Here is a 288,358-nt window from a genome sequence, read left to right as displayed (position 1 = left end):
AGAGACCTGGTTCCCATTAACTTCAATGTAGTTACTTGTTTGCCCAGTGCCCTAGTAGATGGCCAATTTCTTGACCCACACGGAGCTGCCACCCTGCTCAGTTGGCCTCCTCACATGGGCACGGACCGGCTCTGCCAGGCCCCTGCCATGCAGGGCTGTGCCTCATGGCTTCTGACGGAATTACGAAGGAAGGGAGAAAGGAAGGGAGGGGAGTCGGGGGAGACATTCTGTTTGAAACAGGAACCCTCCCCGATTTAATATTCCTCTCTGTGTGCTGAAGCAAATTTAGAAAAGCACAAGAGGAGGAAGAAAGGGTGTGAACTGCCCCTACTCCAGGGGCTTACCAATCAAATAGTCAGGGAGAACTTCCTTCTGAATGCTGCACGTGAAAACCCAGCGTGCTCGTCACCTACTGCTCCCTGTGCACATGCCTGGCTTTCGAACACGTGCATCCTCACATAGCCAGGCATTGGGTCTCCACAGGAGAGAAGATGAACAGTTTCCAGAGTCCCACATCCCACGTATTCACACAAACAGACATTTTTTTTTTGATTGATGGATTTTAGAGAGAGAGGAAGGGAGAGAGAGAGAGAGAGAGAGAGAGAAAGGGAGAGAGAAACATCGATTTGTTGTTCCACTTATCCCTGCATTCATTGGTTGAATCTTTTTAAATTTTTTTAGTCTTGTATGTACTCCGGCTGGAGATCGAACCTGCCACCTTAGTATCAGGACAACACTCTAACCAGCTGAGCTACCCAGCCAGGGCTCAAACAATCACTTTTCAAAAATTGTATCAAATGGTCATATCTGAGGTCTAGTCTGTGACCTCCCCTTTCCTGAGCTGGTGCCAACCCTGGAATATAGCTGATTAAAGAACATCTTTATTTAAAAATAGGTATAAAGTCTGATGAAGCAATTAAGCTGTTCTCCCAGGGGAAATTCAAGTGCATGTTCCCTTCCTTCCTTCCTTCCTTCTTTGCTCCCCACTGTTAGGGTCACTGAAGGAGGAATGCACGAGGCCAAAAGGGGTAAAGAATTATGAATTCTGGCCAGCACCTAGGGAGGGGGAGTTAGAGATTTTAAAGACTCTAGGTGGGTGTTTTTTTCTGGGTGGAGAATTCTCTGGCCAGGTCCTGAGGGGAAATATAATGGTCTTAGCAAGTGGAATGTGGTCTTAGCCAGTGCTAAGCAAAAGGGAATGTCTGTTGTGAAGTGATCTAAAGGTCAGTTACCAGGGGAGGGGGTGTCAATTCAATTATTTGATCAGATCTAACACACCCATCTCTCTCTCTCTCTCTCTCTCTCTCTCTCTCTCTCTCTCTCTCTCTTTCTTTCTTCCGAGGGCCAGAGGCCCACAGGATGGGAAATTGTGATACACACACACACACTTTTATTTTTGAGTAGTATGATAATATATTTTACTTCTCTGCATTTTATATTAAGAACATAAGACTGAAGAACATAAAATAATACTTAAACATACAAACGACCGACTTCAGTTCTGCAGTTGGGCTGGCTTTGTATTTGGTTGGTTAAAATACATGAGAGAGAGAGGAAATGGGTTTGCAGAAAAGTGATAAGGAGGTGAGAGAGCTATCGGGGATGTCATCTGGAAAACACAGTCACATTCAGAAAGGACAATACGCAAACAGCACCGCGTGGTGGGGGGCTGGAAGGAGCTCAGCAGGAAGCGCTTTGTGCTCCAGCGGGGCTCTGGCCCTCCTGGGTCCTGGGAGCTACAGGAAGTGAAAGCTGACCTTGGAATCCTTTCAACTGGTGCAAGAATTTCACTGTCACCTCTGCAAAGAAAAACGGGTTTTCTGCTTTTATGACTGTGTGTGCAACTTTTGAAACCTAATGTTAAAACCATGGAGAACCAGAGAATTCTAGAGGCTTGGCGAGCATGTGAGGAGCGAAGTGTGTTCCAGACATCCTCTTCCATTAGTTAACAAGCGGGTCAGTGGCGCAGTATGGCAGCTCCCTTTGATCTGCAAAAGGGGCTTGACTCACCTTTGTTCTTGCAGAGATCAGGGCTGCCGTATGTCACAGGACTGACAACGCAGTGTCTGCGGCCCTTTCCCCTTGTCCAATTAAATCCATGTTTTGATTGCATTTTGTCCTAGTAGGATGGGATGCAGTGCAAAGGATAATGAAACAGTCTGGTGAAAATGACAGAAAGGAATACATTGATTTTTTGCCCTCAGTGCAGTAGGGAAAAATCACTCCTCCCTCCCAGCCTCTCCCAGCAACCAGAGCCCCTGAGACCAACCTACTCCTTACCTCCCAGGGAAATAGCTCACCCCCACTCAATTTGCTTTGGAAATGGAAAAGAATTCTATCTGAAAAAGGGGGAGGATGGCAAATAAAATATTTTTAAAAGAGAGCTAGAATTTGAAAAATCGGACCGAGGCCGAAAACCAGGACTACAGGCTTTATTAGAGGAGAAGGACCTGTCGGGCTGTCTCGCAAGGGGAGGACAGCAGCACGTGCAGAGGTGGGCACTCCTTTTGAGGGGCGGAATGGGAAGGAATGGGGGCTTAGTGTACTCGGCGCACGCTGATTGGTGGCTTAATGTATGGTCCATATCGGAACAAGGGCTTAGGGCATTTGGCAGGTGTGGATTGGTGGTTCAATGTATAGTCCATATAAGGTGCCTGGTTAGGTACTCAGGTATTTCCAGGGTGCAGGTTACGTCATACTCCGCCCACCAGTTGGGGGAAGGGAGGATCTATCAGAATTCAGCTCGCAAAAACCCCTGTTACCAACTACAAAATGAAACTCGGCTTGGGAATGATCACTGACAGTATTCTTCATCGCATCAGTGGAGTGAGGTTTATAATCCTGGCACTTCAGAAAGGAAGGGAGCTTTATTCATTCATTTATTTAATGACCGTTTGCTGAAGACCTACAAGGAGCAAAGCATTATGCTAAGTATTACCCCACCACCAAGTCCTCACTTCTGCATAGCTTACTATTATCACCGTTTCACGGCTACATCCCCTCCCCCACCAAATCTGGCCCAGGCAGCTGCAAGAACCTAACTGGCCTCTCAGTTTCTACCTTTTCTTTCACCTCCCTTCCTGCACCTCATGGTACATTCTCCACACCATAGCCAAAGAGATATTTCATAGCAAAGAAATTATATTTAAAATGTGTTAAAATAAGATTACATGAGTCCCCTGCTTAAAACCCTCCGATGGCTTTACAGTGGCCTTTAGAAACTGGACTTTTTTTTTTAATGGCCTACAGGGTCCTCCATAATCTGATTCCTATCTGTTTCTACGACAATTGTGTGTCACTCTTTCCCCTTCAGGATACTCTAGCTCCACTGGCACTTTTAATTTTGTTCCTTAATAGGCTGTGCTTGTCCCCTGCTCGGGCCCTTTGCACTTGCTAAGTCCTTGTTTTTGGAATGCCCTTTTGCCAGGCTTGTAGATGGCTGGCTCCTTTTTATCATGCAGGTCTCAAATCAAATGTCACCTTCGCAGATAGGCTTCCCCAGGCTCACCAGGTAACTTCCACTCCATCACCCTTTTTCTATTTTCTAAACACATAGCACTTGCCATTATCTGAAGGTATTTGATTTGTTTGATTGTTGCTATTAGAAGCTCTCAGTGTGATGCTGAAACGGGACAACCAATGGGTCCAGGCTGCCTGTCACTGCCTGAGCCAATTAAACAAGACTGGGTTGAACCATGTATGAGCCTTTATTCCAATAATGCCGGCAGGATGGGAGAGCAGCAGGTCATCCACAAAAATCTGCTCAGCACCCTCCTACCCCCACCCCCCAACACACACTCAGGGCGTTTGCCTTAGGCAACCAATCCATGTGTCTCTCTCACATACGTGTTTCTCTGTGTCTCTCCCCCTCTCTTCCACTCTCTATAAAAAAAAAATCAATGGAAAAATATCCTCGAGTGAGGATTAACAACAACAAAGGAGCTGACATTTCTTATGGTTGTGCACAGGTTTATTTCCAGGGCATCCTGCTGAAAGCCAACCTGAACGATGAGAATACTTGCTAAGGGCTCTGCTGAAGCGCCAGCTCCTGGCCTCACAGAGGAGCAGAAGGCCAGTCTCCTCAGGGCCTGTCTTTATTCTTTACAAGAAGGAAGCTTAGGCCTTAGGCAGGCAGGCAGGACCCCTGGGGAATCTTCACACGCTGCAGCTAGGACACAGATCCCAAGTGAGGGAAGGCTCCTCAGGGAACTTCGGTGAAGCCTAGCAGAAGCTCCCAATCCCTGACTCTTGGGCCTACGATGTACCATAACCACGGCTTCTCTCCAAAAGAAGTCTCCATGGAAAATGGAAATACTGGTACTCAAACAGGGCTGAACTATTTTTTAAAAAATATGTTTTTATAGATTTTAGAGAGATATGAAAAGAGAGGGAGAGAAACATGGATCAACTGCCTTCTGCAAACCCCCTACCAGTTAGTGATCAAGCCCGCCATCCAGGCATGTTTGCTGACCGGGAATTGAATCCAGGACCCTTTGATGTGCGGGACTACGCTCCAACCAACTGAGCCACACCAGCCAGGACAACAAAACATTTTTATTTGCCTTATCTCATCCAATTCTCATGAGGGACCACTATGCTAGCAGGTAATATTCTTTTCATTTCCCCCCAGATCTCATAGCTACAGGTGCTTGAATTCAAACTTTTTAACTCCCAGAGTAAAGCTCTTCCCTGAAAGTTTCAGGGAATAAGAAAGGAAACACCAAAAAGAGGAGGCCTGGCAGAGGAGTTAATGAGCACAGGGCTCAGTCCCACTGGCGCATTTCCGAGCTGTCCCCAGAGAAGCATAGAGGCTGGGTATGTATACACTGACGTCTTTCAGGCACTGCTTGAGAGCTGAGTGCATTAACACTCTGGCAATCACAGTTGGCCCCAAGGGTGGGCTAAATATGCACCTCGGGCCAGAGAAAGCCAGCAGGCACAGGGTTGCAGGTATTGGCAGGAAAAAGCCATCAGAGTGAGGAGAGAGAGGTCTATGCCAAGGGGATAGGCACAGGGTGCCAATGCACTTGGTTGCACTCCGATCTACTTATATCCCGCATGAAGTCCATTTTGGCACTGACTCGTCAAGGTGGTAGCCAGTGGCAATAACTAACAAGTTACTAGTAGAACCAGCCTCAATCCTGTTACTGACTACGCTTCCCCTACTTAGCATCTCCCTCTTCTACCACTCATTCTGGATCCTCCTCACCCTCGGCCAACCTTTTTTCTGGTCTCGGTTGCTCACCTCCATCTTTGAGGAATGTCAGACCTGCACCCTCGCGGTTACTGAGCCCTCACGTGAGAACCAAGTGGTCCAATCCAGTGGATCCTCCAGTAGGGAGCCACGCTGGAGTTTTGAGTCACTTGGTATCACTGTCAACTCAGAGATCTAAAAACAATATGGGTAGTCCCTTTCCCCCAGTGTTCAGTTATTCCAGGAAATGCCATAAATCCTTTTGTGGCAGATTAAGAGAGTCACTATTGTATATACTTATTGCAGCATTTTAGGGTCATTCCTCACTAGTCAGCATCTTCATCAACTGATGGGCTCTGGATGTGGGAACAGGCTCGGGTCTGGAAACAGGGTGAGGGACTGTGATTTTCCATCACAGTGGCTGGCCTCAGCTTCCTACTCACTTGTATTAGTTGTATATTGCTGCATAACAAATTACCACAACCTTAGGAGCTTAAAACAAAATGTGTTTTATTATCTTACATTTTTCATGGGTCAAAAGTTCAGGCATATCTTAGCTGGATCTTCCACTTGAGGTTTCACAAGGTTGTGATCAAGGTGTCAGATGGACTATGTTTCTTTCTGGAACTCCTATCTGGATGGAGCTCCTTTCTGGAGCTTGGAGTACTCTTCCAAGTTGACAAGGTTATTGGTCAAATTCAGTTCCTTGCAGTTGTAGGACAAAGGGACACGATCTTCTCTCTTGTGGGCAGTTTACTTTTAGCACTTTGCTTCTTCAAGGCCAGCAGGGGGATCTTTCAGTTCAATTGACTAAGATGGAGAGGTTTTATTTGTTTTGTTGTTTTTTTTAAAAATATATTTTATTGATTTTTTTACAGAGAGGAAGGGAGACGGATAGAGAGTTAGAAATATTGATGAGAGAGAAACATCGATCAGCTGCCTCCTGCACACTCCCCACTGGGTATGTGCCCACAACCAAGGTATATGCCCTTGACCGGAATTGAACCTGGGACCCTTGAGTCTGCAGGCCGACGCTCTATCCACTGAGCCAAACCGGTTAGGGCTGTTTTGTTGTTTTTTAAATATGTTTTTATTGATTTTTTTTTATTTTTAGTGAAAACAGTTGTATTACAGAAAAACTTCCTGCTGCAGGGAGGGGACCCAAGCCCTGTTTTTATTGATTTTTATTTATTTATTTTTAAATATATTTTTATTGATTTCTTCTAAGAAGGGGGGGGAGAGAGAGAGAGAGAAACATCAATGATGAGAAGGAATTATTGATCAGCTGCCTCCTGTGCACCTCTCACTGGGGATCGAGCCCACAACCCAGGCATGTGCCCTTGACTGGAATTGAACCTGGGACCCTTCAGTCTGCAGGCCAACATTCTATCCACTGAGTGAAACTGTCTAAGGCTGTTTTTACTGATTTTTAAAGAGAGAGAAAGGGAGAAGTATAGAGAGATAGAAACATCAATGAAAGAGAAACACATCAATTGGCTGCCTCTTGCATACTTCCCACTTTGGATCAACTAGGGCATGTGCCCTGGCTAGGAATCAAACAGGCAACCTCTTGGTTCCTGGGTTGATGCTCAACCGCTGAGCCACACTGGCTAGGCAAGATGGAGTTTTTTTTTAAATGACATAACCTAATTAAGGAAGTGACTATCCTGTCACCTTTGCCATAATCTACAGGCAAGAATCAAGGCATGGGTTTTCAAGGAGAGAGAATTACATAGGAGTGTGACTCATGGAGGAAGGGGGCTCACTCTAGAGTGTGTCTTTGTGTCTGTCACATTCATGCTTGATCTTGTTTTGAGTATATAATTTAAGCAAATTATTCTGTCTACCTGTCTATCTTGTTCATAAGAGCACCATGGTCTATAGCCATTGCCCCTTGAATCGGGATGACCTCGTGACTTGCTTTGACCAATAAGAATGGAAAAAGTGATATTGTGCCAGCTTCAAAGTCTAGGCCTTGAGACTCCTTGCAGCTTCTGCCTTTGGCCTCTTGATGTGCTGATATCTCCACGGGGAAGGAAGCTGGTCTAGCCCAGTAAATGAAAGAAGGCCAATGTGGAAGAATACCAAAGTGTCCCAAGCCAGCAGTCAAGGTCAACTGCAAGACTTGTAAGTCATGCCAGCTTGGAGCGTTCAGTCCAGCTACCTCTGCAGTGAATACAGCTATGTGAGTGAGCGCAGAAGAGGAGCCACCCAGCCTACCCACAGAATCATGAGAAATAACACATCACTGTTGTCTTAAGCCACTGGTTTGGGGGTAGTTTGTTACACAGCAATAAGTAGCTGAAATATGTATTTCTACACCAACTCCAGTCAATCACTGTTCGACGGTCGTTCCTGCGGGCAGTAAGACCCTGGCTTTTTTTGGTCTGCCCTGCGCATGAGTCAAGCCGGCTCCAGTGATCAGGGAAAATGCTCAGGCAGAGAGTCCCAGATGCCTGCAGGAAGGAGCTGTCAGCATATACAAGAACACTGAGCGCTGAGCGGATGTGTCGGAAACCGGCCACATTTGCTACAACCTCAGAACCTCTTTTTCTCCAACTTGTAAACATACCATATGTGGAATGGGGGTGGGAGGTGGATAAGAGGAGGTTTCATTGCGGAACCAAGGACATTGGAGTGGATGGTGCCTCTGGGAGGCACCACCACCTGGGAAAAATTTGCAGAACATAGAGTTGGACTCTCAAAGACTGAGGTTGGAGGGTCTACCTCATTATTTTCATCTTCTCTGACTGTATAGAAGCTGGAATCCTCACAGCCTGCTGTCAGACTGCGTGCATAGAATCTTACATTGTTTTCTGCCTCCTAGCAGGTGAGCTCAATTACTCTTCCTGCTGGATTTCTCTTTAGTCTCCTATCAAATCTATTGTCATTCTCACCTCTCAGCATCTACCCGTCTTCCAGCCACTGCCCCTGAGGTCCTCACCAACTCCAGATCCTGTCCTGTTCAAATTTAGTTCATTTAGCGTTTCTGCTATATCCCACATCAGTTATCAGTGTTTTTCCCATATCAGGCCTTTTCAACCTTAAGAAGTCTGAAAAAAAGGATTTGTGAAAAAAGATTTCATTGGATCTTGGCAAGGTAGCTCAGTTGGATAGAGTGCTGTCCCCATACACCAAGGTTGTGTGTTTGATCCCAGGTCAGGGCACATACAAGAATCAACCAATGAATGCATAAATAAGTGGAACAACAAATCAATATTTCTCTCAAGTCAATAAGTAAAAATAAAATAAAAGGGATGGAATCATAAAAAAGAATCTCATTGGTCAGATGAAATTACAGGAAATCTCCATCCCAGCATTGTAGGGAGATTATATTTAAAGTTGCAATAGATGTGATATCCTAGGCTGAAGAGTTGTTCCCAGGTAACAAATGTTGGTAATTAACATTTCAAAATAGGGAAATCTTTCTTTTGTCTGAACACTCAAACGGATAAAGTGAAGCAAATTTTGTGTGTACACCGAGATGAGCTGTGTTCCTGTATTTAGAATATAAGGAAGTGGTTCTACAAGGGACTGACCAAAGAAATTTACTTCCAGTTTATTAAGACCACAAGAGCGCCCTAGCAGGTTTGGCTCAGTGGATAGAGCATTGGCCTGCGGACTGAAGGAAGGAGCTGTCAGCATATACAGGAACACTGAAGGGTCCCGGGTTCGATTCTGGTCAAGGGTACATGCCCAGGTTGTGGGCTCGATCCCTAGTAGGGGGCGTGCAGTAGGCAGTCAATCAATGATTCTCTCTCATCATTGATGTTTCTCTCTCTCTCTCTCTCCCTCTTCCTTCCTCTCTGAGATAAATTAAAAAAAAAATTTTTTTTTTAAAAAAGGCCACAAGAGTAAATATCACAGCATTTTGTATTACGCATGCAAAAACATCCAGGTTTAAAATATCCAGATGCAAAAGAAAAACTAAGTTTAGAAGAAAACCTTAGTCTTAAACCAAAGATCAGAATATATGGTGTATTATTTACTTCTTCTATGAATGACAAATGGTGGCAACAATAAATGAGTTTTTTTTCCTACTTCTTACGATAGTTATTTAATTTTGTCTACCATGTATCAAAAACTGCCATTCATTTTATCTAATCCTCAGAACAACATCCACTAAGCCAACTACTTCTAGTTTAAATTCATGACCACACATTTCAAGAGGAGTCTCTCAACGCTGCCAAGCAACCTACTGCACTTCCTTAGTATGTCCTCTCCCCATTTTCCAAAACAATTATTTCACACATCCTCTGCTCTCCTCAAATCTCCCACATCCTCCCCCACTTCCTCAGTCCTGCCCACCCCTTCCTAGATCCCTCTCCACCCCACTCCATTCTAGATCTTCTTTATATTTCACAAACATACCAAACTCTTTCCTCAACTTCAGGGCCGCTGCGATTCTCCTTCCCTCTAATTGGAATGCTCCACACCTGATCTTCTCCAGGCTAGTTCTTTCTGTCTTCTGTTTCAGCTCAAATTCCCAGAGAGGCTTTCCTTGTAATCTAAAGATGCTCCCAACTCAGTCACTCTCTTGCACAACTACTTGTTTTATTGTCTTTCGAGCATTTATCAATGTCTAATATTGTCTATTTATTTCTCTCCTGTCTCCACTTGAATAAAGCTCCGTGACAGCATGACCTTACCTACTTTACCTATCTGGTTTACTTCTGTATTCTCAACACCCAAATCTGAGCCTTGGGTGTTGAGAATAGGTTAACAAGGCGGTATGAGGGCACAATGGCTGTTAAGGATTGTATCGCCCTCTAGTCCTAACAAGCCTGTCCCATCATAGGCTCAAAATGAATTTTCATTGAGTACATAGTCTCAATTTTTGGCAGATGAGGAAACTAAAGATTAGACCATCTAAATAAATTGCTTCCCTTTATCCAAGTAGTAAGTAACAAAGTTGAGACTTGAACCTAAATCCTTTTACATCCCGGCTGTGCCCCCCATCTATGTAAAATATCTCTTGCCAGGATGAACATTTGACTATGTGTTTGGCTTCTGAGGACTATTGTGAATGTGGACAGCATTGAAGACAACTTCAGAATGAATAGTCAAATTCCTCAGGCAGAAAACCAAGGAGATGCTGAGGACATCTGGCTGGACAAAGCCAGTGGTAACTAAGGAGCAGCATAGCCTCGCTGTTCCCAGCTTGCTCCTGGCTGGCCTCCAATCCCTCCGCCTTCCTTCCTGCTTCCTACATCTCTGAGTCTCTGACCACCTGCAGTCCAAGCCAGTTTAAATCGGCTCTGGTTTTCCCTTCATGGCCATGAAGTGAGCTAGTTCATGCCTGACAATAGCATCCAGATTCATGCTTTAGAGAACCCGGAACAGGATAGTTTCGAAGGGGTCTATCAATTCTAAATCCGTGTTTATACATCAGCTTTAATCCTCAGGAAGTTGCCTTTTTATTTCTCTGCAGAAAATGAGAACCTTGGTTGACATTTCATTGATTCTCATAAGGAAAAGGAGAGAAAAGGGGGGTCTCTTTGGCTGTTGCCTTAAATAGATTTAGGAAAATCTTCACAAATAGGCAAGAGCCTTAAGAGATGCTGAATTTAAGAGATCATTTGTTGGATTTTCTTCAGAAACCAAGATCTAAACAGGTTATAATATTATCATTTATTGAATGTTTACTGTATACCTGTCATTATTCTAAGCTCTTTATTTGTATTTATTTGATCTTTATAAGAAAGTGATGAAATAGATACTATCAATATCACACCCATTTTTCCACATGAGAAAACTGAGGCCAAGAAAGATTTTTTAAAAATTTGTCTGAAGTCACATGCTTATGTGGTGACACCAGGATTTCATCTTCACCACCTGTTCTGTGTTTGCTTGTTGGTCTGTTTTTGCTATGAATTCCTTTGACAGTTTGTTGAAGCCTATTGACCCCTTCTCAGAATCTCTTTCAAAGTGTAAATAAAATACCTAAGATTACAAAGACATTTATATTGACATACAGTGATCAGCTTATTAGAAAAACAAATCTGTGATATAGCAATATATGTGCTTCATTTAAAAAATATGTTTTTTGCCCTAGCTGGTTTGGCTCAGTAGATAGAGCGTTGGCCTGTGGACTCAAGGGTCCCAGGTTTGATTCTGATCGATGTTTCTCTCTCATCGATGTTTCTGGCTCTCTATCCCTCTCCCTTCCTCTCTGTAAAAAAATCAATAAAAATGTGTTTTAAAAAATATGTTTTTATTGATTTTTAGAGAGAGAGGAAGGGAGAGAAAGATGGAAGCATCTCTGAGAGAGAAACATCAATTGGCTGTCTCCTGCTCACCCCCTACTGGGGATCAAGCCTGTAACCGGGCATGTGCCCTGACTGGGAGTCAAACCAGTGACCTCTTGGTTCATAGATTGATGCTCAACCACTGAGCCACACTGGCCAGGTGTGCTTCATTTTCAATGCATTACATGACAAGATCTAGTAGCAGGTCTAAAATATTGAAATTGTGATAACTGTAATACAATATAAAGATATCTGTGATTTCTGTAAGTGACAAAGTCATAGGTAACAAATCAGTTTAAAAGTAGTGAAAATAAAAACATAATTTTGTCTAAGCTAATGTCCAAGTACATTCCCCGGGACTCCAGGTTGGGAACCCTGATGTAAAACCTGAGGACATAATACTCCCTGCAGTGCTGCAAAGCCCTCCTAACTGGTCTCCCTCCTTCTAATGTCACTTATGCTCCCTGCCCCACCACTCTCTTCACTGGCTGTCATCATAAACCATAATCTAGAAGCTCCTCCTTGGAGCCTTGCTGGACACTCTCTCCAGCCCTAATCCCCATAGGGTTTATTACCTTTCCTCTATGCCACTTTAGGATCTTGCATACATGTTTATGGTTACATAGTATTTAATTTGTTTATAGGTTTTTCTTACTTTAATATGAGCTATTGGGGCCCTGGCCAGGTAGCTCAGTTGGTTCGAGTGTCACCCTGACACGTTAAGGTTGTGGGTTCCATACCTGGTCAGGGCACATACAAGAAGCAACCAATGAATGCATGAATAAGTGGAACAACAAATCGATGTCTCTCTCCTTTCTAAAAAATAAATAAATAAGGAGCTAATTTGGAGTAGGGACTGTGTCTTGCTTATTCATTCATTCATTTATCTATTTATTCGTTCAACAAAAATGTACTGAGCACTTTCTCTTACAAGGTGCTATCCTGGGCACTGCATGTGTAATAATGAACATGACAGATATAGTCCCTGTCCTCATTGCTTTGTAGTCTTGCATTCCTTTCTGGCCCTCAGTATTTGGTTCATGTCTGAAAGCTAAAAACTAATTTATTTAATTAAACTAATTTATTTAAATAAATTAAGTTAATGGCAATGAATTCTTATTACCACATGCATTATTTACCTAGTCTAGGCCCAAACTAAAACATAACACAGAAATATAAAGAGTACTTGAATATCTTTTTAACATATGGACAGAAGTACCTTAAAAAATTTTTTTTCTTTCTCCAATCAAAAGATATAGAGTAGCTGAATAGATTAAAAAAACAAAACAAAACATATGCTACCTATAAGAGACTCACTTCAGCTTTAAGGGCACACATAGACTGAAAGTGAAGGGATGGAAAAAGATATGCCATGCAAATGGAAACCAATAGAAAGCAGGTATCGCTATACTTATATCACACAAAATAGACTTTAAGCCAAAGACTGCAACAAGAGACAAAGTCATTCTATAATAATAAAGGGATTGATTCATTGAGAATATAACATTTGTAAATATGTATGCACTCAATATAGGAGCACCTAAATATAAGAAGCAAATATAATAGCTGTAAAGGGAGAAATAGACATCAACACATAGTAGGGGGCTTCAATATCCTACTTTCAGCAATGGATAGATCACCCAGGCAGAAACTCAATAAAGAAACATTGGACTTAAATGACACGGTAGACCAGATGGACTTAACAGACATTTACAGAACATTGCATCCAACAGCATCAGAACACACATCTGTCTCAAGCACACATAGAGCATCCTCCAGGATATATCGTATGTTGGGCCACAAAACAAGTTTTAATAAATTTAAGAATTTTGCAATACTATCAAGCATCTTTTTTAGTCACAATGATATGAAAGTAGAAATTGATTATAAGAAGAAAACTGGACAATTTACAAATATGCAGAGATTAAACAACATGCTCTGAACAACCAATGTGTTAAAGAAATCAATGAGAAATCAAAATATATCTTGAGTCAGATGAGAATGGAAATATAACATACCAAGACTTGTGGGATAAAGCAAGCAGTTCTAAGAGAGAAACTTATAGCGATAAAATCCTACCTTAAGAAAAAAAAAACGCTCTCAAATAGACAACCCAACTTTATACCACAAGGAACTAGAAAAGGAAGAATAAACTGAGTTCACAGTTGGTAGAAGGAAGAAAATAACAAAGATCAGAGTGGATGCTTTAAAATATATATATTTTTCATTGATTTTTAGAGAGAGGAAAGGAGAGGGAGAGACAGAGAGTGAAACATACGTAGAAATTGAACTGGCAACCCTTCGGTGCATGGGACAATGCCCAACCAACTGAACCGCACTTTTTAAAAGTACAATTCAGTGGCATTACATACATTCATACTGGAACTTTCTCATTATTCCAAACTGAAACCCTGTACCTATTAAATAATAACTCCCCATCCTCCCCTACTCCAGCCTCTGATAGAACTTGTTAATTTTTTATATAAGTATGTTTAATCAGGATTCTTAAATAAGTTCTTTTATTAGTTAATTATATTTTAACTTAGATTTCACTGATACTCATGAAGTAGATATTGTTTTTAAGTGTTTATTACCTAATGAATTTCCTCTTTTGTGAACTGTCCATATTTGTCCATCTTACTTCTGGGGTATAGTGTGATGTTTTAGCAGGGGTACTATAGTGTGTTTTTCCTCATGGGATAAAAACACTTTAATCAAATTAATTTTAGTTAGCTTCCATGCAGCAGCACAGAAAACCTAGGAAGAAAAGGAGGATTATATTCTTCCCTTCTTTTTTAAAAAAGTATTAGTTAGCTATCACTAATAATCATAATTAATAGTTCTTATTAAAAAAGAAACAAAATCTTCTTTACATAATCCCCAACCACCAGTCCCACTACTCTCAGATAATTACTTTTAGTAAGTTCTTGTGTATCTTTCCAGAAATATAAAAGTATGGTATAATAAAAATAAAATAAAAAACAAAAAACTATCTATATATATATAAAAGCCTAAGTGACGGTTACGACTGAACAACCGGAACAACAGGTCAACCAGATGCTATGATGCGCACTGACTACCAGGGGGCAGATGCTCAACACAGGAGCTGCCCCCTGGAGGTCAGTGCACTCCCACAGCCAATCTCCCATGGCCAGCCAACCTCCCCCAGTCCCTCCCTGTGGCAGGCAAACCTCCCCCAGTCCCTCCCCCCATCCGGCAGGCCCTGTCCAGCAGGCCCAGTCTGGCTAGCCCCGATTGGGACTGGGTGAGACATCCAGCCTGGCCCCGATTGGGACTGGGTGAGACGGCCCCAATAGGCCTTGATCACCAGCCAGGCCTAGGGACCCTACCCATGTACGAATTTCGTGCACCGGGCCTCTGGTAGTATAATAAATACATAAACCAGTAACAGTCATTTAATATCAAGTATTACCTACTGTACATTATTGTATGTGGTATACTTTTAAAAAATACATTTTTATTGATTTCAGAGAGGAAGGGAGAGGGAGAGAGCAAGAGAAACATCAATGATGAGAGAGAATCATTGATTGGCTGCCTCCTGCATGCTTCCCACTGGGGATTGAGCTCACAACCTGGGCACGTGCCCAGACCAGGAATCAAACCTCGACCTCCTGGTTCATAGGTCAATGTTCAACCACTGAGCCATACTTGCTAGGCTGTGTTATCCTATACAATAAAAGGCTAATATGCAAATCAACTGAGTGAGGGATGACTGGTTGCTATGACATGCACTGACCACCAGGGGGCAGGCGCTTAATGCAGGAGCTGCCCCTGGTGGTCAGTGCGCTCCCACAGGGGGAGTGCCACTCACGCAGAAGCCAGGATCACGGCTGGCGAGTGCAGCAGCAGTGGCGGGAGCCTCTCCCGCCTCTGCGGCAGCACTAAGGATGTCCAACTCAGACACCCCCGAGGGCTCCCAGATTGTGAGAGGGTGCAGGCCAGGCTGAGGGACTCCCCCCACCACCAAAGTGCACAAATTTCGTGCATCGGGCTTCTAGTATGTTCATAAGACTGGCAGTTCAGTAGGTTTGCTTACACCAGCATCACCACAAACACTGAGTAATGCATTGTGCATTATTGTATAGGATAACACTACAAAAGCTACCATGTCACTAGGTAATAATCTTTCAGGTCTGCTATAATCTTAGGGGACCACTATCATATATGTGTTCAGGCATTGACTGAAATATCCGTGTATGGGGCATGCCTGTAAAGACAGTGGGAGTAACTGGCCTAGCAGGATCTGAAAACAAGATGAGGGAGACTGCCTAGTGAACAGGGCTGCATGACAAGCCTGTCAACAGCTGGGGATGGAGAGGTGTTTCTTGAACTGACTATAGACCTAGGCTTTACAGAGAGAGGGTACATACCTTCATGTTATGGATAGTGCTCTGAGTCACTAAAGGAGTTTGTGAAAATATATCTTCATCAATGGCTGTTGATCAAATGACTTAAAGAGAAATATGAGTATCTCGACACCCTCTCAAACTCCCTATGGAGACTTTTCTTTAGTTAACAGACCCCTTTTGGAAATTGGAAGAAAAGTTTTGAATCCTCTTCTCAAAAAATGAACAATTAACACATACTGCTCTCACCTGTCTTACCTCCCAAGAAGCAGCCCAATACTCAGGTCTATTTTAGAACACGGTAACGTTAGTAAACTGGAAGCTGCTTCTGGAAGCAGGTGGATTTAGGAGATCAGTAGGCGTCATTACACATTCTTTTTACTTTGCAAAGAATAAAGATGTGGATAACTCGACCAAAGATGCCGCATTCCTGATCTTTTAGGAGGCTGTTATGGACAACTACAAATAATGGTTTCTGACCTCAGACACAGCTGAATCATTCAGCAAATATTTACTGGGCACCCAATATACACAGGCACCGTGCTGGAGCCGAGCTCCCCAAGTTTGACAGGCATTCAGGGGAGATGGAAAGGGCTCTGGGTTGGCAATCTGATATTTGTTTTCTCTACTTCCTAGACTTGTGAGCTCGGTAAATCACTCAATTTCAAATTGCTTCATGCATTAAAGTGGAGAACTGTTCCAAGTCCCCAAAAAGGTAACTTTTGTAAAGATACACGTGGACTTATGAAAAAAAACTTAAGTACGAGGTTTACTGAAGGTGAGAGTTGGCAGGGTCGCCCCTTGAGGGAAGAGACTGCCTACTCCAAGTCTCTGTCTACAGCCAAGGCGGCGCCCCGCACAGGGTCGCAGTTCGTTTCAATGAGCCTTCCGGGGCGGATCAACTTCCGCTTCCGCAGGGGTGGGCGTGAGAGCCTGACGCCACGCGCAGGCTGGCGACGGCCTGTCCTCACGCGCATGCTCCGGGACAGAGTGGGCGTGGCGAGGCGCGGCCACCGCCGGCTCGCTCTCCCGGCCACCGCGCGCGGTGGGCGGGGGCGCGCGCGCGCGCGCGCGCTCGCGCTGCCGGCTGCGTACAGTAGTGACGGCCGCGCGGGAGCGGTCACATGACCGTAGCGGCTGCCTGTACAGTAAGGACCCAATATGGCAGCGGCGGTAGCAGTGGCAACGGCAGCAAGACCGGCCGCCCCTTAGACCCCCCCCCTCCGCGCACCACCCCCGCTGCTTCCTCTGCTCGGGTGCTCCTCCGGCCTGACTTCCCCTTTCTCCCACCTTTCCCGGCACCGCGGGAAAAGCAGCGCAGGGCAGAGCAGGCAGGGAGGGCGGCCGGAGCCCGGACACGGGAGCCTCCCAGTCAGTTCAAGACCCGACATGAGGGAAAAGGGCCGTAGGAAGAAGGGCAGGACCTGGGCGGAGGCCGCCAAGACGGTAAGGGGGAGGGAGCGAAGGGGAAGGCCGGGAGGATTTGGTCCCCTCGCCGACCTCCGGAGGCAGGGGAAGGGAGGTCATTGGCCCAGCGACCCGGCGGAGGGGGCACAAAACCGCGCCGGGAGGCGGCGGCGGTGCGTGTCGGGCTGTGATCCCTGTGGGCATGGAGGCGCCCCGCGGAAGAGGGTCGCCGCGGCGCGGTGCTGCGCCCCGCGACTGCGACGAGTCCTCGGCGTGTTGGGAAGCTTGCCCCTCGGGGTCACGTCGCTCTCGGCCCCGATCCGTGGTCGCCCCCGCCCCGCCCCGGCGCGGGGGAGTCTGTTGTGCTTGCACAGCAGCCGGTTCCCCTCCCCGGTGCGGCTGAGGATCCCCCATTGGATGCGGACGGGAGGAGGCTCGTGCGTGCACCCAGCTCGGGGAGAAGCGGGGAGCACAGAGCTGGGTCGAGTTCCCCCGCCAGAGCGGACACGGCGCCGCACCTCGGGCTCCCTGCTCCTCGGGGCGCCCAGGTCCAACGTGGGGTCACGGGGCACCCGTTTTTGTTTGCTGCGGGAGCTGAAAGTGCAGGAGGTGTTTAGACACCAAGTAACAGGTGGGACTTGTAGAATTTTTTTTTTTTTTCTGTTTCCGTAGAGACCTACTCTGAACAAGGCAGCAATGCATGGCGGGACGTGTAGTTTGCCCGGCCTTGACTTTTCCGTAGTTAAAGTGATGGTGGTGGCCTCACCAAGTTTGTACTTAGGGGGTAAAACCACCCCACCCCCCTTTCTAAATTTGCTATAACGAGATTTAGAGGTAAGTTTTTAAAAAAATAGGACTGTTTAGGATTAGTGAGAACTTTTATGTTTTGTGAAAAAAATTTGAAGTGTGTGTATACGGGTGGAAGTGAGGATGCAGCAGGAAAGTAACAGGACCTGAAACAGCCTGTTAGCGCTGGGAAGTGAGAAGGTGTGGGGGCATTATTTCTAATGGTGGATCCTGTCGGTAATACTTGAACAACGTGGGGAACCCTTCTCAGTGAACCTTTATTATGTGATTGGTTTCTTTTTGAATGAGATGTTTCGGGATAGAAAAGTAATAAATGTTCACTCTGGGAAATTTGTGAAGATTATAGAAACCTATAAAGAAGAAAATAAAAAAAATCACCTATTTCACCCCTCGGCTATATCTGTTAACATTTTGGTATATATTAGGGGGTTGATGAGTCTGACACTGTTTCAGCTGGACATGTGAAAAAGTAAATAAAAGCCCATTTTATTTATTGAGTGTTTTTACATACAGTTTGCCTTCATAATTGTGACTGCTGGTAGTTACCCTCTAAAAGATTTAAAACATTCTATAGAAATGATTTTCTTGGTGGTCTGGAAATTGCCCCTTCGCAGAAGACTGTTATACTTTTTTGTACTTGATGAATACCTCAAGACCTCTTCCTTTTATTAAAACGAGGATGGTAAATTTTAATTGTAAACTTTAACTATTAGTTAAGCAGACCCTCACCCTAGTTATGTTAATTAATTTAGTCTCTAGAATCTTAGTATTTTTTGAAGTACTATTTCTTTGGATGAAATAGTCTAATCATTGGGAGATTTGTGAGAAATAGGAAAAATTTGTTTACATCTGTTTATATTTACCTGTAATGAATTAGTATGTTTATTTATAACTAGAGGCCTGGTGCACAAAATTCGTGCACTTGGAGGGGGTCCCTCAGTCCGGGAGACTTTGGGGGGATGTCCGACTGCCGGTTTAGGCCCGCTCCCTGCGGTGAGCGGGCCTAAGCTGGCAGTTGGACAGCCTTAGCGCTGCCGCGGAGGTGGGAGAGGCTCCTGTCACCGCTGCTGCGCTCACCAGCTGTGAGCCCGGCCCAGGGCTTCTGGCTGAGTGGTGCTCCCTCTGTGGGAGCGCACTGATCACCAGGGGGCAGCTCCTGTGTTGAGCGCCTGCCCCCTGGTGGTCAGTGTGCATCATAGCAATCAGTCGTTCCTCCGTTTGGTCAATTTGCATATTAGCTTTTTATTATATAGGATAAACATTTCATGCTCTAGCTAGCTGTGTGAAAAATAGTATTTTAAAGATGGAAAGACTAGTTTTTGTTTCTTAAAATGTTTTTATTGATTTTGGAGAGAGAGGAAAGGAGAGGGAGAGAGAGAGAGAGAAACATCAATGAGTGATCATCTGCTTCGAGTACACCCCCCACTGGGGATCCAGCCCACAACTGGGTCATGTGCTCTGACCGGAATCCAACCACAGGACAACTCCCAGTCCACTGAGCCACATGGACTGGGCAAGACTAGTAATTAATAGAGTTCTAAGTGAGTTCTTGAAGGGATCAGCGTATTAGTGGTTTGGTGTCTTTATTTTATTCTGGTAAATGTATAAGGCTTCAGTCTAAGTAAAAATGAATTTTAGAAAGAGAATAGCACTAAGACTTTTTTTCTAGTAGCCAAAATCTAGAAAATAACATACCCTTTTTGGTTTGTTTTATCATCTATAAAGTGAGGAATTAAAGTAAACCTCAGTGCTCAAAAGGTTTCTGCTTGTATGAAGTTTAGAAGTAAATGTAAAAGGAATAAACAAAAGTAGATCTTTAATATTTTAGACTGTAGAATGAGATCAGAGAATTGGTGATTTAACAAATGGAAGTAACTTTGACCTAAATTAAGAAATAGTGCTCTGGCAGAGTAGCTCAGTTGGTTAGAGCATCCTCCTGATATGCCAAGGTTTTGGGTTCATTCTTGTTAGAGAACACACAAGAAGCAACCAACGAATGGATAAATAAGTGGAACAATAAATGGGTGTTTCTCTCTCCCTCCTCCTTCCCTCCTTTTCTCTCTAAGATCACTAAAAAAAAAAGGGTGCATCTGTAATAATAAAAACATAATATGCTAATTAGGCTGGACGTTCTACCAGTGACCTTCCAGATGAAGCCAGGGCTGTGAGGGAAGCCTGGGTCCTGGGTGCCAAACGGAAGCCAGTGCCAGCAGCCAGGCGAAGGAAGGCCTACTCTTGCACGAATTTCGTGCACCGGGCCTCTAGTATATTTATAAGATCAGGAAAACTAGGAGAAGTAAATTTTTTTTTAAAATCCTCATTTGAAGACATGCCTAGAGAAAGAGAAACATCCATGTAAGAGAGAAACATCAATTGATTGCCTTCTGTACATTCCCTGACCAGGGATGGACCCCCCCCCACCCCAACCCCCTGCCACACCCTGTATGTGCCCTGACCAGGAATCAAACCAGGCAACCTTTTGGTGCAAAGGATGATGCTTAACCAACTGAGTTACTCTGGCCAGGCAGGAAAGTCAGTTTTAAACTTATTTTATATCATTACAGTCAAATATTCTAGGAACAGAGTTTCAGCAAGGATGTAATAAAATTATTTATGAATACAGGCAGTATCTGCTTCTTATCTTATTGTGTTCTTGGTACCTATATTGTAGAGCTGTCCTGTTTTAGGGAGCGCTATTAAAATAGGGTTGTATTCCTAATCAATAATGAAGCAACAGATAAAATTATTCAATCATTTATGTACGTACATGATACGGGTGTGTATGTGGGTATATGAGAGCTACATGGGTTGATGTAAGGTTGCTATGAACAATCTAAAGAAAATAGCCCGGCTGGTGTAGCTCAGTGGTTGAGCATCGACTTATGAACCACACCAGGAGGTCATGGTTTGATTTCCGGTCAGGGCACATGCCCAGGTTGTGGGCTCCATTCCCAGTGTGGGGCATGCAGGAGGCATCCAATCGATGATTCTGCCTCATCATTGATGTTTCTGTCTCTATCTCTCCTCCCTTCCTCTTTGAAATCAATAAAAAAATAAAGTAATAAGTTTCATAACTATTTTTTTTTAAATATATTTTTATTGATGTCAGAGAGGAAGGGAGAGGGAAAGAGAGATAGAAACATCAATGATGAGAGGGAATCATTGATTGGCTGCCTCCTGCATGACCCCCACTGGGATCGAGCCCGCAACCTGGGCATATGCCCTGACCAGGAATCGAACCCGCAACCTCTTGGTTCCTGGGTCGACGCTCAACCGCTGAGCTACACCTGGCTGGGCCATAACTATTATATAATAGTAAAATCATGCCATTTTGCCAAAAGGCCGAGTAAGTGTATAGATAGGTTCCAGTAACTAAGGACACTAGATAGAGGGAGTCTCCCTGCTGATCTTATTTCTATTTGTATTATAAAAATACAGTATTATAAAATGCATTATTCAGGTGAGAGATCTGTAGAATAGTGTTTGCTGCAATTTAAATAGAAAAATTTATAGTAAGGCAGATATTGAGAACCATTGCACTTGACTCTAATGTTCATTTATGCTTATTTAAAAAAATGACACGGTATCATCTAAATATTTGATGACATTCCTGAGGAATTTAGCTGTTTTTGCAAAGCAGAGCTTTCAAAATAGTATAATATTGTTAAACTTGTTTCTTTTTTTTTTTTTTTTTACTTTTCTCTTGTCACCCACCACAACTAGGAAAGCATTAAAAGAGAAAACAACCTAAGAGGACAGATTTGTTGTGATTATAGGTGGAAGGGACAGAGACACAGACCTTAGACATGTACACTAGAGGTATCTTTGGGTATCTTTTGGGAGTAAAGTAGTCCAAGTATGATAAGTGAAGTATGGGTGTTAGAGTTGAGTAGCACAGCAGTCTGTAGTGTAGATCTGTAGCACATGGTTTGTAGACTGAAGAAAAAGTGGTGTGTTTTTTTTTTTGGATGGCATTTATATAGACTTCATTTACATGTTAATATTATTTTGAATGTACATAGATTTTTTTCTTTATTTTTTTAAATTGCTTTCAGAGAGAAAGGAAGAGGGAGAGAGAGAGAGAGAAACATCAGTGATGAGAGAGGATCATTGGTCGGCTGCCTCCTGCACACCACCTACTGGGGATCAAGCCCAAAACCCCAGCATGTGCCCTTGACTAGAATTGAACCTGGGACTCTTCAGTCCACAGGCCAACACTCTATCCACTGAGCCAAACCAGTTAGGGCCATAGATTTTTATTTTTGTCATTTACCTAAAGTTACTTAATGTTGGGGAATAAGATGGAAGATAAGAAATTTCTGTTGAAGGAGTAAGACTTTTATGTAGGAAGTATAGAAAATGGAAAATAAAATTGATTTTAGAGAGAGGAAGGGGGAGAGAGAGAGAGAAACATCCATCGGTTGCCTTCCACATGGGGATTACAATCTGGGTGTGTGCCCTTGACCGGAATTGAACCTGGGACCTTTCAGTCTGCAGGCTGACTCTATCCACTGAGTCAAACCAGCTAAGTCTAAAAAAATGTTTTTTAAAAAATTAAAAAAGATTGAGAAACTGCTCTTATCCATGATTTTTACTTTTTATTAAAAATATACATATTTATTAATTTCAGAGAAGAGGAGAGAGGGAGAGAAAGATAGAAACATAAATGATGAGAGAGAATCATTGATCTGCTGCCTTCTGCACACCCCCTACTGCGGATTGAGTCGTAACCTGGGCATGTGTCCTAACCGGGGATAGAACTGTGACCTCCTGGTTCCTAGGTCGACGCTCAACCACTGAGCCACACTGGCCGGGCTGATCCATGATTTTTAAAACAACTGCATGTTTTATTTCAACTCTATTGAGGTATAATTGACATAAAATTATAAGATATTTCAACATTTATGAACTTGCTACCTGCAAGCCTGTCTGTGCTAGATGATTTGATGTAACACTTTCTTGAGTGATCTTACATCTTGCCATAAAAATGAAGTAAAGTTTCCTTGTGTTTTGCTTCTTGAATTTTGTATTATTATTTTTAGTTCATCCCTCCTTCTGTCCTGTTTTTGTATTCCACAATGCTCCTAACTCATTGAAGAAAAAAATCAAAATCTTATTTTGAACACAAGTTAAACCTCTTTGTGAAAGATGCTGCTGCTGCATCTCCTAGACTTCTGACAGAAGCTGAGAAAATAAGGTCAGATTTGCAGAAGTCCTTGCTGTTTCATCATCCACAGAATCTATCCACCCTTAAAAGGCTGTGCAATTTTGCTGTCGGTGAAAGGGCATTATGTTTTCATTACAAACACTGTCTGGAAAGAGGCCAGTATGTGGAAGATACAATTATAGGGAATTGACCAGTAGGGTTTTCTAAAACTTGCTATTTGTGTCCTTTTTACAGAATAAACTCTGAAACCCCTTTGGTTCTGTATTTTTTCTTTCCATGTCTCATAGAGGCCATCCTCATAGTTTTTAGTATTGTGAAATTTAGTACTTTTAGTGCAGTTTGATTTATCATGTTTTTAGTGTGTGTGTTTTTAATCCTCACCTGAGGATATAGGATATTTTTTTTATTGATTTGTAGAGAGAGAGAAATATCAATCTATTTACCATGAGTAACTTTTAAAACCGAAAACCCAGGTATGTGCTCTGACCGAGAATCAAACCTGCAACCTTTTGGTGTATAGAATGATGCTCCAACCAACTGAGCCACCTGGCCAGGGCTGTTTTTAGTGTTTTAATTTTTTTTCTTTACATTATTATTATTTTGTTAATCTTTACCCAAGGATATTTTTCCATTGATATTTAGGGAGAATGGAAGAGAGAGGGAAAGACAGAGAGAAACATCGATGTGAGAGAAACACATTGATTTACTTGCCTCCTGCACGAGCCTCAACCGAGGTCTGGGCTGGGGAGGAGCCTGCAACCACCAAGGTACGTGCCCTTGACTGGAATCGAACCCAGGACCCTTTGGTCCGCAAATCAGTGCTCTTATCTACTCAGCCAAACTGGTTAGGGCTATTTTTTGAATGTACTAAGTTTTTGAATTTTTTTATTTTTGTAAAGGAAAAAATTATTTAGAAAGTTTAGAATTAGCCCTAACTGGTTTGGCTCAGTGGATAGAGCGTTAGCCTGTGGACTGAAAGGTCCCAGGTTCGATTCCAGTCAAGGGCATGTACCTTGGTTGCAGGCACATCCCCAGTAGGAGGTGTGCAGGAGGCAGCTGACCGATGTTTCTAACTCTCTATCCTTCTCCCTTTCTCTCTGTAAAAAATCAATAAAATATATTTTAAAAAAAAGAAAGTTTAGAATTAAAAATACAAAGATGAACATAGGTGCAGTTTTTGAGCTCTTTAAATATGACTTAAATACAATAGTATTACTTGCTTTAAACATTGAGTTTCTATTAAAGTTATGTAAACTCATTATTATTATTTTTAAAAATATATTTTTATTGATTTCAGAGAGAAAGGGAGAAGGAGAAAGAGATAGAAACATCAATGATGAAAATCATTGATTGGCTGTTTCCCAAGCACCCCGTACTGGGAATTGAACCTGCAACCTGGGTATGTGCCCTGGCCAGGAATTGAACTGGTGATCTTTCGGAGCAGAGGGCACACTCAACCAATTTAGCCGCACTGGCCAGGGCTTAATCTTTTTTAATTGGAGGTAAAAGAAGACATTGTTCTCACTTTCAAGAGAATACATTTGAGTAAAGTTAGTCAACTATATTAAGTGTTGTTTGCCAGGAAACAGGTTGAGTATCTCTGTCTTGTTTGTGAAAGAAAATTATTTCAAGTCCCATCTGGGTATTTGCCTCCAAAGACCCTTTATTTTACTTTTGGTCTTGCTTGACAAAACTAAAACTGGTTAAATGGTGAATACACATGTACTCGGTCCTGGGCTTCAGGGGACACTGTAAACCTTATTAATTATAGTGTCTTCTGAGTAATTTGATCCATCTTTTAGTAAAAATTATGTTGTAAAAGACTTTTCATTGGAAAATTCTTTTGTTTATTGACATTTAGCAGTTGATACTACATTTAGAATGGACTTTCATTGGAGTTCACAGCTGGGGATGGCCTAAATCATTCTGAATCTTTAACCCACTGGTATCTGAATTATTTAATAGCTGGTTTAGCCATATTCAGTTTCAAAGTGCTTAATGTTGTTAGTGACTTATTTCTAAATAATAATGTAAAATTTAAATATATTGCTGTTGATTTATAGTGGTTAATTTTCTATATGATTTGAGTGATTCTGACAAATTTTGTAAGCTTATGCAGATGGTACCATGAAATATATTAATATCTAGGAAATATTTTCTTTTGTGTGTGCGCGCGCACATGCATATAGATGTAAAATAAATGGAATACAAGAAAAAATATAATGGAAAGAAGTTTTATAAATATTAATTACCCATGAAAGGCAAAATGGGGAATAAAAAACTATTTTTCATAGCAACTTGGGAATAACCTTAACAATCTGGATTTGATGTTGGTTCTGCCATTATTATGCCATCTTGGAAGATTCTTTAAACCAGTGCACAGACATTAATGTGTATTAGAATCATCTGGAGAGCTTGCTATCATGTAGATTTTTATTCAATAGTTCTGCAGTGTAGCCAGAAAGTATGCATTTCTTTTTTTTTTTTTTTTAATGTTTTTTAAATTGAGCTTTAGAGAGAGAAGAAGGGAGAGGGATAGAGAGAGAGAAACGATGAGAAACATTAATCAGCTACCTCTAGCACGCTCCCTACTGGGGATCCAGCCTGCAAACTGAGCCATGCCTTCTTGTTTCAGTTCTCTTGGTTCATGGGTTGACGCTCAACCATTGAGCCATACCGGCCAGGCCAGAAGTTCTGCATTTCTAACAAGTTCCCAGGTAATGCTGGTGCTTTGGTCTAAGGACCATTTTTGGAGTTGTAGAGATTTATACTGAGTTTTCTGTTTCCCCAACTTTAAAATAGAGATAATAGTAGAACTTAGCATTTGGAATGTTAGATGAGAATGTATGAAAAGTTCTTTTTATAATGACTAGTATGTTGTGAACATGGTTAATATTGTTGAAAAATTAATAAATATGGATTGTTTGATATTTCTGAATGAGAAAACTATATACTGTAAAGATGTTATTTCTTAGCAAAGAGTCACAGAGGTTTGAGACTACTAATGAAAAGCCTTTTAACCTCAGGGATACCATTTGCTGCTTGTTTCTGAAGGTCAGTGTGTAACCACACGGGCTTAAACTAGCTGTAAACAAGTTTGGGAACCCATCTATTTCCTGCTTTAGGAGATTCTGCACCAAACCCCACTCTCTTGACTTATATTTAGAGAACTGCCTCTGAGAACACCTTGTGGCAAGGAATGGCAGGCAGCCTCTAAGAGCCGAGTGACTGCTGGCCAAGAGCCAGCAAAACAGAAAGGAACTGAAACCTGCCAACAAATAAGCTTGGTAGTGAGCGTGGAAAAGAACCCCAAACCTCAGATGATTTCACAGTCTAAGCTGACAGTTTAATTTCAGCCTAGTGAGACCCTACACAGAAAACCCAGTTAACCCATGTCCAGAATCCTTCCACACAGAAACTGAGATAAATTTGAGTTGTTTTCACCTAAGTTTTGTAATAAAACATAATCATAAATTTGTGTTGGGGCTATATAATAGCAAAATAGTAATAATCCTGAAATTTGGTGGTGGTGGTGGGGCGGGGGGGGGGCTCTTTCAGGGTTGGTCTTGGAGGTTTGACCTGGGTAGTCAAGGATGATGGATAAAACATTTAGAGGTGAGTATGGGTAAAGGCATTCCAGGCAGAGGGAAGACTGAAAAATGTTTGATGCATAGCTAATTTACCTTGGAGTATTGTGAAGCGTAGTGAAAAATAAGACCAGGAAAGGTAGGTTTGGGCCCAAATGTGGAGAGTCATAGAAGTCGGGCTGATAAGTATTTTTATTCTAGGAGTCATAGAGAGTTTGTATGCAGGTGATAACATCTGTGTTTCAATCTAATTGGGCCATTTGTGGGATTTATTGTAGAGGACTGAAGAGTAGTTGTAGAGAGCTTTTGAGGGTTAGAGTAGGACTCTTTGAATTAAAAGGATGGGCCCTGGCTGGTTCTAGGTTAGGATTGGTGTGTTATTTTTTGCTCTACTGATGTTGAATTTAAAATAAATTTAGTTATAGTAATATGTAACATAGGTTTCCTGTTTCACAAAAATTTCATGAATTATTTAAATTATAGAAATTAAATTAATTTGGAAAAGTAGAGAAAAAACTCACTATCATCTGACATAGTATAGCTTAACATTTTGGGACTTCTAGTCTTTGATACAGTTTTCTATGTAGTTGTAATCAATCTCTTTCTGTTTCTAATCTGCTTTTTTATGTATTAAGTATCTTATGTGTCATTTTCTGAATCATTGATACAATCGTTTGCTTTTAATTTTTAGACTACTAATATGGTAGATGACATTAGTTTCCAAATTTTGAATTGGCCTTATGCTCCTGGGGGAGGGGGGAGTGGCATTTCACTTGGTTGTGGTATAATATACTTTTTATATATTGCTGTATTTGCTAATATTTTGTTGAGGACATTCACAGTTATGTTCATGAGGGATATTAATCTGTAGTTTTCTTGGACTATGTCTGGGTTTTGGTATTAGGATAATGCTGCCTCATTTAAAAAGCTGGGAATTCTTCCTCCCAATGTTATTTCCTGAAAGAGATTATAGTTGATCCTCATTATTTGAGGGTTCAGCATTTGTGAATTCACCTACTTGCTAAAATTGACTCTTAACCCCAAATCAATGCGCATGACACTTTCTGTGGTCATTCATGGACATGTGCAGAGTGGCAAAAAATTTGAGTCACCTGATGCCAATATTTCCAGCTGAGGTCCCTGCTAAGGTCGAGCAAGGTGATGCGCTGCCTTCTTGTTTCAGTTCTCATAGTGAAAACATGTTGTGTGTGTGTGTGTGTGTATGTGTTTTAAATGTTTTTATTGATTTTTTTAGAGAAAGAGGAAGGGAGAGAAATACCCTGTATATTATGTTAGTGGCAAGTGCTATGGGGAAAAATAAAGCAGGATAGCTAGGAAATGCTGGGCTGGGTGTTTGCAATTTTTAAAATATATATATATTTTTATTGACTTCAGAGAGGAAGGGAGAGGGAGAAAGAGAGAGAGAAACTTCAATGATGAGAGAGAATCATTGATCGGCTGCCTCCTGCAGGCCCCACACTGGGTTTGAGCCTGCAACCAGGCTTATGCTCTGACCGGGAATTGAACCATGGCGGGCCTAAGCCACCATTCCGACATCCCCTGAGAGCTCCTGGACTGTGAGAGGGCGCAGGCCAGGCTGAGGGACACCCCCCCCCCCACCCCCCATGCATGAATTTCGTGCACTGGGCCTGTAGTAGTCATATAATTTTTATATTGGCACTAGAGGCCCAGTGCATGAAATTTGTGCATGGGTAGAGCCCCTAGGCCTGGCCAGCAATCAGGACTGATCTGTGAGGCGACCAGTGGGGTGATCAGGGGGCGCCCACTGGCACCCACCTTGGCCGGCCTGGCACCGCCCACTCGCTGGCCCTGCCCCCTGCCGCCAGTGCCCGTTGCCTCCCTCTGTGGGCGACCGGCGGGGTGATCAGGGGGGCCCCCGCTGGCACATGCCACGGCTGGCCTGGGGCCTGCGGGCTGGGATCAGTTCCTGCATTGAGCGTCTGTCCCCTGGTGGCAGTGTGTGTCATAGTGACCGGTTGTTCTGCCGGTCGTTCTGCCCTTTGGTTGATTTGCATATTAGGCTTTTATTAAATAGGATTGTTAGGTCAAAGATATATCCATCTAAGCCAAGTTGTGCTTCAAAAAGGGTTGTATCATTTTATAGCAGTGAATAACAGTATTTACTCCCCACATCCTAGACTTTTAGTCATTTTCACCTTTGTCAATTCAGTGGGTGAAAAAAAGCTAGTTTGATTTTAATTCTATATTTGTGATTATATGACTGTTGTTGAATATCTTTTTAGATGTTTACTGACCACTTGTATTTCTGTTTCTCTTTATATCCTTTGTTAGTTCTTTATTTTGTATTGTTGGTGTTTTTCTCATTGATTTATAACAACTTACTGTGTGTGTGATATGTTTTCCTAGTTTTTTTTTTAGCTTTTGTTCATGGGCGTGCATGTGCATACATGTAGTACCAAGTTTTTCATTTGGAAAAATTTTTTTATATATATATTTTATTGATTTTTCACAGAGAGGAAGGGAGAGGGATAGAGTGTTAGAAACATCGATGAGAGAGAAACATCGATCAGCTGCCTCCTGCACACTCCCTACTGGGGATATGCCCACAACCAAGGTACACGCCCTTGACCAGAATCAAACCTGGGACCCTTGAGTCCGCAGGCTGATGCTCTATCCACTGAGCCAAACTGGTTAGGGCTTGGAAAAATATTTTTTATTAGTGGCCCGGTGCATGAAATTTGTGCACATTAAAAGGGAATTAATTAGAGGAAATATTTTAATATTGCTATTTGCCCTTTCTCTATAATAGAAGTGTCAGAGATGAAAGAAAATTAGTAAAATGTATATGAAAATCTCCCTCCTTTCAGAGTCTGGGGCGCACCACTCGATCCAGAGTCAAGTCCCTGACCACCCTTGCGAGGCTCAAAATCGCATGAGACCCAGACCCAGCCGGCCCCACCCCGTCAAGCCCCACAGGGCACCGGGATGGGGGGTGCGGCCTTAAGGCCCCCAGCCCGGCCTCAGGTCCCCTGGCCCTGGCGCCGGGGTTGGGGGCGTGGCTTCAGGATCCCGTCAACCATTGCTGGGCGGGGACGCAGCCTCAGGTCCCCTGTCAAGCCCCGCCATGGCGGGGGCACGGCTTCAGGTCCCCCGGACCAGCCTCGGGTCCCCCAGCGCCAGACCAGGGGGTGTGGCATCCCGGTCTCAGGTCCCCCGGCCCCCAGGTGAGAGCAGGGCATGACAACCATTTGCATATTAGCTGTTATATAGGATTGATTTCAGATAGGAAGAGAGAGGGAAAGAGAGATAGAAACAATGATGAGAGAGAATCGTTGATCCGCTGCATCCTGCACATCCTACCACGCCAGCCTGCAACCCAGGCACTTTCCCTGACTGGGAACCAAACCGTGACCTCATGGTTCATAGGTCGATGCTTAACCATTGAGCCATGCCAGGTGGGCTGATTAAAGATATCTTTAATGACAACATAATGTATCACTGTTTTCAATTTAGAAATAATTTATTGAGTTCTTCCTGTCTTTCAGGCATTGTCTAATTGGATTACCATAAAGATAAAGAAACTTGTGGTTTCTGCTTTGCTATTGAATTAGAGATCTCTTTGGGAGGGGGAGTTAAATTGATTTATTATCTTAATATTGGGAATTTTGATTATTTATTTTTAATTTTTAAAAATATATTTTATTGATTTTTTACATAGAGGAAGGGAGAGAGATAGAGAGTTAGAAACATCGATGAGAGAGAAACATCGATCAGCTGCCTCCTGCACACCCCCTACTGGGAATGTGCTCACAGCCACGGTACATGCCCTTGACCTGAATCAAACCTGGGAGCTTTCAGTCTGCAGGCCGACGCTCTATCCACCGAGCCAAACCGGCTAGGGCTGATTGTTTATTTTTATAACTGTTACAAATAATAACTGCAGTGAACACCTTTGTGCCTAGATCTTGTATGTATTTCTGTTATTTGGCTTTTATAGATTTCTGGAAGAAAAGTTATTGGGTAAGAGGATGTCAATCTTTGAAAGGCCCTTAAAGTTACATGTTACCAAATTGTTTTCCGAAAAGTGTATTACTTTACTGTCCTAGCTGTGTAATGTGTGTGCGCCTGTCTTACTGAACCCTTGAAGGATTGAATATTTCCACTTTTGAAAATTTTTGCTATTTTATTAGGTGACAGATAGACTTTCAGGTATGGAGTGGAGAAGTTAAGTCAGATACAGAGAATGGCATGAGCAAAGATAGGATGTTGGCAGTGTGTGTTGAAGGATATTGACACTCCCTTACAGTTTATTCCTTACACAGCTAGCGTTCCATATTAAGCCCACTCTTGTTACCATGCCTGGCTACGTGTCATATAGTTCTCAGCTTAAATGTTGGGTAGTCATTGAGGTATGACTGCTCAGAATTATCTCTTTTCTCATTTACTATAAACCTTATCACCCTGTTTTATTTTGTTTATTGCACTTAAACCACTATTTAAAAATATTTTTTTGCTTACATATTTATTGTCTGTTTCTACCATTAGAATTGCTAACTTTCTATCTTTTCAGAAAGTTCTTCCATTTCCTTTGTGGATTTTTTTTTTAGAAGTTTTTATTTTATTTATTTGTTGTTTGACTAAACATCTGGTTCCCCACCGGCTTAGGAGAATTAAATCTATCTTATTCACTGTTATATTTCAGCATATGGCACAGTGCTGACCATAATATTTGCTCAATAAATATTTGTTGCATGTTGACAAAAAGCACTATGTGTGTATCGCTCCTGTTGTCATTGAGAATTTCTGGTTGACACTGGTCCTTTGTGGATTTGACAAAGTTAGTTAGTTGGTATATAAGAGTTTTATTATTTTGTAGTTAATGTTATTTGAAATATTGCATAATTTTAATAGGAAGAATTAAAGGTTCTTTACCTTTGTTTCTGTAGTTCTTTGTCTTTTTTAGTATTTCTTCTCATATTATAGTTGTCTGTCTCTCCCTTCCCCATCTTCTCTCTACCCTAGTTGTGAATAACAGGACTTGTTTCTTATTCATCTTTGTATCCCCAATTTTTGATATGTAAGGAGTACTTAGTAAATGCCCATTAAAGTAAGAGTTAATTTTAGGAGTAGTGTGGATGTGTAACTGATGGAGAGGGAGTATATGTAGCATAAGGCTTAGGAGCAAAGAATTTTGTTCTTCATCACGTATTAGCCGATGTGACCGTGGTCAAGTGACTTATTTTCTCTGTGCCTCAGTTTTCGTATCTAAAAAGATGTCATAATAGTACCTACCTCATAGGTTTGTTGTAAAGATTAAATGAGCTAATATATGTAAAGCACTTAGGATAGTACCTGACACTTAAATGCTAGAAAAACATTAAGTGTTGTTATTAATTCTTCAGAATTTTGAGAAAATTAGGTTTTGAGAACTTTTTTGTTGCTTAAACTAGGGAGTGCACATAACATCTGGACTTCTTGGATAATCAGATAAAAACAATCTAAGCTGGGAATGAACTATATCAGAATGACTTGATTAGAGCTGTTCAGAATTGAGGTAAGACTACCCCTGGACTTACGAAGCCAGCCTATGTAATCTCTGGTTTTCCTAAGCTGCCTCTCTGTATAGATTTGTATTTAAATATTCTCAGCCACTTCTTATATTCAAGTTTCTACCCCTGAATCTACAAACTTATTTGCAATTGCACTTACCTTTCATCTTTCTTGTTTAAAAAATACGTAGAGAGAAGCAATTTTACTATTGTCTAAAGCCTGTGTTCCTGATTCCTCAGTCAGCCATCACAGGTTTTAGACCTCCCACAGATAGGCACTGGCGATACTAGAAGAATAAGACAGATGGTTCCAGCCCTCCTGAGCTTATGTACCAGTGGGCAGGACAGATGATTTAAAGTGCAATTATAATAAATACAGTGTGGTAAGTACCACGGGGGCTTTATAGAGTGCTGCTGTAGGAGCATAAATACTTTTGAAACATGGGAGGATGAAATGCCCAAGGGCAGTAGAAATTGAGACAAGAGAATCCTGAGGAAAATCAACATTAAAAGATTGTGGAGAATGAAAAGTTGCTGGTAAGGAGGTAGAAGGGAAACAAGGAGAGTCTGGTGTCACAGAAGCTGAACAGAGAAGTGCATCTCAGGACAGAGGTAGTGATCAAGAGATACTGCTAAGCAGCCAGGTAAGGTCCTTTTCCTTCTTTCCTTTTCTAATATTTGGCTCTATAAGTTATTTCTTCTGTCTAAATTCCATGTATTCCTTGTTATTTTCAGTTCAGTTCCTGAACTCACACCGTGAGTGTTTGTATAGTGAGTTTGGTAGGTGTGGGATACTGCATCCTCTGAATTAATTTTGTTTCTGAGTGTCAAATTAGCACAAGTTCGGGTAATTAAGGGATTTGTCTCATTTGTGTCTGCATCTATTTGCCTCTCGTGTTGGGATGGGGAAAGTTGAGGTAGCTAAGGATACTTCGGTCTCCTTTTATCCTTGTCCAGTGAAACTAGTTCAAATCCATTTAACAAAATTCCTCGAATTCAGATTTCCTTCACTTTTCTAGGAGTTGTTTTAACGCCCTGTTGCCAACTTTGGACTTCCCATGCAGTGCTAAACCCCCTCAAATTTGATTTCTTCCTTCCTGATGAAATGGAATCTAAACTTGTAAAGCTAGTTAAAAGGCTTCTTATTGCTACGTAAGTCCAGTGAATTTTGAAGTTGTTATTTCAACTTCTAGGCAGTTTTTGACATTGTTGACCACTTCATCCTTCTTAGAATGTGTTTGTCTTTTGTGAGGCACCATATTCTTTGGTTTTCTTCGTTTCTCTGGCCATTCCTTAGTTTATTTCCTAGTTTTCCTCCTCTGACTCGTAAACATCGGTATATTGGCTCTGTAGCCTAGGCTCTAATCAGTGATTTTGCATATTTCCTGGGTGACCTCATTCATTACTGTGGCATTGATTGACCTAATTAAAGGTTTTGGACAGCAAGTAAGCCATAAAACACTGAAGTAAATCTATAAAGATTCATATTTTTTTATCTGTACATTTTATTTTTTAATATATTTTTACTGATTTCAGAGAGGAAGAGAGAGATAAAAACATCAATCATGATAGAGAATCACTGATTGGCTGCTTCCTGCACACCCCACACTGGGGGCTGAGCACACAACCTGGACATGTGCCCTGACCTGAATCGAACCGTGACCTCCTGGTTCATAGGTCGAGGCTCAATCACTGAGCCATGCCAGCTGGGCTGTGCAGTTATTCAGATTATCAAAGTAGTTTCTAAAAATTGTGTTATGTGGTTCCATAAACAGTTCCAATGGAATATTTTGTTTGATAAACACTGCCCTCCTGTGGTTAAATTAAGCTAAATGTTTTTATAAACTAGTATTTGCATTTATATTAAACCTGTGGTAAAAAAAAATATTGCAATACACTGATAATATTGTAATAGTAATGTAATGGAATACTGTATTTTTGCTCAGAAATGTATGTAGCCATGTTGTTTTCTCTTCAATTTTTCCTCTTTGGTTTCTCTAGTGTGTGTCTACATTTTTCTCATTCTGTCTTTACACATTTTCCTATTACAAATAAGTAAATTAAAAGAGTCAAATGAAAATGAAAAATATTAAGCTATTGAAGGGAGGGAAGGTATACTTAAATGTAGACATGTTAAAACAAAAAGAGCCCTGGCTGGTGTGGCTCAGTTGTTTGCGTGTTGTCCTGTGCACCAGGAGGTTGCCTGTTTGATTCCTAGTCACGGGCACATGCCTGGGTTGCTGGGTCCATCCCTGGTAGGGGGTGTGCAGGATGTAGCCGCCCGATGTTGCGCTCTCACGTAGATATTTCTCTCTCTTTGTAAAAATCACTATTATTATTTTTTAATTAAAAAATGTTTTTATTGATTTCAGAGAAGAAGGGAGAGGAAGAGCGAGATAGAAACATCAGTGATGAGAGAGAATCATTGATCAGCTGCCTCCTTCATGCCCCACACTGGTGATTGAGCCCGCAACCCGGGCAAGTACTCTGACCAGGAATTGAACTGTGACCTCCTGGTTCATGCATCGATGCTTAACCACTGAGCCACGCCAGCTGGGAAATCAATTATTCTTTAAAGAAAAAAGACCAATCAGTTATAATACATGAAATCAATAGAAATCTCCGTGGAAAAACAACAGAAATGAAAATATGAAAAATAAACTGGAAAAGTATTTGCAGTAAATGTGACAGTATAAGTTTTAACAAATTTAGTATGAAAATAGAACTCTTATTGACAAAGGAGGCAAAAGCATACAATAAAGTAGAACAGTCTCTTCAATAAATGGTGTTGGAAAAATTGGACAGATACATACTGTTTGGGTCTGTTCTGCATTTGCGCCTCCTAGTGGCTAATTTGAGAACCAGATAAGTAGTATGTTGAGGGTTGGAGCCCCATATGCATAGTTTGGGGTGACCTCAGGAGTTTTTATAGAACTTTATGATATCTCTTTCTTCAGCTCCTTTTCCTTCCTTTTCTTTCTTTCTTTCTTTCTTTCTTTCTTTCTTTCTTTCTTTCTTTCTTTCTTTCTTTCTTTCTTTCTTTCTTTCTTTTTCTTTTTCTTTTTCTTTTTCTTTTTCTTTTCTTTTTTCTTTTTTTTTTTTTTTGGAACTTTCTGGCTTCTAGAGACCCTTCTCCCTTGTCCTGTCACTGGATAACTGGATTTGTCATTTCTGTTTTGCTACACACTTCCACAATCACATCTGCCTTCCATGCCAAGCAGCAAGATGGTAGAGAACGAATATAAGCCATGAGGATTCCCTTCACACTCATGGGACCTTTCTTGGAGGTTTAGGTCCCTATCCATTGCTATTATCATCACTGCCACAACTGCTGCCTTTAGATTGCCTGGGGACAGGGGCCAAGAGAAAGGGAAAACAAAACAAAATCCCAGAGGGTCCTCCCTCTGCTCTTCAGACCAAAAAGGAAAAGTCCTCTCTTGAAATCATTTCTGCCTGCACTTAGAGTGTAGTTTTGAGTTTGGACTGCCATTGAGTCCAGGCTAAGTAGTCCCATGTACTTCTAGTTGTGGTTTCCTCCCTCAAGCCAACTGCTACCATTTCAGAGTCCTAAGATAGCTGCTCCATGTATTCTGTTTAGGTTTTTAGTTGTATATATTCAGTGGGAGAGACAGGATAAACTGTGCTTATTCTCTAACAGAACACAGATACCATTTTAATTTCATTATAACTGTATTAATTTGTTTTGGTTATGCATTTTTGAGCATCCATGCTGTATTATTAGGCTTTGCTGGAAATGGATAATCTTTAAGGTGCTTATAGTAGGTACACAGGCCTGTGATGTAGGGGTAGAGACAGAAAGTAAACATTATTTCATATTATGCACTAATAATTAATAATTGAGTTATTAATCATACCCTTTTTATCTATTTCTGCTTCAGGTTTGACTTGTTTGTGACTAAAGGAGAGAAGATCCTATTTATATTTCATTAACTTTCCAATTTTCTTATCCCAAATATAAGAGATGAAAAATCTCTGGATATGTATGTGCTGGATGAAATTAATACATACTTTTAATAAGAATAAGGAATATAGTTAAATATACAATTATAATAAGAATAAGAACTTACAATAAGAAAAATAATTTATTATTATATACTTGTTTCTCAGGTCTTAGAAAAATACCCCAATACACCCATGAGTCATAAAGAAATTCTTCAAGTTATCCAGAGAGAAGGACTAAAAGAAATCAGGTGAGTTATTTAAATATTATTAGTACAGTCCAAATTAATATTATAATTATAGTCCATGATTAGAGTATTTTATAGTATATAGCAGTGTATTTCAATCCTGAAGATTATTTAGTGATAACTGCATTGTTAATTTTTTATTTATTCAGTTGTCAGATCTTTGGCATTTTCAATCATAGCATAGTTATAAAACCAAAAGTAAGTTTTAATAAATTCTTAGAAGGTAACTATCTCTACACCCATGCACTTTAATTCTTATGCGGCCTAGAGCCATCTTTAAGCCTTCATCTATCAATTCAGGCTTTTGATTTAGTAAGTTTGGTCATTAGCAGATAAAAAGTACTCTAGTGCCAGGAGAGTGCTAGAGGTAGGCAGTCTAGGAAGAAATAACTTTGGCCACAAAGAATACAATGAAAAAGATACATATAAGGAGTATATATTTCAGATATTAGTCTTATTATATTCAAATAAAGCAGCCTGGGATAAATTAATATAGGATTGAAGGTAAACATACTTTAATTTAATTTCTAAGAGCCTCAATTATATTACAACTAGAGGCCTGGTGCACAAAATTTGTGCACAGGTAGAGTCCCTCTACCTGGCTGGCGATCGGGGCCGATCAGGGCCATCTTGCCCAGTCCCGATTGGGGCCAATCGGGGCCAGTGGCTGGGGAGGGACCGTGGGAAGGTTCCAGGGCATGTCCAGCCCCATCTCACCCAGTCCTGATCGGCCGGACCCCAGCAGCAAGCTAACCTACCGGTTGGAGCATCTGCCCCCTGGTGGTCAGTGCACATCATAGCGACCGGTTGGTCCACTGCTTGGTCAGACACTTAGCATATTAGGCTTTCATATATATAGATTGTAACTCACAATGCGGAATGCTCAGCACGCACTTTCCCTCCAGCCCCTGGTCTTGGAGACCTCATGTCCTTCCTAGGCTCTGCTCACCCTCTTCAGTTGCCACACGAAGTAAATTGCATTGCATCGTGTGTGTGGAAACCCTTTGCAGGCTCCATGGGTGTGTCTTTACTTCGCTGCAGTTCTGATTACCCCAACATAAGGAGAGACACCCTCATTATCAGGTAACACCATCGCGGTAAGACCCCTGCTCAGCCTACTGCAGCGGTTTTAAATAGGCCATCGATCGCCCTAGATGGGTTGGTTCAGTGGATAGAGCCCCGGCCTGCGGACTGAAGGGTCCTGGGTTCGATTCTGGTCAAGGGCACATTCCTGGGTTGTGGGCTCAATCCCCAGTAGGGGACATGTGGGAGGCAGCAAATCAATTCTTTCTCATCATTGATGTTTCTATCTCTCGCTCTCTCTGCCTTCCTCTCTGAAATCAATAAAAATATATTAACAAAAATAAAAATAAATAGGCCATGAATTAAACGTCACTGCTCTCCATCCATCCAGTCCCCTCACACCCTCTTTTGTCTTTGCTGCCCCCCCCCCCCCCCCCCCCCACACACACACACACTGCTGGGGGTCTGTAAAATGGGGTCAGGATTTCTACTTCAACCAAGGGCGATGTTTCTGCACGGCCCTCCTTCCCCACCCATCTCTGTCCCCAGTCCTGTGGGGTCTCTCCCTCCCTCCCTTCCATCTAACTTGGTGGGCCCTGCCTTGCCCCCTCCTCCTACGACCTTTTGTCTGAAGCCTCCCCCTTTCTCCTCTGGGGGTGGAGCTCCCCAAAGGCTCTGCGGGGGTGGGGTGAGGCTGTGCAGGGCAGGGCTGTGTGAGGCGGGGCGGGGTTGTGCAGGGCGAGCCCAGGTGGGGCCTTGGAGGAGAGCTGGGGTGACGGGTCATGGGGGGTTAAGGGGGGACAGGGAGGGACGTGGAGCCTGTCCCCTGGGAGAGGCATCGGGCTCCTCGGCTGCCCCCACCCAGCAGCTTTTCTAGGCCCCTGCGCAGCTGTCACCCTCTGTCCCTTACTGCCTCCTGCTTCCTTTCAAATTTTGGACTTGGTTTCTCCAACTCAGCCCCGCCCCCCACACTGCTGCGTCCCTGGGATTCCCAGGCCAAGGCGTGCCTGGCCTGTCCCCTGTAATGGTGCTACCCACTCTCCTGGAGTAGTTAGTGAAACTTAATAAATAAAAAGAAGCATCTCAGAAGATTATAAGTTGTTCACTGAGAACACCACAGGCTGCTAATGACCATGCCAGCCTCCCGCGCCACTGGGACCCTCCTGGCTCCTGCCCCCTCCCTCCTCGCCCGAGGCTTGGGCCAAACCCTGGGAGCTTCCTGACAGCTCTCACCTCACTTACCAGGCCAGCAAATTAGCGCCTGCAGCAAACTAACCTGTCAGTTGGAGCGTCTGCCCCCTGGTGGTCAGTGTACGTCATAGCGACTGGTCCAGCAGTCAAACTCCCAGCGGAACTCTGGTCAAGGGGACAATTTGCATACTAGACTTTTATTATATACTAGAAGCCCAGTGCGCGAAATCGCGCGGCCCTGCCCACCGGCACGCATCACCATGCTGGCAGCCCCACACACCCGCGTGCACCCCACCCATGCCCTCGCAGCCCTGCCCACCCACACAGGCCTTGCTGCCAGCCTTGCTGCGATCAGAGCCTGTGGGCTATGCCGTGTGAGCCGTGAGCCCCACCCCACCACCACAAGCAACTCACGGGCGAGGCGGGAAGGGACCAAGAGGTGCTCCATGCACCTCCTGGTGACCAGTCATTGGGCGTTATGGCGTTATGGCCACGGGCTTTGTTATAATATAGATAGGGTAGGATATAATAGTCACTGTCCATAATTAAGACCCCTTGTCATAAAAAAAATGTTAAAGTTATGTATAATTGTATAATTATAAATGTATAATTTGTAGATTAAGGCAGAAATCTGGGAGTCTACATTAGAGATATTTTCATTGAGATAGAAGAGCTCGTACTTTAAAACTGCTACTAGTTGTTCTTAATGGGAGGCCGTATTATTTAACACCCTTAGAGAACGTGTTCAGAATTTTGGGGAGCTATTTTTTGGGGGGGAGGGGAACTGTTTTTTGATTGCCACAATGACTAGAAAGTAACAGGGATGCTAAATGTCTTCCATTGAAAAATTGTTCACCTCAAATGCCAGTAGTATTCCTATTGAGAAATAGTGAGTTATGCTGATACACTTGTAAATAAACAACAAAATATTGTAGATTTTCATTCTCATTTTCTTTTCTTTACCATGAAATTCAATTTGAGATCTTTTTATTGCCTTTCTTTGCTAATGAAGTTAAAAACTTTTGACTTGTGGCCAAATGTCAGTAGGTTGGGAATAAATTAAGTTTGCTTTATTAATATAAAACAATGAAGTATAAATTAGTATAACTTGCTTTATATAATGTATGCCCCTGAAAAATTGTGTGAACATTTGTAAATTAAAACATTAAAATGTATTTGAAATGTGTTAGCTCTTAAACGTACTTTTTGTAAATTATTTTAAAATGTATCAATGATATAATTTCAAGTTGTTATTTGAATTAGTCATATTAGATTAGAGTTAAAGCACCATACCCATTTAATCACAGATCAGTTTGTATAAGGCTATAGGAGAAGAGGATAGGTGATTACTGTGATTAAGGAATGAATTAAGTTAAGGTATTCCAATATCCGTTTATAACACTATTGGGTCTGATAGAATGGGATGAGCTAGGGATTTCATTTCTTTTCATAAAATTAGACTTGATACACACTGGGGAAATCGGTCAGGAAATCTGGTGTGTAGAGATCAGACTTCACCAGTCCTTTAGGTCAGAATGCCAATTGCAGGTTCATCCAGCTCTAACATAGTAAGGCTCTGTGACTTTAAACTTGTCATTATCATTTCTAGGGAGTAGGCAAGAATAGTAAATAAGTAAAGAAAGTAAATAAAAAAAAGAACAGAAGGAAGAACTTACATGTTGGTGCAGTTACGTGACCGCAACACAGTTCTTTTTAAGTCATCAGTGACTTATATTTTGCCAACTCCATGGGACTTTTAGTTCTCACCTCTCTTGTGGGCATTATTTATCACAGCTGACTACTGCTTCCTTCTTGAAACTGTTTTGTTGCCTGAAGTGACCACAAACATTCCTGCTTTCCTTCCTCTCTAAGTTTTTCTTCTCTCTTTTTCTCATTACCTTCTCTCCAACTTAACATGTACTTTCGTCCATTCTCATAGCTTTAAATGCCAGTTTTGGCTTGTCAGTTCCCAAATATGTAGGCAATTTGCTGCCCACTGCAGCCTTGATACCTGCTGATGCTTTAGCAAGGAATGTGCTTTCCCTCACTTAACTCTTATTTATTTTTCAGGTGTCAGTTTGAATGTCTTTTTCAGAAAACTTTGACTTTCTGGTCTAGATTACATTTTCCTTTTTTAGTTTATTATAGTGTTCTGTGTTGTTTGTTCATGGCACTTAAGGTTTAAAATTACATATTTTTGTGATATTATGTAGCTTCTCTATAGTTGAAGCTAGCTCCATTAGGGCAGTGGCACTGTTTGCTCTTCCTGCCCCGCCCTGCCTCTCCCCTCCCCCATAGTCTTTGGCATATAACTGATATTGAAAACCTATTTATTAATGAATGTATGAAATATAAGTTGGAAGATCACATTCAAATGTAGTTATAACTTATTCTCTTGTTGCTGTGATATGTCAAATGGTAATCTTATAATCTTTAAAGTTTTTAGACAGGTTATAGAATGAAATGGATACTGTGCTTATTGAAGATGTGCTATTTTTTTACAGTTTTATTTTTATTTCCCAGTCCTCAATACATGGATTTCAACACTTTTTCCCTTTGTAGTTTTTTTTTTTTTTTTAATATATTGTATTGATTTTTTACAGAGAGGAAGGGAGAGGGATAGAGTTAGAATCATCGATGAGAGAGAAACATCAATCAGCTGCCTCCTGCACACCTTCTACTGGGGATGTGCCCGCAACCAAGGTACATGCCCTTGACTGGAATCAAACCTGGGACCTTTCAGTCCGCAGGCCGACGCTCCATCCACTGAGCCAGACCAGTCAGGGCTCCCTTTGTAGTTTTTTGTCTGCTTTCCCATTTTGAAGAATCTTGCTTAATTTGTTTCGGATGTTGATGAGTAAATAGTTCCTGGTGTGTTACAGAATTTAAAAATCCTTTTTCTTTTGTGATAAGATACTTTGACTTATGTTACAGCCTAAGTTTATAAGTCAGGTACTGAAAACAGTTTTTTAAATATAAAGGTTTACTTTTGGAAAATTCCAGAATAAAAAGTGTGCATTGGCCAGTATAAATTATAAATAGTCCTTCCAACATTCCAGTATGTATCTAATAGTTAAGAACTCAAGAGACTATTTGTGTGCAATTTGGATATTCTGGATTGTTATCAGAAAAGAGCAACTAAATATAGACATTAAGCATACATAATATTGATTAAACATATACATAGAATAGTACATAGATCAAAGTGCTTATGTATACTTTGGGACTGTTCCTGCTCACCATTTACTGGTCTCAACAGCTCATTACTACTTCTCCTCTTAGACTGTTATACAGCAGGTTTCTTCCCTCCATCAGCTGTGGCTGCCATTAATGTTTATAAATGTGTTTTTACAGCATTAAGTGTGTAGGACTGCAGGCCTTCCTTCTAAAGTAGCCATTGCTTTTAATGCTTCTCCCACTGGAGTCTTAACTTGCTTTGCTCATCCTATTAGCTATATAATCTTGACCCTTATTATTAACAGCTAACAGAGAGAGTTTTGAGGAAAGAAGCGAAAGAAGAATATTCATTTCCCGAGATCCTATTCTCCTATTAGTGTTTCTTATCTTTCATGAGTAGAAGAGGAAAATGAAATTAGGAAGATTCTAGTGTTCATGAATTCATCATCTGCAGATTGAGTATTTTCTGAATTAGACCATTCATGAATGGTCCCCGGGTTCATGACACATAATAATTAGTAATTTTGGTGAGTCATGAATTTGAATATTTTACACCATAAGATTGGTGAGGAACAGTAAGTTATGTAGTTAATGACTGTAGCCAACTGCCTAGCTTTTATTTTATTTTAATTTTTTTGTTAATCCTCACCCAAAGAAAATTTTTTTCTCATTGATCTTTAGAGAGAGTGGGAGGGAAAGAGGAAAGAAGGGGCAGAGAAAGAGAGAGAGTGAGAGAAAAACATCAATTGGCTGCCTCCTGCATGCGACCCTACAAGGACTGGAGATCAACCTGCAACCCAGGTACATGCCCTTGACTGGGAATCGAACTGTGGCGCTCTAACCACTGAGACCACTGGCTAGGGCTAACGGCTTAGCTTTTAAATTAGGTGATCATCATTTGTTACCTCTGAAAGAAGTTGAGAACTATTTAAAAGCATTGGTTCTTTATGGAAAAAGACCTGGAAAGGAAGAAATAAGTGCTGTTTATATAGTAATACTGACAGATTTGGAAATAAGCAGATGACTTGGCCATCCAGTCCTTGTAAATGAAGTTTAGTTACAGTACAGTGTGATGCCCCTGATTAACACTATCCCCCAAGTGGGTAATCTCTGTTGCATTCTTCTTCCTCTTCTCCTTCCGCAACCCCTTTTTCAAACCACATAATTTAGTCATGGAATTTTATAGCTGGAAAGATAATTGGGATGTTATGGTTACATCTCACTTTATTATTGAAGAACTAAGGCCCATGGAGATTGAGACCTGGCTAGGGTGGTACAGCTAGGTCAGTGAAACTAGAAACGGAGGCTTACTGCTTCTGGTTTTGCTCTTTTCAGTATATCATACTGCCTCTATATCCATAGTTCTCTCTACCATTGTGATTAGCATATATGCTCTATTATTTTTCAAATCAATTCTGTATTATGTGCTGACATATAACAGTATTAGGTTAGTTGCTTTCTAATTGTAAATTACTTTCTGGAATAATTTGAAATTTAAACTATAGCCATTTTACTAACAACTTAGCTTCTGAAACAGGCAGTACATTTAAGAACTTACCCTAACAGCTTTTATTTTTATTATTTTTTAAAATATATTTTTATTGATATCAGGGAGGAAGGGAGAGGGAGAGAGAGACAGAAACATCAGTGATGAGAGAGAATCACTGATCGGCTGCCTCCTGCATGCCCCACACTGGGAATCGAGCCCACAACCTGGGCATGTGCCCTGACCAGGAATCGAACTATGACCTCCTGTTTCATAGGTCTTCACTCAACCACTGAGCCATGCGGCTGGACACCTTAACAGCTTTTAAATAGATCTTTATATTGTCATGCAGAGCTCAAAATTGTTAACTAACAAGGAATTCTTCTTAGGTGTTTCAGTCTTATATCCCAAACAAGTTGGAATTGTAAAGAACTCTGGGAACCATCTAGCAAAGATCATACTCAATAAACATTTGCCAGATTGAAATTTACTTTTTTGGAGGAGTCCGCATTGCACATTGTATTACTATTAATACATTTACTTGTGAACAAAATAATCTCTCTCACATATATTTAAGTATGTGTTAGCCCAACTTACACCAGTAACTAATCCCATCACTTAACTTTCCCCCACCTCTTCTTATGTAAAATTACAGCAAAGACAATAAAGTCAGCGTTCTCAAATGATCTGCTTTGGGGGAAATTATTATTCCCCCAAAGCAGATAATTTGACTATTTGCCAAGCTAAGTTGCCTTGAGGTGATTTCATTAGAAAGAGCTCAGTTTAAGAATGAAGAACATTATGAAATTGGTACCATATTTATATAAGTTTGGCTTAGATACCTTTGAGTTTAGTCTGCATTTTCTTTATCTGCTAGTTGCAATCTGCTTTCAAGCCCACAAACCTTGTAAGGATGTCAAAAGGACTAATAAGCAACATCAAAAAAACCAAAATGCTTGGATATTGGCAGAAAATATTCCTATTCATTGTTCTTGAGCTTCACAATGAGTTCCATTATGGATCAAAGGGAAGCTACTAAACCTTAGGGTCCATAGCTGATGGCTTTAGGATGGCTCCTTAGAAATTGAAATGCATGGGAAGAATATTAAAGAAGGGGGACTGTTCATTGTACCCACATTTATGTGTAAATTATTGTAATAGTTTTATTCTGCCACACAAATAAAGTACTGCAACTGTTATCTGAAGTGGTGTAGGTTGTATAGCTGAATTTAATTGTATATTGTTAGATACAGTGATATTTTGGCCTAAGGTAAATTCTGAAGGAGAAATTAATGTTTTATGTAGCAAAGCTGGGGAGGGTGCTAATTTGAAAAATTATGGACAATGCTGGGAGGGGAAGGGAGAGTTTATATTTTGGCTTTATTGTTGCTTTATAAAGAGAAATTAAAAGCTCTTTTTTTCCCTCCTTTCATTTTCTTGGGGTGCATTCCAACTCCAGAAGGTAAGAAGTATTATTTTATTCTAAAGAATTATTATACAACTATAAAGCACTCTTTTACAAGTTTAATTGAACTTACCTTTGGATGCATGATTTTTACTTTATAAATTGATATAATTAGTCTAGAAATTTAGAGTGATGTTACTATATAAATGTTTTATTATATGTACATTTTTGTTCTTGCAGTTTACAAGCATTATTTGTCATAATTTTAGCAACTCAATTTATATTTAATTTTATTAAAATCATTTGATTTACTAGCATTGGAATACCTAGTATCCTGCAGATTAATGAAAATACTTATGATATTGGAAATGTGTTAGATAACATTTGCTTTTGTTCAGCACTTATATAATGTTATGCCACTTCCTTATGGTCTCTGTGGTTTCAGATGAGAAATTTGCCGTCATTTGAATTAGTGTTTCCCTGTAGGCAATGTGTTTTTTTCTTTCTACTTTTAAAATTTAAAAAAATTTTTACTTAGTGTTTAGAAATGTAATTATGATGTGTCTTGGTGTGTGGACTTTATTGAGTTTATCCTATTTAGATTCCCTGAGTTTCTTGAATATGTAGGTTTCTTTATCACTAAATAAAAGAAGTTTTCAGCCATTAATTCTTTAAATCTTTTTTCTCCTTTCCTTCTCAGACTCTGATGATATAAACTTTGAATCATCTATTATTATCCAACAACTCCTTGAGTTTCTGTTCAATTTTTTTCAGTGTTACTTTCTCTCAGTTGTTCACACTGGCAAATTTTATGCATCTGTCCTCAAGGTCATTGATTCTATTTTGTTATCTCCATTCTACTATTGAGCCCATCTAGCCAGTTTTGTGTGGGTTTTTTTTCATCTAGCAAGTTTTTACATTTCTTATACTTTTCAGTTCCATAATTCTATTTGTTTATAGCTTCTATTTCTTTGCTTATATTTGCTGTTTTTTAATTTGTTTCAAGAGAATGTATAAGTGTTTGTGGAAACATTTTTATGACAGCTGTTTAAAAATTCTTGTCTTATAATCTCAACATCTGTCTCACTGTTGGCATCAGTTGATTGTCTTTTCTCATTTAGGCTGTGATTTTTCCTGGTTCTTAGTATGATGGGTGGCCATTATTTTTATTAATCTTGGATATTTTAGCTATTGTGTTATGAGATGTTGGGTCCTATTAAGTATAAATCTTTTATTTAGGCAGGCATTCACACTGCTCAGGTTTACCTTGTCAGTCCTGGACTCTTGAGGTAGACTGTGGTCTTGTTTTATCTGGTGACACAGAGGCTCCCAATGATCTTTGCAGTTGCTTTCTGAGGGGGGCGGAGTTGGCTGCCTTATGCCTCTAGATGTGGGAAAAAGGGAGTCTCCAGCCTATGGGAACAGAGAGGCTTCCTGAGTCAGGTGCTTGTGACAGGACCCCTGCTGGGTTGCTTAGCATTTTGGGGGCTGGTAGTCCCAGGTCCACAAGGACAAAGAGGCTTCCCGGGCTGGGCTGCTTCTTGTGGTCAGATCCCACTTGCTGGTGTTACCTTGCTTCTCCTATTTTAGTCTTTATTTTTGCTGCTTGAGGTAAGATAATTCCCTCAGTCAAAGCCATTTAATTATATAAGCTTTACTGTAACTCTTAAGTTACTTCTATGAGTTGGAAAATGCTAGAAATTGGTAAAATTAAAGGATCAATTGACTCCTTAAAAGCTCTGAATATTGATGTAAGTGGCTATGTCAAGACTGACAGCTATTATTCAGACACAGAACATAATTGGAATAAATAGCTTTGCTGTTAGATGTATAAACTATTGCTAAATGAACAAGAAATACCAAATAGGGCAACGATATAAGATCTCAACAAAGTCTTAATTTTTAATGTATTTAAATCTATTAAATTTTATTCTATCTCCAGCTCTTTGTTTCAGAACTATGTACATAGCTTATATTGACACATATTTTATTTTTGTTTTCCACACCAATACTTCTTTTAGCCCAAATAGTATGTCCTCATATACAACCGTCTATACCTCTTTAGTTCAGAGACATGTGGTTTTTAGGAACTTGACCCATCCAGTTAAGAAATGTTAGCATCTTGATCAGTTGGAATACAGGCAGTTAATATTTCTTTATATGCAGTAGTTACAAGGTGACCTTTTAGGAGCATTATATTTCTCTTAAAGTCTATTTTTTCTTTTTATGTCTTATTCTTATAAGATTGTAATGCAGGATGCTCTTAGTGAACTAATCATGGAAATGGTTATGGACTGAGGTAGGATTCAGGTACTTTATGCACATGATCTATTTAACCTAAAGAAACCATCTGAAGTCTTTATTTCATAGATAAAGACGTTGAAGCAGTGAGGAATTGCATAACCAGTTAGAGATAAAACTTGAACCCTCATCTGTCTGACTCAGAAACTTAAGTGGTGCTTCTGTTGCCTCACTTTTGAGTAGGATCAGGACATTGGGTAAGGTTCTTGAACTGCTTTGTATTTCACTTCAGGTGAAAAGTTATGGTGTTCTCTAAACTCTCTAAAACTAGAGTTTGTGATTATCTAAAAATTGAACCTTATTGTTCCATATATTTACTTTAAAATGAAACATAATCACTGGACTCTTTTTTTTTTTCCAAACAGTTTTGCTCACATCTTACTGGTAGTAGGCAACCTATGCTTTTTAAAAAATAACAGTGGAAAAAAAGACAATAATGGGAGAATGAGTGAAGATTTACAGTGAAGTATTAAGAGGACAGAGAGAATATACAAGCAATTTTCCAAAGAACTTTTTTTCGGTTTCTTTTTATGACTTCCCTCTCCAGGCTATTTCTAGATTGCTCTCTTATTTGTTGTGTTTCACTGGTCTATTAATACAGACCTCTCATTGTGGGGTCCCAATTGGGCTTTTCCAAAAATGCCTGTTGAAAATTTCCCTTCATACCCTTTTCTCTCTCTCCAATGGTTTCACTATCATTTGTTTCATGGTATGTTTATGGACGAAAACAGTTTGAAGAAACTAATTCTTTAAAGTATGGGTGAGTCAGATGCTACTTTTTGAATTTAAAATCTATATTTGTTATTTCTTTTTAAAAAGTAGATTAGTTGTTAACCAAATGGACTTCTTAGAAGAATTGCAGGTGGTAAGATCAATGAAAAGCTAGGAAAAGGTTTTAATGAAAGAGTTTATAATAATACAAAGATTTTTAGTGAATCAAAAACCTATTAAGTCTATTTATTAATTTAGTGATCCTTAAACTCACTATTTTCCAACATAAGGGTGTGTTGAGTTCAGTTTTGTTCTGTGTGCTGTCAGGTAAGCGTGCCATAAAAATCAGTTCTAGCTTTTAAAGCTCTCTGTGTTGAATTTTTAGTTTGTGTGTGGATAATGATAACGGCTGGGTGTGTATAGGTATATGTGCAAGAGTATCATGTGAATGAAAGAGACTTAAAAGTTTATTATTTTTTTACATTTAAAGTTGACCTGAAAGAATGCATTCAAGTATCTGCAAGGGGAACTAGATGACTCCACTTTTCTTTTATTCTTGAAAGTCTGAGTCTTTAACCCTATTGAAATTCAAGGTATTAAGCTTTGAAGGATATAGAGTGTATAGCAGTTCAGTCAGAGATAGGGAAGCTAATGAAGGTCTAGTTTTGACAAAGCTATTATATTGGAGGGAGTACAGAAAAAATGAACAAGAGATTGGGATTAAAGTAGAGATTAGGCAAAGTAATCTATTGCAGGAGAAAATATCTCTAGGATTAAACAAGTTAGAGTCTTAGACCAATGAAGTTCTTTATCAAAGGCTTAAAATGGGGGTTATAAATATTAGAAGACACTGGTGAATTATGAGGGTGGACTATAAAAGTTCATTATATTAATATCTTTAGATTGGTTGCAGGAAGGAATGCCAGTGATGAGAGACCCAAATTTTGAAAAGTAGTAGACTTCAGGGTTTTATGAAGAGTCTTAAAGTGTTTGAAGGGGGCTGTCAGATGGATCTTCTATTTCTTTTTTAAAGTCCGATCCGGTAGTTTTCTAAGTACAGGTCTTTTACCTCCTTGGTTAAGTTTATTCCTAGGTATCTTTTTGTTGTTGTAATGGTAAATGGGATTTTTGTTTGTTTGTTTGTTTTTAGTTTCTATTTCAGAGAGTTCATTATTAGTGTATAAAAATGCCATCAATTTCTGGATGTTAATTTTGCACCCTGCTACTTTTCTGAGTTCATTTATTAAATCTAGAAGTTTTTTGGTGGAGTCTTTTGGGTTTTCTATGTATAGTACCATGTTATCTGCAAATAATGACAGTTTTATTTCCTCCTTTCCAATTTGGATGTCTTTTAGTTTTTTCTTCTTATACTGCACACAAGAATAAACTCAAAATGGATTAAAGACTTAAATGTTAGGCTCAAAATCCTAAAAATCCTAAAAGAAAACATAGTAAAATCTGGGACATTTCTCGTAGCAATATTTTTTCTGATATATTTCTTGAGGCAAGGGAAACAAAAGAAAAAACACATGGACCCTCGCCGGTTTGGTTCAGTGGATAGAGCATCAGCCTGTGGACTTAAGGGCCTCGGGTTCGATTTTTGTCAAGGGGCACGTGCCGTGGTTGCAGGCTCCTTCCCAGCCCTGGTCGGGGCTCATGCAGGAGGCAACCAATTGATGTGTTTCTCTCACATCAATATTTCTCTGTTTTTCCCTCTCTCTCCCACTCTCTAAAAAATCAATGGAAAAATATCTTGGGGTGAGGATTAAAAAAAGAAAAAATAAACAAATGGGACTATATCAAACTAAAGAGTTTTTAGCACAGCAAAGGAAACCATTAACAAAATGAAAAGACAACCCACTGAATGGGGGAACATATTCATCAATGATACATCTGAGAAGGGGTTAATATACAAAATTTATAAAGAACTTATAAAACTCAACACCAAAAACAACAATAAACAACTCAATTAAAAAATGGGCAAAAGACCTGATTAGATAGTTCTCCAAAGAGGACATACTGATGGTCAATAGACATATGAAAAGATGCTCAACGTCAATAATCATCAGAGAAATGCAAATTAAAACCACAATCAGCTATCACCTCACACCTGTCAGAATGGATATCAATAAGTCAACATACAAGAAGTGTTGGTGAGGATGTGGAGAAAAGGGAATCCTTGTGCACTGTTGGTGGGAATGCAGATTGGTGCAGCCGCTGTGGAAAACAGTATGGAGTTACCTTAAAAAATTAAAAATGGGCCCGGCCAGGTGTGGCTCAGTGGTTGAGCGGCAACCTATGAACCACAGGAGGTGACAGTTCAATTCCCGGTGAGAACACATGCCCAGATTGCCAGCTCCATCCCCAGGGTGTGTGTGGGGGGGTGGGGGAGGTGCAGGAGGTAGCCAATCAATTGTTCTCTCTCATCATTGATATTTCTATCTCTCCCTCCTCCTTCTCTGAAGTCAATACAAATATAAATAAATAAATAAATAAATAAATAAATAAATAAATAAATAAAGGAACTGCCTTAAGACCCAGCAATGCCACTTGGGGGAATTTATCCAAAGAAACCCCAAACACTTAATTTGAAAGAATTTATGTACTCCTTTTTTCATTGAAGTGTTATTTGCAATAGCCAAGATTTGGAAACAGCCCAAGTATCCATTAATAGATAAGTGGATGACAAAGCTGGGTACATTTACACAATGGAATACTACTCTGTTGAAAAAAGAAAAAAAAATTTACCCTTTTGACAGCATGGATGGACCCGGAGAACATTATGCTAAGTGAAATAAGCCAGTCAGAGAAAGACAAGTACCATATGATTTCACTCATATGTAGAATTTAATTAACACACTGAACTACCAAGCAAAATAGAAACAGACTCATAGAGAGCAAGCAGACAACTCTGGTGGTGGTGGAGGGACAGCAAAATAGAAAGAAAAAGAGAACTCATGGACATGGACACAAGTGGTGATTGCAAAGTGCGGGGGTATAGGTGGAGATGGAAGGGAGCATAGAGGGGATAAATGGTGATGGAAAAATAAAATAAATAAAAATAAATTTCAGAAAGAAAAAGAAATAAACATTTCTCAGACATACCTATAAAAAAAAGAAGAGAAATATTCCAAAGCCTACTTTTAAGTGATCTCATAATAGGTCCAAATACAAGAGATCAGCACAATATATACATATATGGAATCATGTTGTACAGCTGAAACTATTTGTCAATTATATTGGGAAAAAAATACAGGAGACCATGGAAATGTGTTTGTCTCACAACTCAGATTTAGTCTGGTGCAGCAGTTGGCAAGGAGATTAATATTTTTCATTTGAATCTGTGTGTGTTCTTCTCCCCTCTATTTTACTTTTGGACAGTTATGGTAGAGTTTGTGCTAAATGAAATAGTGTCTTTTAGAAAGAATTCAGCTTTAGTGAGTTATAATTGACAAAACTTTAAGTGAAATAGAATCTTTACACATTATTTGTGATACTTTCATGAGATAAGTTTTTCTTGGCTTAAATGTTAGATACTAATGAGGATTAAGAAACGTAAGGAATTATTTTTTGTTTAGATAATATGAGAATGAGCCTCTACATCCATTTTCTCTGTTCTAGCCTCTCAGTAGATTGATGGACTTTTTATAGTTTTATAAAATGTGTTTATGTTAAATGAGTGTTGATCAGGTAATTTTATCTTAAGTCTGTGTTACATTGGATATTCAGAGATAGACACTAACTAATCATTGTGTTTTTTTTGCAGTGGGACTTCCCCTCTTGCATGCCTGAATGCAATGTTGCACACAAACTCCCGAGGTGAAGAGGGCATCTTCTATAAGGTTCCAGGCAGAATGGGAGTATATACTTTGAAGGTAAATATTTTTGAAGTCATTTAAAAAGTAAATCATGAAGTGACTACATATAAATATTTGCATCATAGAGGACAGAATTCTGTTTTTGAAGAGGTAATATTTTTGGCCCTGTATTCAAAATATTTTCTTTTTAGTAATCTGTAACTATCTAGGTAAATCAGAGAAGAGAAATCAATTTATTTTTTATTGTTTATGATAATATTATCTTGGAAGGATGAAATGAAAATGTCTTTCAGAAACTTTTTCAAGGGCCTCACATTTGAATAATGAGTGATACAGCCTTGATGCTTTGTAGTACCTTCTCATTTAATTCTCCATTACAATTTAGAGTTATGGTTATTATTATAATGGAGAAAGCCAAAGTTCAAAAGATGGGATTTTCTTGTGGGCCAAATACCATCAGAATCAGAACCCAGATCTGACTGAATTTCCAAGCCCATGTTCTTTTTACCATAGCGGGCTTAGTAATTTTTAATTCTTACACTTGAGAAGGGACCTTGACCTATTGGTGTCCTTTTCTGAATGAGCTTGAGTAAAACAGAATAGTTTGAGTAAAACAGAATTTATTAGTTTAGATAACTGAAAATTCTAGGGAAACTCAACCTTGATTCAGGAGCTCAAATGATATCAGGGATTGGTAACAATAGATAACAGGGATGTTATCAGGTCTCTCCACTTTATTTTGGCTTCGCTCTTAGCAGGCACTTTGCTCTTTTGTACATGACTCCACTCTGCAGGCTGTAAGTCTGGAGAGAAAAGAGTCTTAGGAACTAAAGCAGGAGACTTCAGTTAGTTTTGATTTGGCTTAATTATTTAATTAGTTTGGCTTGGCTCATGTGTGTATACCTCTTACCTCTTAAACTTTATGCTATAATCATAGTATTCTCAGTGGTTGTACATCGCCCATTAACATAAAAAGATCTAATTTATCTATAATACCTCCTTTTTATGCATTTTGTTAACTTCCTGGGATTATAGGGCTATAGCACCATATGGAGTTGTTTGCATTTCTTTTAGGTTTTAGCGTTCTAGACTTTCCGTATTGTCAATAACGTACTCCATGCTGGACATTGTAGAGGCAATCAAGAAGGATAAATGGGATCCCTGAGCTCTTGATGTTCACATAGTTATTGAAATAATTGTACATTGACAACATTTAACTGTGACATAAAGTATACTGTACTATAAAGTATTGTGATGATATAGAGAAAGATTAATTTTGAATAAAGGAATCTAGAAAGTTTTTGTGTGTTGGTTTGTTTAGTTTTTTAAACTTGTAAGATTTGAGTTGAACTTTGGCAGATAAGTAATGTAAAGAGGGCCTTCCAGGACAAGGGAATAGCTTAAGCAAAGGCACAGCTAGAAGGATTCAGAATGGATTTGAAAGTAGAGTAAATTGGAGTGGTTAGGCCATAATCTGTGTGTGGACTAGTGATAGGAGTCAGGGGTCGGGTAAAAGGTAATGATCAGACTTTGGAGGCTCTTGAAAACCTGAGGGAGGTGGGGAAGAGGTGAGTATGTGTGTTAAGAAGATGGCAGTTTTTTTCAGGACAATAGCATGATCAAATCCATATTTAGGAAGATAATTAGATAGGGTATGTTTAAGGGTAAAGCAGGAAAATGTGTAAAAAATATGTTATTGTTGTTTGAAAGAAATAATTGGCCTGAAATACAAGAGTAGTAAAAGAGATGGAGGCAAAGAAGTTAGTTATATTTGTATTCGAAATACTTGCTGAACCTGTAGGTCAAAAAGTATGGCTGACAACTGTAAAATTTGTCCTGCATTTTGAAGGAAAGAATAGAAAAATATGGGGTGTGTATTCTAACGAAGTGTACAACCTGAGAAATGGCACTTGGATATAAACATAAGTGGAAAAGAGCAGTTCTTTACTAGATCAGAGTTTTCGAGTGTCAGTTGTAGGTAGGTGGGTTACATGTCAGAATTATTTTTATCTGATTAGAAAAATAATATGGGAAAATAAAAAATATATTGAGAGGAAAAAGAACCATCTGTATGTAATTTTATAACTTAGAAATAACATTAGTTATTTATATGTGTATATTTTTATGTACCACATAAATTCATAAAAGCTGATATTTACCGAGCTCTTATCATATGCCAGGCACAATTTTTCATTTATTAACTCATTTAATTTCAGAGTGATCTTTTTTTTTTTAAAGATTATTTTTTTAAAATATATTTTATTGATTTTTTACAGAGAGGAAGGGAGAGAGATAGAGAGTTAGAAACATCGATGAGAGAGAGACATCGATCAGCTGCCTCCTGCACATCTCCCACTGGGGATGTGCCTGCAACCCAGGCACATGCCCTTGACCGGAATCGAACCTGGGACCTTTCAGTCCGCAGGCCGATGCTCTATCCACTGAGCCAAACCGGGTTTTGGCTCAGAGTGATCTTTTAAGGAAGGTACTGTTATTCCTATCTTATAGACAGGGAAACTGAAGCATGAGAGGTTAAGATTTTGATGTAGGGATACACAGTTAGGAGAAGATAAAGCCAGAATTCAAACCCAGAAAGTCTTAAGTTCCTAGTTGTTGATCTTACAACTGTCCTCTTTTATCTCTCACATACTGTGCTGACACAGGTATCCTTTCTGACTAACATTCCACAATCCAGTGTAGAAACCAAAGATTCATGTGATTTTAAAAAAAATAAAGATTTCTTTTGTATTTGATTCTTGATGGTTACTAACCAATATTTGGGAAAAAATTGGATTCAAATAATGGACTATCTTTTGCTACCCAGACTCTTGATTGAATTCACAGTACATAATGGTACTAATATATACACAAATATACATATATGTATATATATATGTAATATATATATGTATTATATATTACATGGATGATGCATGCACACATGCTTTATGAAATTTTTATTATATAGGGTTTTTTTAATCCTCAACTTATATTTATCTGATATATATATATATATATACACACACACACACATACATACATACATACACACACACACATACACGAAGTTCTTGTCTAATTTAAGTCTCTGTGTTGTGCCTACATATGATTGGCATGTAAAATTTTTACCTTTGGATATAGATTGAAACATTTAGCTACTTTGATCCAAAAAAGAGATGACTGGGATTCAGAAAATTTTATTGGTTCTGCTGTTGAATCCTTTAATACAAAAAAATTAATCCACCCAGTTGAGTTGCAACAATGGGTATCAAAGACTTAATGTAACTTCTGTTTGCTGAATTGGTAATGATTAATCCTAATTGGATGCTTACATTTTCAGAAAGATGTGCCGGATGGGGTGAAAGAGCTATCGGAAGGTTCAGAAGAAAGCAGTGATGGTCAGTCAGATTCCCAGAGTTCTGAGAACAGCAGCAGCAGCAGTGATGGCAGCAACAAGGAGGGGAAAAAGAACAGGTGGAAAAGGAAAGGTAAATGCACCTGATGCATTAAAAAGTACTGTCGGATAAATGCCTTGTTAGTAGTTCCTCTTTTTTCAGAACCTCAATCTGTTAGTCTCCTTCCCTTACCCTTTAGATCAGTACTGTCCAATAGAATTTCCTTCTGTCATGGAAGTGTTCTGTATCTATACTGTCCAACGCAACAAAATAGCCACTAGCTACATGTGTCTATTGAGCACTTGAAATATGGCAAGTGTGACCAAGGAACTGAATTTTAAATTTTATTTTAACTTAAATTTCAATAGCCACTTATGGCTAGTGGCTACCACATTGGACACTACGGCTCTAGCTTTTACCTGGGTTTATTTTCAGCTCTTGGCCATCTATAGCCTGTTTTCGGATACTCTGATTTTATTTACCCCATTAATCTTCTCTTCTAAAATTTGAACACTTATTACTCTAACAACTCTCTCCTTACTAAGAAAAGAATGCTTTTCCTTTCTATTAGCAAAGACTAAATTTAGTGTGCTAGCCTTTGCTCTCATCCCCTGCTTGATGTCTGCTTCATAGTTTACCCAAAAACTTTCTTTAAGGAACAGTGTCTTGTGCTACAGCTTCCCTGACATGAATTTTCCATTTAAGGGTACATATTATTACCTATTCTTGCTAATTATCTGTAGCTTCTTGTCAGAGTCTTGAAGAGGGCAAATTGTTTTTGTACCAAAATATTAATAAATTTAGCTATACATGGTAAGGCAGTTTTTAAACAAACCATGGTGATTCCTTTTTAAGTACTGATACAAGGCTTTTTTTACTCTGGACTGATTTTACATAGCAAAATAGACATCTAATAGTTTTCCTCTTAGGTTTAAGTTTTAGGTGAGCTGTCTTTGGATCTAGAAACTAAGAGTTTGTTTTTTGAAATACTTGACTCATTAATTTTAAGTTCCTTTAGAAGTATTGATGTAGAACTGTATCAGAAAAAGTCTTATTTATCCTCATCTAGTTAATGTGTATGCTAGTCCTGGAGAGAATTGAGATAATTGGTGGAATCATGTGAGTTCTCTGGTATGGTTACGACACATGCAATTGGGGAAAATTTGGAATTGTGAGGATTTTAGCTTTTAAGATCACAACCACTTGAACCACAACCCAGACCTCAAATTTTGGGAATGAGTGGAATAAAGGCGAGACAAAGCCAGGACCTGTTACTAATATTCTGATACATATTTTTAAAGCAACCCCTGTCAATAGTGAAAGGAGGTATCGTCCAGGCCTATATTCCTTATGCACTAAGGACCTTTTTTGGAAGGGTAGAGCTGAATGTATTAAAAGTTCTGTCCCTCCTCTGTGCCTCCCCAGTTTCAACTTTTTAAGTTTAGAAATTGTTGATATAAGATTAGGAAACAAGCAAAGTCATCAGGCTAGAGCAGTGGTTGGCAAACTCATTAGTCAACAGAGCCAAATATCAACAGTACAACGATTGAAATTTCTTTTGAGAGCCAAATTTTTTAAACTTAAACTATATAGGTAGGTACATTCAACTTTAAATTCAACTTTTAAATTCATGGTTTTCGTCTTCCGTTTTTCTTTGCTTCTTCTTTGTAGCCATCTCAAACAGGGCACCTAAAAAATGTTTCATTTTATAATAATAAAGCCACCAACACAAAAGAATTACAATTCTTAAATTGATGACAAAAATACCTGTAGGATTTGCAGCTGGTTGGAAAAATACAGGTAACTTTATGCTTCGAGTAGGTACTTTTGTCACCCGTGCGCGATTTGTGGACCCGACTAGCACTAACCACTGCACAATGAGACTGCTGACTGACTGGCTCACTCAACTCTGCATGAATTGCACATGCCTCCCTGGCTGCGTATCCCCCAGCCCGCCTGCACCGAGTCTCCCGTTGCCCGACCGACCGACACCCCCCACTTCTTCTAACGCCATTTCTTCAAAATAGACTCGCCCAGGCCGAAAACCGACTTCTGCGCATGGGCCACGAAGTTTCAGTCTCACTGTACGTGCGCGCATGTGGTATTTTTGTGGAAGAGCCACATTCAAGGGGCCAAAGAGCCGCATGTGGCTCTCGAGCTGTGGTTTGCCAGTCACTGGGCTAGAGAAACAGTTAGCAAGATTCATAATGTCTAGATGTGGTTGGAAACAGGGAAAGCAGTATTAAAGAAGTCCAGGCTTCCCTGACTGATTTGGCTCAGTGGATAGAGCATCGGCCTGCAGACTGAAGGGTCCCAGGTTCGATTCCGGTCAAGGGCATGTACCTTGGTTGCAGGCACATCCCCAGTGGGAGGTGTGCAGGAGGCAGCTAATCGATGTTTCTCTCTCATCGATGTTTCTAACTCTCTATCCCTCTCCCTCCCTCTGTGAAAAATCAATAAAATATATTTTAAAAAAAAAGGTCAGACTAATAAACTGGAAACAAAATCATGGTCTTGGAAGTCTTGACTTTTCATTAGCCACATATGCTACAGTAGCTGTTTTAAGTAGTGGCTGTACAATGTTGTTAAAAGTTGTCTCTAAGAATTTAAGGTAAATGTATTATGATACAGGAAGATCTAAGAAATAACAAAAGAACCCCATTGTCAGTAGCTTATGAGGTAGATTAAAATAGCATAACCTTGCCCAATACTCAGCATCTATAATAATAAGTGTAATATGCTAATTAGACTGGGCGTCCTTCTGGACGACCTTCCGGACGAAGGCTGGGCTGTGAGGGAAGCCCGGGTCCCAGGTGCCAGAGGGAAGCCGATGCCGGTAGCCAGGGGAAGGAAGGCCTACTCTTGCACAAATTTCGTGCATTGGGCCTCCAGTAATAATAGAAGATACTAACAGCAAGGTAATAGCAAAATAAAAATTGTGGTTCAGATAAATTGTTTTGAACTGCCTTTGATTCATTCCTTTTCTAGAACTTACCACAATATTGAATATTCATCCTTGGTTTATACTACAATGAAATGTTCCATCAAGATCTTTTCTGATTGTAGGTAGTGTGTTAAAATGAGAGTAGAATGGGCCGTATGTGGTGTTTGGAAGGTGGAGATGAGAGTTAGACATGATGTCATATAGAATTCATGTTTACTCTAGCAGCTCTGATATTCTTAAGAAATGGATAAATGCTGGGCTACAAATAGTGAAGAATGATTTAATCTTTCATTAATGGGTCACACATGGTATAGATATGAACATTTTAGGTATATGTTATATATATATGAATGTTCTTGTAGTCCAGTGAAATTAAAGTGGAAAATCTGTAGTTAGCAGTGATAGGAGCCGCATGCAGCAGAGCAGCTCTAAATCAGTTGCAGTTATTAATGAAGGTAAAGCAAAATAATTGTGCCTATTCCTTTTTCTTATTTAGGGCTTTTCCTCTCAATCTGACATCACTTTATTTCAAATTCATTGTAAGACAGGAAGAACATTGAGATAGTATCAAAACCCACTTCCTTTTATGTTCAAAAATAAAGAGCTCTGACAGCAAAACTGATACTTCTAGTTGAAAATTGATAGAAACTCTCTTGATATAGTTGTACCTTTCAGCCAAATAGGAATAGAGAACAGAACTTTGAAATTCAGCCCAGTATTAGAACTAGTTTATTAATTTCCATGTAAAGTGGAAGAACTTAGAAGCTTGTAGTATTTAGTTCTTAATTTTCAGACAGGAAACAATGTTCAGAGAAGAATTTTATGAAATTCCAAGCCAAGGTAAGGTCGAATGACTCCAGAAAAATGATTAAAATCAACTTTTTCTGTTGCTTTTTTGGTAGGATCATAGCTAAGTAAGTCTATGTCTTTTCCCCAAAATAAAATATAAATACTGCAGCATGAAGCAACTGCAGAAATATTTTTTACCTTCTAAAAGAAACAAGTTTTTCAGATTTTAGTCTGCTTTTAAAGTGTCTTAAGAAAAACATTAAATGTGAAATGTATCTTTTCACCTACAAGAAATTACTAGTTCTTTCCAGGAGCATGACCTAATGTTAATTTTACTGCTTGTCCAGAACTATTTTAAATCAGGAATTTGCTATATATTGTGTTTTTAGTTGAAATACCATAGTCCTCCCTGTCCTCTAACATTTATATATATATGTTAAGTTGCTGAATGGGGATGATTATGTATAGAAATATCTCCTTTAAAAAGGATACTAGGGAGAAAAACTCCTTTGGGCAAAGTTAACTTATGTGGGGAGAGACCTTTGGGAGAGATGTTCTCTTTCTCTTTTGGAGTGGTTGGTGGCTGAGTTGGGAGGTTTTAGCTCTGTCATGTATTAAAGATGGCTACACTATTAGGACTTGGATAATTAGGGTACCCAGAAGCAAGGGAAGGTATTCAGGTATGGCCTCTCCATGTTTGATTATGGGACTGTTTGAATATCACGAGGAGCTAGTCTGCCCAGTTTGGAGTAGACTACACTTGCTGTGGGAAGAAGGGGCTTAGAGCGGTAACGGTCTTCTCCTGGAAATGAAATTCCCCTAAAAAAGACTGTCCTGTAAATAAGAACTTTCCCTCTAGAGAAGGATTTAACCTTTTTGAAGATTAAAACAATTTTGGAAACTTCACTTGCTATAATTGTTTTAACCATTAATCCTTCATCTATATAAAGCTAAGTTTTAATTTTTATATTACTGCTTCATTATTTCTGATACCATCTAATATTTCAGAGGGGCCCATTGAATGTTTTTAGAAGAAAATAAAATGTCAGTGATTATTTACTAAAGCTTTAAATTCAAATGTATTTAGTATGAATAGTCCATATCCTGTTCATGTTACTCAATATAATAACCATCCATTGAAATGGGAAATTCTCAGTGCTATAATATATCTGAAAAGCAGTATCTTCTGCACATATATTCAGTGAGTAGTACATAAATATTCAACAACCTGAAACTACTTTAGTAAATTATGCAAAACTGGCTTTAATGAGCACCAAGTTTTAAATGTTTTTCTGAAACCACTTTAGTTTTCTCCACTAGGTTGCTCTTTGATTTTTTGGGTAACATTTTTTGTTTTGTTTTTAAATCAAATAAGTAATGGCTGATCTTTTGACTAGAATTTGTTGATCTGTTGTTGTGTCTATGTGTTTATATGAAACATTGTTGTTTCTAACCAGATTCTAAATATGTTTTTAAATGAGTGCTTTTAATATGTTGAGCAGTTCACATTGGAGAACCAGTACATTGGAATATAATCTTGAGAAGTATTGTTTAGGTCATTCTTTATTTGCAAAGCTAAAGAAACATCTCTATTTAAACTATTTGCTACATTTAATCTTTTTCCATTATGTACCATTTCCCAGGTATTTGGGAGAACAATTCGAATAAGGTGTGGGTTCCACCCATATCTAGAGGTATAGAAATAAGCAGATAATTAGCAAATACTTAATAAGTAGCAAGTGTTTATGTTTATCATATTAGGACAGAATTAGAAAAGAGAGTAGCTTTACCATGGTTAGTATTATATGAGACATAGAAAGATTTAATATATTCTTCCCTTGAGAGTATAACTTCTCTTGAAGACTAGACATAGGGAAAGAAAATATATGTAAAGGCAAGAAGGTGGAAGTGTGTGTACAGTGTTTTCAAGAAACCATAGGAATAAAAGTTTGGCTGGAAGAGGGGATTTGTGGGGAAAAAAGAAGAGGAAAGAAGTTGGGATCAGACTGTTAATCTTTATTGCTAGTCTCCATTATTTATAGTTTGTAGGTGTACATAAAGTAATTTCTTAGGAAAATTAAGATATATAGTATGGATCCGAGAATGGCAACACTGCTGACTCAAATTTTCATAGCCACATACTAAGAGGAACAAGATTTTTGTTTATAATGCCTGCCCAGCATGGCTCGGTGGTTGAGCGTCGACCTATGCACCAGGAGGTCATGGTTCTATTGCTGGTCAGGGCACATGCCTGGGTTGCGGGCTTGATTCCTAGTTTGCGGCATGCAGGAGGCAGCCGATCAATGATTCTCTCTCATCGTTGATGTTTCTATCTCTCTCTCCCTCTCTCTTTCTCTCTGAAATCAATAAAAGTGTATTTTTTTTAAAAAGGTATTTGTTTATAGGCCTTTTTCTGTTGGTTTTATCCTCTTGTCTTTTCTGTTTGCTTTATCCACTTGTCCAGTTACTATCTGAGTTAATATACTAGCTTTGATTTATTTTTCTACCTAATAGAGTTTATATTAGTTCAGTTTATTTCTAACCATTGGTATATAGGGCAAAAGAATTCTTTTCCATTCTATTCTCTCATACCTCATTTTATTGCGCTTCACTTATTGCGCTTCACAGATGCTGCGTTTATGTTTTGTTAACCTACATTGCTTCCATTAGAGAAATCCTCAAGTGCCCTCTCAACCTAGTAGCCCTAAAACTGCTGACTTAAGAGATGTGGAAATATCAGTATTAAAGCTGTAGTAGAGTTTTTGAGGTGGAATGGCCTTATTGCCTTTATTTTAAAGATAGGGAAAACTGGGACCTATTCCATCAATCCAGGTTTCTTCCACTATATCATGTTGTTAGATTTACCTTAGGAACATACATACCGTCCAACAGGCTCTAGAATCTTTTCTAAGTTTATCTAATTTGGTGACTAATGGTTTATATTCTGCTTCCTGTTTCTTCAATCAATTCTTTTGAAAAATTAAAGAATGAAAAGGTATGAATACTAACACCCACCCCTTCCCCATCCTATCATCCTTCACTAGAGCTTTCTGAGGAAATAAACTGAAAAGGGAGGCTGTTTGCTGTAGAACTCCAAAAAGAAGATCCTTCCCAAAAGTGTTTGGTCACAGTTCTTAATACAGGTAGCAGAATATGATTGGGGAAGGCATGGTGCTTGATATCAACTCTGATAACAAATTTATCATTGTCATTTTCCTCCTTAGTATCATCTAGACTGTCACAGCCATCCTCTCCCCAGTCAGGTTGCCCATCACCCACAATACCAGCAGGTAAAGTCATATCTCCATCACAGAAGCACAGCAAGAAGGCACTAAAGCAGGTAATTATGCTAGTCTCTGTTTATCAGAAGTATAATCTCCTACATTAAAAATGCATGACTCTGGCAGCCATTAAAAATTTCTTGAAAGAATATTATGTTCTTTTAAGGAGAAGTTTCATGCAGTTTCCCAATTAGGATTTAATAATGTATGTATCTCTGTGTCATTGGTTTGTGGTATATACTCTTTTTATCACATTTTATGTGTTCCTAATTTGCTAACAGGTTTTTCTTTGTGTATGTGTTCATTTTGAAAATTATGAATAGTTGTTGAATTTTTCAGGTTTTCTTCAGTATTTATCGAGATAATCAGGTAGCCTTTTTCTTTAAATCTAGTAACATACAAAATTCCACAACTAGACTTATTTTTTATTGATTTCAGAGAGGAAGGGAGGAGAGAGAGATAGAAACATCAATGATGAGAATCATTGATCAGCTGTCTCATGCACGCCCCCCTACTGGGGCTCAAGCCCACAACCCTGTCATGTGCTCTTACTGGGAATCCAACTGTGACCTCCTGGTTCATAGGTCGATGTTCAACAACTGAGCAACACCAGCCAAGCTAGGTTTTTTTAATGCTAATCCATACTTAGCTCTCTAAAATAAACTGTATGTTTGTTATATATTTTTAAATATGTTATGGAATTTTCTTTTTTAATATATTAGCTTGGGGAAAATAGATTTTAGCTTGGATTTTGTTGGGAGTTTTTTTTTCTTTATGCTATCCAGAAACAATTTTGGAATCAAGATTCTTCTAGCATCCTAAACTAAATTGTGTAGTCCCCCCAGAATGTATACACACTTGAACAGCTGATAGCTCCATTGATGTTTCTTTCTTTTCAGATTTAACTTATTGGAATTAATAATTATTCAAAGTGTGTATACATTTTTTGGAACACCCTGTATTTTTCTAGGTTTCTGGGGAAATTTTGAGTAATTTATCTTTTTATTGAAAATTCTGTAAATCTCACTTTTTAAAATTGTTTTCCTAGCATTTCAGTTTTAATTTATTTTCTTTTACTAGTCTCTTGGTTTTCTGCTTGTGGAGCTAAATTTGGAAATTTATTTTTCTTAGAAAGTGATCCATTTCACCTGATTTTTTTCAAGTATTGGTATAAAGTTGTACATAGTATTCTTATATGTCTCTTTTTTGTTCTTCAGTGTTGTTCATTTATAATGTACTAGAGACCTGGGGCATGACATTCGTGCACTGCGGGGGTGGGGCGGGGGCGGGGAGGATTGTCCCTCAACCTGGCCTGCGCTGCCTCACAGTCCAGAACCTCTTGGGGGATGTCTGCCAAGGTGTCCTTAGCGCTGCCTTGGAGGCAGGAGAGGCTCCCAAAACCACTGCTGCACTCGCCAGCCGTGAGCCTGGCTTCTGGCTGAGCGACGCTCCCCCTGTGGGAGCACACTGACCACTAGGGGAAGCTCCTGCATTGAGCATCTGCCCCCGATGGTCAGTGCATGTCTTAGTGACCGGTCATACCACTGTTTGGTCGATTTGCATTTTAGGGTTTTATTATATAGGATTTTTTTTCACCCCCTCAATGCTGCTAGCCAATGGTTTGTCTATTTTATTGGGCTTTTCTAAGAACTAGCTTTTGATTTTTTGAAATGCAAATGGTCAGTAAGTAGAAAGTCACTAGTAGTTAAGAAAACATAAAAATAGTGGACTACTTTAATTCTCAGATCAGTATAAAAATCTTAATTATATCAAGCATTGGCAAGTGTGTGGGAAAATGGCTACTGTAGTTTGTCAGTAGAATATAAATTATTGTAGTTACTTAGGAGACAGATTTTGTAACATTTATTAAAACTTAATTTTTTATTTATTTTATTTTTAAAATATGTTTTTATTGATTTTAGAGAGTAAGGGAGAGGAAGAGAAAGAGAGAGAATCATGGATGAGACAGAGAAACATTGATCAGCTGCCTCCTGCATACCCCTACCAGGGATCATGCCCACAACCTGGGAATGTGCCCTGATCTGGATTTGAACTGGCAATCCCTCGGTGCATAGGAAGATGCTTAACCAACTGAGCCACACCAGCCAGGGTGTATTTATTAAAATTTTAAGTATATACCCCATAACTAAACAGTGGAACATTTTAGAACTAATATTAAGAAAAATACGTACACACACACATATATATATATACACATAAACACACAGAATAATATTTGCATTAAAGTTGCATGCTCTTTTCCACTTAATAAGTCATTTACTTTTTCTTATTACTGAAACAATTGTCTTGTTTCTCACAGTCAGTTTTCTCTTTCTAGGCTCTGAAGCAGCAGCAGCAGCGGAAGCAGCAGCAGCAATGCCGGCCAAGTATGGCCCTCTCCTCTAGTCAGCATCTCTCTCTGAAGGCTGTCAAAGCTGCCAGTGACTCTGTGACTGCCAAATCTGGTAGGTAGATGGGAGTGTCTTTTCAGTGGAAGTTTCTTTATTTTTATTATTTTATTTTATTTCTTAATTGAATTTATTGGGTTGACATTGGTTAATAAAATTATATGGGTTTCAGGGGAACAGTTCTATAATACATCATCTGTATATTGTATTTTGTGTTCACAACCACAAGTAAAGTCTCCTTCCACACCGTTTATCCTCCCCATTACCCTCTCTTGCGTCTCCCTATCCCCTTCCCCTCTGATAATCACTGTACTATTGCCTGTCTCTGAGGGGGGTTTTGTTTGTCTGTTCTGTTGTTTTTGCTTAATCTTTTCATCAATGGATGTTTCTTTTTCTGATCGTTTCATGTTGGTTTTCCAATTTGTATACTGTAGCATTTATTTTTAAATTATTATGTTTATTTACATAATTCTTGTACGGCCAAATCATTGACTTACTAGTAATCTTTCCAAGGTAAACAGAAAATTTATGCAAATATTCATGCAGTTATTAAAAAATACATAAGTGGGATTTGTATGTTAGAGTGAGATCTATGAGTAATGTAACTTCCAAGATGTCTTAGTAATATTTGGAAGCTGCTAATCAGTAACCTTAGAAAGCTGATATTTCCAAAAGATGCTCAAACTGAACTCTTCACAAATTACCTCCTTTAAAAAGAAAAGGTTTTGCCCAGCTGGTGTGGCTCAGTAGTTTAGCGTCAACCTATGAACCAGAAGGTCACGGGTTCAATTCCCGGTCAGGGCACATGACTGGGCTGCGGGCTCGATCCCCAGTGTGGAACTTGCAGGAGGCAGCCGATCAGTGATTCTCTCTGGTCATTGATGTTTCTATTTCTCTCTACCTTCCTCTCTGAAATCAATAAAAATATATTTAATAAAAAAAAATCAAAAGAAACTAAAAATATATGCAGCCTTTGAATTTCCATTGGACAGACCTGAAGGCCTTTAGATTTGTTGTTGTTATCGCTTACTTTGTTTTTAATCTAAACTGGTCTGGATATAGATTTTGTGTTTTTTTATGCAATTCATTTTGATGCCAGTTAATTATATGTGCCTGCCAGATTTAAACTGTGTCTTGCAGAACTTTGCATTTATGTTAAGAAGGAAATTTACCACCAAAAGCCAATAATGTGCTGAGAGGAAATAAGGGATTTTACCTTTTTTAAAAATATATTTTTTTATTGATTTTTTAAAGAGAGGGAGAAGGATAGAGAGATGGAAACATCAATGAGAGAAGAACATCATCGATCAGCTGCCTCCTGCATGTTCCCCTCTGGGGATCGAGCCCGCAACCCTTGCATGTGCCCTGACCCGGAATCGAACCAGCAACCTCTTGGTTCCTGGGTTGACGCTTAACTGCTAAACCACACCAACAGGACAGGATTTTACTTTTTTTCTAGGCTTAATTCTCAGACTCAGAACATATTTGCAAGGTCACCTTACCTCATATATAACTACTTTTAGTTAGTATTGAATGGTTTGTTTGATTAATTGATTTCTATCTATAACCTTAATGTCACCAGTCTTTTGTATATTTTTCCCTAGCAGTATGGGAAGGAAAGCAATCAGATGGACAGTCAAGCAGCTCCCAGAACTCAAACTCTAGCTTTTCTTCTTCAGTTAAAGTGGAAAACCCTTTGTTAGGCTTGGGAAAGAAGTCATTCCAAAGGTCTGACAGACTCCACACAAGTAAGTTAATTGACAAAGACTTCATGTTTTTATCAACTTATTTTATCAGCCCAGTGTCTGAAATTCATCAGCTACCTGGCTTAATTTTACTTCCTGTTCACCTATGAGGTCTTGACCATTTTCATGTCCCTCCTGTCCTTACCAAACTTTATTCAGAATAAGATCTGTTATCAGGCTATTTTTGTGGTTTATTTCTTTTTCTGATCATAAGTTGCTTTGTCTGGCATTATTTACATTTTATTTCTAACCGTACAGAAAAGGCTTATAATTAAACATGGCAAACTGAACGTTTTTTTCCTGCTCCCTCTTAATCCCACAAAAATGAGAATATGGAAATACAAAAGGGTGAAGAAAACAAGGAGATAGCCGATGGGTAGGCAATGTCAACAACTTTGAAAGATGAAAACTGGATGGGTATTTCATAGAGCTGAGTAGCAGATGCCAATAATAAGCAAGCCAGCTAAGGCTGTAGAATACCAGAAAGGTTCCAGAATTGGAGATATAAAGGATCAGGATAGAGAGGGTGAGGCATAGATTTGAAAAGAAGAACCTTCTTTAAGGCCCTGGCTGGGTAGCTTAGTTGGTTAAGAGCATCATCCCAGTACGCCAAGGTTGTGCGTTTGATCTCCGGTCATATAAAGCAACCAATAAATGCATAAATAAGTGAAATAACAAGTCAATGTTTTTTTCTCTCTTTCTTCCTCTCTTTCTAAAAATCAATTAAAAATAAAAAGTTAGTAAGAATCAGTTTGCCGAAACCGGTTTGGCTCAGTGGATAGAGCGTCGGCCTGCGGACTGAAAGGTCCCGGGTTCGATTCCGGTCAAGGGCATGTACCTGGGTTGCGGGCACATCCCCAGTAGGAGATGTGCAGGAGGCAGCTGATCGATGTTTCTCTCTCATCGATGTTTCTAACTCTCTATCTCTCTCCCTTCCTCTCTGTAAAAAATCAATAAAATATATTAAAAAAAAAAAAAAAGAATCAGTTTGATGCCTCACCCCCTAGTAGGAGATAGATTTATTTTGAAGTGAAATTAAGTCATATAGATTTCCAATTCAGAGATACTACACATAGCAGAGGGCAGACAATGAGGCAATGTACTGGAGTTCGGGAAATTAAATAAAATACAAATACTGAATAGTGATCCTCTTGTTTGGCTTCCAGAATGCTAGTAGTGAGGCATATTTCTACTACCACTAGTTCCTTACTAACTATGCTCCAGCAGGAGATTGGTGGATTGGTAACTAAAGAAATGGAATAACCTCAGAAAAAAATCTGCAAGCACATTTATAGACTCGCTACTAAACAGAAATCATCTTGGTGTTCTCCCGTCTACAAAACCCAACCAAAATTTTCAGTCAGCCTTTTTAAGTGCCTGTCTTTTAATTATGCCTACTAAGGATCACCTTTGAAGAAAATCCCATTGTGAGGACAGAATATGAAATATAGACTCAGAAGAAACAGGCGATTGAAGAAGAAAAAAATTTAAAACAATAACCTTTTAGAAAATATTTTTTTACTCATTTCTGAGAGAAAGGGAGAGCGAGAGAGAGATAGAAACATCAATGATGAGAGAGAATTATTGATTGGCTGCCTTCTGCACAACCCACATAGAGGATCGAGCCCCCAACCGGTGCATTTGCCCTAACTGGGAACCCAACTGTGACCTCCTGGTTTATAGGTTAATGTTCAACCACTGAGCCATGCTGGCTGGGCCAAATAACTTTTATTTAAAAAAATTTTTAATTGGATTTATTGGGGTGACACATTGGTTAATAAAATTATATAGGTTTCAGGTATACAATTCTATATTTTAAAACTGCAGTATCTATAGAAAGAACTTAAAGATGATATTGTACCCATGAAAGAATAAAATACTATATTAAATATCAAAAAATAGAGTTCTAGGATATTAAATAATGTGGTAGCAGAAATAAAAAACTATGATAGAAATACAAAACGTTAAAGGTGAAGAAATTTCTCAGAGCATAGGTAGGTCTAAGGCGAGTTTCATATGAGGAGGTAAGAAAATTAGAATGCTAATCTGTGCTGTCCAGTATCTTAAATAATAGGACTATCAGAAATAAAAAATAAATTGAAAGAAAGGTAAATAATCCTATCTAATAAAACCCTAATATGCGAATCGATTGAACACTGGAATGACTGGTCGCTATGAACTGACCACCAGGGGGCAGACACTCAATGCAGGAGCTGCCCCCTGGTGGTCAGTGCGCTCCCACAGGGGAGCGCCACTCAGCCAGAAGCCGGGCTCACGGCTGGCAAGTGCAACTGGCAAGTGCAGCAGCGGTGGTGGCAGAAGCCTCTGTGACAGCACTAAGGAGCAATGACCCGAGGGGTAGGGAGCAGCAAGTAGGCGGGCGGTAAGGAGCGAGGGGTTCTGGACTGTGAGAGGGATGCCCGCCTGCCGGCTTAGGCCTGCTTCCCACAGGGAGCGGGCCTAAGCCAGCAGGCGGACATCCCCTGAGGGATCCCAGACTGCAAGAGGGCACAGGCTGGGCTGAGAAATCTCCCAACCCCCAGTGCACAAATTTCATGTACCAGGCCTCTAGTAAGAGATAAAATACAAGAAAATTCGATAGACTTGAAAGCCACAGATTTCAGACCGGAAGTACATAATTGGTGTCAAGAAATATGAATAAAAGGAAACCTATTCCAAGTCACATTCTTTTGAAATTTCAAAACATCCAGGACATGAGATGATTTGCAAAAAATCTACAGAGAGAAAAAAATAATTCATTTATAAAAATTCAAGAATTGGCCCTGACTGGTTTGGCTCAGTGGATAGAGCGTCTGCCTGCAGACTGAAGGGTCCCGGGTTCGATTCCGGTCAAGGGCATGTTCCTGGGTTGCGGGCACATCCCCAGTAGGGGGCGTGCAGAAGGCAGCTGATCAATGTTTCTCTCTCATCGATGTTTCTAGCTCTCTATCCCTCTCCCTTCCTCTCTGTAGAAAGAATCAATAAAATATATTTTTAAAAAATTCAATAATTGGAATGGCAGACATCTCTGAAGCAACATAAAAGCTAAAAGATTGTATAGAAATGCTGACAAAATTATAAAGAAAAGCTATTCCACACTCATTTATATATTCCAGACCTTTCCAAACTATTACGTTTGAGAATAGAATTTCAGACAACTTTTTTTTTTCCAGACAACTTCTTTATAAAAATATGATTTGATTCCAGGTATGGTAATGAATTGGTGTATTTTTCTTAGAGATAGTATCTGCCATAAACTGAATATGCCCTTTGATCATTAATTCCATTGCCAGAGATTAAAAATACTCATTTATTACACAAATACTTGCAGAAGGTATACTAATATGCCAAGCACAGGTTTAGGGCCCTAGAGACGTGACAATGAATAGAACAAAATTTCTTCCTTTGGGGGCCTATCTTCAATTAAAGTCACAATTGTAGTGCCTGGTGCGTAGGAGGCCCTATATAAGTGTTTACTGTTGCTGTTATTTATCATTATTTTTGTTATTACTACTAATATTATCTTAAATTTACTGAGATGTGCCCTGACCGTTGTGGCTCAGTTGGTTGGAGCATTGACTCATATACTGAAAGGTTGTGGATTCCCTTCTGAGTCAGGGCATATACCTAGGTTTTGGGTTCATATATGGAAGGCAGCCAATTGATATTCTGTCTCATATTCGTATTTCTCTCTTTTTCTCCTCCCATCCCCCTCTAAAATTAATAAGCATATCCTTGGGTGAGGATTAAAGAAAAATTATTCAGACTGTTTTTGGAATAAATACTATAAGTATAGAATTCTGTGTTTATTGGATTAAGCCTGTCAATCTGAAAAATAGCTCAGCTTCCCCCCTTCCCCTATCCTGTCTTTTTGGGGCTCCTTTTAGTATGCTTGATTTATTAATAATTGAGAGAGATGTGTTGAAATCTTACTGGTGGCTTTGTCCAGTTCTCCCTGTTGTTCTATCATTTTTTATGTCACATATTTTAAAATATATTAGATATTTTCATGTTTAAAATCCTCCTGATGGATTGAACCCTTTATCATTATCACTGTTTATTTACTTTATCAGTCGCTGATTAGGTTTTTTACTTAATGTATCATAAAGGGTACACCAGCTTTCCTTTGATTAGTTTTTTTCCCTGATATATCTTTACTTTGTTCATTTCTGTGTGTCTTTGTGTTTTAGGTATGTCTCTTTGCAGAGCATATAGCTAGCTGAATTTTTAAAATTTGTAAATCAATATGACAATCTCATTTATTCAGTGAGATTTATCCATTTACACTTATTGTAATTGCTAATCTATTTGGACTAGTTTCTGAAGTCTTGTTTATTTGTTGATTTTTGTCTTCTGTTTTTCTTTTTCAAAAAATATTTTTATTGATTTCAGAGAGGAAGGGAGAGGGGGAGAGATAGAAATATCAATGATGAGAATGATTGATCGGCTGCCTCCTGCACGCCCCCTACTGGGGATTGAGCCTGCAATCCAGGCACATACCCTTGACCAGAATCAAACCTGGGACCCTTTAGTCTTCAGGCTGACGCTCTATCCACTGAGCCAAACCAGCTCGGGCTTGTAATGAGAACATTTAAGATCTACTCTTTTTTTTTTTTTTTTTTAATATATTTTATTGATTTTTTACAGGGAGGAAGGGAGAGAGAGATAGTTAGAAACATCGATGAGAGAGAAACATCGATCAGCTGCCTCCTGCACATCTCCCACTGGGGATGTGCCCGCAACCCAAGTACATGCCCCTGACCGGAATCGAACCCGGGACCCCTCAGTCCGCAGGCCGACGCTCCATCCACTGAGCCAAACCGGCTTCGGCTAAGATCTACTCTTAAAAGTAATCATCTTGATTTTTCTCCAAAACAGAAGTGCTTTATAACAATTTAGCACTGATATTTTATATCTGGACTTAAATAATATTGTCTGATATTTCTCTTCTTAATCTCGCAAATCAGACACTAGACTACTATTTTTTTATGCAACAATGTTGATGTACATTTATCTAAATGTTTACCTGTTTTCATTGTATTCCAGCTCATCTCTCTGTAATAACCATCCTTCCTATAATTTCATCAGTTTTGATAAATGTACTGTCAATTCTTTAAATATTGCTTTTTTCTCTTAATTTTCTCCTTGTCTTCAATCAAGCATTTATTAGATCTCATTCGATCATTCATTCATTCTATCATGTTTCTGCTAAAGCTCTCAAAATATTTCATCTTTCTTATATTCTGGGTAAATTGTTTGGCTGTATATAGGTTATAACCCCCCCCCCCCCACCCCCTAAACAGTGTCTAAACTGCTCTTTAATATAGTCATAGTATCTGATTTCAACAGTTTTTATTCTAATCTGTGGAAGTCCTGTTTATTTTTTCAAATCTTTGCGTTCACTACTAATTATCCTCATCTTTACAATGACATCTTTTAGATGTTAAATTGTTTTATACATAGCTATCCTGTATTCTATACACTGAGTGGCCAGATTATTATGACCACCTGTCGTTTGTAGGCAAATTAGCTATAATTTCATGCTGAAGTTGCTAGAGGGCCAGACCATTATAAATATGGAAGCAGGTTGTTTACCAAGACAGTAGAAGTGATTTTTTTTAAGATATGGGTAAACAACTCGATTTAACAGCCTTTGAACGTGGAATATACACTATATAGATTTGAATTTTTCTATTTTTTAAATCAAATTTTGTATATGTGTTATTTATTATAAACTTCCTCAATTCTATTTGGGAAATAACCAATTCTCAAACATACATAAAATATACTTTTAGTATAGCAAAAGGTTCAATTTTATAGACCTTGTTCTATTTTTGCAGACAAGATAAATTATATTTTTTTATCCTTTATGAATGAACAAAACTTGCTTTGTTAGTCTTAGAAGCACTATTTCTAAGAACCTAAGTGTTACCTTCTTCATAGTGTGACATTTAAAATACTTACAATTATAGATGTGTTTGTTTGTTTGTTTGTTTGTTTGTTTACAGAACATGCTGTAGTTTAGATAGAAACAGGAATTTGAAGGAGGCCCAAATGATTCTTTTTCATATTTTTGTAGGGCAAATGAAAAGGACGAAATGTGCTGAGATTGATGTTGAGACACCAGACTCCATTCTGGTTAATACAAATCTTCGAGCACTGATCAACAAACACACTTTTTCAGTCCTTCCTGGAGATTGCCAACAGCGACTGCTTTTGCTTCTTCCAGAGGTGGATCGACAGGTGCGTGATTTCAAGCAGAAGCAATTTTATAACCATTCTAAAGCTTCCTTCACTCATCCCCTTTTGAAATCCTGAAATCTTTTAAAATAGCTTTTTATTTATACCTATAAAGAAGTGTTATCAAAGGTACTAAACAAAAAAATAAGAATATTTTTAGCCACTATGAGGGCATATTGGCACCTCTGCACCTCAGTGGGTATTTGAGCAATTTTGGAAGGCAATTTTAATTTATAATCTTGACATTTTGACAAGAGTTTGTTTGTTTGTTTTTTTCTTTACAAGCTCACTCCCCAGGATGTCCAAGTAGTTACTTAAATTTTCTTCAAAAAATTGTTTTTTACTTCAAACTAACATTTAGGTTTTTAATTCATCTAGAATTATTTTTGTATTGCCCCGAAATTGGGATTCAACTTTATTTCCTACTGAATAGATAACCAGTTGTTCCAAAACTACATACTTGTATAACCGTCTTTTTCTTACAGTTTGAAATACCATTTGTGTTATATGTTCTATATATTTACATGTGGTATGTATTTTACAGGTACAATTGAAAAGGCAATTTCCCCCCTTCTCAATTTTGTTATTTTTTTTTCCATATGAATATTAAGGTCATTTTATTAATAAGAAAATCTTTATTGGGATTCTAATAGGAATGTAGATAGTAACTTTGAGGAGAATGGCAGTTTTAGTAAGTTTTTCCATCCAGGTTTTTTCAGATATTGTGTTTTATGCCCTTAAATGAGATTTTGTGCTTTTAAACCAGGACAGGAAATAAGAAATCTGTAATATAAAGAAGAATCTTAAGACCTTTAGCAAGACATCATGACATCACAAATCAAGTCAATAGACAGATGGGGTGAAATATTTTTGACATGACAATTTTACTATGAATAGTAAAGGATTCTCACAAGTTGATAATAAAAATAAGCAGCTGCATAGAAAAATGAGCAAATTATAGGAATTGGCATATTATGAGATGGCAAATAAAAATATTCAATGAAAGTACAAAAAGATGCACAACACTCTAGTAGACAGGATATAGGAAATTTTTACCATTTCAAACCCATTAGGTTGACAAAAATTAAATAGCATCTTCACATCTATTATTTACAGGTTAAAAGGTATGCTCATATTTTTAGTAGAAATATGAATTGTTTTAGCCTTTTTAGAAAATAATATGTAGTAACACATAAATATTTCTTTGCTCTCAGAACCTCTCCCACAGAAATAAAAGCACTATTATATTCATCTTTACCAGAATGCATATTGCAGCTTTGTTGATTATGGGAAAACATGGGAAACAAAGTATATGTATATGCATAGGAAATTGGTAAATGAATTGAGGTACATTATAAATGAAATAATATGCAGGTATTACAAAGTTTCTAAAACTGTATCCGTGGACTTGTAAAGACTTCCACAATGTATTCTTGAACCAAGTGAGATTCAGAGCAGTGTATATAACTTTGTCACAGTTTTATAAAAAAAATAATAAACCTCTCAGAAGAAAAACTTTTATGTTTTTATTTGTTTGCAGATGTTTTTTCTTTTTAGTATAATTACTCAATGGGGAATGGAATGAAAGGAGAGGAAGAAGGGAAAAGAGGTAAAAAGGAAAGAAGTTTTTTAGAAAACAAGATTACTTTATAACAGGTGTGTCCATAATAAGCAGCATAGTATGATATAGTCATGTTTCTATAAAAGTGAATGTACATACATTCTTTTCTAAAAAGAAAAAGCCATATTCCACCTGAAACGTTTGGCTTTCTTTGTAAGCTTTCCTTGGCTTACTCTTTGACCCAGGTTGGTCCAGATGGTCTGATGAAGCTAAATGGTTCCGCCCTTAACAATGAGTTCTTCACTTCAGCAGCCCAAGGCTGGAAGGAAAGACTCTCAGAAGGTAAGTGCTCCACCTTGTCTCCTAGCATGTGTATGCACTTCGAGCCACTATGAGGGCATATTGGCACCTCTGCACCTCAGTGGGTATTTGAGCAATTTTGGAAGGCAAAGGACAGGGTATTTCCGTAGGGTTAAACTAGCTATCTTGTGTGAAATACACTGCTAGACTTGTATCAAGAACCTACGTATCCAGGTTTGGCTCCACATGGAGTTCAACAATATGTTTCTTTTAAGGGTTTAAAGTCACATGGGAAACTAAAGAGTACATATGTTTAGTCCCTATTCCCAAACATTCTGATTCAGTAATTCTAGGTGAATTCCTAGGAATTAAAATTCTAATAAGCTCCCTAAAAGTAGAGTATAGAATTTGAGTTATTTTGTGATGGTATGAATTATGGTTTGGTAAGCAGTGAGATAACTTCTTTATTACTGCCCAAACTCAATAACACTAACAGTGAAAAGAATCAGTAAGAACTTCTTAAAAAACAGCTTTATTGAAAAATGTTTACATACTATAAAACTTACCATTAGAAGTGTACAGTTTAGTGGCAGTCAGAGCGTTTTAATAAATATAGATTATGACTTAGAATTGCTGACTGTGGTCACTGGTTTACCATGTATGCCTTGCTTTTAATTCTGATCTAACAAAGTTACTGAGAGTAAATTATAAAGTATAAAAGAGCGATTGATTTATTGCATTTGGACAGCACACAGTATCAGTCATATTAGCGGTTCTTAACCTTGGCTGCTTATTATCTCTCTCTCTCTCTCTCAAATCACTAAAAACATTTTTAAAAAGTTGGTTGGTTGGAAAGCTAATTAAACTTTCAACTTGCTCAAATAGAATTACAAAAAGGCAAAATTGTGTTTTTCACAGAGATACAGTCCACTGGAATCAACAACACTGGACAGCTGTTAGAATATTTAGAGTCCTGAGATAATAAGAACCCCCGGCATCCTTTAGGACAGTCCTCTCTTGTCCTTTCTTCCCGATCAGATCAGTGGATGTGTGGAATGACACCACCACCAGCAGTTGTAGCCTTAATGAGAGAGTCCAATTCTTCATCTCCATGAATAGCAAGCTGCAAATGATGAGGGGCAATACACTATTAAGTCTTTTGATGCGTTTCTTGCCAATCCAAGTACCTCTGCATTGAGGTACTCCAGAATGGCTGTGTTGTACACAGCAGCAGTTGCACCCACACGTCCATGGTCATCCTAGATTTCAGGTATCGATGAATACAGCTCATTGGAAACTGCAAGACGGCTGTCTGCAAGCTGAAAACCACCTTTGTCTTGGCCTTTCTGGAGTCTTTCCCAGTATTACTGCTAGCTATTTCAAATTCTGCTGAACTCAAACAAGCAAAGCACAGAAAGGACTAGTAAGACACCCAGTGAGATTCTACTGCCTACTCCTTCGCACCTCAATTCACCTCATTTGCCCATTTTTAAAATGGGATTTTTTTGGTGTTGATTTGTATACTAGTAAGTTCTTTATGAATGTTGGATATTAACACTTTTTTTTTTTTAATATATTTTATTGATTTTTTACAGAGAGGAAGGGAGAGAGACAGAGAGCTAGAAACATCGATGAGAGAGAAACACCGACCAGCTGCCCACGTACATGCCCTTGACCGGAATCGAACCTGGGACCCCTCAGTCCGCAGGCCGACGCTCTATCCACTGAGCCAAACCGGTTTCGGCTGGATATTAACACTTTATCAGTGGGTTGTCTTTTTTATTTTGTTGATAGTTCCACTTTCCCCCGAGGCCTGAGCCCAGGGTGATGATTACAAATGAGATTTTGTGCATTGGCCCTTTAAGAGCACACCTGTGTCTCTAGCAGACACTATCTCTCTCCCTGGTGGACAGAATACCCACTGATTTTCACAGCCAGATGTTATGTGGGCACCTCTTCCTGGCTCTGGTTCTTTGGGCCAGTGAGCCTGGCTTGGGGTTGAGACCTCATACTTCTCAGGGGGAACCTTTGCAGCTGAGATAGCCCTCCGGAATCTCAGCTGTTGCCAATGGGAATGGGGCCAGTTTTTTGTGTTTTTTTTTCAAGTCTCCACTCCCTAACTCCCCCCCCGCCACCCCCCCCCCCGCCCGCACACACACCAATCTCGATGTGGCTTCTGTGTATCCTTGATTATGAGACTTCTCTTCAGCTAGTCTATGGTTATTTAGGTTGATTGCTCTTTATTTTAGTTGCAATTCCAGTTTGGTCCTGGAAGAGGTGACTGTAGCTTCCACCTTCTCTGCTGCCATCTTGGATTTCCCTCTTTTTAAGTTTTCCCCAAGTGATTCTACTATCCGGCCATTACTAAAAACCACTGATTATATTAAAACAAGGGTGAAAAGCTTTAAAATAAATACATTTATTCAGGAGAGCATTAAAAATGCTATTCATTGCGTACTTTTTGTCAGATCATTGACAATTAGAATTGACCAGCTAATTAATATCTATATTGTTCACTGCAATTGTTGATTTTTCCTGACCTGTTTTTCTTTTTAGAACAAATTCTGTGTTGAAGGGATCCCTTGCTGATTAATTTGGTACTTAATCTTTCGTAAAGATTTCCATGAGCAGAGACCCCCCCTTTTTTTCTGAAAGAATTGAAATCAGACAAGCACTTTAAAACATACCTATTACCAAATCCTTTTTTTAAAGAATAATTTGGAGAAGGATCTATGACATCCTATCCCCTATTTTTTAAAGTAGGTGTTATTAACAGTGATAATTATCAGTGTTACTTTTTTTTCCATATGAGCCATCACTGCACCTATCTATATCCTATATAATAAAGAGCCAATATGCAAATGGTCATTGCACCCTCGCGCCAGGGCCGGGGGACCTGAGGCCGTGTTCCCTGCCTCGGCACTGGGGCTGGGGGACCTGAGGCTGCGCCTGGCGCCGGGCGAGGGACCTGAGGCTGCACCCCCCACCCTGCGGGGCTTGATGGAGATGGGGTTGGCTGGGAAGCCATTACAAATTCAAGGTTCATGATAAAAGAAATCTGTAGGGAAATATATGTTTGGAACAAGAGGAAGGTACTACAAATAGCAATATTAAAATATTTCCTCTAATTAATTCCCTTTTAATGTGCACAAATTTCGTGCACTGGGCCACTAGTATATATATAAAAGGCTAATATGCAAAATGTCCCCTTGGGAATTCAACTAGGAGACCGGGAGTTCGATCGCTTCTATGACATGTGCTGACCACCAGGGGACGGCACGGAACAAAGGAAGGCCCCGACTGACAGCCAGGGAAGGAAGGCCTTGATTGCCAGCCAGGCCCAGGGACCCTATCCATGCACAAATTTTGTGCACTGGGCCTCTAGTAGATTATATTTTTTGAACAGCAGAAACTGAATCCTGTACACATGTGAACAGAGTTCAGTACAGTCAGTACTTTTACTCCTTTTTCTGCTATGTATAGTAGACTCAACAAAAGAGCACAATGTCTGGGTTGGATTCTGACAGCCAAGTTCCTTTCCTACTCCTTTGCTCAGGACTGTGATTTTCAGTATTCTCTAAAACTTTTTCTTTCCCTCTTCTTTCTCCCAAGAGGTTTTAAAGTCTGCCATTTCCACCTCTTATTTCCTAGTGCAGTGATGGCGAACCTTTTGAGCTTGGCGTGTCAGCATTTTGAAAAACCCTAACTTAACTCTGGTGCCATGTCACATATAGAAATTTTTTGATATTTGCAACCATAGTAAAACAAAGATTTATATTTTTGATATTTATTTTATATATTTAAATGCCATTTAACAAAGAAAAATCAACCAAAAAAATGAATTCACTTGTCACCTCCGACACACGTGTGTCATAGGTTCGCCATCACTGTCCTAGTGTCTTGGGTATCTGTGTGTATGTGTGTGTGTGTGTGTGTTTGTGTGTGTGTGTAAAGGCTAAGTGACCTACCATACGTATGTCCGACTGACCGACTGGCCAGTACATATGATGCACACTGGCAATTTAAAAATAAACGTTGACTCCTCCATGCATGATACTTATAAAGCTCTTGCTGGCACCAGTTGCACACATGTGTTCTGATTTGTCATTATTGATCGTGAATTTGGTTGACACTTCTATTATAGAGAAAGGGCGAATAGCAACATTAAAATATTTTTTCTAATTTCCTTTCACTGTGCACAAATACATGCACCGCACCACTAGTTAGAGTATAAAAGGGAGAAGCCTTTCTGAGCCACGAGTTTGAAGATGGCCTACCAAGCACATTGACTGTTTTCTACTGATGCAGTGGGAAGGATTGAGGTGGTTGTTAGTTGGTACAAGTAAATGGCATATGCAGAGCTGGTCTTTGGCATCTTGCATGCCTTGTTTCTAGGGCAATAAACTGGTACATTTAGAAAACTGACAACTCCAAAGTACATTTTTACTGGAATCTCAAATGCCTCTGTTCGTTACGAAGTTAGAGATAAAAAGCCTAACGCACATGTTGCCTTGAAAAAACAGAACTTTAAAATAATAAAATGCTCAGTGGCATTATTTACTGAAAGCTCATGAGTATTTTTCTAGTGGGAAGCAATTACAAATTCAAGGTTCATGATAAAAGAAATCTGTAGGGAAATATATGTTTGGAACAAGAAGAAGGTACTACAAGGAAAGTCCAGAGAAGTGGCCCAGTTGGCCTCAGCTGCGTACTGAAACTACATGGAGTGGTGTACATGTATTTTTATTGCTCTTAATGGCACTCTAACAGTGAGGAATTTGGGCAAATTTTTGTTGCTTTCACAGGACTGTATTCTGACTCCTTCATGAGTCTTTCATGATTTACAAATAGTTAAAAGTGGCAAACAGTATATCTATTGAATATCTTCTTCTTTTTTTACATTTATAGGTGAGTTTACACCTGAGATGCAGGTGAGAATTCGACAAGAAATTGAGAAGGAGAAAAAAGTAGAGCCATGGAAGGAGCAATTCTTTGAAAGCTACTATGGTCAGAGGTAATATCAAAATAGATTCTGTCATGTGGTGCTTCATCTTATTACCTTCCCAGAAAATCTAGTCCTTAATTTCCTTCTATATTTTCACAATTCTTTACTGAGAAAATTTTTTCTCTTTACAGTTCTCAAGGACACAGAGTTGGTTATCATGGGATGGTTTCTTTAAAAAAAAAAAAAAAAGATTTTAATGATCTTGAATTAAAGTCTTTCTTTAAGTAGATTGGCTTTTCTTCCAGTATCTTTATAAAATATAAAAATACTGAAGTTCTATATATTTCATACAGTAATTTTAATTCCACAATATGAATCACTAAGGAATTCTAGGGATCCTGTAACAAGGTCTATTATATCCAATGTTTAATTAAACGGCCTCTCCTCTGTAGAAAGCACTCTGAAACAAGATATAAATCCTGTTCTCAAGAAGCTGTAGTCTAAATCAGTTTTTTTCTAACAAAAAATTCGAATGAAGTCTTAATGGAGGACATTGAAATAGGAGACAGTGGAGCTGTGTTGTTTGAAATAGGATTGAACACCCAGTCTTATTTGTTTGTTAGTCTCCCTTTCTTTTGCATAACTAATGGAAAAGAACTATTGGCTCTCTTCCCTTTCTCTAAGTGATGTTCATTGACATCTTCATGGTCATTTAGGAAATGATTCCTGTTGGGATTAAGAGTCTCATATACTGATTTTTCTATATTCTTGGTATGAGTTTTGAGTTCTATAGAAATGACGGTATGTATACATTTAGACCATTATTACAGATACCAGGTATTCCAAAATATTGTTCATTCTCTCCTCAGGGAGATAGAGCATTACAGCAGTTCTTGGATCCTTCGGTATTTAGCTCTTTTTGCCAACTTTTATAGAAGGGCTGTTTTTTATTACAGTCCAATTTTGTAATTAACCATTTCATCTCAGAAGTGCAGTACTGATTATTTGAAGTCACCAAAGAGGGTTGCCTTGTTTTTGCCTGTTAAGGATTATTCTAGAATATATAGGCCAGAAACTGAACCTATAGGCTGGGAATGGAATCCAGGTCTCCCAAATGGGAGGCAAGAATTCTACCACTCGCCAAAACCGGTTTGGCTCAGTGGATGGAGCGTCGGCCTGCGGACTGAAGGGTCCCAGGTTCGATTCCGGTCAAGGGCATGTACCTTGGTTGCAGGCACATCCCCAGTTGGGGATGTGCAGGAGGCAGCTGATCGATGTTTCTCTCTCATCAATGTTTCTAACTCTCTATCTCTCTCCCTTCCTCTCTGTAAAAAATCAATAAAATATATTAAAAAAAAAAAAAAAAAAGAATTCTACCACTGAACCACCAATGCTTCCCATTAAACAATATTCTCAAACATTAGAAGGAGTCCCTATGACCCCTACAGAGTAGCCTAGTTCTTAGCCAGGCCGCACTACAGTAGTCCCAATTGTCCTTCACTCCCAGGATAACTCAGAGGCACTGGATTACAGAGCTATATCAAGTAAATTAAATAGGCTTTCCGAAAACTCAAGAGTTGTAATTCTCATCCTCTGGAGAACATTGACAGCCAACTCTCCTATTATCTCCTCAGGGTCTCTTAGGTTTTAGGGACTAGTCTTTCTACAGATACTGCAGAGCACAGTTGATCCAATCTAAACCCACAATCTCAGGGTGTGTCGATCTTGGCCTTCTTTCACTTCCCTCGAGGATAGTCGGTGATGCATGTCTCTAGACAGTGTGGCCCCTTTATAACAGGAAGTAATAATAATAATGAACATTATTGAACTTCTATTATGGGCTAGGTACTAATCTTAAGTATTTTACATGCATTAACTTAGTTAATGATTATAGCAATGCTATCAAATGATTAACCTCAGTGCACAGTTGAAGAAACTGAGGTACAGAAGTCTAGTCACTTACTTAATATAACATGGCTAGTCCGTATCAGAGCTAAGATTTGAATCCAGGCACTCTGGCTCCAGAACCTTCAATAATAATAATAATAATAATGCTGATGATGATGATGATGATGATGAAGATATTATAAGAAGGATACATAATGCATCAGGTTCTTCTAGGCATTGCCATATACCATTATCTCATAATGTTTTCAATAACATGGGCCATTTCTCAACTAGAATATTTCTTTCTTCCACCTTTTAGTTCTGGCCTGAGCCTAGAGGATTCAAAGAAATTGACAGCTTCACCCAGCGATCCCAAAGTAAAGAGACCCTCCGCTGAGCAACCAAAATCCATGCTTCCTTCAGAGGCTTCACCTGTCAGTATAATCCCTGTAATTCCTCAGGTAGAATCTAAAGAAGAAGTAGTGCATATGCCATCACCAGTCAGAAAAGAAGAGCACAAAAACCAAGATAAGGTGCAGCCAAACCCTGAGTCCACACAGCCCCTTCTTTCCTCTCCCAGCGATACAAATGAGCTTAGCAGCATTCTTCCCATCAAGTGCCCAAAGGATGAAGATGTCTCGGGGCAGAAGCCAGTTGCCTCTGCTGAACAGGAATCTGAGAAAGAGAATCATCTCTCTACAGCGTCTAATTATAATAAAAATGAAAGCCAAGAAGCTTTAGTTAAGTCTCCAAGCAAACCCAAGAGTCCTGGAGTAGAGAAACCAATAATGAAGCCCGTAATAGAAGCAGGTCCACAGGAGGCCACTATGAAAGAGCCTTCATCAACTCTGGTCGATCACAGCCCAGAAAGCCTCAAGAGGAAATCTCTCACCCAAGAAGAGGCCCCTACAAGCTGGGAGAAAAGGCCGCGTGTCACTGAGAATCGCCAGCACCAGCAGCCATTTCAAGTCTCTCCACAGCCCTTTCTTAATAGAGGGGACAGGATCCAAGTGCGAAAAGTACCACCTCTCAAGGTAAGAGAATTTACCGAACTGAAAGAGAGAGGTGGCCTGAACACTAAGTTTTTGGTCATGCCTACCAAATTTGAAGTAATTAGTGGTATTTTTTAATGCTGAAGCAATTATATATATTCATATAAGACAACTGTGGTCATATATATAAAATTGTCAATAAACAGCTATTTAGACTACATTCCTACAGATCTTTATTGTTTGACTAAGTAAGGTACTTGGATATCTGATGGCTAGTTTTGTATCTTCAGACAGTTATGGAAATTATTGTCTCATGTAGCAAAATCCTATATAATAAAAGCCTAATATGCTAAGTGTCCGGTTGACTGGTCGGCCATTCAACCAATCAAAGCATGATATGCTAAGGCTGCTCAACCGCTCATTATGACGTGAACTGACCAGCAGGGGCAGACAGTCGACCGGTCGATCAGTCGCTATGATGTGCACTGACCACCAGGGGACAGATGCTCTGACCGGTAGGTTAGCTTGCTGCTGGGGTCTAGCCAATCGGGACTGAGTGAGACTGGCCGGACAGGTCCTGTAGCCCTCCCACGGTCCCTCCCCGGCTGGCCAACCTCCTGTGTCTCCCTGGCCCTGATCGTGCACTGGCCAGTGGGGTCCCTTGGCCTGGCCTGTGCCCTCTCGTAATCCAGGACCCCTCAGGGGACATCAGAGAGCCGGTTTCGGCCCGATCCCACAGGCCAGGCCGAGGGACCCCACTGGTGCACGAATTCGTGCACCAGGCCTCTAGTAAGAAGTATAGTGATAAACATGAGGCCATTGTTGTGATCCAAAGATCATATATTTGTACCAAAAACCATAATATTTAAGTGTACCCTGGCCTTTTTCTTACTACTATAACTGATGTGATGTGTAGTTCTAGAGCTGCCTTTAGTCCATCCTTTTTTTTTTTTTAATATATTTTTATTGATTTCAGAGAGGAAGGGAGAGAGAGATGGAAACATCAATGATGAGAGAGTATCATTGATCGGCCGCCTCCTGCACATCCTCCCCTACTCGGAATTGAGCCCACAACCTAGGCATGTGCTGATTGGGAATTGAACTGTGACCTCCTGGTTCATATGTTGACTCTCAACCACTGAACCACTCTGGCTGGGCTAGTCCATCCTTTTAAAGGAAATGTGTGGCTACCATGAGTCACCACTGGTTACTTGAAGGACATTGCTAAGATGGCATAGTCTTGCTAAGCTCTACTGTTAGGATATGTCATTAATTTCTATTTTAACCTTATATTTCTATTTGTCAAATCTTTCAAATTCCTATAGCGGTGTCTCTCTCAGTATATAAAGACTGCATCTAATCAGCAGTGTACTTTTGAAAAGCCAAATACATTTTTACTTTTGATTTAAAGGTTTATTACTTCTTGGGTTTGTGCTTAATATCAGTTTGCAGTCCTTTCACTTATTTAATTAATACATAATATTTATTAATATGTTTTTATTAATAGTATTTATTAAAACCATTGTGTCTACTGTGAGCCCAGGCACTGGGTATTCATTCACTGTAGGATATAAGTAGAAAAATAAGCCATATAGAAATACTGCTTCCCTCTCCCTCCTTTTATTTAACTTAGGTGAATCAAAGTTAGTTCTGTCAGGAAATATCGTATGGAAACATTCATTTACTAGTACTTGACCCATTTCACGTACCACATGACTTCTGTTTCTCATTTTGCCTCTTATTACTAAAAGTATGATGTTCCTCATTACTTTTTATTTTTACCATTTATGGTTTCATTACTTAGGAATCTTTCCTTATTTTTGACAATTTTCTACCACTAACATTCTGTCATGCTTTGCCTGATATTCTGATTTATGCGATAATTATTTTTACTATTCTTATAAAGATAGTAGAAACTTTTTAAAAAAAATATATCTTTATTGATTTTAGAGAAGAAGGGAGAGGGAAAGAGATAGAAACATCAGTGATGGCCAAAACCGGTTTGGCTCAGTGGATAGAGCGTCGGCCTGCAGACTCAGGGGTCCCAGGTTCGATTCCGGTCAAGGGCATGTACCTGGGTTGCGGGCTCATCCCCGGTGGGAGATGTGCAGGAGGCAGCTGATCGATGTTTCTAACTCATCGATGTTTCTAACTCTCTATCTCTCTCCCTTCCTCTCTGTAAAAAATCAATAAAATATATTAAAAAAAAAAAAAAAAAAGAAACGTCAGTGATGAGAGAGAATCATTGATTGGCTGCCTGCTGCATGCCCCCTACTGGGGATTGAGCCCGCAACCCCGGCATGTGCCCTTGACCAGAATCAAACCTGGGACCCTTCAGTCCGCAGGCTGACGCTCTATCCACTGAGCCAAACCAGCTAGGGCTAGAAACCTTTTTTTAATGAATGTTAATCAGAACTAATCTTCAGACCTGAGAGCTGAGTTATGTTTAGATTTTACTTTATATCAATGACACATGGTGAGATCTATCCTTTCTATTTCCTAATCTGTAAAGAGGCTGAATTACATCATAGTTTACTAATCCAAAGAGGCTCAATGCTGAAAACTTAAATCCATTGTCACCAAGCTAATACTATTTAACTTTTTTCCTTCTACTTTCTTCTCCTTCTTTATCCCCCCAAAAAGAATTTGTACCAGAAGTTGCTTTAGTAACTATAATTTTACCTTAGACTCTATTTCAAATCCTGCTTTCTTAGACAAAGCTTAAAGTCATAACAAAATACCTTTTAAACAAAATTTAAATAGAAAAACAAAATTTGAATTTTATTGCAAATGTTATAAATGTATATAAAAATTGTGTTGCTGTCTGCATGATTTGGTCTCTCATCAGAAACTTCCCATCTTTGTCACAGGTGTTGTAGTGTTCATCCTATTCTAAAAATATGTTATTAACGTTTTGTTATTCTTATAAATGAAAACTAAGCTCTGTTGTCCCATTTCCCCCTCCCCTGCTTCTTTCAGATCCCGGTCTCCAGAATCTCCCCCATGCTGTTTCCTACATCGCAGGTCTCTCCCAGGGCTCGTTTTCCAGTCTCCATCACTAGTCCTAACAGAACAGGAGCCAGAACTCTTGCCGACATCAAAGCAAAAGCCCAGCTGGTCAAAGCACAGAGGGCAGCAGCCGCCGCTGCCGCCGCAGCTGCTGCAGCCGCCTCAGTTGGAGGGACCATTCCAGGACCTGGCCCAGGGGGTGGACAAGGCCCAGGAGAGGGTGGTGAAAGGAAAACCGCTAGAGGAGGGAATCCAGACTCAGACAGAGTCAGAGAAACTGGAAAGGGCCCCACACTGGAACTGGCAGGAACTGGAAGCAGGGGAGGTTCGAGAGAGCTTTTACCCTGTGGTTCAGAGACTCAGCCCCAATCTGAGACCAAGACCCCAGGCCAGCCACAGCCTCTTAGTGTCTCTGGAGCACAACTACAGCAAACCTCCTCAGTGCCTCCAACATCTGCCATCAGTGGAGCATGCACAAGTGTCCCATCACTAGCTCACACTGACCCACCCACACCGACTTTAGGGAAATTGAATATTGAGAAACTGAATGCCACCAGGGCAGCAGCCACAGTGGCCTCTCTTAGCCACCCACAAGGGCCCAGTCATTGCAGGCAGGAGAAGTTACCTTCTGCTCCAGCGGGTCCTGCTCTAATCTCAGACGCCACACCTGTTCATTTTGCAGCTGATGGCACAGTTGAGCCCAAAGCAGGTTGTAGTAAGAATACACCAAACACTTCAGCCTCAGCAGAGACAACTGCCAGGGCTTCAGTGGATATGACTTCCTCCCCTTTAACATCTTTATTAATAGCAGCCACTTTAGAAAAGCTTTCCATACCCCAGGTTAGTGGAACTGTAGCACCTTCCGGACCAGTTCCATCCTCAAGCACTTTGCCAGCAATTTCTAGCCTTAAAACTCCAGGAACTTCTTCAAATATGAATGGACCCATCTCACGGCCAAGCTCAAGTATCCCTGCTAATAATCCTCTGGTCACTCAGCTGCTCCAGGGCAAAGATGTTCCCATGGAGCAAATTCTGCCTAAACCACTCACCAAAGTTGAAATGAAAACTGTTCCTCTGACTGCAAAAGAGGAAATAGGGATGGGAGCACCCACAGGCGCCAACAAAACAGAACATAGCACCAGAGAGGAAATTCATGAGAGGCCTTCTCATCCAGCTACACAGCAACTGGGTCAAACCTTGCAAAGTAAGCATCTCTCCCAGGTTCCCAGGCCCCTTCAGCTCTTTTCAGGTAAGGATCTGAGGGACTCCAGCATTGACACACACCAAGAAGGACTAAGTAAAGCAACCCAAGATCAGATCCTTCAGACTCTCATCCAGAGGGTTCATATCCAGAGGCATAATGTTCTCTCGTTTGTGCAGCCCTCCCAGTTCAACCTCACTCACTCAGGTTTCCAGGTAGAAGACATCTCCACAAGCCAGCGGTTCATGCTGGGCTTCGCTGGCAGAAGGACTTCGAAGCCTGCAATGACAGGTCACTACTTACTTAACATTTCCACCTATGGCCGGGGTTCAGAGAGCTTTAGGAGGACCCATTCTGTAAACCCTGAAGATCGTTTTTGTCTAAGTAGTCCCACTGAAGCCTTGAAAATGGGATATACAGACTGTAAAAATGAAACGGGAGATAATAGCAGTGACAAAGAAGATACTGATGAGGAAAGTACTGCTGATGAAGAAGAATCGGCCATGGTGAAGGAGGAGCCCCAGGCTTCCCAGAGTTCTGGCAAGTGTGAAGCAAGTTCAGGACCCCACAGTAGAGAAGCCCTATCCACTGATTGTTTAGCTAAAAAGAATGTGAAGGTAGAGACACCAGTGCAAACCGCTTTAAATAAGGAGAATTATCTGTTCACTAGAGGCCAAACATTTGATGAAAAGACCCTAGCCAGAGATCTTATTCAGGCAGCGCAGCAGCAGATGGCTCATGCAGTGAGAGGGAAGGCAATGCATAGCAGCCCTGAGGTTTTCAGTGCCACTGCTCTTCCTCCACCTGCAGACAGTCCCACCCATCAGCCTCTCCTCCTTCCACCACTGCAAACCCCAAAGCTGTATGGGAGCCCCACACAGATTGGGCCCAGCTACAGAGGCATGATCAATGTCTCCACCTCGTCTGACATGGACCATAACTCTGCTGTCCCGGGGATGCCTGACTGTGGCCAGGTATCTAGCAATGTAGGTGATGTCATGTCCTTTTCAGTGACTGTCACTACCATCCCTGCTAGCCAAGCCATGAATCCCAGCAGCCATGGCCAGACCATTCCTGTTCAGGCATTTCCTGAAGACAACAGCATAGAGGACACGCCTTCGAAATGTTACTGCCGATTGAAAGCCATGATCATGTGCAAGGGGTGTGGAGCCTTCTGCCATGATGACTGCATTGGCCCCTCCAAACTGTGTGTCTCCTGCCTTGTTGTTCGGTAACAAGACTAGAAAGAACACACTGTAAAGGAGGCAGAAGGGAAGGGTTGGCAGGCTGTATTTTTGCGTCCTTTTGGAATCACAGAAATAAACAAGTAGATTTCAGTTGTCAAGAGACAAATGTTACTTAATCAGGTATACAGAGTACAGATCTTCCATTTTAGAGGAAGAGCACCTTTATAGTAAGTCTAAGTCAACAAGACCTTGTGAATTTGTGACAAGTTTGCACTTACAAAATCATGTAAATATGTCACATTTTGTTTTAACATTACTTTTCCAAGTGTTTAGGTAATAATGTATTACTTTTAATTCAAATTTATGGTCTACTTCATGTGACTCTAAGTTTAATGCCATGCATGGTGAAAGGAAGCTTGTCTGCCTTCTGTCCTTTCCTAAGAGGCTGGGAAGAGGAAGGAGTGATCAAAATGGTCTGGAGAAATGATGTTTCATGCTGATTATGTCTTAACCATCTGCCTATAGGTTTTATGTGGATTACTCAGCCTTTCCAGAATATGGTTCAGGGTTTACTAAGTCCCTTTACTTTAGATGGAATCTTAAGTTCAAATTTTTGATAAGGTATTCATTTCACAGCTAGTGCTTCAGACTCTGAAAGCTCTTGACTTGGTTCTTGGCTTCCATAAGCCAATACTATTGCCAAGCACACTGTGTGCAATTTGTGGGTCCCTGCTGTTCCCTAATCCCATTCCCCTGCCCTGAGATAGTGAAGGTGGTCCAGGAAGAGTGTGCCTCTCTGGCCCCTGGTGTTACCATAGCCTGGGCAGGGCAACAGTTCCAGCAATAGCCCAAGTACTTAGTCATGGGAGCTTGCAACAGGTTTGAAATACTAGTATAAAATGAACAGGAAGGTGTTAGTGCTGGGCTAATTTGAATTATGTGTTTTGTTGGGCAAGGGGGGTAAAGGTGTAGAAACAACAAGGATATTTGGGAAAGATTTTTAGCATTAGAAACAAGGTAGCCTCTTTCTTTCCTTCCAGCACATTACCTAATGTCCCGTAGTCAGTGTTGCTGCAGGTAGAACAGCTCGTGAGTGCCACGTTTGCCCATTCTGATGAACCTGTTTTGACCTCCCAGGCATCTGAGGAGTATGGAGTAATATGTTACTTTGAAGACATGTATGCACTCACACATATAATAAAAGTCAGACACTTTTCCTGTTTTAGAAAATATGTCCCCTGTTTTTGGATTTCTGCTGTCTATGCACTAGAAGTTTTTAATGAGAAGGGGCTTCAGTAAATGGCTAGGGGAACATCTAGAAAGGAGAGAAATTACCTCTAAAGCTTTGTTGTTTGTTTTTCTTTTTTGTGTGTCCTTGTTGTGTTTTTAAGCCTGTATTTAGCAACTAAAGAATTTTCAAGTACATATATTTAGGTCATGGTTAAAGAACATTAAAATAAGCCGACCATTTACCAGAATTTGATATTTTAAAATGGGGTATTGTTGACGTGCATCATTTGCATATTGATTTCAAGTTTTCTAATTCCAAGTGTGTAAAGTAAAAATACTATAACTAGTACAGTTGTAGTTGTACTTAATATTCAGGATGTGGTATTTATAACATGCAGAACAGTGTATACTTGTTAATTAAGTCACATTCCAGATTAGGAGAAAGTAGCAGTAATAATCTTTGCTTTGCTTCCATACTACCCATTCTTCCCCTCCCTCCATGTTATACACTCTTAATATTTCCAAACTCCCTAAGAGACTCATTACTTCACTTTTTTGCTTCTGTTTTTTGTGTGGTCCAAGGCAAATAGAGGACTAATATCTATGTTCTTGTTGCAGCCAAGACAATATGTCATTCTAACTTCCCTTTTTCTTCCAGCACACATATAGCTACGAGAAATGAAAGCTGCAAGGATCCAGGGATAAGGTTTAAGTTCTCCAGCTAAGAACCAGCAACAAACAGAAACCGTGGTTCTGTTCCCAAACTCTCAGTACCCTGGGAAATTCAGGGGGAACTTGAAAAGACCTAAAGCTGGTTAGAACTTCCATTGCCCAGCTTCTGCACTCCCCACTTGAGTGGCAGACTGAAGGTTGGTCTGCGTGCTGGAAGTTGCTGAGAGTTTAGAACTGACCAATTAGTTACCAATTGGGGTTGATTAATGTGGCTTTTCTTCTTCGAAACTTTCCTGAAATAGAAAATATCTGCTCTGTGGTTCCTTTAAGCTGAGGATGGATAGACTAACCAGGAAAGGAGGAAAGGATCAGGGATTTTCAAGTTCATTTAGAGAACAAACCATATCGTGCCTCTTCATCTTGACCCACGCTCTTGCAGATGGTCCTAAAATTTACTGTTCACAAGATTTTCTTCAGAAGTAATACAATACCCAACTAATAAAATACCTGCACTTATTTACTGCCCCTAAAACAGAAATTGTCAACTAGGTACACTGCCTCAATATTGACCAAAAGAGAGAATAGGTTTCCTTAGATTGGTAGTAAACTGAATACAACCCATATATCAGTTTGTTTGAAAACAGTGGTTTCAAGTTGAAAGCCATGAACTGAATAGAGGAGAAAATTATGATCTTGAAAACAAGGCAGAAGGAACAAGAAAATCATTGAATTATTGAAGTGTGGCATGGCACTCCAGTACCTTTAAAGCAATTTTTATTTTAGGTTTTCAGAATTACTTTACCATTCAATTCAACTTAGTAAGTGCTAAGCTTATTTGTCTGATATTAAGTTGCACTGTTTTGAGTGACTAGTCAGGCATTATGCCTGATGCTTATTATGCCTCCAGGGTGTGCTTCCAATACCTCCCACTGCAGGTCACCTTGGGGAGCAAGCACTAACAGTATGTCATCTCAGTCTCGATTATGAATATTGAGTCATCTAGTAAAGAGGCTCCCGGAGTCTTAAAGAATTTTGACTAAAATTCTCTATCCTATTAAATAGAGAATAAAGCCAAATAACCTGGCGTTGTTTGCTCTGCTTTTATTCCTTAACTCCTGTGCTCAAGATACTAAAGCTATCTGTGGTATCCCATGTAACATTTTAAAGAATCAGACCTGACAAATGTGTATTTTTACTTGGGGTAGGAGAAAGCATACTTGCATGGGCTGGGAAGGCACACAGATGGAGTTGTTTTAGGAAGTTATCTCATTTAAATAAGCCAAAGGAAGACCTCATTGCCTTCCAGGTGAAGGAGTAAATCATACATATTAATGACCTGATAGTCATCATCCTAATTGCTTATTATTGCCATTCTCTGCCTTAGAGTCCTTTAAAAAACTCTTGGGTGAAATGATTTGTTGTAATTAGGGGGTCTTCTCTTGTCATTACACTGCTATTTATTTCTAGAACTCACTGTCAGTGAGCAGTGCGAGGATTGTTCTCTGTAACCTAGAAGTTCGATTTCACGACAAGGAGGGAGTCTCCCCATTGCATTACAGCAATGTGCTGAGTAAAAACTTGGCCAAGAGTATTTTTTCAGCTCAATTTATAGACAAGTCCAAAGAGACTGAGAAACATGATGATGGGCAGAGATCTTTCCTACCATGTTTCAGTAACTACATACCTATTGAAAGAAAACAATAGGTAAAAACATTTCCTAAAGTTGAAGAGCCGCATAGATTATTGGTTACTTTATTTTTATTAATGCTTTACATTTGATACAACTATTAAAGATCAATTTTAAAAATAGCTTTCCAGTAATATATTTTAAGTAATATATATTTTAATATCTATGTAAAAAATAACAGTGGAAGACTGAATTTCTCGTATATGGGATGTGTAATGTAGGACCTCACTGTTAAGGCACAATTTCGAAGGAACTTATTCTAAAGACATTCAGATTATTTCCAAAAAAAATGCAATAAGGGGGTTGGAATTTATTTTTTATTTGAAAGGAAAATTGACTTATTTACCACAAGCTATTTTTTTTTCCTTTTGGCTATAAGGTTTGTATAGACTGGTTTGGTAAAAGCTAAACTTTTGTGTCTTTTTGCCTTTTTAAAGGAATTGTTAACATTGGAATTGAGGGTATGTACAGAAAAGTTGGTGTCAGCACCATTTAAAAAGTCATATTTTTTCACAAATATAGAAAAATCATTTTACATAAGAACTTTAAGTATTTGCAATAAATATATGTATATAGATTGTGTGTATTCGTATATCCTTATTTTTCATTTTATTAACTAAAAGATAATTAAAGGGAAAATAAAGACTGGAGTCTTTGGTGAATCTCGAGTTCTGACATGTATCTGAGTGATGTGGGCAAGGGCCCTCAGTTGCCTTATATTACTATTGGGAGAGTTCAGAACTATAGTAAAAACGTTAAATTCTCTCAATCTGTCCGTCTATTTTCACCCTCAAACTGTTCTGTCTCCTGACCACCTCATGCCAGTAGGAAAGTAAAACAAAAACAATAAGACCCTAGTGCATTCTTTTAAAAAAAAAAATGCTCATTGTTTGCTTCTAAAACAAATGGTAAGAAAATATCTCCGGGGAAAATAGGTTTTCCTTTCTCCACACTGGTTAATAATTCATTAACAAACATTCACTGCCAACACCTTCCAGGCCTAGGGGTGTGTGAAGAAATAATCTCATGAAGATAATAGGACACTTACTGTTTCCCATTTTTTTCTCTGAGGAATGAGTTTCATAGCCAGTTTTATATCCCTGTTGATCTGGAGAGGTAGAAGAGCTAGGTGAACGCAGATTTTGACCTCCGTAGTGTCAGGAAGGGCATTTGTGAAAATGACTGAGCCCACATGTTAGAAGACATTAATTGCCTGTAGTCCCATACTTCAAGATAATCTGGAATCCTGATGTGCAAGTGTGGTTATAAATACTTAGTTTTAGGATATGCTTGAGGAAACCAAGTGATAACTAGATAGTCTTTGGAAGTAAAGGTATGTGGTATGTAGCCCATTCTTTTTAAATGAATAATATATAGATTTATTTGATAACATGAAAGAAAATAAGGTCAGAATTTCAAGAATGTATCTTAATGACCCATGAAATTGACTTTATTGTGTAGTTCACCCCAAATTTGCTCAACTGTGGTTATTTTCACTGATAATAGCATATTTTGGAAATTAATAAGGATACATAGAATGCTTTTTAAAAGACAGCCTTTCTATTTTTTCAAAAATTGAAATTTCATATATTGGGGTTGACTGATGATAGTTTAACTGTCAAAAAAAAAAACAACTCTAAATCTTTACTGAAAATACACCATTTCTAAAGAAAATTTCTTAAGTCTCAGGGAACATCTGCATCTCCATAATTCCCACATATGATAGGAAAGAAGATGAGATATTTAAATGTGTGTGAACCAGTCCATGATGACCATTTACAAAGACATCTCCCCCACCTCATTTCTAGTACATATTTATCATTATTTAAAAGGGCCTCCTACCTCACTGGAAGTAAAACTTGCATTCAGGTAATGACATAGGAGCCTAAAGGTACATTTGGTCTGTGGTTGAGTGAGAAAGAGCAATATGCCAGGACACAGCTTCAACTTGAATCCTCAACTTTATTGACATCGCAGTCTTAGAAACCTGTGTTCATTGCTTTTGACACTACTTGACTACAAATGGTCAGAAATCAGATTTTGCATACTGTTTCCAGCTATTTGTGTACAAATGTTAGTTGCTAACTCAGATATTTATTGAACCCCTACATGTACTAAGCACTGCAGAAGTTCTGGTTACGCACAGGTAAACAAAAGCAGCAAACAAAATTGTGAAAGATCTTGCTAATGTAGTAACCATACAGCATATGTCTAGTGCAGGGCTCACGGAGTAATATATGCTATGTATTTCCCAAGACATGGAAGTTTAATTGTAAATGAATTATGAAATAGAAGAATTTGAGACACTGGGCAAAACAGTGGCAAACCATGAAGAAAAGGCATCGACCTAGATGAGACAATGTGGAATTCAGGAGCCATGTTAATTTACCTGTTTTTGTTTTTGAGAACTTCCATTGGAAGATTTAGAGTTGATAGAAATTTTAAGAAATCTCTTAGTAATATCTAAATTGATGAAATAATCGGGCCAAAAGCAATTCCTTTCAATTAATTTCTGTCAGTATATCAGTAAAGATGCTTTAGCTTGTGTTTAATGAAACCTTCTGAATAACAAGTGGGTAAATAACCCAAAAGAAGCTAACGGGAATAAAAAAAAAAATCATACCTTGATCTTCATCTGGTAGCCTGATGAGAAAGCAGTGTATCTCTGAAGACATGTTGCACCCCCTTTTTTTTCCTCAATAGATATAGTGTTCTTTTTTATTCTAATATTGTAGAATTGGCTTCCCCCCCTTCTATAAGTTACAAAACTTGAATTAAAAGAGGCTTCAGCAGGACCCTAGCCCTTTTTAGTGGCCAAAATCCTAATTCTTTAAGGTTTTCTGGTAGGAGGCTTCAAAAGGATGCCATTGTGTCTTAGTGCTTATTGGATTTTCCTTACCTTTTGTCTTTAACCTGTGTTACTGGATGGGCAACTTGAATCCTGTATGCCAAAAACATCCATATTTACCTTTAGTCAAAGAAGTATTCGGTGTATTCCACGATGTAAGGTATGTAGTCTCATCTCTGTCCAGGAAGTGGAGGGTGGATATCCTGTATTTTCCTAGTACTTGGTGACCTTAAACTGAAGATTGGGCTTCTTTCATAGAGACTAGAAAACTAAGGAATCTCTATACCTCCATGTAGCTTTCAGTTTCAACCTAAAAAGGGAGTCTCCTAGAAAGATTTCCTTTTAACAGGAAGGACAGACACTGAAGAGAGCCAAAGAGGATCAGCTGTGGAGAGGGGCTGTGAGTAGATAGTGGGCTCTCCCGTAGAGTAACTTTAAACTCAAGTTTTTTTGGTTCTTCAAACTCAAAAGGAGTTTTAGGATATTTAAAAAACATCTGATTTTCACCTTGACTGCAAGCCTTGAGGATGCCTAGGAAAGAAGAAAGGTAAACCCAAGATTGGATTTAAGTAAACTTTAAATTATTGTTGTTTTAAAGTTTTGGGTTCTGATAAGATAATGAATTGCCATGAGTGGAACATGGAATTTGGAGGCATTTTGTGGATTTTCAATTGAATTGTGGTGGCAGCTTTAAGCCTCTGATCACGATTTAGGGTTGTGCACCTGTGTCTGTTAACTGATCCAGACATTGGCTCATAAGTAGTATTAAACCAACTTCTGTCAACACTTAATTTTATTAATTTTAATCATGAGCCCTCTATTTAAAATTCAGATCCGCCAAATGAGAAAACAATGCATTAAATGTTATCAACATATATGAAGATACTTTAGAACTATTATTTCCACCCAGCCTATGCTCTTCCTAGGGAAATTGTGGTTCATAAAATTTTATGTTTCTTGGATCAGTTTTCTTCTTTTTTCAAAAAGCAGAGTCTAATGTTTTCAGAGACCTAGAGCTTAGGAATGATGAAGTTGGACTTTGACCCCGAGTCATCAATTTTTTTCACTTTAGGTTTTTAGGCAGTGGCAATTTGAAGACTTTAGTAGTGACCTTAGCTAAACCTTCATGTAATCACTATACCTGCTTTAAATTAATGGAATTCTTCCTGAGTCTCAAATTTGGTTTCCCTTTTGTTGCATAAGGAGATGGATTCTGAGCTGGGAAGAACCTGGTCATTTGATCTCTGTAATAAACTGTTGGAAGGGCAACTTTGTTCTTAGAGATTTCACAAAATGGAGTCCATGAAAGATCTAGAGTACATGACAAATGACTCTAGAACTTCACACCTTTTTTCTTAGCCGTAAGTGCTATGATCTATTCTTTAAAAACCCATCTTAATTCTGTTATTCACTATATCACACCTGAAGACTTTCACCAGCACCAAGAGAAGTTAGAATGGAAGAAATGACCTTAAGTTAGTCTTGTTCACTTTAAAATCTTGGTGCACAGAGGCCTTAGCACTTTGACACATAAAACTGCCTTTTAGCTCCTCACTGTCATCTTTATTCCTCTCATTTTTAGACTTCCTTTCATTGGTTGTATAAACTACCTTCTTCAGAATTGAATGTATAATATTTCTGCACATGGATGAACTGTATTTTATCTTAATGACTCATTTATGTTGAATAAAGGCATACAGTTTTACTCTAGATTGTGCCTTTTCTTTTCCAAAGAAACCAGACATCATGCTGAATGACTTACCTGCTTGTTGCACCTTCCCTGTGCCCGGTGGCACAATTGTCCCTGTGTTCTGGCTAAATTTGGATGCCACAGAAAGTGCTTGTCTCTTCAGGCAACACTTGAGGATTAAAAGAACACAAGCCAGAAAAAGTGTGTGTGTATTTAAAAAATAAAAAGCAAGTCTCTACTGCAAAGCTACAGAAATCAAAACAGTGTGGTGATAGCATAAATACAGATACACAGACCAATGGAATAGAATAGAGAGCCCAGAAATAAACCCTCACATATATGGTCAAATGATTTTTGACAAGGGTGCCAAGACTGGTCAATGAAGACAGCACAGTCTTTTTTTTTTTTTTAATATATTTTATTGATTTTTTACAGAGAGGAAGGGAGAGAGATAGAGAGTTAGAAACATCAATGAGAGAGAAACATCGATCAGCTGCCTCCTGCACATCTGTGGATGTGCCCGCAACCCAGGTACATGCCCTTGACCGGAATCGAACCTAGGACCTTTCAGTCCACAGGCTGACGCTCTATCCACTGAGCCAAACCGGTTTCGGCAACAGCACAGTCTTTTCAATAAATGTTGTTGATATTCACATGCAAGAGAATGAAATTGGACTCTTTATGCTACACCATATACAAAAATTAACATTAAAAACTCAGAACAAAATGGAAAGGGCTTCATAATTCAATTTGACAATGATTTCTTGGATATGATGCCAAAAGCATAGGCACAGAAGAAAAAATAAATTGGATTTCATTAAAAATTGAAAACTTGTGTATCGAAGGACATTATCAACAGTGAAAAGGCAATCTACACCTACAAAATGGGAGAAAATGTTTGCAAATCATATTTTTTCTAAATGTAAATTCTTGTGGTTTTTTAATATTTTATTGATTTTTTTACAGAGTGGAAGGGAGAGGGATAGAGAGTTAGAAACATCGATGAGAGAGAAACATCGATCAGCTGCCTCCTGCACACTCCCCACTGGGGATGTGCCCGCAACCAAGGTACATGCCCTGACCGGAATCGAACCTGGGACCCTTGAGTCTGCAGGCCAACGCTCTATCCACTGAGCCAAACCAGTTAGGGCATACAAATCATATTTCTAATAATATTTAGAATGTATAAGGAATTCCCATGATTCCACAGCAAAAGAAAAACCAACTAAAAATGAATAAAGAACTTGAATAGACATTTCTCACAAGAAGCTACATAGATGGCCAATAAGCATAGGGAAAGATGCTCAACATCCCTAATCACTAGAAAAATGCAAATCAAAACCACAATGAGATACAACTTCACACCCAGTAGGATAGATGTTATCAAAAAACAAGTAAATGGAAGTGTTGGCGAAGATGTAGAGAAATCGGAAAACCTGTGCATTGCTGATGGAAATGTACATATTTGTATATCTTTGTACCAATACCGCTTTATCTTAATTACTGTGGCTTTATAAAAGTTGTAGTCCTCCAATTTTGTTCTTTATTTTCAAGGTTGAGTAGGCTATTTTAGATCCTTTGACTTCCACATGAATTATAGAATCAGTGGTCAGCCTCTTTAAAAAACAGGACTTTGGGATTATTTAAAGTATAGATCAATTTGGAGAAAAGAGATCTTATATTTGCCATTGATGCATCTTTTCAGTTATTTACATATTCTTTAATTTCTCTCAACATTGTCTTGTAGGTTTCAGTGAACAGATCTTTCACATCTTTTGTCAGATTTAACTTTTTAAAAAATGATACTGTGACAATTTAAATTTTTTTTAATTCAACTTCTGAATGTTAACTGATGGGCAGAAACATCCAATTTATATATTTTTTAATTTTTATTGATTTTCGAGGGAGAGAAATATCCACTTATTTATGCATTCTTTGGTTGGTTTTTGAATGCGCCCTGACTGGGGATCAAGCCCACAACCTTGATGTGTCAGATGATGCTTAACCAACTGAACTACCTGGCCAGGGCTCAATTTATATGTTTATACTGATGTTGCTAAACTCACTAGTTTTAGTGCCTGTGAGGTAGAGATTATCATGCTTGTTTAGCATAAAAAGCTGAGGCTCAGAGGGAATAAAGGGTCCTCGGTCGCCTAGCTAGTTAATGGTAGAGTGAGGGGTGGAACCCCATTTCCTGAATCCTGGACACAAGCTGCACCACTGCCTCCCTTCTGAGAAGGGGGGAGCATGCTCTGGCCCGGCTGTGGCTGGCCTGCTTGATTCTGTTCCCTTCTGGCACTTCCCATCTACCAGGGAGGAATCCCCGCCTTCTGCAGGGGCAAGAAAGCTCTGCAATTAGACTAAGTATAGTCTGGGAGAGGCTGCATCTCACTTGGACTAATTATCCTGTCACCCCATCAGAAGAACAAAGAGTGAAGAATTTCCAGGCCCCATCATTTCCATTCCTCTCACTGGCCTGGGCTTCCAGCAGTCTGCCTGACCTGCGGGCCTGGAGGCAAATGCTCACAGAGCAGACACGCCGCTGACCTGACCCGCTGACCGAGGAATGTCTGGGCTGCCAGAGCCCCAGTGAAGAGGATGTTGCTTCAGCCTCCAGCACAATGGCCCTATTTAGAGCTGGAGGGAGAGTGGCCTGGTGAGAGACCCCTCAGTCCTGGAAATGCCCAGATGAGACAGAAAACAAGGAAAGGTCCTCAGTGGACACTGCAGCCGACAGCTGCGTAATGTATGGATAACCCGTTCTCGAAAAGCCCTCCTGTTCTCCCATCTAACAAATACGAACCAAGCACATGCCCTGTGCCAGGCCTGTGGGAGTTTATTCAACATCACACTATAAGGCAACCAGCAGAAACTCTCACCGAATTTCTAAGGAGTTCAAAACCAAAGTTAGAGGGGGGTGGGGGCTGGAAGGAGGACCGAGGTGGGTGCGGGGGGGGGGGGGGGGGGGGGGGGGAATCTGCAATATTGTCAGCAATAAAATAAAATAAACACCAAAGTTGGAGAAATTCAAGAGAAGGAAAGGTACTTTGGGGGTAAAGGGAGAGAGGGGAAGAAAAAGAGAGGGAGAAGGAAAGGAAGAAGAGGGAGAGAGAAGAGAGAAGAGAGAAGAGAGGAGAGAGGGATTGGATTGGGCCAGGGATCAAACCTGCAACCCAGGTACGTGCCCTTGACCAGGAATCAAACCCATGACCCTTCAGATGCTCTACCACTGAGCCACACTGGCCAGGTTTTATTATTGAAGGCTATTATGTCAGGGGCAAGTTTAAACAATGAGATATCGTCTCAGGAAGCTTTTATGAAAATCTTGTTTACATTCGGGAAGTAATGTAACTATAAAACACTTGGCATCTGCCAGTAACAGATCTTTTTAAAGCATAAAGAACGATGCTTAAGCGAACACAAAATTCTGTTAACCACAAGTATCACAAGTGATTCTGATTAATTTGTTACTTTCTGTTGAGGATGACTTTTATGAGCGAGGCATAACATCTGCAGGTGGGCTCAGACAAAGCATCTGTAACAGCACGTTTAACACCTGCAGCAAGTTCCAAGTAAAACACTGAATCGGCAAAGAGTGGTTTGCACATTTCAGATCAGATGTTTGCACATTTTAAAACCAAGTCTCATTTCTAAGAAAAGGTATGTAGCTTGTTCAGCCAATGGGATGTGAAATACGGAGTTCAAGGGATTCACATCATAGCCCGAGTCATCATCCAACCCATATGAGTGGGAACGTGATTCATACATCCTGTGCCTGGAACCAATGGATAGTCTATGTACTGATCATTCAGTATGACAAGGTGAATGGGAATGGAAAATAGTCTTGAACTTCACCCACACACACATCCTAGCCTTGCCCCATAGGGGTATGCTGTTTCCACACAGGATTCTGCCTCAGGGCCCAGCGATGAGACAGGAGCTGCCCAGGAGCTGGAGGAGAGAGAAGTAGGCCAGTGTGCAGTGCTCTGGGAAGGGGTATAGGAGACAAAGAGGTAAGCTGAGGCTGGAAACCTGGACTCTTGAAGTGGAGAAAGTTAAAACTGGCCATTTATTCTTTCTGTGCTTACTACACAGACGCCGCCCGCCCGCCGTGCCCTCCCCACCCCCCCCTTTCCTCTCTTTCTTCCTTCCTCCATTTCCTTCTCGCTTCCTTTTATTTTGCCTCACCCTCCCTCATCCTCGGGTTTCTCCAGAATGTTATTGCTTTGCTGCACATAGAGGAGAAAACCATCAGATCAAAGCCAGCCACTGTGAATATCTGGGCTGCCCTAAAGACCAATTGGACTAATTATGCCCAGACAACTTTTAAAACATTTTAAACAGGAAGAAAGACCACCAAATGAACCGAAAGCTTGGTAGGGTTTCCAAAGGGTAAAAAAAGACAAGGTCCTTTGCAGGAGCTTCTGTTTGAAAACTTATTTCTGTAAGAGAACCAGTCAAATGTAACACTCACCAAGTGCAGTTACAGCGCTCAGCTCTCTGACTACAGATGCCCAGGTCCATTCTCTGCCCCGACAGCCTCGCCAGCGCCCCCTGCGACACAGGCGAGTGGCATGGAGCATAGAGCTCAGAAGGGCCGCTCTTCTAAGACTCATAAGGGTGGAGTGTGTTTCTCTCCCTTTGCTGCCGGAAATAACTGGTTGTGAACTACACAGGCCCCCTCTAGACTATAGTTTCTGGCCTTGGCGTATTCAAATTTTGGGCCAGGTGAGTCTGTGCCGTGGCGCTGTCCTGTGCGTTGTAGGCTGTGTAGCAGCATCCCTGTCCTTCACCCGCCAGATCCCAGCCGCACGCTCCCAGCCCCCAGGTTATGAAAACAAAAAAGTCTCCAGACATTGCCAAATGTGCCCTGGGCAGCAAAACTGACCCCTTTTGAGGACCATTTCTTTAGAAAAGAGGATAAAATATTCTGTTTCAAAGTGTACATATAAGATCTTAAATGTCTTAAAGTGTTTAGGGAAACATGATATTTTAGAAAAGAATATAATGATAGCTTCTAAGGTGCTGCTCCAAGCTGTTATTCCTACTAACCTGTAAGCTTCATAAGGGCAGAAGCAACATGCATCTAATTTACTGTCATAGTCCTAGGACCCAGCACAATGCTCGGGACATAGTAGGTACTTAATGAACATTTGTGGAGTGAATACCTCATTTAATGAGCAAATACTACATGACAAGCACTAGAACATCTATACTAATAAAAAGGTAATATGCTAATTAGACTGGATAGACCGGACATCTTCCCGACAAAGCCACGATAGCAGGGCCGAGGCAGAGGCAGTTAGGGGCAATCAGGCCAGCAGGGGAGAGTGGTTAGGGGTGATCAGGCTGGCAGGGGAGAGCGGTTAGGGGCATCAGACAGGCAGGCAGAGGCAGTTAGGGGTGATCAGGCAGGCAGGCAGGCAGGCAGAGGTGGTTAGAAGTGGTCAGACAGGCAGGCAGAGGCAGTTAGGGGCGGTCAGGCAGGCAGGCAGGTGAGTGGTTAGGAGCCAGCGGTCCGGATTGGGAGAGGGTTCAGGCCAGGCTGAGGGACCCCCCACCCCCGTGCACAAGTTTCATGCATCGAGCCTCTAGTAGTCATATATTAACCCAAATCCTCACGACATAGACTTTGAAGTAAAACTCCTTTTAAAAAAAAAAGAAGCAAATTCAGGTATCCCTTTTTTGTTGTTTGCCTCTTACTTCCCGTCGTTCCCTGTTCCCCCAGCCGCTGCTCTCAAAGGAGATGAACTGAAGTTCTTACCGAGCGGAGGGGGGAGAAGGCCACAGCTGCCCTGGGAACATGGGAGGCAGAGTGAGTCCTTGTGTCCTCAGAATTCTCCAGCCGAATTTCTCCGGATCCAAAAGACACAACGGGTGTCAGGGAACTAGGAGATGCCCGGAATGACGGCTGCTGTCCTGGGAGCCTTGTCCAGCCACAGAGCCAGGGCGCATGCTTGTTCCGGTAAACATTTAAACCAGGTTAAACAATGCCCAGGTGGCAGCAAACAGCAGCTGAGACTGGAAAGGATTCGACTCCCAGAACCAGAACCCTGGGGGCCCAAGTCATTTCATTAACTCCTCAAACCTGCGCCCTAGCTTTTCACAGGACTGACCTCTTTTTGCCCCACCCCTCACCGTGCGGAGGGGTTTTACCGAATCATCTCGATGGTACAGGTGAGGATACTGAGACCCTAAGAGGTTGCCTGCTTGCTTTGTGGGTAACTGGAGATTTGAACCGTGCAAGGTTGGGCTGGCTCCATGCTGGGCCGGACAGTACAGACAGGCACACCTACTCCTCCGGTGAGAGCTGGCGATGCCCTTCCCGAGTCCCATGCATTCCAGTTTCCTGAATGGCTCGGGGTGGGGGTTCTATTTTCTATTGTGAAGGCTGGGGAGGGGCAGACGAACGGGGCCTGGTTTGGAGCCAACAGCCTCCGAGCCGTGCCAGGCTGGAGTGCAGCAGGCATGCCAGGGTGAGGAGCAGGCAGGACTGGGCTGGCCGGGAAGAACAGGCCGAGGCAAACATGCAGCACTGATCGCGGAGCTGAACAGGGTGAGGCAGAGCCCAGGCCTGGAACTTGCTCAGCGCTCCTGCGGACCCGGCCTGGCAGATCTCCGCCTGCTAAGGAGGCCCGAGCAGGAGGCCTGGCATCAGAGAAGCCCGGAGGCTTGGCAGCCTGCCATGCTGGGGAGCATGCGTGGTCAGTTACCTGTGTGCGCGAATGTTTGTGGGGAAGAGAGCTAGCTGGTACAGGGCTACATCCTTTCTTGTTCTTGAAAAAACGTTACGCTTTGGGCAGTTGTGTGGTCACCAGTGTGGGTGTCGATGTGCGTCAGTGGGTGGCGACCAACAGCACAGACCAGAAGTCCAGCGGTTAGAGGAGCTGAACACAGGACCGTTTCTAGCAGAGGTAGTTGCCGCTTTAATTCAGGGAGAAGCCACAGGCACAGGGACTCCACCTTCCTCACCTGGGATCCCACTGCGGGGAGGGAGCCAGCTCTGCTTTGGGAGACGGAAACTGAACGATAGGATGTAGAACAGAAACACAGGCCAATGAGCAGATGGTGCCAGCTCCCTCCACCACCCACCCCCAGCCCCCGCCCCAGACATGATCGAGGGGTTGGGTTCTTCCTGGACAGGGAGAGGTCAGGGTGGCAGACAGGGCAATGGCGTGGGGTGAAGTTCACCTCCCCTCCCCATAGGGAGAGCTGCAGCCTCACACCCAGGAGACACTCAGCCTGACAGGTCATCCCTCTTTGTGCTCAATAACCTTCGCACCAACTGCTCTCTCGATTCTGCAGGGATGTGATAGAGGAACAGTTGTACTCCACATCCGGCCCCCACATCCTTTGGGCACCATCTTCAAAATATATCCATAACCCAGCCCTTTCTCTCCACTTCCACAGTCACCGCTCTGGCCAAGACACCATCGCCTCCACCTGCAAAGCCTCTCACTGGTGTTCCTACATGCGCACTTGTCCATCCTCAGCATTTCAGCTTTGACCTTGGCCTTCCTCCTGAGCACACCGAGCCCGGTACAGTCCCGACTTGAGGGTGAGATGTAACAATGTGGAAACCTCCTAACAAGGGTAAGAAACCCATTGGCAAGAGTTTCCCTCAATTGCCCATCCCTGAACTAGTCATTGGCGAGAGGAACGGGGTTCCTGGACTGGCCTCAACGAAGGAGGCTCATCTCTGAGATGGAGATAGGCTATCTCCTCCGACAAGTAGGCCCTGCAGTACTGGGGCTCTGGTTGTTGAGGAAGGAAGAGGGGGCAGATGTTGGGTAAACCCCCAACAGACTCTGCCATGATATCGCAGGTCAGAGAGTCAGTAAGAAGCCAGTCACTTCCCTGAGCTGCTTCGTGTGGGTGGTCCTGGGCCCACAGACCTCGGCCATACACAGAGGAGCAGAGGTCTCCTCCTAATCAAAGCAGGAATGTGGATGTGGCAGGTGAGGCGGGTGTCTTTCTGTGTGTTAGGAGAACCCTACCTTTCTTGGTGTTTCCTTATTTCATGTGAATGGAAGAAGATATTTCCTTATTGTATTCGTATCCTAGGGCTACTCTTACAAATCACCACAGACTGGATAGCTTCACAGAAATTTATCCTTGTGCAGTTCTAGAGGCAAGACGTCTGAAATCAAGGGTTAGCAGGCCGTGTTCTCCCAAGGCTCCAGGGGAAAGGTGTCCCATGCCTTTCTCTTCGATTCTGGTGTCACTAACCAGCCTTGGCATCCCTTGGCTCACAGGTGCATCACTCCAGTCTCAGCCTCTGTTGTCACATGGCCTTCTCCCTGTGTACCTCTGTTTTCTCTTCCTCTAAGGACGTAGCCGCATTGAATTACTACTCCCACATGGCCTCATCTTGATGAATTACATCTGCAACTATCCTATTCCCAAGAAGGTCACATTCTTGGGTCTGGGAGTTAGGACTTCAACATATCTTTTTGGGGGGACACTATTTAACCCATAACACTTATATCTGCAGTATTAATTGTTCTTCACTTCTTCCTTTCCAATCTGGGTGCCCTTTCTTTCATTTTCTTTCTTTTTTAAACATTTTTAAAAAACATTTTTATTGATTTTAGAGAGAAGGGAGAGGGAGAGAAGGATAGAAGCATCAATGATGAGAGACAATCATTGATCGGCTGCCTCCTGCACACCCCATACTGTAGATTGAGCCCACAACCCGGGCATGTGCCCTGACTGGGAATCGAACCATGACCTCCTGGTTCATAGGCCAATGCTCAACCACTGAGCCACTGCAGCTGGACTCTTTCATTTTCTTGTCTAATTTTCTGGCTAGAACCTCCAGGTATTTGCCCTCTATGCACTGCACTAGATGCATCCCATACGTTTTGGTATATTGTGCTACATTTTCTTTAGAAACTATTGGATGTTAAAGCTTGAATTTGTTATGCAGATATTAGTAACTGAAATTTTGAAGATACACATGTACAAAATAGGTTCCTCATCTTTAAATGAATGAAGGTAATTTACTGAATAATAAACCTGTAGCCATGAAATTAAGAATTATAGTGTTGATAGAGAGAGTGAAAAGACATTCCTCTCTTTTCTTTCTTTTTTTTAAAAAAAATATATTTTATTGATTTTTTTACAGAGAGGAAGGAAGAGAGATAGAGAGTCAGAAACATCGATGAGAGAGAAACATCGATCAGCCGCCTCCTGCACATCTCCTACTGGGGATGTGCCCACAACCCAGGTACATGCCCTTGACCGGAATCGAACCTGGGACCCTTCAGTCCGCAGGCCGACGCTCTATCCACTGAGCCAAACCGGTTTCGGCCATTCCTCTCTTTTCTGTTCATGCCTCGGTTCTGTCTTACCACGGTGCTAACAGAGCCAAAGCCTGATCCCCACCTCCCTTTACCTAAGAGAAGGGGCCTCAACTGACCTTATAATCTCGAGACTCCGTGTGAAATTCGCACTTTTTATTTTAGTGCATCACTGTTTCAGGTTTCCTCTGTGAGCCAGCAACTTTTGTTTAGTTAATTGCTTCCGTTTTTACAGAACCGTTTTTGAGACCCAGGGCTCGAATTAACCCAGTGGTGGAGCGCTTATATTCTTAGGATTCGCAGGGACGGGCAGAGCTAAGGGCTGAAGGGAATCCGCACAATGAGACTGTCCCTCCTATTGTTCCTCTCCGGCACACCTTCTCCCACCTCCTCCCCGCAGGGCCCACCAGCACTGTGGCCCCAGGGCTCCTGCAGGCCACAAGCATTGTTCCTCTGGGTACTCCACGTTGGCCTCCTCTTCCCAACAGAGTTCTCCAGATTTCTCCTAACATCTCAGGTGCTGGCATCCTCTCCTAATGCCCTCTCTCCCCCAAGGAACGATGCTGTGATCACTGAGTTCATCGTAGGAAAACTGGACATTCAGATGAATGTTTCCTTTCATAACCCCTCCCCTTGTACATGCAATCTCCCCCCCTATACCCCCCCCCCCCCCCCCCGCCCCTGCAAAACAGCCAGGCCCTGGCATTTCCAGCCTGGGTATTGATAGATGTTCTCACAGCTCCCCTCAGCTCACGGGCTGTGAAAGGAAGGCAACACTTTCAAGCTTACCTCTCCCTCCACGTACAGGCAGAGGCTGGAAATGGAGCAGAGCATTGACTCACAGTGTAGCTCAACCAGAAACAGTGCAAATAACAGCCGATTCCAAGTGCTTCTCATCACTTAGCCCAGCGTTCCTTGTCCCATCTGTCACAGAGCATCGCCCAGCCGGCTGCCCACGCAGCTGTCAGGGCCTGCTCGGCTTCGCTGGCCTCTGCACCAGGCCATTAGCAAGCTGCTTAAACAGGTAGCTTGGCTCCCGGCTCCCGTGCTGAGAACAGGCTGTGCTCACAGCCGCCAGCCCATCTCCTGCAACTTCACTGGGGAGGTTTTTGACCTTTCAAGGTTAGCGACTATTCAGTAGTTCCTGAAGGTCTCAGTCCTGACTGTGGCTTATCATCTTGTAATTCAGAGAGGAAAAGGGGCAGTAGAAAGCCAGCCGGTGTGGCTCAACCTATAAACCAGGAGGTCACAGTTCAATTCTCAGTCAGGGCACATGCCTGGGTTGTGGGCTTGACCCCCAGTGGGGAGCGTGCAGGAGGCAGCTAGTCGATAATTGTCTCTCATCATGGATGTTTCTGTCTCTCCGTCTCTGAAATCACTAAAAATAAATAAAAAGTCAATAACCAAAGAAAGGGGCTTTAATAACGGTAACACTACAACACATTCTAAAAAGTCTTAAAGAAACAAAAGATGGTCACCACTCTCGCAATTTCATCTGCATATTGTTTTGTTTTTCATATTTGTATAGCTCTATTGATGTCTACAGTTTCTACACGTAATAATACATATTATATAATATTCTTGTATAAGAATTTCCTAAGTTCCTGTGCAACCTTTATGATAATTTTATGGACTGCCTAATGCCTTGCTTGTTGCATATTTAGGTTTTTGCAGGAGAAGTCACTCAGGTGCCAGAGAATGCAGTACTTCCCAGGGGGGTGGGAGGGGTGCCACAGCGCGGGGTTCTGGTGCCCACGGCACGTGAGGGCAATGGGTACCTGAGGGTGGGTTGTAATAGGATGCCAAACACAAATCACACACCTGCTTGACCTGGCACTAACCCTGGCTCTATGTACAACTCGTGCTTTCCCTTGAAAAACCAGCAAACAAAACCCCAAAAACCTGATGTCAAGAAAACAAATGTTGAGGCAAGTGTCGTCCTTTCGTACTATATGGATCGAATGGTGGCCGATGAGGGTCCCAAAGCCAGAGCCCCTGCTCAGCTCAGGTTAAAGCTTCTGTTGGGCCCCAGGACCAGCAAGGCTGCAGCTGGCGTTTCTGCTCCAGGTTATGGGGTGGGTAGTGTATGGACTTCCTGCTACCCTGGCCCTTCGTCCCAAAGCTACAGCCACCCGGCCCCGCCCAAGCACCTGGGTCATCCTGCTGCTGGGCAAGCGAGAGTGCACAGCCTGAGGGATAGGAGCCGCCTGGGACCCGAGTACCGGAAGGATGGACTCTTAGTCCTCATCCCCCGAGTAGTAAGTCTGGGCCGGGGCCTAAGAATTACAGGCTATGTTTAATGATGCCTTGTAATTATTCTGCTAGATAGAATTTAATCATGCATAATAGTACACACTAGACTCTAGTTACAGTGATATATGGCCGATGACTCAGATATGTATTTGTAAATTAGAGCTGTCCTCTATTCATCAACCAATAAAGTATGAACCTGTAATTTGTTGTATGTACCTGCAATGGGCTTCTTTCACCACTAGGAGGCAAAGGAGCGATGTTTCTGCCCTTTTTTTTTTTTTTTTTTTTTCCTGGTAGCTTAAAACTACCTGGGAGGTGCCAGACAGCAGAGGGGTCCCAGGCACCCGAAGTTCTAAAGAGGGGAGGAGGGCAGCCACTGAGATGGGAGGAGAAGAAAGCCGACATTCACTGATAGTCTATTCTGTGCTAGGTTCTGTGTTAAGCACTTACATCTACAAATCTCATTAATCCTTGTAGCTACCCAATTTACAGATGGGGAAACTGCGAATCAAGGAGATAGAATGACCTGCCCAAGATAACAGAGCTAAGACTAGTGGGGCACAGGTATTAATAGAGGCTCTCTCGACTGCAAAGCCTGAGCTGTGAACCCAAACTTGGTTTTATTTTTACCAGTGACCAGCTCTAGTCTTATCATCTTGCCCAAACCACAGCTGTTTGTGTACCTCATGCTTCACAGAGCCCCTTGTGTGCTTTTGACATAGCCAAGTGTCTGTCTAGAGCCAGGCCTTGAGTCCTAAAAGGCTAGGGCTCTGAGAATGTGTCTGAGCAGCTACGATGCCATCAGCCCTGCCCAGGCGGGGGCGCTGGTACCCAGCTCTCCAACGTCCAGCACCACCCATTTTGGGCAAAGTTGTATTGATCTGTTTTTATTCAGTTATGTAGATCATGGACAATTCCACTTTGGGGGAAATGAAGAAAATAATTGAAAACAGGGATTTCGTAGGCTTTTTTATACACCAAATGTTCAGAGTAACATTATTCACAATAGCCACAAGGTGGAAGCAACCCCAGTGTTCATTCACTGATGAATAGGTCAACAACATGTGTTCACATGTAATGGAATATTATGCAGCCTTCAAAAGGAAAGGAATCCTGACACATCTGACAACGTGGATGAACTTGGAAGAGATGGTGCTAAGTGAAATAAGCCAGTCACAAAAAGACAAACGTTGTGTGGTTTCCCTTACATGAGATACCTGGAATAGTAAAATTCATAGAGATCGAAAGCAGAACAGTGGCTACCAGGGGTGGGGTGGAGTGGAGGGAGAAATGGAGAACTGGTTTCATGGGGACAGAGTTTCGCTGGGGAAGAGGGGAGAGTTCTGGAGACGGGCGGTGGTGATGATGGCACATCGATATGAATGTATTTAATGCTACGGAACTGTTCGCTTAAAAACGGTCAAAATGGCACATTTTGTCATGTATAAATTACCACCATTTAAAAATTTTTAAAAATATTTCACTGAAAATAATCCAAGGTTGTCCGTGTCCTGTCCTTAAAGCAGCGTCGTCTCCCGCCGAGAGTAGCTGACGGAGCACAGCCCTGGGCACAGGCCCGGCTGTCTGTTGGCACATAGGGGAGCTCAGAACAGGCTGGCTCTCCTCCCATGTCCTTGAAAGCTCCTGAAATCCCTCACATCCCAGCCTCCCGTTAGACTGTGTCAGCCCCACCTGGGTAATCGCTGCTGCCGGAGGCTGAGCAGAGCGTGCCAGCTGGCTGCCCTCCTGCCTCACGCTCCCAGCTCCACAGGGACCTCTGTGTTGCTTGGAAATCCCAGGGTTTCCAGCTCCAGTTGAAGCTGTAGCTCATTTCTCACTGTGACTCTTCAGGTTCTTTCTGCTGCCTCTGAGCTTTAGGTCTTCAGCATCGCCATCAGGCCCACAGTAAAGACCTCCCTTCCAACTTCGTTACATTCTTATCCATCTTGTCTCCACCCATCCTTTTCTAAGGTTGATGAGAGAGAGAGAGAGACAGAGAGAGAGAGAGAGAGAGAGAGAGAGAGAGAGAGAAAAGTGAGTGAGAGAGAAACATCCATGTGTTGTTCCACTTGGTCATGCATTCATTGGTTGATTCTTTTTTTATGTATTTTATATTGTATTTTCATTTATTGCTTCATTGATTGATTAATTATGTTTATTGCTGTGGTCTCCGTTTCTTTCAATTGGCCTTTTTGTTTCTTTATGCATCTTTCATTAGTTGATTCTTGTATGTGCCCTGACTGGGGACCAAACCCAAAACCTTGGTGTATCTGGATGATGCTCTAACCAACTAAGCGACCCTCCAGGCCCCCCCCGCCGCCCCCCCCGGCCCTTTTGTGCTGCTTGGATCAGATGCTCCGGGGCCAGGAGGGCTCTCAGTGGCCCTCGGTGTTCCCTCTTTCAGCTCAGCACCAATGACTGCACATACTGGGATTCTGAATAAGGTTTGCCTGGAGGAAGGTTTCTGTTAAAAACAGTATTTTTTAAACAGCATTTCCTCGAAGGATCAAGTATCCCTCTTCTGAGAGAGCTGAGGGCAGTGGCCCCATTGTCCTCTCATCCACCATCTTCTTACCGGCAAGTGTGCTCCCGGTGCACCCTCTAAAACACCTCCTCTCGCCCCCCCCCCCCCCCCCCCCCCCCCCCCCCCGGTTTCACTCAGTGGATAGAGTGTCGGCCTGTGGACTGAAGGGTCCTGAGTTCGATTCCGGTCAAAGGCACATGCCCGGGTTTCGGGTTTGATCCCCAGCAGGGGGCGTGCAGGAGGCAGCTGATCAATGATTCTCTCTCATCATTGATGTTTCTCTCTCTCTCTCTCCCTCTCCCTCCCTCTCTGAAATCAATAAAAATATATATTTAAAAATAAATAATTAAAACAAAACACCTCCCCGGGACCCTGCTAACCCATTCAGGTGGCCGTCCCCTCTCTCCTCACCACCACCCTCAATGACAGTGCTGCCCGAGCGTGTCCCACTTGGTGGCTGGGCTCTCAGCGCCTTACAGTCGGGCTCCTGCCCCACCTACCCTCTGAGTTTGAAGCCCTCCCCCCAGCCCCCTGCAGCCTCACAGGGACACTCTTCCTCCACGCCTTCAGGACCCCGCTGCCCCCTCCGGTGTGCCATGCTCTCCGTCATTCGCTCCTCCTCCGTCACCTAAACACGGTGCTCTGAGTTTCTGCCTCAGTCCTCTTCCCGGACGCCAGCCCCGCCGGCGGCAGGGTTTAGCGGTGAGCTCTCCAGTCTAACCCTGCCGGCCTGTGAGGCGCACTCCTCGTGGTCAGCTGCTGGTTGGACGTGGCCATTTGTATTTAACTCGCTGCATCCTGAGCTGGTGTCCCCCACATGCAGACTCACTTTCACCCTGAGAGCTCGGTTTTGAAAATGAAGTGTATTTTAAAGCACTGCCTTTATAATTATAAGGCGTGTGTACATTTTTGGGGACATCTTATATATTGCCCTTTTCACTAATTATGGAGCCATAAACACTTTCCTATGACTCTACAGCTTTCACAGTAATCCTTTTCATGTCTATATAATATTGCCAGGTAACAATTTATTGATCCTTTTTTTTTTTAGACATTTAGATTGTTTCTGACTTTTTTTTTTTTTTTTTTTACATTAAATGTGATGCATTATCGTTGCTATCTTAAGTTTAATTATTTCCATGGGATACATTTTCAAGAATGGAATTACAAGTCCAGGGCCAAGCATTTTAATGGCTCCTGATTCTTACTCCCATATTGCTTTCCAAAAGGGCGGTACCAATTTACAGATCATAGTACTTCCGTGCTACCACAGTCCGATTCAACACATACTCGTCTGCTTATTACGTGGGAGGCACTTTCCTATTTGCTTAGCTTTCAAATCTCTTCCCAGAGCCTTACCAGTGATGGCGAACCTCTGACACGCGAACTCGTTTTTTTGGTTGATTTTTCTTTGTTAAATGGCATTTAAATATATACAATAAATATCAAAAATATAAGTCTTTGTTTTACTATGGTCGCAAATATCAAAAATTTTCTATATGTGACACGGCACCAGAGTTAAGTTAGGGTTTTTCAAAATGCTGGCACGCCGAGCTCAAAAGGTTCGCCGTCACTGCCTTAGACTGTCAGAGTCGGAGGACATCTGCTCATTTCAGAAACGAAGACACGCGACCCAGAGAAATTCTGTCCCGCGCTCACGCTGCACATCTGAAAACGGAAGCCCGTAGGAGTAACCCTGAGCTCCCGGACCTCCAGGCCTCGGGGTTGTCTGCCAGGCCCCGCTGGCGCAGCGGGGCTGTTTGCATGTTTCCTGTGAAGGCCCAGCTGAGCCATGACACTGCACGTCTGTCTCCTGGCACCACGATCCCGAGAGGCTCGTCCACGGGATATTGTTGGGCAGCAGAGGTGGGAAAGCTTAAGCCCCCGTGGCTAAGCCAAGACCTCTGTTGAGTAATGAAAGGCTTACTGGTGCCGTTTTCTAAAAGGGGCTCCTGTCCTCCTCCTGGGAGGAGGTCCTGCGGACAGTAGCGTGTTCAGCGTGAAGTGGCTCATGAGGCCCAGTCCTCCCCCTCCCCCAGGCCTTTGCTTGCACTCCCACCCTCTCTTGCAATCCATGAGGACCCCTCCCTGGCCCTCCATGGGCTCACCCTCTCTGGTCTTCAAGTATTCGCTCCTCCATGAAGGCTTTTTCCATCTCCCTGTGGATCATTTATCTATTAACTCACCCTGAAAATGTTTACTTAGACTAACAATGATTCGTAGTTTCCCATCATAGACCCTGTGGCTTGGCTGAGTGGTTCCTCTTGCTGGTTTGGCCTGAAAACATTCATTCCGTGTAGGGTGTGCGGGGCTGGTATGTTTCAGAGCCGTGGGGCAATGGCCTAAGGTTCTTAGAAGCTCCCTTTCCTGACGGAGAGGGTCTACTGGGCACCAGTTTAAACCTTCTGCGGTCTTAACGGAGAGTCACAGGCATGGACGTAATCTGGTCTTTCTTCTGAAGCCATGTCTTCCGCTGAGACTCTTTTGTGGGTTAGAGAGACCGGGAACGTGAAACATTGTATTTTGGGGCCCAGCACATCGCTGACCTTCCATGTCCTGCTAAATTCTGCCGGCACACTGAACAGCTAGCTACTCCTGCCCGTGCCTTCTGGTTGGAACTCTGAAAAAAGACAATGACACTTTCACCATGCTGCCGGAATCTTCCTAAGCCAGGTTCTCGAGTTCATTAGGTGTGTTTTCTACCTTCCGACTGACTGCAGCTGCCAGTTCGGCAGCACAACTTTCACTCCTGTAATCGTGTCGCTGCTGTACGATACAGGCGGGCGGCTACCGCCCCCCCCCCCCCCCCCCCCCGCCCCGGAAACATCCAGGCTGCACTCAGCCTCCACATCCAGCCCCATTCGCCGCACAGTGCAAAGCCAAGACCACACGGTTTGTATGTTTGTCATGGTATTACCCCCTAGGTACCAATTTCCGTACACGATCTATTGTTGCATAACAACTCACCCCAAGATTTTGAGTCTTAAAACAATATTATTTTCTCCATTCTGCAGGTCAGCTGGGAGGCCCCGCTGATGGTATCGCCATGGCCCACGCATGGCTGCACGTACACTCTGAGGCTGCTGCAGGCTGAGCTCTGAAGTGCTGAGCCGAGGACTCGGTGTGCTGAGGCCCGGAGCAGAAGAGGCAAACCCCAAGACAGGGAAGCCAGTAAGTGCTGAGGAGCAAAAACAGATGGACCAGCTCGGCTTTGGTGACAGGAAAGCACGTTCCTGGCCTCACCCATCCTTCTCTCCGGTCCTAGAGAGGAGCCCAGAAGTGGGTCCAGACAGGAAGGGGGATGCATAGCTCTCTTCTCTTTCATTCCTCGCACAATGACGGGGACCCGAGAGACTTCTGTTTCCGATGTCCAAGCCTGGTAACATTCTGGAATGAAGAGCAGCTCCCTCCCCACCCCGCACCCCTGCAGGAGCGGCCTGGACAGTGTTTGAGTGCCTGTGGGCACTAGTGAGCAGGCAGAACTGTCCTTCTTCCACCCCAGCCGGTTCGCCCGTGCCCTTTGCACTCCCCTGCAGCCAGCTCTCCGAATCATTAACTTTAACTTGGGTCACACATTAGATCAATCGGGGGCGCTTTAAAAAAATTCCGTTCATCTTAGCTGGTAGCTATTTTTTCAGCGCAGCCTGATTGAGAATAGTTGAAGTTACTAATCTTGAGCCAGTGCAGCAAGTTTAATCAACAGAGAATCTGCTGATCTTTTGAGGTGTCTGAAAATACCACCTAAGGTGATCAGCCTTTGGTAAACTACCAGCACGTAGGAGATACCCTTCCTTGGATGCTGCGGCCTCTGGGTTGCCTATTGGGGTCATTCTGGAGGATCTTTGGGGATGCCATCCTGAGCTTCTCACAGTATGGAAATAGGGCAGCCCCTCTGGCGCTCTCAGTGTAGCTACCTAGCCAGTGAAGTCTCCGACATGGCACTCAGGACAGTGTTGTGGAAGGACACGACTGCTGTCCGTGATGTAAATCTTAGAAAGTCTCATCCATGCGCCGTGTCACAGCCTCTCCACAAACTGTTACAGGGACTCAGAATGCGCCTTTCCCAGCTCCGCCTCTCTTCCTGGCCACCCTGTCCCCATCCAGAGCCTCCCTGCTTGCCTTCTGTGCGTCTTCCTTCCGTGTTCGGACAAGACTGAGAACCAGTGAGCCAGCCTCTGGGGGCAACGCTTTCCACACTGCTACCCACTGTGCACAGAGCAGTTCCCGTGGATTTCTCCAGATCCGCCCCTTTCAGCCGCCAACAGCTACCCCTCACTGCTGGTATCACAAGGTTTGGTGACCACGTCTGTGTTGCGACGACGCACACCTCTGGCACGTCACGTCTAAGCTCTCATCTTTCTCTGAAGGCCACAGTCTGTTTTTTTTTTTTTTGCTTGTCAGTCTATAAAGAACACTCTTCCTGCCTGTCATGCTAATTACTCTCCATTGGACCCTTTCCAGTCCTATCGTGTCATCTGTAAGCGCCAGAGAACAGAGTGACACACATTCTGGTGTCAATTTACCATCATTCGATACAAGGATGAAGTCGTGGTATTTAGTTTCCAGTATTCTTACCTGCCTGTTATTAGGGTTTTGGGGTAGGGGGTTGGGGGCCAGTGCAGTCAATTCCTGACTTCAAGGAATGGGTTTTCAGCTTTGTTAAATTATTTCCCTTGAGCAGTTACGACCTTCCTGCTTCTCAGCTGACACCGGCTGGCAGATGTCGGCCCTCCCACGCAGCCCTGTGCATCCTCTCCAGCTTTGTTCCCGACACTGGCAGCCACTACCTGGCCAAACGGGGTGTCACACACGACCTTGGGGACGCACTGTGCTCCTCTTCCCCGGACCATTCTTAACCGTGGGAATTAGGACCTGGATGTTCACACTGCAGAGTGAAAATGGGGCAGGTTCTAGCATAGATTTTTTAAAGTATTTTTTCCTGTTCTTGAAAAAGTGCATGTTCATTTAAGACATTTTGAAAATGTAAACAAATGCAAGGAAAATTAAAACCGTTCTTAATCCTACCACCCAGAGATAACCCCAGAATAAATTCCTGGTTCATATTCTTCCAGTCTTTTATTCAGGGAGAAACACACACACACACACACACACACACACACACACATCACACACACACACACACACACCCTCTTTCACTTTATTTTTTTATATTATGATATTTGATATCTAACCACTTTGCTGTACACCTGAAACTAATATAATATTGAATGTTGACTGTAACTGAAAACTAAAAAAATATGGTATTTGATACAAAAGATATGTAACAAGAAATAAAACACTACGAGTAACTGGCAATAATCATCACCTAAGTGCTCTCCCCGCCTGCCACTTCCTTGCACAGGGTAACTATGTTCTCAAAGTTTGGGTTTATTATTCCCTTGCTTTATAAAAGTAATTTTACAAACTGTTTGGGTTTACTTGATTTTAAGCATTATAAAAATGATTTCATTCTATAATCATATGTCTCTTGCTTTTTTCACTCAAAAAATACATTGGTTCACTTTATCCATGTTGTGTTACATAGAGGTGGTTCTTTCATTTTCGCTGCTGTTTGATATTTCCATTGTAGAGACAGACACGATTTATTCACTCCTTCTCTGGCTGGGCATTTGACTGCTGTTAGGACTTGGCCATTATAATCAGTGCCTGTCCAGGCCTCTTGGTGCATCTGCTGAGGGCCTTTGGGGGTGAAACCACTGGATAATGAAATTTCAACTTACTGAGCCAGTGCCAAAGTGATGGCTCCAGTTTACATTCCCAGCATCAGGGCATAAGAGTCCCAAGTGATCAGCCTTCTCTCCAACATTTGACATTATCAGATTTTAAAACTTTTGCCTTCCTAAGAAGATATATACTATTGTAGTATTAACTTGCATTTTCCTGGATACATTTACTAATGAAATTGAGGATTTTTTTCATACATTTACTTGTCATATGTGTTTGCTTTTTAAAAAATAATATATATTTTTATTGGTTTCAGAGAGGAAGAGAGAGGTAGAGAGAGATAGAAACATCAAGGATGAGAGAGAATCATTGATAGGCTGTTTCCTGGAGCCCACAACCCAGGCATGTGCCCTGACTGGGAATCGAACCGTGACCTCCTGGTTTGTAGGTTGACACTCAACCATTGAGCCACGCCAGCCGGGCTGTGTTTGCTCTTTTAAAAAATGTATCTCTATCCTTTTGCCCCCTTTTCTTTTTTTTTAAATAGTTTTAACTGCATACATGTTTTTTTTAAAAAATATTTTATTGATTTTTTACAGAGAGGAAGAGAGAGGGATAGAGAGTTAGAAACATCGATGAGAGACAAACATTGATCAGCTGCCTCCTGCACACCCCCTACTGGGGATGTGCCCGCAACCAAGGTACATGCCCTTGACCGGAATCGAACCTGGGACCCTTCAGTCCGCATGGCGACGCTCTATCCACCGAGCCAAACCGGTTAGGGCTGCCCCCTTTTCTATTGGACTTGTCTCTCACACATATTTTTAAGCAAAATTCAAATCATGCTACATATACATTCTACATTTTTCCATGACATAACACATTCTTTCACACTGTGATTTTAATACCTGTGGCATCTTCTATCTCATGGATATCTCATAATTTAATTAAAGCCCTGTACCTTTTTAAAAATTTTAGTTTTTAGAAGTAACTCTGGTAGACTACCCTAATGCATACATTTAATTATGCATCACTTAATGTCTTCACAAAATAAACTGCAAGAATTTGGATTTGTGGTCAAAGGATATTAACCTTTTTTAAACAGTTTGGTATGTGTTTCCAAATTACCTTCCAGAAGGGCTGTATTATTTACATTTCTTCAGAAGACTCTTTAACACTGACTATTACAGTTCAAATATTTTGCTAATTTAATTTGTAGATACTAGAAATAAATATAATCAACATTTTAAACTATGCTTATTAGCCGTTGTGTTTCTTTTTTTACTGGTATTGATTCTTTCCCCCCTAGTTTATTGTTTGCATTAGACTGAAGGTATATCAAGGACTGTATTCAAAATTACTTGGTTTACTTCTTTTTCCTTCATTGTGGTTGTCATTTGTTTGACATACAATTGGGCTTGTTTCTGTTTGCATTTAGTTACGGGTTTTTAATTTTTCCCTATGCATGTTGATTTAATTTTATTTTTTGAATGTATATAACATTAACATGTTTCCAAAAGCCAAAACTACACCAAAAGATATTATATATTCAGAATTGTCCCTTCCTCCCCTAAACTTTCTGCCCTGTTCCTTCACCCAATTCCTTAAGGCAACAGTTTTATTGTTTTCTGGTGATTCCTTTTACTAAAATAAGCAGAAGGTAACATGCTATATGTTTGCTTTTGTACTTTGCTTAATAATATGCCCTGGAAGGTACTATATATCAGTTCATAAAGACATTATTTCCTTTTCTTTTTAAAAGTTTTTTTCAGTTACAGTTTATATTCAATATTATTTTGTATTAGTTGCAGGTGCACAGCATAGCGGTTAGATATTCATATACGTTACCAGTGTTCCCTCCGATATTTTCAGTACCCACCTGGCATCATGCATAGCCATTACAATATTATTGACTCTTTTTCCTATGCAGTACTTTGCATCCCTGTGACTATTTTGCAATTACCAGTGTGTATCTCTCAATCCATAAAGATAATCTTTATTCCTTTTTATTGCCTTCGAGTAGTCAAATGTGTGTAAGGATCATAGTTTATTCAACTAGTCTTCTATGTTTGGGCATTTAGGTAGTTTCCAACATTCTGCAAATACAAATCATGGTACAATGCAGGAGCTTTCATATGTCAGAGTACAGATTATTTTTGGAGGTACTTTTTGGGTAAATGCCTAGAAGTTGGCGTGTTAGGTTGAGAGGTAAATGTACAAATCGTTTCATTAGATATTGCCAAATGTTCCTCCACAGGGGCTGCATATTTTTCATTCCATTTAGTAATATTTGTTCCCCCATAATGTCACCAACACAGAGAGGCTGTGCGTGGCTGTCCAGTTTGCCTCAACACCATTTATTAAAAAGTCCTTCTTTGCCCTAACCGGTTTGGCTCAATGGAGAGAGCATAGGCCTGTGGACTGAAGAGTCCCAGGTTCAATTCCGGTCAAGGGCACATCCCCAGTAGGGGGTGTGCAGGAGGCAGCTGATCGATGTTTCTCTCTCATAGATGTTTCTAACTCTATCCCTCTCCCTTCCTCTCTGTAAAAAATCAATAAAATATTTTTAAAAAAGTCCTTCTTTGCCTCAGCCATTTGACTGCTTAGCAGATAGTGGATTTGCACATGTGATTGGATTGATATCTGTACCTTCTATTTGGTTCCATTGGTCTGCCTGTTCCTGTGCCAGAAACACGGTGTTTTTAATCAGGAGGCTCTGTAGTATGTTTTAGTATTTTCTAGGGCCAGTCACCTCTCACACTTCTTCCTTTTCAGTGTTTTACTAGCTATTTTTGAGTGTTTATTTTTTTCCATATGAATTTGGTGTCAATTTATCTAGCTATGGAAGAAAATTTTGTTTATATTTTTTTGGGGGAATCATATTAAATTTATAAATTACCATAAGGAGAACTGTCATGTTTACAATGTTAAGGTATTTTAATCAAAAGCAATGTCTTGTTCAAGTATCCTTTTGTGTCTTTCAGGATTGCCTTATAGTTTTCCTCTTTCAAAGAACCACATTGATTGAGACACAATTCACATACCTCTTAATTCATCTATTTAAAGTGTACAATTCGGTGGTTTTCAGTATATCAGAGTTGTATAATCATCACCACAATCAACTTTAGAACAATTTCATCAACTCAAAAAGTAACCTCATACCTATTAGTAGTCTTTTTTTAATCTCTCCAACCCCTCCAACCACAAGTCTACTTTTTGTCTCTATAAATATTTGCCTATTCTGGACATTTCATGTACTGTATTGAATACTATAATATGTGGTTTTCTTTGATTGGCTTCTTCCACTTGGCATAATGTTTTCAAATTTCATCCATGTTATAGCATGGGCTCCATTTTTTTTATTGCTGAGTAATATTCTATTGTATGAATGGATTTACCACACCTTGTTTATCCATTCATCAGTTGATGGGGTTTTGGATTGTTTTCATCTTTCGGCTATTATGAAGCAGACACTATGAACATTTGTGCATAGGTTTTTGTGTGGGCATATATTTTCAAGTCTCTTGGGTATACATCTCGAAATAGAATTACTGAGTCATATGATATCTTCGTGTTTAACATTTTGAGGAACTGCAGCTGTTTTCTGGAGCAGCTGCACCATTTTACATTTCTACCAGCAGTGTATCAATACTCTAATGTCTCCACATTCTCACCAACACATTGTAGTTTTCATTATAGCCATCCTCTTGGGGGTGGAGTGGTATCTCATTGAGTGTTTAATTAGGTAGTTTCCTAATTACTATCTTCCGTTTTTGACTCACATTCTACTAATAGCTGATCATGTTGAGCATCTTTACATGTGCTCATTGGCCATCTATATATCTCCTTTGAAGAAATGTCTCCTCAAATCATTTCCCCATTTTCAATTGGGTTATTTGTTTTATAATTGTAGTGTTGTTTATATATTCTGGATATAAGTTTCTTATCACATACACTATTTGAAAATATTTACTCCCATTCTGTAGGCTGCCTTTGTACTTTTTAAATGGTGTCCTTTGACGGACAAAAGTTTTTCATTTTGATAAAGTACAATTTGTCTATTTTTTCTTCTGTCATTTGTGCTTGCGATGTTTTATCTAAGAAGGCTTTGCAAAAAAAAAAAAAAAAAAGACTTTGCCAAACCCAAGGTAATGAAGATTTACATGTATTTTTTTTCCCTAAGACTTTTATTGTTGTAGCTTTCACATTTAAGTAGTTGAAGTCCTAACCAGTATTGCAGAATGTGACTGTATTTGAAGATAGGGTCTTTAAAGGCATAATTAAATTGAAAGGCGGCCATTAGGGTGGGCCCCGCTCCCATATAACTGGTGTCTTTATAAGAAGAGGGGATTAGCACACAGATTCTCACAGCACAAAGGAAGACCAGGGGAAGACACAGGGAGAAGGTCCCAGCAGAAGCCAACACTGTCAACAGCTTGATCTTGTCAACAGCTTCCAAGTCTGTGAGGAAAAAATTTCTGTTCTTCAGGCCGGTCTGTGGTACTTTGTTATGGTAGTTCTAGCGCACGAATACATAAACCCCATGTGGTCATAGTATGTGTTTCTTAAATCATATGGACTTTGTGCTTTTTTGAGAGAAATAATTTCCTCTAGTATAGAAGAGGCAAACTGCAATTCATAGGCGAAATCTAGTCTACTGCCTATTTTGGTAAGGTCAGTTTATCTGAGACATGGCCACACCTACTTATTTGCAATGTATCTATGGCTGCTTTTGTGCTACAATGACAGAGTTGAATAGTTAGGCCTGCAAAGCAAAATATTTACTATCTTCGTGCTTTAGAAAGAATTTGCTAACCCCTGCTGTAGTACTTATGATGGGCTTATGTGCATAGTTCTTTGAATTCTTGCATTTTAAAAAGTGTTTCCTCTAGCCTATGATGTTTGAAAGACAGCAGGATGGATGATGGGTATAAAATCCTTACCTTGCATCTTCTTTCCTCGAGTCTTCAGAAAAGGCTGCATCATTCCTGCCTTGGTTTGCTCCTGAGAAGTCTGATGCCAAATATTTTGGTTAACAGACTCCATCACAAACTACCTATCCTAAACAGGAATGACTTGAACTAGGAACCATTTTAGTTATAACTTCACAATCTTTGGGGTCAGTGATCTGGGTGGGGTTCGGCTGGGTGGTTTTCTGTTCCACATGGCTTCCAGAATCCTGGAGACAGGACCGGTCAGAGGGGTTAGCAGATGAGTCATGTTGTGAAGGCAAAGGGTGTTTCAAAAAGAGTGGTGTGCTCTGTGTTGTCAAATACCATGGAAAACTCTAGAAATAAAGGACTCAAAAGTGGCCGGTGGCATCCAGGATCAAACAGCCATTCATGACTGAGAGAAGTGCAGTGATGTGGTGGGGACAAAAGCTACAGATGAGTTGGCAGAGATAAACGACTTTAAGGTGTTTGTAAAAGAATCTACAGCACAATCTGGAATGATAGAGGGGTTTCTTCCTTTTTCTTTAGGACAAGAAAAGCCTGAACATGAATAGATGGTGAAAGAATAGAATAGGACAAGTAGGTAGGAGGAGTTGATGATTTTGGAAAGGAGGGGGGTGGGAATGATTGAAATATGTTTGAAATAAGTTTTCCGAGCACATGAGAGGCGATGAGATGCAGAACAGATATGGGGAGATGCTAACATGAGTGTACGTAAAGTGGTCGGTTCCCAGAATGGTTCATAACAGCCTGGCCCACATATTGACATTACTTCGGGTTCAATCACTAGGGCGAACATTTAAATATTTAAAGTCATATTTACATATTTATTTTACATCAAATAGACATCTTTTCTCCAAAGGACCCTTTCGATGCCTCCTCCAACGGGTGCTCCAAGGTGGTAAATGAATACACAAGACGTCTCTTACCTGCATTCTGAATATCTTAACAAATTCAGAACACAGTCAAGGCCCAGCATACAAGCGGAAAAGCCTTCCTAGCATGAATATGGTCGAGAAGTTCCTGTGTGAAAGGTGACACCTTTCTCTGAGCGATGTTTACTCTCACTTACAGTTGGTTGCCAGCATTTCCTTCGCTGTAGGAGTTTTAAAATAGGAAGAGGACGAGGAGGAAGAGGATGTTCTGAAGGCAGGCAGGCAGCAGGAGGTGACAGGATCTGCCTTATCACAAGGTGCCAAAAAGCAGGGAAAAACCAGGCGCAAAGCACACTGGCTTTGGGTCTCTCCGCTTAGGGATGTAACATCCTCACATACAACAGCCCTCGAAGGACACTGCTTTTTTTCAGCCTTAAATAACGTTGAGGAAAAAAGATTCTTTGAGTCATGAAAAAAATTAGCTGTTCCTAATGTGTAATAATCTATGTTTCACATGGTTTGGAAAGGAGTCTATAAAAATGGATACGATTACAAGAAAAAAGTGGATGCTGAGGTGGTAAACCGTGGTCCCCCTCTCTTCCTCTGCCCACGCTGTTTTCCCAGCCTTTAATGCCCTCGACCTTGTCTCCTACGCCTCCTCCTTTTTCTCCCGTCAGGGCTGAGCACAAATGCCTCCTCTTCCAGGAACCCGTCCCCTCGGTCCAAGCGGAAGCCATCTCCTCCTCCCCGGCCCGCGCTCGGCTTTGCACGGGTCAGCACACGGCGTTGTGGAGCGGCTGCTCTTCCACCGAGTTATGCGCTCCTCGGGGCCAGGGACCGTGACCGCGAAGGTGGACCCACTCAGCACGGGGTGCCCAGTCGGTGCTCCGGAAACGCCTGCAGAGCTGAATTAGTTTGGCAAAATAATTCCGGGGAGGATAGCGTGCCCGAGGCGCGGATGAATGATTCACGGGTGGTGCTTCGCATTCTTTACCTGGGAGTCACGTCGGGCGGAGCTCCAGCCGGCCGGGCAAATCCGTGCAGAGTTGAAACGCACCGCAGCGGCCGCGATCGGGGTGCGGGGGACGCCCGCGGGGTGCCGAGTTTCACCAGCGGGCAGGGAACCCGGGGGCGGGCTGGGGGGCGGGCCGGCCGGGCCGCAGGGGGCGGGGCCCTGCCGCTGGCCCTCCCCTCCCCGGGCGGAAGCCACGCCCCCATCGCGCGCTCGCGGCGGCGGCGGCGCGTGCCCGCCTGCAGCCCGGAGACCTCGCGCCCTCGCGCCCTCGCGCCCTCGCACGGGGGGCGGGCTCGCTGCGCGTGCCGGGCGGGGAAGCGGCGCGAGCCGGGAGTTGAGAACGCTCGTCGCGGGGGCGGCTCCAGGGCCTGAGCGGGCGCCGCTGCCGCCTGAGCCGCGGACGCCGGGCCGGAGGTTGGCGGGGGAGGCTGCGGCCGCGGAGACCGTCTGGACTCCCCTTGCTCCAGCCGGAAAGTGAGTAAGCTGGGGGTCCGCGGCGGCAGCTGCTGCGGGAGAGGTGCGGGGTGCTGGAGCCTCGCGCCCGCGAGGAACGGGAGGAGCCCGCGTAGCGCCCCGACCTCGGGAGCCCGCGGGGGTGCAGGGCCGGGAGCGGCGGGGAGGCGCTCGGGGAGCCGGGGCCGCTGCACTGCGCGCTGCGAGCGGAGACGGCTCCGCGCTCACGGCCCTGGAGGGGCGCGCGGAGGGGATGGAGTGCAGCCCCGGCCGGCGCCGCCGGGCTCCGAACCCCGGGCCCGGGAGGGGATCTCCCGAGTTCCGAGCGCGCCGTGGCCGTCGGTGCGGTGCCGGGTGCGGGCGCCGGGCTGATGCTGCTGGAGCCCTGTTCCCTGGGAGCGGGCTCTGCGTTCGGTGCTCAAGGGGGCATAGGAGGCAGGTCCTGGCAGAGGGCAGGTGAGGCAGACAGGCCCTGGCAGAGGGAATGGAATTTATTTCAGATCGCCCCAAAACACTGTTTCCCGAGGCACCTCACAGCGAACCCGTGCACCGTGTCACCCGTGGAAGGAAAGTGCTGGAGGGGAGGATGCCGCTGACGAATGCTCGCCGTTCGGTTCCTGTGCCAGGCCTCGGAGGAGGGAGACCTCCGGCATGCTTCGCAGGCGTTTATTGATTAGCCAGCCTCCGTGGGTAGGGGACCGTGGTCGGCACTGGGGCCACAAAATAGTGTCAAACACAACCGTCATTTACTGTTTAGGAGCTAACCATTTGTTTGTGAAGCTACGAACGCAAAATACAAAGCAGCATTGAATGTTGTCGCACACCTGACTCACCTTAGGTCTCGTGTCCACCCCCCACTCCTCCCAGGATGGGGAAATTGGAGCCATACGTGGCGTGGTTTGGGGATAAAGCAGGAGGGTCCAGGGAGCTCGTGGGAGCAGCTTAGGAGAGTTTTGAAGGCTCTTGTAACATTTAAAGGGAGAGAAAAATAAAACATTTGAAAGGAGAAAAGAAGTTTCCTTTCTTCCCAACTGTTATTAAGGGCTCCGTGATCACTGCTAGCTAACTTCTCAGCGACAGACGAAAACAGCAGTCCTGCAAGAAATGTTTATTGCGTGAATGAATGAACCCAGCATGGTTTTGCTGTACATTGCACAGAGCAGCGTTCATCACTCTGCTGGTGGGGGTGGCTGATGGACTTCCCTTGCTCCTAAAGCTCCCCCCCCCCCCATTTTTTCTTCCATGTGAGGTAACCGGGGTTCACAGGTCTGAGCGTTTAAAACAATGGCTGCGGTGATGGAGTTGCCTTTTCTGGTGGCCGTGCTGCCAGATGCTTTCACATCTTCATTGCAGGTCAGCTGTTAGAACTTACTCCTGGGGCCATTGCTTCCACTCTTCTCTTTTCTGCCACCTGAAGAGTACTTCTGTCCAGAGGACACTTTTTGTTTTTTACTCTTGTCCTGGTTCTTGGGCTGTCGGTCTGTAGTAAGCCCCTGTATGGGCTGGAAGCCTGCCTGTGCGCAGGCTGCCTTGCTTAGATTTCTAGACTCTCCCGCTCCGGTCTGCTGTTTCAGTTCCCTGGGTTGCAGTGCCTGTTCGGTTACTTTGTCTGCCAAATCAAAACTTGACCTTTTATGAGTTCTATGAGGATTTTTATCACACGTAAGTGGAGTCACCTTTGAAGGGGGTTATATAGTCAAAGCAGAACCGACAAGGTTCTCGAGGGTCCACCGAGTGTGAGAGACAAATTTCTACTTAGAAAACTAGACTTCTAACCGGTAGAATGGCAAGTTACCCTCTATATTATACCCTTTCTAGAAGTCTCTCAGGGCCTTTGTTTCCTCGTGTAAAAAATAAGGGTCATATTAATCCAAATTTGGCGTTGTGTGGTCAACCTTGAAGAGCTGATTTCGCTTTAGTTTCACTGCTGTGTACTTCAGAGCGCATCTAGCAGGCGTCTACCAGTTCTGTTTTGGGTCCTGTAATTTTGGGAGCTTTGTTCCAGGTTCTCCCAGTGATAATTGTGTTTTATTTATGTATTTAATTTGTATTTATTTTGACATCAACTTTATTGATGTGTAGTTTACATATAATAAAATGCATAGATACCTGTGTATAGTGGGTGAGTTTTAAAAATGTGCATACTTTGTCCAGTCACTATCCCAATCAGGATATAGAAACTTACCTCACTCCAGAAGACATGCTCATTGATTTTAGATAAGAGGGGTAGGAGGAGAGAGAGAGGGAAACACCAGTGTGAGAGAGAAACATGGATTGGTTGCCTGCTGCACGAGCTCCGATCAGGGATGGAACCCAAAACCCAGGTACGTGCCCTGACCGGGAATCAAAACAGAAACCCAGCCGACTGAGCCACCTGGCTGAGGCTCACTTCACCCCCTGTTTAATTTATTTCTAGTTACACAAGCTTCAGGGCTGCGGTGCCTACTTGAGCAGGACATATACGGCCCAGGTTTCGGAGACGCCGTTCCTGGCAGAGTCCCTGCCAATGGCAGCTCCTGGGGTTGGATGGTGCTCAGTCAGTGTGGCTGGGGCTGCAGCTGTGCAAATGGCTCCTGAGGGCGCACTCTGATAAAATGCCAGCAGTACAGACAGAATAAAAGCCTCCTTGGCCCACTCCCTTCTCCACCAAAGCTGTAATCAGTTTGTTGTGACCCTTCCTGACCTGTCTCTATGCATTTCCATCTATATACTGGTATAGGTAATGCAGACAGAAGCAGGCTTCCTCCATACTCCCCACATGCATGACACGACACTGTACACTGTTCTGCAGCTTGTTTTCTAACAGAACATCAGAGATCTTTCCGTGTTGAAACATAGGGATCTACCTGGCCCTTCCTGACCACTACGCGCTCTCTTACGAAGTGTGTGTGGTACTGTAGTTTCAGACAGGGCTGCAGTGAATGAAAAGGAGGCTTGCTGGGTCAAGAGGGTGCACATTTAAAATTTTAATTGGTGGAGATTTGACTATGCTGCTACCTGTGGATCTGGTTCATTTATTTTTAACTGCCGAGTCGTGTTCAGTGGTAGACTGAACTGACCGTTTATGGAACCTTCACTCGCCAGGGACAGTGCGGTTACTTTGGATACTAATTTTTTTTTTTTAATGGGTATATGTGTTGTGAATGCATCCTGCCAGTCTGAGGCTTGCCTTTTCCCCTTTGTTCACAGTGTCTTTAGTTGTATGCATGCTTTATTTTATTTTTTAAAATATATTTTATTGATTTTTTACAGAGAGGAAGGGAGAGGAATAGAGAGTTAGAAACATCGATGAGAGAGAAACATTGATCAGCTGCCTCCTGCACACTCCCCACTGGGGATGTGCCCGCAACCAAGGTACGTGCCCTTGACCGGAATTGAACCTGGGACCCTTGAGTCCACAGGCCGATGCTCTATCCATTGAGCCAAACCAGTTAGGGCTGTATGCACGTTTTAAATTTTCGTGTTACATTTATGAAAGAAATTCCCTTAAATTTGTGTGTGTGTGATCTTGTTAAGTAAATTTTCTTTATCCCAGGGTCTGAATTATATATTTTTGTATGTCCTAAAATTAAAAAAATAAGTTTTGCCTAGCTAGTTGGTTGGAACGTCATCCCATACTCCAAAAGGTCGCAAGTTTGATTCCCCGTCCGGGCACTTACCTGGGTTTTGCGTTTGTTCCCTGGTCAGAGCACATATGGGAGGCAAACAACAGGTGTTTCTCTCTCTCTTTCACTCTCCCTTCCTCTCCCTCTGAAATGGATTTAAAAAACCATATCCTCAGGTGAGGATTAAAAAAAAAAAGTTTTGCTTTTAGTGTGAAATTTCTAGATGGTATAATAAAGAGATATAATTTATTTTTTAATTGTGATAATCAGTTTTTCAGCACTTTTTCTCATAATGTTTTATTGTGGCAGAATATACATAAAATTTACCATTATACCATTTTTAAGTGGACAGTTCCGTGGCATTAAAATTTTCATATTTTCCAACATGAAACTCTACCCATTAAACACTAACTCCCAGTTCTCTCCTCCCTTCAGCCTCAGCGACCACCATGGTACCCTCTATGAATTTGACCACTGTGGTGCCGCATACAAGTGGAATCATACTGTATTTGTCTTTTTGTGTTTGGCTTATTTCACTTAGCATAACATCTTCAGGGTTGTGTGTGTGTCAGACTTTCTTCCTTTTTGAAAACTGAATACTATTTCATTGTTTGTATATGTCACATTTGTCCATTCGTTCATCCAGCAGGACAATTTAGTTGTTTCCAGCTTTTGGCTGTTGTGAATCATGCTGTTGTGAAAATGGGTGTGTAGATACATGTTCAAGTCCCTTTCAGTTATTTTGTGTATAGATCCAGAAGTGAAACTGTCCATGCCAATTTAAAAAACTGTATACATACCTGCATGTGACCTAAATGGGTGGATGATACAGGGTTCTTATATACCCCCCCTTCCCCATGCGGTTTCCCCTGTTATCAATATCTTGCTTTAGCGCGGTACATTTGCTACAACTGATGAATCAATATTGGTTGTTATTATTGTTATTATTATTAACTTTAGTTCATAGTTTATGTTAGGCTCCACTCTTTTTTTTTTAAGTTTTTTTTCCCTTTATTGATTAAGATATTACAGATGTGTCCTTATCCCCCCAATGTCCTCTCATCCCCCCAATCCTGCCCTCGCCCTCAACCCCTGTTGTCCACATCCATCGCTTATGCGTATATGCATGCATACAAGTCTTTTGGTTGATCTCTCCCCCTCACCCCCACCCTCCCCTACCTTCCCTCTGAGTTTTGAGCATCTGATCGATGCTTCTCTGTCTCTTGTTAGGCTTCACTCTTAGCGTCACATAGTTCTTTAGGCTTTCACAACTGTATGTCATGCACCATTAGTATCATTACATGACATTTCATGTGTGTCATACAGAATCATGTCACTGTCCTACAAATCCTCTGTGTTCCACCTCCTCAGTTCTTCCCTCCCTCCTCCTGAAGTGATCCCGGCAACCACTGATCATTTTACTGTGTCTGTAGCTTTGCCTTTTCCAGAATCTCATATGTTTGGGATGATACAGTTTGTAGCCTTTCAGACTGTTGTCTTTCACCAAGTAGCATGATGCCTTTGAGGTTCCTCGATGTCTTTTGCTGGCTTGACAGCTCATTTGTTTTTATTGCTGAATAATATTCCATTGTATGAAAGTACCACGGTTTGTCTATCCACTTTTGAAGGATATTTTGGTTACTTCCAGTTTTTGATAATTATGAATAAAGGTCCTGTTAATATTTATGTGCAGGTTTTTGTGTGGACATAAGTTTTCAGCTTTTTTGAATAAATACCTAGGAGCATGATTGTTGGGTCATATTGTTAGAGAATGTTTAGCTTTGTAAGAAACTGCTTGTCTTTGAAAGTGGCTGTACAGTTTTGCATTTTTAATAATTTAAAAAATGTATATTCTAGCACCTTAAATGTACTTAAAAATAAGCATTTGTCACACTGTTCTGTAAAATTAACTTCATCTGGAATGAATTCTTATTCCAGTTGTTGCTTTTGTTGGCTCTCTTTCTTAGCATTATATTTCTTTGTGTATTTTGCACTGTTGATTTACAAATTCATTTGAGTGTTAGTGCTTTTAATTTTGTTCTTATTTCTGTGCTCACCCTTCTCGGTGTGGTGATATTTTAGGTGCTTTTCTTGATCTGCTGGAACCTAATAAAAATTAGATATGGTAATGGTGGGCCAGGGCTCCTGCTCTTTGAGGTGATTGGGGCTCTTTTAGATCCACTCACAGAGTAAGTGAATGTTTTGGTTCAGTTCCTGGTCACGAGTCTGCGTTTTTATCTTCCCACATTTTTAAGCCCAGAGCATTGCATAAACTAGTTCTAGGCAGAGACTGGCAGCCGTGTTTTTTAGCTTCCTTTCAGCTCCAGCCTCATCCTTGGCTTTAAACCGCGAGTCTGGCTCAGAGGTCCCCGGTCTCTCCAGGTCTTCTGCTCGGTGAGTCTCTGTTGCCCTGCAGGAAGTATACACCTGCCTCTGGACTCGGTGTCCAGCAAGCCTGTAGCTTCAGCTTCGCTCCCCATTTTGTGTCTATTCTGTTTCTGATCCAAATGAAGGTTTTTCTTGTTGAACCTTCCTAAGTCATTTAAAAATACTTTGTCTATTACTGTGTATTTGAAGGAGAAGGGATGCACCTAAGTGTCTACTTACTAAACTGCTTTGATTAGGAGACTTCACTGGCCAGCCTTCTTTCTGAACTTCACACCACTGTTTTTGTTTTCGGTGTTACTGCAATACCTAGACCCTTCAGTACAGAAGTTGAATAGCCGTGATGATAACGGCACTTTTATCTTTTTCCTGAATGGGAATGCTTCCAGTGTTTCGCTGTTAGATAGCAGACGTACTGAAGGTTTCTGGCAGATGTCTTTGTCAACTTGAGGAAGTTTTCTTCTGTTCTTGATTTGTATTTTTATTGGGTGTCGAATTTTTTCAAGGGCTTTTGGGGGGGCATTTGTTGAAATTATTATTTTCTCTTTAATATGTTAACGGTAGGAGAGACCTTTCTGAGTTACTGATAACCCAGAGAAATATATATTGTATGGGAATCGAACCAGCAACCTTTTGGTGCATGGGATGTTGCTTAACTAACTGAGCCACAGCAGCCAGGGCTGATTTATAATTTTTACTACATTAAAAAAAATGCTCTTTACTTTAAAAATATATATATTTTAATTGATTTCAGAGAGAAAGGGAGGGAGGGAGGGAGATAGAAACATCAGTGATGAGAAAGAATCATCGATTGGCTGCCTCCTGAAAGCCTCACACTGGGGATTATCCGCAACCCAGTATGTGCCCTGACCTGGATGGAACTGTGACCTCCTGGTTCATAGTTCAACGCTCAACCACTGAGCCACGCTTAGATGGCTTCAGATATCTTCTTCCAGTTTGTGGCTCGTCTTTTAAAACATTAAAAAATATGATATTTTGATATATTAAAGTTTTAAGTTTGTGGCTTTAATTTATTGTTTATAAAATTTCCCTACAGACTATGAACAAAGAAAAATAACCCTAGTGTTTTCATATAGAAAGGTGATATAATGAACAAGGAGTTAGGGGTCCTAGGCTTCTATATTCATTTCTTTATTGTGAAGTTCAGTTATACGCTGGGACAAGATTTTTATTTGTATGTGCAAAATGTGGGATCTGGGTTAGGTTATTTCTAAGCCCTCCCATTCAGGTTCTCTGTTGCTTTGCTTGTGGTTTCTGTAGCTCATAATCATTGCTACCAATGTGTTAACTCAAAGTTATGAGAACTCAGAAAAGAAATTGCTGTTTATATTCAGGATTTAGATGTGAAGGCTCCACATTGCTTTTGTGGTGAAAAAGAAATACAAATAATTTGATTTAGGTCGGAACACATTTCATGGGCTTTTAAAAAAATTAGGCTCTGATTTTGTGCCAGGCTTTGTGCTAAAAGCTTTACATAATTTATTTAATTGTTACTTCAGCCCTCAGAGGTTCTCTTTGCTATTCAGAGCTCTGTGCACTCGTGGAGTGCAATATGTATTTGAATTTTTTTACGGGAACCTAGAAAGTTTTTCAGATTTGTAAAATGGAAAATCTCTGTGGTCTTAAAAACATTTACATTTTTTTTAAATCTGAAAGAGAAGAGAAAAGAAGAAGTACTAGAGGAAGGACAGTGGAGAATTTTCCTGAAATAAGCACGGAAGTTCTGCAGGGACGTATGCCTAGTTGCAGCTAAGCACTCAGTAATGACAACCTCGGTCATCTCTGATTTCTTGATCACATTAGGGCATCCAGAGAAAACCTGACAGGAGTTTGCAGGGACACAGTGAACCTGCACAAGAAGTTTTGATACCTGGATGCTTTGAAGTAACTGAGGGCTGTAAGGGTTAAGACATAAACCAAAAGATTCAAGGGAAATGAAGGGTGTTTGACACTTAGGTGCAGTACAGAGACATTCTGGAGACCTTTCTAGAGCCTGTCTCTTTCCTTTAGTTGTTGCCATGGGAGTTACTCACCTGCTGCCTGCAGACTCAGTCTAGCTCTGGGACACACTGCTTCCTAGATAGGACGAACAAGGCTCCAGACCCTGTGTAACTATGAATTAAGTTCTGATCCAACGCCACTATTTGGGGCCCTGTATTTTTTCCTTTCCCGGGAATCCTAGTGTTTGTCCTGAAGGGGGCGATGTGGCACAGCGGAAAGAGAGTGGACTTCTGAGTCCAATCTGTTGCCTAAATCCACAAATTATTAGCTTTGTAACCTAGGCCACATTAACTAACCACGTAGGCTCTAAATTTACTTTTCTGATTCTACCATCCATATTCCTCATTTTCTCCTCAAGCCAGGCACAGTCCTGTCTGTTCGTTCCCCGCCCCCCCCCCCCCCCCCCCCTCATTTATGATCAGTGGTTTTCAAAGTGGGAGGCATGCAAAAACGATCCTCTAGGTAGGCTATAGCAAGAAAATATGGGCAATTACCTTTTACTAATATTTAATTCATAGGTTGATACTTTACTCCCATCTGTATGTCTGATGCTACACAGCAGGTCTGGTAAGCGAGGTAAGCCGAGAGGAAGGGAGCAGGGACCCCGCAGCCTGGAGGGGTGCTATGTGAGCCTCCATATTTGCTTGCTTACATTCTGTGCAGACATATTGCAGTTCACCTCTGCTTGGTTTAGTGGTCTTTCAGATTCTATTATCTGATGGGAATGAAATGAACCTTGCTCAATAGACAAAGTGCTTAAAAAGATTCCTACAAAGACACTGCAGATGAAGTTTCAGATTCAGTTGAGGATTGAAGTAATAATGCCGGGACACATGAACTGCAAGATAACGCAGAGCTGACACTTCTATATCTGTTATGGGTTTGTCAGTCAATTGCAAAGTACAAGAACAATAATGATCTAAGGAGATTGAAGGGGAATCAGTAAAAACACCTTAAAGTTGTTAGAAATACTATTTGTTATAAGGATTTATTTATATACTAGGGGCCCAGTGCACGAATTCGTGCACCTTGAAAGGAACTGTGGGCGGCGAGGCTGTGGTGGGCACAGGGGCGGGTCTCGGCCCATCCTCCATGCCCCCACCTGCCCCTCCCACCGCGGCCCAGGTCCCCGGTCTATCGGCAGCTCCGCTCCTGCTGCCGCTGCTCCCATGCGTTGATGGCGCCAGCCCCCACTCACACCCACTGACAGCATAGAGCGATTGGGGCAGGTGTCAGCAGCGGGAGCGAGCGGCAGCTGCTGCCCCAATCACCCCTCAGGAGCAGGAGGAGGTGGAGAAGCCCTCAGGGGCGATCGGGGCCAGCAGCTGCTGCTCACACCTGCTGATGGTGCCAAGCGATTGAGACTGGCGCTGGGCGCCAGCAGAGGGTGCGAGCGGCGGCTCTGGCACCGGCTACGGGTGCGAGCGGGTCTGGCGCTGGCAGCAGGTGTGAGTGCTGGGCAGGACCGTGGAGTACGGGAGCAAGGAATTGTCAGTAACCACCAGAAGCTCACCCCGATGACAGTGACTGATGCCCCGCCGTGGTCTGGCGCCCCTGCTCACCTGTTCCACCATCCTGACGCAACTGATGCCCACCATGTTCCGCGCTCTGCTGCCTATTCCCAACACCTGCCATGTTCTGCGCGCGCCCCCTAGTTGTCAGCGCACGTCATAGCGACCGGATGTTTGGTTGTTCCACCATTTGGTCTATTTGCACATTAGGGTTTTATATATGTAGATACCATTGATTATATTGTGCCCAAGGTATTTACGAATGATATTATGAGGCAACTCCTAGCAGTTGAGATATTTTAAAACTAAGCATTCAGAATATGAAGGCAAAGTTATTGAGCTTTTTCAGTGATGGTTAGTCATGCGCTAATTAGTATCTTAAATTTTTAACTTAATTATACATTTTTAGAAATTTTGTGAAGATCTTACTTCAGGAGTAAATACCAAAAAGCTACAAACCTTTGTTGTTCTTGTTTTGGTAGTAGTGGCTGAAATAAATACAGACAAATGAATAATTTTAGTTTGGTGAAATGCATGCCTTGTTAGCAAATATTGTTGGGAATACTCATAGAGGACATTAGTGAAGATTTGAAGTAATATTATACCCAACTATGGAGTTTGTGAGAGTTTCTGTTCATTTGTGTAAAAGTACAGAGCTTATGGTATTTGATATACTCCATTTTATTAATAAAATATGTGAAGACCTGCCTCCCCAAACCACAGAAGAAAAGGTTTACCAGAGAATATATTCAAAGTAAAGGACTTACTTTGAATATATAAAAGAATAATACGGTGTCCCCAGAACCAGCCTATAAAACATAGCTAATAGGGTTGCTGTCCCTCTGCAGCCACTTTAGTCTGCTCCCATCTCCAGAGGTGTCACTTTCTGAGTTGGGTGGCGCAGACTGCGTGTGCACTTGGAAAGCATTTGTGTTTGTCATTATTGGGTGACATAAACATCAGTTAGGTCTCGTAGGCTGAGGGTGTCATTCAGTCTTTCCACGTCCTTCTTGACTTCCTACTTGCGTTGATCATGGAGGAGTGTTGAAGTCTCCAAGTGTAAGTGTGGATTTGTCTAGTATGTGTTTGTACTGTCTTTAAAAAAAATTAAAACTTTATTTTTAGAACAGTTTTAGACTTACAGAAAAATGGAAAATAATAGCATCCCATATCCTGTTCTGTTATTAACCTCAGACATTAGCACTTTTGTTACAATTAGTGAACCTCTGATGGTACATTATTACTAAAATCCACACTTGATTCAGATTTCCTTAGTGTTCACCTAGTGGCCTTTTTCTGTTCCACAGTCCCACCCAGGATAGCACATTACATGTAGTTGTCATGTCTCCTTAGGTGTCTCTTGGCTTCGTCAGTTTCTCAGACTTTTCTGGTCAACTTTTTGATGAATTTGAGGAGTACTAGTAAGGTATTTGTAGATTATCCCTCAATTGATATTTGCCTGATGTTTTTCTCAGGATTAAACTGGGTTTATCGGTTTTGGGGAGGAAGACAACAGAGGTTAAAATGCCGTTTCATCACATCGTGTCAAGGATGTGTACCGTCAGCATGACTTACCTGCTGATGTTGAACTTGCGCTGGCTGAGGTAGTGCTGACCAGGTTTCTCCACCATCCAGTTATTTCGCGCCCCCCCCCCCCCCCCCCCCCCCGCTGTGTCTTTGTAAGGAAGTCCCTGTGCGCAGCCCACACATAAGGAGTGGGAGTTGTGCTTCACTTTCTTCAGGGCTGAGTATCGACATAAATTACTTGGAATTCTTCACAGGGTATTTGCTCTCCATTTATTAATATATTCACTCATTCATGTCAGTACTGACGGGTGGGTATGCGATGCTGACTTATTTATTTTGTTGCTGAAGTTGTTCCAACTTTGGCTACTGGGAGCTTTCAGTTGGCTTCTGTGTCCCTTTTATGTACTCGTGTCATATGGTTTAGTTTTCTCCCCAAACTTCTTTACTTCCTGTATTACAAGATGTTCCAAGCTCATCGTGTATGTTTCCTGCCTCACTCATTTTGTTGGAGAAAGGTATTATAAACCAAGGTATTATAAACCAACATCTGGGCTAGGTATGTTCATCACATATAGTTCAGGTATTACAAACCAACATTTGGGCATTAGGTATATACTCATTACGGCTAGGGATGTTGTTGTTTCTACATCTCAGTTGACAGAGCAAGGGCATATGTGTATATACTAACCCATGCATATACACATATCTATAATTACTTCTGTATGTAACTATCTGTATCTGTATTAAGAGAAACATGATCTTATACTGATGTCTGCAACTGTAACCCACTACCACATGGATCATTCTAGCTTCTCATCTTGCTTCTCTGTAACCTCACACTCTTCCAAATGCCATCTCTTTGTGTAATTGTTGTATTAGAATTAGTACCGAGTGACTGATGGGAAACTAGAGTATAGTACGTAGGTATGTTTTGTTTTGCTTTTAGTCTTACACCATTCATTTCCAAAGTCACTTCCATCCCCCCCCCCCCCCCCCCCTTCAGTGAGGCTGTTTCAGACATTTGTAACATAGATTGTTTTGTCACAGTCTGCATTTCGTCCTTGGATCCGCTGATGTCCTAAAGGATTTAATAAAAATCTGCACACATTAAGTTCACTCTGTGTTGTAAATTTCTGTTGGTTTGACAAATGCACAGGGTCATGTATCCACCATTAAAATGAAGTTTCACCACCCTAAAAGTCTGCGCTTCATCTATCACCCTTCTTCCCTTCCCCCTAAATCTCTGTTGATTACGGATCCTTTTGCCATTTCTATAGCTTTGTTTTTTCACACACCCATCACATCACATAGTCACCTGTGTGTGTGTATGTGTGTATATTGAGAATGTTTAAGATTTATTCTCTTAGCAAATTTCAGGTATACAGTATGGTATTATCTACTATAGTCACCAAGCTGTACATTCAATTCCCATCTTATAACTAAAAGTTTGTATCCTTTGACCAACATCTCTCCATTTTCCCCACCCCTTAGCTCCTGGCTACCACCATTCTACTCTGCTTCCAGAATGAGTTTGACTTTTTTCTTTTTTGTGTATAATTAGATTCCACTTATGAGGGGGATCATAATATTTGTCTTTCTCTGGAATATTTCACTTTGTGCTCTGCTTTTCTTTTTATTGTGTGGAATGAAGCTTCTGAGTAGGGTGATTAGGATCCATTGGAGATCGAACCTGTTTGAATAAATACACCTCGTGGATTTCTGTGTGTCCACAGGATGAACGACAGGAAGAAGGGGGCGCAGAGTCCTGAGACCATGGCGTCAGAGGATTTCATTTGTTCATTCGCGCGGACAAAGATTTTGGCAGTTGAAATGGGAAAAAAGGGTGGATATGAGAGTGATTATGAGGAAGGAAATGCAGGGTTTGAAGTCAGAGCTGGTATGTGAAGGGAATGATAGGAGGTTTGGTTATCTCTAGATTGTGAGGCCAAGAAAAGGCCCATGCCAGGAGCCCCAGTGGCAGGAAGTGGAGAGTGTACTTACTGTGGAGGTCTCTCTGCAAGATTGGCTTCCAGAGCTAGTTGGTCTGCTGGCTACGATCAGATCCCCGGGTGTGCGGGTTGGAGGAGGTCCCAGCTTTCATAAACAGCTGCATGGGCTGCTTTCCTGTGCTTCTGCTGGGTTAGCGCCCTGGTACTGTCGGGCTACTCTGGACTCCCTTTCCTGTCCTCTGGCCAGAAACTCCCCCTCCTGCAGTGGCACCGCAGCAGCAGAGGAGAGAGAATAAACCCATGGGCCCCCCTTGGAGCTGCAGCTGACCCACAGAGGATTCCTTTTCTCCACATTTTGTAATTCTGCCGTTTCCCAGGCCAGCGCCTCCACTGCGGGGTTGCCTGCTGGCTGGGGTGGGAGAAAATGAAGAAAAAGGAAAGAGAGAGAAGACGACCTGGGAAATGTCTCTCGCTCTCTCTGGGCTTCGGTTCTCCTTTTCTGTGAGCCAGCACCGGAGGGCTCTGAGGATCTCTCAGTGTATATATCACAGTCCTAGGTTGGGGGTTGGTACTGGGTTGAGGTCAAGCCAGGCGATGCGAGAGGGAAAAAATGGCAGACGCGCCATCTGTTCCGTAGAACTGTGAATTCTGTCTTCTTCCCTGGCCCACCTGCTGCTGTTTACTTTTCACAGAGCTCAGATAACTCCAGCACACACTCCGCAGGCTTAGTATTCAGTGGGAGAGTAAGGTTGGTGTATGCTCACTCCATTTTACTTGGATCCAGAACTTCCGGGCTTGGGCTTTCTACGTGTCTGTCAGTCACCAGGTGCCCCTGTAGGGGGTGAATTAGTTCCCAGGCATTGCTTCAGGAGTGTTCAGCTGAAGGTCATTCTCCAGAGAGGAGCGCGGGTGGGAGAAGCTGGCAGCCAGGTAGGGGCATCCTGGCAGGGCCCGGACAGCGTCTGCCACATGGTGGTACTGTCCCCTTACTTGCATTTTGACTTACATGTCTTGACCATCTTTTCATAAATTGCACTTACTACCGCGTTCTTTTTAGTACCTGTGGACTGTACTCTCAGAGTATGGCTGCACCATAAGGCATTGAAGCCGTTTGACACTGTTTTATCCCCCCTTTCTTTCCTTCTGCGTCCGCTCTGCTTCCGTTTCCTCCTTACCCTTTCCTCTCCTTCCCTCTCCTCTCCTTTTTAAACAGATAAACAGACATATTTACTGGGCCAAAGGTAGCATACATTTAAAATTTTGGTAGAAATTGCCATCCAGAATACTTGGGTCAGTAAGTATATATTCACTACTAAGAGTGTCTGTCTCCCAGGAAACATATTTAGAGATTTTAAAACACTTTTAAGTACAAACATCAAACATATTCAACTTTCTAAAAACTGCCAGGCAATACAGTGACAAAATAAAATTTTTGGGAAAAAACCCATGCCTTGTGAATGCATTTTCATTTTTAATTTATTTCTAATCTTCAGTCATATACATATATGATGGTTAAATTGATACTGCAATATGGATATAATATTTTAATTTTGTTGGCATGATGTAGCTAGACATGTTGCTTATATTTCATAATTATTTTATAATTATGGTTAGCCTTAAGCGAAAGCTCTGAATTTTGAGGATTTTTCTATAGTATGAACAATTTTGCAAACTTTTAAGAAAATCGTTGCATGAATATGATTTCCTAAAGCAATTGAAACTTAGAAGCATTGTTTCTGAAACATTGGTATCAAATCCTTGTGGTTGGGCAGATCTTGATTATCTTTCGTACATCTGAGTCACATTTCACTTGGGAGTTAGATTCTGAAATCAGCGAGTGCCTGAAGTAGGTAAAAATTCCTTTTGAAATTTCCTCAGGAACAAACCGTGGTGGGGGCCAACGTAGACAAGGAGTTCGAGGTCTAGCACAGCTAGTTTTTTCGTCATGTTGGAACTGGCTACTTTTTTCTTTAGTTGAATTGTGGTTTTAGAAAAAAGGAAAGGGGTGCTTACTCAGTCAGGCCAGAGGGAGCCGAGACCGCAGGAAGCTGTAGATTCACTTTCTTTCCCACACTCTCTTGGAACAGGTGATCCTGGTGTGGGGTTGCCCATCGTTTAAATAATTCTCTCTCTCTCATGTAGTTGAATTTGTGTTAGTCAAATGTAAATATACTAAAATTCACTGTATGTTTTTAAAACTTGGGTAGTTTAAATAACCATAACATAATTAAAATAACCTGATTTATAAAACAGATTTCTTATTGGCTCATCAGTGTGATGACCTTTTCATTTGTTATCTCGGATTGTTCCGATGCATGTTTTCAGGAATTGTTTGATTCAGGTTTGTAATAACTGTGTGTGGGTCATGAGGATACCATCATTTTGTCAGTTCAGATCATTAAAATTCTAAAATGTTTACTTTGTGCTTTATAAATTTCAAAAGCCCAAAGATTTTCTTAAAATATATGAAATAAATGTCTAGCATGGTGTCATTAATTACAAATGATGTAATTAATCCTCTAGATTTATAAACCACCTGTGTCGTCGTCGTTGTAGTAATAGTGATAATGATGATAGTTGTAATCATAAGAACAGCCGCTCCCATTAGTCCTGAGCTTGCCTTCGGCCAGGCACTGTAAACGAATGACTGCTTATGATCCTGTCACAAGAAGCTCCACAAAGGTGAGGGGACTTGGCCTCTTTCGTTCACTGCAGTGTTTCTGGTTCATCTAGATGTGTCTCCCATCTAAGAGCTGCTTATATTTGTCAAAGGACTGGTTTGTGAAGTCTGTATAATTTTTATGCTGTTTCAGCAACGAGGAATAAACCTTAGCGTGATGAAGGCACTTCCTCAAGGATAGACGTGCGGTAATGGAATGGCAGCGCAAGCCCATGTTGGGATGGTCATTGTCATTTTGACGGAGGGGACGTGTTAGCCCAGTTGCAGCCAGACGTGTAGTGGTGCAACATTAATTACTGTTGCTTTAGGTGGGTTGACATGCTTTTTCTTGAAGGACCAGAGAGCAACTATTTCAGACTTTGCAGGCCAGGTGCTCCCTGTTGCAGCTGCTCGACTCTGCCATTGTAGCATGAAAACATCTATAGATGATCCATACATGAATAGGCATGGCTGTGTCCCAGTAAAGCTTTATTTGCAGAAACAGGCGGCACGTCGGATCTGGCCGAGGGTAGGATAGTTTCTCTGGTTGGTCTCCCCTGCTTTCGGTGGTCTCTTGCTGCCAATGCTGCAGGAGCCCCACATGCAGATGTGTGTGCCCGAAACGGCCTAGCAGTGCTTGTAGTTTGGTGGCCATCGAGATGATCCAGAATATGTTCGTATTAACTTTTTCAAAATGAATCTGGAAGTAATGACAGAATTTTAAAAATTGCCATAAAGAATTTAGGGATCTCAGGGACTTCTTAGACCCTATTTTGAGAAAAAGGGGTGTAAGGAAATAGCAAAAATGGAAAAAGGATATAATAAATGAGATATATTATAAAGGGCATTATGATATTTTCTGTGTTAGTCTGTGTGCATTATTTAGTGAGAGACCAAGATTGGAGAGGAGGGAGCAGGTTTTTGGAAAAAAAAAAAATATATATATATATATATATATATATATATATATATTTTTTTTTTTTTTTCTTTGAAATTGCAGACTACTGGTACCAACTCCTGTTTTTTCTCTAGGACCTAGATTTTATTAGTTGTTTTTTTTTCTGTTTCTGGTTGCTTTTTCTTTAATTTTCTTTCTATTTAAAACTAGAGGCCTGTTGCACAAAAAGATTCGTGCAATAGGCCTTTCCTTTCCCTGGCTGCCGGCACTGGTTTTCCTCCAGCACCCGGGACCCAGGCCTTCGCTCCGGCCGGAACCACCTTTAAGCCTTCGCTGCTCCAGCCGGAGCCGCCTTCACTCTTCACTCCGCCATTTCGCACCTATGTATGCAAATTAACCGCCATCTTTGTTGGTGGTTAATTTGTATATCTCGCTGATTAGACAATGGGAGGCGTAATGAAGGTACGGTCAATTACCATGTTTGCCTATTATTAGATAGGATTCTTTCCTTTTGGGGGCAAATTATTAAGAAACCATCATGTGTGTTGCAGCCTATTTGGTAACATTTCAGTGGTCTGGAAAAGAACCAGTCTTAATTATCAAAATATTAATTGCAGGATATTAAGGAATATTTTTTCATTTTAAATTTTCTTTAGGATATATTTACAACTAAACTTTTCAGTCACTTTGCTTTAATGGCTATGAGATTTGTTTGGTCATCATTTATTTAATTTGTGATTAACATATTTGAGAATAATTTACAAAAGTGTCATCTGCTTAGGGAAATTATTTGGCTTATGCTATTTGTCTACATATTTTTCTTCATAGAATAAGGCAGAGTTCAGCTAAAATTGTCACAAATTTTGCATCAGTAGGGCCCATGCAATGGGCTGTTTGTGTGCTAGCTTTTTAGGCCTAGACATTTGAAAATATCCTCTAAGAAACACAGTTCTGTAAGAAGTTTAATGAAAGGGTTGAGGTTCTACTCTACCACTTCTGAGTTGTGTGCCCTTGAGCAAGTTACTGTTCTTTTCTAGGCATCTGTTTTCTGATCAATAAAATGGGGATAATGTAATAGTTATAATACCACCACATAGGGTTGAAGGGAGTATTAAATGAGATAATTCATGGAGAGAGTTTTAATAGTCACTGGCATAGCCTGTCAGTGTAAACTACTGTTATCAGGTGATAAAAAGTTGCATTTAAGAGTTGAGTGTGGGGATGAATTTTTCTCTTTTTTTTTGTTAAACATAAAAATATATTTTATTTATATATTTTGTGTATAAGCTCACTGTTTTTATGTTCCCTATTGTAGCCTTTCATTATAATTATTTTCTAGATTATATTTAGTAACATGTTCATGAAAAACAGTAGGGATATGGGAAACTGTATTTCAACTAATAGAGGACTGTGCAGAGAAAATAAAATTAGAAATAAGATATAGCCCAAATTTTTCAGCACAGGAGGCATGTATGAGCTCAGTTAAGTATTGACTTTTAATATTTTAGAAATTATCAAATAGAGAAATAAGGATTTACCTCTTTTGGTATCAGGTTCCAGTTCATTTTCACTGATACTCTCTTAGTATGTGCATTTACCACTTGATGTCCCGCAGCTCTCTCTTCACAATAGAATGATAAGCACTTGGTTGAATTGTCAAACTATACGGTGCTTTATGGTCTCCTTCTTTGTCCCTAGGATGATTGAGGAAAGTGGGAATAAGCGGAAGACGATGGCGGAGAAGAGGCAGCTGTTCATAGAAATGCGTGAGTCCTGAGTGCTTCTGGCGTCTTGTTTATACGCGTGGGAGTGCTTTTCCCCCTTTCTGTTCCGATCAAGTCACAACTTTAATCAGAAGTTTTAAGTTACAGGCTTTAGAAAGGGAAGAATGAGAGTTAAAGAATCATGGAGTTGGAGGACCCCAAGACAGACCTTATTATTTTAATTGAACTGATTTGAACTGCTTTCTGAAGCCAGGCCATAAAGAATGAGGCAGAGGTGTTACCTAGCATGTCTGTACGATCAGGGCATGCCCGTCCATTTAGACCTCTGGCTGTAACTCCGTGGTTACCGTGAGCTTGCAGGTGCTGATGCATAATTAATACGTCATATAAATTACCTTGCACTACATACCAATTCGGAGGTAGAGAAGACTAAGTGTCAGGCCAACACTTAGAGCAAGAGGAAAAATTAATAGCATGAATGTGTACTTTGGTATATTACTTTACTATACAATATTAAATCTTCTGTTAAAAATTACATATTGCCCTAACTGGTTTGGCTCAGTGGGTAGAGCGTCGGCCTGCGGACTGAAGGGTCCACGGTTTGATTCCGGTCAAGGGCATGTACCTTGGTTGCGGGCACATCCCCAGCACGGGGTGTACAGGAGGCAGCTGATTGATGTTCCTCTCTCATCGATGTTTCTAACCCTCTATCCCTCTCCCTTCCTGTCTGTGAAAAATCAATAAAACGTATTTTTTTAAAATTACATTATTATGTAAGACTGAACAAAGAAGCAAGATGGCTGGGAGGAGTAGGGCAGTCCACAGTATTGGAAGGGTGGTTTGCTTTGTGACTTCTTGTCTCGGTGACCTTGACTGAGTGACCTTGACTAATGCACACATACTTGCAGGACTTCAAATTCTTCTGCCGGAAATAGGGTTCCTGGTCTGGGCCAGTGACTGTGAAACCTTTCAAAAGCATTTGACTATTATAAAACGGTACTGCTCAGCTGACGCTGGAGAGGGAGGCAGGAGCCCAGCCTGGGATGGCCCCTGAGGTCCCTTCACAGAGGGAAAGCCAGTTTGGGTTCCCAGGGCCAGCATCCCGAGAGCGTGAGAGCAGGGGCAAGCTGACCACCTTTTGTCACCCATCGTCAGAAGTCATGCAGTCACGTCTGCCGCAGTCCTCACTCACGCGGGCACGGTAACCTGCTCAGATGCAAGTAGCGGGGAAGAATCTTTAGTTCTAGGTCAGGAGGGACAGTGCACTGGAAATTCTGTGATGCCACAGACCTGGACGGGGAACTCGGAGATTAGCTGGTCCAGTTCCCTCATTTTACAGCGGAGGACACGGAGCCTGAGAAGAGGGATGTGATGTGGCGACGGTCATGTTCTGTGGTTGGCAGTCAGGCCGGGGCTGGAATTTACATCTCTGACTCTACACTGGGGTCTTTCCCACTAGGCCACCTTATCCCCACTTCCTAATATACATAGTCCATTCACGCACATGAGTGTTCCTCTCCTCAGAGCTTTCTTAGCCTAGCAGGAGTGGGCACACAGGAAGTGTACCCTAACCCTTCCTCCTGCCTTTGTGCTCTGTCAGAAGACTCAGTTGGCAAGTTATATGCAGTCTGTGCCAACACAATGGAATGGAGTCTCTTCCCAGCATTTAGAAATTAACCAGTAAATCCACCTGAACATGTTTTATTTACCCTTTTTTCAGGTGCTCAGAATTTTGATGTCATACGACTATCAACTTACAGAACAGCTTGCAAATTACGATTTGTACAAAAACGATGCAACCGTAAGTCATTTCTATAATAGCTGTATAGAATTCTCAATAATATAAAAGATTTTAATATCTTTTAGTCATATTGTAATTTTAATGGAATTATTTTGTCGTAAGTATGAGAATATAAACTTTGTAATGGAAAGAAGTTGGCACTTTACTCTGTGTCTCCCTTAAAATATTTAATAAACTCAACATGTAACTAGTTTTGAGGCTGGCATATTATTTATGTTCTTCAAAGGGGGAATGTGTTTCTCCATGTCACTTTTTAATGAAAAATTTTATGCAGAATTAATACAATATATCAGCTTCTGGAGGAAAAGAAAAACATTAATATTTTGATGAAGGTATCCTATATAATAAAAGCATAATATGCAAGTTGACTGAACGGCCAAACAGCAGAACAGCCATCCGGACTACCATCTGGACGACCACCGGGACCACGCTATGACACCCACTGGTGCCAGGCCAGCCAAGGCGGGTGCGATGCGATTGGTCGGTGGCCCGGCCATTGCCCCATGATCGCCCCGCAGAGGGAGGCCCAGGCCACAGGCCAGTGGGGTGATCCATCGGGGGGCTCCACAATCTCCCCAAAGAGGGAGGCCAAGGCTACTGACTGGCAGGCTGTGGCAGGTGGGCGGGGCCTCCCTGTGTGAGGGAAGCCCCGGTCCTGGGTGCCTGCCAGTGGCCAGAGTGAAAGCCGGGTCCCAGGTGCCTGCCGGCGGCTGGAGGGAAGCTGGTGCGGGCAGCTGGGGGAAGGAAGGCCTACTCTTGCACAAATTTCATGCATCGGGTCTCTAGTACAGTATATAATAACAATTAAACTTAATATAACAACAATCAGCCTTTTCCATAAGCAGTTGCTACCACAATTGCTACTTATAAAATAAGTAAAAAAAATAAATGTGTACATATACACATAACATGCATAAAAATCTTTCTTCTCTTAATTTCCATGAAGATGAATTGACTTATGACAGAATTATTGTCCTTTTCTCATATATGTGTGTGTGTATTGATGAAAAACTGTTTTGTATAATGGAAAGATGATTAGCCATAGAATGGAGAAGCACCTCAGCTTTAACCCTTTGCGGTCCAATTTTATTTTTGGAATTCAAACAGTCTGGTCCAAATTAATTGACGGGATTGAATGTTGAATCGGTTTGCGGTGTCTCAGCCTCAACGTTGGACCTGCTCCTAGCGCCTGGTCTGTCGAGTCACCCTCCACGTTGGACCGAAAAGAGTTAATCTTGGTTTTGCCATCTCTATATATAATCTTATCTAATAAAGAGGGAATATGCAAATTGACCATCACTCCACGATAAAGATGGAAGCGCCCATAGCCAATAAGGAAGGAATATGCAAATTGATGCGACAAAGATGGCAGCAGCCAGGCCAGGACACTTGCATTGTTGCTATGGTGACGACGCAGGCATTCCACCCCACCCCGCCCGCGGAAGGCCTCTGTGCAGGAGAAGGGTCTTCAGCTGAGCTGAGAGAAGAACATGAAGAGGGAAAATGGAGATACAAGAAAATTGTCTTTTGTAAGGAAAAGCTTCTCATAACAAAACTAGAAGATTGAGGCAGCGGAGAGCCTCTGGGGCAGCAGGCGCAGAGTGGCCAGGCCCCACAGAGAGCAGAGAACCACGAGGAGTAGGCCTAAGCCGTCAGGGCTCCCGGATTGGAGAGGGCTCCCCTGAGGGCTCCCAGATTGGACAGGGTGCAGGTCGGGCTGAGGGGACCCCCCCACCCCCGTGCATGAATCTTCGTGCACCGGGCCTCTAGTCTCTCTATATAAAAGGCTAATATGCTAAGTGTCCCTCCACCTTTCCGACTGGTCGCTATGACGTGCACTGACCACCCGGGGGCAGACACTCAACGCAGGAGCTGCCGAGCTGCAGTGACTTGGCAGTGGCGGTTCTTGGGTGATGCACCCTGAAACCAGAGAGGAGGGAGCCCGATTCCTTTCAGGCGCCACGTGATTCCACCTTCGGCTGTGGGTTATGTTGTTGCTGGGGCACTGTCAGCCCCGAGTCTGGTTTACTGTACACTTGCATTTGTGTTTCACACCCTGTACGACAGCAACTTTGCAGAGTGCCCTCTCGCACTCCGGGACCCCTCGGGGGATGTCGGAGAGCTGATTCCGGCCTGATCCCCGCAGGCCAGGCCGAAGGACCCCACCTGCCAGAGGGACCCCACTCACTCCACAGACACTGGGGATGGACTGTGGGAGGTTGGCTCCAGGGTACGTCCAGCCCATCTCGCCCGGTCCCGCCCTGCTGGCCACCTTCTAATTAATTTCCTTTTGATGTGCACGAATCCGTGCACCGGTCACTAGTTTATTATAAACACGTGCCTTGGGCAAACCAGTTTTACAGCTAAATATTTCTACCCTACTATATGTCTTACTCAAAGATCCTAGCTAAAAATGCTCTCTGAAGAGTTTACTGTTCCATCCTAGACTGAAGTCATAGGTATCCCAAAGCAATGTTTTTCAAATTGTGGATTGTGACCCATTAATGGCTTATGAAATCATTTTGGTGACTCTGGACAGAATTTAAAGCATGTAATAGAGAAAAAAAGAAAAACCAGGAACCAGCTTATATTATAAATCTAAAAAGTATTTTGTGGAACTTTTATAAATTTATATGTCTAGAGGGTGTGTGTGTGTTGTGATTTAAATATAATTTTGTGGGTTGTGGTAAAAAAAAAAAAAAAAACTTTGAAAACCACTGTTCTAAAGAACCTACCACTTTTATAATTCTTCCTGTAATTACTCTTGGGAAATGGTAGTCTTAAAGCGAAGTGTTGAGAGTCATAACCAGGCGCTAGTGGCCTTAGTAATGTAAAGTAAAAGATGCATTGTTCTAGAAGTTTTATTTTGTAATATTTGATTATTTAACCTACATAAAAAAATTTCAGTTTTTTCCACATGTATGTTCTGTTGTCCCTATACTATCTACATGGGGGAAATCATCCGTTTTCTCCCTTGCTCAGCATCTTTTCCTCATCTTCTTTGGAGAAAGGTTTATAGCAGTGTCTGTATGTGAGAGCTGCTTCTGGACTCTGTGTTCCATTGGTCTATTTGTCTAGTTGTAACTATTACAACTTTATAATAGGTCTTGATATCAGGTAGAGCAGGTATTCCTCCTTTGTTCTGTTTTTCTTTTTAAGATTGGCCTTTTTACATTTTATTTTCATACATATTTTAAACTCTGCTTGTCAATTTCTGCTAAGGACAAAGAAAATAAAAATGTTTGCTGGGATTTTTTTCTTCTTCCTTTTTTAAAAGTATAATTAACATACAGTACAATTCATCCTTTTAATGTATAGCCCTGTGGGGTTTTGTTGAGATTGCATTGAATCTATAGATCAAGTTGGGGGAGTTGACATATTTCCAATATTGAGATTTCCTCTTGTGAACATAGTATATTCCTCCATTTATTTAGGTGTTTATTTCTGCCAATTATATTTATAGATTTTTTTTTGTAGAGATGTTGCACATTCTTCATTGGATTTATCTCTAAGTCTTTGATAACTTATGATACTTCTAAAATTTCATTGTCTGTTATTGATACATAGAAATACAGTGACTTTTATATCTTGATCTATGTCTAGCAATTGTTCTGAACTCAAATATTAAATTTAATAATTTATCCATAGAATCTTTTTTATTTTCTATGTGTCTAATTTAGTCATTTCTGAATAATCACAGTTATATTTCTTTATTTCCAATATTTATACCAATAATTACTGCATCTTTACATTCTTAGGACCTGAAGTACAATAGAAATGATGATAGTGGGCATTTCTTTCTTTTTTTAATTTCAATTTTTAAAATTGATTTTAGAGAGAGAAAGGGAGAGGGAGAGACAAAAAAAGAGAAACTTTAATGTGAGAGAGAAACATTGATTGGTTGCCTCCCGCATGTGCCCTGACCGGGAATCAAACCTGCCACCTTCTGATATATGGGGCGATGCTTCAACCAACTGAACCACACCAACCAGGGCAATAGTGGGTGTTTCTTATCTCCTTCCCAACATCAGAGTAATATGTATGATGCAGTGTTTTGTAGTTACCCTTAATAAGATGAAGGAAGTTCCCTAGTGTGTTGCTTCCTTTCTAAAGATAAGGTTAATGTAAAAAGTTGTCTTTTTGATAATGATTTCTAACTTAGTTTTATTTTGGTCAGAGAACATGATTTATATCCTTTGAAGATTGTTGAAATTAGTTTTATAACTCAGATAAGGTCAATTTCTATACATGTCTTTTGTGTTTTCTAGAAAATAAAGCATGTTTTTTAATCATCGGGACAATACTTTCTACAATGTTCATTACTACTACTTCGTTGTTGTAAAGTTTAATTTTCTATCTGTACTTACTTTTTGTCTGTTTGGTCTCTCATGAAGAGGGGTGTGTTAATATTTCCCTCAAAGCTTGTTGAATTTTTCTCTTTGACGTTCAGTTAAATTTTGCGTTCTATATTTTTGAGGCTACTGTGGAGGAGTCAATACTTCACGGCTACTCTCTCAGGATCTCTGGTTGGGCCTGAGAATTAAATTGACACAAGACAGATTAGCAGGAGAAAAACATACACATTTTTACACGTGCACGGGAGCCCCATGGGAAAATGAAGACCCAAAGAAGTGATGAGGTCTACGTGCTTTATACACTAGGTTGCACAAAGAGTAGCAGTTGTGGAAAAGTAACTAAAATGTGTATATGGGGAGACAAAGGGAAGATAAGAGTTATGTTAACAAGTCTGTACGGATTAATTTTGGCCTCAATCCACTGTCTCTGTGATTATAGTGTTTTTTCCCCCTTGGAATAAGAAAGGCATCTTTCACCTGGGAGTTTTATTTCGGGCTGTCAGGGAGAAAAGGTGGGGCTCAAAGTGCCCTTTTGGGCACTGCCTTTTTTCAGGTACCTTTAGCTCAAAAGGATGCTTATGCCAAAGTGGCATTTGGGGGTGGCATATTCTGCCACCCGTCACTGACCTATTATGTGTAAAGTTTATATGTCTTTCTGATTAATTAAAACTTTATGTTGCTGATAGTTTATTTTCTTTGTGTTTCAGTCCATCTTGTTGATATCTGGAACATGATCGAAGCCTTCCGAGACAATGGCCTTAATACACTGGACCATGGCACTGAGATCAGTGTGTCCCGCCTCGAGACTGTCATCTCGTCCATCTACTACCAGCTGAACAAGCGCCTGCCTTCTACTCACCAGATCAGCGTGGAGCAGTCCATCAGCCTCCTCCTCAACTTCATGATTGCTGCCTACGACAGGCTAGTACCTTACATGCTTGCTTAATTTTAAGTAAGAGTGTTTGTTCCTTAATCGTTCTTCTTCCATACTTTCTTGCTAAGGGTTATCAACTTAAAATCACAGTTCGGAGGGGAATTATTCAGTGTAAGTCCTTTCTAAAGACTAATGCTCTGACCTGCTTCATAAGTGTACAAATGCTAGTAACAGGGAAAATCCTTGAGAGCAGAGACTCTACTTTGTATTTCTTTGATTTCTCAAGTGCAGCACTGGATTCTTATTAAATATTTATAAAGTTGAAATGAAAATTAGCAGGTAAAAAAATTACCAGGCATTCTGATGATGATAAAATTGAATAACATTTTTTGTTGATCTTACTTGATTAAGCTCTTTGATATTTGCCAAATGGATTCTTGATTTGTAGTTGATTATTGCATAATCCATTCACTGGAAGTTTTGTAAATTAGGATTAATTGGAAAAATAAGAGTTTTTGAAAATCAAAGAGAAATGCTCTTATTACTTTTAGCTACATGTGATAATTGGGAATAATGTTTCTAAAATAGAACTCTGTTTTCATGAGAGGAGTACTAATTTATAGTTGGCAGCACCCACAGTTGTTTGCTAAAGATGTAAAAACAGCTTGTTTTCTTAAGTAAAAAAATCATCTTGTTTTTCAAAAGTGTTAATTTGAATAACAAGCTCTCTTATTAGATAGTGCAAAGCTATAAACATCACCCAGATTAGGTGAGTTTAAATATAAGATCAACCAAAGGACTTATATGCAAGCATATAGGCCTAACCAATGGACACAGACAACAGGGGGGTGAGGGCATGAGTGGGGGGGATGGGGGGTAATGTGGGGATAAGGACACATATGTAATAACCTAATCAATAAAGAAATTAAAAAATATATTAAAAATATAGGCAGAATTTGAGACTTGACAACTGAAACGAGCAGCTCCCATGCAGAGGGCACAGGTGAGGGTTGCAGAGGCCTCTGAGGTCCTTACCTGCATGTTCAAACACAGGTGTTTATTCAGGGTGACTCACTGTCTGCTGAGCTTGGCCCAGAGGTAATCATTGTGTTTTCTCAGTTTTGGATAATAAGAACTCTTTTTAGAAGTCATGTGCTTGGTTTATTGTCAGTCTGTAAAATGATAGGTCTATGGAAATGAATCATGCAGAGATGTCTGAGGAAGAAAATCATTCTCTTTATTGAGGGAGAGCGCTCCTTGGAGCGATTCTGTTTGGGCAGGGTTAAAATAACAAGCTCCCTCTCTCCTGTCATCCTCGACAGATATTACCTGTGTACCTTTTCATTTCAGTGTCTTTACGTGGGGGTTAATCTTCACTGCTCACTGTGTCACATCTTAAATATTGACCTACTAATCAACTCGGAGCTATCACAGGTCCAATTTTAAGTGAGTCATGTTTTTTGATGAAATCAGATTTTTCCCAAATCTTGTTGAAGAGAATTGATTCTAGTATGAACCTGCACTTTACCTTGGAGTCACTGAAAACATGGACTCGGGTGAGGTTATATGTGCCATGGCCAGGGGCAGCTAACTCTTAGTTTCAAATGTAACTTGGCCAGTGTCTATAGATCAAATTCGGATAGATGGTGGGAAGGATCAAGAATGAGTTTTTTCAAGAAAAAAGAATCCGTTAGGTAAAGGGTATAATCATAGGTTATTAGGCTGCTAAGTGAGTAATGTCCATTCTATAATATGCCAACTGGGAATATTCAGAATTTAAAATGTACTGGTTTATTTTTGCTTTTAAAAAATATTTTTTTTAGCATTCAGCATGAAAAGGGGGAGAAAGACACACATACACGCACACACACACACACACACACACAGAGAGAGGAGAGAGAGAGAGACAGACAGACATTGATTTGTTGTTCCACTTATTTATGCATTCATTGGTTGATTCTTGTACGTATCCTGACGCGGAATTGAACCCACACCTTGGTGTATCAGGACAACACTCTAAACAACTGAACTACCCGGCCACGGCCTCTTGAGTGTCTTTTAACCTATACATTTCCCCTTCATTATTTTTCCCTTAAACCATTACCTTTGTCCAGTAATGGTAACCTTTATTTTCCCAGGATTCATTTTTTTTTAAAAAAAACAGCTGTTATTGAGAAATAGAAAACAACTACAGAAAAATACCGAAAACGAAGTGTAGTTTAAAATGAATTGTTATAAAGCAAATGTAAGTACCACAGTGGCCAAGAACTAGAACGTTGTCATCACCCCAGAAGCTCCTCTTTCTTCTCCCCAATGTAATCAGGATCCTGACTTTTATGGAAATCTCTTCTAAGGTTAATTTTTAGTTTCCTCTGTGGAATTTCCTGGATAGTCCTGCATCGTGAAATCTGTGTCTGCAGAAAATGTTTGAGCACGTTTACCTTAAAAAGTGTCATTGTCTGTGTAGCAAGGCTTGACTCTGTTTGTGAGCACTCCTTCGTTCTCACTCTGCCGACCGCCCGCCAGGCATGCCTCCTCTCCCTTCAGGGATGTTTTCTCTTGTTGCTTCATCTCTCTGGACCACTTCCTGTCAGGAAAGAAACTGCATCCCTCTGAGTGCTTAGTCATAATCAGTAGAAACCCTCTCTGGCTAATTCATTAAAAGGATGTGGGTCTGATTCAAGACTCTCTGAGCGTGTTGGGAAAGTGTCGGCTTGAAGATCATGCCGCCAAGAACAAAGCTCAAAGTCACGCAAAAATGGTCTCACAAGCACTCCTGCCGCCAATCGGGGCACAGATATTGTTGCTTGAGCTCCAAACACCACTGATGCTGGGCTGCGCGTGCTGCCGCACGAGTCCCCGGCTCTGCTGCCTCACCCCGGGTGGGGCCGCTCCAGCAGCTGCCATTCCTCCAGGTGGACTGTTTGGAATGCCAACTTCTAAAAGATCATAGTTTTCTATTTGGAGTCCAGAGTGGTGCATCTTATTGGTGGAGCTTGTGTCATGTGCCCATGTCTGCGTTTCGAAGAAAGATGGGAAAACAGATATCTGAGTTTTTTCCTTTTTCAGTATTTTGTTAGTGGGAAGAGTACTTGTCACATAAGGTAGGGTCTGCTTAAATGTAGACTCAACATTTGGAGGGGTGGTGACCAAAAGGAAATGTCCACTGTAAAAGTCCTCTATCATTTTAGGAATCCGTGCATTTTAACATAATTGATGCTCTTTATAGCCACTGGTGTTGCTCATATAATGCAGGGATATTTGACACAGGAATATTCCTTATCATTTCCAGGTGCCATACGCCAGGTACTAAGACAGGAAGACAGCATCTGTATTTGTAAAGAACTGTATATTTAAAATACCCCATCCTAATTTTAACTAGTTGTAGGGATTTCTCTTTTATGTTATGAATAAGCTTAATGAGATGTAATAGTTTTTTACTATTGGTAGACAAACATTGGTATTTCATGGTGATGCTTTCGCTGAGAACCTTCTAGCTTATAGATAATTTGCCTTTTTTTCAGGTATGGTCTTACTGTATACAAAGAAGGTTTAGAAAATGGGAGACACGTAGTAAATATAAATAGGATAATATAAATATAGTTAATATAAATAGTAAATGTAATAGGGCCATTAGTAAGTATAAATAGGATGACGCTTGCTTTATAAAACTAAGATAACGTCGCTCTCATCATCACAAAGGCATTTATTTTACTGAGTTGCTGTGACACTTTGTGAGCACAGCTGTGTAAAACTAGCACAATAGCCCTTGTTTACTTACGTATGATGACTTTACAAACTGGCTGGTGGAGTTTTCACCTGCAGTGAGCCAGGGCGTAGTTGATTGGATGGAGCCAGGCACGTGTTGAGCCAGGGGCCTTGCTGATACTGTTTGGCTCTACAGGTGCTGTGCAGCGTTACTTTGGGTAGTTCCTCTATGTTGTTGTCCATTTCATCTTGCCAATTCCTAAAAAGAATTATTCCTGACCCTTCTCCTTCACTTTTCTCACGGTTGTGATATGGGAAGACCTGAGACAGATATGATTGAGCTTCTTAGAATAAACACATGAGAATATAAAGGTTGTCATAGTAAAAACAAACAAAGATGAATGTATTATAAAATCTTTATAGCAGTGTGCACCCTGTTGGTTTACACAACAGTAAACTGTTGTTATAATGCCCTGATGGATGGACACATTTCTGACTTAGTGTTTAAAACAAGTGGTGCCCTAGTTTTGAATACTTAAAAACATTGCAGTTGTGGATTTAATGGGCTAAGTTGATGAGAAATTTACTTCTGGTTCATCCAGTTGCCTCTGTCTACACAGCCAGTAGAAATTGCCTTATAGAATGTTTATAAAGCTCATGTCTAAATAATTTGCGTTTATTTTTAGCATTATTCACTTAGCATAGATGAAGCCTTAATTCTACAAAGGAAAAAAAAAAAATCCAAGGTTTCTAACTATCCAAGGTAATGTGGCAGAAAAGGGTAAGGATCAATTTACTGGTTGCTCGATGGTTAGTGATAAATTTGATTGTTATTGTGGTTCCAGATAGCAATTATTTCTAATATAATTTCTTTTTCAGTGAGGGCCGAGGCAAAATGACAGTATTTTCAGTTAAAGCTATGTTAGCAACTATGTGTGGTGGAAAAATGCTGGACAAATTGAGATGTAAGTATTTTCATATTATTTGAAATATTTTATTTTCAAATTATAACTTTTAAGCAGTTTTAAATGAATATTTTTCAGAATTTTGGATGATGCTATATTGAACATTTTTATTTTTTTTACTACTATATGACTCACCTGACTCAGAGTATATAAATTATGCCACCTAATGTTCAGATGGAAAAGTTGGTTGAATTAATTTTTATACTATTTGTTTTTTAGTTTAAAGCAAGAGAATTGAGATTCAGAGCAGTAATGTTGACATTTTAAAAATTCTTTAAAAAATGTTTTGTTTTTTTTATTGCTTAAAGTATTACAAAGAGTATTACATATGTCTCCTTTTTTTTAAAAAAAAATGTTTTCCATATTATTAAAAATTATTGTGTTTGAAGATGATTATGTTGATTGCTTTTAGTTAGAAAAGAAATTTGATTATTTTTACCAGGTTTGTAAAAGGTCAGCCCTTTTCTTTTTTAAAAAAATACATTTTTATTGATTTCAGAGAGGAAGGGAGAGGGAGAGAGAAATAGAAACATCAATGATGAGAGAGAATCATTGATCAGCTGCCTCCTGCACACCCCCTACTGGGGATGGAACTCGCAACCTGGGCACGTGCCCTGACTGGGAATCGAAACGAACCGTGATCTCCTGGTTCATAGGTCAAGGCTCAACCACTGAGCCACACTGGCCGGGCAGCCCTTTCTTAATAATTCCCTTCTTCGTCAGGTTGTATTTGCTGCTATTAAACTGTTCCTGAGCACCTTGGAGTCAAGCTTAGTATTTAGAAATTGGCAGCATGATTTTTCAATTACCGTCCCTATTTTTTTCCCCTTACTATTGGACATTTTGGCATTTTAATGTTTACTAGATACTATAAAAAGGTGGTTAGATGAAATCAGAGGAGGTGAAATGCACAATTATTTACCTTTTCTGCTTGTGATTTTCATTCATTCACTCTAGATAGTTACTAACTGCCTAAGATATGCCAAGCATTGTGCCAGACGCTTTACATATATTTTCTCACTGAACCCTTAAAATTTCTTGGAGTAGCAGGTGGCATTTTCTCCATTTTATAGAAGAGTTAACTGAGGGGCGAAGCTGGGATTTCAGTGTAGGCTGTCTAGCTTCAGAGCCCTGCTTTCAGTTACTTTGTTATACTCCACTATGCTGGTCCTGTACAGTGATCAAAGCGCCATCACACAGGTACCCACAGAGGAAGGAACTGTCAGGTTTCAGGGAGTTAAGATAGAAGCTGTGGGTTTAATGAAATGTTAAGATACCCTGTGAATCGATTTGTTGAAGAAAATGGGTCCTTTGTCTTGTAGCATTTCTCATAGACTGGATTTTGATGATTGGGTCCCCGTGATGTTCCTCTGGGCCCTACTTTTTTAAATTTTAATTGAAAGATATAGAAACTTCAGATTCAAGTACAAGCTTTTGGGCAAGATTACTTCATTACATGCATTAGAACTCAGAGTTTAGATTATCTTCCACAAAAGTGAAATCTATACTTCCCTGGCAAGGGGTAATATTCTTTTCTATTCTATTCTATTCTATCTATTATTTATTTATTTTAATTTATTTTAATTAATTAATTAATTTATTTTATTTTATTTTTTCCATCACCATTTATCCCCTTTATGCCCTCTTCCACCTCCTCCCACAATCAGCACATTATTGTCCATGTTCATGAATTCCCTCTTTTTTTTTTCTTTTTTGCTCAATCCCTCTAACCCCCCACCCCCACCAACATGTGCTTTTTATTACTTGTTATCATGACATTGAAAGTTGGAAAACTAGATGGCTCACTAGATACAGATTTTGATATTCTAAAGAAAGATCTTAGATGTTTTTGGTGAAACTGTTACCCGGTTTGTCTTCCTTTCAGAAACAGCTGCCATGTAAAACAAATTTTTGGTAGTGAAAAGTATAGTTATATTTAAGTGCTCTTCTCAGTTTTTTTTAACATGGTAATATTACTTTTTTGGACTGAAATTTCTTTTTTAAAAATATATCTGTATTTATTTCAGAGAGGAAGGGAGAGGGAGAGAATCATTGATTGGCCGCCTCCTACATGCCCCCTACTGGGGATGGAGCCTGCAACCTGGGCATGTGCCCTGACTGGGAATCAAACTGTGACCTCCTAGTTCATAGGTCAATGCTCAACCACTAAGCCATGGTGGCCGGCTCTTAATAATTTCTTAATTCTAGCATGGTGTTTTTCTGAGTAAGATAATATAATATAGATGAAATAATATTTCATTCAGACAGAAAGAAAAAGAAAGTTGGGATTTTGTTTTTTAATGTTGATGATTCCAGGTAAAGAATATACATCGACATGGGGGTGTGGGTATGGGTGAAAAAGGTGAAGGGAGTAAGAAGTGCAGTTGGCAGTTACAAAATAGTCATGGGGATATAATGTACAGCATAGGGAATATTATTGTGTCAATAATATTGCAATACCGATGTATGGTGCCAGTAGGTACTAGACTTATTGGGGAGTCACTTTGCAAATTATATAAATGTCTAATCACTATGCTATACACCTGAAACTAATATAAAATAATATTGAATGTCAACTGTAATTGAAAAGATAAAATTTTTAAAAAATGGCTAAAAAATGAATATAAATCGCTATTTAATTAATATTGAATAAACTGGTTCATAATAGAAAATTGATTACATATAAAAATGCACATTTCAGATATCTCTGGAATTATTACATTTCTAAATAGAGCTGATACCTGGAACGTAGTAAGTGCTAAGATTTTGCTAAGTACAAATTGTTGATTGAGTACTAAAATTACTGAATTCTCTGTTGGAATTGTTAGTGAAAAGGTAGAAATTTTAGTAGTATGTGCAAGTTGGAAGGTACCTAAGCGATAGCAGGTTTTTGGTTGTTTTTCTTTTGGTCTTTTTTTAGTGTTTTTTTTTTTTTTTTTTTTTTTTTTTTTTATGTGGCTTTTGTACTTCTTGGAGGTGCACACTGACCTGCATTCAAGCGGCACTAAAGTGTGCACGCCCAGGCACACGTGACATGTCAGGTGTGCTCAGAACGCCAGGCCTTTGCACACTGTGTATGGTTGATGAGTTACAAGCCATTCTAAGTCACTCATTACCAAGTTTATATTATTCAGACAGATTTAAAATACGGCTTTATTATCTCCTTCATGTTCAAAATTATAGTTGCTTTACCATCTGTCACTGTCTCATTATTCTTATTGTACCATCATGTCTTAGCTAGAGAATGAGATGATTAACATAAATAAAATATTCAGGTATTGAAGCTTGCCTCCACTTTTTAAAATTTTAATCATCCAGGGCAGAAATCACTTTCAATGTGGTCTGGCCCTCTCGTATTAAACAGAGCTCTCTGGTCCTAATTTAAATACTTTTCATCTCCGAGGGATGTCATTCTCTGGTGCATTTGGGCTAATTGTGAGGTTGGGGTTATTTGTCCCATCTCATGTTTTCAGACTATTGTGTTTTTTTCATTTCTTGAGTGTTTGTTGTGCTTGTTGGTGGCGATGGTGATGTTGGTTGCCCTTATCACTGGTAGATGTGATGGTATTGTCACTGTACCAGTCTCTACAAATCTCTCTTTGCTTCTGAGTTACTTTTGATATACTACTGACCAAGGAAATGTAACCAAGCTCCTAGCATTCTGCTTAAAGTAAGGGCATGCTGATTACTCGTGTATCATGAGAAGCACTTGAGCCTTTGTAGTGTGATTGGCAGTTTCGGCTGTTTGGAGAATCCTTTTCCCCCTGGCTTTCTGGTTCTCAGCTATGTTCCATCTAGTTGAAGTGGCTGAATAATAGTGTAGACACACGTGAGATGTAACACTGCATTGTAACATCAAATAATATTTGATTGATTGTTCACTTTCTTCTACCTGCTTACCGGGCAACACTGTCTTTGTTGTTCTTCGTTTCTCCATCTTCCTGCCACTGAAGGTGCTCTCTGCTGTTACTTCTGTTAATGTTCCTTTTAAATGGGTTTTCTAGTTTATGGAACATGCCTTAGTGTTCCTAGTTTTCTTCCTTTTATTTTGATCTTTCTGCTTCTACCTTTTCTTTTGTATTTTTTCCTCTAATTTTGCCCACTCCCCTTTTTTCTTTGGTTCTCTTGTTTTCTTGTTTTAGTGTCAAGATAGCGTTTGAAATGACTTAACCAATATTTGTGCCTTTAATTTGAAACATTTTTAAAAAAACATTTTTTATTGACTTCAGAGAGGAAGGGAGAAGGAGAGATAGAAGCATCAATGACAGGAGAGAATCATTGATTGGCTGCCTCTTGCATGCCCCCAATGGGGATCAAGCCAGCAACCCCAGGCATGTGCCCTGACCAGGAATCGAACTGTGACCTCCTGGTTCGTAGGTTGACGCTCAACCACTGAGCCATGCCAGTCAGGCTATCTGAGTTCTTTTTATTCTACTTTGGAACTCACTAGATGGAACATTTTTGACATGCTGTATGCTTCCTTCCAATTTATTCTGTCATGGGGATATGTTGCATCATTAGTACACGAACATACAAATATAATACAATTTCTTTCATACCTCATCACCAATATGCTAATATAGTGATACACTCAAACTTGCATATGTCTTCTATAAATACATATATAAATGTTAAGGGATAAAGGTATGCTGCTATGAATTTAATAAAAAATATAAATTATATATCATCTAGTTCTGTACACTGAAAAAGTAGGTAGGTAGACATGCATGAGTAGTTACTGGGTTTGATGTTTAGGACAAATATTAGGTAGGTGGGCCTCATCAACAAAGTACCCACGCCATGTTAATAAAAAATGAGAATCCATGTTGACTAAAAATCGTGCTAACTTCATGATACTTTCCAGTGATACTTCATGATCTTTCTAATGATACAAGTGACATAGAGCCATTTATAAAAAGTTGATATTTCTTTATAGTTTGACTTTATTTGGTTTTGTTCTCATAGATGTTTTCTCCCAGATGTCAGATTCCAACGGCTTAATGGTATTTAGCAAGTTTGACCAGTTTCTGAAGGAAGTGCTGAAGCTCCCAACAGCCGTCTTTGAAGGGCCATCTTTCGGTTACACCGAGCACGCAGTCCGCACCTGTTTCCCACAGCAGGTAAGGGCAGTGTCACAGAGCCGAGGACCACGGAGCACTCGCCCACCACGTTTCCTCAGGTTTCCGCAGGCTGCCTCAGTGAAGGATGTAGGTTCTGGGTCGGGGAGGAAGCAGAGCTTCACGTCCAGGGTGGGAATTGGCCGCCGGGTAAGGTTCACCGAGAAGCCCCCTATCAGCATGGTCCTCCTGCCAGGAAGCACACACGGTCTCGTCTTCCCTGGGGCAGGGGTTTCTGGAACATACTGGCCTGCAGGCTTCACCAATGTCAGGGTCATGCAAGATGAAAAAAGACAGGAACCGTTCCAGACCACAGGGTCCAAAGAGAGATGAAAGCTGAGCGCAGCCCATGGGCCAGGGTTTTCTTTCTCATAAAGGACATTAGTGGGACAGTTGGAAAAATCGGAAGAAAGTTTGTAAACTAGATAATAGTCTTCTGTCAGTGAATGTTAGTTTCCTGATTTTGATATTTGAGTTAATTGAATACCCTGGTTTTTAAGAAATACAGTGTGGCTGGGAGGTGGGGTGGGGGTGGGGGGAGTAAAGGTGGGAGATATCTGTGATACTAACAACAACAAAAAACATTTAAAAATTTTAAAAATAAATACAATAAATAAAAATATAAGGGTAGAGGGTATCTGTGCTGCAGTGTTAACATTTGAGGAATCTGATTTGATGGCAAATATAATTTTTTAAATAATCCATTATAACCTTTCTGTAAGTCTGAAATTATTTAAACATAAAAGGTTAAAATATAAAAGGAACAGACCCTCCTGACCTGTGATACTTTGATTCACAAAAGGACCAAACATACACATACATACACCCCTTTTTACATTGAAAGTTCAGAATTCATATTTATCTGAATTCAGACTTCCAAACAATCTTCTATAGTTTGTTTAGAGATTCTCAGCGTTAGCATTGAAGTTGCACCTATAACACAGAAGAGTTATTTTTAGTAACTTCTGAGGAGGTATTCTTCCCAAATCGTACACGCTTGGCTGATGGTTTTTGTGGGAGTTAGCCTCTATACATTATTTTTTCTCTCTCAGCATAAATAGCAATATCAGCTTTTAGTGTGTTAAGAATATCTCTGTGCTTCAATTTATTCTAATAAAGCACAGTTTGCATTCCCCCCCTGAATATGCATTTTTAAATAACACGAGGCTGTCCAAACATATCCTGGCGTTAAGTGTCCTTCAGGCGTTAAAACACCCTCCGGAACTATAACTGAGGTGCCGATGATGAAGACACCACGATACTGGGGGGAAGGTACTCTTGTATCTGATGTCCATGTAGCTGTTGACACAGGAGCTTCCTGGAGGTCAGGCTAAAAACCGGTCAGGTGATGGGATGTTCCTATTAAGTAAAGTAGTGTCAGAATGGGAAGGAGACTTTATACAAAGAAGTACCATTGAAGAGCAACATTTGACCAATGGTTGACCGTTGTGTGGGGTACTATCTAAGGTAATCTTTGATTTACTTACAATGTGAGTACTATAATGAGAATCTAATCCTACATCATAAAACCCTAATATGCAAATCGACCAAACGGTGGAACGACCAGCAGGACGACCAGTCGCTCTGACATACACTGACCACCAGGGGGCAGACGCTTAATGCAGGAGCTGCCCCTGGTGGTCAGTGTGCTCCCACAGGGGGAGCACCGCTCAGCCAGAAGCCAGGCTCACGGCAGGTGAGTGCAACGGCGGTGGCAGGAGCCTCTCCCGCCTCCGCTGTAGGTGGAGCAAGGGGTCTTGAACTGCAAGTGCCCTGGACTGCAAGAAGCCGCAGGCCGGGCTGAGGGACATCCTCCCCGCCCCTTTCACCCCCCCCCCCCCCCCAGTGCACAAATTTCATGCACTGGGCCTCTAGTATTGGAATAATGGTTTAAAATGTTGGAGAATGTTTTAAAAATTCTAATTGTTAATTCTAAGAATGCTGTCTAGGATTCTGCAAATTACCTATGTCATGATTGTCAGGCCTTTGAACTCACAACCTAATCGTTGCTTTTCACTTGCTTCAGATTTTTATTAAAAAAACTCAGTCTGGTTTTATTCATGGCAGATTTGGAAAATTCAAAGAAGCTTATCTTCATCCACAGGAAAGTTGAATTGTGTTTGGTCTATGAACATAACAACAACAACAAAATGAGATGGGACAGAGTTTCATGCAGCAGGAGTTAAATTCAATGAGTTTGGGGTTTCTTTTTGAAAATGGGTTTTTCCCATATGGTGTGTTTCCCTACAGCCGGTTTTGTGTTTTTTTAATTCGTGGTAGCTCATACACCATCAGATACTTTTTAAAAAAACAATTTGCCTGCTTTTCACAAACTAACCCAAATAAGGGATGTATTTTCATGTAGTTTAATAGTTTTAAAAACACAACAACAACAACAAAAATTTATAAGTTAATTCAACAGAGCACATCTACTGGAATAGCTAAAATTCAGTGACTGACACCAAATCACGGCGAAGATTTGGAGCAGCCGGAACTCTCTTACAGCCCCTTTGGAAGAAGCCCTGGTGGTTTGTTTTAAACTTAAACAGACACCTTCCCTTAACCTAGTAATTCTACTCCTAAGTTTTTTCCCACGTGAAATAAAAAGGAATGTCCACAAAACGACTCTTACAAGAATGCTCTAAGCCTCAGACGCATCCGAGGTGTCCATATAATAAAACATCGGAGTAAAGTTAATTCAAGAGATAATATGTCTGGAATTTGCTTCAAGATAATCCAGGTTGCAGGGAGAGAGAAGGCATAAATGAAACAAATGAGTCCTCTGCTGAGAATTGTTGAAGCTGGATGATAAGCATAGTGTGCTGTTCACTCCCAGCCCCTCCTACCCTGGAGCTCCATGGTTCACCTCCTTCAGGCAAAGCAGAAAAATGCTTTGCCAAAAACCTGAGGACCCTGGTCTCCTGGTCGCTTTACTTCATGGCCTAATGGCAGTTTAAAGAAGAGGATGATGCCTCCTCAGATACAGCTTGTTTTATTATTTCTTTTAATCATAAGCAAATGTGAGTCATCATTTTAGTTCAGTTGATGTCCTGATTTTGTTTAAAAAACACATGACTAACTCCTATTTCCTATTTGATGAGGTTTTTTTAAAATGTTTTTTGTTTTTTTTTTATTTCAGAGAGGAAAGGAGACGGAGAGAGAGGTTGAAATATCGATGAGAGAGAATCATTTATAGGCTGCCTCCTGTACGCCCCCTATTGGGGATCTAGCCCACAACCTGGGCATGTGCTCTGACCAGGAATCAAACCGTGATCTCCTGGCTCATAGATCGATGCTCAACCACTGAGCCACACTGGCCAGGCTGGACGCGGTTTTTATCATGGCACCGTGGTGCTTATCACTCTGAACCCCAGCCTTCATTTCACCTTCCTTCCACACGGCTCCTGAGACCTCTCCGTCACTGTGCCCAGGTTCTTTCAGATACTGCTGAGGCCCCAGTTGCTGCAGCACTTGACCTTCCCACCAGCAATCTATAGGGACATCGGTTTCTCCACAGCCTTGCCATCAGTGCATGTTCTTACACTTATGACTGTTTGCCAATCTGATAGCTGAAAAATGTTATCTTTTTTAATTTGCATATCTCTTGTGTTGAGTAACGTGCATTTTGAGTGAATCTTAAACTAACACATTTCTTGTCTTTGTTTATGCTATTAGCTGTCACTGAAATGCCAATAACCCCTGATCCCTCTTCTCCAACAAAGGCCTCATATTTTAAATCCCAGCGAACGTATCCCCTTTGATGCTCTGAATCTTTCATGTGGGATTAACTGCTCCTCCTCTGCAGCCCCGTGGCATGTCACATCCAGCTCACTCTTGCCCTGGAGGGATGCACCTTGGTCTCCAACTTTACATCCCCATGACAACAGTGTCTGGAAAATGATCAGTGCTTACTAAGTATTTGTGGGATTGATCGAGTAAGGATTTTAAATCAAATAGGCATGAGAAAGGGTCTTTGGCTTGAATTCTAATAGAAAGCTTAAAGCTCATGGATGTACTTACAACCTTGTTTTCCCTGATATTATTCCATGATTTTCTCAAATGAAACAATCTTTGCAGAGAGGAAAATGAAGATTTTCCAAATATCCCTTTATCTATAATAAATAAAATAGCTCTGATAAAAAGTGCAGCAACATTACATTATTATGTCATTGCAAAGTACTCTTAATTTCCAAAGTCCAAAATAAGTCTGTGGATATGGACAAATTCATTGTCTAATAATAATAAAGAAAGGCTCACCCATAGCCCTAGTCCTTTAACTAGTTTTTTTGTAACCAGCATGTTTGTCCTTGTCAGGTAAAATGTTTTTCTTTTTCTTTTTTAAAATATATTTTATTGATTTTTTACAGAGAGGAAGGGAGAGGGATAGAGAGTTAGAAACATCGATGAGAGAGAAACATCAATCAGTTGCCTCTTGCACACCTCCTACTGGGGATGTGCCTGCAACCAAGGTACATGCCCTTGACCAGAATCGAACCTGGGACCCTTCAGTCTGCAGGCTGACGCTCTATCCGCTGAGCCAAAGTGGTTAGGGCTAAAATGTTTTTCTAACTCTACACAAAAGTTAGATGAAATCATTGTAACCTAAAAGTTTTTTAAAGTGTTGTTTTCAAGTTTGACCTAGATGTCATACTTTACTGATTACCAAGTAAGTAAGAGGGCAATGGATAAGAAGTATTTACCTGCCCTAACCGGTTTGGCTCAGTGGATAGAGCGTCGGCCTGCGGACTGAAAGGTCCCAAGTTCGATTCTGGTCAAGGGCATGTACCTTGGTTGTGGGCACATCCCCAGTAGGAGGTGTGCAGGAGGCAGCTGATCGATGTTTCTCTCTCATCGATGTTTCTAACTCTCTATCACTCTCCCTTCCTCTCTGTAAAAAATCAATAAAATATATTAAAAAAAAAAAGAAGTATTTACCTGTTGCCCATAAGGAAATAGAGTTGTTGCTTTTCCAAATTGTGACTTATTGAGTAATTATGTTTTTTAAATATTTTTAATTGATTTCAGAGAGGAAGGGGAAGGGAGAGAGAGATAGAAATATCAATGATCAGAATCATTTATTGGCTGCCTCCTGCACGCCCCACACTGGGGATCAAGCCCGCAATCCGGGCATTTGCCCTGACCAGGAATCAAACCATGACCACCTGGTTCATAGGTCGATGTGCAACCATTGAACCACCCGAGCCAGGCAAGAATTTTTAATGGAAATGATGAGATTGGAAATTGCAGCTATAATGATCTAATGCTAAATTATTTTACTTGTTTCCTCATGTAATACTGGATTTCTCATTTTTAAGAGATGATTCCACTCTCATTTTAAAACAGGAAAGATTTAGCCAAGGTTGTAGGGAGGGAAGTGAGAATGGCATTTAGGGTAAGAAATTGTCAATATTGAGGTTTAGAATGACAGAGGATGGTGATGTAGGCACAAACAGAACCACTCCTTTCTAAGAAAAAATATGAGAATGCATACAAAGAGAGAAACAGCCTCGGTGTTTTATTGAGGAAGATATAAACAAATCATGGTGTTTTTGCTCAGTGGATCAGGCAGCTGTTAAAATGATTAGAAATAAAGACCTTGTAGGAAAACAGTAAAATATTTAATAAAATGTTAAGTGAAAAAACAGCTTATATATTTTTACTACACTATGCACATAATTACATGGAAACATTTATACACTTGGAGGGAAATACAGAAAAATGAGAATTGTGGGGCGGAGTTTCCATAATTTACAGTTTGTTATAGTTTTTGTTATAAATGTTATTGTGCTATAAAAAATAAGGAGAGGATGTACAGGCGGTTGAGCCACTAGGCCCTACAGGACACCTACTACTCAAGGCTGCTCTTCCAATTCTAGGAGACATAGTAGCTCTACCTAGTACATAGAAACAAACACAGGGAAGCAGTCAAAATGTGGAGATAAAGAAATGTCACAAATGAAGGAAATGGATACAGAGTTCAAAACCATGGTTATAATGTTACTCAAGGATCTTCATGAGAGCTTCAAGGGATTTAATGAGACTTTCAAGGATCTTAGATTCTTGAAGGAGGAGGAGGAAAAAAATCCTATATAGTAAAAGGCTAATATGCAAATCGACCAAATGGCAGAACGACCGGTTGCTATGATGTGCACTGTCCACCAGGGGGCAGATGCTCAATGCACGAGTTGCCCCCTGGTGGTCAGTGTGCTCCCATAGGGGGAGCGCCGCTCAGCCAGAAGCCGGGCTCACTGCTGGCGAGCGCAGTGGCAGTGGCGGGAGCCTCTCCACCTCCACAGCAGTGCTAAGGATGTCCGACTGACGGCTTAGGCCCACCCTGTGGGAAGCGGGCCTTAGCTGACAGTCAGACATCCCCTGAGGGCTCCCGGACTGCGAGAGGGCGCAGGCCGGGCTGAGGGACACCCTCCCCCCCCGCCCCCCCCCCCATCGCACAAGTACATGAATTTCATGCACCGGGCCTCTAGTATGAACAATAAAATGGCAACAAATACATAGCTATCAACAATCGAATCTAAAAAAATAAACAAGAAATCTAATGAACAAAATAAATTGGTGAATAAAACAGAATCAGAGGCATGGAAGCATGGAACAGGCCAGCAAATCTCAGAGGGAACGGGGGGGAGGGGCAGGAAGAGATTAACCAGAGATCTTACCTGTGGACACAGACAGGAGGGTGGTGAAGGCATGGGATGGGGCAGGGACAGGATGGAGGGGGCAGTGGTGGGAAAAGGGGGGACATCTGTAATACTCTCAACAATAAAGATTAAAAAAACAACAACCAGTAGGGGAAGCTGAGAGAAGGGCATTCCAGAACCCTCTGTACTATCTTTGCAACTCGTAAACCTAAAGTTATTTCAAAATAAAATGTTTAAAAACAACAAGAAAAAAAAGAGAAATGCAATAAATGTGTTCAACTCGAGAAAATAAAACAAAAAGAAAAATGAGTCAGCCTATGTTTCACATAGTTATTTAGTAACTCACAGATTTTTTGAGCTGGAATTCTATCCCAAAAGTTCTCAAACCTTTTGATCTCAGGACCTCATTCCAATAAAAAATATTGAGGACCCCAACAAGCTTTTATTTATGTGGTTTATAAATATCAGCATTTTCATATTATAAATTAAAAGTATTTTTAAGTCATTGAAAATAATGATAAATCTATTACATAAGTAATGTATTTCAATGAAAAATAGCTGTATATTCTAAAACCATAAAATTTAATGAGAATGTCATTGATTTATATTTTTGCAAATCTCAGATTTGCTCAGTTGAAGACAGCTGGTATCTCCTATCTGCTTATCCATTCAGTCTGTTGTGATACGATGTTTTGGTTAAAATATAGAAAGAAAATCTGGCCTCACACAGATATGTAGTTGGAAAGGGGAGGAATATTTTTTTAAATACATTTATTTTTAATTTCAAAGAGGAAGGGAGTGGGCGGGGGGGAGAGAGAGAAACATCAATGATGAGAGAGAATCATTGATCGGCTGCCTCCTGCACGCCCCACACTGGGGATCGTGAGCCCACAACCTGGGCATGTGCCCTGACCAGGAATCGAACCATGACCTCCTATTTCATAGGTCGACACTCAACTCCTGAGCCACGCAGGCCAGGCCTGGGAGGAGCATTTTAATAGCCTTTTCAGATCATTGTGGATATGCCACGTTGCTTCTGAACACCCACTGTACACTCATGAGAGAGAGATTGAAAAAGGTAATAATGTCTGCATTATTATGAAAATAGTTGGGCTTCATGGACTTCCTAAAGTGTTTCCAAGACCCCCCAGGAGAGCCCGTCACCGTACTCCGAGAACCACTGCCCTCGAGAGAGATGAAAACTAAAACCAGAATGTTCAGTGATTTCCCCCCAAATCACACGGTTAATGGAAGACAGAGCGTGGGGACCCGGTCTGTTTCCGTCCTCACTCGCAGAGGATTTCAAATGGCAGTGTGACCTCCCTCGGGACAATGTTGGGAAACTGATCCGGAGCGTATTACGAGGGTCTTCTGAGATAGCAAAACTAATGGTTCCTTTTTATCTTGAAGAGGAAAAAAAAAATTAAACTCCACGGTAGGCAAACCAAAACTGTTTTAGAGAACGCATTCGGATTATAAGTGGATTTGTAAACATGTAATTTTTAACAAATAGAAGATGTAGAAATATTAAACCTTTTAAATAAACGATATGATATGCTTAATCTGTTTACCACCTCTTACTAGCTAAAAAGCTTCCGAGCATCTTCCTTGCCAGTAATGTGAAGCAGGCATTTGTCATTTCATGGTTTGTAGCAGTTATTTACCTGTTTGTAATCAGGCGTTTCCATGTCTGGACTTCCATTCAGAAGTTCAGTGACTTTCTGGTTTTGTCTTTAGCATTGTTCACTCGTTCTCCCAGGGTCCACTGAGGCCTCAGAAATTAGTGACCTGGATGCCTGAGATGGAAAACACTTTGGAAATCTTTAGCTTATTTTAGTAGCTATTTCTCAAACCTCACCATCAGCGCACAGCTATACAGAGAGGGCCTTCAGATGATGACCTCATACTGTGACCACCCTCTTGCTTGGCTCTCAGAACATCCCCTAGGCAGTGCTGGCCTGCTGGCTCTGTCCCGGCCCGAGACTTCCCTTCATATTTCTCAGGTTTTTATTGCAAAAGCTTCTTTCTTGCTCTGCCGTCTTCTTTACCTTTTTTTTTCTCTTCCCTATATATCAGTTTCTTTTTAAAAAAATATATTTTATTGATTTTTTACAGAGAGGAAGGGAGAGTGATAGAGAGTTAGAAACATCGATGAGAGAGAAACATCGATCAGCTGCCTCCTGCACACCTCCTACTGGGGATGTGCCCGCAACCAAGGTACATGCCCTTGACCTGAATCGAACCTGGGACCCCTCAGTCCGCAGGCCGACGCCCTATCCACTGAGCCAAACCGGTTAGGGCTCAGTTTCTTCTTTTAAAGATTGTTTTCAATAAGAATGACTTATAATTTACCGATAATGGAATCAGGATCTCACAGTTGCCAGAAAGATACACAGACTTCAGTGTGTGTGGTCACACGTTTGGGTGATGGGACCCTCGTTGGGAGGCGTGGTGGTGGGTCGGATGGAAATCCGAGGCCCGTCTTCCTGACCATCACCGCCGGCCCGCACTCCGCGCCTCCCTGTGGTCAAAGTCGTTTGGATTAGTGGTCAAAGTCAAAGTCGTTGTGTAGTCATCTGGCAAAATATTTGTCAGCTCTAACCACCTTTATCTTTCTACCTTCCTTTCTGAAATAAACTGTTTTAAAGTTTTATGTAGAAGCACCACATTTTTTATATCCTGTTTTTCACTTCAAGTAAAGTGGTGGCACTGAGAACGCAGTTACTTGGGAGGGAAAGATGACATTTGGGTGCCTTTCGGCTTCACCCCTAATGCTCAGTGTCTCCCCAAACCCCCAGATTTTGAATTGTGGGGCCAGGGCTTGGAAAAGGCCTATTTACTGGGCTGTGCACCTCTCGTTCTCCTGTGTTTGCCCTCTTGTCTTTGCTCTTCTTTTGGAATAAAGTTTGAAGTGGGCGCCTCGGTGTCCAGGTTACCGTTACAGAACTTTCACATCAGTTGCATGGCACTGCCCTTCCTCCCTTCCCTTTCTTTTTAGAGCTGGGAAAGGTGTTTTGTGGGTTAGAGAGCATAAAGAGGAATTTCACTAATTAGAATTATTGTTGAGAACTTGTTTTATCTACATCATCTGATTATTTTTTTTCTGGGCTGTCTTCTAATTTTCTATGTCCACATGGGACATAATTTTATCAGTGTCTCCCACACCGTGGAAGCTTACAATATATTTGTTTAAAAGAGAGAAACAAAGATAGAACCAAAAAATGCAATCCAGCCAAGGAGATGGGTAATGGAGGGAGTACTGTGATGGGCATTTGCATATTGGGTTCTGATGTCCTCCTTCTTATATCTACTTCTGTGGTTTGGCCACATAACTTCACCACTCCGAGCTTCAGCCTGCTCTTACGTAAATGAGAAGGTTGTTAAATGATGTGTTTGCCCCTCACGTTGGTATTTACTCAACAATTACTTACCAAACACTCCCTGTGTGCCCGGCTCTGTTAACGAATGCTGGAAACTCGTAGACAACCCCTCAGCCACAGTTCCCGTTCCCGATGCTTTACGGTCGGGAGGGATGGGTGCTTCCACGCTGCGTACCGGGATTAGTACTACTGGGCAGGATGTCTGAGGTCTAGTCCTGCTCCCGTCCGATTTGGGCAGGACCTTTACAAGGTATTTAATGTTTGGTTCTTTCATTGTGTCACCTGAAAAACGCAGATAGTAATACCTCACTTGTCTAACTTGTGCAGTTGTTTTGAGACTCAGATAAGATAATGTATGTGGGAATGCATTTGAAGACAGGAGTAGTCTAGTGTGTAGTGGAGTGTGCAGCAGTGTCTGTAGTAATGTAAAATATTTTATTTTGCAATTAAATTCCACATGTAATTCATTAACTTGGTTGGGAAGGCCCCAAGTTAACTTAATCTTGGAGTTCAGAGGTATTTGAAAAATTTAAAGCATTTCTGTTTTTCTCCTCTCCACAGAAAAAGATCATGTTAAATATGTTTTTAGACACAATGATGGCCGACCCTCCTCCCCAGTGCCTTGTCTGGCTACCTCTCATGCACAGGCTTGCCCATGTCGAGAATGGTAAGCAGAACTTGTCCCTCTCGTTCCTATGTTATTGGAAGTATGTGAACTGAGTATTTGTAATGTCCTCAGCTACTATGATTGAAATTGTAATTGACATTTCTTGCCACTCTATTATTTGAATTTGTGATTTTAGCTTTCAAAAGAAGAATATCTGTTTCTCAAATAAAGAAGTGGTGGGGGTCTTATTACTTAGATAGGATACCAAGAAGTAGTAATATCCTATATAATAAAAGGGTAATATGCAAATCGACTAAACGGCAGAACGACCGGTTGCTATGACGCACACTGACCACCAGGGGGCAGACACTTAACGCAGGAGCTGCCCCCTGGTGGTCAGCGCGCTCCCACAGGACTCACAGCTGGCGAGCACAGCGGCAGTGGTGGGAACCTCTCCAGCCTCTGTGGCAACACTAAGGATGTCCGACTGCTGGCTTAGGCCCACTCCCCGTCAGTTGGACATCCCCTGAGGGCTCCCGGACTGGGAGAGGGTGCAGGCTGGGCTGAGGGACTGCCCCCCTCCCCCCAGTGCACGAATCTCGTACACTGGGCCTCTAGTCAGGTCATAAAAGTTTGTGGTTTAAACTCCAGGCTTTTCCCCTGAGATTCCAGGGGGTTGTTTCTGGCTTGAGTCCACCTGGCTTAGCCATGGCTTCTCTTTTCCTTTAATTTTTAAAAATCATAGGTAAAAAATTGGATATATTCAATATCAACCACTAAAACTGTGTTTTAATTGTTTGGAGGAAAGTAGCTAAGATAGAATTTAGTACTGGGTTTCACACATCTTCAGTTCTTTCCTTTAATACTTATTTTACCTTGAATTATTCTCAGTATCCTTTCTAGTAATTTGGCTTAAATCTTTGTTCCACTTGGTATTAAAATGGCACTTATCTCTTAGTAACGTCGTAATTTTTTCTGCTGCTGCTATCAGTTTATCTCCTTGTGTAGGTTGTTTGAGTTTATTAAAGGGAAGGCTGTGGTTTTTCTACGTAACCTTCTCTCAGGGCTCTTCCTGTCTCTCCTCATTCCACACGAGAGCAGCAGTAGCTGAAAGGCACTAAAAAGCAGAGGCCTCTTTTTTCCCCTCCTAAGAATGAGACACACATCCGTGCTTTTTTAGCTTCTCTGCTATCCATACTCTTTAAACACATATTTATTTATTTATTTTATTTTATTTCAGAGAGGAAGGGAGAGGGGGAGAGAATCATTGATCAGCTGCCTCCTCCACACCCCACACTGGGGATCAAGCCTGCAACCCAGGCATGTGCCCTGACTGGGGATCGAACCGTGACCTCTTGGTTCATAGGTTGACACTCAACCCCTGAGTCACACAGGCCAGGCACTTTTTTTTTTCTTTAACTGTGGCTTTCGTTTATAAGTACCTTAGATTCAGGATTATTTTTTTAAAGGTCCAGAATCTCTTGACTAGAGTAAAAAGCTATCTTTTTGTGTGTTTGTTTATTAGTCCTCACCCAAAGACACTTTTTCCATTGATTTTTTTAGAGAGTGAAAGGGAGGGAGAGAGAGAGACACATCAATTGGTTGCCTCCCACATGTGCCCTGACTGGGGCCGGGGATCGAACCTGCAACCTAGGTGCGTACCCTTGACCAGGAATCCAACCTGTGATCCCTTGGTGCACAGGCCAGCACTCTAACCACCAAGCACACCAGCCATGGCAAAACAGCTAACATTTTTAATAGGGTTTTTGGATAGAGATTTATACTATTAAATTATTACAGTTTTATTGGTTCTTTTGGAGGCATTACTTTGAGAGCCTTTAAGTGTTTTAGTAGTTTCATAGCCAGTTCATTTTCATAAAATCATTTTGTATCTGCTATACCAAGTAGGAAAATCTTATTTGTCATGATGTATTATTATTCATATGAACATTTTATTGTGACTTTGTATTACTTATTGATTACATTCTTATGTGGTTATTGATATTTTTTTAGAGACCGAGAAATATCATTGGAATACATAGAAAATAAAACATTACCTATCACACTAATATTTATTTACATATCTTAATATTTATGGTGAGAAATAAATTAAATTATGCTATTTTTAGTGTTTTTTGTTGTTGTTGGGCCCTTTACTTCTCATGAAATTTATTACTCAAATTATATTGAGGTTACTATTCATAAGGACAGATACTTATTGGCTTGAGCAAAAATTGCACTTTTTATAGTGGCTTACTAACTCAAGTGTGTAGTATATCAGAAGATAACTATCACATGATGCATTCTTCCAAAAAAGAATACTTTACCAAAACCTAATCTTATTTATAATTGACCCAGCACACGTTGGTTCTTTCCTCATTCTGGTTTTCAGCGTTTTCCACCTGGTCACCCAGTCCACTGACTAATGTAAGCAATGGCTGGCTTTCGACTGGTTTGTAAGAGAGGAGAAAATCACATAGACATACATGTTCAATCAAAATTATCAGAATATATCTGCTAATTTAATATTGATGTGCAATGTCATTTAACATTAACCCCAAAGTATATGGAATTATAAACATTGGCTGCCCTGATTATGTTGACTGCACTGATGTTAGCTCCAGATGGATTTGGGAGACTGTTGTCTGGCAGAACTCTGCTCTGTTGTGCAGTTTTACTTTGGAACACAGACTCAGCATTTTCATGATTCCTTAGAAGTTATTTGATGGCCAAAGCTTGAATTTTTTAGAGGAAGTATGTCCTTTGTATCGCTCATTCGTATTTTGCTTTTCTTTTGGTCTTTAGTGATCTTTTTTTTTCTTTAAATTACTTTTACTTTTAAAATATATTTTTATTGATTTCAGAGAAGGGAGAGTGAGAAAGAGAAAGAAACATCAATGATGAGAGAGAATCTTTGATTGCCTGCCTCCTGCACACCTCCTACTGCAGACGGAGCTCACAACCAGGGCATGTGCCCTTGACTGGAATTGAACCTGGGATCTTTCAGTCTGCAGGCCAACGCTCTATCCACTGAGAAAACCAGCTAGGCTTGTCTTTAGTGACCTTATTATACTGTTTCCCCTCCCTAGTGCTCAATTTATTTATTTTTTGACTCTTTATACCCTAGTTAACACATTGTGGACGGATCACAAGAATTCTCGTGTTTTCTGTTCTAAGGCTTGTGGCCAATTATGAGAATTCTTGAAAAACGATATTAGCTTGTAAGAACATGTAATAAATAACTTCAGAATGCAATTGGTATTTAATTTTAAAGTGTGCCTTTAACATTTATGTAAAACTTTCTTTGTACTTGTTCAATAGAAACTTATCTGGCCACTGGGTAAAGCTAGCAATAAAACTACTGGTCTGCAATGTCTTAATATATATTTTTGGAAGCAGAACTAAAAATTCTTAAAATTGAGATAAGATTGGCTTTGGATATACAGTGCTAGAAAGAGTCATTCAGACGAAGATTTGAATGCCGTATCCCTCTTTCCCGTTGACTTTCATTTCTTCCATTCAGCATTGATTTGCCAGAGGGAACGAATATGCTACCAACATTTACTAGTAAAAGTATAAATAGTGGGGGGCGGAAGGGGCCTAAATATGTTGGCAGAAGATGGTTTGACTTTGGGTGGCGGCACATAGTGCAATCAATATACAGATCTAATAACAGAAATGTACACTTGAAACCTATATGATCCTATTAACCAGTGTCACCCAATAAATTTAATTAAAAATAGATAGAAGTATGACTAGCAATCTGTACCACACAGTTGTGCATTGTCCACGTCCCACTCAGGGAACTGGACTTTCAGGCTATAAGAGAACCCCGTGATCCCCGTGAATCCTGAGCACCACCTGCCAGTTCTCACAAGGTACGGAGCCCAGTGAGGTAGAGAGAGGAGCCGCAGGTCACTGAGTTTCCCCTCCTCCAAGCACAGTCCCTTCACTGGTCCAGAGGACTTCAGTTCTCTGCTGCTACTTGGAGCTCTTCGCTAAAACTACTATAGTAACATGTCTAGCGTCACTTTTTACCAGTTACCTTTTGTGTCCAAGTATGTAGTAGTATTTCCTTCAGCAACCATCCGCAGGTCTTCAGTCCGAGGTGCTGTGTAAAATACCATTTGCAGGTAACAGTGATATATCATATACGCCCTGGCTCTCACGGAGTTTATGTTAGTGAAGGAAACAAACGTGTGAACAACCAACAGTGATCTGTATCTTCAAACACCAGTAGGTTTGGAAAAGAAACTTCGGAGTGAAGGTCCCGATTTCCTCCTTACTTGTATATGTATCTAAATTTTGAGAAACTTGAGTTTCATTTTAAAGAAAGAAATTGGCTATTTTCTAAGGTGGTTGAAAATTTTATTTTGTTTATCGTTCCCTTTTTTTTTCTAGTAAATGGCTGGTTAAATGAACTAGGAGACAACTTGAAGTCTTCAGTTCTAATTTTGTTTTCATTTTTTAAAAATATTAGATTAGGTTTTCCACTGTGTTGACTTTGTTCCCCAAATGAAAATGATTTTTTTCTCCCTCTTATCCCATTCCTCGTCCTCTGCCCTCCTCTCGTCCCTGCCTTCCCGCCCTCCACAAGTCTTCCACCCCGTGGAGTGCTCCTATTGCCACTGTGAGAGCATGATGGGTTTCCGGTACCGATGCCAGCAGTGCCACAACTACCAGCTCTGCCAAAACTGCTTTTGGCGTGGTCATGCCAGTGGTCCTCACAGCAACCAGCACCAGATGAAGGAGCATTCCTCTTGGGTAATTGCTTTATTTTCAGTCTGTGTCCTCAGCTGTTCGTCTGTTTCATTGATAGCAGCACTTGGGCCTATTTCGGGGTAGATGCCTATAAATGAGGATTCGGTGTCATAAGATCTTAATACTGACATTCAGGACGGGGTTTGCAAATATGTTGTACTTCATCACTTGATTTTAAAAGCAGAATTTTTAAAGTTCTAGGAGATGGAGATATTATTACACTTGAAATAATTCAGTAAAATGGAATGTTGCAATGACCCCTTTCCAAAGTAAAACGCGAGTTTCTTCTTATTTTAAAATTCTACAAGGTATCTCTCTCAGTGCTTATGCTATGAGCTTTAAATAAGATTTAAAGTTCTTTTTTTAGGCAAATTTAATTTAATAGTGCAAAGAGAGCTGCATGATATAAAGGAGTTACAGTTTTGCCGCTCTAACGTTGGGAAAATACTATATTGCACAATTGCCACATGGGTGTCCTTACTTTCAAAAGTCGTCCTGTACATACCAGTACACTATTTAGGTGGAGGTTGGTGTCTGATTTTTGCGTTGTGCTTGTAAATCATGTAACAAGCTTAGTGCCGATACATTTCCTTTCCCCTTTCAGTTTGTTTCCAGAGTTTTTACCTTTTTCATTTGTTGGTTGATTGGTTTGTTAAACGGTAGAAAAATATAGGGTGTCACCCAAAAGTATATACACACACTTTGAATAATTTTAAAGGCAGTGTTTATTAAAATACATTTCATGTTCAAAATGGAACTATCAGCTGTTAAAGTATATATAACATTTTTTGAGACACCTGGTTATTAGTATAATTCAAGATCAAGCTTGTTAAGCCTGGTCATTCTACTAGACTTTAAGTAACAAAAATAGTGGTGTGTGTGTTTTTTTCCTAGTTAGCTTTCATAAAACTAACCAAGAAAAAGCAAGTAAGTTTATGTCAGAGATTAGTGTGTGTGTGTTTTTTTAAAAAAAGAACAGACTGCAACCAAGTGTGTACTTGACTTCCTACATCTGATGATGTGTTAGAGAGAAAAAAATTTTTTATTAGTTTTTCAGTTACAGTTAACCATAAAATTTTGTTAGATAGAAGATCCTGTTCTGAGTCTTGTTACATTGTAAATGCCAGTATTTTTCTGAGGAGTTATTTTAAACTTTTAGAATAGATTGTGAGGAAACAGTTGGACTTGCTGGTAGCCCCTGAGTTCAATACACTCCCACCCCGTGTGGGCCTTTCCAGCAGGGAGTGGAGCCTCGTCGCTTACGGCTCTGGGAGCTGGGGGTAGTGTGCCCTATGGAGTTTGTAGATCCCAGAAACACGGGAGGGGAAGAGACTGAGCCAGGCATGTTCATGACTTCTCTAAACACAACCAGTCTGATTGGGAGAGGAGTGGGAGGGAGAGGAGTGAATGAGGGCAGAGGGCAGTCTGGTGGAGTCCTACAGAGAAGGTGACCCAATTAATCCCACTTTCCTTCCTTCCTTCCTTCCTTCCTTCCTTCCTTCCTTCCTTCCTTCCTTCCTCCCTCCCTCCCTCCCTCCCTCCCTCCCTTCCTTCCTTCCTTCCTTCCTTCCTTCCAATTATGGTAAAATATACATAACTCTTAACCCTTTCTTAATACACAAAGAGGCTGGGAATAAACCTATTCCCACTCTCGGACCCGGTGCCTCACAATCCGAACCTGCTTACCCACATCCTCACTTTACCAAGAGAACTTTGACTGAATTCCCCTTGGTTACTCTGGCAGAGAAAGAGAGCGAGAGACACAGAGAGAGAAGCTGGTTACATGAAGTATGCAGGTACAGTTTGTTAGTAGATTGCCTCAGTAGAGGTAGTTATAGAACTCAGTGGATGCTGTGAAATTTCACCTTTTTCCTCCAGCAGATGGCAGGCTTCACCTTTGAACAAAGTTACTTATCCTTTTCTTCAAAATCTGCTATAAATGAGGAAGTATTTGAATTTACTGAACAATCTCTCTTAATTTTCTTTTTCTTTTTAATAAGTGTCCACTGGAGCTATTTGGGCATTAGTGATATTAAACTATTTCCTTTAAAAAATCAGAACAAATCGTGTTGTTATAGACCTGGAACAATTAGGATTGTTGACTTGTTTTCTTGCCAGAAAACTTTTAGAACAGAACATCTTTGTCATCTTGGAGCATATAGCACCTTCCTAGACATGATACTAAAAGCATTAGCAATAAAAGAAAAATAAATTGAACTTCATCAAAATTAAAGACTTTGATGCTCAAAAGCTACTGTCATGAAAGTAAAAAGCCAACCCATTGAAGAGGAGGAACTATTTGCAAATCCTATCTCTGATAAGGGACGTGTCCAGAATTATAAGGAACTCTTACAACTCAAAAAGAGCAGAAACCCCAAGTAACCCAATGTAAACATGGCAGAGGCACAGTGGAATGGTGGCTACCAGGAGCTGGGGTGAGAGGAATAGAAAGAATTGTTTTTTAATCGGTGTAAAGTTCCAGATTTACAAGATGAAAAGGTTCAGGAGATCTGTTTCACAACAGTGTGAATAAACTTAACACAGGCGCACACAGGAGGCAGCCAGTCAATGCTGCTCTCACTTCGACGTCCCTCTCCCCATCTCTAAAATAAATTCTTAAAAAACATATCCTTGGATGAGGATTAGAATAAAATGGATAAGCACTGACTGGTATTGCTCAGTGAATAGAGCATCGGGCTGTGGACCAAAGGGTCCCGGGTTCGATTCGATTCTGGTTAAGGGCATGTACCTTGCTTGCCGGCTCCTCCCCTGCTGGGGCCCTGGTCGGCACTCCTGCAGGAGGCAACCAATCGCTTTGTTTCTCTCACATCGATGTTTCTCTCTATCCCTCTCTCTTCCACTCTCTCTAAAAATCAATGGAAAAATATTCTTGGGTGAAGATTAACAACAACAAAAATAAATAAATAAAATGGTTAAGATGATCAAGTTTATGTCATGAATTTTTTACCACACACAAAAAAAGTAAATTAACTGGAGGGAAAATGGGCAAATGATCTAAATAGACATTTTCTGAACAAGATGTACAAATGGCCAATAAGCACATGAAAAGATGCTCAACAGAATTAGTCATTAGGGAAATGTCTAATCAAAACTGACATTGCCCTGGCTACTGTGGCTAAGTTGATAAAAGCATCGTCCCTTTCACTGAAAAGTCTTGGGTTTGATTTCTGGTCAGGGCACATACCTCTCTAAAAATACATGAAAATGTCCTTGGGTGAGGATGAAAGAAAGAAAAAAAAAAGCCAATGACAAGTGCTGATGAGAATGTGAAGAAATAGGAACCCTAATACACTGCTGGTGGGAATGTAAAATACAGAGAAATGAATAAAATACGAAGAATGTAGGTTGTTTAGAGAGAAATGACGCCATGAGGGAGACAAGGGGTTAATTGAAGGTCGTAGGCTCGGTGGAGTGTAGGTCCCACTGGGGTTGAAGGCAAGGGTTCTGGGAGTCAGCTTGGAAGATAGAAGTTGGTATGAGAGTGGGGTGTTCAAAATTGTGATTTTAGATGATGTGACATTAAAATGTCCTGCGATGTGACTGTGAAGCTGGTGGCCAGTGTGGAGCAGGGGAAAGGTTGTGGAGGGAGAGGAGTTCAGTGAAGACCAGCGTGCAAATTTTCTAGGGCTGCCATAGAAATTCCCAGAAACTTGGTGGCTTAAAACAGATTTATTCTCTCACAGTTCTGGATGCCCCAAGTTTGAAACCAAGATGTCTAGGGCAGCCGTGATCTCCAGAGATACAGAACCACGAGGGGATATATAAATAGAAAGGCATTTGTTATAAGGAGTTGGCCCACGTGATTGTGGAGGCTGATAAGTCTCAAGATCTGCAGGTTGAGTTGGGACGCTGGAGACCCTGGACAGCTGATGGTATAGTTCCAGGCGGAGTCTGAAGGCCTTTGACCAGGAGAACTGATAATGTAGTTTTGGTCCCAAGACCAGCAGGCTTGAGACCCAGGAGGAGACAGTGTATCAACTCAAGTCCTAAGGCAGGAAAAAGCCGATGGCCCACTTCACAGGTAGGGGAGGGCCAGCCTTTCTGTTCTATTGAAGCTTTCAACCGATTGGATGAGGCCCACGTATATTAGGGAGGGAAATCTGCTTTATTCTACTGATTTATATCGGAATCTCATCCAAAAACACCCTTATGGGAACATTCAAAATAATGTTTGACCAAATATCTGGGTACCTCATAGTCCAGGCAAGTTGACAATTAAATTAGCCGTCACACCGTTCTTGGCCTTCTCCAGCTCCTGGTGGCTGTTGGCATTCCCTGACTGGTGGCTGCCTCACTCCAGTCTCTGCCTCATTGGTCATACTGCCTCTTCCTCTTCTTTGTGTTCTCTGGATGTCTATCTTACAACAACACATGCGATTGTGTTTTGGGCCCACTAAGATAATCCAGGAAAAATTTTTGCTCTCAAGATCCTTAACATGTCTGTCTGGCATGGCTCAGTGGTTGAACATCGACCTATGGACCAGAAGGTCACGGTTCGATTCCCAGTCAGGGCACATGCCCGGGTTGTGTGGCATGCAGGAGGCACCCAATCGGTGACTCTCTCTCATCATTGATGTTTCTATCTCTCACTCCCTCTCCCTTCCTCTCTGAAATAAACAAAAATAATTTTTTTAAAAAAGATCCTTAACTTAATTACAAAAAGATCCTTAATTACATATTTAACCATAAAAGGTACTGTTCACTCATTTGCCACGTAGGGTAATCTCAGATTCCAGAGATTAGGATGTGGACATATCTTTTGGGGGGTCACCATTCAACCCACTACACCTCATGTATTGGGGAGGTCACCTGTCTGGATGTTGAAGTCAATAGTAATGTTGGACTACACCATGGAGCAGGGGTCCTCAAACTACGGCCCGCGGGCCACATGCAAATACAAATATTGTATTTGTTCCCGTTTTGTTTTTTTACTTCTAAATAAGATATGTGCAGTGTGCATAGGAATTTGTTCATAGTTTTTTTTTAAACTATAGTCCGGCCCTCCAACGGTCTAAGGGACAGTGAACTGGCTCCCTGTTTAAAAAGTTTGAGGACCCCTGCCATGGAGGGATAGTTAGGGTTTGAGTCTGATGACATGACATTCAAAACAGGGGCATAAGGAAAAGGGGAAGGACCGGAGAATGGCGGCGAGGTTTTCGGAGGACATCTCCTCCCCCTGGGGATCCAGATACTTGAGGGAGAAAGCAGCTGCTGCCTGAATGGCTTCCGGGGGAGCCCAGCCTTCAGGGAAAGCCAGCTTTCCTCCCAGAGCAAGATGGTGAAAGCAACGCTTAGAGAAGACATTCTCAGCTAGAGAAGGGCTTGTGCTGACGGTGGCCCGTGAAGACAAGTAGAAGGGTGTTGAGAGTGGAGGGTCAGTGGGAGACGGGTCCTGTTGGGATGTGCAGAGCCGTATGGGAACGAGAATCCAGCAGGGGTCCTGGGTTTCTTATGAGACAAGCGTAACCCCTGCTAAAAGTTGTGCTGGAATTGGCCCCAGACAGTCTCCAAAGCAGATCACCGTGCTGCCGCGGTGAGGCTTGGTTCAGAGAGGGTTTTGCCAGGAGCGGGCAGAGCCCTGGCATCCTCTCCTGACTCCTGTTAGTGGTGGTCTGAGGGCCTGGGGAGAAGTGGCCTAGAGTTCTCCCGACCCACAGCTAAACTGGCTGTTCCCTGGCCCAGGCCCTCCCTCTGAAATTATGGACTTTCCAGGGTCACCCGAGAGATGGAGGAATAGGCTAGAGGCGTCCTGATGGCATTTATCATCGTCAGTAGGCTGGTGGGGATGTTTTAAATATTGCTCTTTTTAGCATCTGAACATTGGCCCCATTTGACTGTGGTATTTGGATGTACTATTGATTCTTAAACCCATTTACAGCTGCAGAAGTGCTGAGTTAGAAGGCAGAGCATTTGAAATGGACCCAGCTGTTTAAAAAGATGGATGCTCACCAAAGACAGTAGTGGTGTGTGGTTTATGAAACAATAAGGCATCTTTTCCAACTGTGCTCTGGTTATTCTTAGAGCAGAGAGATGACAAGGAAGTTTTCCATTGCAGAGAAATATATGACTTCACCCAAACCAAGCAGTTCTTCAAATGAGCAATTTCCTCTAGCATTTGTCACTTAGCCACAGCCCTTTCTCCAGCTTTAGATCTTCCTGGTGCTTACAGGTGGCCTCCAGAGCTGAACGGGATGGGGCGTGTGTATCCTCTTCCATGTGTGGGAGGACCAGGGTTCTCTGTGAGGCGGCACGTGAGCTGCTTGTCCGTTTCTTTTTTTTCGTGTTTTTTAAAAAATATATTTTCTTATTAAAAAAATTTTTTTTAATTGATTTCAGAGAAGAAGGGAGAGGGAGAGAGAGAGAGATAGAAACATCAATGATGAGAGAGAATCATTGATCAGCTGCCTCCTGCATGCCCCCTACTGGGGATCAAGCCCGAAACCCGGGCATGTGCCCTTGACCAGAATCGAACCCGGGATCCTTCAGTCTGCAGGCTGACGCTCTATCCACTGAGCCAACCCGGCTAGGGCTGCTTGTCTGTTTCTACATTAACTCAGATACATCAGCGATGATTACCTGTTTATCTAGAACTCTGTGAGACCTATAGGTACAGGTTTAGGGTAGAACTGTTTCTCTAAATAAATGTAATATATGTGTATTGTATGCTCATTAAGTTTTATCTCCACTTAGTGACTACAAAGTGTCCAATTATGAAACGTTCCTGTGTTGTTTATTCATTAAACCTTTTGATTACCTGCGATAAAGCAGATGTTACGCTCCCCGCATTCTCTCCCGGGCTCTCTTCTTGTCGCGTAGTGCCCCCTCTCGGAACGCTTTCACGCAGTTCCAGGTTGGCGATGACCCCCTGGACACCAATAAATTTCTGCCATTTTAAATTCCAGCCCAGGCTTCCTTTCTAGGTTGAGACGCCTATGTTCAGTGGACTTACGGACATTTCTATCTGGAAATTTCACTGGCTTTTCTGCAATACATTGTTCTAATAAGTTTTCAATCGGTTTTTTTGGAACTTCCAGATAGATAACTGCATTGTCTATAGGAAACAACTTAGTCATTTTCCAGTCTTTATACCTTTTTTTTTAACCTCTTTGTGTTGGCAAGAACTTTTAGAGAAGTGCTTCCAGAAATTGCCTGAAAAGAGTCATCTGGCTGCTTCTTAAATATGTAAAGTACCAAGCTCTTCTCCTGGGAATTGTAACTTAGTAGGTCTGGGTTGAGGCAAAAGAATCTGCTTTGTTTGGTTTTGTTTTTTAAACAAGCCCTGCAGGAATTTTTTTTTATCTTCACACAAGTTTGGGAAACCCCTTTTCAGAGCAGTGCTAGATAATCATGGTGGTGGTCTTTGGTTCCTGGCTGGTGTGTCTGTGTCATGTGTGATACCGACTGCTGGCTCTGTTCCTGTCTTGACCTGTGGCAGTATTTGTAACAGGCATTGGAGTTACTGTGTACCCAGGGGTAGTCGGACAGTGGTCAGTCTCCACCAGGCAAAGAGCTTTCTGTCCTGGTATTCCCTCAGTAAACATGTCTAGTGCCTGTTATGTTCCAGGCCGCGCAGAGAGCTGCTGTGCAAAGCAGCTCATGGCAGGTCTTGACTTTCGAACCCTCCTGCTGTCCCTCACCTCCAGCCTCTTCTGGGCCTCTGGCTGCCCGTGAATATACTTCCATGGCGCCCGTGGGCTCTGCACCTTTTGTTGTAGCTGATTAGACCCTCAGTTTGCCAACTCCTGACATATTGGTCCCACGTGTCCCTCATTCTCTCCTGCTGTGCAGACTGTGACTTCATGTGAGCCGAGAACTATCTGCTCAGTGTATGCTAGAAGCAGCTTCTAAACCAGAGATGATCTATAACATGCTGACGTTCACTCCTGTGGGGTAATGTTTCGAAAGCTTTTGCAGTTACACCTTTGGTCCGGGATTTTCATTTCTGTCTTTCACTCACAGGCAGCACGATGACAATATTGAACTATTTGCCATTGCTTGTTTCACCCCATCTTCTTACTTCTATGCCTTTGAAGCTGTTGTTTTCCCTTCCCAACTTCTGTGGAGCCTCTACGATTCAGCTACTGCCTCCAGGCTTTCAGTGCAGCTTTATAATTTTTACAGAAAGGTCTCGTATAGTTTAGATTAATTCTTATGTACTTTACATGGTTGTTGCTATTGCAAATGGTGCCTTTCTCCTATTGTTTCTTTGAGATATAACTTACATGCAATAAAATGCACCCACTTTATGTAATTCAGTGAGTTTAGGCAAATGTATATAGTCATGCAAATGCTATCTTTTTTGAAATACGGATCTTAACAGTTTGTTGCTGGTGTATGGGAATGCAAATTACTTCTGCATTTTAATCCACTATATAGTCATCTTCTTTAACTTGCTCATTAATTCTGGTAATTTGTACTCAGATTCTTTTGGATTTTCTATAATAATTATGTCGCCTGCAAATAGTTATAGCTTTCTTTGTTTCCTCCCTCCCACTCCTTGTACTTTTAAATATTAATCATACGTTTCCCCCTTTTTGTCTTGTTAATGCTGGCTAGAACTCCAGTGCAATATGGAATAGAATTAAGTTAAGAAGAGTGACATTTAAAAAAAAGGAACAAGCCAATATGAAGAAAGGACCAAATTGAACTTTGAGAAATAAAAATACTAAGGTTAAGCTCAGTCAAGGGGTTAAATAGCAAATTAGAGACAGCTACAGCAAAAATTAAGGAATGGAAAGTAGATCTGAAGAAATTAACTGGGGTAGAGAATATTGAACACAGATATAGGGAAAATGGAAAATGTGAAAGATGATTAAAGGGTTTGAAGAATAAAATGAAAAGATCAACCTAGAATTCTGTACCTAGCTAATCTGTTCAAGAGCAAAGGAAAAATAAAGATATAGTTTCAGAAAAAGTGTCATTGGGTTTGCTACCAATAGACCATTGCTGAAGGAACTAATAAAGGATATACTTTGGGGAGAATTAATTGAAGCAATGAGGAAGAAGTGGGATACAAGAAGAAATGGCACACAGTGGAATTGGTAAATGTGAATAAATTTAAATAAGCATCATGTATAAAATAATAATCACTAATTTTGGTGAGCTTAAAATAAGATGCAACTAAAGTACTAACCAACTATGACATGAACATAGTTGAGGCATGCTTAGAGCTATAGGATTTTAAGTTACAGGATGAGGGTACAGATGCTGATTAATATTGTGGTCAGTGTTCATATTAAAATAGCTCGAGGAGGTTCCCGACTTGTCTGAGGACTTCATAGGCTTATGTTTCTACCTGGATCCCCTCAGATGGTGGCTTGATGCTCAGGGTGATGTCCTCAGAGAGAGTGGTTTGAAGTGAACATGACAGGAATGGCCTCCGAGGCACCATCCTGAGCTTTTTCCATTTGGCTGTTGTGCTCCCAAGTGTCAGGGCCTGTCAGCATGTTCCCTGGGCTGAAGACTGTGCTTTGCAAGGAATTGGCTCGAGGCTGATTGAAAATACAGTCATCTGAGCTCAAAAAGACTTTCTTTTTCGGAGTGTCTTAGTGTCTGGTCCACGGCAATGTGAGGAACACAGTTTCAGCCCTGGCACAGGAACACAGGGCAGCGGTTACAGCCTGAGTCACCTCCCGCGCTCCACCTCGAAGTCTGCCCCTCAGTTGGAAACTCTGTCCCCACACCCAGTTCAGCCCAGTTTCCCCGTATGACTCCCACTGTGGTCCTCGGTGTCCCTCGTCTATTTCTGACTCCCTGCAAGACTGTCTCACTGTCTCAGGCTGTCTCCCAACTTCTGTGTGGCCTCTGAGTTCTTACTCTGAGTAGTTTTACCTGTTGAGGGCCTGTTGTACCACAAGAAGAGTGAAATGGGCCTATTTATATGAGCGTTAGTTTTCACACTCGTAAAATTGAGACCGTTAACATCTAATTTATAAGACTATTATAAGCCTATGTATGTGTGCGAAGCACCTACCGGGTGCCTGACACTAATTTCTTTCTTTCTTTTCTTTCTTTCTTTTTTTTTGGTTAATCCCCACCCAAGGATATTTTTTCCCTTTTCCTTTTTTTTTTTTTTTTTTTTTTGTAGAGAGGGATGAGGGAGGGAGGGGAAGAGAGACAGAGAAACATCGATGTGAGAGAGACATCAACTGGTTGCCTCCCAAATGCATCCTGATGAGGCGAGGGATTGAACCGGCCACCCAGACATGTGCCCTTGACCGAGAATCGAGCCCACAATACTTCAGTGTGCCAGCTGATGCTCTAACCGCTGAACAACATCGGCCAGGGCCTGACAGTAATTTCTTAATAAACATCACTTCCATTTCAGAGGGAAGAGTCAACTTAAAGACTATAGTTGCCCAAAAAGGAAATTAAAATTAAAAAAATAAAACTAAATTATCTGACACTGGCACAGGGATAGAAATAGAGTATGTAGTTGGAAAATAATGGCATAGTTATTTAATGATCTTGAGGCAATTGATTATCCATATGGAATAAAGTTGGATTCTTTCCTCCTATCTATAAAATAAAGCATTTCTAAGTAGATTGAAACTTAAATATGAAATGTAAAAACTATAAAACTTTAGAAGACAATGTGGAACACCATCTTTCTAATCTTAGAAGGGGAAATATTTCTTAAAATACAAAAGTACAAAACCCAGGGTGTCCCCCCAAAATGCATACACACTTTGATTATAAAGTCATTAGTAACATACAGTTCATTTTCAAAATGTAAAAGAATCTACAGAAATGAATACCTTTTTTGTCAATGCCTGTTTTCAAACTGATGACTGTTCTGGTCCAGACACTGCTGATCATGTGAAGTAATGGAATCGCCAACATCAAGAATCATTTTGTTTGGTATCTGTGTGCCCTCAATTTGTTGATTGTTGCTGGTTTTGTACCATAAACATTATCTTTTATGTATCTCCATAAAAAAAAGTCTAGTGGCACTTTAGGATACTTTGTTCAAAGCTTAGTCTGGCTTCCCCCATTATTTCAAATCAGTTATACCTGAAAACGAGTGAAAATTAACTGAGTTATTAACTGTTAAAGTGTGTATACATTTTTGGGGGACACCCTATATCAGTGATGGCGAACCTATGACACGCGTGTCAGAGGTGACACGCGAACTCATTTTTTTGGTTGATTTTTCTTTGTTAAATGGCATTTAAATATATAAAATAAATATCAAAGATATAAGTCTTTGTTTTACCCTGGTTGCAAATATCAAAAAATTTCTATATGTGACATGGCACCAGAGTTAAGTTAGGGTTTTTCAAAATGCTGACACGCCGAGCTCAAAAGGTTCGCCATCACTGCCCTATATAAAGAAAAAGATCAATAAATTGGACTGATGTTATATTTAAAGATGACTTAATGAGGGACAAATAAAGTGAAAAACAAGCCTTAAAGTAGTTGTTTGCAAGTCATAACTTCCTTTGAGTTAACATACAAAAGACATAAAAGAGCCGTTAGATCTCTAAGAAAACGGCAGCCCAGCGAGACACGGTGCCACAGACAGGAACAGGAATTTCACAGACGAAGAAACACAAATGGCCCATAAACACAGGAAAAGTTTCTCAGTCTTTTAGTCATCAAGGAATTACAAAGCAAAACCACATACTATTTATCACCCACCAGATTGGCAAATGTTAAAGTGTCTGACAATACTAATAACAAGGACTGGCCAGAACGTGGAGAGGCGGGACAGCTCTCCGCAGCTGAGGGGAGTGGGAGGCACTGCGGCCGCTTCGTGAACACAAGTTGGCAGTGCCCAGTGGAACCGCATGTGCATAACTCATGACCCAGTAATTCCACTGTTAGGAAATTCTTACATATGGCCACCAGGAGTCATGGACAAGAAGGTTCATAGCAGCATTATAAATGAGGGGAAACATGGAAACTACCCAAATGTCCATTGGCAGTGGAATGAATATATAAATTAGGGTGTAATTAAGTAATGAAGTACAATCAAACAGTGAAAATAAATGAATTACAGTTACATATGTCAGTATGGATGAATTGTAGCATCATTCTGAGTGAAAGAAGCAAGTTGCAGGGGAAAAAAATGTAAGCCTATATAGGTTTCAAACATGTAGTAAATGAACCATATTATTTACGCATAATTGCTAAAAGAATAAAATGAAGGAAACGATTAGCACAAAATCCAGGACACTGGTTATCAGGAGAGGAGCCGGCGGTGGGCGTGGGCCGTTAGGTAAGGACCCAGAGCGAGGCTTCAAACTGACTATAATGTTCTATTTCTCAGGAAGAGTAGTGGGTAGATGAATATATGTTTTATGACTCTTTAAACTGTACATGTATGTTTTATATACTCTGATATATTTTTAATTGTAAAAATAGATAGTTTAAAAATTTAAGAGATGGTAAGGAATTGTTTTTGAAACTAGGTGAAGTAGATTAGGGTATTGAAAATGCACAAAAGTTGAAAATGATTGCCTAAAAGTGTTTGGAGGAGATTTAATTTCCTAGGGTAAGGCTTCTTCATATATCAGTTTTAGAGTCTGAGTGAGGAGGAGGCCGAGTAGCGTAATGAGGTGTGGGAGACACCAGTCTCTCGGCCTGGCTGTTTTCCTCCTCCCTCCCTCCCTTCTTCAGAGCCATAAATATTCAGTGACTGGCTACCAAGTGTGGGTGTGGTCCTAGGGACCAAGGAGCAGATGAGGTGATGCCCCCGTCTTGCCATCGCAGCAGTTTTCGAACCTGGCTGCAGGCTTTGTTACTCTTAAGCCTCTTAACCAGACTCCACCATGAAATTCACTTCAGGTCTATATCAGAATCCAGTCTTTGAGATCTTTGTAAGGAAATAATTTATTTACCTACTAGAGGTCCGGTGCACGAATTCGTGCATGGGTGCAGTCCTTCACTGTGGCCGGCAGTCGGGGCCTATTGGGACCGCTGGGGGGAGGGACCACGGAGGTTTGCCGGCCGCAGGAGGTTGGCCGTGGGAGTGCACTGATCACCAGGGGGCAGCTCCTGTGTTGAGCGTCTTCCCCTGGCAGTCAGTGTGCGTCATAGCGACCAGTTGTAACAGTCGTTTAGGCTTTTATAGCTATAGATTTAGACAACCTAATTGAATGCGCATCTTTGATGTTTTCAGGGTAACACCCTTTTTTGTTTTGGTGCTAGCCCACAGTTAATATCCTAATTCCAATAAACATTTATTTCTGATTTTTTCCTTACCTACATATCAAGCCTTTCTTAATAGACTCTAATAATTTAGAATTGACTTTGCTGTATTGGTTTTTACCTTTCTATCTATATTTTTGAGACTTGAAATTGGATCTAATCTTAAACCTTGACTTAAAGCAGTATTTTCAAAAGCATACTGCTGGAGAGTATGAGGTGGGGCAAAAGGAAACATTTTTTATTTTAACAGTCATGTAGTTATTTTAATGTTTATTGTAAAATATATGTATGGAACCTGTGATTTCATGGCTGTTATTACTCAGGATGCAGCTAAAGCAGTCTATATGCTAATCCATCTCACAGTCTGCATGAATAATGGCCCAGGTGGTTCCCAGACAGAGCACAAAGTCATGAAATTAATACATGGCTTACAGATGTTGTGTTTAGTTGTAAAGGCGAATTTAGATATTCTCTGGTGTCCTCTGATTGACTCCTACTTGTATCATAACTCAAAAAATAAAGCATATGTGTTTTGCTCAGGAAAAATTCATTGAGGCAAATAATTTGTTCAAATAACGTATTTTATTATAGAGCAGGTTCTAGAAATACACAAATGAATAAAATGTAGATCCTATCCTTCAAGAGCACCCACCAGTCTAACAGAGATAGGCACGTAAGTTAAAAAGTGCACTAGGACATGGGAAGTGCACCAGTGGAAATCCGTGCGTGGTACACGGGTGGCTCGGAAGGTGGGCGCTGGGTCTGGAGCAGTGAGGAAAGTCTTCACAGAGGAAGAGGCACCTGCAAGCAGCCTGGAGAGCTGACCAACATTTACAGAGAGACAGGCCGGAAAGGCAGCCCTCCGAAGGACAGGTGCCTAGCTGCCAAGAGCTAGGAGGACATGGTGTGTTGGGTTCACCTGAGCAGCTTGTCATTTATGCTGGTGTGAGGGGAAGGCTGAGGAGAGAGGCAGGAGCCAGGCATGAAAGCTATGGACTCTGATGGCATTTATTGAGACCTTACTTTATAAGTGATTGTCATCCTTGAGAGATCTTAAGTGGAAGACTGACATGTCTGGGGGCAGTGTAGGTGATGGGACAGGGGAGGAGCAATCAGTCACATTACGGGGGCCGTTTTCAGAATTTTTGCTTTGTTTAGCTTCGTATGGTTTTCAGGAAATTAGAGTACATTTAGACTTGCCCCAGAATTTAGTGAGTTGAAAGGGATAGTGGTAGGTGATTTGGAGTCAATATATGAAATTTCTGAAGAAATTGTTATTATCCCATCTTTATTTTGAACAAGGTATTAACCAACTTCACCTGACTTTGCTTAAAGGCAAACAGATTTTTGCTTATTTTGTGTTAAAATACACGCAAGCAGCGTATGAAAGTTAAATGGAGACGTGGCGGATGGTGGTACACAGCTGCAAGCAAGTTCTGTTTCCCAGTCAAGGTGGTGCATACGGTAATGCACTGCAGAGGCAGTGGAATGAAGTGTTTAAACTTCTCTGCAGTTAATATCCTACCGAGAAAACTTCAGACAACAGTGTTATTTACAGGGAATTGGGTGGACAACAAAATCAGGATCGTAGAAAAAGCCTCCTTTAAGTAATGAAAACTTAATTGTGGCATATTGCTTACCTGGTGCTATTTACTATTAAATCTTAGACTTGATCATTTTTGGCTTTGGCGAGTATTGTTCTACGTTCCACAGAAATATATTAGTACTAGTATGCCAGCGTATTTTCATCCCTCAGCATATCGTAATGTAGTCACAGGTCTGATGTGCACTGCCTGTCTATGAGGGTACTCATTTGTGTCTGTACTCATAGCCAGACCCTTAACACCAAATTTTCTGCCTCACATTTATTTTGGGAATATTCTCTAAATAGGCACATTTTGGCATGTGGTTAGTCAGCTAATTTGCTAAGATTAAAAAGCCATGAGCTCTCAGCATTTTAGCCCAACAAACATTTCTGACTCCAGTGAGGGAATTAACATCTTACCAAAAAGAGAGACTGTATGCAAAGGGCACATAGGGACGTTCAAAAGGAAAGTTAACAGTAAGTTGGTAGTATGACTGCATGTAGAGGTGAGAAAGGAAGCACAGACGTGAAGGAGCACAGGTGACTTGGGACAACTAGATTCCTTTCTGCAGAACCCATTGATGTTGGTTATTATGAAACTTGGTTTGTATTTGAAAAGCTTTTTCCTATAGCTCTTGTCTCCATTTCTTTTGAAATTCTTTGAAGATTTAGTTCCTTATTTCTTTAATTCCTTATTTCCTTATTTTCTGCTTTGACACAGAAATCCCCTGCAAAGAAGCTGAGCCATGCAATTAGTAAATCTTTGGGGTGTGTACCCACCCGAGAACCCCCGCATCCTGTTTTTCCTGAGCAACCCGAGAAACCGCTCGACCTTGCAAATATCGTGTAAGTACAGACCTGGGTGTGGACGTGGGTGAGACCGAACTGGAGACCTCGCTAAGTTCTCTTGGATCAAAACTAAATGTCACCTAACATAAACATTTAACCTTCTGGTTTTGGGGAACTTAGACTTCAAGCTTTCATCTCTTTAAATCGCCACAAATGTCTACGTGGAAACCTAGCTCCTGAGTCCTGAAGTCTAAGGAACGCATAGCAGCCTCCAACACAAAGATTAACACATTGAAGGGTAGTTACTGTGCTGGGTTAGCAAGGTTGTCTTTCGTTGTTGGTGTGCACTTCCCTTAAATCAGTGGTTGAGATAATTTCTTCTCTACAGCAGCAATGCCCATAGGTTTGAAAACTTAGTTTAACTTTAGACCACATGGAAATGAAAGTCTGATTTACTCTTTCTGTGTGGAGAGAAAATGAGGAAACATAAGGCTATATTTTATAAACAAAACTAGTGTCATATATATATCCTATATAATAAAAGGGTAATATACAAATTGACCCTAACAGCAGAATGACTGGGAATCACTGGTCACTATGACACACACTGACCACCAGGGGGCAGACGCTCAATGCAGGAGCTTCCCCCTGGTGGTCAGTGTGCTTCCACAGAGGGAGCTCTGCTCAGCCACAAGCCAGGCTGATGGCTGCCAGCACAACGGTGGTGGTGGGAGCCTCTCCCGCCTCCTCAGCAGCGCTAAGGATGTCCAACTGCAGCTTAGGCCTGCTCCCCGCTGGCAAGTGGACATCCCCCGAGGGCTCCCGGGCTGCCAGAGGGATGTCTGACTGCCAGCTTAGGCCCGCTCCCCTGGGGAGCTGGCCTAAGCCAGCAGGTGGACATCCCCCGAGGGGTTCCAGACTGCGAGAGGGCACAGACTGGGCTGAGGAACACCGCCCCCCCCCCACCCCCCGAGTGCACAAATTTTTGTGCACCGGGCCTTTAGTATATATATGTATGTAATTTTTAAAATTGATTATTCGTGCTAGAAAGCTAAAGGGACCAAAAATGTTAGTACAAATAAGGAGGAGGAGAAACAAAAAAGAATAAGATTCAGACTCTATTATGATCTCTTCATTCTGAATTGAATGATGATACTAAGTTTACTCAGTTGGATGAAGTTGGTGGGCTTTTTGATCATGAGTCTTTATCAGGTATTAGAAGATTTTCTGTTGGAGTAGACATTCATTTTTTTTCACCTACCTGATGGTAGACTAATACAAACATGTGGTTTGAAAATTCAGTGATACAGAAGAGCTTAAAATGAAGCGTAGTACATCCTCCCCCACTTCACTGTCTTTTGTTTGGCTTTTAGATCTACTAGTGGTTACCTCCATATCTCTAAATAATACATGTAGAGCACATTTCTTGACTTACCAGTTTTGGGCATTACTGAATCCCTTCTGTGGTATAAGGAACCAACCTTCTTTATAACTGTATGTATCAACCCACTCCAGTTTTTCATAATTATATCACCATTTTTTTAAGTTGGTCAACTTTGTAATTTTAAATAATATTCTTAAACCTCTATTTCTTGTAACTTCTTTTGACTTCTCTGTAAAAAGAGAAAAATTCATAGCTTCTATTTCTCCTGTCTCCTTTTGCCTCCTAACTTCTGTCATCTATGCCTTTACTTTTATTGTCAAAACTGATGCTATTTCTATGTTAGTTCCCTTCTATGTCAGCCTTCTGAGATTTACTAAGGGTTAAATCTAAAAGTTGAAAACCAGATCACAGCATTCACAGTTAATACCACTTACTACAGAGTCAAACAGTGAGCTATGATTCTGTATGTTCTTTTGTGTAGTTCCAATTTCATGACCCCCATGCACTTGTTCTCTCTTCAGAGTTCAATGGGAACTTCTCTTTCACACAGCACTGATGGCTCAAAAGCATGCCTACTGACTTTATCATTGCATTGACTTTCTGACTTGTTTTTTCTTCAGTTTCCCATTGCTTTCTTCTTGCTGGGGGAAAAATGCTTCCCCCCAACCCCACCACTGTGTTCCACAATGAACTTTACTTTTTGCTTGTAATCCATTTTTGGGGTTAAATTTTCCCCTTTTTGGTCAGTATTTTTTTATATTGTATTTTTTATATTTAAGAAAGTCCTTGTCTATTCCAACATTGTAGTGTGTTGTTTTGTTTTTGTTTTTGTTTTTTTAATATATTTTATTGATTTTTTACAGAGAGGAAGGGAGAAGGATAGAGAGTTAGAAACATCAATCAGCTGCCTCATGCACACCCCCTAACTGGGGATGTGCCTACAACCAAGGTACATGCCCTTGACCGGAATCAAACCTGGGACCTTTCAGTCCACAGGCCGACGCTCTATCCACTGAGCCAAACCGGTTAGGACTGTTGTTGTTGTTTTTTTCTCTCTTTTTCCCCCCTTTTTAAGTTTTGAGACTGTCCCTATCCACTTATGTCTTTATTTCATCTGAAGTGGATTTGTCTGTATAGTGTAATTAGAATATGTAATTCTCTTTCTCTCTTTCTCTGTTTTTGAATAATAACTCGTCTAGAGCCATTTATTGGATAATCCCTTGTTTCCCCACTTACTTATAATGCCATCACTTTCATAAATTACATTTCCAAATAGACATAGTTTGGTGTCTGGGCTCTTTCTTTTGTTCCTTTGGTTAAATTGTTTATCCCTATGCCAGTATCACACTATCTTAATTACTATAAGGGAGTAAGGAATCTTTTTTAAAGAGTGTTGTGTCTGTCCTTAGCTCTTTCATATAAAGTTTAGAATCAACTTACTGAGTTCCTCACAAAATTTTGTTGGATGTTGATCATTAAATCTAAAGATCAAATTGGGGAAATTTACCTCTTTATAATATTAAATATTTCATTTTATGGATGTGTTATGTCTTTCAAGTTATTTAAATACTAGGGGCCTGATGCACGAAATTCGTGCAAGAGGGTTTGACACCCCCCCCCCCATGGCTTTGTCCGGAAGGTCGTTCAGCCTAATTAGCATATTGCACTTTTATTCTTACAGATATCCCTTTATGTCTTTCAATAAAGCTTTATTTTTTTTTGTTGTTGTTAATCCTCACCCAATGATATTTTTCCATTGAGTTTTTAGAGAGAGTGGAAGGTAAGGGGAGAGACAAAGAGAGAAAAACATCGATATGAGAGAGAGACACCAATTCATTGCCCTCCGAGGGCTGAGGATTGAATCTGCAACTGAGGTACATGCCCTTAACTGGAATCAAACCTGGGACCTGTCAGTCTGTGGGCCGATGCTCTATCCACTGAGCCAAACCAGCTAGGGTTCAATAAAAACTTTATAATTTTTTCCAGATAGGCCTTATATATGTTAGATTAATTGTTGTATACTTTACACTTGTTGTTGCAAATGGTACCTTTTGTCCTACAGTTTTTTTAAATTTTCTTTATTGATTAAGGTAATACATATGTGTCCTTCTCCCCCCCCAACCCCCCCACTGCCCTCATACCCCTGGTGTCTGTGTCCATCAGTTATGTTTATATGCAGGCATACAAGTCCTTTGGTTGATCTCTCCCCTTTATCCCACCCTCCCCTGCCTTCCTTCTGAGGTTTGATGGTCTGATTGATGCTTCTCTGTCTCTGGATCTGTTTTTGTTCATCAGTTTATGTTGTTCATTATATTCCACAAATGAGTGAGATCATGTGATACTTACCTTTCTCCAACTGACTTATTTCACTTAGCATAATGCTTTTCCTACAGTTTTTTAAAGATATAATTTACATGCAATAAAACACATCCACTTTAATGGTACCATTCTCTGAGTTTTGGCAAATGTATATGGTTGTGCAAATGGTATCTTTTTTGAAACTATGTGCCTTACCGTTTGTTTCTGGCGTATGGAAATGCAGATTGGTTTTGTATTTTAATTCACTGTGTAGTCCTCTTGCTTCACTTGCTCATTAGTTCTAGTAATTTGTATTCAGACTCTTTTGGATTTTCTCTAAATAATTATATCACCTGCAGATAGGGACAGCTTTGTTTCCTCTTTCCCCTCCTTACACTTTTAAGCATTAATCATATCCCCCCTCCCCCTTTTGGTCTTAGAATGCTGGCTAGAACCTCCAGTGCAATATTGAATAGAAGCAGTTTAATAGGCATTCTTGTGTTATTGCTAATCCCAAAGAGAATGCTTTCAGCATTCATTTCTTATATTATGTGATGTAGTCTTTGCATAAACTGTTTATCAGGTAAAGGAGGTTTCCTTTTATTACTAGTTTTCTAAGACTGCTTTTTTTTTTTTTTTGGTTATGAATAGATTTCAAATTTTATTATTTTTGGCATTAATTGAGATGATCATATGAGTTTCTTTATTCTTTTAATGTAATGAATTACATTGTTGTTGTTTTTTAAACAACCCTGGAATAAATATAAATTGACTCTTCTTTTAATACACTACTTGCTTTCATTTGCTAATATTTTGTTTAGCTTTTTCCTATGTTTATGAGTTCAGTTGTTCTGTAATTTCCCTTGTTTTTGTTGTTGTTTGTTTTTTCTTTAGGACAACATTCACTTTCTTCAAAAACTTGAGGAGCATTCTCTCTGTTTATATCTTTTAGAAGAGCTTAAGGTTGGAGTTATTTACCCCTTAGCCTTCTTTGTGGGAAGCTTTTTAATGGGTAATTCCAATTTAAAAAAATAATTATAAGACTTTTTATTTTTTATTCCTTTTTGAGTCACTTTGGGACATTTTATATATGTAGGAATTTGTCAGTTTATTCTAAATTTTCAAAGTTATTGGTACAAAGTTTGTAATATTTTCTTTACAGATTGTGTGCTCATGTCCTTTTATATTCCTGCTTTCATGTATATATGGTTTCACTTTATCTTTTTTATTCTTTGAAAAATCTTGCCATAGGTTTATCTAATCTATTGGACTTTCAGAGGACCAACCTTTGGTTTTGATGATTTTCTTATTGTATGTATTATATTTTTAAATTTCATTTACTTTCATTTTATCTTTATTATTTATTTTATAGTTTCTTTGAGTTTCTTTTGCTACTCTTTTTCTAACTTCTTTAAAGACATGGTAGTTTACTCATTTCAACTTGTTTTTTTCTAATATACACATTTAAGGCTATTAATTTCTTTAAGCACTACCTGACTGGTGACCCAAGGTTTATTATATAATTTTTGTTTAGTCCTAAATATTTTCTAAGATATGTTATGATTTCTTCTTTGAGAAGTATACTTTCTTATTTTCCAAATATGTGGGGGTTTTCTAGTTCCCTTTTTGTTACTAATTTTTAGCTTAATTTCATTTTGGTCTACATTATTTAGTTATTTTAAATTTGTTGATGCATACTTATTACCTAACATATAATCTAGTTTTTATCATGTTCCAAGTAAATTTGAAAATAGCATTTATTCTATGCTAGTTGGGTGCAGAATTTGTAGTAAATAACTGATTATATATCTATGAAGTCAGGTTTGTTAAACACATTATTCAAATCTTCTATAGTCTTATTATACTTTTTCCAAATTATACATTTCACTAGGAAATAGAAAATTTATTTTAATGAGGTGACTCTCTTTATTCCTGATAATTCTATTTGTTCTCAAGTTTATTTTATCTGCTAGTAATGTCTTTTAATATCTTTTGCTAGGTATGTGCCAGGTATAACTTTCCCATCTTGTACTTTCAACCCTTCTGTGTCCTTGGGTTTTCAAGTATGCTTCTTGAAAATTGTAAGCTGGATTTTTAAAAAAATTTATTTTTTAATTACAGTTTACATCCAGTATTATTATTAGAATACATGCTGCAAAATTTATCTGAATTTGTAAATGACTCAACTTTATTTTTCTTACTCAAATTTTTAATTTAAAGGTCAAATTTGTTAAAATTTCTTCTTCATGGTTTGTGGCTTCCCTTTCATATTTAAAATAATGTTCTCACCTCAAAGTAATAAAAATATCTGCCTATAAAAAATTTCTCATTTCTGTTTTTCCCCCCTTTTTTATTGTTGTCAGATATGAGATAGGATCTAGGTTTATGTTTTTCAAAACGGGTAGCCATTTGTCCCAGCTCCGTTATTTTCCTGATGATTTTGTTGCAGTTTTAATTTTGCTTTCCTTTTAGCAATTGACACTCACTTTGAAGCTCTGAGAAATCATATAAATCACATATTTGTCCTTTATGTGTAATTTTCTAACAAGAAGTCTTTACCTTCTGTCTTTTTTTTTTTTTTTTTTTATCTTATTGACAGTTTAAGAAAGGCTTTTGTGACGAATAACATTAGGCTGAAGCTGAGAAGATGAATAGGGATTAGGCATGTGGAGGGCAGTGGGAGGGGCACTCCCAGCAGAGGGAGAGCTAGGATCCAGGGCCACAGGAAGGCTGCGGACTAGGTGAAGGCCACCTGAGGTTTTGGACAGTATCCCAAACTGAAGGGTTTTAGGTAGGAGAGGGACCTGTTGAATTTTGTATTTAAGAAAACTTATTGCCTACTGTGTGGAAACAGGCAGTGGGACAAGGGTGAAGAAGAAGAGCCAGCCAGGGTTTTGTGGGGGTTTTTTTTCCCATTGGTCAGGTGAGAGATGATAGTGGCTTGGATGATCATGGTGGTAATGGAGATGGAGAAAAGGTTGTAACATTAAAAAAAATCATAGGTTTTACCATTATTGCACACCCAGAAATAAAATTAAAACCCAAATGAAAAATTGGCAAAGGAATTGAACCTCAGGGGTAAAGTATATTGTAGTGTTAACTGCTTACATTTCATTTTGGACATAGCGTAGAGATTTATTCAGAGCCTCATGAATTTGAGATTCAAGAGCTCGTGATATTTATGGATCACCCATAGTGTTTTGAGCCCTTCGCTCACCTTTTCCTTAACCTTCGCAGCAGCCTTTGCCGTACAAGTGTCGTGAATCTATAACAGAGCAGGAAACAGCGTTAGTGAGGTAGCGCATTGAGGTTGGGACTAGAGAGCCTAGAGCGCCTATGCACCTCAGCTTCCTAACGTGCTGAAAACTGTTGTTAGGGAAACATACAGTAATGGAACCGTTGTTTGCACCCGCTGGTTAGTTTTACAATCGAGAAGAGAACATTGAATGACTATGATTTTGGTCGTTGAAAAAGAGAAGGGACACAGTGTGAAATGGTAGGAGAAAAACTAGATTAAAAATCCAGATATATATATCAAGAGTTATCAGTTTGCTTGTCTGTGAAACTGGTGATAATAAAACTTATCTTAATTATCTGAGGATATTGTTAAGAATAATGTGTCTGAAATGGCTTTAAGAGGTTAGGATGCCATAAACACTGTATTCTGAACTTTTAAAGTCTTTTCCTTGGGATAAAGTAAATCATTTCACAAAGGCTCGGACTCTGTCTTGTTCTTCACCGAATTCTCAGTGCCCAGAACAGTGCCTGGTGCATGGTAGACGCTAAAATACATTGAATGAATGAATGACACTAATTGTGATTTATATACAGTCCTAAACAGTCATATAGCCCACCCACCCACTCTTATGTTTCTTCAGAGAATTAGTCACATACCTACAGTACCTAAAGCTTCCACTAGGTGTCAGACATATTTCCTTGATTAGTTCGTTGCATTATTTTCATGGTGAGTTGAGAATATTAAGTAAACAGGGTTTGTCAAATGAATCTCGGACAAAACCAATGCAGCTATCATCAGCACTCGAGCAACTTTTCCTACTTCTAAGTCTCTGAAAGAAATTAGTTGTTTCTTTTGGTCAAAACATGTTTATAAAACTTCCAGCTCTTGATGTCTCTGATAGACTCTCTGCTAACCTAATTTCAAGCAATTTGCTGTTGCTTAAGATCTAATTATCTAACCACATAGTCCTTATACCTCATTTATTTAATTAGCGGTTAATCACCATTACATTTCTTTTTTTATTGAATTTATTGGGTGACATTGGTTAATAAAATTATATAGGTTTCAGATATACAACTCTACAACACACCGTCTGCATATTGTATTGTGTGTTCACCACCACAAGTCGTCTCCTTAAATCGCCATTTATCCCCCATTTGCCCTCCTGTACCTTCCTCTGCTCCCCTCTCCCCTCTGGCAATCACCATACTGTTGTCTGTGCTCATGAACCTTTTTTTCTTCGTTTAATCCCTTCACCCTTTTTACCCAGCCACCAACTCCCTCCCCTCTGACAGCTGTCAGTCTGTCCTCTGTCTCCACAACTCTGTCTCTACTTGGTCAGTTTATTTTGTTCATTAGATTTCCCATGTAAGTGAAATCATATGGTACTTGTCTTTCTCTGACTGGACTATTTCACTTACCATAATACTCTCCAGGTCCATCCATGCAGTTGCCAAAGGTAAGATTCCCTTCTTTTTTTTTTACAGCTGAGTAGTATTCCATTGTGTAATTTTCTCCACTCACCCACTGATGGACACGAGGGCTGCTTCTAAATCTTGGCCGTTGTAAATAACACTGCAATGATCATAGGGGTGCATATATTCTTTTGGATTAGTGTTTCGGATATTTTTGGATATATTTCTTCGGAGTTAGTGGGTCAGAAGGCGGTTCCATTTTTAATTTTTTGAGGTAACACCATACTGCTTTCCACAGTGGCTGTACCAATCTGCATTCCCACCAACAGTGCATGAAGGTTCCCTTTTCGCCACATCCTGGCCAATGCTTGTTGTTTGTTGATTTATTGATGATAGTCATTCTGACAGGTGTGCGGTGGTTATCATTGGTTTTCTTTTTAATTGATTTCAGAGAGGGAAGAAGGGAGAGAGAGAGAAACATCGATCAGCCACCCTCCCGCCCCCTCCACCACACAGGCCGTCTGGGATGGAACCCACAACCCAGGCATGTGCCCTGACTGGGAATCAATTCTGTGACCTTCCGGTGCGTGGGGCATGGGAGGACGCTCCAACGGAGCCACACCAGCCAGGGCTCTCATTGTGGTTTTAATTTGAATTTCTTTTATGATTAGTGTCATTGAACAGCCTTCCATATGTCATATGTCATATGATTGATTTTGATGCAGTAAGGAGAAACAGCATTATTTAATACAACAGAAGTCAAGGCTTAGTCCTAGGAGGGTTATTGTTTACAAGTGGCCATGGCTTTGGTCCGCTTCACCCTCCCCTTGGGACTTTTCTCTCTGTTTACCACTATACTACCTTAGAGCACTCTGCTTTTATTTTTATTTTTTAATCCTCAACCAAGGATATATTTCGAATGGTTTTTAGGGAGAGTGGAAGAGAAAGGGAAAGACAGAGAGAAATAGCAGTGTGAGAGAAACACATAGATTGGTTGCCTCCACACGAGCCCCGACCAGGGCCCGGGCTGGGGAGGAGCCTACAACCAAGGTACGTGACCGGAATCAAACCTAAGACCCTTTGGTCTGCAGGCCGACACTCCATCCACTGAGCCAAACTGGCTGGGGCAAGCATTCTGTTTTTAAACTTCAGATTTAGCACTGCCCAAATACCATCCCTTATTTTTCTTTTCTTTGTTTTATTGTGGTAAAATACACATAACATAAAATTTATCATCTTAACCATTTTCAGGTATACAGCTTAGTAGCGTTGAGTATATTTACATTGTAGAGAAATAGATCTCCAGAACTTTCTCAGCTGGCATATTTGAAACAACAAATTCATTAAACATCACTTCCTTTTTACCACATGCCCCTGGTAACCACCATTCTACTGTCTGTTTTTCTGAATTTGACTACTGTAGGTACCTCACATAAGTAGGAACATACGTATATTCGATCGTCATGTAGGACTGTCTTATTTCACTGAGCAAAAGGCTCATCCATGTTGTAACGTGTCAGGACTTACTCCCTTTTTAAGGCTGAGAATATTCCATTGTGTTGCCCACGTTTTGTGTGTCCATTCCTTTGTCAGTGGACATTTGGGGCACTTCCACCTTTTGGCCGTTCTAAATAACACTGCTCTCTTTGAGATGTTGCATTTTTGTTTTGTTTTTATTTTATAGGGTATGATGCAGTATCTCACTGTGGTTTTAGATTTGTCTTTTCTTTCTTTAAACAGTTTCTTGAGGTATGATTTACATAAGATTCACCCTCTGTGACAGTTAAATGATTTTTAGTAAATTCATATTTACTAAAGTTTTGCAACCATCACTACCATTCAGGTTAGAACATTTCCATCATCTGCAGGCATTCCCTCTCATCCATTTGCAGTCAAACCCATCTCCCTACCTGGATCTTAAAGGGCACCTCAGATATACTTCCTGTTTCTATAGTTTTGCCTTTTCTAGAAATTTCATATAAACAGAATAATATAATATGTAGTCTTTTACTTCTGGGTCTTTCATTTAGCATAATATTTTTGAGGCTTATCGATGTTGTAGCAAGTATCAGTAGTTCATTCGTTTTCAATACTGAAAATACCCCATTGTACAAACAGACATGTTTTATTTATCTCTCACCAGTTGATGGACATGTGGCTCATTTCAGTTTTTTACTTTTATGAAAACACTGCTATGAACATTCGAGTCTTTGTATGGACACATGTTTTCATTTATTTCGGGTGGATACCTAGGACTAGAATTGCTGGGTCATACAGGGTAAGTGTATGTTTAAATTTTTAAGAAATTGCCAAACTGTCTTTGAAAGTGGCTTTACCATGTTACATTCCCACCAGCATACACCAGAGTTCCAGTTTCTTCACTTTTCACTAACACTTGGCATATTGTTATTCTTTTGAATTATAGCCTTCCTAGTTAGTGAACAGTGGTATCTTATTGTGGCTTTAATATGCACTTCTCCAATAACTAATAATGTTTAGCACCTTTTCATGTACATGTAAGCCATTCATGTATCTTCTTTGGTATAATTGTCTATTTAGATCTTTTGCCCATTTAAAAAAATGCTTAAATCATATTTTTATTTTACAGTAGTTTTATTAGGTTTACAGAAATATTGCAGATAGGATAGAGAGTTTCCATATACCCTGCACTGTTCTCTTGTTAACTCTTTACAAAGGAAACCAGTATTGATATTATAATTAGCTGAACTCCATGTTTTGTTGGGATTTTATTAGTATTATCCTAAGTAAAATAAGTCAGATGAAAAAAGACCAGTACTGTATGATTTTATTTATTTATATACTAGAGGTCTTGTCACTGATTCGTGTACGGTGGGGTCCCTCGGCCTGGCCTGTGGGGATCAGGCCAAAATGGGCACTCTGACATCTCCCAAGGGGTCCCGGATTGCAAGAGGGCGGTTCTCGGGTGACGCACCTCGAAATCAGGCTCCCTCCTCTCTGGTTCCGGGTGTGTCACCCGAGAACCACAGCTGCCAAGTCACCGCAGCTCAGCAGCTCCTGTGTTGAGCGTCTACCCCCGGTGGTCAGTGTGTGTCATAGCTACTGGTCAGATGATCGAACGGTCGGATAGTCGCTTAGGCTTTTATATATATAGATGTGATCTTTAAAAAAACCCCACAAATGAACAAACAAAACAAAAATAAACTAGATACGAAGAACAGATTGGTAGTTACCAGAGGGGAAGAGGGTTGGAGGTAGGGTGAAATGAGTTAAGGGAGTCAGTTGTATGGTGAAGAATAGGCACTAGACTTTTGGTGATGATCACTTTGTAGTGTATACAGACATTGAATTATAATGTTTACACCTGAAACTTATATAATATTATATACCAATTTTATCTCAATCATTTTTTTAAAGTGAAAAAATTGGGGAGTGGAAGTCATGGTACTCCAGTTCATTATGATTACTAAAAATTTATTTTTGAAAAGTAATAATTCTTATTACTGGAGAAATCTGCTTTACTTTTTTAGCTTTATTCTTCCCTAGTCAAACCTAGGGTATACCCATAATATAATTGTATGTGGACATTGAGCCTCAGAATTATATTCATTGAGTGGAATTTCTTAATAGGATGTGTATCCTGTGATCTGATTCCAATTAAGAATAATCTGAATATTTCTTAGCACCTTTACAGGTTTTTATATTGCCCAGCTGAGTTTACCACCTACTGAATTTGCCCTTTTATTCTTAAACGTCAAACCTGTCTACATATTCCTACCAAATTAATCTCTTGAATCACTGCCTTTGTCATATTACTTCCCTGTTCAAAACTCTACAAAACTTCACGGCCTGTAGAATTAAGGAGGCACTCCTCTTGCTGGAATTCAAGGCTCTGTGTATCCAGACCCACCTTACTTTTTGAATCTTATCTTCTGCTGCTAAATTTATGTAGTACAAAGCCTCTACTCTGGTTAGACCTACCTCCTTTCTTCCCTTTAAAACTTTTGTATCCCTTCCTGCCCCTCTGAGCTAGCTCATGATGTCTAGCCCAACTACCCCTTTTCCTGAATGCCCTTCTTTCCTCTTTTAGACTCCACGTTTTGTGTATCCACAAGCCAGGCTTAAATTCTGTTCTATCCATAAAACCTTCAAAACCTAGCCGCTAACTCATATGGATCCCTCCTTTCCTTCCTTAGTTCCTTTAGCTCTTGTTGGTTTGGCAGTCATTTGTGCAACCAGTGAAAGGCTGGCTCCTTCTGTAAGGACTTGTTAAGTACTTATTGGACCTGGACATCCTGAAGATGTCCTTTGCGACATCAGCTTAAGGCCTGGGACTGTGTGTTCTTAGTGCCTGGCATATTCTGAGTATTTGTGGGACTAATCTCTACTGACTGGTGCTTCCAGAGCACGGAGCACAGTGGTAAATTCTAGTTGAATTACATTAAATTTGGCGATTTTCATGTAGTCCCTCTTTTCAAGGCCACATTATAGGACCTTGCTTGTTTATTTGATGACTTTGCTGACCTTACTGAAGCATTGGAAGGCTATCAAAGAGAGGTCATTCACATTGTAAAAACTGTATTTTTTCAAAATGAGCTTTTGGGGCAAAATTCTTATGTTACAACTTAAAAATATCCTAGAGCTCAAGATGAGGTCAAAATAAGGCATCTTCTCCTTTGGTAAAGTAACCTTTCCCTTTTGTCTTACTTATTTTTTCCCTTTTGGATAATGTTAATGGGACCATCTTATGGATAAAACTGAATACCTTGCCTCCCAGCATGAATTCAAGGAAATAGTCTGCTAAATTGTATTGAATAATCTTCCTTCTTAGTTTTTCACTTTTTTAGCAGAATTCTTTTTGGAATTTAAATGACTTCTTTATTCTCTTTAGTCATTTCTTCCAAGTTGTCACCAACTCATGTTTAATTCTCTGTAAGCCCTACTGTTAGCTTTCACTTATTTCCAGTGTCCAGTTTATCACAAGAAAAACATTATTTAAAAAAAATTTTTGATTTCAGAGAGGAAGGGAGAGGGAGAGAGAGATAGAAACATCAATGATGAGAGCGAATTATCGTTCTGCTACCTCCTGTATGTCCCACACTCGGGACTAAGCCCACAACCCAAGCATGTGCCCTGACCAGGAGACTGTAACCTCCTGGTTCATAGGCCAACACTCAACCACTGAGCCACACTGGCCAGGGAGAAAAACATTCATGTTAAGAGCTTCTCCATAGAGTTTCTTGAGATGAATATTTAACGTCTTCATTTTGGGAAGTTGATTAAGCTGTGATTGATGTCTGTGTGAGCTCAGCCCTTCTGAGAGCTTAAAAATATAAAACTGATATAAAATGGAAGGATAAAAATCTTGCTGGCAGATTGGATGTGGAATATTAGAGAAAAAGAGAAGTCAGTTTAGCCTGAACGGCTAGAAGGATAGAGATGGGAAAATCTATAGTTTGGGTAGAATGAGAGCTCCATTTTGGACCTGTTGAGTTTTTTTGTTTGTTTGTTTTTGTTTGATGCTCACATATAAGTTTGGAAGGCGTTCATGGGACATGTGTGGCTTGGAAATATTGGCAACTTCAAGATGATGTTTAGATAGAGAAAACATGGAAGGTTCAAACCCTGTTACTTAGTATCTTACTTCTTTACGTGATTGTTCAGTTATTTGATTTCAGTTATTTCCCTAATATTCACATAAGACTTTCAGGGGGTATTTGATGTTTTCGGATATTATTGAATATCCTGATAGAGCTAAGATTTCTTTTTCGGCCCAAGTATCTGAACAATTTTTCTAAACATTCTCTGTATGTTTAAAAAGATTCTAAGATTATTGAGTGCAGTGTTCCCTATATTCCCATTAGATCAAGCTTATTAATTATGTGTGTAGAAAAGATTAAATTCAATTTTAAAAATAAAAATGCATTAAGTGATTATAGATGAAAATGCCAGCTGCCTTCATATAACGGGAGAAGCGTGTGGTAAGTTCTCCACTGAGCATTAGATATAGAGGCATTGTTTGGAAGCAGTTTGGACAGAAATGACCATGATATCCTCTGGAGAACTGTGTGGTGACTCAGAGAACCTTTAGTTATGATAAAGACAGTGATGACAAAGATGCATTTAAAGAGTTCGGATGACACTGAGTCATGAAAGTGAAAAAAGTTATATTTTTAATTTGTTGCAGGGGTGGGGAACCCTTTTTCTGCCAAGGGCCACTTGGGTATTTATAACATCATTCATGGGCCATACAGAATTATCAACTTAAAAATTAGCCTGCTGTATTTGGTCGAACATTTAACTAACTTTCCCGAATGCCTCGACAGGGCCAGACCAAAGGATTTCATGGGCCTTACACCCCCGATTGATTGTGATCTTAAATGTTATAAGTAGCAATGAAGGAAGGAAGGAAATAGGATAAATATAAGTACAAATGGCCGAAAGCTTTTATATATTCTTTTCTTTTTAAAAATACCAGGAGAAGCAACCCCAAATATAAGGTGATTTTTTCCCCAAGAAAGGATCTCCAAAAATGAACTTGATCATGTCAGCTTAAATGAAGCAAGTCAGATGTAGGTGCACTGGGCTAAGTTAAATGAAAAAGTACTAGTGGATCCAAGAGTTCACCATCTTTGACATGAAAAACACCCTAGACCCTTCTAATACATCATCAAAGTCGCTTTCAGCTTACAGTTTACAGCACATCCGTTAGCTTTCTGTGACTGCGTCCATTTGTCATTTTCCCCAACTTTAAGTGGGGACAGGAGGAACAGTGAAGAGTGGAGAAGCTGTGAGAGGAGCTGTCAGCTGTACTTCCACTCTGAGCATTCCAGCGCTGCAATGAGAACAGAGGCATGGGTGCGGAACGGAGCTCCAGGAGTTGCAGGAATACCCGTTAGGTCAGTGGTTCTCAACCTTCCTAACGCCGCGGCCCTTTAATACAGTTCCTCATGTTGTGGTGACCCCCAATTTCATTGTTACAAATTGAACATAATTAAAGCATAGTGATTAATCACAAAAACAATATGTAATTATATATGTGTTTTCCGATGGTCTTAGGCGACCCCTGTGAAAGGGTCGTTCGACTCCCAAAGGGGTCGTGACCCACAGGTTGAGAACCCGCTGGGTTAGATAGCTGCTGTAAAAGCCTTCAGAATCTATTGATCAATGCTTGCACAGTGTTTAGTCTGAGAAACTTTTTCAGAGCCACTAATTTCAGATATTAATTAGGGATTTTTATGTAGTTAGAGAGAGTAATGGATAATTTATGAATAGCTCTGAACCTTTTAATACATAGCAAAATAGACTCCTTTGAAAGGTTTGTAATAAGTTTGAAATCAGGAAGTATGTATCCTCCAGTTTTGTTCTCTTTGAAGATTGTTTTGGATGTTCTTTGTGTCTTGCATTTCCGTATGGATTTAGGATCAACTTGTCAAGTTCTGCAAAAAAGGCAGCTATAATTTTATAGGGATTGCAGGGAATCTGTAGATCAGTTTGGGAAATTACCACTATTTCAATAATATTAAATCTTTCATTCCATGAACATAGGATGTGCTTCCATTTATTTAGGCCTTTAATTTTTTTCAGTGATGTTTTGTAATTTTCAGTGTACAAATCTTGCATTTCCTGATTGGATTTATTTCTAAGCATTTTATTCTTTTTGATGCTATTATAAATGAAATTGTTTTCTTAATTTTATTTTCAGATTGTTCATTGCTAGTAAGTAGAAATACAACTGTTTTGTTTATATTGCCCTTGTGTCTTGTAGCTTTGTTGAACTTGCTTATTAGCTCTAGGGTTTTCTATATATGCATTCACATCACCTGTAAATAGATATAGTTTTACTTCCTTTACAATTTGGATGTCTTTTATTTCTTTTTCTTGACTAATTGTTATCCACCCTCACTACTGAAATTTGGCTGGATTTAAAGTCTAGCAAAAGTTGTTTTCTCTTCATTCTTTGAAGATATTATTCCTTTATTATCTTGTAACCAATTTGCTAATAACAATCTGATGCTCCTTCCTTTCTGTTGAATTCCTCATATTTTGCTGGTAACTTTTAGGATCCTGCATAATAAAAGGGTAGTATGTAAATTGACTGAACGGCGGTGGAACGACAAGAATGCCTGCGGCCCCTCCCCCAGCCAACCCCACCCCCTATTGAGCCCCCCTCCCCTGATCGGGAGTGGGGCCGGCAAACTGCCTGTGGCCCCTTGCCCCAGCTGGCCTCACCCACAGCTCCTCACCCCAGCTGACCCGCTCCTGATGGTCAGGTGGGCTGGCTGGACCCCACCAGTGCACAAATTTGTGCATCAGGCCTCTAGTTTTCTTTATAACGCTGGTAATCTGAAGTTTTACTATAATCTGTCTGGGTGTGAGCTTTTTTGTTGTTCTATTTAGTTTGTTTTAACACTCAGAAGATTCTTACTCTGTGTAGGCTCATGTCATTCATCAGCTCTGAAATATTCTCAGCCATTATCTGTTTCAGATACCATTGCCTTTTCTCCAATCCCTTTGGTCTCTCTGGAACTCTGAGACATAAACTTTAAAACACAGTTTAGCTCTCAAGTGTCTTAACTAAAAAAAAAAAAAGTACTATCAATCTTTAGTTGTATTTAGTCTTATATTCAGCATATCTCTAAGTTTTAAAAATCTCAATAATTATAATTTTCATTTTTTCAATCCCTAGTTATTTTTCAGAACATTTTATGGATGCTAGTCTGTCCTCTAGGTGCCTGAGGATATTAAGTATACTCATTTTAAAGAGTTTTTTTAGATGCTCTGTTTTCTCTGGGTGTTTGGGGGGGTGTGTTTAAACCCCAGCCTCTCCAGAGGCGGCCCTGGTGCTTGGTTCATGGCAGCTCAGCACGGCCCTGGACGCCACGATGGCTCCTTGTCTACTTTCTTCCTTGGGGTGCGGGGATAAGTACTTCTTTATTTTATTAGGCTTAAAGAGAGTTAAGCCTTTTTGTTTTAATTCTAGCTATGCATGCTTCAACTTATTTTTATAACTTTAAATCATTTTTCTTTATACAGGAGGGTGAGCTCTTAGCATGTGCTCAATCTGCCTCCTTGAACCAGAAGTTCCTCAACCGCTCCTCCAACTGATTTAAAATTCACTGTCATAGCACTGTCTCCAAAGGTCTCTGTGGGGCCTTTTTTTCAGAGACTTTGATATACATTCAATGAAATGGTGTGTGGTTTTTTATTCCCTTGGCAAACTTCCTAATGTGTTAGAGCATTTAAAATTACTTGTAGATTCTTTTGGTCCAGAAATGAAATACCACGACTGATTTTACAGGCATAGTTGGCCTGATGCATTTGGTCCACATGAGAAGTACTGCTGCTGTCATGTGTTCGGGTATATTCCTGAGAATATTATTCAGCCATCATTACCCTTCCCACTCAAGAATTTTGGCCACCCCAAATGGCCTGTTAGCTATCTTCCTCAGAATTTCTTGCTAGGACATCTTTTCCATTTAAAATTCAGTTCAGGTGAGCCCTCCCCCAGTTTGCACTTTTAAATAGATTGGAATGGAAAATAAATTCATAAAATTTCATTACTGAATCAATAATTGCTGAGAACCTACTGCGTGCCATCACGATGTAGGTACACATGTGAACACAGTGGTAGAACAAACCCATGGGCTCTGCCATCATGAAGCTCACAGCCTCTTGAGTGAGACCAGTTAAAAAGCAAACACTAGATACATGTAATTGCAAATTGTGAAAGGACGTTAAAAGGAAAGAACCAGGTATGATGCGTAAGGACAGAAGAGACTGCTAATGTAAGCGCTGTGGTGAGGAGAGGTGTTCTCAGACTCGCCGAAGCAGCAGTGGGCATGGTGCTTGTGAAGTTGTGTGCGGAGCAGACGCCGAGAGGAGGCTGGGCCTGGTGTGCCTGCTCTCCTCTGTGGTTACTGAAGCAATTCGTGGAATCCTTTGATGCCCGGGGAACAACATGTGAAAACCACTGTTCTAGAACCAGCCCTCTTCCTTTCACAGGTCAGTGTAGCTGAGGCACAAAGGGCTTCTTTGTCCAGGTCCTGTAACCTGCTTAGTAGCAGGATTGGAACAGGACCCCGATTCTCCCAATGGGTGTTCTTTCCACTCTCCGCTGCCTCTTCGTCCCCTCTGATGTGCTTTCATTATAAAAGGGAGGTATTTTAGTCTCAAGTGTCCTGTAGGGTTTTTCCCCATGAAATTAATTTTGTCCACTATTGTTGACGTTGCCCTTCACATTCTGTGCTTTGCTCCCCCCTCAATATCCTTGGAGTTTGTTGTCTTGAAAGATATTATCCCGCCGCTATTTTGTTTTCACTATATTTCCAATGTCACATGAATCAGCTCTTTCATTTTCTGCCAAGCATCCGAACACCTGCATCTATTTTATTCTGTAGCTTTTTATCATCGATGTCAACGTGTTTATATTAACCAGTTAGCTGTCTGATTGGTTGGGTTGTCTTTTTCACCTCTCATTTATCTAAGCAAATGGTAGAATTCTTTTGCAGACCCTTGGGTTGTTAGTCTGGGTTTCATTTAGACTTCCCTATTTTTAGTGTAAATATTTAGATATCCTTTGCCCTTTTTGTTTTGTTTTGTTTTGTTTTACTGTGGCAGAAAAGTCCAAGGGTCTGTGTTTGAACAGAGTCGCATATTTGCCCAGAACACTTGGAAAGTATAAGGAAGTAGTGAACATTAAGACAGAGTGGGAAACTGAGGCTGTAGTGTTTAGGCAGTGACCACAGAGAGGAAGATGTTAGTCTTAATTTGGGAGACTGGTAGAGAATTGATGGTTTGGGGCACAATAGTGACATATGAGAGCCATGCTTAGAAAAATAATTGTGGCCATGAGAAATCAGACCAGTAACAATGGAAAGGTTCTCTGGACTAATGGAAAACTTGCAATATTTGCTACACTAGCGGAAGGCAGGCTGAAATGTGTTAATGGCGGTGGAGCTGAAGACCAGGAGCAGATAGATTTAAGTGCTACTGAGTAGATCCTATATAATAAAAGCCTAATATGCTAAGTGTCCGGTTGTCCAATAGGCCGTTCAACCAATCAAAGCGTAATATGCTAATGATATGCTAAGGCCACTCAACCACTCGCTAAGACGTGCACTGACCACCAGGGGGCAGACAGTCAACCGGTCGACCAGTGGCTATGACATGCACTGACCACCAGGAGGCAGACACTCCGATTGGTAGGTTAGCTTGCTGCTGGGGTCTGGTCGATCGGGACTGAGTGAGATAGGCTGGACACGCCCTGGAGCCCTCCCATGGTCCCTCCCCAGCTGGCCAACCAGAGGGGTCCCTTGGCCTGGCCTGTGCCCTCTCGAAATCTGGGACCCCTCGGGGGACATCAGAGCCGGTTTCAGCCCGATCCCACAGGCCAGGCCCAGGGACCCCACTGGTGCACGAATTCGTTCACTGGGCCTCTATGAAATTGATAAGAGGCCACAGGATGACTCTGGGTGTCAGGGGCATTCTCATCCTGTGGGTGCCCTGCTAGAGGTGTCCCTGAAATCCCACTCAGCAGGGCACCCTGTCTAGCTGTCTGTTTCAGCCACCCCCTGGTGAACTGCCTTTATGAATTAAGGAGCTCTTTGCATCAAAGGGGTAGGCACCCACCACTGCCCTATTTTTTTTTCCTCACTCTGCTTGCATTTCCACTAACTCCTCTTCAACAACAAAAAATCAAGCCTTACTACTCCTCCCTACGTCCCAGTCGCTACCTACCTGGCAGACACAGTACTGCGGGTGCTTTCTTATCAAGCAGTTGGCAATTAGGAGAAGCCCTGGGAGAGGAGGTGGGGGTGCTTCCTAACGTCCCCACCAGAATGGAATTGCTGTCCCGGTTAATTGGGCCACTGGATTCTATTGCAAGAGGGTGTGTTTCATGTTTAAGCTTCTGAGGAGTGGTACCTGCTCTGCTTGCTGCATCTGCCTTCCTGTAATCGGCGGCCTTCGACCGCGTGATGGGCCAGCCAACGGAGTGCAGACGTGTGTTGCCTTCTAACCAGTCGTTCCCTCCTACCTGCTCTTTCCCAAAATGCTCTGTAGGATCAACTACCTTGCAGAGAAGATTCTTCGTCATGTGATTGTTCTGTTTCCTTAGAGACAATAGCAGTGTAATGCATTAGAGGCCAGATCCGTAGAGAAAGAAGAAGCACTTGCTACAGAATGTAAAGGTTTGGTAGCTTTTCCTGCCTTTATGTTTTTTACTGCTTGAGCTGCTGGGCTAATGATGATTGTGTTTATTTTTTTGGTAGGATTCTAGAGCCTCTGGAATTTCTCAGGCAATTATTTTAAAAGGGGAAAGTCCACTGTATCTTTTTCTGTGTGGCTAATTGTATGAAACATGAGAGTCAGCTTGTTTTCTCTAATAATGTGTTTGTTTCCATTTTAAAAAAAAAACACAAGTTTCAGTCCTGACCATATAAACGGTCAGAAAATGACACTGCATCATTCATTTCCTTGACCTCTCCGTGAGCAGTAACTTACTGAAATATTTACGTTGTCATCTTTTCTCATCTTTCTAGAAACACAGGAGTCAGTGTCAATATAAAGTATTGACAACTTCCTCTCTAAGTTTAACGAGCAAGGAGAACAAAGGGATTATTCATCGTGGAAAGGCTCTTAAAATAAAACAGTACATTCCTGTTGACTTTTGTCTGTTTTTGTAAGGTCCTTTGCCTGTTTTTCAATATTATAATATTAAACTGAGTGATGCTACTAAATAATTTGCAAATAATTGTCTCATTTACAATTCTATCCTTTTTCAGAGCTAGAGTGAGATGCCTGGGTTCCTCTAGGTCAGCGGTTCTCAACCTGTGGGTCTCGACCCCTTTGGCGGTCGAACGACCCTTTCACAGGGGTCCCCTAAGACCATCCTGCATAACAGATATTTACATGATGATTCATAACAGTAGCAACATTACAGTTATGAAGTATCAACGAAAATAATTTTATGGTTGGGTCACACCATGAGGAACTGTATTTAAAGGGCCAGAAGGTTGAGAACCACTGCTCTAGGTGCTGTTTCCTGGTGAAATTTCTACATAAGAATGCGATTGTGGTAAACCTTTCCTTCCAGAGAAATATTTCATTATAAGTCTTATACCACAAATGGCTCTTAAACTAGAAGAAGCAGGAAGTGAGGCATGTCTGCGTATTAATGGGTCTTTTTTACATTAATGAGTTAATTGCCACATGATTAGTAGTTCCTTTTGGAATTTTTAAATCTTTTCTGTCGATTAATACATTGTAAATGGCCAGTAAAGTAAAATGTACTTCCTTGGAAGTCTGATAAACCTCATTGTCAATATGTAACACGGTGTTTAGTATCTACATTTACAGTACTATTTTGTTATTTTCTTTACCTTATGGTTTTCCAAAGGCAGTTTTGTTTGCCTGTTTGTTTAATTTTTTGGCTTTGTCCAATAACCGTGAACCTAATGGAGTAACAGGAAATGGTTGGTCTGATACACAGGAATAAATAAAGCAAAACATCACACGACTCAAGGAAGATAGAAATGATCCACCGTTGTCTTAACTCTTGTCCAGAGGCTGGGTGTCTCTTGAGAGACTAATAGAATTATGTAGATTAAAGGGAACTTAGAATCTGCCCTCTGTGATATTTCACTAGAGCTACAGTGTGCCATTATTACAGAGCCATCTAAATCCCATGCATCTTCATCATAATGGAATAATTAGATAAGCTGGCTTTCTTATCAGATCGTGTAGAGCTTCAATGTCAGGACCTGGGACTGGGTTTGCAGGCTACTAATTTTGGAGGGAAGTGACTAAGAAGAGAGAAACCTTTGTTTTAAAGCTGTATTCACCCGGCTGGTCTCCAGCAGAGGTCCAGCAGGGCCTGGATCCCAGTCGCTCTCTGCAGCCTTTCTCCTGGGAACAGTACCCTCTTTTTCGGAGACTGGATCCTCCCTCAGCCCTAACCATGTTTTGCTCAGAGGGCTGCCAACCACAGTAGCAGGCCCTCTGTCTACCGGAGTGGGCCCATGACTCCAGGCAGATCTGAGTGTTTTCTGGCAACTTCAGATTGGAATGAGGAAGAGGTTTCTTCCTGCAGTGATGAAGCTACAGCATGTTAGGCAGAAGCTGTTTCTTGCTAAAGGTATAAAGCTGTGAGATCTGCATAGACTTTAACCCAAAATGAGATCTCAGCAAAAATAACAGCCGATGTCAATGTCCTGGTGACATTCCAGGGGCCTGGAAGCCTGCTGCACCTCACCTTTCATGAAGCTTAGTTGTGAATTAGGATAGCAAGTAAATTCCTCCCCTCCCCCAGGCTAGTTCAAGTTAGACTTGAAGCCAATGGTTCTAAAGTGGGCAATGGTTCTCAAACTTGAGAATGTACTCTTCCCTGAACACTCCAATCTGAAAAATTTGGATAATAGAGGTGCCTGGGTTAGGATGGTGAGTCTGTGGACTTGATCTATTCAGTAGCTTTAGAGCCAGATAAAAGTGGACTGGTTCTGCCACTTACTAGCTTTGTGACCTTGATCATGTAAATTGTCCTCTTTGACCTTCATTTCTTTATTTGTAAAACTAGAGGCCCAGTGCACGAATTCGTGCACCAGTAGGGTCCCTGGGCCTGGCCTGCGAGATCGGGCCAAAACCAGCTCTCTGACATCCCCCAAAGGGTCCCAGATTGCAAAAGGGTGCCGGCCAGGCGGAGGGACCCCACCAGTGCACGATCAGGGCTGGGTAGGGCCGTGGGGGGTTGGCCAGCTGGGGAAGGACCACGGAAGGGCTCCAGGGTGTGTCTGGCCTGTCTCACTCAGTCCTGATCGGCCGCACCCCAGTAGCAAGGTAACCTACCAGTCGCAGCATCTGCCTCCTGGTGGTCAGTGCACGTCATAGCAGGTGGTTGACCGGCCGACTGCCCCCTGGTGGTCAGTGCATGTCATAGTGAGCAGTTGAGTGGCCTTAACATATCATTAGCATATTTCGCTTTGATTGGTTGAATGGCCAACCAGATGACTGGACACTTAGCATATTAGGCTTTTGTTATATAGGATCGGAATGCCATCAAAGGTTGTAGCAAGAATCAGACAGTGTGTCTGAGGACTTAGCTCAATGCTAACGCAGTGCTCATATTCAACAGATGTTAGTGTATTACTCCTTTCCCCCCAACCCTCTTCAGTGTTCTGAAAGTAAAAAAATATGTGCAAAGTACTCAGCAAATCTTGTGCAGACAGACCTTGGAGGTATTGAGGTTTTGGTTCTAGACCACTGCAATAAAGCAAGTATCACAATAAAGCGAGTTGAAATCTTTTTGCTGGTGGAGGGTCTTGCCTTCAATTTGTAAAAAATGCAACATTTGTAAAGTGCAATAAAACAAAGTACAGTAAAACAAGGTATGCTTCTAATTGTTAACTTCTTAGGGCTTTTTCATATTCTTTTATTTTACTGGTCTTTGGTTCATTTTTTGAAATAATTAAGTTGTAATCTGTGCTACAATTTTATACATTTTTATTGTAAATGATAATTGTTAAGTTAGATTTGACCTAAAAACTGTAATATGTTAAGCCAAAGCTTAAATGCTTATTGTCGAGATGACTGATGCTTTTGAGGACTAATTGTATTATAAACTTCTTGTGGGCAGGGACAGTCTTCAACTTGTTTTTGTTTTTCTAAAAGCCCCTAACAGTACTAGGCATGACTAAGCCATGGATTTTTGTCTGTGTGCTGATCAAGACCTTATTTATCTAACTGGAGTTTATAGTAATAAGAAGGGCTTTATAAACATACTTGAAATTTCAGGAGCCATTTCTCTGATAAGAGAGGAGAGAAAGAGCGTGTAACTTTGGCAAATCTATGAAGAGGGACATTCAGGATAAGTACCTAGTTGATTTGAAAGCAGGGGCTTAGAAGAAGCAAAAGAACCATTTGTTTGAAAGATATGGAAGACCTAAGTAGTTTGATAGGTAAAAGAATGAAGTTGTCTACAGTGTGGGTTTTTACTTTGTCTTAAAGTATGGTGAGATCTGCTACATAACCTTAAAGATGAGAAAGGTATGATCAAAGTAAGTAGGGAAGGTACTTTCAGAAGCCACACAGGTATCTAGGGTTGAAAACAAAATAGTTGGCTGCAAAAATCTTAAGTGATGAAATGTATTTAACTAAAACGATTAAGTACCTCATTGTAAAGCATTGTTGTGGGCAATACAGAAAAGGAATCAAGTAAATGAAAGCATTGGGCATAATAAAACCTTTCCCCCTTTTATGCTAAGAGTAATAAACAGACCAAAACATCTGGTAAAGAGCTCCCAAGCGTGTGATTGGCAGCTGTCAAGGTAAAAGAGAATTGCAGAATCTTAACTTCTCCAAAAAAAAAAATAGTCTGGGAAAAAGAGCAAGATAATGAGCAAATACTTTAAAAAGTATAGGATAGGGCCTGGCCAGTGTGCCTCCGTGGTTGAGTGTCGACTTATGAACCAGGAGGTCATGGTTTGATTCCCAGTCAGGTCACATGCCCACGTTGTGGGCTCGATCCCCAGTAGCGGGTGTGCAGGAAGCAGCCGGTAGGTGGTTCTCTCTCATCATTGATGTTCCTATCTCTCTCTCCCTTCCTTTCCCATCCTCTCTGAAATCAATATATATATATATATATATATACACACACACACACACACACACACACACACATACACATACACATACACATACATACACATATTAAAAGTGTAGGGTAGGGTATCTGCCCATCTGGATGACTGTTTACAGAAGAGGTCTGTCAAAGGGCTTATGGAAAAGTGACAATCCTCACAGGTGCCCAAGATCTCACCTTTCCACTCAGCCTTCAGCGCTGGCTTTGTTCGTGTAGCCCTTTATTCACTTATCATTTCTAAGTAGAAATTTTGTTGAAACAACAACAATATTATACTTTCACATTCTTGGTTAACGACAGACTTTTATCTAAAAGGTGTACCCCTGGATCTAAGTCAACTTAGAAAGCCAACACAAGGAATTACAGTTATTGTTGGTCCTGTGTCACACTTTTTAAAAAAATCAGCTGGCTGATAAAATAGATAATTTGCTCTTTAAAATTATGTATTTTGTTAGGCTACAGTGAGGAATTCAAAAGATCTTTGAAATTAAGATTTGATTTTAAAGTCACTGTAATAAATTAGGGAGGTGTACTGGAAGGAAACAATTTATTCTAGGTTGTCTAGTTTTCCTTGGGGCAGCCTAAAGGTGGTTAAGAATGGGAGTTCTTGCCGAACTGGTTTGGCTCAGTGGATAGAGCGTCGGCCTGCGGACTCAAGGGTCCCAGGTTCAATTCCGGTCAAGGGCATGTACCTGGGTTGCGGGCACATCCCTACTGGGGGCTGTGCAGGAGGCAGCTGATCGATCTCTCTCATCGATGTTTCTAACTCTCTGTCCCTCTCCCTTCTTCTCTGTAAAAATTCAATAAAATATATTAAGAAAAAAAAAAAGAATGGGAGTTCTGCAAGCAAAGGGTTTGAGTTCACATAGGCCTTTAGAGTACAGTTCTAATGATGTGATAGGGGAAAGAATAAATCATGCAAAAACTATACTCTGGGACTATTATTTTACCTTCCTAGCAACAACTTTACAAGAATTATGATCTAACATCACGCTATTGCTATTAATTTATGGACTAAACAACCTTAAGTAAGTTTTTCCAAAAATGCAGCAGTCCACGGTAGTTGAGACACTACACCGTAACGATCAAGAACAGACTCACGAGCTATCTTGCTTGGGTTCAAATCCTACTTCAGCCACAATTTGGTTGTAACTACAGGTACATTACTTCTCTCCATGCCTTAGTGTCTCCATCTGTAAAATAAAGATAGTAATAGTATCCACCTTATTGGTGGTTGTGAGGTTTGAGTGAACCATGGGAAATGTCGGACTGGGTCTGGCACGTATTTAACACCTGGCCGGTGCTGCTGTTGTTAGAGACACCCTTCACTCTTGATTCCATTACTAAGTCACAGATGGAAACTGCCCACGGCTGCAAATACTACAAATATACCTACCAAATATAACAACTAATAATGTCACGATTCTACTCTCAGAGAATAGTCTCACCAAAGCTAAATATAACAGAAAGATCACTTCTTACACACACTCTGCACAGTCAGCATGGTGCTGACTCACGATCAACAGATATTTCTTGAAAGCCTGCTCCATATGCAGGTACTCGAAATACAATAAAGAAATCACACAAATTTCTTAGTCTAGTAATGGAGATCATGTAGAGTGATTTGAAATGTTTTCTTTATTTAAGAAAGAGAGAAGGGAGGAAAAACATTTTTTAAAGGGAAGTGGTCTGTAATTTTAACAGATTACCTGTACAATTAAAACGCTTTTATGTTGTTTCTTGTATGCTTTTTAAAAAATATTTTAAAATTTATTTTTAGAGAGAAAGGAAGAGAGAGGGATAGAGAGATAGAAACATCGATGAGAGAGAAACATCATCAGTCGGCCCCTACTGAGGATCAAGCCTACAACCCAGGCATGTGCCCTCACCGGGAATTGAACCGGCGACCTCTTGGTTCCTGGGTCCAAGCTCAACCGCTGAGCTACACTGGCTGGGCTGTATATCTTTTTTTTAAAGGTGTATTTTCACTTTGCTCATTTATGTAATTGAAATCTTAATAATTTTTATGAATTTGTGTGAAGATTGTTAAGTCTTGCTTTGTCATATTTGTTGAAATAGTTCCCCAAATTTGTATTTTTTCCCTATCCTCATTTTTTTAATACTTCAAATGAATTTGAATACTTCAAATTCCTAATTTTCATATCAATTTTGAGCTTAGAACATCCTCTCTATCCATAAACCCATATTTTTGGTCCTAATTTATATAATTTAGCATTTACATTAGCTCTTTAACACCCTGGAAATATATTTTTCTTCCTGGGGTGAGGTGATCCTCCTTTGCTAAGACCTTCACCAAAGGAAAATATCGAATACCTGGCGACATGTTGAAGTTTTTTAATAGGTTTTGGATGTTAAAGAAGATCAACAAGACTGATCCGATGAGGGGTGTCAGTTCTGCTCTGTAAGTTTCTGTCTTCACACCTAGAAGCATTGTTTTCAGCTCTGCCTTATAGGAACTGTGAAGACTTTTTAAAGCAGAAGTCATTTTGGTGTATTAATCCCCTAAGACAACATCTGAGCTGTTGACTTTCACAGTGAATTACGGGTCTAGTGGTAGATATTGTAGTAAAGATCCCCTTTATGTTTTCAAATGTCTCTTTCATCTTGGACTGCAAACACATACCCATTTCCTTATCAAATATGCTAGAAGTTCAGAAGGGGTATGAAATTTGGGGCAGTTAACGAATAGTTTACAGCTTACATTATTGTCTGGTTTTGAATATTAGAAAAGAGGCTTTCATATGTGTGCTGTCACACAATAATTGGACATGATATTTGCCAAGAGATAGAGATGATTATTAAAGACTTTTGAGACATCAGATCAAACAAAATGCTACAAATCATGATATTTTATCACATGGATCCATGTATAAGGAATTAAATTTTTTTCTATTGTCATTTTTTTCTCTGAGAATGTCAGAAAGGAAATTGAATACAGTATCTTCAATACTGAGACACACTATGTAACTGCATCAGTTTTGAAAGCAACATGAACATGTCCTTATCTTATTTTGGAAATGGGTTGCTAATAATAATATAGCAGAGAAGCAAAGTCCATTCTGTTTCCAGGACCAGAATGCCTCTGGTGCCCTCAGGAATGAAAAGCTATGATGCCTTATTTATTTCTTTCATAGGAATTATCTCCTTGTTCCATTTGGACAATTAAGAGAACCACTGGCAAAAATGTAAATTTAGGACTAAAATTAACCCAATCTCTGCATTCATTTCCATTATTAGTCAACCTAAAACAATTGATTTATTATAACTCAGTAAAGCCAATAGTGTTAATAGGCATGAAAGTTTGTGGGGGAAAGTGCATATCTGTCTGGAAGACAGGTAGTAAGATAAGTAATGCGATGTGAAGTCTAGTTATAAAGGCGGACTTTAATTCTGCATGTCTGACAGATGGCCCTGTCATACACAGGGAGGAACATGTAACAGTGAGCATAGTGCTGTGGCTTAAAAATCAAGAGGCCCAAATCTGTTCCCTGCAAATTACTTTCTATCTTTGATCCTCTTCATTAAATGGGAAATTATTCAAAAGATTTCCCTACCCAGAAATGAGATTGGTTTTTTTAAAAAGGAAGTGGATAGATAGATGTAGAGATCTATCCATCCATTCCTCTTAACCTTTCCTCTCGGTTCCTTGGCTCTACCTAAAAAAATTTCACTGGAGACTTTATTAGAAAGTACTTTGCGTCGTAGCCAGTGTGGCTCATTGAATGGAGCATCGGCCTGTGGACTGAAGGGTCCCAGGTTCAAGACCAGTCAAGAGCACATGCCCAGGTTATGAGCTTGATCCCCAGTGGGGCGTGCAGGAGGCAGCCGATCAATGATTCTCTTTCATCATTGATGTTTCTATCTCTCCCTCTCCCTTCCTCTCTGACATATGTATGTATGAAAGTACTGTGAAATCTATAAAACAATAAAGATTCTGGTCCCTTAATATTTACCAAGACTTGCTAAGTATAACCTCTACAAAAACATTTTATACAGTTAACTCAGCTCTTAAAGGTAGGAGAAACCAGGAGATAGTTACCAAAATACCTAAATATAAGAGAAGGATTTTGCTGCTTTACTTTCCTGTTTTTGATGGACAAATTTCTCTAAAAGAACTTCTTTCCATTTCAGAGAGGAAGTAAGAGATTTCCCACGAGGAATATTTAGCAATAGCCATGGCTCCAAAGGCAAAGAAACCCTTTGTAGCTGCACCGGGCGGGGAGGTGCGCCCCCTGGTGCATCGGAGCTCTCTGCCCTCCGGCTTCTCTGCAAGAACCTTCTGGTTGAATTGACTGCGGGCTGGGATATTGATTGACTTCTGCCCCCACCCCCGGGGGTCCCACTGTGCTTATCAGGAATGGTAGTCGGTTCTCTCGCCCTTATCATTCTTTCACTTGTTTCTCACAGTCACGTTGGTAATTATTAATATAATGTCAATATCTTTTCTTTCAGCCCTCCTCGCCCTCTGTCTAACATGAACGACACCATGGTGAGCCACATGTCCTCCGGAGCGCCCACTCCCACCAAGAGGTATGTGTCACGGCTTGCGCTTCAGGCCTGGGAAGCAGAGGATCCCACAGGGCAGAGAGGACTGGCTTGCTCCCTCCTCCTTTCACTGTCTTTTAATATTATTTTCCACTTTTTCCTTATTTATTTTCCTACTAACTCATACATATAGCAACTGAAGGAGTCTGCTTTGAATGGTGCCTTGAGGTGGAAACTCTGCATTTGTGACAAGCAGCGAACATAGTGTCAAAACAAATGAGGCATGTTTGAGATCTTTTTTTTTAAACATTAAACAACATTTTGATAATCATGAATTTCAATACTTTTGCACTTGAGTTGAGTGTCAGAGATGGATTCTGTGTCCTGATTAAACTGTGTAAATTAAATTAATCCCTTATTTTCTCTTAAATCATTCTGTACACGATTCATAAACATTTAAGTTGAAATGCATGAGTCCCTCTCTTAGTCATACAAGCAGTTTCCTTTAGGGACCGTCAAGGAACTAGAACTGTGTGTCTCCTTTCTCTTCTTAATTTTCTCCAAAATTCTCTTAGGCAGCACTGAAAAGAATATAAGGTGCTTGCTTTCTATTTGATGTAAGCTGTTTCTTGACCTGAGCGATGCAGAAACTCCCTCGGGGGCAGAGCCATTAAAGAATTCTTTCTAACAGTCATCACTCCGAAAGGAAAAAAACAACAACAAAGGCATTCCGACCCACTCTGCAGCTCCTTCCCGAGGAAAACCACATGTACTGATTGCTTTGGAGTAATTCAGCTGTAGAAATGTCATCTGGTTAATAATACTTAGACTTAATGTATAATATGCAGCAGGTCCTCGAATAGCATCATTTCGTTCAGTGTCATTTCCTCATAACATTGATGAAATGCTGTAGGAACTTGTCTTGTTTATGTCAATCAGCCTACAGTAAAATTGGTTTCATTATACATAGTTTCCTCACAGTTGCAAGAACCACAACGTTAAGTAAGGACTTACTGTATAATACTTTAGATCAACTATATTTGTCCCCATTGGCCATAAACTCCTAGAGCAAGGTTTCCCAAATCTGACTGTTGAGAAGAATCACCTGGGTCCCTTATTAAAAATACAACTGTCTGGGATTACGTCTCAGGACCTCTGGACCAACGGATCCTGAGAGCCTGAGAAGCTATACTTTTAACAAGTATTCCAGGTTATTCTTTCATCAGGCAAGTTTGGAAAATAGCCTTAGGAAGAAGCTAAGTAGGAAACCCTATGGCTACCCAGGAATAGAGGATTTAGGGATTTAATAATCAGAGCGACCTGATAATACAGAGTTATTCTCATGGAGACTCAAGACCAGGTAAGAGTGCTTGCCCAGAGTCTTGCTGAAATACTTCTAGCAGGGGAATAGCCAAACCACTTCTTTTGGGCAGAGTTGAATGGTACAGTGTTCGTTCTAGAACAAACTTCTCTCTCTCCCTCTCTCTCTCTCCCGGTCTCTCTCTCTCTCTCTCTCTCTCTCTTTCTTTCTCTCTCTCTCTTCAGCAAAATGAAAAAGTTCTAATGATTTCCTATATATCACTGTGTTAATAGTTAACATTACTGTATCCTTAGAGATTTAAGAGGATAGATTTCATATTATATGTTCCTACTCCAGTAAAAGGGAAAAGAAAGGCACAAACCACAAAGGCAAAAAGGGAAGGGCGGACGTGTCCAGGGCCACAAAAGCCACTGAAACGCCACAAGGTGCCCTGCATCTCTTGCCTCTCTCGGTCTTCCTTCACTCCTCCTGCGGAACAGCTACTTCTCAACACTGACGCTTCACACACACGTCCCTAGCATTGTCCCTTGTGACGCTTCACACACACGTCCCTAGCATTGTCACTTGTGACGCTTCACACACACGTCCCTAGCATTGTCACTTGTGACGCTTCACACACACGTCCATAGCATTGTCACTTGTAGGGCTGCGTGTCTCCCGTGGATGAGAAGACTCCAAGGATTGCATTACAGCCCATCCTGTGTGTATGTGATGGGTTACACCGTTAAGAACAAACGAGAGTGATCCTGGGAAGGAGAAATAACGGAGGTTGTTGGCAGACCACTGTTTTGCTACCCGGCACACAGATGTGTGCAAAAGTATGTCCATGCCCACATACACACACCCACACACACTTCTATTTCCGGAGTTTTCCTTCTTCACATAATACAGCTTTCCATATACATCTGCAAACGCACACACGCCTTTCCTGGGAGTCTTACCGCCTCCTGTAGACAGGATGGGTCCCAGAAACCTGGGTTACGTCCGCTCGTCCAGATCAAGTCTAGATGTGTCTTTCTGTGATTCATTAACCTTTTCTACCGTGGATTGAATGATACATTTTAAGCACCCAAACATCCAGTATACAAAAGTAGAAATCTGAAAATAGGACAATTGTAATTTAAGGAAGGGGGCAAATGGAATGAACAGAAGCAGCATGTGAAGCCACATTCGCCTGTGTTTCTTCTTGGAATGCCACCAAAATGACAGTCAAGACTTTTTAAAGCAAAAACCCACAAGAACAAAGAAAAATGAATGAGGAGACTATAGCAACAGCATTCTGGAACCAGCGAAGCCGATGGATGAGTGGTCACTGGTTACAAACTGGAAAAATCTAAATCCTAAGTGGATGGTGAGAGGAGCCCGGAAGAGTCCGTTCTGGGGATTAGGCTCCAAAAGGGGACGAGAGGACTGGCTGGCCGTTTGTATCAGAAACACCCAGAGCCACAGATTGTCTCCATGACGGGGCAGCCGCCCTACCCCACCCTGCCAAAGCGTTGAGGTTTATGTTTGGAGTTTCTGGAACAGCGCAACTCCCATAAAACCCTAGATGTCTTAATTATCTCACCCTTGGTGGACTGAGGCAGTAGGCTTTCAGACAACCTCCCTCCCTTGCAACATCATACCGAAGACTTAAAGAAATCACCGCTACACCCAGTCGTTCCACTGGAACTCTAGTCATAAGAGGCACACAAACCAAGTCCCAGGATCCCAGGGATGATAGTTATTCCAAGTTGAAAACTCCCCAAGAAAGGTCTGTTTGGTCCGTCTTGGATCATGTTACCTACCCAAGGGTTTTCCAAAATAGGTGGGGGTCAGTTCTCCAGAAGAGGGAGTCTGCTGTCCCCGGAGAAGGTAGATGTACTGAGGCACATAGCTATAGGCTTCTTTTTTTAATCGTTTCTGAAAAGAAATTGTATGTGTAAGTATATTATGTCATATCTCCGTTGGCACAGGCTTAATTCAAGAGACCCTTTTTCTCCCACCTCATTTTCATTTCTCTCAAGGGTTAAATCGTGCTTTCTGTTCTGTTCGGTTTATGAAGATGTATTGTGTTGGGACATGATACCATCTTTGGGTGGGAACAGGTAAATATTAGAGTCACTAACTCTAAATAGTTACCGATTGCTATGAATCTTAAGAAAAGGCAAGATATTATCCGTTAGAACTTTTTTGACTTATATACTTTACAAGAAGGAAAAGCAGTTTTTAAAGGCCAGAAGATCTCACAGTAAAAATATTACATCTAAGCTGAGGAAAAACATGACCAAATTAAGAGATGAGCCCTAACCAGTTTGGCTCAGTGGATAGAGCGTTGGCCTGGGGACTGAAGGGTCCCAGGTTCGATTCTGGTCAAGGGCATGTACCTTGGTTGTGGGCACATCCCCAGTAGGGGGTGTGCAGGAGGCAGCTGATGGATGTTTCTCTCTCATCGATGTTTCTAACTCTCTATCCCTCTCCCTTCCTCTCTGTAAAAATCAATAAAATATATTTTTTTTAAAAAAGAGAGAGATGAGTTGCTCTATAATAGTATTAAAATGGCTTTCTGACCAGGCGCCAGATAAAGAGTTCATCTTGTTATCTATGAATATTGTAATGTGACAAAAGCCACAATCTGCTGTATTTTTAGGCTGAGAACAAAAGAGGTGCTGGGGACACTGAGAAAGGAGGCAAAATAAAATCGGTTGCGCCAGCAGCTAGCCATTTGTGGAGTCGCGCCACCGACTCTCTTCCTTCCTGTGAAAGAAGGAAACGGGGTTTGGTTGAAAAGCACAGTCGTGAGGGCTCCGCCTGGTCATGAAACAGCTAGCTTGTGCGAATTCGTGAAATTCTCTCCAAGGCAACACAGGAATTATTTTTTTCAATCTTTTTTTGAAAGACAGAAAAGCAGAGTAAGTGAAAATTAACACATAATCTTATGGACCTGCAGGGTCCTCCGTGCTGGCAGATTTCCAAAGCCCCTCTGATAGCCTGGGCAGACCTCCAATTTTTAACTGCTCGGGGTTGAGATTAAATTCCATTTCCATTCAAGCATTTAAGGTAAACCCTTCAGCAATTCTAACTCAGGTTAGTACAAACAAAAACGTTGTACATATACACATACATATTATACATACAGCATGCATATATATATATATATATATATATTAATATTTTATCAAAAAAGAAAAGAGTTTGAATTCAAATCGTTTGAAGTAGACCAATTACAAATGAGTTATTACAAAGAGAACTTCCACTCTGGTCATGGTGGAGCCAGAAGCTAGATGTATTGTGTTGGGACATGATACCATCTTTGGGTGGGAACAGGTAAATATTAGAGTCACTAACTCTGAATAGTTACCAATTGCTATGAATCTTAAGAAAAGGCAAGATATTATCAGTTTGAATCTTCCACTGTATACTTCCACTGAAAACAGGTCTGAACATAACAACTCTTTTCAGAAATTAGACAGTAAGTAAGGAAGGGCTGACCTCTGAGGGATGAGAAGCAAATGAGGTCGCTATGATTGTCCCAGCCTCCAGCTGAGAGGCGTTTGCCCAGCTCCAGTGCAGGGTACAAGGCAATCTTGCTGAGAATAAGGGGACCAAGGTTGGAGTTAGGGGAGGCAGGGGCTCACGGAGCAGATTGCCAGTGAGGAGAAAGTGTGCTGAGAACCAGCTCCATAGATCTGCATAGAGGACCCTTGAGTCTTTGGCTGAAAACTAAGTTGTATTTGCAGAGCATGAGATTTCACTAGCCCAGCAAAGAACACTACCTGGGAAAGAACAGCCCCTGGGTTAATTTGAAAGTGGAACAGCTACCTGAGCTTGTACAGTTAAGGTTCAACCAGCCAGAGTAGAGAGACATCGTTGGATGCCTGGGGCATTCAGTAAAGACCCCAGGAAGGCCACGCCTTAGGATGAGGGCAACAATAGCCCTAGATAACGGTTACTCTGGATCTGCACTAACAAAACTTCAATCCAAGCCTCAGAAAGGATCCATCTGTCCACAAGTAAATTGACTGATAACCAGATTCCTTAAAGGAAGACACCAAAATCCAGACATTCAACAACAAAATGTTCACCGTGTCCATCATCCAGTAAAAGATGACATAGGGCACTAGTTGGTTTGGCTCACTGGATAGAGCGTCGGTCTGGGGACTGAAGGGTCCCAGGTTCGATTCCGGTCAAGGGCATGTACCTTGGTTTCAAGCACATCCCCAGTAGAGGGTGTGCAGGAGGCAGCTGATTGATGCTTCTCTCTTATCGATGTTTCTAACTCTCTATCCCTCTCCCTTCCTCTCTGTAAAAAATCAATAAAATATATATTTTTTAAAAAGATGACATAGGAAGGAGCAGGAAAGTGTGGCCTGTAATCAGGAGAAAGTTAGTATAAAAAGCCAGAAACAACAGAAATTATGCAATTAGCAGATATGGACTTTAAAACATCCACAATAAATACCAAAACATGTTAAGGAAAATAGGAACATATACAAGAGAAAAGTGGAAGACATAAAAAAGAACCAAGTGTAGATGTAATGATAACTTTCTACTTTAATTTAAAATTTTTAAATTAAAAAACAACTTCTAGAGTTAAAAGGAGTAATACCTTATATGAAAAATTCAATGGGTGGACTTAACAGACCAGAATGCAGAAGAAAAGTCCACTGAACTTAAAGACAAACTATCCAAAATGAAGTACAGAGAGGAACAAAGTTGAAAAACAAACAGGATGTCAGTGACTTGTGGAACAATGTCAAGCAGTCTAACAGAGAGGGGAGAAAAAAATTATTTTAGGAAATAATTATTTTTCCAATTTTTCAAATAAAATTTTAGAAATATGAAAATTATAAACCTACATGTATAAGAAGCTAACAATAAACAGGATAAACAGAAAACCATACCAAGTCACATCACAATCAAGTTGCTAAAAACCAGTGATAAAGAGAAAATATTAGAAGCAGCTATAGAGCCTGGCCAGTGTGTCTCAGTGGTTGAGCATCAACCTATGAACCAGAAGGTCCCGGTTCAATTCCCGGTCGGGGCCCATGCCCTGTTTGTGGATGTGCAAGAGTCAGCCAATCAATGATTCTCTCCCATCGATGTTTCTCTCCCTCTCTCCTTTTCCCTTCCTCTCTCTGAAATAAATAAAAACATTAAAAAAAAAAAAAAAACCGGAAAAGGGGAAACAAAGGTGAGATTTTTCAGTGACTGCTCATTGAAAACAATGTAAGCTGGAAGAAAATGGAATGGCGTCTGAAAGCACTGAGAACATTTATTTTGTTCCTTGTAGGTTTACTAGCTTTATCACTGACAAGGTCTAGAGGCAGTGACAAGCAAGGGACAGTGAGTGCCCTGGAGCCCTGATTGTGGTCTCTAAGCCCTCTTCCCAGGAAAGGGCACCTGGAGTCCTGGGAAGAGCAGTGGAGTTCAAGTGGGGGGCAGGATCTATTCAAGATGAGACCAGGCAAGGAAACCAATAAGGTCTAATGGATATGACAGAAGAGCACAGGGGCCTCTTCACAGGCTCCCACTGGGCAAAGATAGGATAATTTTATCAAGAAAAAGATTATTGCAGTGGATTGAAGCACATCTGATACATGCAAATCCATGCATTCATATGATATTAAAAAACAAAAGTCCTTGGTAACAATTGGAGTTTGCTAAGGTACTGACTAGCTCATTGTTCTGAATTGTGTTAAGTAATAAATATCAACCATTTGTTTTACCTTTCCTGAATGAACAGTATTTCAAGATAAACAAATAGAGGAAAGTTGTTCCGTAAATGCAGAAAAATCAATATTTCACAACCCCCTAATAAAATAATGAATCTAAGAGGAAGTAAAATGGCAGCATAGGTAAACACCTGAACTTGCTGCCACGCACAATCACATTAAAACTACAACTAAAAGACAAAACGAATATCATCCAGAACCACGGGAAGGCTGGCTGAGTTGAAATTCTACAACTAGAAGGAAAGAGAAAAGCGCATTGAGTCCGGTAGGAGGTGCAGAGGTGTGGAAGTGTGGAGGTATGGAGGCACACGTAACGGGCTGGCAGCTGGGTGCGCTGGTGTCTTTTTCAATTGGGAGGGAGAAACAAGCTCCCGACTGCTCTGAATTCCAGTTCCAAGCGAGAATCTGGGGACCCAGACTATAATGGAGAGAAACTGGACTGTCTGTCATCGGGCCAGAACGTGAGGGTGGCTTTCTCGCAGAGGTGCTTGCAGCAGTCACTGTTCCTGCACAGGACCGAGGGACACAGAGACCCGGGACCTCTCCAAGGCAGAGCAGACTGGCAGCCATTGAGGTTTGCTCTGCCCTGATGATTCCCTGAGACCCCGCCTAACCCAATTTACAACCCCACCCAAGCTGTATGCAGAGGCTTTTGCACACGAATGGCTTGGCCTTCCTCCGCCTAAAAACCTGTCAAACTATAGCTGGGTCAGAGAACCCCACAGCTTCCAAAAGAAGGCTTAAGGCTTGTCAGCAGCCTGCATTACTTCACAGCTGCGCCTCATATGGGGATCTCCAAACCCCAAACAAAGAGGAGGAATCTGCAGATCTCTCTGTAGCTCCTGCTTGGTGGCCTCAGGCAGTGGCTGACTTTGCACCTCCTTGGAGATCCAAGAGCCAGTCTACCCGGTGATCAGAGTGGGACCATCCAGATTACAACTCTTCACATCCATAAGAGGCACACTCAGAGGGCAGACTCAGTGAGCGCCAAAGCCCCACTGAAGCAAGTCCTGCCCCATAAGGGTGTCTCCAGCACAGAACTTCTACAATTGTAGACACAGCTTGTCCTCACAGCCAATTGGCCTGGAGGTCAATTCCTCCCAGTGATACCAACAGCAATCAAGACTTATCCACAACAAGACTGTGCACACAGCCCACAAAGGGGTGCACCAAGAGTGTCCACCTCAGGTAACTGGGGAGGCCGAGCTACTGGGCCCTATAGGACACCTAGCACACAAGGCCACTCTATCAACACAGGAAGCAGCCAAAATGTGGAGACAAAGAAACAGGTCACAAATGAAAGAAATGGAGGAAAGCAAACTACTGGATATAGAATTCAAAACCACGGTTATAAGGTTACTCAAGAATCTTCTAGAAACCTCTGAGAAATTTAGTGAGACCCTCAAGGATATGAAAAAGGACCAATCAGAAATAAAGCATACACTGACTGAAATAAAGAATAATATACAGAGATCCAACAGCAAACTAGAGGTTCCCAAGAGTCAAGTCAAAGATTTGAAATACGAAGAAGCAAAAAACACCCAACTGGAAAAGCAAAATGAAAAAAAAGAATCCAAAAATATGAAGATAGTGCAAGGAGCCTCTGGGACAACTTCAAGGATACCAACATCCGAATTATGGGGGTGCCAGAAGAAGAGAGAGAGCAAGATATTGAAAACCTATTTGAAGAAATAATGACAGAAAACTTCCCCTACCTGGGGAAAGAAATAGACTTACAAGTCCAGGAAGCGCAGAGAACCCCAAACAAAAGGAATCCAAAGAGGACCACACCAAGACACATCATAATTAAAATACCAAGGGCAAAAGACAAAGAGAGAATCTTAAAAGCAGCAAGAGAAAGAAAGTCAGTTACCTGCAAGGGAATACCCATACGAATGTCAGCTGATTTCTCATCAGAAACTATGCAGGCCAGAAGGGAGTGGCAAGAAATATTCAAAGTGATGAATAGCAAGAACCTACAACCAAGATTACTCTACCCAGCAAAGCTATCATTTAGAATTGAAGGTCAGATAAAGAGCTTCACAGATAAGAAAAACCTAAGGGAGTTCATCACCGACAAACCAGTATTATATGAAATGCTGAAGGGTATTCTTTAAGAAAAGGAAGAAGAAGAAAAAAGTAAAGATGAAAATTATGAACAACAAAGTGACAACAAATACATATCTATCAACAAGTGAATCTAAAAATCAAATGAATAAAAAATCTGATGAACAGAATAAACTGGTGAATGTAATAAAATCAGGGGCATGGAAAGGGAGTGGACTGACAATTCTTGGGGGAAAGGGGGTGTGGGGGGTGCGTGAAGAGACTGGACAAAAATCTTACACCTATGGATGAGGACAGTGGGGGGGGTGGTGGTAAGGGCAGGGGGTGGGGTGAGAACCGGGTGGAGGGGAGCTATGGGGGGGAAAAGAGGAACAACTGTAATAACCCGAACAATAAAGATTTAGTTTTTTTTAAAAAATAATGAATCTAGTCAAGAACATCAGTAAATGCTAAAACCATTAGGTGAAAAGTAGACGGGGGACTTTATAATGGAAAGATACAACCAATAACATCTGAATCCACTGATCAGTATTTATAATCCATTATGTGCCTCCTATTTGATTTATAGGTACACTGTATTACCTATGATGGATTCTAGCCCCTTTTCAAAGAACAATACAAAAGCAAAAACTTTAATCAAGCATTTAGATCTAATCAATGGGTATAAAGAAACAAATTAAATGACACCACAAGAAACAATTAAATCCAGAATAGAGGGTATGTTATAAGATAACCTGTTTTTCTCACAAATAAATGACATGACAGAAAGAAAAATGCTTAAAACAGAAACCAACCAAATGCAAGATTTGTGGACCTTGTTTGGATATTGATTTTAACTGTAAAAGGATTTTTTTTTAAGACTGAGGAAGTTGCCCTGACCAGTTTGGCTCAGTGGATAGAGCATCAGCCTGTGGACTGAAGGGTCCCGGGTTCGATTCCGGACAAAGGCATGTACCTTGGTTGTGGGCACATCCCCAGTAGGGGGTGTGCAGGAGGCAGCTGATCAATGTTTCTCTCTCATTGATGTTTCTAACTCTCTGTCCCTCTCCCTTCCTCTCTGTAAAAAATAAAATATTAAAAAAGACTGAGGAAGTTTTCAGATGGACTGAGTTATTACAACATTTTTTGTTAATTTTTCTGGTGTGATAATGGCATTGAGGTTATATAAATTACTTCCAAGCGAAATAATAAATTGTCTGGGATTTGCTATAACCATTTCTTCCTGCAAAAAAATATGGGAAGAAAAAATAGATAAAATAAGTAGGAAAGTTTTGATTTTTATTGAGGTTTGGTGATGGGTACATGAAGTGTAGTCATTAGACTACTCTCTCTGTTTTACACATATTTTAACATTTCCATAATAAAAGTGTGGTGTGTGTGGGGTTTTTTTTTTAAAAAAAAGATAGTATGCTCAAAGACCTTGCATGTATCTATAAGATAGGGCCTCACTTAGTATGTATAGTGTTGTTTTACAATGAGATACAATTCTAACAAGTTGGCTGAAGTACCAGTTGTATGGGAGAAAACAGAATGATGCTGAAGACAGTATCCTTATAGAAATAAAAAGGTTTAACTGGTATCATTAGATAACATTGAAAACTCTTACATGTAGACAAAAGCTATAAAGGCATTAGGGGGCCACTTAGTGATGGTAAGTAGACCCCTCCACCTGTTTTCCTGCCAGCAGGCATTCCCCTCAAGGTGTACCCATCCGTGCCCCGCACCTGGACAAGACAGGGCCCAAGGCGCCTTGGAGACCCTCCTTGGTTTCTTTTCTCAAGGGCTGTAGTGTCCATTGGCCAAAGCTGTCTCCTGGGGGACTGCTTTTGTTCAAGGATCCGTGAGAGATAGTCCCAAGTTCTAACACCATATTCCACTATGCATTGCAACTTTTTTATTTTCCTTATCGTGATTTATTATTTTTCTATATTTCTTTGAAATTTGCCCATTTTAATTCATGTTCATTTCTCGCTCTGTGTTTGTGTCACGCTTGCTGTCTTTGCCTCCGTTGTTCCTAGGTTACAGTATAGCCAGGACATACCCAGTCACTTGGCCGATGAGCATGCGCTGATAGCCTCCTATGTGGCCCGTCTTCAGCACTGTGCACGGTCAGTGGGAGGGCGGCAGCAGCAGGCGGGTATCCAAGGGCTGAGCAAAGGGAGGGAGAGCTATGGGACCTGGGGTTGTCAGCTAGAAAAAGCTCTGCATGTGGGGGTTTTCTTGAGGAGCTACCAGCTATGTTGGGCAGAGTTTAGGTAATTTCCAAAGCATTCTTGGAAAGAAGCATTCTTGGAAAGAAGGAGCCTTGCCACACCTAGGTACCTACCTAACCACAGAGTCAGAAATTCTCCTTGAAAGTGAAATTCACTTCCTTCAGATTATATTATTCTTAAAGAGTGTATACTCAGAGATATGCAGTCCCAAAGATGTACACTCACAGAGGTATTTGATGCAACCTCTTACTGTTCATTCTTGCCTAAACAATGGAATCTTTCTGTTGATATTCAAAGCTTAGGGTTGATCAGTCCACAGATATCTCACTTTGTCTAATCTTTCATACCATCACCCTGTTACAACTTTACATGTTACATCTTCATCTCTTCCCCAAGATCTATCATTGTTGATTATTTAAACCAGGGGTTTTCAACAGTGGTATTAGATCATTGACACCTAAGGGACTTTTTCCAAATGATAATACACCTCATCTACACTAATAAAAGAGAAACATGGTAATTGGCGTACGACCGCTACCCTTCTGATTGGCTAATCAGCGTATCCTTATGCAAATTAACTGTCAGCCAAGATGGCGGCCGGCAGCCATGCACTGAAGCGAGCAGGGAGGCTTCCTTGCTCCAGTGACTGCAGACTGCAACGTTCCCCGCCTGACTTGCAGGCCTCTGAGTTGGCAGTTTGAAACATTCTAACAAATATAGCCGGCTGGGATCTCAGAGCTGAAGTTATACATTGTTTCGATTATAGAACGGCAAACAAACCAGCAGTGGAAGCCTCAGAGCTAGAGCCAGAGCTAAAGCTGGCCCAGAAGAAAAAAAAAAAAGAAAAAAAGGAGCGGTTGGGAGCTTCCCGCCAGCCTGAAAGCAGCCCTCAGCCCCTCACCCAGACTGGCCAGGCACCCCAGTGGGGACCCCCACCCTGATCCAGGACACCCTTCAGGGCAAACCAGCCGGCCCCCAGGCCTCTATCCTATATAGTAAAAGGGTAATATGCCTCCCAGCACCGGGATCAGCGGAGCAGTGAGGCCTCCTGGCACCAGATCAGCGTGACAGGGGGCAGTGCCCAAACCCCCTGATCGCCCTGCGGCTCTGTGTGTGACAGGGGGTGGAGCCCCAACCTCCTGATTGGCCCTGCTCTGTGTGTGACAGGGTGCGGCGCCCAAACCCCCTCCCCCCCCTCCACGGGCCCTGCTCTGTGTGTGACAGGGTAGAGCCATAACCTCCCCATCGGCCCTGCCCCGAGTGTGACAGTGGTGGCGCCCAAACCCCCTGATCCGCCCTGCTCTGTGTGTGACAGGGGGCGGTGCCCCAACCCCCTGATCCACCCTGCTCTGTGTGTGACAGGGGGCGGTGCCCCAACTCCCCTATTGGCCCTACTCTGTGCGTGACAGGGAGGAGCTCCCCAACCCCCTGATGGGCCCTCCTCTGTGCGTGACAGGGGGGAGTTCCCCAACCCCCTGATGGGCCCTGCTCTGTGCGTGATGGGGGGGGCGAGGGGGGGGCAGTGTCCCAACCCCCTGATTGGCCCTGCTCTGTGAGTGACAGGGGGCAGCGCCCCAACCTCCTGATTGGCCCTGCTCTGTGCGTGATAGGGGGTGGCACCACAACCTCCCCATCGACCCTGCCTTGAGTGTGACAGGGGGCGGTGCCCCAACCCCCCAATCAGCCCTACCCTGAGCGTGACTGAGGGTGGCATCACAACCTCCCAATCCGCCCTGCTCTGTGCATGACGGGGCGGCGCCCCAACTCCCCAATCAGCCCTGCTCTGAGCCCGACCAGGGGCTGCACTTAGGGATTGGGCCTGCCCTCTGCCACCAGGAGCAGGCCTAAGCCAGCAGGTCGTTATCTCCCGAGGGGTCCCAGACTGCGAGAGGGCACAGGCCGGGCTGAGGGACCCCCCCTTCCCCCCCGAGTGCACAAATTTTTGTGCACCGGGCCTCTAGTATTATAATAATTATTTATACTGTAGTAGCCCCACCTACCCCTTTCCCTGAAAACTACTCTGGTAGTGACCCCTTGTTAATATGGAAATGGGACTGATCCCTCCGTGGGTTAGGATGGAAAAATGTTTGATAGCCACTAACTACAGCAGAGTTCACATTTTGAAAGAATTAACACCAAACCAGGTGCCATTACATTCAGGCAGACCCAGAGCTACCTGCCCAATCCATGCCCACACCCACCACCACTCTGCAAGGAGAATGCAGGAAAGGTTTAAATAATCTAAAGCCATTCCAGCCACTCTACATGCAGCAAAGAAGAGTCGCTGTGCCAGACAACTCGAGATGCTTATTCTGAGAGAAAATGAAACCCATAATCTATAAGCTAAACACATAAGAGAGGCTGGACCTTACCTTTTGATCTTAGCTTTGCCTGTAGCATGCCATGGTTCCAGGGGCAGGTCATTTTTATTTCCATGATAACAAACAAATTAATAATGAGAAAAATAATTTAAAAGGACTCTTTTTAATATTATATTATTATGCTTTATACCGTTATACTTTATACCATTCCCCATAGTTTTCCCCGTATGACTAAATGGCATTGCTGTTTTTAGGCATTTACCTGTCTCTAAAGCCTTAAAGAGACTGTAGGGTTCCCCTGCTTCCCACGTATGTGTGATAGGCTTATCCTAGGGGAGAGAAGGAAGGCCTGACCTTTGAGCATTGTATCACAGTCCGCTCATCCAGCAGATGACTCCTGTGCACTCTGCCCAGCCCCGGGGTCTGTAGGAATGGAGTTGTCTCACCCGTGGCAGGAGAGCTCACTGAAAGCCAGTCAGGACAGTTGTCCGGGTGATTAAAAGTTTCCGTGGTGAAAGTAGCAACAGCATCTTGGACAGCAACTGCCCCCTGATATTTCAGCCCAAGAAGTTTTATGGTAGGTTTAGTCAAAGTCCTCAAGTCTTTGGCTTAGCGATAAGGCTCCCTGCTCAAGAATTGGTGGCGGGAACTCTGGGAGAACATGAAGATTGGGTGAGTATTACATCTCGTCTTGATTCATAGTCTGAGGAACTGAGCTTCCTACTTCCAAAAAGAAATAAGAAATTTCCTGGCTAATTCTGGAAATGAAAGTCAGTTCAAGCAGGAGAATAGGGAATCTTTCTAATTTTTCTTGACCTTAAAGCTTCTCATCAACACAACGTTCTAGTTTCTGGTTAGAAAACAAAGCCAATGAAAGCAACCATGTTGTCTGCACTTGGGGATAAATGACTAAGCGGATTAGCCTTCCCTGGGAGATGGACTGGAATGGAGAAGGAGCTCTTTTGCACAGAGGAACCTATTGTGTCCTCTGCCAGACTTCTTAGGCTGCCAGTCCCTCCATAATATTATCTGCTTTGTTGTTAAATGTTCATTTCTATTGTTTTTTTAAAAAGATAAAGATAGTTCTCTTTTTTTCAGACAAACACCTTTAAGGCACAAATATATTTCAGCCCAGACCTTGCAGCCTTGACTGTGACCTATTAAAGTTAACTGGTGGTAGCATGCTCTTATTATAAGATCATCTTTTGAGAGGATGATTACATGTGCTGGAAACTGACATTTGCACACCTAAAATTATAAAGTGTTCAGAAGTGTCATAGGCAGAAGACTTAAAGCACATTTTTAAAACATTCATCCTAGAGCAGTGGTTGGCAAACTGCGGCTCGTGAGCCACATGCGGCTCTTTGGCCCCTTGAGTGTGGCTCTTCCACAAAATGCCACATGTGGGCGGACACATACAGTGCGATTGAAACTTCATGGCCCATGCGCAGAAGTCAGTATTTTGTGGAAGAGCCACACTCAAGGGGCCAAAGAGCCGCATGTGGCTCGTGAGCCACAGTTTGCCGACCACTGTAGAGGAAAGACTAAACTTAAAGAATTAGCCACAGAGGTAGAAATATAGAAAGGTGGAAAAAAATCCAGGAAAAATACAGCTGGTTGTGCATGTGAAAAGGCCAGATGGATCCTTGTTAATTTAATTTCACCCTTCCCAGATTCCCCTCAGTAACTATAACAAGATTTGATGAGTATTAAACTCATGTCTTTAAATTTTTTCATATTACTTGTCATATTGCTTAATTCCAATCAAGGGCTTTCAGAACTCCAAGAACCTAGGACCAAAGTAAAAGCAAGCCCCAACAGCCATTCCTGGTCAGTCATCATCATCTCTGTTATCTTAAAGGTTCTGCCAGACTTAAAGAGAATTCTATGGCCACAGTCCTTATTAATCTAGGAGTGCCCTGATATGAACAAAGGACAGTTGATGTAACATACTGAGTAATGGAGGCAATTATTTCATGTAAAGTTCATTGCATCACATAGAGCTGGCATACTACACAAGAACCCTTTTTTCATCCAGGTGTGGCATTACCTGATATCCCACCTACGTGGGTCTTTAAATTTTTAGAGTGCTGGAACTCTTGTTAAAGGGTAATGGAACTAAATTACTTCACTCTAAGATGGGGCTACATTTGTAGAACAAGCATGGTAAAAAGAAGAAAAAGAGGCATTGAAAGAAAATGTTTGATACCATGTGATCCCCAAATTTACTGTAAACTGGGCCTGCCCAAGCCTAGATGCCTCAGCCAATATTAATTTTCCTCAGCCCTGTTTTTCATGATGCTTAGTCTTTTTGAATTCAAGACCTATGTCCAAAAGTCATGAGTTTTTAAAAACATTTGATTAGAAATCCCTCTCTCAGACTTTGGAAATGCCCTGTCTTTTCTCAGTCCTTGTATAAAAGAAGAAATGCCCTTCTGGTGGTGTAAGAGGGTTGGGATGTGCTGCTGAAGAGAAATGACACACGTGGCCTCATTTCTCTAACTCCCCTTTGTGTCAGAAGACCAATGGTACCTATAACCCAGGCCTCTGTTTCTTTTGTTACCATTCTTTTTTTTTTTTTTTTTTTTTTACAAGCTTATTTCCCATCTGTCTTTTGAAGAGGAGCAAGAGTAGGGGATGTTTACTAAACACTTGTTGAATGTTTATCTCCTTGGCAGCGTCCTGGACAGTCCCAGCCGACTGGATGAGGAGCACCGGCTTATAGCTCGCTATGCTGCCCGGCTGGCTGCAGAGGCAGGGAACATGGTGAGTCATCAGAGGATCCCCATAGATAGCAAAAGTTAGCATGACTTTAATGTACAAGTGGTGGGGGAACAGTACACATGAAACTCAGGAGAGCAAGAACCTCAGGGACAGGAGAGGAATGGGTTTAGAGAGGGGATTACAGTGGCTTTAATTTTATCTATAATATTCCATTTCTTTAAAAAATGAATTGAGAACAGAAAAAGTGTCAATTTGGTTCTTAAAAAGATCAATAAATTTAATAAATCCCTAGAAATCCTGATCAAGAAAAAAAGAAAGAAAACACAAATTACCAATATCACAAATGTAAAAGAGACATCATCACTACAGATCCTACAGCCATTATAAGGATGCTAAAGGAATATTCTGAGCAATATTTTGCCAATGAATTTGTTAGCCTAGGTGAAATAGACAAAATCCTTGAAAGATAAACCAACAAAACTGACATAAAAATAAATAGAAAATCTAAATAGTCTTAAACCTGTTAAAGAAATTGTATTGATAACTGACTTCACACAAGGAAAACTTCAAGCTCTGATGGCTTAACTGTTAAATATGATCATATTCTTAAAGAAGAAAGTCTAGCAATCTCACATAAAGCTGGCATACTACACAAGAACCCTATTTTCTAATAGAAAATAGAGGAAGAAGAAACACTTCCCAAGTCATTTCATCAGGCCCCTATAAACTGATGCCACAAGAATACGAGGCAATCAAATGCAAAGAAAATTGATCACAAATTCCCTTACGAACATGGATGAAAAAAAACCTTAACAAAATATTAGCAAATTGAATCCAGCAATATGCAAACACGATAATACTCCATGATCAAGTGAGATTTGTTTTAGGAATACAAATATAGTAATACACAAAATCAACCATATTAGCAGTTTAAAGAAGAAAATTATAAGATCATTTCAATAGATGCAGAAAAAGCATGTGACAAAATATAATACCCATTTATGATAGTAAAACTTCTCAATACACAAGGAGTAGAAGAAACTTTCTCAATCTGATAAAGAATACCTACAAAAAACATATAACTAATAATATACTTAAAGATTAAATTTTGGAATACTTCCCCTACCTAATATTCAAAACAAGACAAAGATGTCCCCTTTCACCACCCCTATTCAGAGTTGTACCAGAGGTCCTAGCCAGTGCAACATCACAAGAAGAAAGGGGCAGAAATACTGGAAAGGAAGAAGTAAAACTGTTATTATTTGCAGATGACATGACTATATAGAAAGTTCTAAGGAATCTATAAAAACACTACTAGAACAAATTTGTGACTTCATAGCAATGTTGCAAGATATACAAAGTCAATATAAAAATTTTGATTATTTCTATCTACCTGCAGTGAACATTTAGACAATTAGATTTAGGAAAAATATCATTTACTATAACATTAAAAAACATCAAATACAAGCAGGGAGTGAGATGAAAGGAGGGATGATCTGAAGCCAAAATGACAGGCTGTGTAAGCGTTGTCCACGTAAAGGAAATGTAATGTGTGCCCACTGGGTGTTTCAACATGCGGAAAGGCCCTGAGGTTGGAGACTTCACAGAGAACAATACTGGAGTGACATTAGGCTGGGCAGGCAGGCCAGATCTCTCAGGACCGTATTTTGCAAACACAGTATATTAATTACAGAAATGTGTACCAATTTATATTTACATTTCATAGGAAGGTAGAGTTATGAAAGCTGCCAGGAGAGAGTCTTGCTTTGTTTCTCCCTCTCAAAAAGTAACTTATTCCTTTGGGTTTGTTTAGAATTCAAAATCTTTTCTTTGAAAATCTGATATTAGGTCATGCCTCAGACTGTAACATTACAGCTCTAAAGGTTAGTGAAATAGAACGGAATAGGGAAAAAACATCTGGGGAAAAAGCATAGTTCCATTTCATCAGTTAAACCTCACGTATACCCTCAATCAGTCACAACTGTTCAAGCTATTTTAGCAATTAAAATTTATATGTAAAATAAATTGAATTTGTTGAGAGGGACAGTGCTGTGATTGAATTTTTAAAATTAAGTATACTTAATGCCGTTATATAGTCTTGTTGGCTTTACAATAGTATTTTTTTTTAATGCTGTAAATTAAAGCTCCGAAACCATTTGACCCTCAAAAGGAGATTGCAGTTCTCCTGCACGGCAAACAAGATAAGTCTGTTTACACCTGATAGTTTCTGATACCAATTCTTATTCGTGTGAAAATGAGAATTGTTAGAATGGGCTTGAGACTAAATACCGATATGGTCCCTTTCATCTTCAGTTTATTTTTCAAAGTGTAGCTGTCTTATAAATATTGGACTCTCAGCAAGGATTCTTCTTGACTAGACTTCTGTTAAACAGACTTCTAATCTGCTAATCTCTCCCTGATACAGGTGCTTTGCATAAAGTGGGTGTAGCGCTCAGAAGAATTTATTTATAGCCTGCCAGATAGGCTTTGTATTGACTTTTTTTCCCCAAAAAAAACCTTCTTCCACAAAAAAAGACCATTAAATCATGTTAGCAGTCGGCAGTACACCCTGGGGAGTGCCTCAGCATCGAGCCCTCATGTCTCCCCAGGTGGCACACCTGGCCACTGACACCTCTTCACACTCGCCCTGGAATAAAGAAATTCTAGCTCCCTCAGACAAGCCAGGAGAACTGATTTGTTTTTTTGAAGTGCCTAAATGCCTTTAAAAAACAAAACTATAGTGTGTGGTAAATCATAATAATAACTGCAAATTCTTAAAAGTTTTATCACAGATGTCACCAGCATTAGATATAATGAGATGCTTTGGGTTTGCTTTTAAAGTCGTTTTTCTTTATGAAAAAAGTAAAAACTCATAAAGGAAAAGTTAGGAGAAAGGTAAAAGGAAGGGGAAATCGTGTAGTTTCATTCCACCGAACTTGGGCACCGTTTTGAGAAGCTTTTTCTCAGGAGCCCCATCCTGGCCCTCGCTGCCTCCTCGTGTGTCAGCATGCGCCATGCCGGAGGTCTCCCGGTGGCTTCTTGGAGTTAAAGATCCATGGTGTCCAGGTGGTGTCCAGCACACATTTAATGACTCAAAATGCCCCATAAAATAATAATTGTCAAACCTGGCTACATATCATCGTGTGAAGCATTTAAAAAATATATAGATCCTTGACTTTGCCACAGACCTACTGAATCAGAATCTCTGGGTTTTGGGGATCTCTTGATTTTTATTTTTATGTTAAAAAAGAAAAATTTTCCCATCTTCTTATTCACAGCTAGCTTTGTAACCACTACCCTAAAAAGCATTATTGGGTTTTTGAGAGACAAGAGAGAGATTAATAATCCACATCCCTGCGGTTAGTCTAAGTGGGGTGGGGACGATGGCGGGATTTCCCCTGGGATATAAGGAAGTCCAGTTAATCTCAGGCACATCTCTTTGGAACTCACCCTGGCCAGTCTATTTTTAGGAGCTGCAGACATGCATGTTACCAGATTGCAGTTTGCTGGCTGTCGGCTCTCCTTGGTTGTGTAACTTTTGTCCAGTTTTACTGCAGGGGTCTTGTTTCTTATCCTGTATCTTCCAGAGGTATCTCCATCTCATTAAAGATGATGGAGCTCTGTGAGATGACCTAAACCCAAGAGAATGCTAACGTAACAGAGGAAGCGATCCTCTTCGCTGTCTTTTTGTAAATATTCCCACTTTACAGGCAGGAAAATAAAGGTATAGTGAAACAAAATAAATCGAGGTTAGCATGGCAAGTAACCTAGGATTCCCAACTAGTGTGCCTACTTCCATTCTTACCCACTTCAGTCAGTTCTCCACTTGGTAGCCAGAGCAGTGTTGTTTGTAACAAACTTTTATGATAGAACAGTTTTAAATTTACAGGAAAATTGTGAAGCTGGGACTGAGGATTTCCATATCGCCTATACTCAGTTTCCCCCATTAGTAACGTCTTCCATTAGTATGGAATGTTGGGTGTAATTACTGAGCCAGTAGCGATACATTATTATTAACTAAAGGCCATACTTTATTTAGGTCCTGTTAGTTTTTTACCTAATGCCTTTTTCTGTTCCGGGATCTCATCCAGGACACCACTTTGTGTTTATTTGTCATGCCTCCTTGGTTCCTCTGGGCTGCGACAGTTTCTCTGGCTGCCCTTGTGTTCTGATGACCTTGACGGTTTTGAGGAGTTCTAGTCAAGTTGTAGAAGGTCCCTTCGTTGGGATTAGTCTGAAGTCTGTCTCCTGATTAGACTGGGGCTGTAGGTTTTGAGGAAGAAGGTAAGTGCCCTTTTCTAACATCAGATCAAGGGTTTGTAGCATTAAAATTATTTATCACTGTCGCTGTTGACCTTGCTCACCTGGCTGAGGAAGTGTTCGTCAGCGTTTTCCAATATAAAGTTTCTCTTTCCCCCCTTTCCACCTGTCCTCTCTGAAAGGAAGTCACTATGGATAGGCCACACAGGCGTTAGGCTCACCTCCTTGAGCGTAGAGTATGTTCATGCATTATTTGGAATTGATATATTTTTCTGTTCAGAATCCTATGGTGGATTCAGAAAACCATGCGGGAGCAGCAGCAAGCCTCCGCCTTTGCCCTTCTTTCTGCCCAGCTGGCTCATCCCCCTGATCTCCCCCTGGTCTCTCTGACCTTCCCCTGGTCTCTCTGACCTTCCCCTGGTCCCCCTGACCTTCCCCTGGACCCCCTGACCTTCCCCTGGTCCCCCTGACCTTCCCCTGGTCCCCCTGACCTTCCCCTGGTTCGATTCCCCATCTCATTGAGTCTGAGAGCAGTTTCACAACCACCTCATTTACAAAGAGTCTGTGTCAGCTCACTGTTTCGTTACCCTGTATTTCTTCATCGCATTTACCACAACGGGTCACACATATTGGGTTTGTTTCTTTTTTTATCCCCTAATGCACCCCTGGTTTCTAGAACAGTATCTAGCGCATAGTGAATGCTCAGGATATATTTGTTGAATAGAAGAATGAAGTATTTAATATTTGAAGGAAATCATCTTTAGATCTCTTCTTGCCGAAGTAGTCTGTGTCTTTATGATCTAATAATTCCCTTTCTGGCTTTTTCTTGTCACTGTCCTGGAGGCATTTTAGGAGAAAGGATAACCTGGCTTTTTAAAATTTTTTATTTTATTTTTAAAAATGTTTTTATTGTTGATAGTATTACAGATATCTCCCATTTCCCCTCCCCTTTTATTTTTTAAAGGAGCAGCATGGTGTTTAAGATAGTAAATAAATAAAATTCTAAGTTTATCTGTTATTTAATGCACTTGACTGTGTATAAAATCTGACCGGGTAAAATAAGCCAGCAGTGGACACTCACCACCAGGGCTCTCCCTGTTGTGTCTCCATGCACGTCGCCCCAGGTGGGACCGCTGCCTCGGGATTTGAATCTTCCTCCAGCCCCCCCCCCCCCCCCCAGCCCCCTGTGTCTTTGTATTTGAGTAACACTTGGTGCCAAAGATTCCTGCCTGTTAGGAGTCACTATTGATGGTAACGCTTGATTTCTGTATTAACCTCTTCAGACACTCAAAACTGAAAAGATCCTTCAGAAGTTTCCAGTGAAATACTATGGGGTTTTTGTATTTTTTTTTCCCACCAGATGAAGCAAATTCCTTTCAGAGATCATTCCTCATCCATCATTCTCCCTGGCCCCACTCTAATAAGGAGCCATTAGCTGTAACTCCAGTTTTCAGAAATTGTAAACCTGTTATTCATAGCAGGTTCGGTCTCAAGCAAGCCCTTTTTCCCAGGTTCAACTCAGGCTCTCACAAGACTCTTCATAAAACATAGAAAATTTGCTGAATTGGCTGCTGGTTCACTCTTCTCTGGAGGAAGAAAAATCACCTTGTTTTTCTCTAAGAAGAAAAATATTTGGTAGTTTCGTTAAAAAGTCTCCCACCCAGGTTTGCTATGCTGCTTTGCCCTGTTTATTTAGGAAGTACCACATGAAAAGATTTACTTATTGTACTCACTGTATCTTCAAGCTTTAGAGAGGAAACCAGGTTTCTGCTTCATCGTAGGTCATGTTTTGGACAGAACTTAAGAATGTGCAGAGTGAAGCGTAGCCGTCGGTGCCTTCATGAAAGCTTTTCTTCTGATTAATCAATAAAAGGGAAGCATCGCCTGTTCATCCATTTTCCTAGTTTGTGTTGATTCACTTCCATATTCTTAAAGGGGGGTCACAGGGCTAGGAACATCGGTGGATTTGGCAAATCAAAACCATAATGATTTCTCGAGAGATTATATGTAAGTGGCCAATAAAACGTAAAAGAACGCTCAACATATTAGTCATTAGGAAGGTGTAAATTGAATCCACAATGAGAGAGCATTTCATACCCACTGGGATGACTATGATCAAAGAGAAGGGCAGGCCCCTGCTGGTTTGGCTCAGTGGGTAGGGCGTCGGCCTGCGGACTGAAGGGTCCCAGGTTCGATTCCAGCCGAGGGCACATGCCCAGGTTACGGGCTCGATCCCCAGGAGGGGGCATGCAGGAGGCAGCTGATCCATGATGCTCTCTCATCATTGATGTTTCTGTCTCTCCCTCCCTTTCTCTCTGAAATCAATAAAAATATTTTTTTTAAAAAGGCAATAACAAGTGTTGACAAGGACATGAGAAAAAATGGAATCCTGTTATGCTGATAGTGGGAATGTAAAATAGTACAGCCACTTAGGAAACCAGTTTGGCAATTCTTCAAATGGCAGTTACTGTATGACCCAGCAATTCCATTCCTAGAAATATACCCAAGAGAAATGAAAATATATCTCTACACAAAAACTTGTCCACAAATGTTCATAGCAGCATTATTCAAATTAGCCAAAAAAATGGGAGCAGCCCAAATATCCATCAACTGTGGAGTAAACGAGATGTGTTATATCCACGTAATGGAATATTATTCGGCTGTAAAAACAAGAATGAAATACCGATACATGCTACAACGTGGATGAACCTTGAAAATATTTTGCTAAGTGAAAGAAGCCAGACAGAAAAGACCACATGTTATATAATTCCATTTGTATGAAATATTCAGAATAGGCTAGTCTACAGAGACAGAAGCTAGATTAGTAGTTGTCAGGGTGGGGGAGGGGACGAGGGGGAGTGGCTGCTAATGAGTATGGGGTTTCCTTGTGGGGCGATGGAAATATTCTGGAATTAGTGATGATGGTTTAATAATCTCATACATATACTTGAAACCACTGAATTGCACACTTTCAAAGGGTAGATTTTATGGCATGTAAATTATATATCAATTTTTTCAAACCCACAGTTAGATACTTCACACCCGCCAGGATGATTAAGACCAAAAAGACAATGACAGGTGTTGACAAGATGTTGAGAATCGAACCCTGATTCATTGTTGGTGGGCTTGTAAAATGGTGCAGCCACTTGGGAAAACAATTTGACAGTTCCTCCAAATGTTAAATATAGAGTTAAACCATGTAACTCAGGAGTTCCACTTTTAGGTGCTAGCCCAAGAGAAATGAAAACATACATCAACACAAAGCCACTTCATCTAATAGCCCAAAGCTGAATCAATGAAATACTACTCGGCAATAAAAAGGTTAGGGAACTCCTAATTCATGGAACAACGTGAATGGAACTCAGAAAATTCATGCTAAGTGGAAGCTAGAAGCCGACGACGACATGGTCTATGATTCCATGTGTATGAAGGTTCTAGGAAAAGCAAAGCTAGACTGCAGACCGATGGTTGCCTGCAGTGGGGATGGGAGTGAATGGCAGTTGACCACAAACAAGGAAATTTTTTTTGTGGTGATGGAAAATGTTCCAAAACTGGACTACGGCGATTGGTTCCACAACTATTTAAGTTTACTAAGACTCATTGAATTCATTGTACACTTTAAGTGGGTGGATTCTATGGTAGGTAATTTTTAACTCAAAAACCTGTTTTTAAAAAAATCAACAGTCTGTCTAGGTCTCTGGATATATTTGAATCAGAAAAAAACGCACACACCAACAAACCTTTCTTTCTCCTCACTGTAGACCCGTCCTCCCACCGACTTGAGCTTTAACTTCGATGCCAACAAGCAACAAAGACAGCTTATTGCAGAACTGGAAAACAAGAACAGGTAAGAAAGCAGGGGCTGAGCCCGTTGCTGAAGTCCAAGATGGTCACGGGAGTGTCTGATTCTCGTTTTCCTTGCAGAGTAGAAGGCTTTGGACCACAAAGGAAGTCCCCACCTCAGGGACTATAGGCCAGCCCACGTCCAGTAAATTCCCTGGACACTACCTTGCGTATCTGCATGGTGTCCCTTGTGCTGGTCCAAAAGCCTGCTCGCCTGCCCTTGGAGATTCTTCCCAGCGCCTTCTCCCATTCATAGCTGAGTCCCCGGGGGCTCACGGTTTCTTTCTTCACTCCCAGCAGCCTTGTGCTCGATCCAGTCATCTTGTTTTGGCTGATTAGGCTGCATGTGACCGTCTGGTCTTTTAAAGGCTTGGAGACTGGACCACACACCATTATGCACTGAAAGGTAGAAACCAGGCCCAAGAGATTGGACGTAACATAACAGGCATTGGTAGAAGCAGCTGTCCATCTCTTGGGGGTCAGAGGAGGACTTGGGGGAGTTAGCTCAGTCCGTTTGTCCTTTCCCTAGAGCAGTGGTCAGCAAACTCATTAGTCAACAGAGCCAAATATCAACAGTACTTCTTCCAAATAGACTCGCCCAGGCCGAAAACCGACTTCTGCGCATGGGCCACGAAGTTTCAATCGCACTGTACGTGCGCCCGCACGTGGTATTTTGTGGAAAAGCCACACTCAAGGGGCCAAAAAGCCGCATGTGGCTCGAGAGCCGCAGTTTGCCGACCACGGCCCTAGAGAGGGGCAGAATATTGTGGTTGTCATTTTCCTTCTGTGGAGATTTCTTCAAGCTCTTGAGTATTTTTATGGCTTTTTCTACCACGAAGGATTGTTTCCTTCAGTAAGTGTCAAGTGCCACGGAATTAGGAGGGTGTCCATTTCACATCCTGGTCATTGGGAAGCGATCAGAGTAAGACTGGTGGAGGCTGCACTACTGGAGTGAAGCCTTTCCGCAGGAGAGGGGGCTGTGAAGGCCTGGGTGGCATCTCCCTTTCCTGCACCCCCTCTAGAGAGATCCTGCAGGAGATTCAGCGTCTCCGCCTGGAGCACGAGCAGGCCTCCCAGCCCACCCCGGAGAAGGCCCAGCAGAACCCCACGCTGCTGGCAGAGCTGCGGCTGCTGCGGTAAGTGGGGATGCCGCGTCAGGTGATAATCTGCATGGGTGGGAGTTTATGTCCCAGGGCACCACATTAGTGAGATGATAGAGTCCATTTATCAGAATAGTTAGTCATGTAAGAGCAGGCACCGCGCAGTCCACTCTTTCTGTGGCTGCTTCCGATGCTTGGACATGAAGGAGTGAACAGCATTTGGAAAGGGGTGGGATAGCTGTGAGTCCTAAATGTATGGGATCTGTTTAGGGACAAGTAAACCACCTGGAGGTCCAGACCTAAGAGGGAATAGGAGGTGGGGTGCTAGCAATAGGATTGAAGGTGGGGTCTGGGGCTGTGCTCTCCATAAACTACAGTGACACACACATGTAATTAAAACTTTTCTAACAGCCACAGTGAAAAACTAAAAGGAAGTAGATGTCATTCATTTTAATACTGTCTTTTACTTGACCTGATATAGCCAAAATATTATCATTTCCACATTTAATCGACACTGAAAAAATAGTAATGAAATATTTTACTTTCTTTTGTCCACACTAAAAATTTGAATCCTGTGTGTGTGTGTGTGTGTGTGTGTGTGTGTGAGACACTTTCAGTGCATCTCAGTGCAGACTAGCCAGGTTTCAAGTGCTGAGTAGGCACGTGTGGCTCCAATATGGCTACCATATTGGAGAGCCAAGGTCTAGATCAGCCGTGGGCAAACTACAGCCCGCGGGCCGGATCCGGCCCGTTTGAAATGAATAAAACTAAAAAAAACAAAAAAGACCCGTACCCTTTTATGTAATGATGTTTACTTTGAATTTATATTAGTTCACACAAACACTCCATCCATGCTTTTGTTCCGGCCCTCCGGTCCAGTTTAAGAACCCATTGTGGCCCTCGAGTCAAAAAGTTTGCCCACCCCTGGTCTAGATTGTGCAGGGCAAGAGTCAGTGATGCTAGAAATTCTATTGAGGTGATGGCATCGGATGATGAAATGAATACAGCTTTCCTTTGAGCAGGATTGCAAACTTCAGTAAACACTTTCACAGTCATTATCTTAATTGTTCCTCAAAATATTGATGTTACTGATTATCAGTCCCATTTTACAGAACAGAAAATGGAGGCTCAGACAGGTTAAGTGGCACCATCAAAGCTGCATATTAGTAAGTGATGGGCCTCAGTCCTGCACTGCTTTTCCCTCACCATAGTAGATGAAATCAGGATTAATCAGGCTAAGAGACCAGTGTGTGTGACGTAAGGAGCACTTGGAGAAACTGGGAGAAGTGAGAATAGAAAGATGGACACAAAAATTTCCAGAAAAGAATTTTCTGAATTGGGTGACTTAATAGAATATAGTATATAAACAGAAAAGTATCAAAGAGGACGGAGTTTTTCAGCTATGACAACTGGAATGGAAAATGAGAGACAAGGAAGTTGGAAAAGAGAACCGTCTGAGGAGGAAAATCTTAAGTTTCATTTTGGACATATTGAGCTAGAGTAGACGTGAAGCTGTCCTCAGGGAGCAGAGTTCTCTTAGACACAGTCCTCCTGAGCCTGTCAGGCTTCTGGAACCTGCTGTCTGGTGCTGGCAGCCCCGACTACTGACCCCTATCTTCCCTGTGCAGTTTTTACACCTTTTCTCCACTATTCATTTAAACTTGGACTTGTTCTCTGTATTTCTCAAAATGAGGTATTTGACTTCCTGATGAAGAATTTTTTCACTTACTTTAATAATTATCCTTTTCCTCTACTTGGCCATGTATACTTTCCAGAGCACGTTTACCTGCTATTCTCACAATGGTAAAGCGGGCAAAATAGATACATAATTCCTTTATACATAAGGCATCAGAGGTTAAATGACTTGCTCAGCATCTCATACACTCGTAAGTAGCAGAACCGGGTCCAAAAGTGGTGCTTCCTGGCCTTAGGCCCTTCTTCCTGGGTTTCGTTTCTGATGGGCCGTTCCTCTTGGCCAGGCAAAGGAAAGACGAGCTGGAGCAGCGGATGTCGGCTCTGCAGGAGAGCAGGCGGGAGCTGATGGTTCAGCTGGAGGGGCTCATGAAGCTACTGAAGGTAAGAGCCTGCTCTCGGGCTCCTCCCGCCCCCCACTGCCTTGTCCACCTCCCACCACAGTGCAGCTCGGCCTCCCTTGTGATGTCGATGTCGAACAGGAGGAGGCGAGAGGCTTACATGCTGCGGCCTAGTCCCAGTTTCCAGGTTAAACCTCCATAGCGGCAGTCGAATTCCGTGTAACAGTCAACCTACATCAGCGTAAAGCCCGACTGAAAGAAAATGTTAGTAACTGGGCCAGGGTAATGTCCTGGAATAGTTGCTTTTACGAATTTTACAAATGGCAGATTAGCTATGGAGAAGTGAATATTCCCCAACTGTCTGAAGTTTCTTTTAAGACAAATATTCAGATATTCCTCCTATAAATAGTAGGTGTCCTTTTTTAGTGAGTATTGCAGAAGCACACCAATCTCATCAAACCAACTCTAATCAATCACTATATTGGGAGGAATAAAGTAGCATGTTAGCTCTAGGTTTGGTGAGTTGGGGCTTGAATAAATCTGGAATAATTCAGGTCTCACTATCTATTTTTGTTGAAGACTATATTACAACCCCTACACCCCAAAGCAGAGCAAGGCACGCTTGGCATGGGAGTGTCCTCACCCAGGCAGTGTTATTGGCACTGAAAGAAGTGTTTGCCCAGCTGTGCAGCGGGGGTGCCAGACACATTCGTTCACGCTGCTCACTCCCAAGGCCTGTGCCCTGAAACCGCTGTGTTTTGTGATAGACAAAGTTCGCAGCCCGAGTGGAGATAGCAAAATGTGGAGGACCTCAAAGCAGGCTGAGGGGTGGATTTAATCCTGTGATAAGGGGAGTCTCTGAAGGTTTTGAAAAAATAGGAAACTATGCAGATGGGTGAGAAAGGGGAGAAACTAAAGGACAACAGGAGACTCGAGACCACCCAGGTCCGAAGTGACCAGGGTCCAGACCAGGTGGCAGCCATGGGAAATCACCTGGGAACATGCCAGCTGTTCTTCAGCTCCTCCATTCTAAGCCCGTCCCTTGAGATGAAGCTGTTGGTGTTAGCAACTCAGGTAGATGCGTTTGGCTTGCTCAGGACAGTCACTTCTTTTAGTCTTGCGTTCCGTTTGCCTCTCGCTTTGATCCTGGATGTTGGGGTTGTTTTTGCCTAGACGTGTTTCTACATTATCCCTGTTGACAGGATTTCTCCTGCGAAATGTTTGAAGTCTAAATGGGTCTCGTTTCAAGAAAACCTTATGCATAAAACCTGGCCCAGATCCCTGCAGTAATTGTCAGGTATGCAGTTAAGCAACCCATCAGCCACTCAGCACAGCAGAGATGTTGGCCTGTGGAACATCTGTGCCCTTGGGGGCTTTGGGAGCCCTGCCACTGGGAGGTTAGTCCACCAGTAGGTCAGGAGATAACAGTGCCTCTCCCCCTCACTCCTTCCCTGTGTCAGACCTCCCTTTCAGAAAGATGCTCTCAGACACCGCCCAGGCAGATGGGAAGGTATCCCAGGCTGATCTTTTATAAAAGGTGAAAGGGTTACACAAGCGAAGGGAAGTCAGGATGAATTTCCTCTAAGTACCACTGTGCACTTTCCCATCAGCTGGCTGCCCTCAGGGTTCCTCACTGAGGGCTCCTGGCACAGAGCCCCACGTGCATTGCTGTGACCTTGTGTTCAGCTCTGAGGCTTGCGTTCTGGGCTAAGCAGAATGTGCTGATGCCTGGCACTCTGACCCTGCACTTCTCGCTGTTGGCTGACAGTGACAATCTCAGTAGAATAAGCAGGACCCTGCTGCCCGTTGTGTAGGGTCCCCTGTCAGGTTCTTAAACTCCCTATCGTTCATCCACCTGACAGGCTGAGCCATTCAGACGGGAGGAGGAAGTTGCAGACACACCAGGGATGTTGTCTTTGTATCCACTGATGAGAATTCACAGTTGAAGTCTCATTTCTTTCGTGTCCAGCTTCCGAGAAGGACTGCAGTCTTAATTTGCGCATTATGTACACTCCTGAAAGGTCATGCGTAGGAATCACCGGCTTCTATTAAAATTTCAAAGATGTTTTCCTACTATTAAAAAATATATATTCACCAATGCGTAATAGAAGTGCCCTTTACCGTTCTAATTTTAATTTCAAAGGACCATCCAGCTTTCGTTGATGTTCAGTCTGCTGGCATTTAATTCTCTCATAAAACAGCTGTAAGCAGTTAGTCAAATGGACAGTCAAGCCCCCTGCTCTGGGATACTCATCAGTTAAAACCCACCACGCAAGCTCCCACCCCACAGGGAGTTCTTCCTCCCGTTTCCTGAAATATTATGTACTTTGAAAGAAGCATGTATATGAAGCATCACCCCTGTATATGAATTAATTTAACAAAAATCTTAAATCCTTTTTTTGGGGGGGGGAGGGGGACAAGGCTGGGTAAAAATCATACATTTATTTAATTTAAAAAAGTATTGAAATCCTTAGTGTCGTGTTTAGGTATTTGGTGTTAATGGTGAATAAGACTCAATTCCTGTCACCAAGGAGTATCAGGGACCTTATTGTTTTGGTATTTTAATGACATAATGTGGAGGACACTCAGGTGCCCATGTTTCAGACTGGATCTTTCCCTCACATCCCCCCCACCCCAGTTAATGAGTATATCGGTAACCTCTGCCTCAAACTTCTGTAATCTAGAAATGGTTATGTGTTTGTTTCCATTTCTAAATCACGTTCCCAATAATTTTCTACCTCATTTTCCATTATTGCTTTTGAAACAGATGTACCAGATGAATTCTGCAGTTTTGAATTTGGAAGTGAGGTTTTGAATATAAATTTTTCTATAGATGACTACAGTGGCTGTGGCGTTTCGCTGGCCACCCAGCCAGACTCTCCCTGTGTGAGAGTCTCACATGTGTTAGGTGACACAACAGCTCTAGGTGTCCGCTTTATAACGAAGGTGTTATTGCCCCTTTAAATCAAGTTGGCTTCTATGCCTTGTCATCAGCCAGTGTTTACTGACACTAACTGACCCATCGATAACAGAAATGTTCTAAGACCTTATATCTGGCCTGTTTTCTGTGTTGACAGAGCCTTCAAGGCTTTATCTGAATGACTTTTGTGAGTTTAAATCATGCAACACTGTCCTAAGTAACACTTGGCCAAAGTCCACCCTCTCCCGACCCCAGTGCTCATGGGCGGCCTCTCAGTCCTGAACACACCGCCCTGTCCACCGCCCCATCCTCGCCTGACAGATTTTCATGGTTTCATGGTTTGGACAAACTACACGCCACGGTCACCACGTGTGCACATGAAGCATTGCTTTGTGAGCCTTCCCTGTTCTGCTGAACCAAAGCGACGTTTGCCCCAGGCCCAAACCTGGAGAAGCACTGAGAAGAGGGGGTGTCTTAGGAACAGTTCTAAGAAAGTACATGCTGGTCTTTTGCCCTCAGATGCAATGCCAGCCTCTAAGGCAGCGGTTCTCAACCTGTGGGTCGCGACCCCTTTGGCGGTCGAACGACCCTTTCACAGGGGTCGCCTAAGACCATCCTGCATATCAGATATTTACATGACGATTCATAACAGTAGCAACATTACAGTTATGAAGTAGCAACGAAAATAATTTTATGGCTGGGTCACAACATTGCCCATCCCTCCCTCACCATCTCAATTTCCATTTCAACACTTAATGCCAGCAAAACTCTACATTTTAAAATTGTTTTCTAACTCTCCTAGGGCTACTTGCCTTACCCCTCCCCACCCCCGCCCGCCCGGGGAAGCCTGGCTAGGAAGGGAGAGGGTTTCCTACCTGCAAAACTGGAACCCCTCCTAATTAGAGCCATGACTGCCAGGCGCAAAAGCTTCAAGACCCCAGCCTCTCAGGCCGACTCGGCTCCTGCTCGGGCCCACTCTGCCCGGCTGCTGTGCGTCTAGGTTTGGCCGGCACCTCGCAGCTGGCTTTGACTATGAGAACATCTTCCTGGGCTGAGTTGGAAATTTTTTGGTGACCGTTTAATTTCTAGTCCACGTTTTTCCCTTGCAGGAATAAAATTATTTTCTCCACATTTTTACTTACTCTCTCTCTCCCTTTTGTAATTCCTTGGCTTTACTGAAGCCCTTCTTGCCATTGCACCCAGATCTACACACCGAGAAGCCCTCATCCTTCCCTAAGACTTCCTCCGTATGTTCAGTCAAGTCTGCTTGGCCCGACCGGTATGGCTCAGTGGTTGAGTGACAACCTATGAACCAGGAGGTCATGGTTCAGTCCCTGGTCAGAGCACATGCCCAGTTGTGGGCTCAGTCCCCGGTAGGGGGCATGCAAGAGGCAGCCAATCAATGACTCTCTCATCATTGATGTTTTATATCTCTCTTCCTTCCTCTCTGAAATCAATAAAAATATATATTTTTAAAAGACTGCTTGGATGATCCAATTTAAATAGAACCAGTGCAACAGCTTGTAGATGTGTATACCTGGGCCAAAGACCAGAGGCTCCCTGACCACAGTTACCCACGATGAGGCACAGAAAGAAAGCAAAGACATCCATTAAAAGACAGAGTCGCTGAGGAACAGTGGGCTGAGGAGAGAGGAAGGTGGAAGTTCGGATCTCTCTTCCCTGTGCGTCTTTCTATAGCGCCTGCTGGTGCATTCTGATAGGGTAGTTAACAGGTGTCTGCTCTGCGCACCATCACTGCGAGGCTGTAAAAGACAGAGACCGTCTCGTGACTCCAGAGCCTTATGCGTAAGAAGTACTAAGTGAATCCTCACTGAGTTAATAAAACAGTGAGGTCTCTCAGGGCCCTACAGCAGTTCCCAGTGTCCTACGGGGATGGGGGTGCATATGCATCTTTGAAAAACCCCAAAGCAGCCCAAAAGCACGTGGAGGGGAGGGGACTATGTTGGAGATGAATCCATGGATATGTGGATTGCTAGCTGAGGAAGTTCTTGGAGCCCTGGTTCTCAAACTAGCATTCATCGAATCGGTGTGCTCATTAAATACATTGTCGTGCTCCACCCCAAGACTTTTGATCCAGTTTGTCTGGGGTGGAGTCCAAAATCTGCATCTCTGACAGGTTTTCAGGTGCTGCTGCTGCTGGTGGTCTGTATCCCACACTTTGAGGACCACCACCGGGATAAATGTGCCTAGACACCTATGAATACTCTGAAGGGTGAAATAGATGATTGGGCTTTTGAGTCATGGTGGAGCTGCTGCTTTCGGTTTACCCTAAACAGTTAAATGTTGGGCAAGTCAAGCTCCCTGAGTCTTTTTGATGCGTACAATGAAGAAGTTGGGCTAGATGGTTTCTGAGGTTCTTTCTTTGTGACTCTAGAAGTTCCCATTTAATGAGCCGGGCGGGGCAGAGGCCAGCCCTTTGCTCTGTCAGCTGATGATGTGCTGTGGGGGTCAGGCTCTGATCTCCGAACCCATGGGCCTGGCCTGAAGGGCCCTGTCCTGTCATTTCTTCCAAACGTTTATGGTGATGGGCATTAATCTCTCTCCTTTTCCTCTACCTTTTTTGTTGTTTCCACCGCCTCTAGGAGGAAGAGCAAAAGCAGGCAGTAAGTGAACTTCAGAACGCTCCGTCTGGTTCGTGCTCCTCTTGCATGTTCTCCTCCACCTCATGTAACTGGCATAGACTTCCCCTCTCCTCCCTGCACAAGGTCTTCTGATGTGTAGAGCCATCGCGTTCTCTCCTTGGTGTTGTACAGTGGCCTGACAGTCCCATCATGTTTTCCCAGTAGAGCATGTTCTTGTTTGAAACGAGAGCTTGGTGAACAGTTTTTCAGAGTACACATCTGCGTGTTTGAGTATGCATGATCATCCAGGCCACGGTTGCATTTTCCTGCTCTTGCTTTCTCCGCTGCTTCCTGTCTGGAGTGACTTTAATTGCTTGAAACAACTCGTGGAGTGGTGGGGGGGACCTCAGGTCCACGCACTGTGTCCTGAGTGACTGTGCATGGAAATGAGTTCTGGTGGTAACTTCAGATGTGCTTTAGTCTCGCTCGCACAGGCTTCTGGGCGCTGCCGCTGCAGTCGCCTCTTAACCAAGTTACCAATGACAACGAAGGGGCTGGTGCCGCTGTGAGTTCCTGTTCAGAGCCCACTCCAGAGGGAGCTCTGGTTTCTCGGCTGGCGGCTGGGCATGGTGTTCAGGGGAGGTTTATGTCTGTTTTTATTTATCCTGATAGCCACGAACCCACACAAGAAAATCAATTGAGAGCCTGTTCGCAATAGTAGCACCATATGTTTATGTAACATAGTAAGGTTTTCAAAGCATCTATCTTTTACATAAGCTAAAGCTGATTTTTAATTTACCTCGGGGCTTTTTTTAAAAGAGAGAATTATGAAATGTTTAATTCAGAATTTTTAATTATTTCATTTTTCAAAAAACAAATCTATCCATGTTTCAGATTAAGAATGGGAATATAAAACATCATGATTTTTATTTTTTCTAGTTAGGAGAGCAGCGGACATATAGAATAAAGAGGAGAGGAAAGGAAGGAAAAGATAAGAAAGGAGTAACAGAGAGACAGACTGACAGAAAGAGGGCAGAACAGGAAAGGACCCAGAAATCTCAGTGGCTTTAATGTGAAGTTGTAGTGGGTTTGTTTTTCTTCATTGACACCATTTCTTGCTGATCTATGGCACTTCCATGTAAATAGATACATTGACATGGGCAAGGCAGGAGAAGACCAGGAAGGTAGGTCAAGTGCAGCAGTTAGTGCATCTCCTGGAAGTGACACACATCATTTCCGCTCCATTTCATTGGCCAAAGCAAGCCACATGACCTCCAGTTTGCTTAGCAGAAGCAGAGAAGCGGGTCTGTCCTTCCTGCTCCCTCTGCACTCCCTCCCTGACAGTCTCATCCCCTTGCTGTCTATCGACTGTACCCTTCCTGCTGATACGGGGCATCACCTCACCTGTGGTAGCTGTCCACCAGTGTTCCCCTCCTTCTCTTCACCCGTCTACACCTCAGAGATACACTTTACAGTTAAAACCACTTGCTGGGAATGTTCCAGCAATTCACCCAGACTAACTCTTTCTAAATGTGCCAGCTCAGAGTGCAGCACCTTCTTGGGAGCACCCTACACCTTCCTGATAACTCTCTCTCAGAAGGGCAGGCATTATGGGTATTTATTTTAATGGTAGCAGTAGTACCTCCAATAGACATTTCATTTTAAAAAGTTGTATGGATTACCATGTAATCGAAGAACCAGAAATCAATACTACTGTTGTATTATTTCTAAGGTCAGTTTAAAGCTGACCTTGGGCAGACAAGGGATTAAATCACATGTTCATTTCAGTGACCTTGGATTCTCTGTAAGAACATCATCCCCTTGAAGTTGGCACAATGAGAAGCTAGACCGAGACTGCTGCAGCCTGCCACTCACAGGCCTCTTGTGTGTACGTCTTGGGAGTTCTCCATGGCCAAGGTCCTGAGTTTAAGAGTTAGTCCTCACGGTCTCAAAGGACTGGTGTGTCCTTTTGTGACTTTGAAACCCTCTAGTCCTCACTTCATTGTCTGCACTTTCTTCCAGCAACCATCTCCTTCCCCAGGGTTTATTCGTGCCAATCATCTGCCTTCCGCTTTTCCAGATAAACGAATGCACCCTATGGAAAGGGCACTGGCTGCTTCCATGAAGCCCACTCCTCTGGCTTGTCTCTGGGAGTCTTGGCCACGCATCCCACAGGAGGACAGGAATGCCCGGTGCTGTCTTTCTGATAGACTCAATCTACCATCCTGTCTTGGCATGGGATTGGACCTCTGACCCTACACTTTGAGAGTGTCTGTAGGCATTTCCTCAAATCCTGGTGCTGTACCAATGTCTGAGGTTTTATAGCTGACCCCAGGCTGGTTCTGATATTCTGTATTAGCAACAAGGCTAAGGTAAGGAGCCTAGCGTCCTTAACTGAAATGAACATCTGCTTACTCTCAGCTGAAAGAAGCATGCGATAAAGGGCACGATAGATTATTTTACACTCGTCTCCATTTGCTGCTAATCATAATTTGGCAAGTGGAATTACTCTCATCTGGAGCTGTAGTATAGATGTCCCAGCGCTTTAAAAAAGAAAACGAGATGGAGGGAGGGAGGGGCATGTTTTCTAAAATTAGAGGCAATGCAGAGAGAGTTTACTGCAGCTAACGTGGTACCTTTAATAAGAATCCATACCAGCTCACCACTGCTCTACAAAAGCTGGCTAACCACAAATCCTTTGGTGCTTTTATTATTATATATTCTTTTTAACTTCAGAATCTATAACATCCACTAGTTATACATTGCTTTCAGGATTCGTATTTCCACTCCTACATTTAACCAGCTCAGCCCTCAGGAAACCAAGAGAGGATCTAGGAGCCTCTCGGGCCTGTAGCTGCCCCCCAGGATGTCTCCCAAATGTGCAGAAGAGACCAGTTGATTGTTGGGCCCCTTGAAAGTTCTAACCTGTCTTAGGCGACTGGTGGCCTGCCCTTCCTTGCACAGCAGCTCACCACCTGGGAAGAGTAGCCCTGGACAGGCCACCTCTGTAGGACCTCATGACCCTGAGTCACCTTCAGGCAGGTTCCTTATCCTCAGCACTATGGACATAATGGAGCCGGAGGACGTGTGGGGGACGGGGGCTGTTTTCTGCATTGGAGGATATTTAGAAGCATCCTTGACTTCTACCTCCTAAATTCTAGTGCTGGCCACCCCCACCCCCAGGTCCCTAGCAGCTAAGATGACCAATTAAGAAGCACTGCCCTGAGCCCAGAGAACCTTTCCCGGTGACACCACGGTGAGCCCCCAGGCAGTCCCAGAATCCCTTATTCTGAGGTGGGATGGATGACAAAAGATTTCCAGGCACCTTCCCCCACCGGCCGCTCCTCTGCACGTCTCCTGCTGTGTGGGTGTCATTGCCAGCTCTCCCTACGTGCACGCGCTCTCCCAGGCTCTGCTCTTCCTACACAGTTGTCCAGTCCGGTCAATGTTTTCTCCAAGTGCTTGCTTATATCTCTTCTTTCAATTCCCATCACCATTCTTCATTCCACCTTCATCACCTGTCACCCGGTCAATGGGGAAAGCCTCCTAATAAGCCTCTGTCTCCTATCTCTTGCCTCCCAGCCCCTCGTTCACATTGCGCCAGTTTCCTGAAGACAGATCACGCCGCCCACATCATTCCCTCTGCCGCTGCCTAGAGCAGGTCAGCAGGCTTTCACTCAAAGGACTAGGTCGTACATATTTTAGGCTTTGTAAGCCAAACCAGAGATATTATATAAGTACTTATATAACCACTTAAAGCCATTTCCAAATGTAAAGCCAGGCCGGCTGGTATGGCTCAGTTGGTTGAGCGTCTACCCAGGAGGTCACCGGTTCAATTCCTGGTCAGGGCACATGTCCATGTTGCGGGCGTGTAGGAGGCAGCCAATCCATGTTTCTCTCTCATTGCTATTTCTATCTCTCTCTCCCTCTCCCTTCCTCTCTCTGAAATCAATAAAGAAAAATCTTTTTAAAAAGTAAAGGCATTCTTTCTTATGAACTACAAAGAAACAGGTGGTGAGCTGGATTTGGCCATGGGCCGTAGTTTGCCCATTCTGTGGCCGAGTAAATAAACTTGATGACCATTCCTTTACGGCTCTGCATGGCCCACACATCTCTTTCCCACCACATGGCTTCGTGCCCCCCACACCACTCCTCATCCCCCATGCACAGCCTCCTCTCCGCCCAGGCACCTGTGTTCATGCTCTTGCCTTACCTGGATTGCCCTTCCTGAGCCTTTTCTGCCTGTTGAAATTATACCCCTCAAGATACTCTCAGATGCCACCTCTCATGAAACCTTACCTTGTTCCAGGAGGTCAGGGTTAAACCCTCTCGTGTCTGTGCTGCTTTTTCTCTGTACCTCCAGGTGGGCACGGGTTTCCTCCTCCTCTGTATGCTGCTGGCATGCATGCCCAGCTGCCTCCGGAGCTCGTGAGCCTGCCGAGCGGGGATGTTGCCCCTTCATAGCCCCCAGCACCTTGCAAAATAGAGTAATGGCAGGTGGTACTCTATGAGCTGGTGGGTGAAGCATTGAATGTTCTTCCTCACCAACATGTTAAAAGATTAATATCTCTCCATTTTACATATGAAGAATCTGAGGTGCCAAAGAGGTTAAGTTGCCCAAGATCACACAGCTAGTAAATGGCAGAGCTGGAATCCAAATCAGATCATCAACTGCAGAGCTGGGGCTCTGCCACGATACTATGTATAATCAGGGACTCAGCAAAGAGTGGTAGTGTTGGAAAAGGATGCCATACCACACCATGCAGGTTTGGCCTACCCATACATGGCATTTAAATCTGTCTCATTGAGCCCTAGCTGGTTTGGCTCAGTGGATAGAACGTCGGCCTGTGGACCAAAGGGTCCCAGGTTCGATTCCGATCAAGGGCATATGCCTTGATTGCAGGCACCTCCCCAGCACGGGCCCTGGTCAGGATGCATGCAGGAGGCAACCAGTTGATGTGTTTCTCTCACATCAATGTTTTTCTCTGTCTTTCCCTCTCTCTTCCACTCTCTCTAAAAGATCGATGGAAAAATATCCTCGAGTGGGGATTAAATAAATAAACTTGACTCATTGAATTTGATAATATCACTGATAGGTTCTGGCTGCCTACAGGATCAGTGATTTAGCTGCCTGAATAAGGACCACGCTCTCCTGGGAGCCTGCTTTCTTGTTTCCAGTATGCAGTCGGGGTGTCTGGTATTCGCTTTATAGGGATTTTTCCCTAAAATGAAGTTCCTAATCATTTTGCTAAGAACTGGCTTTGAAATCCTGCAATGAGGACTAATGGGACACCATTTTCCGATAGAGCGGGACGAACTCGGAGAAGCAAACAGAAAGAGGGTCATTCTAGCCTTGGACTTTATGAGCTTCCCTCTCTGAAAGTTTACATTTCAGCTTTCCTTTGATCTTTGGGTTTATGGTGAGTTTTAATAGGTTGTTCTTTGTCTCAAGAGCTTAATATGCTCTCCTCTACCCCTTAGAAAGATAACCAGTCACCCTGCCCCCACCCCTTTAAGCCTTGGGGTAAGCCTTGTCTTCTATATAATTTAGTTTGGCTTGAATAGGGACAGAATCATGAAGATCGAGGACCATAACTTTCCACTGGTTGCCAACAATGCGATCACAGAACTCCCAGCAGCCCTGCGATAGGTGTTTCCTGTCTGCAGCCGCCTTCCCCACCAGCCACCGCAGGGAGGCAGGTTGCGCGTTAGCGCCGTGGGAACACATAGGTGTCAGCCCTCTGCGGAAGGACCTCAAGGCAGACTCTTTGGTGGCCATAACTTTCCAACAGACACGATAGGTAAATGTGTATTAACGGTGATGACAAGAGAAGAGAGACATCATAAGGCTGTGCAGCCCTTCTCCCTGGTGTTTAGAGCCAGGCTTACTTTTAAATGCTGCACTGCACTCAAGTGTTTGCTAAGACAGGAAGGTCTCCAGACATGTTCTTTATCTGTGTTTTTTAAAATACATTTTTATCAGAGAGGAAGGGGGAGATGGGGAGAGAGAGAGAGAGAGAGAGAGAGAGAGAGAGAGAGAGAGAGAAAAAGAGAAAGAGAAGCATAAATGATGAGAGAGAATCATTGATAAGCTACCTCCTGCACGCCCCATACTAGGGGTTGAGCCTGCAACCTGGGCATGTGCCTGACCAGGAATCGAACCATGACCTCCTGGTTCATAGGTCAACACTCAACCACTGAGCCACGCTGGCCAGGCCTTTACCTGTTTTCATTCACCCCAGAGCGAACCACGGCCTGCTGCTTTGCTCACTGCCATGCGATTGCCTCATCTCCTGCACCCTGCTCTCCACCAGCCGCTCGCTTCCAGCCCTGCCCTGACTCCCAGCCTCCTAATTCTTGTCGTGTCAGGCAGGTATTTTCACGTCTTGCAGCAAGACAGCCAGTGCAGCAGCAGACCAGCCTCTCTCTCCTTGTACTTCGTGTTCGAGGAGTCAGCTGCATTTTCCTAGCAGAGCCAGCCAGCACCAGCTCAAAATAGTATGTGGGTGTTTTTTTCTTCACCTTTTCTCGAAGAAGAAAAATGTACAAAGTCCATTCCTTCTCCCTCCCAGTTCTCTATACCTTTATGGTTGCCTCGCCTAGATTCCGGGCTTAGAGCTCCTTTCCCCCAAGGCTGTTTTTGGGTTTTTTGGGTTTTCTGAGAGGGCCTCTGAAGATGGACGGCAAAGAGGCCAGTCTGTTTAATTTAAATACACTGCAGCAAAATGCAGGTAATTGTCCACACAGGCCATCTGCTACCTGGCAGGTGTCCATGAGTCAGAGAGATAGAAATGGAGACTAAAGTGTCTCCTTCTGTTACCATGATAACCGCTCAGCTCGGACTCTTAGTTGGGGGGTGGGGGTGGAGGCGGGGTGCAGTTGGCTTGGCTACCAGGGCATCATCTCAGAATCAGGCTTGTGCCGCAAGCCTCTCTGGGCTTGATTTCCTGACTATAATGGGCACCAAAGAGATTTTTTTAAAAATTCATTCCTGTTCCATAAGGAAAAAGAAGGGAATGCAGCCCTACTGTGTGCCGGGCACCATGCTGGGGATGCCTAAACATGGCCCAGAACAGCGCCTGTCGTTTCCCGCTAAGACAGCGCCTTTCTCCCTGCGGCCGGCTCTCTCTGCCTCAGCGTGTGAGTCCCTGCCTCTGCCCAGGTGCCAGCTGTGGGGAAGGATCAGTGTCCTCAGGTCACCTTCTCTGGCATCCTCTGGACCCGTTGGCTCCAGTATTAGGTTTGTGTTCTAGACAAGAAGCCAAGTCGTAATTACGTTTCTCACATTCCTCACCCTTATTGGAAATTGACTCTCCTGTTGAAACTCAGGGTGAGCTTCAGCAGTGAGAAGTCTTGACTGATCCGTGTTCCTTCTGGCTCAGAGACACTGTGCTGTGCTCCCTGTCTGCCTTGGTTCCTCCCAGCAGTTTGAGGCAATTAGAGGACCCTGGAACCAGCCTTCGCCTTTCTACTAATCTACTTGTGAACTTATATGACCTCGGTAGACCCCAGTCTCCTCAAATATGAAAATGAAGGTTGGGCTAAACCAGAGACTGTTTTCCTGGGGTCGTGAACCCTCTGAAGTTATAAGCATAATTTCTGAGCTATTTTCTTAGAACACGATGCATAGCTTTCTCAGGTTCTCAAGTTTTGCTGATTCAGAAGTGAAGAGCCAGCAGACTAAAGAGCTTCTCAGATTATAACATGTCTCTAGCTCTGTATTTTCAGCAGAATTGTTTCCAACTACAAGGGACCTCTGTGTTCAGGGAACCTGAGGTACAGGGCACTTATTGTGTGCAGTTATTGGTTAGACACGTGGGGGGCCTGTGCTGTATTCAGGTGTTGGGGTCCAACCCCAGCAGGTCCAGGGGTCCCCAAAGGTGTGGACGGAGTCGGCAAAGAAGGAATGACACGAAGACAGCATTCAGTTGATCAGCAGCCTAGCCAGGATCTCCAGTCAAGTTCTGTGTTTTATTGTCTTGTTACATCTGTATTTATACCAGTTGATTTTAATCCTGTCAATTTCTATTCCAAAGGGTAGGGCGTTTCTTATCTCCATTCCAGGGAGTAAAGATTATGTAGCTTAAGGGTGATTGTTCATAGTTAAAGTGATTAACTACCCGCCTGGCATTTAGTTAAGGGGTTTATTCCCTCCCTAACTTCAGGGAAAAATCCCTACCTGGGAAAACAACCTCGGAGAGGTGACCTTGGTTAAAACACATAGCGCCAAGAAGGGGAGCAAACATATTAAGAACAGTATGCCATGTACGCCAGGTCCCTTGAAACATGTGCTGTGCAGATGTTTCTTCCCTGCAGCGACTGTGTCAAGCAGCAAGGATGGACCGGCTTCCGGCATTCAGGCCTTTCTTGCAGGTTGTATTTCAATAAGATCCCACTGTCCTTGCATCGGGAAACCTTGACACACCAAGTAGCACATTGCAAAGCTTCCTTGCTTCCCAGGCTAACTGCTCCTCTCCTGGCAGCCGAACCCAGAGGCACACAGCGGTTTTATACCCTCATTGGTTAGCTGATTCCCATCCCAGAGCCACCTGACTAGTTCCTCCACCTTTACCAACTCTGTGTGGTTCTCAGGTTCCCCATAATCTCAAGGTCCCAGCTGTGATGCTCCCCCCAGCCTCCTCCTGTGCCACTTCGTCTACATTGGTTTGCATGGAGTGCAATGCTTGGCAGCCCATGGGGAGGGCCTGCCCCTCTGAACGGAAAGCCCACCTGTGCTTTTGCGGCGAGGTGCCATTGCACGGCACAGTGCCCCGGCTTGACTTTCAGTGTGCTCCTCTGGCCCTGGCCTACCAAGAGGGCAAGGAATGAGCAAACCTGACGCGGCTCATGGGTGGTTCTCAGCCTGCCAAGAGCGTTGCTCTGCCCTCAAGCACTGTCTCGAACCCCAGGAGCTTCATACTCGTGAAGGAGGCAGTGTGGTGCAGTGGGAGGGGCATGGCTTAGAAGTCAGGGGGCCTGGGTCTGTCTCTCTTGAAGTAGCCCCACCCTGCACAGTAGCCTCTCCCTGTCCCTCCTCACAGCCTTCCTTTGCCTGAGGCCTACATGGGCATTATCTCTGTTTTTGACTCCACTTGTGAGAAAAAGGTAATTTAATACAGGAAACGCCATTCTGTGACCCTGAAGTGGCTGCTGAGACCCTCGGAGGAGGATCCATCACCGGCGTGTCATCGTGACCGAAGCAAAGCCATGATTACTTGGCGTTTCTGAGATGCGGTAACTTGGCGAAATCATAGAAGCATAGAATTTTATGTCTGAAAAATACTTCAGAGACCATCTCATTGATGCCTCTCAGTTTATAAATGAGAAGACTGAGCCCCATAAAAATCTCAGCGCATGTGCTGCAGTCAGAAGGAAAACCGGGGCCCCTGACTTCTAAGCCGCACCCCTCCCACTGAATCACACTGCTCCCTAAACTCTCCCCGAGGCGGGTGCGAGCCCGTGCTGGCTCAGAGCCTGCAGCTTTTCCTCTCCTTCACTGACTTCGCAGCTGAGAATGTGCTGCAGGTCCTGTAACTATTGACAGAGTTAAAAGGTGGAGACTTCCAGTGTCAGGACAAACTAATGCTCAGGGGCTCAGGCACACACTCAGATCCAAAAAGGCTTTCTTGATCATAATGCTTACCTTTCTTCTCATCTCATTCATGGCCCTCTCTCCTGAGGTCTGTGACCTCTCATGAGAGCCTGTCAGTCTGGTTTCTTATGCCCCCACGTTCTCAATCAGAAGTCCTCAGATGGGACTGATACAATATTGAATAAAGAAAAAGATCAGCCATCCCATATGGGTTACTATCACTGCAGGATAACTTACCCCAAAACCTAATGGCTTAGAAGAACAAATATTTAACTCAGAGCTTCTGTGGGTCCTTAGCTGGGTCCTCACAAGCTGAGGGACAGGACCTCTCACAGGACTGTCATCACCTCCAGGCTCAACAGCCTGCACTGTTGTTGGCAGGACTCCTCTCGAGTTGATGGGCTGAGGACCTCTGTTCAATGCGGCTGATGGTTGGAAGCCACGCTCAGCTCCTCGCCACGTGGGCCTTTCCACAGGGCAGCTCGTGAGATGACAGCTGGCTTCACCAGCGTGAAAATCCAGGAGAGAGCGAGATGGGGGGGGGGGGGGAGGGGGGGGGAGACGAGCAAAACAGAAGTCACAGTCTCGGAAGTAACATCCCATTTCCCTGATTCATGAGAAGCAGCCACTGTGCCCAGCCTACGTTCAAGGGGAGGGGATCACACAGGAGTGAGAGTAGAAGGCAGGGGGTCATTGAGGCCATCTCTGAGGTCTGCCCCCCACGTGTGCTTCTCTGGTTAAAGCATTTCACAGGCAGCTCCATCGATGACCGAGAGTGCGTACTCCCAGGAGACGACTGCCTGCTCTGCCTCCTCCGGCAGGTGCTGGCCCACATCTCACTGAGGGACGTGGTTCGTACTCGCCGCATGCGCCATGCTGGGTTTCCCTCTGGGACGACAGGTACCCGTCATACAGTGAAGGGAGTTGGAGTTTCACAGGCCGCATACTCAGACAGGCAAAAAAAATGTGTTTTCTTGGTCTTAGCTGGGCTTGATTTCCCTCTCGAGTGCTCACTGTCTGAGCTGCACCCTTGGTCTCGGCGTGTCCAGGCAAACCGAAGCTAGTCTTAGAGACTCTTCCCCATCCCGTGCCCGAGGTTGGCGCTGCGCCTGGGGGGCTTATGCTGGGTGCTGTTCTGTCAGCTCCAATTGGATCTCTGCTGAGGCCACATGTCCTCTGCTGGTGGGCAGGCCTGATTCTCAGGGGCAGCATTCCCTGCTCCGTGGCTGAGGCATCTGCATTCATGGCTTCCCCAGCACCCCAGGTTCTCACACAATCTCACTGAGGTTCTAACTCTGTAATTACGACAACTTTAGGCTCTTTGTCCCAGGGCATCAGCTAATGGGAAAGCCATCAGCTACTGGGGTGCATGGGGACCTTCCTTGAGGCTGCCCAAGCAACCCGGGCATCGACCTTTATTCTGGTCCCCTCAACCCTCGGAGGCCCAGGAAAGGCCTGGCTTTGCCAGTGCCCACCGTGTCTGTGACCTCCCGCATCCCAAACTGCTGGCTCACAGCTCTTCCTGCACAGCCAGGCCCCTGCAGTGACTTTCTTTCCTTTTCTGCAGCTTCTCTCCCACTTTCCTTGTCTAATTGGGGTTGGGGCTGAAACTACTGGATCTGGCTGTTCATAAACGCTTTCCAAAGTAGAATGGATTTTATGCTTTATTTCCCCCTGCTCCCATAAAAATGGCCAAAAAACAGGGGTGATGGTAATTATAGGGGAAAAGGTAGAGGTGGTTCCACAAAAGACAATGACTAAAAGATGAGAATGTTATCTAGCCAAAACAGTATTCCTACGGTGTATTTAAACTAGTATTAAAAGATATCTACCCTGAAAAGTAAAGAATAATAAACGCTTTACAACCACTGACAAAAAAAATAGAATATTTCACAAGATAGAACATGTTTAATTGTCATTGGAAAATTATAAACGTAACGCAGCAGTAAAAAGAGCAAAAAGAGGTTTTGTAGTATTGCATTGTATTTGGATAAGCCACATTTTGTTCAGCCAGTCACCAGTCAGCGGACTTTGGGATCATTTCCACTTTTGGCCTATTAAACTGTTGTTAATGAACATTTGTGTACAAGTTTTTGGGTGACATATGTTTTCATTTCTCTTGGGTATATACTCAGGAGTGAAATTGCTGGGACATATGGTAAGTTTATGTTGAACATTTTAAGAAACTGCCAAAGTGTTTTCCAAAGTGGTTGTACCCTTTCGCAGTCCCGTCTGCAGTGCACGAGGGTTCCAGGTTCCCGCAGCCCGTTCGTCTTTTTTTTTTTAAATATATTTTATTGATTTTTTACAGAGAGGAAGGGAGAGAGATAGAGAGTCAGAAACATCGATGAGAGAGAAACATCGATCAGCTGCCTCCTGCACATCTCCCACTGGGGATATGCCCGCAACCCAGGTACATGCCCTCGACTGGAATCGAACCTGGGACCCTTCAGTCCGCAGGCTGACGCTCTATCCACTGAGCCAAACCGGCTTCAGCACCGTTCGTCTTTTTATTGTAGCTGTTCTGGTGGGTGAGGGCCGTCTCATTGGGATTGCGGGTCTCCTTTCCCTCATCACTACTCGTGTTGAGTATTTTTCATGTGGGTGATTAGCCCATTTGTACATCTTTCTTTGGTGAGGTGTCTGTTCAAGTCTTTGTTTTGCAATTGGGTTTGTTTGTCTTCTGATTCAGTTTTTAAGAGTTTGTTATGTGTCCTGAATTCAGGGGATGGGGTTTTTTGGGGGTTTATTTTTGTGTTTCAGCTTTATGTAAGTATAATTGACATAAAATTGTAAGATACGTAAAGTGTACATTGTAGTAATTTGATATACATCATGAAGGGATTCCCCCCATCTAGTTAATTAACAGACCCATCAAAAAAAAAAAAAAATATATATATATATATATATATATATATAATCTTTTTGCATGTGAGTATGAAATGTAAGTTCTACTCTCTTAGCAAATTTCTATTGTATAATACCATGTTATCAACTATAGTCTCCATATTATACTTTCTATCCTCAGACCTTACTACCTAATAACTGAAAGTTTGTACCCTTTTACCAACCTCTCCCTATTTTCCGCACCCATCAGCCAGCCCCTGGCAACCACTTTTCTCTTCTGTTTCTATGAATTTGACATATTTTAGATTCCATGTCTAAGTGATACTGTGCAGTATTCATCGTGTTCTGTCTGAGTCATTTCATTTACATAATACGCTGAAGGTCCACCCATGTTATCACAAACAGCAGGACTGCCTTCTCCTCAGGGCTGAGTAAGGTTCCCTTAGGTGCACACACCACATCATCTCTCTCCATTTAGGTTGTTTCTATATCTTAGCTATTGTGACTAATGCTGCAGTGAATATGGGGTATTGATTCCTTTTCAAGATCCCATTTTCATTTTATTTGCATATCTACCCGGAAGTGGAGTTGCTTTTAGGAACCTCCATACCAGTGATGGCGAACCTTTTGAGCTCGGCGTGTCAGCATTTTGAAAAACCCTAACTTAACTCTGGTGCCGTGTCACATACAGAAATTTTTTGATATTTGCAACCATAGTAAAACAAAGACTTATATTTTTGATATTTATTTTATATATTTAAATGCCATTTAACAAAGAAAAATCAACCAAAAAAATGAGTTCGAGTGTCACCTCTGACACGAGTGTCATAGGTTCGCCATCACTGCTCCATACGGTTGTCCATAGTGGCTGCACCAAATTACATTCCCACCAACAGTTCACAAGGGCTCCCTTTTCTCCATGTCCTCACCCACACTTTACCTCTTGTCTTTTTGATGATAATTTCTAACGGGTGAGGTGACATCTCACTGTGGTTTTGGTCTGTATTTCCCTGATGGATGTGATGTTGCTCGCCTTTTCGTGTACCTGTTGGCCAGTTATTTATATTTATATTTATGTCTTCTTTGGAAAATGTCTGTTGTGTTGCTCTGCCCATTTTTTAATTGGATTGTTTGTTTTTTGCTGTTAGGTTGTATGAGTTCTTTTTAAAAAATATATATTTTATTGATATTTTACAGAGTGGAAGGGAGAGGTATAGAGAGTTAGAAACATTGATGAGAGAGAAACATCGATCAGCTGCCTCCTGCACACTCCCCACTGGGTATGTGCCTGCAACCAAAGTACATGCCCTTGACCAGAATCGAACCTAGAACCCTTGAGTCTGCAGGCCGACGCTCTTCCACTGAGCCAAACCAGTTAGGGCTGTATGAGTTCTTTATAAATTTCAATATTAACTCATTATCATATGTAGTATATGACTTGCAATTATTTCCTCTCGTTCAAGTTGCCTTTTCGTTTTGTTGATGGTTCCCTTTGCTGTGTAGAGCTTTTTAGTTTATGTCCCACTTGTTTATTTTTGTTCTTGTTGCCTTCGCTTTTGGTGTCAGATCCAAAAAAATTATTACAAATACCCACAAGTTCCTTATCACATATAATTTGCAAATGTTTTCCTCAGTATATGGCTTATCTTTTTGTTTTTCTTAGTAGGGTCTTTTTTTTATAATAGTTTTATTGAGATGTAATTTATATAACATACAATTCACCCTGTTTCGGTGTTAATATATTCACAGAGTTGTACAACTATCATGATAACCAATTTTAGAACAATTTATCACCCCCCCCAAAGCATCCCATACCCCTTAGCACTCTATTCCTCATTCTTCCAAGTCCCCCACCCCCAGACAAACACTAATCTGCTTTTTATCTCTGTGGGTCTGCCAGTTCTGGACATTTTATATCAATGGAATCAAACAATATGTGGTCTTTTGTAACTGGCTTCTTTTACTTCGCATATTTTCAAGGTTTCTCCATTTTGTAGCATGTATCAGTACTTTCTTTTTATTGTCAAATCATTTTATTATTCAAATAATTCATCAGTTGATGGATATTTTGATTGTTTCCACTTAGGGGTATTATGTATAATGCTGCTATGAACACCTGTGTACAAATTTTTGTGCAGATATATATATAGAAATGGAATTTCTGGGTCATGTGGTACCTAATGTTTAACCTTTTGAGGAATTGCCAGGCTGTTTTCTAAAGCAGCGGCACTATTTTAGATTCCTACCAGCAGCTCATGAGGGTTCCAGTTTCTCCGCATCCTCGTCAACACTTGTTATTGTCTGTACTTTTTATTATAGCCGTGCTGGGGTGTGACTTGCTATCTTCTTGTAGTTTTGACTTGCATTTCCCTAGTAGCTATTGATGTTGAGCATCTGTTCATGTGCTTATTGGACATTTGTATATCTCTGGAGAATGTCTATTCACATCCTTTGCCCACTTTTAAATTAGGTTATTTGTCCTTTAATTATTGAGTGTAAGAGCTCTCTACATATTCTAGATACAAATCACTAATCAGATATATGATTTGCAAAATTTTTTTATTCTGAGTTATTTCACTTTTTTAGAGGTGTCCTTTGAAGAAAAATTTTTAATTTTGATGAAGTTTATCTATTTTTTCTTTTGCAGCTATGCTTCTTGTCATATCTAAAAAGTCATTGCCTAATCTTTTCCTCTAAGAGTTTTATAGTTTTAGTTCTTGTATTTAGTCTGACCCATTTGGGGAGTTTTTATATATAATATGAGTTAAGGGTCTAAGTTCATATTTATTTGTATCACAGAAAAATCTCAAAAAGTGCGCTAAGTGATAAAAGCAAATTGTACAATGATATGTGCAGAATGATGCCATTTATACAAAATTTAAAAGCATGAACTGTCATATATTATTCATAGTTACATATACTAGTATACACATAGGTAAAACACTTCACACCAGAATCTTTGATAATGGTCGCCTATGAAGGAATAAGATGAGGGGACTGGGACTGGAAAGAATTGGTGATCCTTCACCAAATCTTAAGGGGTCTTCAGATTTATCGGCAGTATTTTTAAGCTGAAATAATTTTGATACCACATCAACAGTTATTAATTTGGGCAGTATATTATGTTATACTTTTTAGCTTCCTCTTTTTTTTAACATTTCTCTAAACACACACACACACACACACACACACACACACACACACACGGATCAAAGTAGGACAATGGAGAACAAGCCGTTCTGTTTAGCCAGCGCCCTCACTGGTGGCAGCATTGAGGTGAGGCTTTGTGCAGACAGCCCGTCAGCCTGTTCAGGCAGATTTGGGGTGGGGGGGGGGGGGATGTGGGGGGGTGTGGAGGGCAGGGGCGGGGCAGGTTAAGCTAGATCTCAAAAAAATAATTATCTTCATTTGAACTCATTAGCACACTTGGCGTATGTTTTTCCAGTTTTGCTTCCGCAGAAAACCCTGGTCTACCTGCCACATTCAGTTTCCCTTGCTCTGAAGGGCAGCAGAGCCCAAACCTCAGTGAGCTCCCTTTAGAGCAGCGGTTCTCAACCTGTGGGTCGCGACCCCTTGGGGGTTGGATGACCCTTTCACAGGGGTCGCCTAAGATCATCGGAAAACACATATATAATTACATATTGTTTTTGTGATTAATCACTATGCTTTAATTATGTTCCATTTGTAACAATGAAATTGGGGATCACCACAACATGAGGAACTGTATTAAAGGGTCGCGGCATTAGGAAGGTTGAGAACCACTGCTTTAGAGTCTTTAAATCATATCCCATTGCTCCAGGCTTTCCCAGAACTGCACAGGGGCCTTCACAAGCAATGTTCAGGCTTCCCTGAACATGTGTGCGTTCTCACCTGGTCCCTGCAGGGGGGCCTCAAAGACCTCAGCATGCGTGCTCAACACGTGCCGTGTGACAGGCCGTGTGGCCCTGCTCTGGGAACAGCAGCTGCTGGCCTCCTGCCGCACAAGCTCAGGCGCCAGCCACATGCAGACTGGGAGCTGCAGAGTACGCGTCATCGCGTGATTGCCCTTGGAGTGGAAGGATTTATTCCCGCATCTCCCACTGGAAGCTCTTACTGTTTCACCCTTGTTTTTCTTCTGTAAAATGGATACAAAAAACATATGCGCTTTCTACTCACAAGGTGTTGTGAGGGCCAAATGAGATAATATCTATGAATGTGTTTGCAAACAAAACTGAAAGATTATTCTGTATTATTTCAGCAGTTCTCAACCTGTGGGTCGTGACCCCTTTGGGGGTCGAATGACCCTTTCACAGGGGTCGCCTAAGACCATCGGAAAACACATATATAATTACATATTGTTTTTGTGATTAATCACTATGCTTTAATTATCTTCAATTTGTAACAATGAAAATACATCCTGCATATCAGATATTTACATTACGATTCATAACAGTAGCAAAATTACAGTTATGAAGTAGCAACGAAAATAATTTTATGGTTGGGGGTCACCACAACGTGAGGAACTGTATTAAAGGGTCGCGGCATTAGGAAGGTTGAGAACCACTGTATTATTTCCCAGCTGTGACCTGAGCCCCTCTCAGACCCTCCACAGCTGCTCTGTTCAGCCTGCCCACCTGGAAGGCCTGCGCCTCTCTGTGCTAGCCTCGCTCTCCCTCCCACTCTCCCCCATTCTTCCCGTGTTTTCTCTCCCTCTTCTCCCTCCTCCCCTTTTGTCCCCCCCCCCCCTCTTTTTTTCCTTTTCTTCTTCTCTCCAGTCCTGGAGGCAGGCTGACTCCTTCCTTGCTGACGTGACCGTGCCCTGCATTGCCCCACGGAACCGAAGCCCTGCCGGCTGGCTCAGGTTGCCGAGGGAGAAGGGCGTCTCCCTTCTTCAAAGAGGTAAGATACCTGAGATAACATTTCATCTCTCTGATTCTCCCAGGCCCAGGCCACGGGATCGCCACATACGTCGCCCACTCACGGAGGCAGCCGCCCAATGCCCATGCCCGTCCGCTCAACATCTGCTGGCTCCACGCCCACCCACTGTCCGCAGGAGCCCCTGAGCGGAGGCGGGGGCGACATGCAGGAGGCCTTTGCACAAGGTCAGTTCCAGGAGCAGAGCTGAGCGGGTTTGGGAACAGATTCTTACTGAGATTTTTCCAGTATCACTTCTTCTGTGTGCTTAGGTTTAAGTGACCAGGTTTTTACATGCAGTATAAATAAGTCAAGGAGATGGGCTGGTCTCCAGCGGGAGGTCTGCAGGCTGTGTGCGTGCGCTCAGAGCAGCTCTCTGGGTTTCCGTGCTCTTTTTCAGGGTTGTGAGAAGTGCCCTACCCTCTGGACTTTGCTTCCTCCAGAGCAATTAGCTGGAATAGTTCCCAGAGTCACGCGCTTGCCCTGGAAAGTCTTTGGGGCAAGAAGGGAAGGAAAGGGCAGACTCTGCACGGGACCTTGCCGAGGGCATTCCGTGTCAGTGTCAGTCGTCTGAGGAGCTGGCAGCCAGCGCGCTCCGCATTTGGGGGAAGATGAGCGGCCAAGGAGTCCTGCTGGGGCGGAGACAGACACAGGGAGGTGGGAGCACAGGAGAGTGAGGCCCCGCTGAGGACCGGGGAGCACCTTGGAGTGATGTTCGTTCTGGAACCCCGACTCTTTTGATGGCGGCTGAGAAACTTGGAGCTGGCAGGGTCCTGCTCTTTAGGTGGAGGAGGACAGGAGGAGGAGGTAGACTCGGGTACCTCGTGCGGCCGCGGCCCGTGTCCCCTTAGGCACGCTGCACTGTCCCAGGGCCTGGCAGGCCGAGTCATGGGCTCTGCTCTCTCGTGTCCACGCCCACCCACCTGGCATCGCCATCTGCTCTGACTCCCCTCAGGTACGAGGAGAAACCTCCGCAATGACCTGCTGGTGGCTGCTGACTCCATCACCAACACCATGTCATCCCTGGTGAAGGAGCTCCACGCAGGTGAAGCCCAGAGCTCCCACCCGGCCCGCGCCTCCTCTCCCGCACGCGCTCCTCACTTCCTCGCCGCGTGGTAAAACCGTCACCACAGGGCACAGACCACCTCCTCTCACCACCCCCGTCCTTTGCCTTCTAGGAGCGCCCTGAGAGTCTCTCTCCCACGCGGGGTCACATAGAGACAGTTGCGCACTGAGGTTTCTCTTACGAGTCCACCGCGTGGGGCACACACAATGCAGAATTTAAAGGCGTTTAGGCCTCTGAGTCCAGTGAGGCGCCTCCTCCCTGAGTGTGTCTCCCTAGGGCCCCCCCCCCCCCCCCCCCCCCCCCCCCCCCCCCCGCCACAGCTCTCTCCTAGGCCCTGACCCCGGCTCTTTCTGCAGCTTTCCTGGAGGGCTGGCGCTGGACCAGCCACACAGCTTCTGGACTCTCTCCCGGCTGCCTTTCTGCTCCCCCTCTTTGATTTGGTTTTGAAACCCTATTCTCTCCTTTTGTCCATGACTAGGCTCTGATTCCACTTGAAGTTCGCGACCTGAGTCTGTTGCCTCCTCCCCTCCTCAAGTTCAGTGTCCGCTGTGACTTCTCTCTCAGTCTCTCCGGCACTTGGCTATTTCATTGATTTTCCTTACATAAAACCCAGGAAAGAGAGGAAAATAAAAGGCCGTTGCCATACCATCGTATCGTTAAGAATCCTGTGACGCCATCAGCTCTGTAGCGGCCAGAGACTTGCTCATTTCTTTGCAGTGGTCAGGTTCCCCTGCTGTTTACTAACCAATGGTTCCCTCCCTAAGGGCTGTAGGTCACTCGTTTACTAGCAAGTGGCTCTTTTGTTTCTTTTGACCTAATGTAATGCTTTTAAATGCCTTGAGGTAGCTTAGGTTATTCATTAAAAATATAAAGCCGTTTCTCCATGGACTATTCAAACACATACACTCACTCAGACACAGACATCGAAACCATCCGTCCATGCCCCTCAGGACGGCCAGCCTTGTGGTTCCAAGCCTTTAGTGTCAGGGAACAGCCAGGGTCTGGCCGTGGCTTCGCCCCCGAACCTGCCTGTTGTCTTTTAGGGGAGAATCAATGTGTGGCCGGGGTTGGTTTTTCCAGAGCAGTTAAGATCCAGTCCTCCTGTGCAGGGAGCATTATGGGGACACTGTCCGATTCTGGTGCTACTTCTCAGTGCCTGTCAAAAGCACCCCCTCCATGCACACGTAGGCAGAAGCAGTGACTGCGTCGAGGTGACCTCACAAGTGATTAGAAAGTGCCTTCTATTAGAGCTCCCCTCAGGTTTCAGAAACCCCACTTTTAAAGGGAATTTCTTAAGGGATTTCAGGCCCAAGAAATTAGCTACACATGTGCCTCTTGGCAACTTACTAGGGTTTATGCAGAATAAGTGGCCCATGAGCTCATCACACTGGATGGGAGGTAACTGGACATCGTTAAACACAGCACATGGAGGCCAAGCAGCTTCACAGAAACTGGAAGTTAGGACCCGCGGTCGCCAGCTGGTGGCCCATGGACCCCTGGTGGTCTGTGAGGTCCGAAAGGTTGGCAACCACTGGTTTAGGAGATGCACGGCGACCTCTCACAGCAGGAAAGGGAAAGGGTGGTGGCCACAGAATTGTGCCATGTGTCTGGAAGGTGCCTTAGAGATCACGTTGTCCAGTCCCCTTGCTTTAGAAATGCAGTGAGTAGTTATCAGAAAAGTAATTTGCCTAACGTTGTGCAGTTTGAAGGGGCAGAGCTGGTCCTAGATACAGGGGTGGGCAAACTTTTTGACTCGAGGGCCACAATGGGTTCTTAAACTGGACCGGAGGGCTGGAACAAAAGCATGGATGGAGTGTTTGTGTGAACTAATATAAATTCAAAGTAAGCATCATTACATAAAAGGGTACGGTCTTTTTTTTTTTTAGTTTTATTCATTTCAAACGGGCCGTAGTTTGCCCACGGCTGTACCTAGAACTTAGAGCAGTGGTTCTCAACCTTGGCTGCACATTAGAATCACCTGGAAATCTTTTTAAAATCCTGATTTCTGGGCCTCATCCTCCGGAAATTCTGTTTCTTTGTTATGGGGTGGGGCCACAACATTAGTAACAAAGAAACAGAATTTCCAGAGGATGAGGCCCAGAAATCAGGATTTTAAAAAGATTCCCAGGTGATTCTAATGTGCAGCCAAGGTTGAGAACCACTGACTTAGGGCTTCAGGACCCAAGTCGGTGCTCTTCCCACTGCCCTATCCCACACAGGACAGAACATCAAGCCCGCAGCCGCACGAGGGCCCCGTCACTGCTGCGCTGCTCGCTCCAACACTGCCGTCCATAAGGAGATGTGGACCGAGCCCACACATGGCTCAGTAGCTCCATAAAATGCGGGAATAGACGTTTTTACATGCAAGGCGGCCAGTGTCCCAGTGCATGGAAGGGCCGTCCCCCACACCAGCCCATTCTCACTGCCACCGTGCAGCTGGTGTCAGGATGAGATCAGATGTTCAGGTTATCTTTACATCTATTTATACAGGGTGGACCTGCTCTTTATACCCCTAGCTTGCCCTCCTCATCTTTTTTGAAATATTTTCACAAATAATGGAATCTTCAAGTTGGCCGGGATCTTAGAAGTCATTTGCTCCAGTTTGCCTCCCGATAGAAAAGTCCTCTGTCTGAATATTTCCAGAGAGCTCATCATTGGGACGTTCTTCCTTATCAGGGAGCCACAGTCCGCCTTTCTGTAACCCATTTATCCTCACTCAACCCTCGAAAGCTACCCAGACTCCGTTCAGTTCCTGCTCTTTCTGTTGCCTTTCAAGTATCTGGCAGCAGACAACAAGGCTCTCCCTCAGCCTTATTCCTCTTTAGGCAACTGTCTGGGGTTCCTTCAGCCATCCCTAAGGCGGCGTGGTTTCCACTCTGCCCTCCTGCTTGCCCACACTGGGCTGTGGCCGAGTGCTTCAAGGCCCCAGTTCAAAGTGAGTGAGTTCCCAGGGCTGAGCACACTTCTCCGGATCCCCGGTCGGTGGGGGGTCTTCTCCCTGCAGAGCACAGCGAATGTGACCTCCCCAGCAGACCCCTGCAAAAGCAAGCTGAGATGCCACTCATTTTTTTCTCGCAGCCAATTGCACTGCTCAGTCATTTTAAGATTGTTGTCAGCTAAAACCTCTAGTTGTTTGTTTGTTTGTTTGTTTGTTTTAACGGAAGCCAGTGTAGATCTAGGTATCCCCACCATGCCCTTTCATGGTTGCTTTCTTTAACCTGAATGCACAATATTAGCTATATCCCGAGTAGATGTCATCACTTTAGGGAAAACGGGCATAGAGAAGAGGTGGCCACCCCAGCTCGGTCACCAGGAAGCCAGCAGCCGTGCAGGGGACATCGGACTGCTCTGCGTGCTTCTAAGGGCTCTGAGTAGGTCCTGTGAAGCATGGTGGGGGGCTGGACCCCACAGGTGCAGACGAGGTGAGGCCTGGAGGCTGCAGCCATGAGCCGGTAGCCAGGGTGTCATCCCCAGCCTCCTGTGTGACTCCCTTCACCCCCCTCTATGCTTGTCCTGTGCTCAAGGTCACGGGCGTCCTTGTTTTCCCAGCAGAGGAAGGTGCAGAGGAAGAAGAGGAGAAGAGGCAGAGTGGGAAAGACAGAGGTAAAGGCAGCTCAGGACCCCGAGCACGAACGGGAGCAGAGCTGTGTAGCCCCTGAACAAGCGCCCCCTCCCTCTTGTTTCTGCTTTTCCTCCTGCTGCCCCCTTCCCCCAAGCTTCCAGCCCCTCAGCTCCTCCTGCCTCCTTGTCCCCACTGGCCGCCAAGTGTTTCCCCGGAGGCGGTAGTGTCAGTGGGTCAGCAAAGCCTCCTGATTTCTGATGCAATGATAGGTGGTTGGGATACAGGAAATTAGATAAACAGCAAAACAAAACCTGCCCCCTGGCCTCAAGGAGCTTATGATGTAGTTAGGAAAGCAAGATGCAAAATAAACAGGAGACAAAGTGAAGTGGCAGGAAAAGTTAATCATCAAACTTTGAGTGTATGATTATACGTACAGGGAAGGTTTCTGAAAAGGAAGAGATGATTGTGGGCAGAAAAGCAATAAAGAGGTATCAGCAGAGGTCAGTGTAGATATACCTCAGAGATATTGCAGGATCAGTTCCAGACCAGCGCAATAAAGCGAGTATCGCCATAAAGCCAGTCATCATCTTATTGCAGGTGGAGGTTCTTGCCTTCAGTTTGTAAAAAACACAGCATCTGTGATGCACAGTAAAGGGAAGTGCAATAAAATGAGGCGTGCCTGGAATGTAAAACCCACTTAATACTATGTGTGAAGAGCTGTGCCAAGTGATTGCCACACATGATCTCATTTAATCCTTAACAACCCTGTGAGATAGAGAATAACAGTCCCATTTTACTGATTAGAAAATAGGCTCAGAGAGACTTAGATCGTGTAGCTATTAAGTGGCAGATACTGGGTTTGAACTGGGTCCTTCTGACTCCCAACTCCATGTTCTTAATCTTCATGCTTCTGTATTTCACCAAACAGGCAACAAAATTCTCTTTGGACATTTAAGAGCTGTTATTTTTTTTTTTAAATATATTTTTATTGATTTCAGAGAGGAAGAGAGAGAAATAGAAACATCAGTGATGAGAGAGAATCATTGATTGGCTGCCTCCTGCACACCCCTACTGGGGATCAAGCCCACAACCCGGGCACGTGCCCTTGACGGGAATTGAACCCAGGAGCCTCCAGTCCGCAGACCAACACTCTATCCACTGAGCCAAACCAGCTAGGGCAAGAGTTAGCTGTTATTTGTTACATACCACTATGTCCGCTGCTGGATTCCTCCAAAACGTGAGCTCCACAAGGCAGAGCCCTTGGTCTGTTTTGTGCGCGTTGTACCCCCAGTGCCTAGAACGGTGCCTCGCGTGCAGTGGGATGTCAGTAAATAAAGAAATGGAAGGAAATAAACAGGGTGATGTGCCACGAGCACGTTGTCAGGGAGAGAGGCAGCGAAGGCCTGGAAAGTCCCTGTTGGCTGCTGGACACAGCCCTCCTGTTGGTTCCACTGCCCCAGGAGGGACGGGTTCTAGACAAGGCTCAGAGCCGCTGAAGGACTGCACAGGGAATACATGGCAGAGCCTGGATTCAACCCCGGTTTCTCTACCTCCAACACCCAGGCTCTAGTCTGAACAGATGACTAGACTAAGTGAAGGTAAGGAAGGGAGGGAAGAAGGTCCATACGGCCAGGAAGCTGTGACGGGAAAGGGAAAGCCTAGTGGGAGGGGGTCTGCAGTGGTGTTTGCCCGTAGGGCTCGTGTGGGTAAGAGGGGAGACTTTGGAGTGTGTCAGCCAGGACACTGGCACTGCCAAGGAAGAAACGGGGGGCAGAGGACACCTCCCTCAGGTGCTGAAACCATCTAGTGACCAGAGCCAGGCCTGGGAGGAGGCGGACACGCCCTGGGACGATGGGTGAGAATGGCAGGTCTGGCATGGATGTTGAAGGCCAGAAGCTGAGGGCAGTGGTGTTTGAAACATCTAGAAATGCTACAGAGGAATGTAGGGAAGACTGGCGTCCCTGTGCCAATAGGAGACTAAGGAAGAAGGCAGGAGGGTTGCAGTACAAGAGGTGAAAAGCAGACACACAAAGATCAATTTACACTTATGTAAACACATGCGCCACACAAGCACGCACGCATGCACACAGTCCAACCAGATCCTGGCGTTCATGTGGAGTGCTCTTGCCTGAAGGTGTAACAGCTGCTGCTCTGGCCTCTCTTGCCGTAGACCTCCCTCCTCCAATAGCTTTCCCATGGCCTCTCCTCAGCCTCCCTCCGATCCCCGAAGCCCAGAGGGCTCTGCCCTGAGCACTGGGGCTCGCCCGGACCATGGGCTTTAGCCGGCAGTCCTGGTTCAAGGCCGGACGTAGGCTGCACCTCACGTGTGGACTGGGGACGGTCCCCTGGCCTGGTGTCTCCCGGCTTCAGGGTCTCTGCCTTTATGCCTGCGTGGCCCTATCACAGCTCTGCTTCCTGTCCCTCCCGCTCTCCGTGTCTGCTCCTGTGTCTGTCAGTGCCTGTACCAGAGTTGATGTCGTCAAATCTTTCTGTGAGAGCACCTACCTTTCTATTGCTATGGCTTTTAGGTGTCATCCCCGAGGGAAGAGTGTTAGGAGTTGGGGTTAGAGCTGGATAGAGTTTTAGAAAAATGTTTGACTTTCAACATTGTAAGCATGCATGTCAAACTTGCAGCCCCGTGGCCTTGAGTTTGACATGCTTGTAAAGTCCTCGGATATGCCCCTGTCGCTACAGTGTAGCTGTTATGTGGGTGTGGTTCTAAAACCAAGTGTTTTTATGGATAGACCTTCTGAGTCTCTGCCATGATCTGGGCATGAGTTTTTGCTGTAGGCTTTGCAGTAGCTACTGCCACCTAGGCCAATGGTTCTCAACCTGTGGGTCGCGATCCCTTTGGGGGTCGAACGACCCTTTCACCGGGGTCGCCTAAGACCATCGGAAAACACATATATAATTACATATTGTTTTTGTGATTAATCACTATGCTTTAATTATGTTCAGTTTGTATCAATGAAATTGGGGGTCACCACAACATGAGGAACTGTATTAAAGGGTCGCGGCATTAGGAAGGTTGAGAACCACTGACCTAGGCATTGGAGAGCAGTAACTATCAACCATAAAGAGAGAGAGATTTGCCTCTTTGGGGTTGAGATCGTGCTGACAAAATATAAACACAACTTGTCAGGCAAACATCGTCTCTCAATGCAAACACCTTGAGAGCCAGGTGGACACTTTTGAAGAATTCACACCTGAGCTGGACTTCCCGCCCACATTCCCCCTCAGGCCTCTCCCTGCCCTGCCCTGGCTCTCTGTCCGCTGCATCCCGAGGAATGCTTCTGCTCTGTTGGGGTACCCTTCCTACTTTGCATCCCTCACCCCTCACCTTGAGTGGTGATCACTTTTAACCAAGACCACATAGATGGCACAGACGAGCAGAACTTCCCCGTGTGACTTCAGAGCCTGAATCTGTCGCAGCTACTCCAGGGTCTCATTTATGCTCCTGGGTCCTTCAGAATCCCTCCCCCAGGACCTGCCAGGCCTGGTGCTGAGAGCTGGAAGCGCAGTTTGCACACGTAAAGGACCCTGTGCGGTCTGGAGACCGGCGGCGGCCTCCGAGAGGAAGACAGTGAGGGTCCAGGCAGTGGCCGCAAATCCAGGGCGAGCGAGAGGATGGCCTCGCATCCCCAAGCGGATACGCCTGCAGGACGGAAACGCTGCCCCACTGAGTGTAACTCACTCTCACCAAGCTCACGCTCAGGACTGCAGGGGCTGTACCCCCTGAAGTAACCACTCCCTGGATTTCGGGGGGCTTCCTTTCCATTCTAGCATCAGTATGTCCTCTTGGGAGGCGCTGGTCTCTGAGGCTTTTATGGGGTTGCAGCTGCTGGCTGTAGGTGGTGTGAGCTCCTCTGTTTTCACACCTGGTGGGGGAAATCGGTCTACGAGGAACAAAGGGAGAGGCGAGTCCAGAAGCCCATGGGTGCAGGGGTCAGGGAGCCCCTGGGGAAAGGTCCAGGGAGTGAGAAGGCCCTGGTGGTGACCTCAGTGTGTTGTTTGTGTCCGTGCTGCACAGGTTAACGGAGGAGCCGGGGACCGAGAGGAAGCGGTGAGTACAGAGCCTGCTCTGCTCTCCCCACAGCCCTTCCCTTCAAGGTCACGGTCTGCCTTTCCCCCTCCCTGTCTTCAGCCCCACCTCCCAGGCCAGGCCCACCCAACAGGTGGAGACCCAAGGCAGGGTTTTCTTTACAGAGCCCGACAGCGCCTCTTCCCCTTGCCAAGCCCCACCAGCCTGCCCATTTGGCCCGGGTCCCATTGTGCTGGGCCTGGGCCTGGGCTCAGACAGGGCTCGGCGACACCTGTGTCAGGATGCAGTTGGCTGAGCAGGCTGTGTCCTCAGAGGTCGGCTGAGAGCCGCCCGAGTCCTGGGGTTGCCTCTGCCTCCCTGCTCCTGTTTTCCCATGGCCACTCTCATTCTTCCCTGGGGACCCAAACCACAGCCCCTGAGTCCCGGAGACCCCGTCACCCAGAGCTGTAACCTGCCGCAGGTCCTCACCTCCGACACCTGTTTCATCTGCAGGATCACACTGCCTCTGTTAGCCGATCGATCAAGCCAGTCCCAGCGGTGCCTGCGAGCTGCACCTTCTCACTTTCTTAAAGAAATAAGAGTACAGGTTGCCCTCAGGCAAATGCCCATTGCCTTTAGGAATTAGTCTTCCCCTTTTTCATCTTAGGGCCTTAATTCTTACCTAGTTCCAGTTACAAGATACTGCAGCTTCTGGGCATGCTCGGAAAATGATTTCTTTCAAGGATAGATGCCTTTGGTACAGCCAGGAGAGGTCTCTTTGTTTTTCAATCTTTTCTTCCCGCCCCTCCCCTCCCCCACGTGTGTGTAAACGTTAGGCCATCTTGCTGAGTTACAGATCTTTCCGGCAGAAAAGCCAGGGCTGCAGGCCCATGATTCAGAAGAGGAGCCTTCCCAGGCCCGTCCAAGCTGTCTCACCCTGGAGCAGCCTCCAGGCCTTTTCCCGACACTCCCTCCACCCCCGTCTGCACCAGGCCCTTGTGGGGCTCTGTCCCCCACGCACCTGCCAGCTGTGAGGCCTGCACTGACTCAGGGATCCTGCAGGCGCCCAAGCTGCAGAAATTCGCCCGCTGCCCTGGAAATCACAGAGCCTCCGGGGCCTGGGCAGGCTTTTACCTAAACGCACTGCACACTCAGGCAAGGCCCTTCCCGACAGCAGCCCCAGGGCTGCCCAGCTAGCGAGGGAGTCAGGAGCCGACTTGCCTTCGGGAGCTGCCAGAGCCCCCCTCCCTGGGGCACTGGATCTGGGAGACAGGGAGCGGTGGCTCCGAGCCATCTGGCTCACCCCGTTCCTGCAGAGAGGAAAGGAAGGCCCACCACCCGGAACTGGGTGCCAGAAATAGAAGCGGAGCTGGGTCCTCTGCCCCTGGCACCGTTCCCCGACCTGTCAGACATTAGGAGAAACTCACCCCCGCAGAGAGTCGGGTGAAAAGCCCAGCCTTCCAGGTGGCTGCGTTGCAGAGACCCCCTAAGGTCTGCTCGCTGCCATGACGCCAGCGAAGGCCTTCCTCCCTCCCACTCGGTGTTTACAGGCACGTCTCTGACCTCCCTGCCCTTCTCCTCAGTCACATTCCACACCCTGCACTGCGAACCCGGGAAGTATTTTCCAACCCGGTGACCCAAGCGGGACTCCAGAGATTCTGGGTGCCCCCGGGAAAGGGGGTGTGAGTACCGTCAGCCCTCTGCACCCTTCCCAGGTGAAAGGGAACACCCAGAGACCCGGCCCTGCCCGAAGCCTCATCCCCAGCAGATGTTAGCAGCGTTTGCTCCAAGGCTGTCGCAGTGGCCGCCAGTAACAGCGCATCTGCCCTGCACAGGCCCCGGAGGCGTGGAGCGAGCTGGCATCGACCTGAGGAAGGCGGGGTTCTCCCCCAGAGGCGCATTCCTGTCCGTCTTTCCACTGCACACCTGGATCCGGCCTGCAGGCTGCCAGATGTCACCACCCGCCCGGCAGAGGGGAACCCAGAGCCAGTGGGGAGTGGGAGGCCGCCTGATGCCCTGCTGGTGGGCGGCCCCCTCGCCCAGTCCTGCATGAACTAGCATCTTCGCTCTCCCCTCAGGCAGGGTCTCATCTCTGCGGGGGGGAGTCTATGGGGGGTTGAAAGAGAAAAGAAACAGCACAAGCCTCCTGTGTGTGTGTGTGACCTGGAGTTCTTACTGGCCTCTTGCCAGCATATAGGGTGCTTCCCTAGGTCGGGGCACAAGTTTCCTCCCTACCTTTAAAACAAACAGGTGAGACATTCACACCCTGGCCACAGTGCTAAAAATAGTCTCCTTCCTTTCCCTCGCTCGGTGAGGCTTCCGCCGCCCCGTTTGATGCCACAGCCGCTGCAGAGCAGCCGCGGACGGGAAGGGGGAGCCGAGCTCTGCGTCGCAGCCCGCGTTCCTCCAGCAGCGAGAGGTTCTGTGAGCAAAGCCGGTGGCCCGTCGCCAGGCGCCTGGCCCGTGGCCGCCAGGGGGCGCCCCGCCCGGGTGCCGCGCGCGGCCCGTCCCCGCTCAGGGCTCCATTCTGCGCTGCCACACTTGATCTTCATCCCAAGTCCCGGTGCTCGGCGTTTATTTTTTTCTCCTCCCTGGGCTCCAGGATGTTATTTTTAGTAGAAGAACTTCTATAAATATTTATAAAGGGCAGTGACTGGAATGAAGTGAGAGGCCCCACAGCTGGCTCTCGCGTCCCCCAGCACACGCCTCTGCAGACCCCTGCCCGCTGCCCGCGGAGGTCTGTGCGGAGCCGGAGCGCTCAGCCCAGCCAGACACGGGGAGTCACATGGGAACCGCGTGAGGGAGCCGCCGGGGTACGGCGGGGGCGGGGTTAGTCCTTCCCCGGCACTGTCTCTGCTCCCTCGGTTGCCCTCCTTCCGGGAGGAGGGCAAGGCTGGTGTGTGGGAGAGCCGCACCCGTACTGGGGTGAGGGGCAGGTGCGAGGGAGCCTGCTCCCGCCGATGCCTGCGAGGAGCAAGGGGGCCAGGAGCGCGTCCCCTGGTGTAAGATCGCGCCCCCTCCACGCCTCGGGAGGAGCCCCACACCTGGTGGAGGGTTGCCCCCCCCCCCCCCACGGCAGCTCTCAGGTGCTCCCTCTGTTCAGTGACCAGCAGAGGCCCTGGAAGGAGAAAGCCATCGGTGAAAATGTGCTCCCGCGCCCAGAAGGCGGGGACCGGCCTGCCTGGGGGACCAGAAGGGGCAGGGATGAGTGTAACCACATGGAAAGTTTGGGGGACCTTCCAAATAATGGGAGTAAGGTATGGGGGGGGGCTATGACTCAACCCCGGAGATGACACCATTGGGTGACTGCTTCCCCTGCAGCTCTGACTTCTCACACTGTGTACCGGTCCCTGCGAACAGAGCCGAATCCCGGTCCCGGTCCCGGTCCCGGACAGGAACAGATGCCAGGACTGCCAGGTGCTCGGGCCAGCGGAGGGGCACGTGGTCCCCCGGGCTGGGCCTGCCACTCCGCACCTGGGAGGCTGCCCGACTGGCAAGGCTGACGGCCACCCAGCAGGCTCCCGCTGTCTGCTTGCCTCTGCAGAGGAGAGGCCGGGGCTCCCAGCCCCCCACTGCTCCCCAGCACCTGCAGGAAAAGGGGACTGGAGAGCCACGGGGATGGGCCCAGGTGCCGCATGACGGTGCATGGGAGCTCCTTTTTCACATGAAGTCCTGCTGACAGCTGGTTTCTGTGAGAGCTAGACTATCCACCATTCCCTAAGGCCTCTGGCGTGCCTTCTAACTTCTTGGCATCTGATTCTATCAGAAGCTGAGAGCTGGGTCGCCTTCTTCACCCCTGACTGGGAACAAGTAGCCATCCTATAGGGGGCTCTTTCTTCCATATCCTGTGAACAGGATACGAACGGAAACTGACCCAGGTAGATGCCCTTTGGAGATAACTGGCATGTGCTGTCAACATCATGGGCCCCTTGGGCTTGGTTGGTGCTGTTTTGTGGCTGTGGAGACCCCCCCAGGGAGATCCCAACGCATGCTGGGTCTGGAAGTCGAGGCCCCCCCAGGCTCAGGGCCGTACATCCCAGCCATGCTGAGGTTCCGTTTCTTTTCGCAGCCTCGTCTGCTGGGTGTGCTTTACCCACTGGCAGGCTCCCCCTCTTCCGCACTGCTTCCACCCTGCGCCTGTAGCGTGACAGCTTCAGGAAGGTGCAGTTGCTATGGCAATGCCTAGAGCCATCTGAATTCCTGCTGCACCTTCTGGAAGAAAAGGGCTTGCGAGAAGCCATTCAGCGGATTCCAAATCTCGCCTTCCCTGGCCTCTCCTCTGCCAGGGCCCAGCGACAGGAAGTGTGGGCTGTAGGTAGCCCGTCTTCCCCGGGAAGATGCTCTCCATCGGTGTAAGCCACATGCACCCGGCAGGTCCTCCAGGCGTGGGTCAGAAAACCAAGTGAGGTTCCTACCTGGGCTCTTAGGTCACATACACACCAGGGGTTCTTGAACTTAGACCCCCTGAGGGCTTGTTAGTATGTAGACACCTGGGTCCCACCCAAGAGCTTCTCACTCAGTAGCTGGGGTAGAGCCGAGAAATTCGAAGTTCTGACAGGCTCCGGGGCGGAGGTGGTGCTGTGGGTCCAAGACCACCCTGTGAGGACCACTGTGCCATTTATGGAGAGGAGAAACGCGCCCACATCAGGGCCAGAAGCTATGGCCGGTCAGGGGGAGAAAGACGGCTGTCTGTTCCAGAGGAAGAAAGGGGGCAGGGGCTCTGCAGGCACTGTTCTCCGCCAGGGGCCTTGAGGAGCAGGTGCCGGCACTGGTCCTACGCTGTTTCTTTTTGGTTCCCAACAGCCACTAAACAAAGACATTCCCCTGGATGTGAAGGAGGGGGCAGCATCCCAGGCAAGGCTTTGACTTGACAGAAGACCCACCTCGGATGCCTTGTGGCTGAGTGGGTCTAGGGCAGTAATGGCGAACCTATGACACGCGTGTCAGAGGTGACACGCGAACTCATTTTTTTGGTTGATTTTTCTTTGTTAAATGGCATTTAAATATATAAAATAAATATCAAAAATATAAGTCTTTGTTTTATTATGGTTGCAAATATCAAGAAATTTCTATATGTGACACGGCACCAGAGTTAAGTTAGGGTTTTCCAAAATGCTGACTCACCGAGCTCAAAAGGTTTGCCATCACTGGCCTAGGGCCTGAGTCAACAGCCTGCCTGGCTCAGGAGGAGAAGGGAAGCAGGGGTGTTCCAGGCCCCCGGCCCCCACCATTGGAGCTTTTATGCCAAGATGCACTGCTCAGAATGCATATTCCACACCAAGCAGTCTTCAGGCCCCGGCTGGGCTGCTTGCCCTCAGCCGACCTGAAGCTGCAACTCCGTGGGTGTTATTCTCCAAGAGAGAATGATCACGGGGGGACCTGAGGTAGCTGCTCACGCAGGCCACCCAGCTGTGGACAGCAGGTGCCAGGATTCTGGCATCTTCTCTGCACACTTACCCCACAAGAAAGCCAGGTCTCTGGAGGTGGCCAGCTTGGTATCTCTCTTGCACAGGGTTGTCTGCAAACAGTGGAGCATGCTGGCGCCATCTGCCCTCTGCCTCCCACCCCAAGAGGGGCAGCTGGGGGAGGGTTCTGGTATCAAAGAAGCAGGCGTCAAATTCGTTTCCCAGTTCTGGGAAGGTTTGGAGGGTTGGTGGGTCATTTTGAAGACGTACAATCCCTGGGGGAGACCAGGTGAACTGGAACTTATGGGGGGGGGGGGGGGTGGGGGAGTAGTCCTTTGAAGAGGCAGACACCAGATAGCCATCCTCGGAAAGGAGCATAGGGTGGACTGTCATTCATTCCGGAGGAGACTCGATGGGCGCTGACGATGGGCTGAGCACTAGGCCCCTCCTGGGGTCTTCAGGCCTCACTAAATCCAGGGCCTTGGGGGTTAAGGTTGAAGCCTGGTCTTTGTTCCTAACTAGGGAGTGAGCAGGGGGCTTGGAGTATCTGCGTTGTCCTCTGAAGCCCATCAGACCGGGGACAGTGAGTGCAACCAGGTTGCTTCAGGGGCGAAGGGAAATCCGTGGTCACTGCTCAGTGTGGGTTCTGGTCATTGGGGAGTGTTGGTCTTCGGGCCCATGAATGGGAGAAGAGATGGGAAGTGTCTCCAGGAGTGTAAGGGTCCTCACTAATATATAGAAACTGAGAGCCCCCCGGGGCCCAGGCACAGTGCCAGCTGTAAGGAGTTAATTATAAGTCATAACCAATTACAGCCTGGATCCCCTTCAGCCTGGTCCCAAGAGCTTTGTCCCTTAGTCTCTTAGCCTCCCTGTCAGAGGTGGTATCCTTGCACATCAGGCATCCTTCCCCAAATAAGAAAATTCGGTCTGGGTCCTGGATCCATAGCCTCTAGAAGTCCTCCCCACCCACAGCTCCTCAAAACCCCAGGCCTGGTAGGCAGGCATTTGGCACCCTCAGAAAGCAGGCCCTGGGGTGGCTCCTCCTCCACAGGCTGAGTGAGCACTGAGTCTTCTGTTCAGCAGCTCACAAATGGCCTGAGGAATTGTGCCTGGGTGATGCCCCTTTGGGGCTCCCCTGATGGGGCTGGCATTGTGGAAGGACTATGCCTCCAGGGCTGCGGAGGAGGAAGCCATTGGGGGGGGGGGGGGGCGGTGCAGAGGAGCAGCTCGGGCTGGTAGGAGCCAGCAGATGTTGGCTGGGAGGGAGTCAGCCTGAGCTTTCTTCTAAACCAGCTCCTGGGGTGGGAGTCAGGTTGGACAGGTGAGTGTGAGGAAGGAGGCCTCCAGGCTTGAAGCCTCTGTGGGTCCCCCTCTTCCCTCGGCTGCTGGTCGGGTGTTTGTCCTACTTTCCTCATTGCCTAGGCAACCGTCCCTGTTCACCATTTGCTACCCAACTTACCCTGGGAGCCCACTCAGAGGAGGGGAACAAGGGCCGAGGACTAGAGCAGCAGGGTGAAGGCTGGGTCAGTGGATTCTCCTCATTCCTCAGCCCTAGGCTTAGGGTATCTCATTCCTTTGTGGTCACATCTCACAAGCCCCAGGTTTTACCTTAATTACATCCCCATTGGCTTTCCACCTCTAGCTAGGCTGGGGGCCGTGCTACACAACTTTCCCAACCTTCCACTGGAATCCCTAACCCCTTTCTGGGCCCCTGCCCCAGGCCCAGGCCTTGGCCCAGAAGGTAGAGGCCTTATCTCCCCACCTCGCCCTCCCCTCCACCTCCCACCAGGACCCCAGCCAGGTTTCTCCAGCTCTGCCAGGCCTCAAAGGGGCTGATGGAATTTCCCCTGGGGTTGTCTGGTTCAAGGAGTCGCTTATCTCCTTGCCTTCAGCCATTGCTGGAGAGGGGAATTAGGCCGGGGTCAGTGGAAGGCCTCTGGAGCCAAACTCTGCAAATGCTGGGGTTGAAAGCTGGGGTGGAGCTGGGAGAGGCCCTTGTTTAACATTTCTGTTTGTTGAGGCCCCTACCCTGCTGACCTGCCCACAGCCCACCTCACCCTGTTCCTCCTGGGCTTTTCCTGCTCCCATTTTATGGTGGAGGTTGGGCCTTTCGTCCCCTACACATTCTTTCAAGGGAGACAGCCCCTGGACAAGGTCACTCTCCAAGTGCATTGTGCACACAGAACCTCAAAAAGGCCTTTTAACTCAGCACACCTGGGCACACCCAAGCCGGGAATCCACTTCCAGCAGGGCGGCCGGCCGAGGAACTCAGAAGCCACAGCCAGCCCACAGCCCCGTGTCCGCAGAGCACTGCGCAGGCACCGTGGAGAGGTACCAGGAAGAAAAAGAGAAGCCAGCCAACAGAGCTGCTGGGAGGGGATAAATGAAGGAAGAGACTAGAACAGGAAAACAGCCAGGTGATTACACGCATAACTAGCTGTTCTGTGAGATGCATGGACGTTGGGCTTGCTGACATCCCTGGGCGATGAGAACCCAGTGGGCTCCTTCAAGACAGCTTTGCTCTGAAGGGAAGGGAATGAGCATGCTAAGTGCCTACTATGTGCCAGATGTGTTTACATATGTGATCTCATTGAGTGTCATGCAATCAACAAAGCTGGAGTATGGGCGCTACCGATTCACAGAGAACAGGCTCTGAGAGGTCACACACTCAGGGAGTGAGAAGGTATCTCTGTCTCCATGGGATGCACCACTTCCTCCTGTGAGACCACTGACCCAGCAGAACTTGGGCAAACTTTCAAGGGAAAAGAAGAAGATTCCAAGTTTGGGGGGAAGGAGCAGGGAGATGGCTCCTGGAGGGAAGTGGAGTGTTGAGTAATTGGTTTGCCTGCTTCAAAAATGACCACTCTGGAAAAATGATCACCCAGACCTACTGATTTTTTTTTTTTTAATCTTAAAACAACTGAGAGAGTGTCTAATTCCTAATGGCACCTCCACCCCAGACATAACTTTCTCCTGTGCTCCCCCAGCCAATGCAAAGCCAACCTGTTCCTGTCACAGACACTTAAGTCTGTTTCCCCCCAAATATAGGCTCCATGAAAGCAACCCCAGCAAGGAGAGAAGGTAGGAACAACAGTGTGAGCCAGCACATGCGTGGCACACACAACGTGCAGGCACCGTTCTAAGCACCATGCCTTCATCCCACAATTGTCCCTAAAAGGAACTACCCGCACCACCATCCCTGTTGACAGATGAGGGAGGCAGTGTGAACAACAGAAGTATTTTGCCCAGGGACACAGCCAGCCGGTTGCAGGGACTTGCTCCCGGACAAACCGTCTCCAGGCGTCTCCTGACCACTGACCTGTTCCGCCTCTGCAGCCAGCAGAATTGAGCAAGATTGCTGGGCCTGGCGCTGTGGTGCCTTCCCACCCACTATCTCAGTCTTGTAGGAAAGGAACGGCAGAGAGGTCAGCCTTTGGCTAGGGTGGGTGGTCCCTGCATTTCGGACGCCTTACTCGCATGGGCAGTGTTAACGTCTGGAGCTCCTCAGCCTCCACCCTGACATTGCAGGGCAAGTTTGGGAACCCCCCATGCTACCTGTCGGATTCAATCCTGACCAGGCCTCACACTAAAGACATGTGTAGGGGCTCCACCAACAGCCCTGGGTGGCAGAATCCCCCCCCCCCCCCCCCTCCAAGAGATATGGTGGGAGAGGGGCACCAACAGGAACGTAATGAGCCCCACTGCTATTCCAGGGTTAGGGCAAGCCAGAGAGCTCTAGAGTGTGAAACTGAAGCCAAGAATAAAATGACACAAACATGAAATAACAGCAAACATACGGTCTCTTACCCCCCGACTCATCCTTCATTGCTGGCCAAGCCCGCCCAGGGCCACTTCCAGAGAGAGATCCAATGAGTCTGTTACTGTTTCCTACGCGTGGAAGGTCTTCAATATGCTGGTCAGTTGCGTTGGCGTCTTCCTTTTTTGAAATCACACACGAAACACTATTTCCGAAGCAAAGCCTTCCTCCTGGGATAACCCCCCACCCCCAGCCCCCTTCACTGGCTCTTGCTTTTGGAGCTGCACAGGCCCTTGGAGCCAGCGCCCCCTCTGAGGTCTCTCTCTGCCTGGAGGCTGGGGTGTCCATGTGCCCGGGCTGTTTTTAATTAAACGCCTCCAGCTGAAGCTGAGCAAACAGTTCTAACAAGTTGATTTTCCAAAGGGTCAATCTCATTGTGAAGCAACCTGTCATAACAAAATCAAGTCAACCCAAAACTCATACAAAGGAAATGAGTCCATTTGTTTGTAGATTTACCTTTAAAATTACAAGGGCGAGGCAAGATGCAGAGGGCTCGCAGAGCTGCTGGGAGGGAGGGGATCCACCCCGGCTTCCCACCAACAGGGGTCGGAGAAATGGCAGCATTAACCAGTGTCCTGGCCGCAGGGTGGGTGAGACGGGGCCCAGGATGGGGGTGAGCTAATGAGAAAGCCTCCACTTCACCTGCTGTCTGTCACCTGCCTCCTCCTCGCCACTGCAGATGCCAGGCCAGGAAGGGCGTCTGGCCCTAACAGTGTGCGCACCAGAGGCTGAGACCTCACGGGGTGGCGGCTAGCTGGTACCCCACACTGGCGCTGGTCTTCCCCCTGGCCCAGTCTCATTTGCCAACTTTGCCCCCCGGGACTAAAGAGGCAGCCACTCTGCTTGCTGTTTGGGTCTAAACTAGAGGGTATAACGGAGAGCGGTCCAACCTTATTTATTGTCTTTGATCCGGAAGTGTTTTAAAATAATTTAATCGGTTGAGCAATTTCAGAAGATTTCATAGAAAAGATGCACAGGCATGGCTTCTCTGGAAAAGTTAGGCTATCTAGCTGGACTGGTCCCACAGTTTCCCATGGCAACACATCTGCTAAAGGCCCTCTGCGGCTCTCCCCCTTGTCTCTCATGCCCAGGCCCGTGTGACCTGGAGCATCTGCTGGGGGGCCGCTGGGGTATGGAAGCGTTGGTTCTTTCCTGCTCTGGGGGTGTCCTTGCATCCTCAGGAGCCCCAGCCAGAGAACCCCTCTGCTGGCCGTTCTCAAACCACCCGCAGAGCGCCTCCCTCTGACTCTGAGAAAAACAGACCCTTAAAAAATTTTTTTAAAATTGATTTCAGAGAGGAAGGGAGAGAGTCAGAGAGCTAGAAACATCAATGATGAGAGAGAATCATTGATCAGCTGCCTCCCGCACACCCCCCATTGGGGATCGAGCCAGCAACCTGGGCAGGTGCCCTTGACCGGAATCGAACCCGGGACCCTTCAGTCCACAGGCTGACACCCTATCCACTGAGCCAAACCGTCCAGGGCAAACCCTTTTACTAAGAGCTGAGACAACTGGATTTCTGGGGAGCACAGACTTGGGGGAAAGCATCCACACCCACATTGCTCCACCCCCTTTACCGTGCTGCGTCTGTGCAGAGCCAGAGGGTTCTGGGACAGAAGGGCCAGAGAGGGGCTCGATGCTGAGTCCGAGACAGTCCCCTTGGCCCTAGTCAGCTGCTCCCAGCACATGCTGTGACCACGCTTTCCGTCTCCATCACTCAACGCAGGGGAACTCCAGCGGCAAAAGCCTACACCCCCATCTGTAAGTGGAGAGGCTTCTTTTTTTTTTTTTTTTACTTTTTTTTTTTTTTTTTTTTTAATTAAGGGAGAGCGACGTGGGGGAGTGGGAGGGCCGC

General features: G+C 42.5%; 2 protein-coding genes across 20 annotated transcripts; both read left to right on the top strand.

Moving 5' to 3' along the window:
- Window positions 1–16,990: 16,990 nt before the first annotated feature.
- Window positions 16,991–95,649, top strand: ASXL2 (ASXL transcriptional regulator 2). Of its 4 annotated transcripts, none has more exons than XM_070428813.1 (12): window positions 16,991–17,255; window positions 36,437–36,519; window positions 51,577–51,685; window positions 54,969–55,116; window positions 61,981–62,096; window positions 64,376–64,502; window positions 66,050–66,193; window positions 72,270–72,433; window positions 74,237–74,333; window positions 79,200–79,305; window positions 81,443–82,157; window positions 85,095–95,649. In XM_070428813.1, the coding sequence occupies exons 1-12, from the start codon at window positions 17,199–17,201 to the stop codon at window positions 87,558–87,560; spliced, it is 4,332 nt and encodes a 1,443-aa protein (XP_070284914.1). In that variant the 5' UTR covers window positions 16,991–17,198; the 3' UTR covers window positions 87,561–95,649. The 4 variants fall into 4 exon arrangements, with proteins under 4 accessions (XP_070284914.1, XP_070284913.1, XP_070284915.1 ...); XM_070428812.1 differs by having other exon boundaries at window positions 17,027–17,255; window positions 66,053–66,193; XM_070428814.1 differs by lacking the exon at window positions 16,991–17,255 and adding an exon at window positions 17,802–17,847.
- A 26,875-nt stretch (window positions 95,650–122,524) lies between these two features.
- On the top strand, window positions 122,525–279,566 carry DTNB (dystrobrevin beta). Of its 16 annotated transcripts, none has more exons than XM_070428818.1 (21): window positions 122,525–122,719; window positions 140,953–141,020; window positions 142,699–142,779; window positions 147,842–148,055; window positions 152,596–152,681; window positions 157,647–157,801; window positions 168,393–168,498; window positions 173,036–173,202; window positions 188,679–188,803; window positions 218,170–218,247; window positions 229,323–229,412; window positions 234,517–234,604; window positions 242,584–242,669; window positions 243,688–243,801; window positions 245,745–245,841; window positions 251,322–251,342; window positions 268,661–268,820; window positions 269,588–269,677; window positions 273,248–273,301; window positions 277,291–277,323; window positions 279,117–279,165. In XM_070428818.1, exons 2-20 carry the CDS (start codon window positions 140,954–140,956, stop codon window positions 277,293–277,295), a joined length of 1,884 nt encoding a protein of 627 aa, XP_070284919.1. In that variant the 5' UTR covers window positions 122,525–122,719; window position 140,953; the 3' UTR covers window positions 277,296–277,323; window positions 279,117–279,165. The 16 variants fall into 16 exon arrangements, with proteins under 16 accessions (XP_070284919.1, XP_070284920.1, XP_070284917.1 ...); XM_070428819.1 differs by lacking the exon at window positions 122,525–122,719 and adding an exon at window positions 136,609–136,627; XM_070428816.1 differs by lacking the exon at window positions 122,525–122,719 and having other exon boundaries at window positions 273,251–273,301.
- The last annotated feature ends 8,792 nt before the right edge of the window (window positions 279,567–288,358 follow it).

Source organism: Myotis yumanensis, unplaced genomic scaffold, assembly GCF_028538775.1.
Source record: "Myotis yumanensis isolate MYYU_CA2020_CCGP unplaced genomic scaffold, mMyoYum1.0.hap1 SCAF_11, whole genome shotgun sequence".
In the NCBI taxonomy this organism is placed as follows: Eukaryota; Metazoa; Chordata; class Mammalia; order Chiroptera; family Vespertilionidae; genus Myotis; species Myotis yumanensis.
This window is presented reverse-complemented; position numbering and strand designations above follow the sequence as displayed.

Excerpts from the sequence above, each read along its gene's own strand:
- ASXL2 (XM_070428813.1), top strand. The coding sequence starts at position 17,199 with ATGAGGGAAAAGGGCCGTAGGAAGAAGGGCAGGACCTGGGCGGAGGCC. Across the intron at positions 55,117-61,980 it reads GAACAGGTGGAAAAGGAAAG|TATCATCTAGACTGTCACAG; the intron begins GTAAATGCACCT and ends TTTCCTCCTTAG. Across the intron at positions 64,503-66,049 it reads CTCTGTGACTGCCAAATCTG|CAGTATGGGAAGGAAAGCAA; the intron begins GTAGGTAGATGG and ends ATTTTTCCCTAG.
- DTNB (XM_070428832.1), top strand. The coding sequence starts at position 140,954 with ATGATTGAGGAAAGTGGGAATAAGCGGAAGACGATGGCGGAGAAGAGG. Across the intron at positions 173,203-188,678 it reads TGAAGGAGCATTCCTCTTGG|AAATCCCCTGCAAAGAAGCT; the intron begins GTAATTGCTTTA and ends GCTTTGACACAG. Across the intron at positions 229,413-234,516 it reads CGTCTTCAGCACTGTGCACG|CGTCCTGGACAGTCCCAGCC; the intron begins GTCAGTGGGAGG and ends TCTCCTTGGCAG.